The sequence below is a fragment of the Oncorhynchus clarkii genome, chromosome 2 (assembly GCF_045791955.1).
Source record: "Oncorhynchus clarkii lewisi isolate Uvic-CL-2024 chromosome 2, UVic_Ocla_1.0, whole genome shotgun sequence".
NCBI classification, from domain to species: Eukaryota; Metazoa; Chordata; class Actinopteri; order Salmoniformes; family Salmonidae; genus Oncorhynchus; species Oncorhynchus clarkii.
In genome coordinates, this window is record NC_092148.1 from 82406789 (window position 1) to 82660245 (window position 253457).

Here is a 253457-nt window from a genome sequence, read left to right on the forward strand (position 1 = left end):
CCAAATCCGGCTTTAAACTTCTTCACAACAGTATCTCGGACCTGCCTGGTGTGTTCCTTGTTCTTCATGATGCTCTCTGCGCTTTTAACGGACCTCTGAGACTATCACAGTGCAGGTGCATTTATACGGAGACTTGATTACACACAGGTGGATTGTATTTATCATCATTAGTCATTTAGGTCAACATTGGATCATTCAGAGATCCTCACTGAACTTCTGGAGAGAGTTTGCTGCACTGAAAGTAAAGGGGCTGAATAATTTTGCACGCCCAATTTTTACGTTTTTGATTTGTTAAAAAAGTTTGAAATATCCAATAAATGTCGTTCCACTTCATGATTGTGTCCCACTTGTTGTTGATTCTTCACAAAAAAATACAGTTTTATATCTTTATGTTTGAAGCCTGAAATGTGGCAAAAGGTCGCAAAGTTCAAAGGGGCCGAATACTATCGCAAGGCACTGTATGTGGACACCTGCTCGTCAAACATCTCTTTCCAAAATCATGGGCATTAATATGGTGTTGGTCCCCCTCTACTGCTATAATAAATAGATGTCTCTCTTCTGGGAAGGATTCCACTAGATGTTGGAACATTGCTGCAGGGACTTGCTTCCATTCAGCCATGAGCATTAGTGAGGTCGGACATTGATGTTGGGCGATTAGGCCTGGCTCGCAGACGGCGTTCCAATTCATCCCAAGGATGTTTGATGGGTTTGAGGTCAGGGCTCTGTGCAGGCCAGTCAAGTTCTTCCACACCAATCTCAACAAACCATTTCTGTATGGACCTCACTTTGTGCACGAGGGCATTGTCAAGCTGAAACAAAGGGCCTTCCCAAAACCGTTACCACACAAGTTGGAAGCACATAATCGTCTAGAATGTCATTGTATGCTGTAGCATTAAGATTTCTCTTCACTGGAACTAAGAAGACTAGCCCAAACCATGAAAAACAACCCCAGAACATTAGTCCTTTTCCACCAAACTTTACAGTTGTCACTATGCAATGGGGCTGGGAGCGTTCTCCTGGCATCCGCCAAACCCTGATATGTCCATCCCACTGCCAGTGGGTGAAGCATGATTCATCACTCCAGAGAACATGTTTCCACTGCTCCAGAGTCCATTGGCGGCAAGCTTTACAACACTCCAGCCGACGCTTGGCATTGTGATCTTAGGCTTGTGTGCGGCTCCTCGGCCATGGAACCCCATTTCATGAAGCTTCCGACGAACAGTTCTTACGCTGACGTTGCTTCCAGAAGCAGTTTGGAACTCGGTAGTGAGTGTTGCAACCAAGGACAGACGATTTATACGTGCTACAGCACTTGGCTGTCCTGTTCTGTGAGCTTGTGTGACCTACCACTTCGCGGCTGAGCCGTTGTTGCTCCTAGACATTTCCACTTCACAATAAAAGCACTTACAGTTGACCGGGTCAGCTCTAGCAGGGCAGAAATGTGATGAACTGACTTCTTGTAAAGGTGGCCTCCTATTCCGGTTCTATGATGAAAGTCACTGAACTCAAGTAAGGCCATTCAACTACCAATGTTTGTCTATGGTGTCATGACGTTGCCCTCTGAGTACAGCGAGCACCATCCCCCGCTCTCTGCTTCTACAACCAGACTGCTGTGGTCAGAGGTCGTAAATTCCTGAGAAGACCTCATGGACACACAGTTATAGAGTCGTTTTTCATGGAGACAAAGGAAATTCTTCCACCTCACAGAACTTGAGGTACAAACAAATTTCATGTTCCAGAGAAAGTGTAAAAGATCGGTGAAGAATCCAGCTACGAACTGGACTGTTTGGCACAACTTGGGAAGCTCAAAAGACGGTGTGGCCACATTACCATAACACTGTTTATATAATAGCCTCAGATATTAGGTTTACGTCTAATTGTTGAATGAGATAAATGAGTGAGTATGATACTGTTTGTATAATTGTGTAATATGATTGTGGACTGTTTAATGAAGAAAAATATCATTCCCTTTTGATTTTAATTAAATAAGAGGATCGCCCCTGAGCCCAGTTAGGGTCAGACATCCTGGGACAGCCCTTTTCTGCCATTCCGAATAAAACCCAACTTTGAGAAATTATCACCAGACCAAGCTTACCTCAATTACGAGATGGCTAAAGGTTGTAGAATCTTTTAACCATACCACGTGGTTAAACTCTTAAGACTATTGATACCGACAGAATAAGAACAAGTCTTTGATATTGCTTACTAGTCTGCAGCTAGGAATTCGGCATCATTGAACGCGAAGAACGACAACCGCCGAAACATCCATTCTATAATGAATGTCACTTTAAACTATCCCCTCTAACCAAGACAGAGAGTGAGAGGGAGAGAGATGGACAATTCTTCAAAAGAAAGACTTTTCACCAGCGATCAAGACGACACACTGAGCGTGAATATATATGTTGATTGCAATTGTTCCCGAATGAGTGAGTGTTCATGTGTAAAGGATTAGCATTTTAATTGTTATAATTAACTCTGTAGTGACTTCTTGGTAAACCCCCACTTCCCCTTTGTCTAACAAGCCGCCATGCCGGTTCAGCCCACTAGGGCACATTCTCCTATCATTTCATGTAACCATATTTACTGTTTGTTTATGCATTTCTGTGAATTACTTAGTAATAAATAAATGATTTAAGACAATTGATGTATGGATGACTCATAGTGAAGACTGGGTTTGTGCAGATAACCAACAATTTACAACATTTGGAATGAGACTAACGTGAGGTAAAGTAAATAAATCATTAATCAGAAGACTATTGAGCAGATATGAAAATATCTGAAAGGTTATATTGAGAAATTATAACTTTGTAATCTGAATACTTTCCTTGGTGCCCCGACTTCCTAGTTAATTACAGTTACATGATTATTCAGTTTAACCGAGTAACTAATTACAGAGAATCTTTGATAAAAACAAAGTATTCAGTTTAATGATAGTAAAGACACGACAATGGCGATTGTATGGCTGTGTGCTCAATTTTATACACCTGTCAGCAACAAATGTAGCTGAAATAGCCGAAGCCACTAATTTGAAGGAGTGTCCACATACACTATCTTCAAAAGTATCTTGAAGGTTGGAACAAATGTCTGGATACAACTGAACTGCATACAAAATGTTTTGTGAGGAGAAATTTTGGGAACGTATTAATCGTGGAGAGGGATGTCAGAGACTTGCTAACTCCAGGACAAGCAGTGGCCCGGCCCTACCCTTATATGGTGGCATTTCCACAACAGAAAAAGTGCCGTCTAAACATTCAGTAACTTTTAAATAAATACAGTTACGAGCTAAATGTGTATTATATTGTCAATTAACATTATGACAATATATTTGTCATGTCAAAATTAGGCCCATATTCTTTTTATGGATCTGAAAGGATTGGATGAATGAAAGCAACTTGGCAAAAGCTGCACTCAGCCTCTTTAAAAGCTAGGAGGTCCCATCACCATATTGCTTACATCTAGTCCGATCCATTTAGATCTGTGAACGCTAAAGGGCTAAGGCCTAGACAGGAAGAGAAAGCAAAGTGTTGGACACCTTCCAGCCCAGATAAGTTAAGGAAATTGTATGACTATTAGGACACAGCCTGTCTGAGATATTCAGTACAAAATGTGCATCACAACCATCTCTTAAACAGGCATACGGGCTATTGCTAAGCGTTCCATGCATACCCCCTTCACATTATAGATTCATATAAATATACTACAAAAATAAATACAGAAACAAATACAAATCATTTTGTAATAGGCAAAATAGTTGAGTACTGATATTTTCATATTAGGAAGTTTGCAAACTACAGATAGTCTATTCTACCAGTAGGAACATGAAACTGTTCGCCATTACGCGATTAAACAGTATTGTGAAATAGCCATTGAACAGATCATTACAAAAATCATCCCCATTATGCAAGGAAATGGGTCCATTTGGGCTGTAGCAACTCAAGGATGTATTCTGCTGATGGTTGGAGTTGCCACATAGAACCCACACTTGGCCCAGTCCACAAGAGATGGCAAACAAAACCATATTCATTCAGCTTGTTAAAAATAAATAATACAATCCCTAATCATTGTAATTTTTTCTTCCTTTCCCCACCATTTTGCCTTTTGAAAATCACAAACGAAGGAGTTGCTGAAAAGCTTAAATGTTCAATGACTCGTTTTGTCAGTGCAAACATTTGACCCAATATAGTAATAATATCCACAGTTTAACCATACATTTTTCCTTTTAATTTCTGCTGCAAAGTTGAATTGCCAGTAAGTAATAGAGACCCAACTAACTGCTAGTCCAATAAACCAGGGTGTACTGCCAATGCTAAAGTTCAGGCTTGACAACCTTCCTCCATATTCATATTACAGAAAGACTATACCCTCAAGACGAGGATGACGTCAATCTGCCCTTTCAACTGACAGAAATAGGAGAAATCTCCTTCCAACTTGGCTTAAAAAATATCACTACCAAAAGCCCTGGTAAGATTGCCTCGATCCTCCCGTTTCAGCAGCAGAGAGTGGAGTTGAGTTCCGTGACATAGCGCCCCCTATCTACAGAGGTCCTGCACTACAGGTTTACATTGGCGCTTTGGCTGGAGTTTCCTCCTCCTGCCAGGACAGCTCTGCTTTCTGTCTCGGTGGTTCCTGCTGTTGCTGCCTGATGACTGTCCTGTTCCTGTGCTTGGCTGTATGTTGGCATTGCTGTTCTGACAAGACATCAAACTCGCTCTGTCCACCTGTTGCCAGGAAAACATATAGGGTAAGATTAACTTTACTGTCCCATTTTTCCTTGGAACAACATTTAGTGTGACATCATAATTTGATGTGTGGTAATTTAACACTAAAACGTGTCTGTTATAGTCACCTACCTTGCTCTTGTTCGACTGGCTTACGCGGCTGCTGGAAGAGAAACTTGTATCCCTGTGATTGGTCAATCCAGCACTGGGTACAGATGAGCCTCGCCTACCCCGCGTCGAGGTCACCGGTTTACAGCAGACTCCGTCCGAATCCTGGAGGGATCATAGCAACCAATCGAGCGAGGGCAAAATATGATTTAACAACAGGCATCTCAATGTTTTAACGCATGAAAGGGTAGATTACCTAAGGGACCTTTCTTTTTATTAACCCCGTTTTCTCCCCAATTTCGTGGTATCCAATTGGTAGTTAAAGTCTTGCCGCGTACGGACTCGGGAGAGGCGAAGGTCGAGAGCCGTGCGTCCTCCGAAACACAACCCAACCAAGCCGCACTGCTTTTGACAATGCCCACTTAATCCGGGAGCCAGCCGCACCAATGTGTCAGAGGAAACACTGTGCACCTGGCGCCAGGAGTCGCTAGTGCGCGATGGGACAAGGACATCCCTGCCGACCAAACCCTCCCCTAACCCGGACGGGTCAACCGGACGCAGCCAGCTGCGACAGAGCCTGGACTCTAACCCAGAATCTCTAGTGGCACAGCCTTAGACCACTGTGCCACTCAGAAGGCCCCTAAGGGACCTTTCTGATAGATTACATATTTTAGAGCTTTAAATCACAGGTGCGAATGAAAGGCCAACACTTGGGCTGTAGTTATCAAGCGTCTCAGATCTACGCGCCAGAGTATCACTTGATACATACAGTGCATTCGTAAAGTATTCAGACCCCTAGACTTTTACCACATGTTGTTATGTTGCAGCCTTGTTCTAAAATGTATTACATTGTTTTTTAAATTTATGTAAATAAGATATTTCCATTTTTTTTAAATACATTTGCAACATTTCTAAAAACCTGTTTTCGCTTTGTCATTATTGTGTGTAGATTGATGAGGAAAATGTTTTATTTGATCAATTTTAGAATAAGGCAGTAACGTAACAAAATGTGGAAAAAGTCAAGGGGTCTGAATACTTTCTGAGGAGCAAAGTGTGTGGAGAAGAGCAAAGTGTGTGGAGAGAACTCTGTTTCACAGGGCACTCACAGCGTCACTGGAGCTAGCTGATGAAGAATGTGGCGAGGAGAATGATGAAGAGGGGGGAGGAGAGGAGGAGCTGGGGGACTCTGCCCCTTCCTCAGAGAGATTGTTGATGCATTCCTCCATCTCCTGAAGCTCCACCAGCAACGTGACATTACCTGTGACGTCAAGGGGGAATGGTAAAAAATGTGGGGTTCGACAATTTTATACTGTTTTGATATAGCGCTATAATTGGGCTCTAAAATGTCTCCTATCCTTACCTTTTAAGGTCAGGGAGTTCAGTGATAGGGCAGCCCACTTCATGGTGATCCAGTCTCTGTATTCAGCAACTTCCTGGGTCACCCGGATGATTCTGCCCAGTATACTGCAAGACACACAATCATTTATATTACTACAAGTTGGAACAGTGGACACAATATTTTTTTCCACTTAATATTGTTGAAAATATACAGTGCATTCGGGAAAGTATTCAGACCCTTCAACTTTTTCCACATTTTGTTACCTTACAGACTTATTCTAAAATGGATAAATCCCCCCCCCCCCCCCATCAATCTACACACAATATCAAAGCAAATCAGGTTTAGAATTTCTTTCGCAAATTTATTATAAATAAAATACTGAAATATGACATTCACCTAAGTTTTCAGTACTTTGTTGCAACACATTTGGCATGGATTACAACCTTGAGTATGATGTTACAAGCTTTGCACACCTGTATTTGGGTAGTTTCTCCCATTCTTCTCTGCAGATCCTCTGAAGCTCTGTCAGATTGGATGGGGAGCGTCGCTGCACAGCTATTTTCAGGTCTCTCCAGAGATGTTTGATCGGGTTCAAGTCAGGCCTCTGTCCTTGAGTGGCCCAGCCATTCAGAGACTTGTCCCGAAGCCATTCCCACGTTGTCTTGGCTGTGTGCTTAGGGCCATTGTCCTGTTGGAAGGTGAAACTTCCTTAATCTTTCCCTCGATCCTGACTAGTCTCCCAGTCTCTGCCGCTGAAAAACATCCCCACAGCATAATGCTGTCACCACCATGCTTCACTGTAGGGATGGTGCCAGGTTTCCTCCAGACATGACACTGGGCATTCAGGCCAAAGAGTTCAGTCTTGGTTTCGTCAGACCAGAGAATCTTGTTTCTCATGGTCTGAGAGTCTTTAGGTGCCTTTTACTGCAGGCTGTCATGTGCCTTTTACTGTGGAGGGGCTTCCGTCTGGCCACTCTACCATAAAGGCCTGATTGGTGGAGTGCTGCAGAGATGGTTGTCCCTCTGGAAGGTTCTCCCATCTCCACGGAGGAACTCTGGAGCTCTTTCAGAGTGACTATCGGGTTATTGGTCACCTCCAGCCAGCTCTAGGAAGAGTCTTGGTGGTTCCAAACTTTCTCCATTTAAGAATGATGGAGGCCACTGTGTTATTGGGGACCTTCAATGCTGCAGAAATGTTTTGGTACCCTTCCCTAGATCTCTGCCTCAACACAATCCTGTCTCGGAGCTCTATGGACAATTCCTTCGATGTCATGGCTTGATTTTTGCTCTGACATGCACTGTCAACTGTGGGACCTTATATAAACAGGTGTGTGCCTTTCCAAATCATGTCCAATCAATTGAATTTACCACAGGTGGACTCCAATCAAGTTGTAGAAACATCTCAAGGATGATCAATAGAAACAGGATGCACCTGAGCTCAATTTCGAGTCTCAGAGCAAAGGGTCTGAATACTTATGTAAATACGTTTTTGTTTATATATATATCACACACACATACACACGTGTAGATTGTTGAGGGGAAAACATTTTAAAAAATCAATTTTAGAATGAGGCGTAACAAAATGTGGAAAAAGTCAAGGTGTCTGAATACTTTCCCAAATGCACTGTATTGTTCAAAGTTCCATTCCTGGCAGTCAGCTCCAGCGAACCCATCACTCAGAATTATGTGACTGTAACCCTCCCCATGTGTCCCGGTCCTGCCCAATACCTCTCGCCGTGGTTGTTGAGGTGGTACTTAGCGATGGGCGACACAGCGTGGCTCAGCACCATGAAGGCATAGTCAAACACCTGCTTCACCTGCATGGCCCCGTATGAGCTACGGCCCACATCATTACCTGGACAACACAGGACAGACACCAAACTCTCAAGGTCAGGTACAAGCTTAGACTTGGCAGGTGCTTATTGCAGGAGTTCTCAAACGTCATCTCAATAAAACAACTGCATCTGATGTTTTATTTATGGCAGAAGTCAGAAGCACAAGCCACTACATTGAATTAATTTTATTAACCCCATTTTCTCCCCAATTTCATGGTATCTAATTGGTAGTTACAGTCTTGTCTCATCGCGTACCGACTAGGGAGAGTTGTAGGTCAGAGATGCATCATATAGGTAGCTAGCTACCATACTGTAACCAGCATATGCAGTAAGGAGTCTTAGACAAACTACAAAGGTGTGAACCCAGGCTCACCTGGCTGCAGTGGGTCTTCAATGTAGAGCAGGGAAGGTCTGTATCCATCCAGCATGCTCTTCTGGACCTCGTCTTTGGAGAGGTAGCAGCCCCCATCCTTGATCCGGATCCCCGTCTTCAGGTAGTTAAAATGGCGGCCGTACAGCTCAAAGAACTCTATGAGTAGGACACCAGTGTTGGCGTTGGGACTGCAGGCGTTCTCCCTGCTATGAAGCTGAAACGCACACACTCTATTGTCTATTACTTGCTTCCATCGTAAGAACACGTACTAGTAAGAACACTATGCTGCTGGTGACAAATACAATTTGCCCTCGGGGATCAATAAAGTTTATTCAATGGTACAAAATGTATATCTCTTCACTCTCAACGGTTGAGGAAAGGCCGGACAAATGCATCATATAATCATTTAATTAGAATACTAGATTGAGAGTATAATGACAATAATACAAGGATGACGGGCACCGACCCACCTGTAAGAAGCTGACAGCGACTAGGAAGAGGCAGTAGGAACTGATGCCTCCTGTAAACACTTCATTCATATCTCTTTGTAATAAGAACTGCTTCAGGACTAGCACCAGGTACGGAAGCACAGGATATTTCTGAGGAGAAACAGATGGAGAGAAAACTTTAGAGAACAGTAGTTCACACTATGAGGATTGTGCCTAAATTCAGATGACGCTCAATCATTAGAAAGAAGCACACACATACTACCAGATAAGCTAAATGCCTTCCATGCTAATTTCGAGGCATGTAACGCTGAACCATGCATGAGAGCAACACCTGTTCTGGACGACTTTCTGATCACGCTCTACGTAGGAGATGTAAGACCTTTAAAACAGGTTAATATTCACAGCCGCTGAGCCAGATGGATTACCAGGACGGACACATACTGACCAGCTGGTAAGTGTCTTCACTGACATGTTAATCCTCTCCCTGTGCCTGTCTGTAATACCTACATGTTTCAAGCAGACCGGCATAGTCCCTGTGCCCAAGAATGCCAAGCTAACCTGTTTAAATGACTAATCGGCACGTAACACTCACATCTGTAGCCATGAAATGCCTTGGAAGGCTGGTCATGGCTCACATCAACACCATCAGACACCCTGGACCCACTCCAATTCCCACCTGGACAAAACTAACATCTATGTGAAAATGCTGTTCATTGACTACAGCTCAACATTCAACACCATAGTGCCCTCCAAGGTCATCACTAAGCTAAGGACCCTGGGACTGAAAACCTCCCTCTGCAACTGGATCCTGGACTTCCTGACATGCCTCCCCCAGGTGGTGAGAGTAGGCAACAACACATCCGCCATGCTGACTCTCAACACCGGGGCCCCTCAAGGGTGCATGCAAAGTCCCCTTATGTACTCGCACGACTCCAACACCATCATTAATATTGCCAATGACACGACAGTAGTAGGACTGATCACCGACAACGATGAGACAGTCTTTAGGGAGGTGGTCAGAACCTGTCAACATCAGCAAGACAAAAGGAGCAGATCGTGGACTACAGGAAACGGAGGGCCGAGCACGCCCCCATTCACATTGACGGGGCTTTAGAGGAGCGGGTCGAGAGCTTCAAGTTCCTCGGTGTCTACATCACTAAGGATCTATCATGGTCCACACACACCAACACCAGTCCTGAACAGGGCACGACAATGCCTCATCCCCCTCAGGAGGCTGAAAAGATTTTTGCATGAGCCATCAGATCCTCAAAGGGTTCTACAGCTGCACCATTGATAGCATTGTGACTAGCTGCAATACCGCTTGGTATGGCAACTGCTTGGCATCCGACCGCAAGGTGTTACAGAGGGTAGTGCATACGGCCCAGGGTTTCCGTTAAGCGGCTTTTGTCCGATAAAACATTTAAAAGCTGAAGGATACAACTGGCACCGGCAAATTGGAAGAAGAAAAAGTGCTATTGCGAACTAATGCTTTTTAGCCTATTAATTGATGGAAATACATTTAACTGGTCATGCTTATTGGTCTACAGGTTAATTTGCATACTTTTGTAGAATTAAATTGGCGCAGATATACAGATAGAGAGCCTTTGAGTGGAGAATCTGTCAGACTGCGCATGAGCCACTGCAGCAACATCTTGTGGTGCTTTCAAGACAACTGGGAACTCAAAGAAATAGGAGGTCAAATAATGACGTCAGTGATATTCAGCTTGTAAAGTCGGAACTCTGGAAAGGGGACCGAGTTCCCGAGTTGGAATTCCGAGTTGGATGAACGACTGGAATTCAAATTTTCCCAGTAGGTCAAACCCTCCCCTAACCCAGACGAAGTTGGGCCAATTGTGTGCCGCCTCATGGGTCTCCCAGTCGCGGCCGGCCGACACAGCCCTGGAGCGAAATCCGGGTCTGTATTGATGCCTCTAGCACTGCAGCGCAGTGCCTTAGACCGCTGCGCCACTCGGGAGGCCCGTGCAGTGCCCTTTTGACAAACAGTATTTTCCCCCTAAGTGCATTATGGAATGAACATTCACATGTAGCCTACTGCCTTGTGCGCATTACTGTACTCATAAATGTGAAGAAACAAATGTTTATCAACATTTTAAGCTAAATGTTCTGACCTCTTGCATCACTCATTGCTTTTTAACAAAAACAAATTATGTAGCCATGGCCTACTGGTTGTATGAATTTAGGATCTATCGTCCCACAACTGTCTCAGAGTATGTTTGGAATAGGCTATTTCTTTCTTGACAAGCTGACCAATTGAATATGTAGCCTAAACTCTTCTACTATAGTAGATTTACATAGGCTAGCGATTTTGCTGTTCGTTACTCGTCTTGTTGGCTGAGGAAAAGTAAACGTGGACAGTTATTCTAACATGTTCAAAGAGCACATCAGAATTCGGTAAGAAGGACCGGACATCGTTGCATCCTCAACTTGCATGTTCTATTAATATGAATTACCATAATCTAAATGTGATTTCTGTCATCCTGAGCACCGTGGGTGGACGCTCTAATCAGGTTACCCACCTAATGCATATGGAGCCGGTAAATCTAAATTTTGTCTGTAAAATGTCCGGCACCACCTTTTTCTAACGGAAACCCTGGTACGGCCCAGTACGTCACTGTCAAGGACTCCAGCTACCAAAGTCATAGACTGTTCCTTTTCCTATCGCACGGCAAGCGGTAACGATGCACCAAATCAGGAACCAACAGGACCCTGAACAGATTCTACCCCCAAGCCAGAAGACTGCCAAATATATTGAAAAAATATATAAAATGCAACAAGTTCAAAAGATTTTACTGAGTTACAGTTCATATGAGGAAATCAGTCGATTGAAATAAATAAGGCCCTAATCTATGGATTTCACATGACTGGGAATACAGATATGCATCCGTTGGTCCCAGATACCTTTAAAAAAATTAATGGGCCCCCGGATCTCGTCAAGGTTTTTCTGTGCATTCAAATTGCCATCGACAAAATTAAATTGTGTTCGTGGACCGTATCTTATGCCTGCCCATACCATAACCTCACCATGTGACACTCACAACTTTGACATCAGCAAACCGCTCGCCCACACAACGCCATACACGTGGTCTGTGGTTGGGAGTACTTATTTTCCACCATAATTTGCAAATAAATTCATAAAAAATCCTACAATGTGATTTTCTGGATTTTATTTTCTCATTTTGCCTGTCATAGTTGAAGTGTACCTATGATGAAAAAAAATTACAGGCCTCTCATCTTTTTAAGTGGGAGAACTTGCACAATTGGTGGCTGACTAAATACTTTTTTTGCCCCACTGTGTGTGTGTGTGTGTGTGTGTGTGTATATATATACAGTGCCTTGCGAAAGTATTTGGCCCCCTTGAACTTTGCGACCTTTTGCCACATTTCAGGCTTCAAACATAAAGATATAAAACTGTATTTTTTTGTGAAGAATCAACAACAAGTGGGACACAATCATGAAATGGAACGACATTTATTGGATATTTCAAACTTTTTTAACAAATCAAAAACTGAAAAATTGGGCGTGCAAAATTATTCAGCCCCTTTACTTTCAGTGCAGCAAACTCTCTCCAGAAGTTCAGTGAGGATATCTGAATGATCCAATGTTGACCTAAATGACTAATGATGATAAATACAATCCACCTGTGTGTAATCAAGTCTCCGTATAAATGCACCTGCACTGTGATAGTCTCAGAGGTCCGTTAAAAGCGCAGAGAGCATCATGAAGAACAAGGAACACACCAGGCAGGTCCGAGATACTGTTGTGAAGAAGTTTAAAGCCGGATTTGGATACAAAAAGATTTCCCAAGCTTTAAACATCCCAAGGAGCACTGTGCAAGCGATAATATTGAAATGGAAGGAGTATCAGACCACTGCAAATCTACCAAGACCTGGCCGTCCCTCTAAACTTTCAGCTCATACAAGGAGAAGACTGATCAGAGATGCAGCCAAGAGGCCCATGATCACTCTGGATGAACTGCAGAGATCTACAGCTGAGGTGGGAGACTCTGTCCATAGGACAACAATCAGTCGTATATTGCACAAATCTGGCCTTTATGGAAGAGTGGCAAGAAGAAAGCCATTTCTTAAAGATATCCATAAAAAGTGTTGTTTAAAGTTTGCCACAAGTCACCTGGGAGACACACCAAACATGTGGAAGAAGGTGCTCTGGTCAGATGAAACCAAAATTAAACTTTTTGGCAACAATGCAATGGCGTAAAAGCAACACAGCTCATCACCTTGAACACACCATCCCCACTGTCAAACATGGTGGTGGCAGCATCATGGTTTGGGCCTGCTTTTCTTCAGCAGGGACAGGGAAGATGGTTAAAATTGATGGGAAGATGGATGGAGCCAAATACAGGACCATTCTGGAAGAAAACCTGATGGAGTCTGCAAAAGACCTGAGACTGGGACGGAGATTTGTCTTCCAACAAGACAATGATCCAAAACATAAAGCAAAATCTACAATGGAATGGTTCAAAAATAAACATATCCAGGTGTTAGAATGGGCAAGTCAAAGTCCAGACCTGAATCCAATCGAGAATCTGTGGAAAGAACTGAAAACTGCTGTTCACAAATGCTCTCCATCCAACCTCACTGAGCTCGAGCTGTTTTGCAAGGAGGAATGGGAAAAAATTTCAGTCTCTCGATGTGCAAAACTGATAGAGACATACCCCAAGCGACTTACAGCTGTAATCGCAGCAAAAGGTGGCGCTACAAAGTATTAACTTAAGGGGGCTGAATAATTTTGCACGCCCAATTTTTCAGTTTTTGATTTGTTAAAAAAGTTTGAAATATCCAATAAATGTCGTTCCACTTCATGATTGTGTCCCACTTGTTGTTGATTCTTCACAAAAAAATACAGTTTTATATCTTTATGTTTGAAGCCTGAAATGTGGCAAAAGGTCGCAAAGTTCAAGGGGGCCGAATACTTTCGCAAGGCACTGTATGAAAGAAGGTACTCTGGTCAGATGAGACTAAAATGTAGCTTCTTGGCCATCAAGGAAAACGCCTGGTCTGGCACAAACCCAACACACCTCTCATCAGCCCGAGAACACCAAGCATGGTAGTAGCGGCATCATGCAGTGGGGATGTTTTTCCATCAGCAGGGACTGGGAATCCGGTCAGGATTGAAGGAATGATGGATGGCGCTAAATACAGGGATATTCTTGAGGGAAACCTGTTTCAGTCTTCCAGAGATTTGAGACTGGGATGGAGGTTCACCTTCCAGCAGGACAATGACCCTAAGCATACTGCGAAAAACAACACTCTAGTGGTTTAAGGGGAAACACTAAATGTCTTGGAATTGCCTAGTCAAACCCCAGATCTCAATCCAATTGAGAATCTGTGGTATGACAAAGATTGCTGTACACCAGCGGAACCCATCCAACTTGAAGGAGCTGGAGCAGTTTTGCCTTGAAGAATGGGCAAAAATCCCAGTGGCTAGATGTGCCAAGCTTATAGAAACATACCCCAAGAGACTAATAGGCTGACCACACCGCTCACGTAGCATGCGCGAGCGTTGCAAAATAAATTTAGAAATCTATGTTAATCAATTGTTGCACCCACACTGCTCACGGGCGTCTGCGTTGCCAAGGGCTAAAATAGAACTCCTTTCTATGTATGACGCAGATGGCTCTGCAAGTCCTGCCTCTCCCATCTCCTCATTGGTTTATAGAAGCTGGTACCCACATGCCATCTCCTCATTGGTTATACCCACGTAGGTGATTGAAAGACGAACTGTGTTGCCGGTCACGGTAGTAATACTATGAAAGTTATATGCCAATCAGCATATAAGTTCAAAGAAGAAAACGCCTGGAAAGAGGAGAGATGACTAGAAACGATTCGGTTGACCGTTTTGTGTGGATTAATTGTCGGAGTAGAGGACCTTGTGCATTTCAGGTAAAATAACAACTCAATGTTTATATCCCAGGACAAATTAGCTAGCAACAGCAAGCTAGCTAAATAGGACAAATTAGCTAGCAAGTGCAAGCTAATTAGCTAAATTGCTATAAATGTTTAATGCTTTTCGACCTGTTCCCAAATTAATGTAATTGGTTCAGAGTTTGTTTTGATATTTTAACCTGCGTGTCGTGATCGCTTTTGGTGTAGGGGGACAATATAAATGTATGCACAATGGCGCACGCGCGCAGCCGGTTTGGGTTCTGTGTTACAGTTGTAATTGCTGCAAAAGGTGGCTCTACAAAGTATCGACTTTGGGGGGGTGAATAGTTATGCACGCTCAATTTGTTTTTTGTTGTTGTCTTATTTGTTTCACAATAAATAAATAAAAATTGCATCTTCAAAGTGGTAGGCATGTTGTGCAAATCAAATGATACAAACCCCCCAAAAATCAATTTTAATTCCAGGTTATAAGGCAACAAAATAGGAAAAATGCCAAGGGGGATGAATACTTTCACAAGCCACCGTATATAACCAAGTTATTATTATTATATGTGATTACTTTTCTATTATTTCTCAATTTTCTCTGCATTGTTGGGAAAGGCCAGTAAGTAAGTATTTCACTAATAGTCTAAACCTTTTCTTTACAAAGCATGTGACAAATAAATACATTTTGATTTGACACACACACACACACACACACAGGGAGCATTGTACCTTTTTATAATCTTTGATGAGGGCAGCAGCTTTGACAGCATTCTTCATGTTGAAACTGATGTCAACTTTGACCTCCGTGAGAGAGTCTGTCAGTTTGATGATTGGCACCTAAAGACCAGACAAGATCAGATTTGACTGGCATACAGACACCGATAATTCCCTGTCAAGAATTATGTTCACAACACACACTTAACAAGGCTTCCCTCCACAGACAGACACACACTACCCATTACCGTGGCCTTGTCCAGCACTTTGACAGAATTCTCCTCCACCACTTTGTGTTTCCTCAGCGCCTCTTCTAACCTCCACAGAGGGAGGGTGTCTCCTTCCCTGAACTTCACAAACACCACCAGGTCAATGTCACTGCAACATCAACACAAAGAATCACATTATATTCCTCCTTGGCGTAAGTTGGTGATAATAAAGGTTATGAATACTTTTTCAGTAAGGAAAGGACTTGAAATTCAACGACAGGTTACCTAGTGGGTAGATAGAGACCCGTGCTGAAACTTCCAAATACTTGAACCTGCAAAGCAAGTTCACACCATGAGTAATGAGATTGCATATAAAACTCCATGACAACAACGATAAGCTATAAAATTATCATATCAGTATGCATGCTAATAAGAATTACTGCACCATTTCAAATTCAATAAATAACTAGACAAGGAAGTCAATGGCTTTACATCTCCGACTACAGTGAAGGTGATTGACTTACGTCAGCAGTGGGCCAAAGGTCCTTAATGACCCTCTCTATCCTCTCCACCACCTCCCTCCTCATCTTCTCCTCCTCCGGCCGCGGAGACATGTAGGCATAGAAGTCCTGGATCTCCTCATGGAGCCTGCAGAGTAAGAGACACACAGCGTGGTTAGAATGTTGTGTTCTAGAACGCGTTTGAAATACTTCAATAGTAATGCAGTCAGGGGTTCCCTGGTAGATTTGACACTTGAAACATGGATTCATTAAATGTCTTTTTATCAAGTCTCGAGCTTATTGACAAACAAGTAGGCTAAATACCTATTACATTTCATATGTTCTGTTATAGCAAACTAATCACATAGCACTACAGTGCGTAGACCAGCAGTGGCCTTCAGTCTGCCAGTGTACAATGTAGCCTGTGATTACTGAGCAGGGAGTTACTATAAATACACTAGTGGGTAAGTATGACACTATACTAAAGAGCAGCAGTGTGTATTCCCAGGAGGACATGACATGTGCCAGCCCAGCCAGCTGCTTTTCAATACGGCATTCAGAGGGTAATAAAGTGCTTTAGAATAACCCTCAATTGCGCATGGGACAAGGCTATCTGCTGCATCACACCAGGCTTTAAATACAGTAGAGGAGGAGATACGGTTCAAATGAATGTTTCTGCATGTACAGGTCTCAGTCCAGTGGTGGGTTTAACTGAAAACTCATAGTATAGGCCCTCGGAAATTGTGATAGTTTTGGGTATAGGCCCCATTTCTGAAACTATATAGTATAGCAATGAAATATCTGTAATTTATGGAGCCCAAACTATTATAAAATCTTACATTGAAAATGTAGGAATACACGTCTTACACTGACTAACACAGGTACCATCATCTTCTCAGTATGTCAAGTAAGAAGGGGTGTGTTGACCAGATGAGGCATTGGAATGTATCAGAGCTGGTCTTGCCTTGTGTGGCGCCAGTTCAGATCTACCTGGTCAGGTTCTGAAGAAGAAAACTAATGAGAGGATAACACCGTGGAGCCCTACTCTTTCAACTCACATCAGTCCAAATGTGTCTATGCACTAGCCTTTTGATAAGACTGCTCATATTCTAACCAACTGCTGCTGAATAGAAATATGAAGTTCAGGGAAAGTCATCTTTTATCAATGATGAGCTAGAAAATACATTGCCTGGCTACCCACACTCTTTGCTCCAGCCAAACACTACGCCAAACCCACAGACTTTAGATTCTTCTCAAAAGACAGAGCAGTGGAAGAATTTAGTTTGCAGTCTTTACCTGGCCGGCTCCCCTCGGTTCACTGGGATTCTCTAACTCTGACCCTTTTACGGGGGCTAAGACACTGGCTTGCTAGTGCTCTCCCATGCCGTCCCTAGGAGAGGTGTAGAACATCTAGCCAGGCTTTTTTCGCTATACTCGACTTGAGTGGGTTGAGTCAATTACATTATCTTCCTGTCCAGACTTGGGTGAGGTTATATCCTGTATTCAGACCCCTTGACTTTTTCCATTGTTAGGTTACAGCCTTATTCTAAATTTGATTCAAATGCCCCCCCCCCCCCCCAATCTACACACAATAACCAATAATGACAAACCAAAAACTTTTGGGGTTTGTTGTCATTCTTTTTTTAAAATTAAAACTAGACATCTCACATTTACATAAGTATTCAGACCCTTTATCAGTAATTTGTTGAAGCACCTTTGGCAACAATTACAGCCTTGAGTCTTCTTGGGTATGATGCTACATGCTTGGCGCACCTGTATTTTGGGAGTTTCTCCCATCAAGGTCTGAGAGTCTTTAGATGCCTTTTGCCAAACTCCAAGTGGGCTGTCATGTGCCTTTTACAGAGGAGTGGCATCTGTCTGGCCACTACCATAAAGGTCTGATTGGGGGAGTGCTGCAGAGATGGTTGTCCTTCTGGAATGTTCTCCCATCTCCACAGAGGAACTCTAGCTATGTCAGAGTGACCATCAGGTTCTTGGTCACCTCCCTGACCAAGGCCCTTCTCCCCTGATTGCTCAGTTTGGCCAGTCTTTGATGGTTCCAAACTTCTTGCATTTCAGAATGATGGAGGCCACTGTGTTCTTGGAGATCTTCAATGCTGCATCATTGTTTTGGTGCCTTTCCCCAGATCTGTGCCTCGACACAATCCTGTCTTGGAGCTCTATGGACAATGCCTTCGACCTCATGACTTGTTTTTTTTTTCTCTGACATGCATGGTCAACTGTGGGACCTTATATAAACAGGTGTGTGCCTTTCCAAATCATGCCCAAGCAATTGAATTTACCACAGGTGGACTCCAAGTTGTAGAAAAATCGGGAAGGATGATCAATCAAAACAGGATGCACCTGAGCTCAATTTCGAGTCTCATAGAAAAGGGTCTTGTAATTTGCACACAAAAAAATCTAACAACCTGTTTTCACGTTGTCATCATGGTGTAGTGTGTAGATTGATGAGGATTTTTTTATTTAATACATTTTAGAATAAGGCTGTAACGTAACAAAAATGTGGGAAGAGTCAAGGGGTCTAAATACTTTCCAAAGGCACTTTATGCTGCAATAGCCTCTCTCTCTCAGGACCTGAGCACTAGGACCATGCCTAAGGACCACCTGGCTTTGCGACTCCTTGCTGTCCCAGTCCACATAGTCGTGCTGCTAATCCAGTTTCTGCCGTTCTGCCTGTGGCTATGGAACCCTGAATTGTTCACTGGACCTGCTTCCTTATCCCAGACCTGCTGTCTCGACCTCTGAATGCTCTGCTATGAAAAGCCAACTGACATTTACTCCTGAGGTGCTGACCTGTTGCACCCTCTATAACCACTTATTATTATTTGACCCTGCTGGTCATCTATGATGAACGATCCAGCCTTAATGGCCATTTACAATCTCCACCGGCACAGCCAGTAGAGGACTGGCCACCCCTCAGAGCCTGGTTCCTCTCTAGGTTTCTGCCTTTCTTGGGAGTTTTTCCTAGCCACTGTGCTAGTACATCTGCATTGCTTGCTCTTTGGGGTTTTGGGCTGGTATTCTGTACGAGCACGTTGTGACGTCTGCTGATGTACAAAGGGCTTCGTGAATAAATGTTATTGATTGACTGATTTAGTTTGAGCAGAGAGGAAGGGTCGTCACTAGTTACCACAGCCAAAAAGTAATACACCCTGCATATGTATACCATTTCTATTATTAAAATGTGATTTTAAACCTAGCCACAAGACTAACCTTAAATTAAGACCAAAAAGCACATTTGTGTTCACATACATTTTTACGATATAGCCACATTGGCTACAATGGTCTCATCTGATATTTCCTCCTCGGGACTGCCTTACATTTTTGAGGACATTTATTTTCATCGTTAGAGCGGCCACTGGGGTATCTGGTCAATATAATGGATAATCTGTGGTTTGAGAGGTCACTCAGGATAGGAAAAAAAGACAATGTAGGAAGGATCCTTCTGTATGAGAAATCATCTCATGTTGATCAATTTATCAGGTACAAATCATTGCCAACACACAGAAGTCCCTCCCTGTGCTCTGTAATAAATCGTCAGCCAGACAGTTCAAACATGACAAGTTAGAGCAGTTATGCTGCCCCGGGCATCCTTCCTTACCCCAAAATCCCTGCAGTGTAGTTTCTGGTTTTCCAAGGCGTGTCCGTGTAACCAACTCTACGGCATCCAGTTTCGTCCACCGTAGAGTTGCAGCTAATACTCAATAAACTGCGGTTAAAACCGAAAGTGCTCGCTCGGTTGTCTCTCCTCCGTCTGTTCCCAAATTCGTATTCTCTCTCTCTTCCTCTCCAGCTACCGAATGCAGTGCCACCCACAATCCCGGCACCACTACTGCCGTTCCCCGCAGGATGCTGGTTGATATTTTCCTCCAATAAATCGGATAGCTGTTCTATTTTATTATCGCCTTTCGGATTAATCGTCCCTTGCATTCTCGCCTCACTGTTGCTCGTGCCACCGTCGGGTACTCTGTCCTGAATCACGTTCCCCGTGACCCCGTTCACCGATACAGTTGTACCAGAACTAGTCTTGGTGGTGGGCGTGTTCGAGGTAGCAGAGCCGTGGTTCTTATGATTATTCAAACTCAAATTGCGCAGACCACAAGTCGTTATCCAAATCTTCAACCACGCGCTGCTGGGTTGGGAACCAGGAGAATATTGGATCCACGCACCCGTGCACGGCACGCACGCTAGGTTTGCGTGACTGGCACTGTCACGATAGAGGTAGCTACAACGAGCTGCTAACGAAAGAGGAGAATTCATTGATGCGGCTGGCTTCCGGTTTGGATGTGCGCTGTGTTAAGAAGCAGTGCGGCTTGGTTGGGTTGTGTATCGGAGGACGCATGACTTTCAACCTTCGTCTCTCCCGAGCCCGTACGGGAGTTAAAGCGACGAGACAAGATAGTAGCTACTAAAAACAATTGGATACCACGAAATTGGGGAGAAAAGGGGGTAAAATTCAAAAGAAAAAAAAGAAAGAGGAGAATTGACAAGTTATGCGTACAGTATATACAAATCCAATAATGTAGATGTAAACAACAGTGTGTATTAACACGACACCAAATTAAATTGTGGAAATACAGACGTGGAGTATTTCTTAAGAACAAAACGTGACAAACTAGTTTTCTCCAGACACTCCATCAATGGCGGAAATGACAGTATTGCTCAAAACAAATATGATGGATATACTGACAAGATGCATGTCTCTTCGCCCTAACAATGGGAGTAGATTTCCACAAAGAGGAACGGCGAGATGTCTAGCTCCCGCCTATTTGTAGGATTGTTGGATATGTCATTATTGTTGTCCTTTTTTTAAACGGCCTGTATTCAATGGAGACAGACGATATGCTACTAGCATCATGCCATGAATATCCATAGCCATCTCGAGACAACTCCGATAGTTTTTTACTCAAAGTTGCCGGGATGTCACGTGTCCTACCTATATCAGTCCACTAACAACTTTAAGCATTACGAAAGTAAATTCGATTAAATAATCCTCACGTAGCCAATAAGACATACATTTTTATTGACCAAATTCGAAACTCCCATTTATGCCCTCCATACAAAAAAATAATTGCGGATCAACGAAAAAAAACTACCTGCTTGAGGGTGGCAGACTTTCCGCCAAATTGGGCCATTCAACTTCAATTTAAGGGCTTTATTGGCATGGGCAACGTATGTTTACATTGCCAAAGCAAGTGAAATAGATGAACAAAAGTGAAATAAACAATTAAACATGTACAGTAAACATTCCACTTACAAAAGTTCCAAAATAAAGACATATAAATGTCATCCTTACAACAGTGTTGTAAGGATGTGCAAATAGTTAAAGTACGAAAGGGAAAATAAATAAACATAAATATAGGTTGTATTTACAATGGTGTTTGTTCTTCACTGGTTGCCCTTTGTGGCAACAGGTTAAAAGTCTTGCTGCTGTGATTGCAGACTGTGGTATTTCACTCAATAGATATGGGAGTTTATCAAAATTGTATTATTTTTCGATTTTTTTTTGTGGGTCTGTGTAATCTGAGGGAAATATGTGTCTCTAATATGGTCATACATTTGGCAGGAGGTTAGGAACTGCAGCACAGTTTCCACCTCATTTTGTGGGTAGTGTGCACATACCCTGTCTTCTCTTGAGAGCCAGGTCTCCTTTAGGTGGCCTTTCCTTTGTTATAGAGCCAAAAAGAATGGAGAAGTGGTTTATCCATACATCTCTGTTTTGGAAAGATAACTCTTTGTGTTGTTGTTTGTTTAGAGTTTTCCAATTTTCCCAGAAGTGCTTAGATTCTATGGATTCTTCAATTACGTTGAGCTGATTTCTGATGTGCTGCTCCTTCTTTTTCTGTGGTGTATTTCTGTATTGTTTTAGTGATTCACCATAGTGAAGGCATAGACTCAAATTTTCTGGGTCTCTATGTTTTTGATTGGATAGGTTTCTCAATTTCTTTCTTAGGTTTTTGCATTCTTCATCAAACCATTTGTCATTGTTGTTAACTTTCTTAGCTTGTCTGCTTGACATTTTTTCCTTTGATAGGGAAGTTGAGCAGTCAAATATACTGTTTAGGTTTTCTACTGCCATTTTGTCCAGGAAATTGTCTAGAATGGATTGAAATTGTTTTTGTCAAATAGTTTTTTGGTAGATTTCCATACTACTCTCCTTCCATCTATAGCATTTCTTAATATTATTCAGCTCCTTTGGCTTTGATTCCTCATTATTGAGCCATTTCGGGCTCCCGAGTGGCGTAGCGGTCTAAGACACTGCATCTCAGTGCTAGAGGCGTCATTACAGACGCCCTGGTTTGAATCCAGACTGTATCACAACCGGTCGTGATTGGGAGTCCCATTGAGCGTCGCATGTTGTCCGGGTTTGGCCGGTGAAGGCCATCATTGTAAATAAGAATTTGTTCTTAACTGACTTGCCTAGTTAAATAAAGGTTAATTTTTTTTTAAAGTTAAAAATAAATAAAATTGAGTGACACTGTTCAAGTAGAGTGTGATTTTGCTGTGATCTGATAGGGTTGTCAGTGGACTGACTGTGAACGCTCTAAAGAGACTCTGGGTTGAGGTCAGTGATAAAGTAGTCTACAGTACTACTGCCAAGAGATGAGCTATATGTGTACCATAGGAGTCCCCTCAAAGCCTACCATTGACCATGTACATACCCAGCGTCCGACAGAGCTGCAGGAGTTGTGACCCGTTTTTGTTGGTTATGTCTGTTGTGTCTTGATCCTGCTGGTCATCTATGAACATTTGAACATCTTGGCCATGTTCTGTTACTCCATTTACTCCATTTTGTTGATCCCTGCCTACAGACAGAAACTAAAACAAGAGGCTCCCACGCTGGACACGAGGTCTGTCCAACGCTGGTCCGACTAAGCTGACTCCACACTCCAAGACTGCTTCCATCACGTGGACTGGGAGATGTTTCGTATTGCGTCAGATAACAACATTGACGAATACGCTGATTCGGTGTGCGAGTTCATTAGAACGTGCGTTGAAGATGTCGTTCCCATAGCAACGATTAAAACATTCCCTAACCAGAAACCGTGGATTGATGGCAGCATTCGTGTGAAACTGAAAGCGCGAACCACTGCTTTTAGTCAGGGCAAGGTGTCTGGTAACATGACCGAATACAAACAGTGCAGCTATTCCCTCCGCAAGGCTATCAAACAAGCTAAGCACCAGTACAGAGACAAAGTAGAATCTCAATTCAACGGCTCAGACACAAGAGGCATGTGGCAGGGTCTACAGTCAATCACGGACTACAGGAAGAAATCCAGCCCAGTCACAGACCAGGATGTCTTGCTCCCAGGCAGACTAAATAACTTTTTTGCCCGCTTTGAGGACAATACAGTGCCACTGACACGACCTGCAACGAAAACATGCAGTCTCTCCTTCACTGCAGCCGAGGTGAGTAAGACATTTAAACGTGTTAACCCTCACAAGGCTGCAGGCCCAGACGGCATTCCCAGCCGCGCCCTCAGAGCATGCGCAGACCAGCTGGCCGGTGTGTTTACGGACATATTCAATCAATCCCTATACCAGTCTGCTGTTCCCACATGCTTCAAGAGGGCCACCATTGTTCCTGTTCCCAAGAAAGCTAAGGTAACTGAGCTAAACGACTACCGCCCCGTAGCACTCACATCCGTCATCATGAAGTGCTTTGAGAGACTAGTCAAGGACCATATCACCTCCACCCTACCTGACACCCTAGACCCACTCCAATTTGCTTACCGCCCAAATAGGTCCACAGACGATGCAATCTCAACCACACTGCACACTGCCCTAACCCATCTGGACAAGAGGAATACCTATGTGAGAATGCTGTTCATCGACTACAGCTCGGCATTCAACACCATAGTACCCTCCAAGCTCGTCATCAAGCTCGAGACCCTGGGTCTCGACCCCGCCCTGTGCAACTGGGTACTGGACTTCCTGACGGGCCGCCCCCAGGTGGTGAGGGTAGGCAACAACATCTCCTCCCCGCTGATCCTCAACACTGGGGCCCCACAAGGGTGCGTTCTGAGCCCTCTCCTGTACTCCCTGTTCACCCACGACTGCGTGGCCACGCACGCCTCCAACTCAATCATCAAGTTTGCGGACGACACAACAGTGGTAGGCTTGATTACCAACAACAACGAGACGGCCTACAGGGAGGAGGTGAGGGCCCTCGGAGTGTGGTGTCAGGAAAATAACCTCACACTCAACGTCAACAAAACTAAGGAGATGATTGTGGACTTCAGGAAACAGCAGAGGGAACACCCCCCTATCCTCATCGATGGAACAGTAGTGGAGAGGGTAGCAAGTTTTAAGTTCCTCGGCATACACATCACAGACAAACTGAATTGGTCCACTCACACAGACAGCATCGTGAAGAAGGCGCAGAAGCGCCTCTTCAACCTCAGGAGGCTGAAGAAATTCGGCTTGTCACCAAAAGCACTCACAAACTTCTACAGATGCACAATCGAGAGCATCCTGGCGGGCTGTATCACCGCCTGGTATGGCAACTGCACCGCCCTCAACCGTAAGGCTCTCCAGAGGGTAGTGAGGTCTGCACAACGCGTCACCGGGGGCAAACTACCTGCCCTCCAGGACACCTACACCACCCGATGTCACAGGAAGGCCATAAAGATCATCAAGGACATCAACCACCCGAGCCACTGCCTGTTCACCCCGCTATCATCCAGAAGGCGAGGTCAGTACAGGTGCATCAAAGCTGGGACCGAGAGACTGAAAAACAGCTTCTATCTCAAGGCCATCAGACTGTTAAACAGCCACCACTAACACTGAGTGGCTGCTGCCAACACACTGACACTGACTCAACTCCAGCCACTTTAATAATGGGAATTGATGGGAAATGATGTAAATATATCACTAGCTACTTTAAACAATGCTACCTTATATAATGTTACTTACCCTACATTATTCATCTCATATGCATACGTATATACTGTACTCTATATCATCGACTGTATCCTTATGTAATACATGTATCACTAGCCACTTTAAACTATGCCACTTTGTTTACATACTCATCTCATTTGTACATACTGTACTCGATACCATCTACTGTATCTTGCCTATGCTGCTCTGTACCATCACTCATTCATATATCCTTATGTACATATTCTTTATCCCCTTACACTGTGTACAAGACAGTAGTTTTGGAATTGTTAGTTAGATTACTTGTTATTACTGCATTGTCGGAACTAGAAGCACAAGCATTTCGCTACACTCGCATTAACATCTGCTAACCATGTGTATGTGACAAATAAAATTTGATTTGATTTGATTTGATTTGATTTATAATCTCCACCCGGCACAGCCAGAAGAGGACTGGCCACCCCTCATAGCCTGGTTCCTCTCTAGGTTTCTTCCTAGGTTTTGGTCTTTCTAGGGAGTTTTTCCTAGCCACCGTGCTTCTACACCTGCATTGCTTGCTGTTTGGGGTTTTAGGCTGGGTTTCTGTACAGCACTTTGAGATATCAGCTGAAGTAAGAAGGGCTTTATAAATACATTTGATTTGATGTTGTCGTAGTTGTGTCTAGGGGGGATTATGGAGGAGGGAATGTTGTCAACTCCAGATAGGTGTTAGTCCCCCTGTGTGCTGAAAGTGTCAGGTTCTTGTCCAGTTCTGGCATTTAGGTCGCCACAGACTAGTACATGTCCCTGGGCCTGGAAATTGTAGCATGGTGAAGCTGTCATCGTTAAAGTATGGGGATTCTATTGGGGGGATGTTGAGGTAATTTCCTTATTAATTTCTAGCCAGATGTAAAATGTTCCTGTTTTGACTAATTTAATAGAGTGGGTTAGGTCTGCTCTATACCAAATTAGAATACTCCCTGAGTCTCTTCCTTGTTTCACACCGAGTAGTTTGGTGGATGGGACTACCAGCTCTCTGTAACCTAGAGGGAAACCAGTGGGTCCGTCTCATTTATACCATTTTTCTTGTAGGATGACAGTCTGTTTTTCCAATTTCTTTGATGAAGTCTAGGTTTCTGCTCTTTAGGCCAAAGGCAGATGACCTCAGAACTTGTATATTTCAGGATGAGATAGTAAAAGCTTTGTGTTCCAAAGTGTCTAGTGTTGTTTTTGTGTGGTTTAGGCTCGGACCGTCACAGTAGGTATGAGCAGAGCATGTTGAGCATGATATACATATCTCTTAGGTCGCAGGATGGGGCTTGGGCGGGTGTAATAATGGGGGTTGAGCCTGTTGCTCTGGGCATATCTCCTACTGTCATGTTGAGGCCCTTGTCGCATGATGTTGGCAGAAGGGGCATAGGTCTAATATGGGGGGGCATAGTTCTAATATGGGGGGGCCTATATAGAGTGTGGCCAGGGTCTGCTTGAGGTGGTCTTAGCTGGTTGGGGTGTGGCTGGTGATGCTGTGGTCTGGGTGTAGGTCCTCTTGCCATGGGTTTTCTCAGTGCTCCTCCTTTTCTATGCTATATTTAAGCAATAAGGCACGAAGGGGTGTGGTATATGACCAATATACCACGGCTAAGAGCTGTTCTTAGTCACGACGCAACGCAGAGTGCCTGGTAACAGCCATTAGTTGTGGTATATTGGCCATACACCACAAACCCCGGAGGTGCCTTATTGCTATTATAAACTGCTCATCTACGTAATTAGAGCAGTGAAAATAAATGTTTTGTCATATTCGTGGTATACGGTGTGATATACAACGGCTGTCAGCCAATCAGCATTCAGGGCTCGAACCACCCAATTTATAATGGCAATTACACCATTTTATGTGCATGCTGCCACTTACTATGCGGGATGGAAACAGGATTCCCCCAAAAAACTGAACTACTAAAAAACAACCCCCAAAAAAATTATACAGTACCAGTCAAAACTTTGGACACACCCAATCATTCAAGGGCTTTTCATTATTTGTTTTACTATTTTCTACATTGTAGAATAATAGTGAAGACATCAACACTATGAAATAACACATATGGAATCATATAGTAACCAAAAAAAATTAAACAAATCAAAAAATGTTTCTTCAATGTAGCCACCCTTTGCCTTGATGACAGCTTTGCACATTTTTGGCATTCTCTCAACCAGCTTCACCTGGAATGCTTTTCCAACTATCTTGAAGGAGTTCCCACATATGCTGAGCACTTGTTGGCTACTTTTCCTTCACTCTGCGGTCAAACTCATCCCTAACCATCTCAATTGGGTAGAGGTCGGGTGATTGCGGAGACCAGGTCATCTGATGCAGCACTCCATCACTCTCCTTTTTGGTCAAATAGCACTTACACAACCTGGAGGTGTGTTTTGGGTCATTGTCCTGTTGAAAAAAAAATGATAGTCCCACTAAGCACAAACCAGGTGGGATGGCGTATCGCTGCAGAATGCTGTGGTAGTCATGCTGGTTAAGTGTGCCTTGAATTCTAAATGAATCCCTGACAGTGTCACCAGCAAAGCACCCATCACACCTCCTCCAGGCTTCACCTTGGGAACCACACATGCAGAGATCCCCCGTTCACTGATTCTGTGTCTCACAAAGACACAGCGGTTGGAGCCAAATCAGACGAAAGGATTGATTTCCACCTGTCTAATGTTCATTGCTCGTGTTTCTTGGTCCAAGCAAGTCTCTTCTGTGTCTATTACTTGAACTCTGTGAAGCATTTATTTGGGCTGAAATTTCTGAGGCTGGTAACTCTAGCGCTTGAAGGTTTTTGCGACTGAACTTGAAGAAACTTTCATTCTGGAGTCGCCTCTTCACTGTTGACGTTGAGATTGGTGTTTTGCAGGTACTATTTAATGAAGCTGCCAGTTAAGGACTTGTGAGGCGTCTGTTTCTCGAACTAGACACCCTCATTTGTTTTCTTTTTTTCTCACCTTTATTTAACCAGGTAAGCTAGTTGAGAACAAGTTCTCATTTACAACTGCAACCTGGCCAAGATAAAGCAAAGCAGTGCGACAGAAACAACAACACAGAGTTACACATGGAATAAACAAGCATACAGTCAATAACACATTAGAAAAAAAAGAAAGTCTATATACAGTGTGTGCAAATGGCATGAGGAGGTAAGGCAATAAATAGGCCATGGTAGCAGAGTAATTACAATTTAGCAGATTAATGTACTCGTCCTTTTGCTCAGTTGTGCACTGGGGCCTCCCACTCCTCTTTCTATTCTGGTTAGGGCCAGTTTGCGCTGGTCTCTTAAGGGAGTAGCACACAGCTTTGTACGAGATCTTCAGTTTCTTGGCAATTTCTTGTATGGAATAGCTTTCATTTCTCAGAACAAGAATAGACTGACGAGTTTCAGAAGAAAGTTATTTGTTTCTGGTCATTTTGAGCCTGTAATCGAACCCACAAATGCTGATGCTCCAGATACTCAACTAGTCTAAAGAAGGCCAGTTTTATTGCTTCTTTAATCAGCACAAAAGTTTTCAGCTGTGCTAACATAATTGCAAAAGGGTTTTCTAATGATCAATTTGCCTTTTAAAATGATAAACTTGGATTAGCTAACACAACGTGCCATTGGAACACAGGAGTGATGGTTGATGATAATGGGCCTATGTAGATATCCCATTAAAAATCAGCCGTTCCCAGCTACAATAGTCATTTACAACATTAACAATGTCTGCACTGTATTTCTGATCAATTTGATGTTATTTGAATGGACAAAAAATGTGCCCAAACCTTTGAACGGTAGTGTATATATATATATATATATATACATACAGTGCCTTGCGAAAGTATTCGGCCCCCTTGAACTTTGCGACCTTTTTCCACATTTCAGGTTTCAAACATAAAGATATAAAACTGTATTTTTTTGTGAAGAATCAACAACAAGTGGGACACAATCATGAAGTGGAACGACATTTATTGGATATTTCTAACTTTTTTAACAAATCAAAAACTGAAAAATTGGGCGTGCAAAATTATTCAGCCCCCTTAAGTTAATACTTTGTAGCGCCACTTTTTGCTGCGATTACAGCTGTAAGTCGCTTGGGGTATGTCTCTATCAGTTTTGCACATCGAGAGACTGACATTTTTTCCCATTCCTCCTTGCAAAACAGCTCGAGCTCAGTGAGGTTGGATGTAGAGCATTTGTGAACAGCAGTTTTCAGTTCTTTCCACAGATTCTCGATTGGATTCAGGTCTGGACTTTGACTTGGCCATTCTAACACCTGGATATGTTTATTTTTGAACCATTCCATTGTAGATTTTGCTTTATGTTTTGGATCATTGTCTTGTTGGAAGACAAATCTCCGTCCCAGTCTCAGGTCTTTTGCAGACTCCATCAGGTTTTCTTCCAGAATGGTCCTGTATTTGGCTCCATCCATCTTCCCATCAATTTTAACCATCTTCCCTGTCCCTGCTGAAGAAAAGCAGGCCCAAACCATGATGCTGCCACTACCATGTTTGACAGTGGGGATGGTGTGTTCAGCTGTGTTGCTTTTACGCCAAACATAACATTTTGCATTGTTGCCAAAAAGTTCAATTTTGGTTTCATCTGACCAGAGACTTAAAGCCTTAAGTCATTAAGCACCTTCTTCCACATGTTTGGTGTGTCTCCCAGGTGGCTTGTGGCAAACTTTAAACAACACTTTTTATGGATATCTTTAAGAAATGGCTTTCTTGCCACTCTTCCATAAAGGCCAGATTTGTGCAATATACGACTGATTGTTGTCCTATGGACAGAGTCTCCCACCTCAGCTGTAGATCTCTGCAGTTCATCCAGAGTGATCATGGGCCTCTTGGCTGCATCTCTGATCAGTCTTCTCCTTGTATGAGCTGAAAGTTTAGAGGGACGGCCAGGTCTTGGTAGATTTGCAGTGGTCTGATACTCCTTCCATTTCAATATTATCGCTTGCACAGTGCTCCTTGGGATGTTTAAAGCTTGGGAAATCTTTTTGTATCCAAATCCGGCTTTAAACTTCTTCACAACAGTATCTCGGACCTGCCTGGTGTGTTCCTTGTTCTTCATGATGCTCTCTGTGCTTTTAACGGACCTCTGAGACTATCACAGTGCAGGTGCATTTATACGGAGACTTGATTACACACAGGTGGATTGTATTTATCATCATTAGTCATTTAGGTCAACATTGGATCATTCAGAGATCCTCACTGAACTTCTGGAGAGAGTTTGCTGCACTGAAAGTAAAGGGGCTGAATAATTTTGCACGCCCAATTTTTCAGTTTTTGATTTGTTAAAAAAGTTTGAAATATCCAATAAATGTCGTTCCACTTCATGATTGTGTCCCACTTGTTGTTGATTCTTCACAAAAAAATACAGTTTTATATCTTTATGTTTGAAGCCTGAAATGTGGCAAAAGGTCGCAAAGTTCAAGGGGGCCGAATACTTTCGCAAGGCACTATATATATATATATATATGTATTTTTTGTTTTGTTTTAAATCAAACAGCTCAATACAAAAGATCTTGATATAGGCTCAAGGGGAACCTGGGAGTGTGGGTCTTCCGGCGTCATTACCCCTTGCAAGTCTTCTGTTGTAAAATCCTTGAGTCCCAAAAACTTTTCTGCTGCAGCCAAAATAATGTCTAGTTTCTTTGTCTTCTTTGAGACTTCTGCTGTACAGTTTATAACTGAGGCAATGAATGCAACAAATCCACCTTTTTAACACACAGGGTATCTTTTGTTTGGCAAGCAAACATTTACTACAGGCTGTGGTGTATCCACTACCATCTCTTCACTGGCATCTCTTGTATCCTCAATTATTTTGATTGCCTCCGCATAGGAGATTCAATTGACCGCTCTAACTTTTGCTACCTCAATATCCTTACCCCTTACAGGGCACTCCAGGAACTCAGGATCATGATCCCCACCACAATTGCAACACTGTCCTCCTTCTACACACCGTTCTTCAGTATACTCTGTTCGTCTGCACACACTTGAAACATGGCCAAATCCTTTATAATTCTTACACTGCAATGGTTTGGGGACGAAAGCTCTTACGTATCTTACATAACCAAACTTCACATGCGTAGGTAATTGCTCTTTATCAAAAAACAACAGAACTGACAGACTATCTTCTTTTTTTCCATTCACTCAGCAGGTCAGACGCCGGGCACCAACCCCACCCGGAATTCTCTTCAGGTATTCAACCTGAACATCCGTCGTCACCCCTGAGATGACTCCTTTGACGGGTGCTCTACTCCAAAGTTCAAAACACAAAACTTCTGTTGTCCGGATTCTTTTGAGGCCCACTGCAATCTTTCTCTGCTCGTCATAAATATAATTAATCAAAATAAGACCACTCCTGGTAACTCTGACAGACTACACTTTTTCAAGCGCATACTACATTTTCAACACCTCATAGAGGTTTCCTACATATGCATCCTTACTCAACAACCGCATCCCAACAAGAAGCGATTCATTATAATTTACACACGTATCCTCAATTCCAATTTTAGACAATTTCCTTTTTGTACCAGTTTTCGATATAACTGTTGTCCATTCAGAACATTTGTCTTCACCAAATGTACTCGACATGCTGTTTCATTCAAACTGATCAACCACCTCTGCCTTCTTCTGGATCCGAACCTTCCTCTTCTTCTCTGCTCAAACGCCACTCTTGGAGGTAGACTGATCAAAAAAAAATGTTTACGCATTTTAGCTAACCCTAACCCTTTAACTAACCTTAACCTAATTATCCTGTTCTCCTAAACCTGCTACGAAAAGTCAATTTTGACAAAAGCTGTATCCCGTCTAGACAACTCAGTAGATTTGAGGTAGGTGCGTTTCCAAAATGTACATTATAGTCATTTAGCAGACTTACAGTTGTGAGTGGATATACTTTTGTGCTTTTTCCCTGTACTGGTACCCCGTGGGACTCATACCCACAACCCTGGCGCTGCAAGAGCCATACTCTACCAACTGAGCTTTAACATCACTGAAGCTGCAGGAAAACAATACATCTGCTTAAAATATAAACAAAATAGACTTCAGTCAGTATTTTATCTATCTATTACATTTGATGTTATTGAATATTTCCACTACTATTTATTCATATCTGTTTTTGGCTGTGCCAATACAATTATTTAGGTGGTAAAATATAGTTTTTAAATCAGTAATAATAACCACTGAAATCCACATCCCTCAAGAGTGCTTTCTTCCACTGAAGTTAGTTACCCAGCCTTATAACCACAGCTCTACGATCAGATTACCTATCCCAAATCCTACCCTTTACCGTGAGGGAGTAACATGTAAAAATGATCGTAGAACAGTGTCTAGTGGTAACTTCCTCTCCAATCTGAGAGTTGCAGAGAGATGAATCTTCGATCGATTGGTCGAGTCTGAGTATTATACCACACGGCGTGGAAACGAGCTCGTGGAACATTTAGGATTCAAAGTCACAGCTTACTGAAAAACAAACCTTATTGCAGTCACTCAGAAGACGGACATATAGTTTAGTGTCAACAGTAACGTTACCAGAATCTCCAATTGAAATGGCGAATGACAACGCGAAACTCTCCAAAAACCTCTTGCGTATGAAGGTAAGAAATGCATGCTAACTACAATAGTTAGTTATCATACTAGCCGCTAGGAATGTTGCCCCTGCTAGTAGGCACGTTGCTAAACCTCAGAGACGGATAGAACTGTTGATGGATGGTAAAAGTGGCATCCAACTAAAACCGTATCCGATCTAGCTAGCTAGCCAAGTAACCTAGCTAACTTGGCTTGAGCAACCAGGCTAGCTTTGTTGGCTAACTTGCTTGGTTTGTCAGCTGGGACATCTTTGTCAACATACTTTTCGTAAATTAACTAGATTAATCTTGTTGTTTAGCTAGTTCAGACCTATGGCTATGGGTTCTCTCCAATAACGTTTCATTTGTAAGTGATTCATAAGACACCCTGTTGAATTTACTCAGGAATGTCTCAGCAACTCTGATGCAGTGTAGAAGGTCCTGCACATCTTGTACTGTACTTCTACAATTGCCATTCTGTCTACTAGTTCATGCAAAGAGGCCTGGATGCAGATACAAAGAAGCAACTGGAAGAAGAGGAGAGGAGGATCATCAGTGATGAGCATTGGTATCTGGACCTGCCAGAACTCAAAGCTAAAGAGTATGACCCCTTTCACTGTCCACCTGCGCATATTGGAGTAATTGCATAAGGATGTAGACTAGTTTGAGGACACAGAACTGCCATCCTTTTCTAATGTCCAGCAACATACCATCGGACATTAAAGATAATGACAGTCTTCTCTCTAGTGTCCTCGGCTCAAATGTTGGCATATTTTATATTGTTCTTCCTGTCTTTGGTTAGGAATTTCATCATAGAAGAAAGAAGTTTTGGGCCTTGTGAAGACCTGAAGTATGGACGAATGTCATTCAAGGGGTTCAATACAGAAGTAGAGGTACTTATTAATTTACAATCGCACCTTTTAAGGTTTATCAAAGTGAGATTGGATACATTTACATGTGATGTGACTGTTTCATTGGTGTAAATCTATTTTCTCCATCCAGAAACTAATGATCATCATGAATGCTCCAAATGAGGAAGAGTTGGAAGAGGAGGAAATTAGCAGAATGGAGACTGATATCACAGATGAAGACATGGCTAGAAGGTAGGAAACAACTCAAGATTTATTTTGATGTGATTTCAAACTGTTTTGTTACATCGCCGTCTGATTAACTTTTCTCTCTACCTTGTAGGTACGAGAGCTTAGTGGGAAGCATGAAGAAGAAGTTTGCTAAGAAGCGGGAGAGGTCTGCAATTGAGGATGTTAATCAAAACGCAACTGAGACACACAAAAAAATAGCTTTTTTGAAGCCTCAGGACTGAGGGCATGCCTTTTTATTTAAATGAAGTATGTCAGGACTGTACAATGTTTTTATGTGCAACAATTTTTATTTTATTTTTACTGCTGTGTTTTCATGATCCGTAGGTAACTTCCAAAGATGTTAGACATATATTTTAAAGTTGAATGGATGTTATATATCCTCTTTTTAAAAGTACATTTCTTCAAGATGCATTGAGGGTTATGAACACAGGAAATGAAGCCCACATCCTTGTACCATGGACCAGGGTATAGTTGAATTAAAACTGTTACCCAATGTGGTGGCTTGTCTTGTTTTGTGAGAAATTGACAAAAACATACTACATTCAAACAATAACAAGGGTTTTCAATAGCCTTGCTTATGAAGCTGCCAAAAAAGTACAAAGCCAACAGTCACATTTCTCTGCCAACCAAGCATGAGGGAAGATGGAGCGATACTAATCTATGGAAGCATTCCCGTAAACAACCTTGGGAAAGAATAGCCCGACATCACATATCAGTTCTCACATGTTATCAAGTCTTCGAACCCACTGAGGCTCCTGCCTGGAGCCCAGCTGGCAGACTGCTATTGAACTGAAACAGACTTGTAATAATCATGTCATAGAACTGTGTGGGGCAGAGGCGGTGGAGGCAGGGAATGAGCCAGGCAGACTGGCCAGGGGTGTAGACGGGTCTGGGAGCCACTGACATTAGGGCGTGGCACATGTCATCTAGCACGGGACGCAGGTCCTCTGAGGACATGACGGCCATCTTGGCAAAGCGTGCCTGGAGCGAGGAGATGTAGGCCTCGCCGTAGTCCTTCCGGACATCCTGGGATAGAGAGGTGAAGATCTCCTCTTGGTAACGGCTCCAGTCATCACTGCTACCGAAAATATCTGCGTTTTCAACCAAATGATAGACAAGTCTGTTTGTTGATTAAGTAAATCAAAAGGGGGAAAACAATTTATTGAAAGGTACAGTAGACTTAGCAATACACAAAGTAAACAGCACTAAAGGGTAAATTTCCTCAACTAAGAGTGCTGAAGAACGGTACTGAACTTCTTCGCTGTCTCAGGTCATAGCATTTTCATTTTGAACTCATAACTGAATAATCATTATTTATTATACATACTTGTCTTGAAGCCTGCAGGTTGAATTGTGGATACATTGACGCCCCATCTGGCCAACTCTAGTCTCATCACTCCAGAGAAGGTGTTCAGGGCTGCTTTGGATGCTCCATAGGCCACAAACCCAGGAACGGGCACATCACCTGCACAAACAGATTTTAGGTTTATCATCAGGAAAGGGATAGGATTAACCTTGAGCACAGAGTTGCAAGTCAAGCTGGCTACGGATAGAAGATTAGTTATGTTTACAGTTTCCTCACCTAATAAAGGCTGTCTGAGTAGTAGTGGGGGTTCTTGGCCAACTGTACTTGCTTTGAAGTTGCATTGGTGTCATAAGTGGGATAGTAGCCAGTATAACTTGCGAGTGACTGCTCAAGGTCAATCCTAACCCTTTTGTTTTGACAATAACCAGTCCAGATATGTTACCTGCCATACTGCAGACGTTGACTAGCCTGCCCCTGGAGTGTCGGAGCAGTGGAAGAAACACCTGAGAGACCTCTACTGCAGCAAGGAAGTTCACTGCCAAGCAGTTCCTGTATACTCTCACAGGAAGAATCTCTCCATCTGCCACATAGCCCAGGACTCCCGCATTATTCACAATCCCCCAAAGACCTGAGTCAAAGGGAGTGTGAACTTGAGACATTCCATGTCATGTGCATTATAGCATTATTTTGATCAGAAAAGGATCACTTCTTTGTCCTTATATGTTAAGTTTGGTGCCTTTTCCAATGACATCTATTGGTGCTTTTCCACTGAGACTTACCCCCAAACTAGTGCGTCACCGGTGTTTTATGTTAATGTAAGCTCTAATGTTATGGTGTTTCCATTAGGAGTCTGACACTAAAGACTTGTGGCGGGCAGATTAACAACCTCTGCATCATGCAAGACTTTCTTTGTGAGAAGGTGTTAAAGTTCAGTTAGCCATTGTTACGTACAGTCAGTGGCCTGTAGCCATGAAGGGATGCATCTGGTCAACAACAATATCCAGATACGCTGTGGCGTTCAAGCGTTGCTTAATTGGTATCAAGGGACCTAGCGTGTGCCAGGAAAACATTCCCTACACCACCGCCACCAGGTAGGATAGGGCAATGGAGTCTGCCATCAGAATGATGCAACAAGAACCAGGATTCATCATGACCAGGCAATGTTTTTCCACTCCTCAATTGCCCAGTGTTGGTGATCACGTGCCCACTATTGCTGCTGCTTCTTATTTTTAGCTGGGAGTGGAACCCAGTGTGGTTGTGCGTTACGAGTTGTGCGTTACGAGATGCTGTTCTGCACACCACTGTTGTACTGCACCGTTATTTGCCTGTTTGTGGCCCACGTATAAGCTTGCACAATTCTAGCCTTTCTCCTTTGACCTCTCATCAACTAGCTGTTTTTGCCCACAAGACTGCCACTGACTAGATATTTTTTGTATGTCGCACCATTCTCATTAAACCCTAGACACTCGTGCGTGAAAAGCCCAGGAGGCTTGCCGTTTGAGATTCTGGATCTGGCGTGCCTGGCACCGACGATCATACCACGCTCAAAGTCGCTTAGGTCACTCGTTTTGCCCATTGTAACGTTCAATTGAAGAGTAACTGAATGCTTCGATGCCTGTCTGCCTGCTTTATATAGCAAGCCATGGCCATTTGACTTACTGCCTGTAGGATCAAACCATTTTCGTGAACTGGGTGGTGTATCTAATAAACTGGCCACTGAGTGGGCATTGCCTCGGTTCCACGTCAGAGCCAGTTTGCCGGAGCCATGGCCCAGTGAGACAAGGGTGCTGGCACGCATCGATGGAAACAGAAAAGTCTGCCTTTTGGGTTCAACACTGGGGTAAATCCTTAGTGGAAATGCACCTTATGTGTCCTCAGTGCCTTATAGTTCTTGTAGTGAACAACACGTTACCTGCGTCCCCAACCTGAGTGCAAATGTAGTGGTGAGCCCGCTCTATCTGCGCAGCGTCTGTCACATCTAGCTGAAGGACTTGTAGCCCCTCAGACCCCAGTCTCTTCAGCTCCACTGCTCCTGGGCTGGTCTCATCCAGAACCCCAGCAAACACAGTCACTCCCAAGTCACTAATCCTTCTCGCTAGGGCATGACCAAAACCTGTATCACAACCTGTTCATGTTGAAGAGAAACAAATAAATGGGACACCAGAGCATACTGTTCCAATGTTCACTTGCACTTCATTCATGAGTACACAAAGTACTCAGCAGTATTGAAACCACATTCAATAACATTGTACAGAAGATTTAATTGGCCCCCATCATGACTATGTTATGAATAGACTAGTATCAGTCATGTTTGATTGACAATGGTTGGTATGATAGTGTCAGTGAATGGCACCCATATACCCACATCACCTACCTGTAATCAGCACAGCTCTTCCATGCATCGTCAGCATGTCCACTCGTCTGCCCAGAACCACATAGCACAACCAGAGGCTGCAGGTCAGAAAGAGCAGACTGCGGTAGCCTGGAAGGGCCAAAAAGCACAGAGGCCCCCCAAGAGCCAAAAGTGCAAAGGTCCAGTATTCCCTATCATGACTCCCTCTCGCCTTAGTTATAATTGCCCCAATGTATAGGGCTGTAACTATTGTATACAGAGAAGAGAAATACCAGAATTCAATGTCAACACTCTCCATTCTGTCCACTGGCAGGTTGGTCTTGCTCTTTCTTTCCTGATATCAGAGGTATCAATATCCTGTCCCCTTTGTTGGATATCCCCTTGGCTCTTTGACATGTGCATATCAAGTGTATCCTCAACTGAAAAATCCAAGCATTCTGTCTGTAACCTTTAAAGAAACATTAACCCCACCCCTCGGTCACTGCCAGCCGACACCGCCAATCAACAGTACTGTTACATTAGTACATGTGGAAACAGGCATGGCTCTGAATGAAACCTGTTCTAAACCAGACATCGGGGGTGTATTCATTAGTTTCTTATTGGACAAGTTTGGGTGAGCCCCTCCTCTTCTTGGCCCATTTGCTAGTTTGGTTTCTGGTGAATACATCCCAGATGTGTGATAACAGCAAAAGCCTACTGTCCTGTTCTTATCATAACATCAGCAGGTGTGTCTGTTCCAGTTCACTCACCACTGATAATGGAGTTATTTATACTCACCTGAGGGTCTATACAAAACTTATAATGGCTTGCTATTTTTTTCCCCAAAATGTATCTGACGGTGCTGTTACTATTGCTGGGTCGGGGCTACAATCTATTTCAAGTATAAAACATGTAATTGAAAAAACTACGCTCCCTAAATTCTCTCATAACATCTAGTCAAGACAAACTCATTAAACTTAAACATTTAAATAGCTACTGAAATAACATTTCATATGTAGTTGGTTTGCCATTAAATGAAGTAGGCCTTACTTTTAAACAGATCATTCTCATGTGTACGTAGCATATAAAACCTAATTTACTCAAAATTAACAAGACACAACCGTGTAGTGACAAATTACATTTATTTGGTAAGTCAGTGTTGACTAGGTAAGAGTGAGGGGGCCTTGTCACCTACAGTAATATCTGCACATTCTAATATTAAGCAAGAGTTTCCCCTCCTCCCAAAAGTGATTGATTCCATTATTAGGTGAGCTGTAATACACATTTAATTATATAGTTAAATCTTACAATTCACTTAAACACTCAAACAGACTGGTGATCACAATTGTAAAGTGCTCTTTTATGCGGGTCAAGGGGCTATAAGTTGGGGCCAGGACTACAATGTGGAATAGTTCAGGCAATAGTATGGTTCCAATAGGGATCAGCAAGGGGGTAAAGGTCAAAGGTCAGCCATGAAGAAGAGAAGGAATTAGGCTGAGTTCTTCTTGAGAAAGTTTATGAGCCCGTTGGTAGAGGAATCGTGAGTGTGGACCTCGGAACTGTCCCTCAGCTCCGGCTCAATGGCCTTGGCCAGCTGTTTGCCCAGCTCAACTCTGAGGGTAGGAAGGAGAATATTACAGATATACAATAAAATATAGGCAAACGTATAGATTTAGAATGAAATATATGCTTCTCGCTGACACCTACCCCCACTGGTCATAGCTGTTGATGTTCCAGATGACTCCTTGCACAAAGATCTTGTGCTCGTACATGGCTGGAAAACAGAAAAGAAAACTTAGTACCGGTAAATGTAAATAGAAAACGTAACGTAAATAAAAAAATAAAAAATACAAAACATACAAATACAACAAACATCACACCTTCCCAGAGCCACATACTTACATCCCCCATCTCCAGCGCCCGCATCACTCTCTGCCACATTGCCTCAAAACGGCCATTTTGTTTCTCTCCACACTTTCAACATTTATTTGATAAAGCATTTGACCTTTCCATTTTGCTAAAGACGGAGGACTGGTCGATTTCCTGTTGAGTATATATTTTTTTCAAGATGATTGACAAGAAAAATATTGTCCAACCCATCAGGTATCCCACTGCACCCTCACATGTCATATCTTGAAATATGCAGACAGATAGAATTTGTAGATAATTGGCCCTCTTTCTGGGACTCACCCACAAACAGGACCAAGCCTGGCATGCTGAGGAGTGACGGACTCCATCCTAGCTGGAAGGGTGCTCTCATCTTATCTACCAACATAGACAGGGCTCTAAGTCCTCTAGCTCCACAATGAAATAGGGTGCAAGCCAGGCAGCAGGCTGTTAGCCAGCCTGCCAGCTTAGTGGAGTCTGCCACAAGCACAGTCAGTGTAGTCAGCTCAGCTATCCCCATTGTGCCTAGGTTGGGCAAAACTAAACATGGCGGTGTTCGCCTTAGCAATCTCACTAGGATAAAGACCTCCTCCATTCCTGCCATTATTGAAAGAGATAGTGATACCTCACATCTCAAAATAGGGCTACTTAATGTTAGATCCCTTACTTCAAAGGCAGTTATAGTCAATGAGCTAATCACAATCTTGATGTGATTGGACTGACTGAAACATGGCTTAAGCCTGATGAATTTACTGTGTTAAATGAGGCCTCACCTCCTGGTTACACTAGCGACCATATTCCCCATGTATCCCGCAAAGGCAGAGGTGTTGCTAACATTTACAATAGCAAATTTACATTAACACACAAAAAAAAAAATACATTTGCACCTTTTGAGCTTCTAGTCATGAAATCTATGCAGCCTACTCAATCACTTTTTATAGCTACTGTTTACAGGCCTCCTGGGCCAAAAACAGCATTCCTCATCGAGTTCCCACAATTCCTATCGGACCTTGTAGTCATAGCAAATAATATTCTAATTTTTGGTGACTAATATTCAAATTGAAAAGTCCACAGACCCACTCTAAAAGGCTTTTGGAGCCATCATCGACTAAGTGGGTTTTGTCCAACATGTCTCTGGACCTACTCACTGTCACAGTCATACTCTGGACCTAGTTTTGTCCCATGGAATAAATGTTGTGGATCTTAATGTTTTTCCTCATAATCCTGGACTATCGGAACACCATTTTATTACGTTTGTAATTGCAACAAATAATCTGCTCAGACCCCAACCAAGGAGCATCAAAAGTCGTGCTATAATTTCACAGACAACACAAAGATTCCTTAATGCCCTTCCAGACTCCCTCTGCCTACCCAAGGACAAAAATCAGTTAACCACCTAACTGAGGAACTCAATTCAACCTTGCGCAATACCCTAGATGCAGTTGCACCCCTAAAAACTAAAAACATCTCTCATAAGAAACTAGCTCCCTGGTATACAGAAAATACCCGAGCTCTGAAGCAAGCTTCCAGAAAATTGGAACGGAAATGGCGCCAACCAAACTGGAAGTCTTCCGACTAGCTTGGAAAGATAGTACAGTGCAGTATCGAAGAGCCCTCACTGCTGCTCGATCATCCTATTTTTCCAACTTAATTGAGGAAAATAAGAACAATCCAAAATTTATTTTTGATACTGTCGCAAAGCTAACTAAAAAGCAGCATTCCCCAAGAGAGGATGACTTTCACTTTAGCAGTGATAAATTCATAAACTTCTGAGGAAAAGATCATGTTTATTAGAAAGCAAATTACGGACTCCTCTTTAAATCTGCGTATTCCTTCAAAGCCCAGTTGTCCTGAGTCTGCACAACTCTGCCAGGACCTAGGATCAAGAGAGACACTCAAGTGTTTGAGTACTATATCTCTTGACACAATGATGAAAATAATCATTGCCTCTAAACCGTCAAGCTGCATACTGGACCCTATTCCAACTAAACTACTGAAAGAGCTGCTTCCTGTGCTTGGCCCTCCGATGTTGAACATAATAAACGGCTCTCTATCCACCGGATGTGTACCAAACTCACTAAAAGTGGCAGTAATAAAGCCTCTCTTGAAAAAGCCAAACCTTGCCCCAGAAAATATAAAATAAATAATAAATAAATAAATAAAAAATAAATAAATAAAAAATAAAAAAAATAAAAAAATCGGCCTATATCAAATCTTCCATTCCTATCAATTTTTTTTGAAAAGGACTCACTGCCTTCCTCAAGACAAACAATGTATACGAAATGCTTCAGTCTGGTTTTAGACCCCATCATAGCACTGAGACTGCACTTGTGAAGGTGGTAAATTACCGTTTAATGGCAACAGACCGAGCCTCTGCATCTGTCCTCGTGCTCCTAGACCTTAGTGCTGCTTTTGATACCATCGATCACCACATTCTTTTGGAGAGATTGGAAACCCAAATTGGTCTACACAGACAAGGTCTGGCCTGGTTTAGATCTTATCTGTCGGAAAGATATCAGTTTGTCTCTGTGAATGGTTTGTCCTCTGACAAATCAACTGTACATTTTGGTGTTCCTCAAGGTTCCGTTTTAGGACCACTATTGTTTTCACTATATATATATATATATATATTTTACCTCTTGTGGATGTCATTCGAAAACATAATGTTAACTTTCACTGCTATGCGGATGACACACAGCTGTACATTTCAATGAAACATGGTGTTGCCCCAAAATTGCCCTCGCTAGAAGCCTGTATTTCAGACATAAGGAAGTGGATGGCTGCAAACTTTCTACTTTTAAACTCGGACAAAACAGAGATGCTTGTTCTAGGTCCCAAGAAACAAAAGAGATCTTCTGTTGAATCTGACAATTAATCTTAATGGTTGTACAGTCGTCGTTACTCTGGACCCTGATCTCTCTTTTGACGAACATATCAAGACTGTTTCAAGGACAGCTTTTTTCCATCTACGTAACATTGCAAAAATCAGAAACTTTCTGTCCAAAAATGAAGAAAAATTAATCCATGCTTTTATTACTTCTAGGTTAGACTACTGCAATGCTCTACTTTCCGGCTACCTGGATAAAGCACGAAATAAACTTCAGTTAGTGCTAAATACGGCTGCTAGAATCCTGACTAGAACCAAAAAATGTGATCATATTACCCCAGTGCTAGCCTCCCTACACTGGCTTCCTGTCAAGGCAAGGGCTGATTTCAAGGTTTGACTGCTAACCTACAAAGCATTACATGGGCTTGCTCGTACCTCTCTCTCGGATTTGGTCCTGCTGTACATGCCTACACGTACGCTACGGTCACAAGACGCAGGCCTCCTAATTGTCCCTAGAATTTCTAAGCAAACAGCTGGAGGCAGGGATTTCTCCTATAGAGCTCTATTTTTATGGAATGGTCTGCGTCTCCCACATGGGTAGGCAGACTCGGTCTCAACCTTTAAGTCTTTACTGAAGACTCATCTCTTCAGTGGGTCATATGATTGAGTGTAGTCTGGCCCAGGAGTGTGAAGGTGAACGGAAAGGCTCTGGAGCAACGAACCACCCTTGCCGTCTCTGCCTGGCCGGTTCCCCTCTTTCCACTGGGATTCTCTGCCTCTAACCCTATTACAGGGGCTGAGTCACTGGCTTACTGTGGCTCTTTCATGTAGTCCCTAGGAGGGGTGCGTCACTTGAGTGGGTTGAGTCACTGATGTGATCTTCCTGTCTGGGTTGGCGCCCCCCCTTGGGTTGTGCCGTGGCGGAGATCTTTGTGGGCTATACTCGGCCTCGTCTCAGGATGGTAAGTTGGTGGTTGAAGATATCCCTCTAGTGGTGTGGGGGCTGTGCTTTGGCAAAGTGGGTGGGGTTATACCCTTCCTGTTTGGCCCTCTCCGGGGGTATCATCGGATGGGGCCACAGTGTCTCCTGACCCCTCCTGTCTCAGCCTCCAGTATTTATGCTGCAGTAGTTTATGTGTCGGGGGGCTAGGGTCAGTCTGTTATATCTGGAGTACTTCTCCGGTCTTATTTGGTGTGAATTTAAGTATGCTCTCTCTAATTCTCTCTTTCTTTCTCTCTCTCCGAGGACCTGAGCCCTAGGACCATGCCTCATGACTACCTGGCATGATGACACCTTGCTGTCCCCAATCCACCTGGCTGTGCTGCTGCTCTAGTTTCAACTGTTCTGCCTACGGCTATGGAATCCTGACCTGTTCACCGGACGTGCTACCTGTCCCAGACTTGCTGTTTTCAACTCTCTAGAGACAGCAGGAGCGGTAGAGATACTCTGAATGATCTGCTATGAAAAGCCAACTGACATTTACTCCTGGAGGTGCTGACCTGTTGCACCCTCAACAACCACTGTGATTATTATTATTTGACCCTGCTGGTCATCTATGAACATTTGAACATCTTGGCCATGTTCTCCAAGATGTTCATATGTTCATAGATGACCAGCAGGGTGAAATAATAATAATCACATGTTCTGTTATAATCTCCACCCGGCATTTGATTTGATTTGATTTGATTTATAATCTCCACCCGGCACAGCCAGAAGAGGACTGGCCACCCCTCATAGCCTGGTTCCTCTCAAGGTTTCTTCCTAGGTTTTGGCCTTTCTAGGGAGTTTTTCCTAGCCACCGTGCTTCTACACCTGCATTGCTTGCGGTTTGGGGTTTTAGGCTGGGTTTCTGTACAGCACTTTGAGATATCAGCTGATGTTCGAAGGCCTATATAAATACATTTGATTTGATACTTCTGTATTACTTTCTAACTCCGCCCATAACTTTGACTTTATAGCATTCCCAAAAGGCATGGATTATTGAGTCATTGTTAGTTTTACACTTAAGACATGACTCTGCCGTTGTACTGTAGAATTTGTGAATTTTGTCTCTTGTATAATAAATTCTATACATTACTTTATACTGGACTAAGCGTACATTTTCGAACTGTAATTTCATTAGTTACAGTGCCTTCAGAAAGTATTCACATCCCTTCACTTTTTCCAAATGTAGTTGTGTTACAGCCTGAATTTTAAATGGAATAATTACATTGAGATGTTGTGTCACTGGTCTCTCTCTACACAATACCCCATAATGTCAACATGGAATTGTTTTAAGACATTTTTTTTTTTACAAATTAATAAAATATGAAAAGATTAAATGTCTTGAGTCAATAAGCATTCAACCCCTTTGTTATAGCAAGCCTAAATAAATTCAGGAGTAAAAATGTACATAAGTTGCATGTGCAATAATAGTGTAACATTATTTTTTTAATGACTATCTGTATGTGTGGGATACAGAGATGAGGTAATTGTAAGGTCCCTCAGTTGAGCAGTGAATTTCAAACACAGATTCAACCACAAAGACCAGGGAGGTTTTCCAATGCCTCTCAAAGGGCAAGTATCGGTAAATGGGTGTAAAAAAATACATTAAAAAAAAAAGCCGACATTGAATATCCCTTTGAGCATGGTAAAGTTATTAATTACACTTTGGATGGTGTATCAATACACCCAGTCACTACAAAAATACAGGTGTCCTTCCTAACTCAGTTGCCAGAGAGGAAGGAAACCGCTCAGGGATTTCACCATAATGCCAAATGGTCACTAAAACAGTTACATAGTTTAATGGTTGTGATAGAGAAAAACTGAGAAAGCATTAACAACATTGTAGTTACTCCACAATACTAACCTAAATGAGTGTGAGAGTGAAATACAAATATTCCAAAACATGCATCCTGTTTGGAATATGGCACAAAAGTAAAACTGCAAAAAATATGGCTAAGAAATTAACTTTATGTCCTGAATACATGCTTATGCGGGAGGTGTTTCTGTATATATTCATAAACTTATCCCAGTCATGCTTAGAGAAGATCTTGTGTCAAGTGTTACTGAAGTGTTGTGGTTGCAGGTTCACTTGGCACATCTAAAGACTTTTCTTTTGGGGTGTTGCTATAGGCCACCAAGTACTAACAGTCAGTATCTAACTAATATGTGTGAAATGCTTGATAGTGTATGTGATGTAAATAGAGAGGTCTACTTCCTTTGGAACCTGAATCTAGACTGGTTTTCATCAAGCTGTCCACTCAAGAGGAAGCTTCTTACTGTAACCAGTGCCTGTAATCTGGTTCAGGTTATTAATCAACCTACCAGGGTGTTTACAAACACTACGGGAACAAGCATCCACATGTATCAATCACATTTGTACTAATACTGTAGAACTTTGTTCTAAAGCTGTATCCGTACCCATTGGATGCAGTGATCACAATATAGTGGCTATATCCAGGAAAGTCAAAGTTCCAACAGCTGGGCCTAAAAGTGTAAGAGAGATCATACAAAATATTTTGCTGTGAATCTTATGTGGATGATGTTAAACATATTTGTTGGTCTGATGTGACTAATGAGGCGCATCCAGACGCTGCAATTTATGAACATTTCTTCTTCCAATTATTGATAAAGATGCACCTGTTAGAACTGTTAAGGCTCCATAGATAGATGAAGAATTTAAATAATGTATGGTTGAAAGAGATGGGGCAATAGGAGTGGCTATTAAGTCTGGTTGGCTTACTTACTGCAAATTGAGAAATTATGTGACTAAACTCAACAAAAAGAAGAAACTGTATTATGAACCCAAGATCAATGACAAAGAATGATGGAAAAAAACTTGAGCACTTTAAAGGAAATTATGGGCAGAAAGACAAATTCAACTCCATCTTTCATCGAATCAGATGGATTATTCATCACAAAACCATTTGATGTTGCCAATTACCTTAATGATTATTTAATTGGCAACGTGGGCAAACTTAGGCAGGAAATGCCAACAAATGAACAATGAGCAATTTTATTCATGCATAAAAAAATAAAGAACATTTTGTAAAGTTAGTGTGGGAGAGGTGGGAAAATTATCATTGATCAATAATGACAAACCTCTTGGCATTGACAAGTTAGTTGGAAAGCTACTGAGGATGGTAGCTGACTATAGCCACTCCTATCTGTCAAATTTTATTTCTGAGCCTAGAGGAAAAACTTTGTCCTCAGGCCTGGAGGGAAGCCAAAGTAATTCCGCTACCCAAGAGTGGTAAAGCGGCCTTTACTGGTTCTAACAGCAGACCTATAAGCTTGCGGTCAGCTCTTAGCAAACTGTTGGAAAAAAATTGTGTTTGACCAAATACAATGCTATTTCTCTGTAAAAAAATTGACAACAGACATTCAGCATGCTTATAAAGAAGGGGACTTAACATGCACTGCACTGACACAAATGACTGATGATTAGTTGAAATAAATTGATAATAAGATGATTGTGGGAGCTGTACTGTTAGATTTCAGTGCAGCCTTTGATATTATTGGCCATAACCTGTAGTTGAAAAAAATGTTGAGTTTTTCAACCTCAGCTCTGAATCCACGATATTGCAATCTAATAGAACTCAAAGGGTTTTCTTTAAATGGAAGCTTCTCTAAATGTCAAACATGTAAAGTGTGGTGTACCGCAGGGCAGCTCTCTAGGCCCTCTATTCTTTTCTATTTTTACCAAAGGTATTTAATAAAGACAGAAATACTCCTCAGTTTCATCAGCTGTCTGGGTGGCTGATCTCAGACGATCCCGCAGGAGAAGCCGCCGGATGTGGAGGTCCTGGGCTGGTGTGGTCTGCGGATATGAGGCCAGTTGGACGTACTGCCAAATTCTCTAAAACGACCTTGGAGGCATCTTATGGTAGAGAAATTGGTTTACATTCCTGCAGTCAGCATGTATATTGCTCGCTCCCTCAAAACCTGAGACATCTGTGGTATTGTGACAAAATTGCACATTTTAGTGTGGCCTTTTATTGTCCCCAAAACAAGGTGGGTCTGTGTCATGATCATGCTGTTTAATCAGCTTCTTGATATTTTACACCTGTCAGGTGGATGGATTATCTTGGCAAAAGAGAAATACTCACGAACAGGGATGTAAACAAATTAGTGGCCAAAATTTGTGAGAAATAAGCTTTTTGCGTATGTAACATTTCTGGGATCTTCTATTTCAGCTCATGAAATATGGGACCAACACTTTACGTGTTGCGTTTATATTTTTGTTCAGTGTATACAGTGCATTAGGAAAATATTCAGATCTCTTGACTTTTTCCACATTTTATTACATTCTAAAATGGATTCAATTCCCCCCCTAGTCAATCTACACACAATACCCCATAATGACAAAGCAGAAACAGGTTGCAAATGTATTAAATATCATAGTATGAATACATAATTATGATATAATTAAAATATAGAGCGTGTGAGCAAGTACCTTTTGAACTTTGAGGCGCTATGCCTTTTTCGGCCTTAATGTACCAACAGTCTGTGGATTATGTCAATGCACATACAATGGAGGAAGACTGCCAATTAAATACTGTGGTCAGTTTGTAATACCTTGTAAATGAAAGTATAGTTGCTGGGGGTCTACTTGGGGAGAGTGGGTCCACCGAGAGACTAAAGTGGGATGAGTAGAGGCCCCACACACAGAAGTGTCTGATGTCCTCCCAGTCAACCCGTCCCAATCGCATAAGCCCCTCTCCACTCTCACTAATAATCACCATTGAATCTTAACTATAAATGACAAACACGGAATAATAATGACTTGACATCCTCTCCTAATCTGTCCAGAACGGTTTATCATTTTATAGCAGGTTTGCAAGTCACCAAAATACATTGTAGTATAGTTAAATCCTTCCTTCTGTTTCACAAGCCAACATGTCTCCACCTCACCCTCCCAGTTCACTCCCATTTACCCCACCCAAGCTTGTTCCAACCTACCATCCAAGCCAATCACCACCTCCCATCCTTGCCTTCCCAAGCCAATCACCACCTCCCATCTTTGCCCTCCCTTATCCACCCAGGTAAAGTTTATCCCAACTTCCCATTGTTTCCCACCCATTCTTCTTCTCAGACACATTTACACCCATCAATATATCGACTTACTCATCCATTCACATGCAACACATACCCTATGCATTCACATACCCATTCTCTCCAGCCCTCCTACACATATTCACCCTCCTTCACACTCCCATTCACATGCAGACACATACACACCCCTTCACGCCCACTCTTTTGTATTGTCTTTTCAGTGTCCATGTAGCTCATTGGTATCAGCTATGTCTATTGTTACTTCCTAGAGAAGTAGTTGAGGAAAATAGAGTTTAGATTGTATTAGGGGGAGGGTGGCAGGTAGCCTAGTGGTCAGGGCATTGGGCCAGTAACCAAAAAAGGTTGGTAGATCGAATCCCTGAGCTGACAAGGTAAAAATCTGTCGTTCTACCCCTGAACAAGGCAGTTAACCCACTGTTCCTGGCCGTCATTGTAAATTAGAATTTGTTCTTAACTGACTTGCCTAGTTAAATAAAAAAAATATTGCCTCAAGTTACAATAAGCTGGTCTTGGGCATCGCTGCATGTAGACTAGTGTAGCCCAGCTTAGTTCTCTCAGGGTGTTGGGCTCTCTTTCAACTGGAATGGTTTCTTGCAGCCTATTTCGGGCTTCATCGGCACTTGTGAATTCCATCTTTTGTGTTCTTTTCTATACCCACAGCACTGCCGGGAAGCGGAGTTGAGACTCAATTCCCTTTTCCTCCACTGACTGTCTGATTGGAATGAATTGTTTTTTTTTTCTCAGCTTAGCAGACAGGTCCTGGACGAATCAAATGGACTGGGCCATTGAGTTTAATCTCCTTTCCCCTTGTACCTTCAGAATGTTGACTTTGGTCTGATGGTAATCCTCAAGCTGTGGAACTATGTGAGGTCATTTAGTGTTCTTCCGTTTCACGCCGAGCCGATGGAATCTTTCCAGATCCTTCTGTGATATATCCACGCCAAGCTCCTCTGATATCAGTTTTACCACATAGCTGGAAAAGTCTCCTTTTTCCTTATCTTCTGGTAAGGACAATATTATCATGTTGTTTCGTCTCATTCTGTTTTCTTGCTGTTCGCAAACTTGTTTCCGGAAGGCTAATTTTATTGTCTTGTTCATTCATGCGCACACCTTGTATGTCTACAACTATAGAATCTACTTTATTTTTTCCAGCTAATCTACTTTAACAACTGATTGTAACAGTTTGTTTGTTTTGGTGTGCATTGAGAGCATTTTAACAAATGTTTTCCTAGACAACCTTTAGCTGTTCATTACTCTCATTTGCATCTCCAAGTTGTTCCTTGTCTTTTCTTCTGAGGGAAGCTATGGCTTGTTTGGGTTGTGTTGCCTAGTCGCTTTACCAACTGATTGGTTCTCTGTTGTACATAACTGACCGCTCACTCTTCCCCCAGTTGCTTGGGGATATGTTGATCTATCGATTTTAAATAATTAATTTAAAAACTGTTGTCTGGCTTCTACATATAACCATAGTTTTGGTGGTACAAAATGGAGCTACTCACTCATGTGTCCTATCGGTACGCACATGTGCACCTCTTCCTTAACGATTCTATAAATCAATATTATAAAATACTAAGGTTTTATTCTGAGCAGGGATTGGCTGTTGACATGACAACAGCTACTACAGTACTTACCAACCAGTGCTCCCAGCATGAAGGGTGACAGCTTCTTGAAAACAATGGAGTTGCTGGGCTTATTCCCCTGGAAGACCTTTCATTGAGGGTAAAATACAGTGTTCAACAATAATTGACCAAACATGCTGTACATCAAAGCATAATCCAGAGACAACACTAACAATCAAATGGTGCATATATTTTCATCAATAGATTATAGACTGGCCCAGTGTCTGTCTGGTAAGTGTGGCAGTTACTGTGTCCCCTATTCCCTTTATAGTGCACTACTTTTGATAAGAGCCTCATGGCCCATAGGGCTCTGGTCAAAAGTAATGCAACTGTGTCTGATGAGTAAATCCACTCACTTTGTGTGGCAGCAGTTGCTCCAGCTCTGCTCCTCCCAGGCCAGTGGCCACCAGCTCTTTCCTGGCTTCGTCTGAAGTCTTCCCCTTCATCAGGGCCTCCGTCTGGGCCAGGAAGTTGGCCATCAGGATCTATGGAGATCCAGAGGTATAGTCAAAAACATACATATTAATGAACTGTTTTAAATCAAACTGTATGTACATTTGACATAATTCTGGGTTTGACTGAAAAATAATACTAGTCTGAAAAAATGAAATGAATTCAAGTCTGAATAAATTAAGTCAGAGTTGACAGTTTTGATGGTTGAACAATAGAATAGGTTATGTGGCAGAGTGAGGGTGTAAGCGTAGAGGATGTTGGATTAGCCATTAGGGTACTAATACATTTAGGGAGCCATGAGGGTGCACTACCTTGTGGTGGAGGCTGTCCCTGATGGGGTGCTGTGTCTGGGCAGGAATGAGAAAGTCAGCAGGAATCATACGTGTGCCTAGAAGGGTCAACACACAAATGGTTACATAGAGAGGTCACGTTTTATTTTAATCTCATTTCAGCAGTTATTAGGGAATGATATAATAGCAACTGGTTCATATACTGTAACAGTCTATATTATGAACAAGGGTCTGGAGGACAGGACAGGACAGGTGTGTGGCAGTTACCTTGGTGGATGAGCTGGTAGAAGGCATGCTGTCCGTTGGTTCCGGGTTCGCCCCAGACGATGGGTCCAGTGTGGTAGTTGACACGAGTTCCATCTTTAGTGATGTACTTCCCGTTGGACTCCATGTCGCCCTGTGGATGAAAGACAGTTAAAGTTGTTGGTTAGACTGAAATGTTTGCTTCATAAATAAAAAAGGTGAAACATTGAAAGGAAGCGGTGTAAGGTAATCTATGATTATGAATCCCTTCTTATATTCTAGTGCACCTGCAAGTCACCCTTAATAGAAAGTGTTTTCCTTCCCTTTGAAGATCTGACAGACTGGATAGGTGTAAGCAAAAGCTTCAGCAAGTTTTCACCATATTACTTACTATCACCTATCCAATTAAATTCAAATTGTCTACTCAACATGATCCTGTCCCTGGTTTCTCTTGTCTAGCCCAAACAGATGCCCCGTCCATACAGCCCTAGCATATGGCCATTCCTGGCTCCTGCCTGCTTGTATTACTCAGAACTGGGTTGAAATACGAAATCATTTCAAATCACTTCAGCTGCGGTTGTTCGGACTTGTCTGTTGAATGGAACCAATATAACATTTCCAAAGTGCAAACCCCACCCACCTGCTTCAACATGCTTGGCGTGCCAAATGCTCAAAGTATTTTTAAAGATTTCAAATAGTATTTGAACCCATGTACGGCCGCCTGCCTGACCTGCTGGAAGTATGCAGCGAAGCGGTGCATGTACTGGTCGTAGGGCAGCATGGCATGGGTCTCGGCCTGGAAGAAGTTGATGTACCAGACACCCAGCACGGCAAGCAGAACGGGGACGTTCTTCTCAATGGGGGTGCTGCGGAAATGGTTGTCCTGGGAAGGACAACCCATTCATTGTTAACAACATATTACCAATTCTAAATTTATTTAGTTTGGGATTATTTTCAATTGCCCCAGAGGGGATAAATAGTTGGGTTGAATTGACACTATGTGAGGGAGAAATGTGCATACCATCCAGTGAGCACCAGCCAGAAGCTGCTCAAAGTTCTCAAACCCTGCATGGTGACAAGAGGTAGAAAAAAGTGTTAGGATCAACTCTTAAACTCGAATTACTAGTAGTAGTTATGCTGCTTTCGATGAATTACATTTCAATTCACATACCAAAGCGCAAATCTGCAATATACACTACATCCATAGAGTTCTAATATTGACAAACAGACACACATACATACCTATGTGCAGTGCAATGGACAGCCCAATAGCCGACCACAAGGAGTAACGCCCTCCAACCCACTGAGAAAAAGCCAACATGACATCACAGTCACAAAATCAACCACTACAGAGCGGCAAGGTTCCTTTTTCTTACTCAAAACCTTGAAAAGTTATACAAAAACAGACAATGGCCTCGACAGTGTACTAGTCAAACTATACTGCAATTATACACAGAATCGATGCATCCTTTCTTTAAAAAGACCAATTCTTCAACATTGCTCATTTCCAACAGATGAGGTTAAAACCAGACCATGGGGGACAGAAGAACGCCGGATTGGCGCACATACAACAAATCTGTGGATATTCGTCATGATTGATGTATTGTAACAGGCCCACAATGTGGTTACTAAAATCCGATTTGAATATATTTGGCTATTTTTGCTACATAACATTGAGAAGTAGTCCCTTTTCAGATTAAGAAGTGACTGCTAAATGCTAACTCCGGTTCATATAAACTGGTAGCATAGAGAAATCGGTGGTGGTATGCAGTCAGTTTTAACTGTAATGCAGTTGATTGGTTTTTATACAAGCATTATACTCTGATTTTTACCTCAACATAGTGTGAAATACACATAAACAATACCCTAAATGTAGGCCAACTTTGCTGGAGAGCAATGAGGAATATTTTGGATCTTTCCCCCACTGCATCTTTCTACAATGTGTTTCAATGGCATTTCCATTGTTTTGATCGAGTTCAAATGACCTCTTTACCGCATGAGTCTATGGTTTAGAATGTAACGTGTCGATACCATATCCACAAATTCATACGCTTAACAGTTGCATTCCAAATTATTTTGAAATAAATACTACACCCAGAATGTGGTCAAAATATCTCCCAGCAGAAAAATAATGCAGAAATGGTTTTTATTCAAACCATGTCAATTGGCAAAATAAAGCCTTACTTTAGTTCAGATTCATTCAATTATTAAATAGGGGGTCAGCGGCTAACTCAGTGTGAATAGAAGTGTATACTTACATCCCAGAATTCAAACATGTTGTTTGTGTCAATACCAAACGCCTGCACTTTGGGCTGGAAGAGAAGGGAGACAGCAAAAAGAGTAACAGTCAAAGTTACTTGTGCAATATATCGGTCGGCAGGCAGGTAACAATGTAAGGCGGAAAGTGTCATTCAAAATGGCCACTTACTGCATTGGTGGACAGCGCCACAAAGTGCTTGGCAACAGTAGATTGCTGTGAAGAAGAACATAGAGTTAGTCGATCCAAATGTGATACGACACTCCAGCTGCGCTTTGGACTGTTCTAAACTGACCTGTGTGGCTAAAATTATGTATTGTCCGCAGAGAAACTATTAAAATCATTGGCTGAATTTAAGCTGAACTTATAACGGCATTGGTTACAGACAAAGGTGTCTTGTGATTGGCTGTCAGGAGTCTACTCACGTCATTGGCTGTCTGGAGGAACCAGTCCCTGGCAGACTCAGCGTTGGTGATGGTCTCCTGGGTGGTGAAGGTCTGAAAAAGGACAACAGTGTGACATGAGTCCCGGTGGAAGTAGTACACAGCGTGTGACACTGAAGGAGCATCATTATCCTGCCACCTTTTCCAGCTTCAAACCATAAATTATTATTCAAACATGAATCACACATTACCAGAACACAACAATGTACACACAGATTATTAACCCCCATAGCACTGAATGAGACATTGATTTATAGCATTGAATTATTTAAGCATCTAGAGCCCTATGGCTTTAGGATGTGTGTAACCATGGCAACAGGAGGTGGTGTGTGTGTGTGTGTTGAGTCAGTCTCACCTTGGAAGCGATGATGAAGAGGGTGGTTTCAGCGTTGAGCTGGGCCAGAGTCTTGGCCATGTGTGTACCGTCAATGTTGGACACGAACCACACGTTGGGGCCACCCTTAGAGTACGGCTTCAGGGCCTCAGTCACCATGAGAGGACCCTGAGAGGAGGATGCACAACATTACGGTGTTACCATTTCAACTTCCCTCTATTCTGTGTGCAATTAAAATGTAACTGCGTTTTCTGTATCCATTAGGACTTCAGAGCCTGTCAACATGAGAGCCCTTAGAGAGGATACACAATATTATGAGATATGACAGCATGACAAAATTATTTGAATCAAATCCCAGTAACTACAAGTACCAAGCCAACAGCTCAAGCATACTCTTTGTTCTGTTGCCTACTGTGCCACCTACAGCATACTGTAGCTTTGCATCAACACCCCGGCAGTGTATTCTCTGCTTATACCAGAGCTTAGCGGCACAGTAATAATTCCTTTATAGCTCACTACTCTAATACCAAAGCAGGGCAGAAAACAGCTGTATTTTGTAGTTTGAAAATAACAACTTTCCAAATACTCAAGGTAGTAGAATAAAGTTTAGAGTTTAAACTAAAAGTCAACTATTTTCTTTGATTTTCAAATAAGGGTCTCAGGAAACCCAATCATATTTCAAAGGATTTTGAATACCTCTCCGAAAACCAAATCATATTTTAAGGTATTTTAATATACGCAAGTTATTTGAAACCTAAAAAATATTTGATGGCATCTACATATTTGATGAAGTACCAAAAACTATGCGAGTTAGTTGAATCAGTCTAAATATATGATCATAAGCACATAGTTTGGAGGGCTCTTAGATGTTCATCTTTATAGAACCTATAATTAAATACATGAGGGACATGGAATCACCTCAACATTAGAGTAGACCACTTTTGCAGCTTCAAAATGACTAACACACATATTTTCATGAGTGAGACAAGGTAATACAGTAACACTTGACATCAAGTTCCTATACATGTGTAGTAACTCTTTACAATAGCAACACTGTTCTTACATAAGTCAAATAAGACAACTCTGCTAATTGCTGTGCAATTACCAAAGTATTATGCAACTACTAAATACAACAGCAGTTACCAGCAAAACATTTAATAAAATGCAAAAAATATATAAAAAGTGCTGAAGGGGGATAGAAGGAATGTTGCTCCAAAAGTAATTACAGTTTTATTATTACAGAGGCAGAAGAACAGTTTAATGTTAAGTGTTACTGAAAACACTAACAGTAGAAACATGGCTATGAAGTGTCAAAAGGAAACAAAATATCCCCAAACTGCCGTGTTGAATCAACTACAGCCAAGGTAGGTGGAAAAATCACACTAGTTTGTATTCGGAGTAAACTATCCCTTGAAATATGGTATAGTGTGTGTTCGAAACAAGAACACTTACCCTCAGATGGACAAAGAAGTTCAAAATTGTGGCTTTCAAACTTTTCAGTGGCATGTTGAATGTGCCATACAGTAGTTGAGCGTCAACGTATTTATACTTACAGTACCTATAGAAAGTTGACACCTCCATGGATTTCTTCACATTTTATTGTGTTACAAAGTGGGGTTAAAATTGATTTGTCATTTTGTCAATGATCCCCTCACTCATTTTGGAATAGTATACGAGATTGTGTGTGCTCTATTCATTCTATTTACAGTACATCTTCAACATGCAGTTCCAGATATAGCCCTGTCATAGTTGAAGGCAGCCAATCCAATATTTTCAGAAAAGTAGTAATTTCCTATGATCTGTACTCAAATATTTAGTAGTAGTTGCTTTCTCATATCTGTACTCAAATAGTAAAAAAAATAATCTTTTTTTTCTCAACTGTGTTATTGACTTGTTAATGGTTTACTCCATGTGTAACTTTGTGTTGTCTGTTCACACTGCTATGCTTTTTATCTTGGCCAGGTCGCAGTTGTAAATGAGAACTTGTTCTCAACTAGCTTACCTGGTTAAATAAAGGTGAAATAAAAAAATATATACAAAAATAAAAACAATTCTGTATTCAAATAGTTTTAAAAAGTAGTCACTTTCTGAGATTTTTGTTGGATATGTATTAAAATCGTAACTATTTGTTCCCACCCAAAAAATACTTACTTTCCACAAAGCTTAGTTAAAACTATAGTTACCCCAGGTCTGTACCAAAGCCATATACTGTATGGCTCTGTGAGTATTGAATAGCTCAGAGGATCTGACTCAAATAATGAACCATTACAGTTTATAACATTCAGCATGACTCAGTCAAGCATCCAATACAGCTCACACTACAATAGGACACGTCTACATCTTCATTTGAATTGTTTTAAATAAGTGGGAACAAGAGAAGAAGAAAATAAGAAAAGAGAAAAAAGAAAAGAAGCATTGTATGGACTTCCCGGTATTCTTGTCTCCGATTTGGTCCTGCCGCACATACCTAAACGTACGCTACGGTCACAAGACGCAGGCCTCCTTATTACTCAGGGAATTTCTAAGCAAACAGCTGTAGGCAGGGATTTTTCCTATAGAGCTGGTTTTTTTATTGAATGGTCTGCCGATCCATGTGAGAGACGAAAACACGGTCGCAGGTTCAAATCCCTGAGCCGACTAGATGAAAAAAATCTGCCGACGTGCCCTTAAGCAAAGACACTTAACCCTAATTGTGCTTCTAAGTCGCACTGTATAAGAGCATCTGCTAAACTTTTTTTAAGAGGGGTCCTATGAAAGTGATTGGCAAGAAACTGGAGTAACAAACCATCCTGCTGGTCATCTATGAACATTTGAACGTCTTGAAGAACAATCTGGTCTAAATGGCCACGTACTCTCATAATCTCCACCCAGCACAGACAGAAGAGGAATGGATACCCCTCTGAGCCTGGTTCCTCTAGGCTTTTTCCTAGGTTCCCGACTTTAGGGAGTTTTTCCCAGCCACTGTGCTTCTACATCTGCATTGCTTGCTCTTTGGGGTTTTAGGCTGAGTATCTGTATAAGCACGTTGTGACAACTACTGATGTAAAAAGGGCTTTAGAAAATACAATGGATTGGAAATAAGAAAATAGTTGTTTGACAAGTAAGTCACACACTCACCAGGTCAGACCCACCGATCCCAATGTTTACAACATCAGTGATGGCCTTTCCACTGAAGCCCTTCCACTCGCCACTACGCACTTTCTGCAACACACACACAAAAAAATAAGAGGCACATGTCAGATGTGTGCGTACATCTCAATTTAAAAACAATGAGAGATAATCTACCTCCTTTTCAAATATTCTTATTTCCAACGGCCATTAGCTGACACCGTCAACTACAATACAGTTAATTAACTATATGAATTAAATTTATTCACAAATCTTACATTTGTGTAGTGACTGTTGCATTTTAATCCATTCAGATTTAGTTTAAGACCACCCAATAAAAAAAATATGGCAACTTCCCAGACACTGTTGTCCAGGAAACTTCCCCATAGATGCATAGAGATGGAACAAATCAAACTTTATATGTTACATGCGCCGAATACAACAAGTGTAGACCTTACCGTGACATGCTTACTTACAAGCCCGTACCGAGTCAATGTGCGGGGGTACAGGTTAGTTGAGGTAATTTGTACATGTAGGTAGGGGTGAAGTGACTATGCATAGATAATAAACAGAGAGTAGCAGCAGTGTACAAAATAAATGGGGGGGTGAAGTGACTATGCATAGATAATAAACAGAGAGTAGCTGCAGTGTACAAAAGAAATGGGGGGGTGAAGTGACTATGCATAGATAATAAACAGAGTAGCTGCAGTGTACAAAATAAATGGGGGGGTGAAGTGACTATGCATAGATAATAAACAGAGAGTAGCAGCAGTGTACAAAATAAATGGGGGGGTGAAGTGACTATGCATAGATAATAAACAGAGAGTAGCTGCAGTGTACAAAAGAAATGGGGGGGGTGAAGTGACTATGCATAGATAATAAACAGAGTAGCTGCAGTGTACAAAATAAATGGGGGGGGTGAAGTGACTATGCATAGATAATAAACAGAGAGCAGCAGCAGTGTACAAAATAAATGGGGGGGTGAAGTGACTATGCATAGATAATAAACAGAGAGTAGCAGCAGTGTACAAAATAAATGGGGGGGGGGGGTGAAGTGACTATGCATAGATAATAAACAGAGAGTAGCAGCAGTGTACAAAAGAAATGGGGGGGTGAAGTGACTATGCATAGATAATAAACAGAGAGTAGCAGCAGTGTACAAAATAAATGGAGGGGGGGGATCAATGTAATAGTCCGGTGGCCATTTGATTAATTGTTCAGCAGTCTTATGGCTTGGGGGTAGAAGCTGTTATCTCTATGTAAAGATGCCCTTGCATAAATGCTGGGGTAACAGTTGAAACTGGACTCCACTCACATGACAGAAGGCCTTCATCTTGTCCAGGACCCTGTTGACCTCAGGCATGACATCCTGGCCATCTACGTTAATGGGAGTGTTGGAGCGGTTACGCAGGGCAATGTGGAGGACGGCACGTCCCTACACACGCGCAGACATGCAGAAACACACACAGTTAGGGGAGGGGGAAGAAACTTGAACATTATAACATCCTTATTAATCACGACTAAGATGTTTATTACTTAAAGGGATAGTGCAACATTTTTTTGCCCAAGCCTCTAATATAGAATATAATCATCTCAATACAATACAAATAGTGATATCAAAATCTGAATACCATTCTTCGCATGTGCAAACATATCGAATGTGTATATATACCTATATTTATATAACGTGCAATCACTTCCTCAATGAGACTGCACAATGTTGTCATTGCGTCATGAGTGGTGTTTGGAGAGTGGGTGGGAACCACGATTTCCCTGAATGACTTTGCAATAGTGACCACAAAGTGTGCAACAACTGCCCACTCTTTAGAAAATAGTTATTGTGAGTGTCCTACTTTGTCAAATTTCAGAGTAGCCTCCTCTCATCTCGTTGGTAGTATAGTGTTATTACAATACAATGATTATATTTGCAAGGTTACCGCAGTATAATCAGAACTTCTCAACTTTAATTTTCTATATCTGCCAGTGTTAAAAAAGTTAAAATGTTCAGGCAAAGTACCACAATAGAGAAAAGAACTCAGGTAGTCCTGGTACCTCAGTGAAGTTAATCTTCTCTCCAGAGAACATCTTGTCTCTGGCTTCCTCCACTCCCCTGGACTTGGCCTGCACAAGAAAGATTCAACTTAATGAGAGTTAATTGTTGCAATCATTGAATAGCAACATTGTTGCTACCATCTGCAATCACTCAATGCCCACAAACAGGTTATTACAACATGCGTAGCATTTGCGACAGCATATACCGGTAGGACTAGAAATGTCTTGATTTTAGCAATCCTTCTTCCTTAAACATAAGAAGGAAGTGTTGGTCTGAATTTAATGTCCGTTTCACCACATTCCCAGGGTCCTAGTCTAGCATGATACTCTGGATGAATGAATAGAAATGGGTGGGCTGGCCAAACTCCAATTATAACGACATTTTCCATCTCTATCAAATGTGTTTGTCAACGGTGTACTCTCAGGGGTTCTATTGTTGGGGAATGGACCAGAATTGCTGACGTGACTATAATATGAAGAGACAATTTTAAGTATTAAATGCTACTAGATGCATTATCAACATTTCTCACAGCCATCTGGTAGCTAGCACAACAATAATCAGTTGACATGCAGAGGTAGGACTATAAATAGACTTTCACTAAGAGCGAAGAGGCTTAAGGTTGATGAGGGTTGACAGCTGGAGCCATGCCAGCTGTGTGCATGTATGATACGTTCACATCAGTGATGTGCAGTCAGGGTGGGTAGTGCTTAACCTGTGATAATAGAATAAAAAAGCTGTTATGAAAAGTCAAATTATACAATTATATATAAAAAAATATATTTTGTGTTAAGGATTTTTTTTTTACGATTGTGGTGGTTTTTATGCTCAAAATATACATTTGCTAAAACCGCATTTTAAAAAAACAAGGCGCCAGGGAATTCCTTTCCAGCCATTCAAATCGTTCTCACGTCATCTGACCTCGGCCCAAATTCCTCACTCCTCCCAAACTCACGGCTGCCCTATCTTATCTGTTGACTCCTCTCCATAGGATACCTGAGATCAAGCCAGCAGCATACCACCCTGCATCCCACTGCTGGCTTGCTTCTGAAGCTAAGCAGGGTTGGTCCCTGGGTGGAGACCAGATGCTGCTAGAAGTGGTGTTGGAGGACCAGTAAGAGGCAAGTAAGTAAGTAAGTAAGTAAGACTCTCTGTGGTCACTAAAGATCCTATGGCACTTATTGTAAGAGTAGGGGTGTTAACCCCGGTGTCCTGGCTAAATTCCCAATCTGACCCTCATACCATCATGGTCACCTAATCATCCCCAGCTTACAATTGGCTTGTTCATCCCCTCTCCCCTGTAACCATTCCCCAGGTTGTTGCTGTAATGTGTTCTCAGTCAACTTACCTGGGTTAAATCAATAGCATGTCCTTTCTCACTTAGTAGATTTCCATGCCCTCATTTCTAATATGGTAACATGAATAATGATGTTTAGAAGTCAGTACCCAACACTAATCAGAAGAAATGAGTCTACCATGAAAGCAATTCAGTTTGTCCTTCTCTTGGGCTTTATTTGTGTCGAGGAAACAGCCTCTCTTAAAGGTCTGGATTAATAAGACCATTCCTGGCAAACAAGCAAACCAATAAAGTACCAAACACACTGTTTTGTAATGGTGTTAGGTTTTTAAAAAAAGGTACATTTTATTAAATCACACTACATATAGAGATGTTTTCTAATATTTTTTGTGAAAAACATACAATTATTTGGCAGTTGTATCATTATGAGGGTTGTCACAACATTTTAGCCACTAGCCCATTTCTCCAAATGTTCAGGCCTGTAGGATAAGTCTCAATATGAGAATTGCATATTTCAAGACTTGGCATAAGATACCTGAAGGGTTGGACGATAATTTTCTCGTCCATCAACTGGAAATCAACCCGTCCCTTGTCGCTAAGACAATGGAAAGGTCAAATGCTTTTTATCAAATTTTGTAAGTGCTTGGGCGACGGCGAGAAACCAACTTGTGCAGTTTGAAGCCATGTGGCGGATGAGTGATGATGGCACTGGAGATGGGGGCAGTCTGAACAGGTGCAATGTAGTTGAAATAGAGAATTGCACCATTACGATAGTCCTCTCAGAGAGCTGCCATTTGTTGGACTATTCAAGGAGAAGCATTAGGTTGTTAAGAGCAGGATAAACTGAATTACTTTTATGGTGGACTAACTTCACCACACAATTTATTTTCATAATTTTAAAAAGCTATTGCCTGATGACTCAAACTGAATTCTTCCGCTGCTCTATATTCGCTACATATTTCAGTCTGAGACCACCATCGTTGAAGTTATTTGCGGTGACATCAAAATGAAGAGTTTTGTACAAAATAAAGTAAAATCACCAATCAGAGTATCAAAGCCAATGACACATTTTCAAAATGGCGCATTACCCGTGTGTGTCGGTTTCTGGGACCAATCAGAACGGTTGGAAAGAGTTTGCGTTCTAGTTATCGCCAGGGAGGTACTCAGATCCAGACTCAATGCGGAGAAGAACCTAACATCTGTGGGCTTGGAGTAGCGTTTGACCGGCGCAAGGAGTTTGGTTAGCCAGGCAACAAAAGCTATTGGTTTTCTAACCAAAGTTGCAAAGAAAAATGGTGTGAAACATTTAATGAACACAAGCGACCAGCTAAATGGATAAAAGAGGGTGGTGGTAGTAGCAGGAACAGCAGCATCTAGTGGGCAAAACATTATACTTTTACACGAATTTAGGGTAAATAATGTAAGCGACTTCAATGGCTAATTTCTCTAAACACTGGTTGTTGGGGTGACGGGTCCGGGGTCCGCGGGTGGCTTTTGATCATTTTATTAGATTCCTCATGTCTTACTCAATGTTAGGAAGAATTATGGTCCAAATCCAATGTCAGGACTATATTTATCGAGGATTATATGAACCCTAAAAATGTAAAAAATGGCCCATTTAGCTTAATTTCTCAAAGATCAAATTATAATTTCAACAGAATAATGTTTCAGGAATGCTAATCTTATGTTAGACAGAAACGATTTCAGAACGATCTGAGATGGTGGGTGTCATGGCTTTCTGAATGAATGACCCATGCAGAATAAAATAATGGACATGGGACTCTGCTGTGACTTCTACAGCGCTGTCACAGAGGTTCACCAGACAAATGTACAAGTAAAGACAGGCCAAAATGCATTTTCCTTATCAAATTTGCAGGTTGGGCTAATATTGATTAATGAGAAAAGACATCACTGAATGCATTTGATTTATCAAGCTAGAATTTCACTTCGATGAGACACTAACGTTTTAACTTTTTCAGTAATTTCTATTGTTGATATGGAAATTGTGTAAAAATATTTCACATAATATTGTGTGATTACGCACGCAGTGCATTGGAAGAATTGTAAATCCATTGTGAAATGCTATGCAGTTTGCATTGCGAATTATCCAAAGGAAAGCTGTCTATATATTAGTTGTTGGATGGTGAACTTGGACTTAATCTTGGTTTTGAATATACTTAAGTATCAAAAGTAAATGTAATTGCTAAAATATACTTAAGTATCAAAAGTAGATGTAAAAGTATAAATCATTTCAGATTCCTTATAAAAAAGAAAAGTAGACAGCACCATTTTCTTGTTTTTAAAATGTACAGAAAGCCAGGGGCAAACTCCAACACTAAGACATTATTTACAAAAGCTGCATTTGAGTTTAGTGTGTCCGCCAGACCATAGGCAGTAGGGATGACCACATGTTCTCTTGATAAGTGCGTTAATTTCACAATTTCCCTGTCCTGCTAAGGGATCATTCAAAATATAGCGAGTAAGACAGTCGTGAAGAGGGCACGACAAAACCTATTCCCCCTCAGGAGACTGAAAAGATTTGTCATGGGTCCTCAGACCCTCAAAAGGTTCTACAGCTGCACCATCCTGACTGGTTGCATCACTGCCTGGAATTGGCAACGGCTCGCCCACCGACCGCAAGGCACTGCAGAGGGAAGCGCGAACGGCCCAGTGCATCACTGGGGCCAAGCTTCCTGACATCCAGGACCTCAATACCAAGCGGTGTCAGAGGAAGGCCCTAAAAATGGTCAAAGACTCCAGCAACCCTAGTCATAGACTGTTCTCTCTGCTACCGCACAGCAAGCCGGAGAGCCAAGTCTTGGTCCAGCTTCTAAACAGCTTCTACCCCCAAGCCATAAGACTCCTGAACATCTAATCAAATGGCTACCCAGACTATTTGCATTGCCCCCCCCCCCCCCCCCCCCTCTTACACAGCTGCTACTCTCTGTTGTTGTCATCTACGCATAGTCACTTTAATAACTCTGCCTACATGTACATATTACCTCTACTAACCAGTGCCCCCCGGACATCGACTCTGTATCAGTATCCCCCTGTATATACTCTCGCTATTGTTATTTTACTGCTGCTCTAATGACTTATTACTTTTATTCTTATCTATATTTTTTTAAACTGCATTGTTGGTTTAGGGGCTCGTAAGTAAGCATTTCACTGTAAGGTCTACAGCCGTTGTATTCGGCGCATGTGACTAATACAATTTGATTTGAGAACTTTGGCTTGTCAGGGAAAATGTATGGAGTAAAAAACACAACATTTTCTTTAGGAATGTAGTGAAGTAAAAGTGGTCAAAAATATAAATAGTAGAGTAAGGTACAGATACTCAAAAAGAACAACTTAAGTAGTACTTTAAAGTATTTTTATATCACTGTGTATAGGTCCATGACGTAGGTCGGTCATTCCCATTGAGTCAAAACTGAGAGCAAACATCTGTTAGATGTTTGCTATAGTTATGAGAAGACATAACATTGATATGTTTACCATGGCCAGCAGCATCCTCATGACTTCCTCATTGACAAGATTCTTGGAGTAATCAAGCAGGATGTCTCCATCGTCTGTCTCAAGGGTTGTGCTACCAAGGAAAGAGATAACAGAAAACAAATGTAATAATCTAGAATGATCAAGTAGGGTTTCTAACAAATTCCTTATCATTTCTATGTACAGTGATGTAATTGACACAGGAAGATGCATTTTATCATTTATTCTGAATTGTAACAAGATTACGTGTTACTGACTATGTGTTGCAGTGCTACAGTGTGGCTTGGATAGACAAGGTACACAATTGTATTAACAATTGTATTACCCCAAGCCACAAGACCACTGAACAATTAATCAAATGGACACTGGACTATTTACATTGACCCCACTCATTTGTTTTGTACGCTGCTACTCGCTGTTTATCTTCATCTATGCATAGTCACTTCACCCCTACCTACATGTGTACATTCCCTCAACTAACCTGTACCCCGCACACTGACTTGGTACCGGTACCCACTGTATATAGCCTCGTTATTGTTATGCAACTTTTTTTTAAATATAATAAAAACATTTTTCTTTTTACATTGGTTTATTTGATAAATATTTTCTTAACTCTTCTTGAACTGCACAGTTGGTTAAGGGCTTGCAAGTAAGCATTTCACGGTAAGGTCTACACTTGTGGTATTCGACGCATGTAACAAATAAAGTTGGATTTGATAACGGAAGATGGTGCAGGTTTTATTGTAGGGGCGTAGCTAGCTAGCCTTGTTGCTTAACGGCTGGCGTACGTGCGACTTCAGACCCCTCCGTTAGAACGTCGTGACAGCAATCTTGATGGTTACAGTAAATTTGTCAGTGGTACCTAAAAGATGTCTATACTGGGTTTAGGTCCCTCGTTAGCTAGACATAAAACGCCTACTGGTAGGCTATGTATGTGGAAAACTGCACGTAGATAGCCAACGCCAGCTGCTGAATGAAAGGAAGCGAGCATACAGCTTTAGCTAGTTAGGGCTAACATTACCTAGCAAGCTAACCCAGTTAAATGGGGCCCTACATAAAACGAATATAGTTGACAGCTCGATAACAATATAGCTAGTTATAATGTAACTGGGTGTAGTAGAGCGAAATGGAACATGAACAATTCACAAAGCAGATACTAAGCTGTTTTACGACTGGAAAAACAATCGATCAAACGATGACCTTGTACTGTGTACTCATACAAGTATGAAGCACTTGCTATTAGCAAGATAACTACATAGCTAAAAAGACAAATGACTATTCTTGATTCCCTGCTTATATTGTAAAGCTTAGTTATGGATTCACATTTGATTGGTACCAATGTGTACAAAAAAACGCATCCCATGCACTGGCTCTATTGATGTAGTTAGCTAGCTAACGTTAGCTCCGTATTCAATTGTTTGACCTATACCGTTACTGATGCAAGATACCGTGCCAAATGTCTGTATAGTATCGGCTATTGGTCATAATAACAATCGAAAGCTTACCTAAATTTGCTGAATCTATCCTTGTCAGCCTCAAACATGTCCCTCATGTTGAGGTTCCCAGCTTTGGATTTGTACCATTGTTCAAGTTTCTGGAAATGTGGATCACTTGAAAGTCCCATGTTGGCGGTTGAATTGATAATGATCGCGTTAAAACCCCACTTCCGTGCGTGTAGGATGAAAGGGCAATTCAGTGTGAGAGGCTAGGGAATAAGAACGGGCTATGCGGACACGCCTGCTGCCCAAATTGATGACGTAGGTCGCACAGCGATTGTCGTGTGGAGACGGACAAATTCAGTTAAATCAGTCGTCTTGATAGCAATGGCGTCTTTTTAGTAGTTGGACAAAGTCTATGGGGGAAATTGTGATTTTGTAAGGTTTTTATATAAACGCCTAAAATAGCGTCTGTGGTAAACACAGGCTTAGGAAATCTTATACCTTTTGTTATATGATCTCATCACCTCACATCCATTTTTGTGAATTTTGAAGAACGTATATTATAATAAAAAAAACAACACACATAAAGCCTTTATAATTCATTAAGGTCATGTTAACTGACAGCTATTATCTCATAGAACAAAACGCATTCGATCTCTTAAACCTGTGTTAACCTCATACCTTATTTTCGAACTTTATTTCAAACCCCTATTAATTCCACATAAACGTTTCCCATACAGATGGCAAACCAGAGGTGATTTATTTCCGGGTTTTAGGAATACAAACTGGCAAACTCTGCCGCGTTCAAGTGCTAGTCGGGACTAGGAAACTCGAAAATGTCAGATTTACTACTTTAATTTTTTATTTCAACAATAATAACAATATTACACATCAATACAGGGACATTTCTGTGAATACAATGAAAAATTAAACAGAACACCAGGCGAACCCCCTAATTCAGAACATCATTTGTATGTGACAAGGCGATGAGACATTCAGAGACATGGTTTCTAATATTTTTTCGACATTAAAAAAAATTGATTCTGAATCAGAGGAACAAAAAAAAAAAGGCATTTTGTAAAAATTGAATCTTTTGTGCAAGAAGTCATTAACAGGGTAGATGGAAGAAAATATTTTTTAATAAGTTTAACTAACTTTTAACTGGACAATTAACGTAAAATGAAGTCGCTTTTGACCATAGCATGGGTTGGTCACTTCCATAGCAATATTTTGAATTATAGTCACCAAAAATGACTTCTTTAACTGCCAATCGTATCCCCTTATTGTTGATTTTTTAATCCAAAATATTTAAGTCATTAATTTGTAAACTTGGAAAAGAGGGAACAACTGTATAATATAACAACATGTTCTTAATAAGTCCAAGTAAAGGAAGTGAAATTGATTTGAAAACCATGTATTCTCTGAGCAATATTGACCTGAAATTTACCAATGAACTCATCAAACGGCAAAACTCCCCTGTGCTTTCTAACAAATCACATACACAATTAATACCCTTGTCAAACCAAACGCCATTTAAAATGTATTCCCTCTATTCATTTAATAACTCTATTGTTCCAAATCAATGTTTTGTGGGGGGGAATCTTCAAAATCACATGCAGACCCTGGTTCGATTCCAGGCTGTATCACAACCGGCCGTGATTGGGAGTCCCATAGGCCCAGCATCATCCGGGTTATGGTTTGGCCGGGGTAGGCCGTCATTGTAAATAAGCATTTGTTCTTATCTGACTTGCCTAGTTAAATAAAGGTTAAATAAAAATAAAGATTTTAAATAAATACAACAAAATAGATCAGTTGGTGAGCACGTGCGAGGTACTGTTGAGCATAAATTGAAATCCTTTTCAAATAATTAACATTTTTATTTCACTGGACTGATGATACCTGCATCTGGTGCTTTCAAGACAACTGGAAACTCGGTGAAAAAAATTGGTCAAATCATGGCGTGAGTGATCTTCAGGTCGTAGCTCGAGAAAGATGCCTGAGTTTCCGACTTGGAATTCCGAGTTTGGATGACCATTCAAACTGTTTCTTTCCAATCAGAACACATTTTTTTCCTGAGTTCTCAGTTGTCCTGAACGCACTGAACTCGGATAATTCCCGAGTTGTTTTGAATAAGGCATAGTGCCGCGTTCAAAATAACTGGGAATTCTGAATAATACGAGGTCCAATCATGATGTCAATGATCTTCAGGTTGGAATGTCGGAGCTCTAGAAAGAGGCCAGAGTTGGAATTTCTAGTTGGATGACCGTTCAAATACATTTTTCACGTTTTTTTTTCTCCAGAGTTCCCAGTTGTTTCGAATGGGGAATTAGTCTCAGCGGAGGGAGGGAGAGCGCAGCAGAGGATCCGCCTCTCACGGTCCCGACTCTCTCCTTCCTTTCCTCTGGTGAGACTGACCAGAGAGAGCGGACACTGTATTCCACCTGATGACGAAACTCCATATTACAAGAGAAAGTTAAATATTCCTCAATATTAAACAGACATGAGGGGCTGCTAATAATAATAATAAAAAAAACAGGGCTATTGATAAATGTGGCTACTCATTCATTGCAGCAGGAGTGGAAGGCAGAGTCGGTCTTTTAAGACAAATTAAATGGTTCAAAATGGGAAAACTTTGCCAACCCAGTGCACCAACAGCGCAACACTAATAATGCAGGCAAACTTAAATCTGTTTTTACCTCATTTCTACCAGCAAGTCACATCTGCAACCAGAGGAAAAAATAAATAAACTCTAGACCACCTTTACTCCACACAGACACCTACAAAGCTCTCCCTCCCTCCATTTGGAAAATCTGACCATAATTATATCCTCCTGATTACTGCTTACAAGCCAAAACTAAAGCAGGAAGTACCAGTGACCTGCTCAATACTGAAGTGGTCAGATGACACGGAGGTGGTCGGATGACGCGGATGCTACGCTACAGGACTGTTTTGCTAACACAGACTGAAATATTTTCTGGGATTCATCCAATGGATTTGAGGAGTGTACCACCTCAGTCACCGGCTTCATCAATAAGTGCATCGATGACGTCGTCCCCACAGTGACTACATACATATCCCCACCAGAGGCCATTGATTACAGGGAACATCTGCACTGTGCTAAAGTGCTAAAGGCAAAGCGTCAATACTGGACTAAGAATGAATCCTACTACACCAGCTCTGACGTTCGTCGGATGTGGCAGGGCTTGCAAACTAGTTAGGACTACAAAAGGGAAACCCACCTGCGAGCTGCCCAGTGATGCGAGACTCCCAGACAGGCTAAATGCCTTTTATGCTTGCTTCGAGGCAAGCAACACTGAAGCATGCATGCAGAGCACCAGCTGTTCCAGACGACTGTGTGATCACGTTCTCCTTTGCCGATGTAAGCAAGACCTTTAAACAGGTCAACATTCACAAGGCCGCGGGGCCTAATGTTTCAAGCAGATCACCATAGTCCCTGTGCCCAAGAAAGTGAAGGTAACCTGCATAAATTATTACCACCCCGTAGCACTCACGTCGGTAGCCATGAAGTGCTTTGAAAGGCTAATATCAACACCATCATCCCGTAAACCCTAGACCCAGTCCAATTTGCATACCGCCCCAACAGATTCACAGATGTCGCAATCTTAATCACACTCCACACTGCCCTTTCCCACCTGGACTAAAGGAACACCTATGTGAGTATTCTCTTCATTGACTACAGCTCAGCATTCAACACCATAGTGCCCACAAAGCTCATCATTAAGCTAAGGACACTGTGACTAAACTTCCTGACTAAATTTCACTGGATCCTGGACTTCCTGACGGGCCGCACCCAAGTGGTAAGTGTAGGCAACAACACATCTGCTACGCTTATCCTCAACACGGGGTCCCCCTTCAGGGGTGCGTGCTTAGTCCCCTCCCGTACTCCCTGTTTACCCATGACTGCGTGGCCAAGCACAACTCCAACACCATGAGGCGGCACATTTGGCCTAGCGTCGTCCTGGTTAGAAGAGGGTTTGCCTGGCTGGGATTGCCTAATCCCATCACGCTCTAGCGACTCCTTGTGGCAGGCCAGACACCTGCGAGCTGACAATGGTCACCCGCTGGACTGTGTTTCCTTCAATACATTGGTGCGGCTGGCTTCTGAGTTAAGTCAGCAGTGTGTCAAGAAGCAGTGTGGCTTGGCAGGGTCGTGTTTCGGAGGATGCATGGCTCTCGACCTTCGCCTCTCGAGTCCGTAGGGGAGTTGGAGCGATGGGACAAGACTGTAACTACCAATTGGATATCACGAAATTGGGGAGGAAAAAGGGGTAAAAGTACAAACATTTAAATTTAATAAAAGCTTTCTGACGACACAACAGTGGTAGGCCTGATCACCGACAATTATGAGACAGCCTATAGGGAGGTCGTCAGAGAACTGGCAGTGTGGTGCCAGGACAACAACCTCTCCCTCAACGTTATTACTTATTAAATCTGTCATGGAAATAAATGCATTTCCTGTTACCAAGTCATTTACCTTTTCTATGCCTTTAGTTTTCCATGTGGACCACTTTATCAGTGGATTCTGAAAAGCTATCCAAGGATTGTTCCATAGGGCTGTGTTTTTAGGGAGTGATATTAGTTATTGTAGAATACTTTCATTTTCTTCCATGTTGTTATAGTGTTCTTAACTATGAAGTTGTTAATGTTCTTAGCTTTATCCTTTGAAGATAGACACATAAACAGATTCTGGGGATGAGCATCTTCAAGGTGTACCCATTGTTCCTCTTTAGTGCATTTAACTATACAGTATGTCGCAAGTAAAAGCCTTGGGTAGCAAGTTGATACAATTACATGTCTGGAAGGTTAAAACCACCCTCAGATTTAGGAAGATGTAAAACTTTACTTTTTATTCTATGAATTTTAATTGCCCATATAAAAAGTCTGTTATAACTGAGCATACTTCGCTGGGGTAAAAGGTATTCACTTTGGGAGCCATACTATTCTGAAGAGGTTTATTCCACCTGTAAGATTTATGAGAAGATTGTTCCATTTAATTAGACCTGCTTTCATATTGTTCAGAACTTGAATAAAATTATCTTTATATATTTGTTGTCACTTAAGAATCCTTCATATTTAATATATTTTGTGCCACTTAAAAAGAATAACTCACAATCTACAGCAATCCTTTTATGTTTCTTATTTCCATTATTTTTTCACATTCATTTTATATCCTGATATTTTAAAGTAGTCTGAAAATATTTTTAGCAAAGGAGGCATTTTAAAATTAGTCAGATATATCAAGAGATCATCTGCAAATAAGTTTAGTTTATATTCATATTTACTCATACCTCTTACATTTGGGTCTTGGAGATTCAATTGCCAGTGAAAACAGGAGTGGGGAGAGGGGACATCCCTGTCTTGTGCCCCTTTCAAAGCAATTTCCTCAGAAAATGTATTATTTGTGTAAATATTTGCTTTAGGACATTAATATAATATCTGTATTAAATGTATTATTTCAGCTGGAAAGTTGAAAGATTTGAAAAAAAGTTGAATACAATTCTATGGGAAAGCCATCCATTCCTGGTGCTTTTCTCTGTGCAAATATTTTTAACAGTGTGTAATATTTATTTTTGGGTGATCTCTGTTTTTAGTTATTATTTTTTGCTTCAGGGTTGTTGACTCTAAGAAGGCAATAGGATCCGTCCAACTGTTTAATTTTGATTTATATACATTTTTATAGAAGCTTTGATTATTTTTATTAAGCGCATTGTTTCTAATTTCCACATTTTTGTATCTTTATCGTTTAAAATTATAACTGGTATAATGTGTTTTCATTTTATGAGAGCTGCAAGATACAGCTGGAAGGATCTGTGGGCCATGGAAGCGAGACGGTTGAGCTTTTCCATCAGAGCAACATATGACGTCCTTCCAAATCCAGTTAATCTTCACCAATGGTATGGTGAAGATCCGGACTGTGCCCTCTGTGCCATGCCAGCCAACCTCAGGCACATTCTCACAGGGTGTAAAACAAGCCTCACCCAAGGACGCTACACTTGGTGTCACAACCAAGTCCTTAAAAACCTTGCGTCCGCCCTGGAGGACAAGTGAGCTGCCACCAACTCCCTACCACCCCCAGCAGCATCACACCCCTTACGGACAAACTTTGTCCGCGAAGGGGCTAAACCACCGAAGAGCGGCTCGACACCACTGGAGCGAGACCAGCTGCGCTTGGCCCGCGACTGGAAAATGCTAGCTGACATTGGCCGGCAACTTGTGTTTCCTCCGGAGATCGCAACCACCACCCTAAGACCTGACATGGTGCTCTGGTCCCGTTCGCTCAAGAAGGTCTTCATCATTGAGCTCACAGTACCCTGGGAGGACTCAGTAGATGAGGCTTATGAGCGAAAACATCTGCGCTATGCCGATCTAGCTGCCGAAGCACGGCATCATGGCTGGAACACAGAAGTCCGACCAGTGGAGGTGGGCTGCAGAGGTTTTGTTGCAACATCTACAACCAGACTGCTTAGAGACCTTGGAATTAAGGGCCAGAGCCAGCGTTCGGCAATCAAAGCTGTATCGGAGGCGGCAGAAGGCAGCATTCAGTGGCTCTGGATGAAGAGGAAAGACCCCAGCTGGGCCCCGAAGTGAGAGGGCCAGGAGGTATGCGGTCAACAATGCTTGACTCAGGGAGGAGGACGCCCCTGCCATGCATAGTCCCATGGGATGTTGGCTATCAACAACAGGGCAACTCTTATGACTAATTGGGAATGGGACGCAAGCGTAGAATTGATCACCCTGTCGCTGGCCGCCTTTGGGAAGGGTGTATAGTGTGAAAGGCCGAAACACCCTAGGAACCAAAAGGTACACTACTGACGATGCGCTCCCCAAATTTCACCAGGCTCACTGTTCATTAACTCTTGGAAGTGCTTGCACAAAGGATAGTAACATCTCATCCTGTGTTCTTGGAATCTGAATACATGACCAAAACCATGTGGACCCCTGCTCATCAAACATCTCATTCCAAAATCATGGTCATTAATATGAAGTTGGTCCCCCATTTGCTGCTACAGTATTTACCTGGTTTATTTGCCATTAAGTAGTATGCTTTGAGTTTAACATGGCTCTCTTCAAAAGTAAAATATTGTATTCCTGCTTAAGTTCAGAAACGTATTTATCTTTACCTTTAATGGGCTTTTTCTAAAACAGTGAATTATTTATTTCATTCTAATTTCCAAATCAGATTGAATTTTTGCCGAGTATGAGATTATCATTCCTCTATCACTCCACCTTAACAGTATCCCAAATTATATCAGGAGTCAGCTTTTCTCTGTCCTATGTCTCCATTCGTAATGGTAAAGGTTTACATTTTTTCATTTACATACACTTTTAATAAATTACATACTGTATTTCTTTAAATATAGCCTACACACAATAGGTTAACACACCAGTATTTGAGTAAATGTTTTTTTGTGTAAAAAAATACGTCAAATTATATTTAAAAAATGTTTTAATGTGGTTGCAACGCTGTGGAATACAGTTTTACTGCAATAGAGTGCAAAAATAAGTGCCATTCCCAAAGTTTAGCATGCCTTTCCAGGATGAGTCTTATTAAAAAAAAAATACAAAAAACTGTGATCATGCTGCAAGGAGAACGGTAATAAGAGTACGACAATATGAGTCATTATACCCATTAAACCTAGCGGTCAAACAAGGAAATTGTTCCAATTGTTTTTCCCACCATAACTAGGGGATTTTAGGAAGATTTAAAATAAGGGCTGTGTTTCGTGTAGACTTACCCTGGCGTGACATTTTGATAACCATGTAAATCTCTCTCAGACAAGGTGACTTTTATTCAAATTACAACCCTTATTTGAAGTGTTTCTAAAATTCACAATGGGAAAAATTAATGGTGGAAAAATAAGGAGCTATTTCCCTGTTTGACTGCTAGGTTTTATGGATATTATGGACAAAGCCACTGTGGGGATCTATAGCCAGCGATGTGATAGCCTACATCTCCAAGTATGGGTAGCTGCAGCCCAATATGGCGACCAGAATATGGGCGAGTGTGCGTATAGAAAGCAAATCAGCTAATCGGGCAGATTTGTTGCAACTATAAACCGTTTTGCATGGCTGGTTGGGCAGCACTTACAAGTCGATGGGCCCCCAGTGCTCTGGTGTTGTGCCTGCGGACTTGAAGTGCTTCCTACTGGGTAGCACGGTCATGTTGCCAGTGGTAGCTACGTGGTCATTTTTCCCCCTCTCACATTATTTTATTTTAAGTAGAATAGCAGGCTACACAATAAACAACTAATAACCATATGGATATCACCTTGATACATACAGTCTACTACTCAATGGTGAGGGCATGGACAGCAACGACAGTGCCTTTCGCTCCTGCTAGACAAGCACTACTATCCGTCAACGCGTGGGCAGTAGTTACCCAACCAATATCAGGGTGACCATCACAGTAAACAACGCATGAAGCAAAAAAAACATCCATCATCAATAATTTAAAATTAAAATCAATTAAAACAATCGTTTTAAGACTGAAAATGTACATTTTTTTGCGTAAAAGTAATAGTGAAATACGACTCATACATTATTTGGTGTAAAAATAGAAGTCCAAACTCTCGGGGTATGGTAGCTCAATGTATGGTAGTTGCACTTTAAGAAATGGACGATTGAGCAGTATTTTCCCCCCCAATCAAAACCCACTAATCCAAGATAGTGTACAGCCTGCCGTTTCCAATGAGAGCAAATTAATCAGTGGGCAGAACTAGCAAGGTGGGCAGAGCCAAGCACGAGCTAGCGAGATCCTGTTGGCGCGTTCTAACAGTATTTGCATATTTCCATTAGGGAACGCCTAGTCTAGGAAGCGCGTGTGCGCAATATCTTAATTCTTAATTGAACTCATTCTAAACGACAGTTTTTGGGAAACTATGTTAAAGATTGCAAAACTAAACAGAACTGTATTGAGATCAAATGTTTTGTCAATGAGAAAATGAGCCGAATGTCGGCCAAAATCCATTTCACCCCAATGCCGGCGACTGGGCTTCCTCATCACCATATTTGATAGTGAGTGGAAACGCCAACCGGATGCTTCACATTTATACATCTGGTAAAATCTGGCTAATTGTTCTGTTGTCTAACCAAAAGCAGAGCGCTATCGACACACCCACTTTCCTTTCGCCACCCACTTGCCCATACACAAGTCTCCATATCTGGATGCAACGGAGGGGAGAACGGCTCATAATGGCCGGAACGATTATGGAACGACATCAAACACCTAGAAACCATGTGTTTGAATGCAATTCCACTTCAGTTATTACCACATGCCGTTCTCCCCAATTAAGGTGCCACCAAGCACATGTGGATGCAGCTACCCGGTGTGAAGGAACTCATATCGGCAATCGCATTGAACAAGCTTGTCATGTTAGCTTATTGGCATGCCACGGTGACCAAGACTACATATTTCTCCCTTGCCCATCAAAATATTTTATTTTACAAGTTTTATCTAGCGCCATGTTGCGTTTGTTACAAGCTAGCAAACATAAGCTGGGAAGTGCTCATCAGGACAACTGACTGAACCGAATCCACGCTTGAGACTCTCAGGGGCGCGATAAACGTCATCAATTAGCCGCACTCCAATTGTGTGCAGTAGTAGGAAATCGTTAGATAACTCCAATGCACCAATGGCAGACCCATGCATTGTCACTCTACTATAAACACCCAACCAGTCCCCTCCTACCACCACCCTCTCCAATGAAAACCCCATGGGGTCGTATGGTTTACACTCACTATCTAATTTGGCTTAGCTAGACATATCAAACATTGTCGGTTACAGCAGAGGGAGGGAAATAAGAAAGGCACAGGTAACACATTGGTGGAATTGACCATTTCTATTTGAGGAAGCTGCAAAGGGGGAAAATGATTAAGACAAGCAATGGAATACTCAGCAGGTACTCACACTCAAACCATAAGGAGGAAAAATACAATGTAATGAACAACTTTTATTGTATGCTCTGAATAAAATAAAAAAAAACAGTCCACTGAGGCCCACAGGAGAGATCATCATGCTGGGTTTAGAGACAAAACACGTGGCTGTGACACCAGAGACTGTTAGGAAAAGTAACCCAAATAAACAATAACCTTTAAGTCTGTATATTAAAGATCTTGAAGTGCAAACAAACTACCCACAGCACAGACATTTCAGTAAGTTATTGTATCTTCGTTGCTTTGGGTCATGATTTTGCAGCTTCTGATGTGCAGGACCCTCATGCAGTGTTCTGTGCATTCGTTTTGTTACAACCCAACATGAAATGGAGACAAAGGACATTCCCCTGAACTAGGCACATGATCCTATAGGTGCATCTCAACTATTTCCTTGATTCCTTATGTCCTCCCCCTGTCTTCACAAAGCATATTGAAGCATAGGATCGTCTCCCAAAGTGTTTTGAGAAAGATGCAAGGAAAGAGAAATCAAGGCAATACAGTTGAGATTCATCCTATCCCACCAGCCATTCTACATTACCACCCTACGTCCTAGACAAGACGCCTCTAAGACACTTGTGAGAATTTGAGCATCCCCCATCCAATTTAACATGTTATTGACTTTTCTACATGCCTCGATAAGGTGCCAAATTAGTTTTTTGGACAGAGTATCTGAACAAATTACAACAGGTGACATGCATGAGTAACATTGCCAAAATAATAGGAAGAGAAAAGACCATTCTATGCTGGACTTAAAACACAACCTAACTAAATTAGACGAGGGTCATACGTAGATGTTTGGTACTTTTTAAATTACCTGAAGCCTTCAAAAGTTAAATGGGGACAGAAGCAAAAACACTTTCCACTACAGTGCCTCAATGCCAGGGAATAACTATCCTTCAATGGAAATTATCAAGACGTTCAAATTTTGCAATGTTGACATTTACATACTTCTGAATAAATCTAGTACATTTTCAAATGAAGGAGTGCCTAGTTCACCAAATAGCACTGTGCAGTTACCATGGTAACATTATTGTAAGTGTCCCCAATAGCACCCTATTCCCTATAAAGTGCACTACTTTTGATCAGAGCCAAGTAGTTCACTATATAGGGACTAGGGTGACACATACATATTGTCATCCAGTTAGCAGAACTGGAATACATCCTCAGTATACACAAATTAACAAAAAGACAACTGTTTATAAAATGACTTCAATAGTAAAAGTGCAACTGTGTGTACCTTTCTAATACTCAGTCAAAGTTCATTACTTCCCATTAACCAACCTTTACCCAATTTGTGCCCAATCATTCAAATCCTCCAAAAATAGCTTCAATGTTGCTATGTAACTAATGCCTATTTCGCTAAAACCAAATGGCTATGCACCTCGTTCTAATAGTCTACGTACTCAACTCAGTAATTCTTCTGCCCTTGTGTAGCTGCAGCAGGCTATCAACCACCATACAGTGCGATGACAGAGTTAGTGGCATCGAATCAAGAGCTTAGTCAGGACATGGTTTCTCTGTCAGACATCTCAAGTACTAAGCAATGTTGGTGGGTGAAATTATTTCTGGCATTCCTGTTTGAAAGAAATGGGGAATTCAGGATGAGGTTTTAACCAATTCAGAAGCAACTGCCTGGCAAAAAAAAAGAGTTAAAAGTGAATAACCAACATTTGGGAAGTTCCATAGAAAGGTTACAAACAAAAATGTAACCAATGATAAACTGGGCCATTTGTCAGGAAGAAGCATACTTAGATGGCCTGCTTTAGCTAGCTCTTGTAGATGACGCTAGAAAAAGAACTGTAGCAAGCAAACAGCAGCATTATACAACTCTAGTCACACAATACCAGGAGACCTTGAGTACAGGGCAATATACAGAACATTTTAAAATAAAGAAAATTAGTTCTGACTTATGCGCCATTACTGACCTATCCTTCCCTACTCCTAGTTACGCATCCAGAGATAAACTATATCACAAAACCAGAAGAATAAAGCTAAGTGTTAACATCTAGCACCATCTCTATCCTCCATACACTACAGTGTAGAATGAGAGTAACAGACAATACAGATGATTCCTTCTTGGTTTAAACCAGAATTAACAGAAGACTGATAAAGCCCTAATAAAAACATCTAAAGTAAGAGCTGGAAGTAAATGAAAAACAGAATATTGACAAAAAGTTGAGAATATTTAGCAAAAAACCACAAGCTCTGCCATTTAGAGAAGTGGGATAAATAGATGCCTAGTGTACTAGGTATGGTATGTGTAGTATACACGGAAGTAACTGACGGACCCCACTGACTATTTTTCCGCTGAAGTTATAACAGGATATATCCAAACAAATAAACCTCTGTCAGTGCTCCTCAGTTGAAAGGCTCATGTATACAGCCTTCTACACTTAACAGAATATGATCAAATACAAGTTTGAGACAAAAGGGAAAAAAATCTAATTGCAAAAAAAAAAAAAAAAAAAAAATACTGATATCCCTCTGAAATATGATACTTATACACAATTAAGCCACCTGGAAATAGTTTTGAAGAGATCATGACATTTGTGTTTGACATATTGCATCATTTCCATTGTTAAAAGATATGGAAAATAAGTTGCATTCAAGCAGTCTAACCCAGTGCTGGTGACAAATATACAGCTAGAACATCTTCATTCCTTTAGTCAAAAGTAGCAACCTAAACTATTTTAAACATGAGGTGTTGCAACTCTGTTGATCCGTCCTCCAGTTGTTTTACGCGGCCACCTTGTTATCCTTCTGGAAGGCAAAAAATGTGACCCTTCATTTTGATGACTTCACTATTGTTAAAGTTATGTACAAGTGCTTAAAGGTAGTGATGAGGGAAAAACAAATCAAATAGTTACATGTCACAATAGTATTTTTGGGCTAGTTGGCTGTACCTGCACCAAAACTCCAGTATTTTTCCTTCATAGCTTGTTCTCCATCTTTAAATAGGGAGCCAATTTGTTTTCAGCACTTTTATTTCCATGACTGATTAAAACTCATTCTCATGCGCTCTCTGCAGCAGACATATCGTGAGCAATATGTCTGAAACATCAAATCGCATTGAATTCACAGTATCAAATCGCAATACATATAAAATCTTGAGAATTGCGATACACATTGTATCGGCACCTAAGTATCATGACAATATCGTATCTTGAGATCCCTGGCAAATCCCAACCTTAATAGTTAACAAACATATACATTACCCTGTACTCAAAGTTCTCTGAGAACTCCCGTCCTCCCTGGCTTGTTCTGTTGTATCCTCCCCTGTAGCCGTGGCCTCCTTGGGGGGGGCCGAAGGACCCTCTGCTGGCCGAGCGTCCTCTGCCCCCGCGGAAGCCTATGCCGCCCCGCCCACGGTAGCCCCCACGGCCCCGACCCCCACGCAGAGGGATGCCGAACGTCTCCGAGTTCATCCGCCTCTCCTCGGCCCAGGTCTGCCTTCTCTCCCTGCCAATGAGAAAATGTTAGATGCTCAGCTGTGGTTGGACAAGGATGATGACAGTTCCTTGCTGAATCCACAATGGACTTGTATAGTACATGGAGTATGTGTATCAACAACACCACATTGTATAGTATCAAAACATTAGCATGGGATAGAATGGATCTGAGAGAAGAAGACGACAAACCGTGGGAAACCAGAGCCTCCTCCAGATCTTTCTGCAGCTTTCCTGGAAAACAGAATAGAAGATGGTTATCATCACATATTGGGCATGCCCAAGGGAAAAAAAATATTGTATTGTTCGTTCTTAATCAAGTACAAGATAAAGGGACAAAGAGGCAACTGCTATAAAAGCTTTGGGATGGATATGGGCAGCTGTAGCCTACCTGCTGTCATCACAGGAGATGTTGTCGAAGAAAGACTTTGACTTGTCATAGTATACGTTAGGTGTTAGGGCCTCTCCCCCTTCATCAGCGTTGCCCTCGCTGTTCAGGGTCTCCACCCCGGAATCGCCCTTATCCTCCCCGTTCACCGCTGCCTTCTCCGGCTTCTCATCTGTAGGATAACATTGAAGGTCAGACACTCATGAAAAATAAAGGAAGTTGCACACTATAATTTACTCTCAATAATATAAAGGGTAAATCACAAGTCAGACACCTTTCTTCAATATGGGCCATTACATTTTGGCAGGCGCACATCCACATAACTGGATACTATATTAAAATCAGTCTCTTTCACCAAGTGTTGGTGTTGAGTCACGTGACAGGGCCCCCCATTTTTTCAACTGTTCTCCGGTACCTTTCAGTTTGAGCTTGCTGTGGAACTCTCTGTCAATCTCCTCCTTGTTGAACTGGGCATTGGCACTCTCAAAGTCAAAGTCCTTCTCGAACTTCATTGGCCCGTCTCGGCGCACGTTGAAGTGGCCCCTGCCGCGGTGTCCGCCACCACGACCACGCCTCTGAGGTTGGGGGCAGCCAGCTGGGAAACAGAGACAGAAGATACAAAATTAGCATTTAAAACACGTAGCAATCATCAAACAGTACAATAATACCACAAAATGAGTAAATATTAATAATAAAAGTATGCAGACATTTCCACTGCATCCTAGGCTAGTTGATGAGAGCACAGGCAACTACCCCAGGTATAACTATATACACTCGAAAGAAAAGCACAAATGGCTCACCTTCCATCAGACTTCAAAATATTATAACCCTGACAGATGTGACAAATTCCAGCAGCACATAACCATAAAGCGTGAACAGCGTTACCCATCAAAACACACTACAAAAAAACACAACATTATCGCCAACAATTTGGAAAATAGAATTACTAGAACACAACTTTGACTAAACAGAGCAGCCATCTCATTACTTCTATTGACATGAAGAGCATGTCAATCTGTGCACAGCAATGCAGACAGTCGCAAGCAACGGACCATGTAATGTAACCAGCTATGTAACCTACTACAGCACACAGGATGTGTACATTAACATGGGCGCGACGGTTTGAGTAGAAGTAACTAGGGCATGCAGTCTGAATAGGCGTGGAGCTGAGCTCGGAGGACGGTTAGAGCAGAGGGGGTCAGTTAACCTGCTGGCCGTTGACTGGCATCCCTGCCTTCACCTGGCGCCTGCTGCTCAGACTCTGGTCTGGGTGCTTTCTGGCCCTCTGTGCCTGGAATGGTACGGTCCTTCAGTTTAGAGAGCTCGGATAAACTTTAATAAAGAGATTTAGCCCAACACTATAGACTCCTACCTTAGAAAAAAGGCACAATTGGTTCAAATGCAGAACCTCTGGAACAGAACTTTACAATCACGGGTCATTTTTGGTTTTTACAAATGCTAACTTAGGGGTTGCAGTCCCCAAAATATAAAACACACAGGTAAAGCGTCCGATAGGTCTCACCTGAGGCGCTAAAGATAGAGTGCATAAGCCCTGCAGTGGAAGCCCTATCTACAGCAGTGGTGTGGTGCTGATGAGAGATCGGTGCATTGCGGAGCGCAGGCCAGGCCTGGTTACTGCGGGCTCCACTGACAGTCTCACCGGTCCTCCTGGGTTCACCTCCGTCCTGGATATGGTGGTGGTGATGCTGGGCCTTCTGGTGGACGGGGCCGGCAGCTGCAGCCGAGGGGGCCGTGCGGCCGGGAGCGGGACTCCTGCGGCCCAAGCCAGGGGCTGGGGGGCCCGATGGGGTGGCCTGGACAACCTGCTCTAGGGTGGGGCTCTTCCTCAGAGGGTCCAGAGAGGGGCTAGTGCGGACTGGTAGAAAAGAGGCGTTGGGGTTACACTGGGATACTCAACACTGCTGAGACAACAATTACTCAGCACTGGCCCGTCAAGAGTCAGATTTACACTACCTTTCAAAAGTTAAGGGTCACTTAGAAATATACTGGTTTTTGAAGAGGCGACTCCAGGATGCTGGCCTTCTAGGAAGAGTTCCTCTGTCCAGTGTGTTCTTTTGCCCATCTTAATCTTTTATTTTTATTGGCCAGTCTAAGATGTTGCTTTTTCTTTTCAACTCTGCCTAGAAGGCCAGCATTCTGGAGTCGCCTCCTCACTGTTGACATTGAGACTGGTGTTTTGCAGGTACTATTTAATGAAGATGTCAGTTGAGGACTTGTGGGGCATCAGTTTCTCAAATTAGACACTAATGTACTTGTCCTCTTGCTCAGTTGTGCACCAGGGCCTCCCACTCTTTCTATTCTGGTTAGAGCCAGTTTGCACTGTTCTGTGAAGGGAGTAGTACACAGCATTGTACGAGATCTTCAGTTTCTCTGCAATTTCTCACATGGAATAGCCTTCATTTCTCAGAACAAGAATAGACTGACGAGTTTCAGAAGAAAGTTATACGTTTCTGGCCATTTTGAGCTTGTAATCGAACCCACAAATGCTGATGCTCCAGATACTCAACTAGTCTAAAGAAGGCCAGTTTTATTGCTTCTTTAAATCAGCACCTCAGTTTTCAGCTGTGCTAACATAATTGCAAAAGCATTTTCTAATGATCAATTTGCCTTTTAAAATGATAAACTTGGATTAGCTAACACATCGTGCCATTAGAACACAGGAGTGATCGTTGCTGATAACGGGCCTCTGTACATCTATGTAGATATTCCATTAAAAATCAGCCGTTTCCAAGTGCATTTATTTAAAAAACAAGGACATTTGTAAGTAACACCAAAATCTTGAATGGTAGTGTAGTTGACAACAAACTTACATAATACAGTGTGTTGAAGACATACAGGTTACGTGTTGTGAAAAGCAGGATATGTTATTTGAGAAGACATTCTCGTACTGATCCACATTCTAGTTTTCCAAAGCAGTATAGGCTGACCTCATTGTGCTCTTCACAAGACTATACACAGGCCTAACATACATAAGTGCCACAGTGGTTTCCTTCTTTTACCTTTAGATACAAGGGTAGTAGTGGTACCCAGAGAGCGTGAATCAGTGGGGAGAGCAGCGCCAATAGCACTGCTCTGAGACTGGGGTGCAGCTGAGCTTGTGTCACTCCCAAAGGAGGGGACTGATCTTCCTGTATGGAGAGGAACAGCAGGTGTAGAGTATTTAGGGCAACGGCACAAGGTGGAGAGTCCTCTCTGGATAGTATACGTTCCAAATGGCCTCATTTCATGATTTGGCGAGTTCCTGACCCGTGATCCTGATTGATTAGCATCAGTGTAATAGAGCAGACATGGTGAGTGGTACTGTCTAATTGAGAAACGACATAGTGAGAGTCTATTTAGTGTGAGAGTCTATAAAGTGTGTACTATGTCCCTTTTTGAATGTCTAATAAGTGTAGTGGAGACAAGGAAAGTGACTGACAATAGTGGAGCCTACAGTCCAACCTTCCTCTGCTCCTGTGGAATGCCCAACCTGATCCATGGACCACATGAAGACCCGCAACCCTTGGAAAGCATGCAGGACTATGTTCTTTCCTGACAGTTGGCTTAAAACGTAGACTAATATCTACCCGCATTTCACAGGTAGTTGACTCAATGCATAGCATTAGCACACATTTGCCAAATGTGACTGAAACACTTAGCAGGACTAATTTCAGCCTTAGAACACACTTGACAATAGTAAAGTACAACTGATGATAGACCTTGAACACATGTGACATTAACTTAGCTAGCGATCACTTCCTCACCATATCCAGGCCTCGTGCTGCTGTGGCTCTTACCGACACCAACGGCGCCAAACTGCGGGGACACCAAGGGGCTGGTGCTGAACTGGTTGTACGGGGGCACCGGGGCTCGGTTGAATAGGCCGTAGGAGCCCACCGACTGAAACGATGCTGATGCGGCAGCAGGAGCAGGCAGAGGGGCCGAGCCCATGGACGACTGGAGAGGAGAAAAAGGGTGATCAAGCCAAATATTAGTACACAGCGCAATGGAAAGACAACTATATTGCTTTTGTATAGTGGAATGGCAATGCAAATTGACTGATTCTTGACTTTTATTGAACGTGTCTGTGTTTCACATGGGTGTATTTAATTTCTTTGGGGTTGGGAGAAGCTGCCCCTACCTGGACGATGGCCGGGTCCTGAGGAAGAGAGCATGTTGGCTTGGGAGGCTCACATACAGTCAGGTCCTTAATGTCACTACCTCGAAAGATGATGTACTCAAAGATCTCATCTCGGGGCGGGATGGGCCTATCGGTGGGCCGATCCTCTGTGCCAAAAGAGCGAACTACGGAGGAAAGACAAAACATACAGTTAGCATAGGCAGTGACATCAAATGTAAGTTTATTGGTCATGTACACAGATTGCAGGTGAAGGGAAATGCGTGTTTCTAGCACCAACAGTGCAGTAATACAACACTACACACAAATCCTCAAAATAAAAAAATTTATTAAGAAAAATCCGAACAACCAATGTCAGAGTCCGAAATATATACACTGTGTACACAAGACCTTCATATTTTTGCTCTATCGACACACACACACACAGCAGCCAGAAAGTATTCAGACCCCTTGACATTTCCACAATTAGCTACGTTAAAGCCTTATTCTAAAATGTATTAGATTCAATTCACAAACACCACAGAGCCTACCAAAAACAGGTTTAGAAATTTTAGCAAATGTATATATAAAAAAATACAGTAACTGAAATATCACGTATTCAGACCAGTAATTTGTTGAAGCACCTTTGGCAGCGATTACAGCCTAGAGTCTTCTTGGGTATGACGCTACAAGCTGTTTCTCCCATTCTCCTCCACAGATCATCTCAAGCTTTGTCAGGTTGGATGGGGAGCGTCGCTGCACAGCCATTTCAGGTCTCTCCAGAGATATTCGATCGGGAACAAGTCCAGGCACATTCAAGGACATGTCCCGAAGCCACTCCTGCGTCGTCTTCGCTGTGTGCTTAGGGTCTTTGTCCTGTTGGAAGGTGAAACTTCAACCCAGTCTGAGGTGGTGAGCAGGTTTTCATCAAGGATCTCTGTACTTCACGCCACTCATCTTTCCCCTGATTTTGACCAGTCTCCCAGTCCCTGCCGCTGAAAAACATCCCCACAGCAAGATGCTGCCACCACGCTTCACTGTAGGGATAGCGCCAGGTTTCCTCCAGACGTGACGCTTGGCATTTTTAGGTGCCTTTTGGAAAACGCCAAGCGGGCTGTCATGAGTCTTCAACTGAAGAGTGGCTTTCGTCTGGCCACTCTACCATAAAGGCCTGATTGGTGGAGTGCTGCAGAGATGGTTGTTCTTCTGGAAGGTTCTGCCATCTCCACAGAGGAACTCTGGAGCTCTGTTAGTGACCATCGGGTCTTTAGTCACCTCCCTGACTGCTCAGTTTGGCCGGGCAACCAGCTCTAAGAAGAGTCTTAGTTTGGAACCACCATTACCATTTAAGAATGATGGAAGCTACGGTGTTCTTGAACCTTCAAGGATGCAGAATTTTTTTGGTACACTTCCCCAAATCTGTGCCTCGACACGATCCTGTCTCGGAGCCCCATGGACAATTCCTTCGACCTCATTGCTTGATTTTTGCTCTGATATGCACTGTCAACTTTGGGACCTTTACATAGATAGGTATGTACCTTTCCAAATCATGTCCAATCAATTGAATTTACCACAGGTGGACTCCAAGTAGAAATATCTCAAGGATGATCAATGGAAACAGAATACACCGGAGCTCAATTGAGTCTCATAGCAATAGGTGTCCTCCTTTGCGAGGCATTGGAAAACCTCCCTGGTCTTTGTGGTTGAATCTGTTTGAAATTCACTGCTCGACTGAGAGACCTTACAATTATTTGTATGTGTGGGGTACAGAGATGAGTTAGACACTCAAAAATCATGTTAAACACTATTATTGCACAGGAGTCCATGCAACTTGTGACTTGTTAAGAAAAGTTTTACTCCTGAACTTAAGGCTTGAATGCTTATTGACTCAAGACATGTCAGCATTACATTTTGTATTCATTTGTAAAAATGTCAACATAAAAATTATACTTTGACATTATGGGTTAGTGTGTAGGCCAGTAACAAAAACATTTAATCCATTTTAAATTCAGGCTTCAACACAACAAAGGCACTGTAAATAGGGCATCAGTCTAAGGTGCAGGGTAGAGTACAGGTTGGTGACAGTAACTAGTAACAGTGACTAAGGTTCATGGCAGGGTACTGGGCGGAGGCTGGTTAGTGGTGACTATTTAAGTTGATGCACCTGTACAGTCTCCACCTAGATGGTGGTGGGGTAAACAGGCCGTGGCTCGGGTGGCTGAGGTCCTTGATGATCTTCTTGGCCTTCCTGTGACACAGGGTGCTGTAGATGTCTTGGAGGGCAGGCAGTGTGCCCCCGTTGATGCGTTAGGCTGACCGCACCACCCTCTGGAGAGCCCGGCGATTGCAGATGGTGCAATTGATACAGCCCGACAGGATGCTCTCAATGGTGCATCTGTGAAAGGGAATGGGAGGGCTTCGGGCCAAGCCGAAGCCCTCCATTCCCTGTAGTCCAAGATAGGCTGCTTGCCTTGGTAACGTTGAGGGAGAGGTTGTTGTCCTGGCACCACACTGTCAGGTCTCTGACCTCCTCCCTATAGGCTGTCTCATCATCATCAGTGATCAGGTTGTGTCGTCTGCAAACTTAATCATTGTGTTGGAGTCGTGCACGGCCACTCACTCAAGCGTGAACAGGGAGTACAGGAAAAGACTGCGCATGCACTCCTGAGGGGCCCCAGTGTTGAGGGTCAGCATGGCGTATGTGTTGTTGCCTACCCTCAACATCCTGGGGCGGCCCTTGAGGAAGTCCAGGATCCAGTTGCAGAGGGAGGTGTTTAGTCCCAGGGTCCTTAGCTTAGTGATGAGCTTTGAGGGCACTATGGTGTTGAAGGCTGAGCTGTAGTCGATGAAAAGCATTCTTACTTTAGGTTTTCCTCTTGTTGAAGTGGGATAGGGCAGTGTGTAGTATGACGGAGATTGCATCGTGTGTGAAGTATAGTCAGAATAGTAATAGAAAACGTGTGTACGCCTTCACCACACTGTCTGTGTGAATGGAACATTGCAGGTGATGTGCACGCCGAGGAACTTGAAACTTTTCACCCTCTCCACTGCGGCCCCTTAGACGTGGATGAGTGTGCTCGCTCTGCCGTCGCCTGAAGTACACAATCAGCTTTTTCGTTTTGTTGACGTTGAGGGAGAGGCTATTTTCCTGGCACCACTCCACCAGGGCTCTCAGGAAGTCCAGGACCCCGTTGCAGAGGGAGGGTTCTCAGCTTAGTGATGAGCTTGGATGGCAGTATGGTGTTGAACACTGAGCTCTAGTCGATGAACAACATTCTTACATAGGTATTTCTCTTGTCCAGGTGGGATAGGGCAATGTGCAGTGGCGATTGTGCAGTCCGAACTGTTGGGGCGGTATGAGAATTGTAGTGGGTGTAGGTTAAGGTGGAGGTGATATGGCCCTTAACTAGCCTCTCGACTTCATGATGACGGAACTGAGGGCTATGGGGCGATAATCATTTAGTTCAGTTACCTTCAAAAGTGCTTTTTGAATGAATGCTTACGAACCTGCTGCTGCCTACCATCGCTGTCAGACTGCTCTATCAAATCAGACTTAATTATAACATAACAAACAGAAATACAAGTCTTAGGTCATTAATATGGTCGAATCCGGAAACGATCATTTTGAAAACAAAACGTTTATTATTTCAGTGAAATACGGAACAGTTCCGTATTTTATCTAACGGGTGGCATCCCTAAGTCTAAATATTGCAGTTACATTCATTGTACAACCTTCAATGTTATGTCATAATTACGTAAAACTCTGGCAAATCAGTTCGCAACGAGTCAGGCGGCCCAAACTGTTGCATATACCCTGACTCTGCGTGCAATGAACGCAAGAGAAGTTACACAATTTCACCTGGTTAATATTGCCTGCTAACCTGGATTTATTTTAGCTAAATATGCAGGTTTAAAAATATATACTTCTGTGTATTGATTTTAAGAAAGGCATTGATGTTTATGGTTCGGTACATTCGTGCAACGGTTGTGCTTTATTCGCAACTGCGCTTTTGTTAAATCATCCCCCATCATTGGCTGTCTTTGTTCGGAAGAAATAGTCTTCACACAGTTCACAACGAGCCAGGCGGCCCAAACTGCTGCATATACCCTGACTGTTGCAAGAGAAGTGACACAATTTACCTAGTTAAAAGAAATTCATGTTAGCAGGCAATATTAACTAAATATACAGGTTTAAAAATATATACATGTGTATTGATTTTAAGAAAGGCATTGATGTTTATGGTTAGGTACAGGTTGGAGCAACGACGGTCCTTTTTCGCGAATGCGCACCGCATCGATTACATGCAGATAAACTAGAAATATCAACCATGTGTAGTTAACTAGTGATTATGATTGATTGATTTTTATAAGATAAGTTTAATGCTAGCTAGCAACTTACCTTGGCTTCTTACTGCATTCGCGGTACAGGTAGGCTCCTCGTGGAGTGCAATGAGAGGCAGGTGGTTAGAGCGTTGGACTAGTTAACTAGTTGCAAGATTGAATCCCGGAGCTGACAAGGTAAAAAAAATCTGTTCTTCTGCCCCTGAACAAGGCAGTTAACCCACCGTTCCTAGGCCGTCATTGAAAATAAGAATGTGTTAACTGACTTGCCTAGTTAAATAAAAAGGTGTAAAAAAATATATATATAAATTGCTCAAAAAAATAAAGGGATCACTAAAATAACACATCCTAGATCTGAATGAATGAAATATTCTTATTAAATACTTTTTTCTTAACATAGTTGAATGTGCTGACAACAAAATCACACAAAAATGATCAATGGAATCAAATGTATCAACCCATGGAGGTCTGGATTTGGAGTCAAAATTAAAGTGGAAAACCACACTACAGGCTGATCCAACTTTGATGTAATGTCCTTAAAACAAGTCAAAATTAGGCTCAGTAGTGTGTGTGGCCTCTCTGTGCCTGTATGACCTCCCTACAATGCCTGGGCATGCTCCTGATGAGGTGGCGGATGGTCTCCTGAGGGATCTCCTCCCAGACCTGGACTAAAGCATGGAGCGAGACATGATGTCCCAGATGTGCTCAATCGGATTCAAGTCTGGGGAATGGGCGGGCCAGTCCATAGCATCAATGCCTTCCTCTTGCAGGAACTGCTGACACACTCCAGCCACATGAGGTCTAGTATTGTCTTGCATTAGGAGGAACCCAGCGGTCTTGCTGCTGGGTTGTTGCCCTCCTACGGCCTCCTCCACGTCTCCCAATATACTGGCCTGTCTCCTGATAGCGCCTCCATGCTCTGGACACTACGCTGACAGACACAGCAAACCTTCTTGCCACATCTCGCATTGATGTGCCATCCTGGATGAGCTGCACTACCTGAGCCACTTGTGTGGGTTGTACACTCAGTCTCATGCTACCACTAGAGTGAAAGCACCGCCAGCATTCAAAAGTGACCAAAACATCAGCCAGGAAGCATAGGAACTGAGAAGTGGTCCCCACCTGCAGAACCACTCCTTTATTGGGGGTGTCTTGCTAAATGCCTATAATTTCCACCTGTTGTCTATTCCATTTGCACAACAGCATGTGAAATTTATTGTCAATCAGTGTTGCTTCCTAAGTGGACAGTTTGATTTCACAGAAGTGTGATTGACTTGGAGTTAAACAACAATGTAAGTGTTCCCTTTACTTTTTTGAGCAGTATAATATATATATATATATATATATATATATATATAAACAAAATCTGCCAAATCGGTGTCCAAAAACACCAATTTCCGATTGTTATGAAAACTTGAAATCGGCTCTAATTAATAGGCCATTCCAATGAATCGGTCAACCTCTAGTTCACACCCTTTTAAGCATTAGCCCAACCCATTTCTTTAAGGGTTGATTCGAGTGTTCTGTCCTAACAGCAGCAGTCAAGCACCCAAGCTTACTGGCTAACGTTGGCTAGCTACTTCAAACACAAATGAGAGAAAAGCTCATGGACCATTTTACACCCTATTGAAATGGATACTTGCATAGTGGAGTCTTGTTAAAACATGTAGCTAGCTAGCTAAACAATGAACCATAATCCCAACTCATGACGTTACTACCCTGCATGAAACTGCAGGTAGCTAACCAATCAGGTTCAAATGTTAGCGAGCTAACATTAGGCTATAACTAGAAGGGCAAATGGCTCTGAGATACGAATAATATTACTACACAGATGATACACAAAGTTAGCTAGCGAGACAGCTAACTTTAGCTAACTAGCAGTACACTAACTAGCAATGAAAACGACTGTCAAAATGAGAAACGTGTAAAATCTGAAAATGTAGCTAGCTGGACTATCATGGATGGATGCTTCTCCCGGTCACGGATGCTATGGTTGCCCTTAGTTCGAAGATGTAATCCGGAGACAGGTGTTTTCTCCATCTCCTTAGCTATCATACTCAAATTCCACTCGAGTTCCACTTATTTCAAAAGTCGGTCCTCCAGAATGTGGAGAGCAACACTTCCTGTCAAACGTGGCTTTAGAACTAGATTACCTACACATACTGACCAGCTCAAACAGACAGAAGTCTGCTACATAGCAGACCAATCTGAACTCATCTCTCAGCATGTCCAGCCCCCTCATTATCTCAGCCAATCATGGCTAGCTGGAAAGTTGCTGTCTTTTTCTGTGGCTAAGCCAACTAGGCTAATAATTTAACAATTTTATTCATATTTACAGATGGCATACAAGTCTGTCATTAAGACACATGAAAGTTCATATTCCAGAAGACATTTCTGGCAAAACATAAAATAAAAAAAGTTTAAGTTCAAATGGCTCTCCTGTGAAGTGGTGACCTGTGACATATGCCTAGTTTCCTGAAACGAGTCACACTTGTCCGTAAACAAAGGTTGGACATCCTGTGTGTCACTTACATACAGTACACAGGTTTCTACTAGGATCAGGAAGATTGTTGAGTTACTTAAAACTAGTGGTGCAGTTTTAGTTTTTCAGCCAGGTGAATGTTCAATGACATCAATCACTTTAACCCACACAACCTGGAAAAACACGAACTGAAATACATAGCTAGTCTGATTTTGATCTCAGCTTAGCTACTAACTTGCTGGCACCAGTTTTCCCAGTCACATTACTCAGAACAGCGCCACAAATTAGAGGCTAGCAAATAGAGGCTGGCAAAAAATGATCATTCATGTCTATCTGCGGACTGCGGTTACTACATGCCGCGCACACTACATACCTCGCCTACTATTGCATTGAGGCAGCTAGCGCCGTCTCTGGCCCACACTCCAGCACAGCAGGTGGCGGTAATGCACCAATAATGTTGGATGCAAACCGGCAAAAAAAAAATACCAAAGAAGAAGTAGGCTGCTAGCTTGCTAGGGACACCAGTAGTGTCCATCGTCCCCATCTGCTGAGCACTGCTTTCAAATAAAATGTTATTTGTCACATGCTTCATAGACAACAGGTCTAACAGTGAAATGGTTACTTGCGGGGCCATTTCCAACAACGCAGTTAAATATAAGCTTTATTTCTATAAAAAAATATAAATAGTGGAAGGAATAAATACAGTAAATAACAAATAAAATTAGTAAAAATAGCATGGCTATATATAGGGAGTAAAAAATAACATGACTACATACAGAAAGTATCAGTACCAAGTCGATGTGCAGGGGTACGAGGTAATTGAGGAAGCCATAGGTAGGGTTAAAGTGACTAGACAACCGGATAGATAAGAAAGTAGCAGCAGCATATGTGCGAGTGTGAAAGTGTGTGTAAGGCGTCAGTATGCATGTTTGGGTGTGGGCGTATGTCGTGTGTGTTGGGGTGTCAATGCAAGTGTGTGGGTAGAGTCCAGTGTGTGCAGTTAGTGCAAAAAAGGGTCAATGCAAGGGGGGGGGAAGCTTTTTAGGGTCCTGTTAGTAAACAATGAGGTGTAATGGGTTTGTACTCAAATGTTACATAAAGCTTACATCGTTATTCAATGTTTGTTGGTTCCAGACTTGGTGAATTGGTACCTCTTGCTGTGCAATTCTATAAACATTACGGTGAAGGAAGTTGCTAGCTAGCTTAATGTTTGTGGTAATGCGTAGTGGGTGCGGTCCACAGATAGACCACTCCTAAATTATAGAAAAGCGCTGGAGCATCCTTTTAAGCATTTACAAATTCTTAACATTTTGTAATTCCAATTTTGTAAGAATTGGAATTAGTTTAACTACTATGAAATGATATTAGGGGCTCCCAGAGTGGCGCAGCGGTCTAGGCACTGCATTTCAGTGATAAAGGAGTCACTACAGACCCTGGTTCGATTCCAGGTTGTACCACAACAGGCCTTCATTGGGAGTCCCATAGGGTGCGCACAATTGGCCCAACCCGTCATTGTAAATACAATTTTGTTCACTGACTTGTTAAATAAAGATTCAATTTAAAAAAAAAAAAATTTTAATGGATGACGTGGTGCACACTTTTCGGGGACCGGTTTTGGCTCGTGAGCGCTACATTCAACGCTACTGCTGCCGGCAGAAATTATACAAATCCTTTAAAGCATCACTTTAGCTAGCTAACTAGCAGGATAGTCAATTAGCTAGCTAGCTTGTTAGCTAACTACACAACTTTTTCAGAACAGCAAGGAAACAATAACAATCCACAAGGTGTGAAGAAATTGCGTTTGTTTAGAGGCATCTCTGTATGTATTTAGTTGGTGCACAACAGTGCTGATACATTATTATTTGCACGAGTTATTTACCTTTTGCAAGTGCGACAGTCGAATTCTCAGTATCAATAGTGTAGAGGATCCCTTCGTAGCGAATTTCGGCCTTCGAGATTAGGCTGATTTTGCTCCCGATATAAGGGGTTCCTCCACTCATGGTGTCTTCCCGGTCTTAGATGGCTAAATTGCCAACGATCTCCCTCCCAACTGAACGTTTCTTTGAATAATTTAACTTTGGCTAGCTCTGTTTTGTGCTTCTCTGACTTGCTATATTTTTGGTCCTCCACTACAATATGGCTACCTCATTTTCCACCGTCTTTCTAAACACGGGGGCTAACGGGAAATCAAAATCTCGCGCTTTTTCACCAAAGTCTGGAACATGTCTGCTAAATATAAACAATAATTATAAAGCTTTGATTTGCAGATTAGTATGCCTATTTAATTCCTTCTATATCTATATGATACATGTTTGGAAGCACTACTGTACGGTGTCATGTTGAATGAAAAACGTTGAGGTGCAATATGCAGCTCAAATCTTCATAAACGTAGTATGGTGGTCCTTTCTTGAAATTCTATTTCTACATATGAAACCCACGCGCATGCGTACATTCTAAATTACGATTTGCACAACGGTCTATCATCAAAGATGGCGGGAGCCTCCGACCCACTGGAGGACATGCTCTTCAATGAGGTAGACGAAAAAGCTGTAAGCGACTTAGTGGGCTCTTTGGAATCGCAACTTGTCAGCCAAAAGACTTCGCCCGCCACATATTCTAATATCAAGCGAGAAGGATCTACGGGCGCTGTTAGCCAGTTCTCAGGGAAACTGCGTGATCAAGCGGGGTCTCTGGAGCCGCCACAACAAGGACACCCAAAAGCGGCGTTAAACGCGGAACCCATCGCGAATCAGGCGATGCCCAATAAGATTATCAGCGCTTCCACCTCTTCCATCACTACTGGGGGTGTTTTAAACGCTGGTACTAATCTACAAACATATGGAACCGCATCTCAAACCATTTCCACCGCACCACCAGGATCGGTAACTTTGCCTGCTCAGTCGACTAGCTTCAACAGAGGGACTATTTTGGGTCCTGCTGGCACATCAGCGGTGACTGTTCCCAATCCAAACATCACAACAACAACAACAACAACAACTATCAGGACTGCTTCACCTGGTTTACAGAGTTTTAACGGGAACACTGGAGCTCTGAAGTTGGTCAACTCGCCTGCAGCTTCCCAAGTCGGGTCAGGCAGCAGCACTGTTGTAAGTACTGTCAGTGCGGGCAATTCCAATATCATTGTGTCCATGGCTTCACAACCTCCTTCTCTGCCAAACTTTACTGGACCTCAACAGTCTGCAGTGGCTACTACTCCCACTATTGCATTGCAAAGACAGCCCAGCCCCATGGCCATTGCCTCACAGAATGGAGTAATAGACCCCAAGGTTTCTGCAGTGGTCACACAGGGTGCAGGTTCCCTAGGGGCCACCACCTCTCAGGTCATGAACCACAGCAACACTCTCATGCACACTAAAATGGTGGCACCCAACCAGCCAGTCTCTGCTGGCCAATCAATAATTCTCGGAGGGTCTCCCCCTCCTGTTGTTGTTAACTCACCAATAAGCCAGCCACAGAGTGTGGCGAGTCCCACTCTCACAGCTGGGGTGAAACCAACTGTTAATGGAGTTGGTCAGCCCACAGTGACCATCGTGAGGCCCCCCAGTGCTCCTGTGATGGCTACCCCCGTACAGCAGCAGAGACCTGGGCTGTTAGCAAGTACCACAAGGACTGCTGCACCACAGCTGGCCGTCAGACCACCACAAAAGACCACCATTCAGTTACCCCCTGGATTTACCATACCACCCGGTAAGGAACCCTACTGATGTTGTAGAACCTTTAGAAACTAGGATCTGACACCCTGGAATGTTTTGACCCATTAGTCATTCAATTAATCATATTCATATAGTCTGTAGCCTATAGCCTAGTGTGCTATTCACTTTTGCTTAGGCCAAAACCCCCGCAAAAGAGCAACAAAAAAGTAGACAATTTAAAATGTCATATTGAGAAAGATGTGACCTGACTGTGTTTCTCTCTCAGGTATGGTGCTGGTGCGTACGGACACGGGACAGCTAGTGATGGTGACTCAGCAGGTTCTAGCCCAGGCCCAGGCTAAGACCCAACAAGGCCAGGCTGCTGTCTCCAACATCTCCCCCCAGCCTGGAATCCCCACCGCTGGGGCCAACGTCAGAGTTAGCACTCCCAGCCAGGTACTGTATGGGGGAATCAGGCTAAAGTTGTCTGGAGCGGGCTGGAATGGATTATATCATATTAAACGTCTTTGTCTATCTGGTGTGTGTCTGCCATGTAGTGTCCACATCCACAATCCTCTTGATTGGACCAAGTACAGTCATGCTGTTTGTTTGTGGGTTTGGCATAAGATCGATGCTGCTCAGGTTAGGAATATTCTGGGAGATGATGTTGTACATGATTGTAGAAGAGCTTGTCATGAGACCATAGATTATTGTGCCTGTGGTTAGTAGTCGGGTCTTGGTGCAGCATCTGCTGCGGCTGTAGAGTCCCATTCGTGAGAGGCATTTAACTGCCCCCTGTCTCAACTGAAGGTCTACCCAGATGTTGTAGGGGTGTCCCACTGTTTCTTCCTCTTCACCCTATTCCCCTCTAGTGTTGCGCCAGTGTGATTTCACTTTTAGGAAGTCACAACAAGTTGACCATGTATCCCGGTACTAATCTGTAATGACTGTTTTTTTTCATCCAATGTCTCTCTGACCCCATTCTCCCCCTGTTCTCTGCAGGCCCCTGGTACGCCCCAGGCTGTCCGTCTGGCGTCCCCTTTCCAGGCAAGAATGGCCCAGTCCCCCTCTCCCTCTAGCCCTGCTATACAGGTGTGCACTTCATGTCTCCAATCAACGCCTTCTGTCAGAGAACACACACCTAATTATAGTAGCTACTAACTACATCCTCTTAGTAGATTGTTCATTTATTTGTTTGAAATATGTTTGACATTTTTCAGCCCTGTTTTTATTTGGTTGTTATTTTAGTTGTTTCATTTATGTCATGTTGTAATAGTGGTTGTTTAGTCTCTCAACTGAGCTGTGTTGTGTTAACAGTTGTGTTGTCTTAATAGTTGTGGTTTCCACTACTGTATAAAGTTGTAGTCATTTATGCCTGTTGTCATTCTCTCCAGAAGGCCATAACCGTGGCACCTGCGGGTGCGTCTGTGTCAGTGAAAATGACCACCCCTCAGAAGGCCCAGTCTGTGATCACAGGGGGCCAGGCCTTGGTCAAGCCTGGTGCTGTACGGCCCACTATCACCCTGAACACTGCAGCAGCCAGTGCCTCTGGAAGCCCTATTTCAACAGTCTCCCAGGTTTGTCAATTGTGTTACTTGTTTTTGTCAACAGGGGTACTTTGCTTCTGACACTTTGCAGGGTTTACCACCTTTTTTGTTTACTGTGAAGTGTGTTGTGATTTTAAATCCTCTTAAAAATAAAGTTTGATTTAATAAAATGTTATGTCACCACCACCTCTGGTATTATGAGAAGTACATTTGAATGGAAAGTAATCATACCAAATGACCCATTCTCCTCTCTTACAGGAAATGCAAGAGAATGTGAAGAAGTGCAAGAACTTCCTGTCCACCCTGATCAAACTGGCGTCCCACAACTCCCCCTCCCCTGACACATCTAAGAACGTCAAGACCCTGGTGCAGGATCTACTGGTGAGTCAAGACTCCTATAGAGGACAACTACAGTTGGAAATTCTAATGACTAGAATTCTAATGACCTAGTCCTTGTATCATTAACACATGCCTTATGAATGACTTATGAATGTTTATAAATGAAAGTTATTAGAAAGTGTTTTTGTGCTTTGTTTTGTAGTTCTATTGTCAGCAGAGTGAAAAGGTCCATGACATTTCATTATAAAATGATTTTTTAACTGTCCCCTGTCTTTGATTAGGATGCTAAAATCGAGCCTGAGGAATTCACCACGAGTCTGCAGGCTGAGCTGAAATCCTCTCCACAGCCGTACCTCATCCCCTTCCTCAAGGTTTGTTTGGTACCCTTAACCCTCAGCCCCCAGCATTCCTGCCCTTTTTTAGCTTATTGCTATGCAATTGAAATGCAATTACTAAAGTACTATGGAACAAGTTATTACAACAAGGTTACTACTGTAATTAGTGTTACTGCACAGGTATAAGAGAAACTTAATGTAAAGTGTTACACTAAATTTCATAGCAGACCTGTTGCATAATTATACAAAATATAGACAGTCAATTGTTGACGACATTATCCATGTAACCCGGATGTGTTTCCCTCTGTACAGAAAAGCCTCCCTGCCCTGCGGCTGTCCCTTCTCAACAACCAGCAGTCTCTTCTGGCCTCCACCTCCGCTTCTGCCCTGGCCGTCCCCTCCACCTCCACCATCAGGCCCCGGCTCCCCACCACCATCAGCCCCGCCACAGGCATCGTCAGGACACCTACCACTGCCCTGGTATGACTTAGACACTGGAGAGAAGCTCTGCAGTTTCTAATGGTTCTCTCTATGATGGGCCTAGTATAATTGATTTAAGGCCGTACTAGGTTATGTCTCTATAATAGGCATAGAAACACACACACACACACACACACACGTGAGGCCATTCTATGATGTATTTTATATTCATTGTGTTGTATTCTGTCTGTTATGTGCCACTTCGCTCAACTACTGTGAGTTCCATTTTCTGTCTTCATGTTCTTATAGCTCCTCTCTTCCCCTTCTCTCTTCCAGGGTGTGAGAAGACCAGGGGTCCAGGGGGTCCAGACCCGCATGCCCATGGTCATCACTCAGACTATACGACCGCAAGGTACTAGTACTGCATAGCACCCTCTCTCTTCCCTTATGCAGACATATCTTGTCCATACAAGCTCAATTTGACATCCCAGTGCTCTCCATTTATGTTTTTGTTAGTGGTGAATGGCAGGAGTTTTCCCCCAGTGGGCACTCGTTTTTCCCACATGATTCAACTTCTCAAGGCCTGCATAGTTACTAGGTGTCTCAGGTGTGATAGGGTTGGGCTCTAACAAAATGTACCAGCAGGGGATGCCCCAGGACCGGAGTTAACCCCTGGTTAAGAGCACTGCACAGAGGCCTATTTACTCAACATGCTATTGAACAGCTTGTAATGATATGTCTTGTTAATTTGTCAGGCGTAGTTACAAGAGGACCCTCTATTATCCCGGGCAGAAGTCCTGTGGGCATTGGTGCCCAGGCCTCTGCCAATCAGAAGAAGCTGAATGAGCCTGGAGGCGGGACGTTCAGGTACGTAATAGGGTGGCAGGTAGCCTAGCAATTAAGAGCCAGTAACTGTCGATGTGCCCTTGAGCAAGGCACTTAACCATATGTGCTCCTGTAACTTGTTCTGGATAGGAGTGTCTGCTAAATGACTAACATGTCAATGTAATATCCTGGTTGGCAGAGGAAAACTATAGGCTCACTGTGGGTATGTGACCCCATGTAAACCTATTCCAGGCTCTTGGCGTTGTTGGACTAACGATGTTTACACACACAGTTTTGAGTTATAGTTCAAATCAGAGTTCAAGTATTTGTTGCATTGTATTTTTTTTCATTTGGTCAGGTTGGTTTTACATCGCCAAATGTCAAAAAATAAACATCTATTTATGATTTTCATGAAGCATCACTTGTGTGTCCCAATGTTCATATTTCTTTCGCTTTGAACTTCCAACAACATGCGCGAGGAAACAGCGCAGTAGCTGCTCTAACTGCAACGGGAATAGACTATATTCAGTAGACTATGCCCGGTATAGACCCCGTCTCACCTAATCTGAATTGGATGCGATTATAAATGCGCTGCTACTCACAGAGTGTTTCAGAGACATCAAGTTATGATGCTGCTTGTATTTACCAAATGTTCTCAGTCAAACAACCAATAATAGTGCATGACTGGTTATTTTCCTGTGTTTGGCCCAGACTGTTCTCAACTGCAGCGTACCGCACCTCAGTATCAATTGAATCGGACTGAGACCATCCTTTTTTAGAGAACCACTGTGTGTTTTTGAATGCTCCCAACGAACCAAACTAAGAGGGTTAACACACCAGAGTTAGACAAAACCACTCCAAACTAATTTTGGGCGTGAAATCCCCCTAAGATACTTTAAAACTTTTCCATCATGATGCATGTAAACCGATCAACCACAGGATGGCAGTATTTCACAGATTTTGACCCAACGGGAGAGTAGAAACATACTAAAGCTAAATAAACTCCCGTCCCTGATCAGTGTAAATAACTTCATATCCTCTGAGAAATTGACTTGAAATCTACATGGTGTAATGAACCAAGATATTATCAACGTTATCTGGCCAATTCTATGATCTTCTAGGGCACACCCTGATCTGTGTGTACTGTATGTCTTTAGAGATGACGATGACATCAATGACGTGGCGTCCATGGCGGGGGTAAACCTGAACGAGGAAAACGCCCGCATCATGGCCACCAACTCTGAGCTGGTGGGCACCAAGATCCGCTCCTGTAAGGACGAGGCCTTCCTCCCCCCAGGCCTGCTGCACAGACGCATCATGGAGGCTGGTAGGTCATACCAGATGAGAGGCACTTGTTCACTTACCTTCATGGATTTGAAAGGAAATGACTGGTGTAAGACACAAGCTGCTGAAAGTAGTGGAGCTCGGCCCTGATGTCTCGATCATCAATAAATGACTGTCCACACCTTGCCATCCCACCCCAGATAATGGCACTGATTGGCTGTCCCAATAATAGTGTGCCTTTAACCCCAGCTGATGTCTTTTCTCTCAGCCAAGAGATTTGGGGTGACCGAGGTCCCAGCTGAGACAGTGAACTACATCTCCCATGCTACCCAGGCCAGGCTGAGATCCATGCTGGAGAAAGTGTCCACTATCGCCCAGCACCGCACCGACGGGGGCAAGGTAAGCGTAGGGAGAGTAGGGGTTGTCATGAACAGAAGTACATAAACCGTGAATATGAATAACACACACAACATATGAACAACAACATGAGCAGTACACAAACTACATAAACACCATCGTTCCTGTCCCTTCTGTCTTTCTCTCTCCTCTCTTTCACTCTCCCTCTCTCCTCTCTTTCACTCTCCCTCTCTCCTCTCTTTCACTCTCCCTCTCTCCTCTCTTTCACTCTCCCTCTCTCCTCTCTTTCACTCTCCCTCTCTCCTCTCTTTCACTCTCCCTCTCTCCTCTCTTTCACTCTCCCTCTCTCCCCTCTCTCACTCTTTCTCTCTCCCCTCTTTCTCTCTCCCCTCTCTTTCTCTCTCCCCTCTCTTTCACTCTCTCTCCCCTCTTTCACTCTCCCCTCTTTCTCTCTCCCCTCTTTCTCTCTCCCCTCTTTCTCTCTCCCCTCTTTCTCTCTCCCCTCTCTTTCTCTCTCCCCTCTCTTTCTCTCTCCCCTCTCTTTCACTCTCCCTCTCTCCCCTCTCTTTCTCTCTCCCCTCTCTTTCTCTCTCCCCTCTCTTTCTCTCTCCCCTCTCTTTCACTCTCCCTCTCTCCCCTCTTTCACTCTCCCCTTTCTTTCACTCTCCCTCTCTCCCCTCTTTCTCTCTCCCCTTTCTTTCACTCTCCCTCTCTCCCCTCTTTCTCTCTCCCTCTCTCCTCTCTTTCTCTCTCCCCTCTTTCTCTCTCCCCTCTTTCTCTCTCCCCTCTTTCTCTCTCCCCTCTTTCTCTCTTTCTCTCTCCCCTCTCTTTCATTCTCCCTCTCTCGCTTTCTCCCTCTCTCCCCTCTCTCTTTCTCTCCCTCTCTCCCCTCTCTTTCACTCTCCCCTCTATCCTGCCCCTTCCTTCTCTATGCAGGATGAGGAATGGTATGAGCCGTCGACAGACGTCAGGGCCCAGCTCCGCTTTTTTGAGCAGCTGGAAAGGATGGAGAAACAGAGGAAGGACGAACAGGAGAGAGAGGTCCTACTCAAGGCTGCCAAGGTACCTACAGAACAGAGTAGCGTTCAGTAGAGACAGACCACCACCTGACTACATGCTCACTGTCTCTAGGTCATTACCACTGCATTACCCCAAATCACAAGTTGAACTCGAAGTGCCCGTTAATAGCTGCACTATTTTCAGTTGAGCAACAAAATTGTGTGTGTGTGTACACTTGATCTTGGGAAGGATGTGACACCTGAAAACAGAGGTAATTAGTGGAGTTTGAACAGAGCCCACCTTCACTGGGGCGTACTCACACTCATATCTGAAGATTACCTGCACAGTATGTTTGTTAGCTAATTACTCTTAGGAAAAACATTGCTATCTAGAATCTTAAAGGCTGTCCCCATAGGATAACATTTTGAAGAACCCTTTTGGGTTCCAGGTAGAACCCTTTCTACATAGGATTCTACATGGAACACAAAAGGATACTGACTGGAACCACAAAGGATTCTGCTATGGGAACAGCCGAAGAACCCTTTTTTATAAGAGGGTAGCCAGCCAGTTTTAGTGGAATGATTCCAATCATTTTTCAATTTAACTGCCAATATGCCAATGTTCCATATAACAGACACAGCCATACACTGGCTGAAATCAGTTAATGATAGGACTTAGACAAGTTGTAAATGCAACAAGTACTGATAATTACACTTGCAGCTTCCCAAGAAAACAAAAAAATGTAGACATTGATGGACTGTTTGCATATATTTTAGAGGATATTTATATAGAACATTGGTATAAAACCTGCATGAACTGTATATTTTGACAATGTTTTATGTAGTAAATAATTATATTACACTTTCTGATATATCACATGCCTGACTTTTATTTTCCTCCATAAGTAAAAACAGGAAATGCATTATCTACGCCTCTGCTGCTGATCATTCCAATTAGGCTGGTTTGGATGTCTCCCTGACAAATGGTTGATATTATGATTCTGGAACTTTGAGGGTTTATGACATTTAGTAATTGAATAGGATCTCTATGGTTATATTATAGTTGAGTTGTTGTTGTTCATTCAGGCTGGATGTATCTTGTGGTTAAAGGGATAGTTCACCCAAATGACAATATTACATATTGGTTTCCTTACACTGTAATCAGTCTATGCACACAGTATGACAGCAATCAATGCTTTGGTTTAGTTTCCACAGGGAAACGTTATTTTCCCTGGAACTGTTTCCACATGATAACATTTTAGCATTTGTAGCACAAATCCCATTCAAGTCATGGGACCAATATTATGAGCAATTTTCAAGCATGTCCAAATCATCCCGAAGTATCTAAAATCAATTGTGAAGCTCAACAAAGTCACTTATATATGATTCTGGACATGATGTGCAAAAAATTATATTAGTCCCATGACTAGAATGGGATTTGTGACACATGCTAAAACGTTAGCATGTGGAAACGGTGCCCTGGAAACTAAACCAAAGCATGAATTTGTCTCATGCCTTATCCATAGACTGCTTACAGTGTAAGGAAACCAATTTGTCATTTTGTCATTTGGATGTACTATGCCTTTTAAACACATTATATTCGGAAAGTATTCAAACCTCTTCACTCTTCAAATTTTGTTATGTTACAGCCATATTCTAAAATGTATAAAAAATATATATATATATTTAATCCTCATGAATTTACACAAAACACCCCATAATGACAAAGCGAAAACAGGTTTTTAGACAGTTTTGCGAATGTAAATACCGGTATTTAAATACCTTATTTACATAAGTATACAGACCCTTTGCTATGAGATTTGAAATTGAGCTCCAGTGCATCCTGTTTCCATTGATCATCCTTAAGATGTTTCTACAACTTGATTGGAGTCCCCCTGTGGTAAATTCAATTGATTGGATATGATTTGGAAGAGAACACACCTGTCTATATACGGAAAAACCAAGCCACGAGGTAGAATGAATTGTCCGTAGTGCTCCGAGACAGGATTGTGTCAAGGCACAAAACATTTCTGCAGTATTGAAGGTCTCCAAGAACCGTGGCCTCCATCATTCTTAAATGGAAGAAGTTTGGAACCACCAAGACTCTTCCTAGAGCTGGCTGCCCGGCCAAACTGATCAATCGGAGAAGAAGGGATAGGATCAGGGAGGTGACCAAGAACCAGATGGTCACTCTGACAGAGCTCCAGAGTTCCTCTGGAGATAGGAGAACCTTTCAGAAGGACAACCATCTCTGCAGCACTCCACCAATCAGGCCTTTATGGTAGAGTGGCCAGACGGAAGCCCCTCCTCAGTAAAAGGCACATGACAGCCTGCAGTAAAAGGCACCTAAAGACTCTCAGACCATGAGAAACAAGATTCTCTAGTCTGACGAAACCAAGATTAAACTCTTTGGCCTGAATGCCAAGCGTCAGGTCTGGAGGAAACCTGGCACCATCCCTACGGCAAGCATGGTGGTGGCAGCATCATGTCGTGGGGATGTATTTCAGTGGCAGGGAATGGGAGACCAGTCAGGATCGAGGGAAAGATGAGCAGAGCAAAATACAGAGATCCTTGATGAAAACCTGCTCCAGAGCACTGAGGACTTCAGACTGAAACGAAGGTTTGCCTGCCAACAGGACAACAACCCTAAGCACACAGGCAAGGCAGGAGTGGCTTTGAGACATGTCTCTGAATGTCCTTGAGTGGCCAGGCCAGAGCCCGAACTTGAACCCAATCGAACTTCTCTGGAGAGACCTGAAAATAGCTGTGCAGCGACGCTCCCTATCCAACCTGACAGAGCTTGAGAGAATCTGCAGAGAAGAATGAGAGAAACTCCCCAAATACAGGTGTGCCAAGCTTGTGGCATCATACCCAAGAAGACTCAAGGCTGTAATCGCTGCTAAAGGTGCTTCAACAAAGTTCTGAGTAAAGGGTCTGAATACTTGTGTCAATTTCGATGTTTCATTTTTAATACATTTGCAATTTTAAAAATAAAACAGATTTTTGCTTTGTCATTATGGGGTTGTGTGTGTAGATTTTTTTTAGGGAAAAAATAATTGTATCAATTTTAGAAAAACATAACTGTAACATAACAAAATGTGGAAAAAGTAGAGGGCTATGAATACTTTCCGAAATGCACTGTAAATACTATAATAAGCACTGGTTTCAGACTATAGCATTGTCTTAAGCTATTGCCCCGATATCTCTCTCTCGTAACGGAGTATGTACCTTTTTTGTCTCTCTAACCGGTCTCTCTCTCTACTCTATAGAGTCGCGCCAGACAGGAGGACCCAGAACAAGCTCGGTTGAAGGCGAAAGCTAAGGAGGTAATTGCGTCAATTTTTAAAAAAAAGCTATTGACATGTTATTAATGTCCATGTACAATATAAAAAAACGATGCAGTCCATTATCTGCTACAGACTGGTATGCAAGAACTTCCCACCAAAAGACACACATTCTCCATATAGTCCATATAGTCCTGCTACCTTCCCAACCATGCCACTATTTGAAGCTAGCTCTCCCCGTATTATAGCTCTGCCTTGGGCAGACAGACAGTGCCTCGCCACTACCAGCCAGAGTGGGTACTGAGGTCAGAGAGCATTATCCATAAAGATCTGGACAGGGGAGCCCAGGTCAGGACATGTTCAATCATTCTGAACATTATAGTGCATTGTAAAAGTTGCCTAATCAATATTTTGTTTTGCTGAATCATTTGTGTTTGTGCTGGGCTGGAACAAAGATGTACAAGCCCAGTCGCTCCCCAGGAGGAGGGTTGGCTACCCCTGGTTTAACGCCTAGTGGGCCAAAAACCAAAACACCTCTGGTTTTTATTATCTCTTTCTAATTGGGGACTAATTCAGACCTTGGACATCAGGTGAATGGACTCCCTGTCCAATCAATCGTATTGACTGTATGCTTGTTTATTCTATGTGTAAACTCTGTGTTGTTGTTTCTGTCGCACTGCTTTGCTTTATCTTGGCCAGGTCGCAGTTGTAAATGAGAACTACCTGGTTAAATAAAGGTGAAGGAAAAAAATATAAAAAAATAATCTGTGACATTAATAAATCATTACTACTAACAGGTAGAAAGAACCATCAGTCCAGGCCTCTGGCCTGTGTGATAGACTAGTTTCAGAAAGTGTGATGAAGTGCCTTTACCACTTCATCAAGCAGGCAGACATGCAGGCAAGGACCTGACCTGAAGCAACCTTGGCTAGACCGACAGAGCCCCACTCTCTGCCTTGTGACCTCATAATGCCTGAAGATACAATGCTCCTTTCACACACACGCTAGCCTGCTTCAGGCTGTTGGCCTCTGCTTCATCTTGACGTCCAGGGTCAGGTCACAGGTCACGGTACTTCGTCACCAGGGTGTGTGTGTGCGTACCATGTGCAGCACCTCTTTCAATTAGCATTACAGTGTCTTAATGAGGACATCATCGTTGCCTTGAATTATGTCTCCTATTGGTTAGTCTCCTATTGGTTAGTCTCCTATTGGTTAGTCTCAATACTTCTTTCCCCCTCCTCTTCTCCCCCCCCAGTCTCCTCCTTTGGCGCGGGCTGCTGTTTTAGCCTAGCAGTTTGTAGGACTGCTTCAGAAGGATTTGTGTTCATAGCAGATAATAATAGTCTGATAAATGCAGCTCTATATGTAGGCCTATTAGATTGTTGAACTGTCGGTCTTTTCAGGGCTCATTATACGGCACCTTCTTGGCGCTGTAACTTTCTCCATTCCAGCTTTTATGCTGCCAATGATAGATCCTGTTTAGGGTGTAAATCAGCCAGGACAGTAAACATGTCTGTGGCTCTCTCTCCCTTTCCCCTTTCAGATGCAGCAGGCGGAGCAGGCCCAGATCCGGCAGCGTGAAGCCAACCTCACTGCCCTGGCTGCCATCGGGCCCCGTAAGAAACGCAAGATGGACTCGCCAGGGGGCTCCACATCGGGCACAGAGGTAAGGGTGCTAAAATGTGGCAGTAAGAATAGGAACACACAAGTAGGATATTCAAAGTTGACAGATGTCCTCATTCCCCAATGACTTTCACCACCTGACTCTCCATCACATTTTAGGAAAACATTTTTAAGTGGGGATAGCTTCGTTCACTCTACTCTGTCATCAATACACCCCCCCCCCCCCCCCCCCTCCCTTCTATCCAGCAGTGTGAATGTGACCAGAGTTGAGTGAAGGGGGTCAGCGTGGGCCTCTAGGCTTGTTGTGGGTGTCTGCACCGCTCTACCCCCTCCAAGCCCCCCCTCCTCTCACCCCCTCAGGGGAGCCATAGATTTCAGCTCTGCAGAAATAAGCCTGAGGGGGAACACAGCCTGGGGCGGCTGCAGTATGGGTGCCTCAGTCACGCCACCTTCCACCCCCACCCACATCCAGCCCAGAGGTATCCCCACAGCGATCCCAGACAAAGGGGGCTCTGTGCGGGGTGAGAGCCACGATTAGGAGAGGGAGGGAATGCAAGCGAGGGAACATTGTAGGGAAGGGGAGGGTGTAATCATGAACTTTGACACATGCCTCAGCGTGAAAAGAATGAGGAATTACTAAGCCAAATGAACGTCTAGCAAGCTAGTCAGTCAACCAGTTGATAGGTTAGCCAGTCGGTGAGCTAGTCAGGAAGTTGGCTAGTCTGTCAAATCAGTGAGCTGCTTTTGTTGCTAGCTAGTTTGTAATATGGGTATGTTGGACTACAGTCAGTCAGTCAGTTTGTTGATAGTTAGCAAGTCAACAAGGTAGTCCCTTATGGGCTGTTTATTTTTCTACTGTAGCTAATGAGTTAGAAATGCAGAAAGGTTGCCTGACTCCTTTATTAACCGTTCCTCATACATACCCAAACGGCCTGAAGGGCTCGTGCCAGGCTGATGTGTCTATATCTCAACCCTGATCACGCCTGCAGATGGGAGCTAAGGGGCCTGCTGGGGCTGCATGGGGCTCCAACCTCAGGGCAGAGTAGTTACAAAGAAGGCAGCTCAGTGACGAGAAGACAACAAGATGAACAATTATTTGTCATGTTTTTCAAAAACCCTGATGAAAGCGAAGAGCCAAACCGCATTGGTTTTATCAATAGTTTATCGACTTCCACTACCTTCCAAGACTTGCTGAATTTCCTATTCACTTCAATGTGCTCCAACTTCCCGTGTGAAAGGGAATCAGTCACAGTTATATCACGAGGATCTTTGACCGATTTTAGTCAGAAGAGCAGGGATCTCGTGCTATCCATCATGCTTGATTGGAGTGGGTGATTGTAGCGTCTCGTTGGAGACTCCACTGGGTGTGTAACGTTGGGGGCGTTCATTGTGCCAGTATGGAGTACACACCCTTGGGCATAGGGTGTGTGCGTGTTTTGTGTGCAGGAGGTAACCACGCCTGCAGGCTGTTAAGCTGTATAATGCTCTGATTGTGTTCCTGTATGGACCTGGAGCCTCATTCCTATCCTCTAGTGTCAGCTCTCCCCTCAGGCTCTCAGCACAGAGAAGTAGAATATACACTCAATTTATATAATAGGAACCACCATCGGCTCACAAAACAACCATTACATACGGTGCCTTCAGAAAGTATTCATAGCCCTTGACTTATTCCACAATTTGTTATGTTACAGCCTGAATTGTAAATGGATGAGAGAGATTTTACACACAATAAAAATGTTTTTAGACATTTTAGCAAATGCATTGAAAATGTAAAATGTAAAAATGTAATGTAATGTAAAATATCTGATTTACATGAGTATTCCCTGAGTCAATACTTTGTAGAAGCACCTTTGGCACCGATTACAGCTGAGTGTCTTTGGATAAGTCTCTAAGAGCTTTGCACACCTGGATTATACAGTATTTGCCCATTATTCTTTTATGAAAAAGGGTTGCAATTTCATTGAATTAGGGATAGTTTAACTAAAATATGCCACAAAACCTAGAATTGCCTTATGTGTATCCCACAAAAAAAGATTCACTGTTATAAGCTAACTTTTTTGATGAATTTAAGGAAAATTCACCAAATTTCCAGCCTTAACTTCCCATGTAAAATTTCCTGGGAAGTTTCCGACCCTTTGCAAACCTAATTCCAAATAGTCCTAACCCTTTATTTCAGCATACACCACCACAGGGTTATTGGGTTAGGCACTGAGTTCACTAAGACATGTACAATTTCATCACCCATTCAAACAAGCTTTAGGACATTTCAGGAGTATGCAAAACAATGCATCAATTCAAGCCACACTATTTGATACTGGCTGTTTCGAAGTGTTGTTTTTAGGTGGTGTAGAATCTTGAGAAAGCTTTTTCGGCGATTTGGAGCCGTAGGCTAAGGGTGTGACCGTTTCCCTCAGGCTGTGTCCACACCTTGTATGAAACTGTGGTGATGCATACACAAGCCTGGGCTGAATTTAAATTTCTCTAGTTAGTAAAACTGCATTGCTTGTTCCATGCCTGCATTACTATTGCTTGAGCCTACTTGTTTTGATACACATTGCCAACACAGATATTTTAAGTCAATTAAAACAACCCTAAATCACTTACTAGTAGATGTAACTTTTTTAATGTCGTCCCTTTGTCCTCAGGTTGCTTCGGGTTCAGGGGATGGCTCTTCCACAGCTGCCTCCTCCCGCCAACAGCTCCGTCAGCGGATCACGCGAGTCAACCTCAGGGACTTTATCTTCTGCCTGGAGCAGGAGAGGGCCACATCCAGGTCCTTATTGCTTTATAAAGCTCTCCTGAAGTAGTGAAGTCCCCCAGGGTTCAGTACTCAGTTAATTACACATTCTTACTGTTCTACACAGCTCTCCTGAAGTAGTGGGGGTACCACAAGGTTCAGTACTCAGCCCATTACAAATCCTTACGGTTCTTCACAGCTCTCCTGAAGTATGACGTCCTACAGGGTTTAGTACTTAGCTGGCCCGTTACAAATCCATAAGGGTTCTCTAGTCGACCCAATACAAATCTTTACTGTTCTACACAACTCTCCTGAAGTAGGGCGTCCACAATGGTTCTGTACTCGACCTGATGCAAATCCTTACTACTCGATAAGGCTCTCCTAACGTAGGGGTAACACAGGGCTTTGTACTATGCCCATAACACATTTGTGATAAGTAAAGTTTCCCCTTTGCCCCCATCTCTACATATGCCTTCATTCCCATTCTGCATTATCAAATAGCCCCCCCATCTCTACACACACCCTCATTCCCATACCACACTATCATATATCACCCCTTGCATCTGAAGCTAAGCAACCCCACACCACCCTAACGTTGCTCCCAGATCATACTGCCCCTTAGGACAGGTACACTGGCTACTCTTTCACTTGGACACATCCTTGTTTTTACATCACGTCTAGTCTCATTCACTAGCTGTGTGCTTTACAACGCTGAGAGCCTAGAAGCTGACAGGTGGGCACACAACAGCATTTTTTTTACCATGACTCCTATGTACCTCGAGATGCCTTGAGTCTCTGTCCCAATTTGTTGCGTCGTTCTCAAACAACCTACAGTAGTAATATTTATGTTGGGGTCCTTGCTATTTAAGCCTAATGATTTGCCACTAAGGATGTTACATCACATCATATTTAGACTAACCCTAACCCTTGGACCAACATGATTGTTTGGTCACCGTGGTCAGGATCTGTGCTCTCCAGGGGCCTTATTTATCAACTGTGCGTACATTTCTTACTAAATTCTGGCATACCTGGAGATTGTAGGATTTCTGGCATACTTGGAGATTGTAGGATTTCTGGCATACTTGGAGATTGATAAATCCTACAAACTGTCCCATGCAACACATACGCATGTTTTCAGTGATAAATCAGAACCAAATTACATTATATATTTTTAACAAAATGCCCTCATTAGCTGTATGATTTGCAAATGTTGGAACTGGGCCATGTCCTTTTCTAAAAGAAAGCTGAATAGCAAATTTGATTACATTTTTGTAGAGGTGTGGGCAGAATGTTTTAATCTTTTGCAGAGTTTTGAAAATAAAAATGCATTCTGCCTATTGCGAGTACCAAACACTGGTCGTGCATTCTGCAAGATTGATTGTCTATTGAACAATTTAAAAGTAAATGTTGCCTACAGCCCACATGAATTGTTGTTCAATATTTTGTTTATCAATACATTGTGTTTCTGAGATTAAATAGGCTATGACATCACACTCCTATCGCACAGCAATACTGTAGACTACCCATACTGTCATAGGTTACCAGCCTATTTGCTTTTGAGCATGGTTGGATATTGAATGAGCAATGAATAAATGGTAGCCATTATTATAATTCCTGTGCATCAAACACCTCAATTTCCCCCCAAATAACAATCTTTGCTTGCAATACAGTTGATCGACCATTAGAAGTTGTACCTACGCATGGTCTGAGATTTACGTGGAGATGCACTTCAAATTAAAAATGGATAAATACCAACCTTTGTGGGAAAACTGGCCCACACAAGGTTTAGTCATTTTTCTGTGCGCACACACCTTTGATAAATGAGGCCCCAGGTCAAAGCCTACAAACACTGATCTGTGTTATGTACGATTTCCCCAACATATTGAAGAGGAAGGAACCATTTCAAAATGAAAGATAATGTTTGCATTTTATGTTCTGGGCAAGTACTGAGTTTGGGGGGAAAAACAACTCATATTGTAACATGTTTTAAAGGTAGACTCAGCGATATGACATAGATGCAGAAAGTGAACCGCGGTGGGTCAATTTCCTCAACAACTAAGAGCGTTGACGCGTGAGGCTCAACTTCTCCACTGTTTTGGTCCCTTGGCTACCATGCTTTGAACAGCGTGAAGCGAACCCGTGCACATGCGCAGATACTGTATGACTGCATCTTGCTCATCTCAATAGCTGCTGCTCGTGGCAAGATCATTTCTCTGAGTCTACCTTTTAATGTACCAAACCATAAGATGAATGTTGAAGAGAATCCTATTGTTTTGATAGTGGTCAGATAAATGTACCAGGAAGTACTGTGATGCCTGCTATTAAAACACAACGTGTATACATACTAGTTCCAGACCTGGATCCAATACTTTCAAATATGAAATATGAGCTCGATTTAGATTGCCTGGTACAACAGAACCTATGGAATAGTCCCATTTTTAAATGCAAACGCCAAGCTAAATCAAGCCCACCTTAATTACTTGCAAGTATTTGACCCAGGTTTGGCTGGTATACATGGTACTTTAGGGTTCCTATTACTATTGGCAGAAGAGTGAAACATCTTAAGATTTTTTTTGTTTTGTTTTTTTGTGTGTTAAAAAAAAAATTGTGAGCCAATTCTAATATTCTATCCAATGGTTCATAACATAAACTAATCTCTCCTATTGTAGACGTGAATCTAGATGAATTACCAGGATCCATTTAAAGATATAAGTATCATTATTCAGATTCAACCTCATCACAGAACACAGGGAGCTGGCTCTCTTATACACTCACTCAGGCTAATCAACCATTTGAATGAAGATGACAATTAACAATGCGGTCATAATATTGAGCACCATTCCTATATAGTTTTCTCAAGACCTGAAATTCCATCCGGGACTTTTTAATCAACTGAAAAGTCCATCACTTGCAGAAGTTTCCGCACCGCTTAACTATCTATTGAGTGATTGACTTTTAATGCTGATGATCAACATCAAAATGTCAATCTGTCGCGGCGATCTGTCAAGTATTTTTTTATAATGCTAATGGGATACTACTGCTTCCTTATTTTTTGGGGGGGTCAAAAGCCCTTTTTCAGTTTGACTTTGAAATGACTGTCCATGAAAGGTTTTTAATGCTTTAAATGTATTTTTTACTGTAACATGCATTTGTTTATAGAGTGCATAGTTCTAATTGATAAATGAAATAAAGCTGTGGTGTATGTATATTCAAGTTTAGAGTCTGGGTCTTAAGAACCCAGCTACTGTATTATGTGTTGAAGGACACATTTTTGTGACTATTTATATTTCCTACTGTCTGTGCATTCAAACCTGACGCATTTCAGGTGATGCAATTTTAGTATTGTTTGTACCTTTGCAAAAAAAAACAATAATAAAGAAAGTGATTGAAAAGCACAAATATCCTAATTTCTTTGGTGTGTGCCAGGTTGAGTTTGGCTTATTGTGGTTTTATTGATCCCGGCAACACAGAACCAAAATGTCCCAGCTATTTGTCTGTCCACTAGAGATTACAGTCTTATACAAAACGAACAGCAGTCAGAGACCGTTATCTTTTTGTCAATACGACTTTACAACTGGAAAATGTTGACTTACCGTAAGCAAACACATCCTAAATATTAATTGAAATTGCAGTTATAAAAAAATCTTAATTATGTGCACTTCATCGCTATATTGTCACATACAAAATCTAAATGTTTCACTAATATATTTATCATGAAAGTTATATTTTAAAAAAGACCCCATATTGTCCATTTAACATTTAATTGTACAAATACCTACACATACAGTATATGACCTATTCAGATTGAACAGTGTAGGAAGTTGTCAAGAAATGCAGCAAACACACAGAGCCATGTTCTTCCTGTGGCAGAGCAGGACATGGCCATTTTTGGCTGTGTTTACACAGGCAGCTCAATTCTGATCTTTTGACATTTATTGGTCTTTTGACCAATCAGATCAAATCTTTTTCAATAATTGGGCAAATATCAGAATTGGGCTGCCAGTATAAACGCAGACAATGTCTCTGAACTGGAGGTCATCTGGCATACCAGTAGACCCATCCTTAGGCTTGAACAGGAATCCCCAGTGAAACCTAAGCTGGACCTGAGCACCATATTACTGGAGCTATTTCCTTGTTCCTGCTAGTTGTCAATAGTCCAGAGATGACTGACCGCAGCAGAAAGAGTTCCATAGACTATTTGAGTCTCAATAGAATCACAACCTTCTCACATCTCGCTTGCCCAATAAACATTGCCATTGGCACATGATATTCCCAAGCATAAAGAGTCCTCCTTCAGTGTTTTGTGTAGATAGGACCTGGAGATGAGCACCGGGGTTGTTGAACATCTTATCTCAAGGGCCCCTCTGTTCCTCCTGACCTAGTCCAGAGGCTCCTGTTTGATCCGGATAGTGGTGGTGGTGCCGATGGACTGACCCCTGTGGAGCTCGCGACACAAGACGTACTCGCTGAACTGGGAGGAGTCAACTCCACCACCACACGACGCCCTCATGCTGAAGCCCTTCTGGAACAACCTCTCCAGAACCTACAGGACAGACAGACAGACAGAGAGAGACAGACAGACAGGAGCTTTAGACATTTGACATTAGTTAATCCAAACTATTTGTATAGCACTTTCACTACAGGTATCAAGACCTGGTTCACTGCATAAAATAAAAGTACAAACCAAGAAACAAATACAGGAGGAAGGACAATTAAAATCATTGCAATCATACATTACAAGTATCTTTATAAAAGTGTGTCTTGAACAGGGATTTAAAAACAGGCACTGAATCTATAAGCCTGATCTCCCCTGGAAGACCATTCCAAAGTTCAGGGGCCCTAATTGCAAATGCCTGGTCTCCTTTCATTTTCAACCTAGACTTTGGAATGGTCAACAGTGCCCTGCCAGAGGATCTCAGGCTGCACAGTTATAGTGTGGAGTATGATATTGTTTGTTATATATACCCTCTTCCTTATACGTATGACGGATTTGACCTAGAACTACACAGCACCTGAACTTAGTTCAGCCGACAGCACTCAAAGAAAGATAAGCTTTGAGTTTAGAACTGGTTCTGCAAAGTGACTGGAGTGAGTCTATCTGCCATGTTACTGAGATTAATTTGAGTCTTCAGCATTACTGGATGACCTGATCTGCTCTGCAGTGTAAGATAACCGAGTTGACCTGGAAGGAACCACATAACAGAGTTGACCTGGAAGGAACCACATAACAGAGTTGACCTGGAAGGAACCACATCATAACAGAGTTGACCTGGAAGGAACCACATCATAACAGAGTTGACCTGGAAGGAACCACATCATAACCGAGTTGACCTGGAAGGAACCACATAACAGCGCTGACCTATGGAACTACATTACCGCCCATACCTGAACTGAGTTGAGCCTGCAGTAGCCGTTGAGTGGAAAACGGATAACATGTGTGGGGTCCTGGTTCCAGCCGGCGTTCACCGAGTTACACATGACGTCTCCGGTCTCGGGGAAGATCTCCTCAATGAGCACCTTCTCCCCGCTGAGGGCAATTCTCTCACCCAGGTCAGGGGTCACTCGGACCACCAGGCACTCGCAGGGCCGGCTCTTCTGGCCCTCCCGCTCTGTCAGCCAGCGCTCCAGCTCGCGGACCATGGGTGTCAGCTGGTAGTAGCGAGCCTCCTCGTATAGCTGGGGGAAGTCCTGCCATAGTAGAAACAAACACATACTGTTGAAGCAAGGATACATACTGTACACACAACACACACATGCACACATGCGCAAGAAAGCATAGACGCACCGACAAACACACACACTAATGTTCATAAACCAACTGGCATGGGTACAGCCTGGATGTCTGCTAGATGTGTTTTTTTGTCAGCCAACTGCTTTGTCATAGTCCGGATAGATAAACGTGTTTAACTTGATAACAACAAAGGACTTAACTAATAGACTGCCTGGAATCAAAGCTAATTTAACGATAATACACACACAGGGTTTGAATTTCAGGATACCCAGAGGTGTTGGGCACTATTGTAATATATAGTGCATTCAAAGTATTAAACATATCAGTAACACTTTACTTGAAGAGAACCTGAAGACGGCAAAACACAATTTCAACTCACACAGCCGCGTCCTCAGAGCATGCGCAGACCTGCTGGCTGGTGTGTTTACAGATATATTCAATCCATCCTTATCCCAGTCTGCTGTTCCCACATGCTTCATGATGGCCACCATTGTTCCTGTTCCCAAGAAAGCTAAGGTAACTGAGCTAAATGACTACCGCCCCGTAGCACTCACTTCCATCATCATGAAGTGCTTTGAGAGACTAGTCAAGGACCATATCACCTCCACCCTACCTGACACCCTAGACCCACTCCAATTTGCCCAATCGGTCCACAGACGACGCAATCGCAATCACACTGCACACTGCCCTAACCCATCTGGACAAGAGGAATATCTATGTAAGAATGCTGTTCATCGATTACAGCTCAGCATTTAACACCATAGTACCCTCCAAACTCGTCATTAAGCTCAAGACCCTGGGTCTCGACCCGCCCTGTGCAACTGGACCCTGGACTTCCTGACGGGCCGCCCCCAGGTGGTGAGGGTAGGTAACAACATCCCCAAACCACTGATCCTCAACACTGGGGCCCCACAAGGGTGCGTTCTCAGCCCTCTCCTGTACTCCCTGTTCACCCACGACTGCGTGGCCATGCACGCCTCCAACTCAATCATCAAGTTTGCAGACGACACTACAGTGGTAGGCTTGATTACCAACAACGACGAGACGGCCTACAGGGAGGAGGTGAGGGCCATCGGAGTGTGGTGTCAGGAAAATAACCTCACACTCAATGTCAACAAAACAAAGGAGATGATCGTGGACTTCAGGAAACAGCAGAGGGAGCAGCCCCCTATCCACATCAACGGGACAGTAGTGGAGCGGGTGGAAAGTTGTAAGTTCCTCGGCGTACACATCACGGACAAACTGAAATGGTCCAACCACACAGACAGCATGGTGAAGAAGGCGCAGCAACGCCTCTTCAACCTCAGGAGGCTTTAGAAATTCAGCTTGTCACCAAAAACACTCACAAACTCCGCCCACAACCGTAAGGCTCCCCAGAGGGTAGTGAGGTCTGCACAACGCATCACCGGGGCAAACTACCTGCTCTCCAGGACACCTACACCACCCGATGTCACAGGAAGGCCAAAAAGATCATCAAGGACAACAACAACCCGAGCCACTGCCTGTTCACCCCGCTATCATCCAGAAGGCGAGGTCAGTACAGGTGCATCAAAGCTGGGACCGAGAGACTGAAAAACAGCTTCTATCTCAAGGCCATCAGACTGTTAAACAGCCATCACTAACATTGAGTGGCTGCTGCCAACATACTGACTCAACTCCAGCCACTTTAATAATGGAAAAATGGATGTATTAAACGTTTCACTAGCCACTTTAAACAATGCCACTTTATATAATGTTTACATACCCTACATTACTCATCTCATATGTGTATACTGTACTCTATACCATCTACTGCATCTTGCCTATGCCGTTCGGCCATCACTCATTCATATATTTTTATGTACATATTCTTATACACACAAGTGTAAAGGGATGAATAAGGTAGTTTTTGTGAAATTGTTAGGTAAGATTACTTGTTAGGTATTACTGCATGGTCAGAACTAGAAGCACAAGCATTTCGCTACACTCACATTAACATCTGCTAACCATGTGTATGTGACAAATAAAATGTTATTTGATTTAAAGTACATACGTATTTCCTTCTGTTGAATGTATGTGATGGATTAATTTATACCAAATGTTTATCTCCACACAGAAAACATATCTGTACATCTCACCCCCCCTGTCTTTTCCCCTTGCATGCTCAATATTATGATACTATTGCAGCACACACGCACACACGCATGGCAAGCGGTACCGATGCACCAAGTCTGGAACCAACAGGACCCTGAACAGCTTCTACCCCCCCAGCCATAAGACTGCTAAATAGTTAGTTAAATTGTTAACCAATAGCTACCCGGACTATCTGCATTGACCCTTTTTGCACTAATCTCTTTTGACTCATCACATTTGATTTGACACACACACACACACACACACACACGACACTTCTGTTCATAACTACTGCGTGAGAGATAAAGAGAGAGCTGCTTATTTTTCCCTCTACATTTGCTCCAAACTGCTTCTGACATCAGCCATACACAGAGCTGCTACCCCCTCAGGCTCCTCTCTGTATCAAAGCCTGCCTCCTTAGCTCCCCTCCGTTCGTAGGCTTGAAGCGAGGGATAGATGTGTTTTATAAAAGAAGGCTCTATCTGCAGGGCACTTTAGTCATCCTGGGCAAAGCACAGAATAACACAGCTACACTAACTACAGAGAGAGAGAGAGAGATGAGTGAGATGCCAGATACACAACCACACACACATATGTAAGCACTCTTGCGCACGCGTACACACGCAAACACACACACACACACACACACACACACACACACACACACACACACACACACACACACACACACACACACACACACACATCAATTTAGCAAAATACACAGTGTCCCTGCTTCCAGCCATGCAGAATCGACCCCTGTAGGGGCCCAGGGCGAAATGGAGACCTGATTAAAGTGTCAGAAAGCTACAGAGTTTACACACACTGAGCGCTTATAGAGGTACACAGTGATAGAATGAAGATAAAGATGTGTTTCTGGGCACAGCAGGATAATTGTATGACTTTACAGTCATGTTTGCATTTGCCTAACCATCCTGAAATCTCTGTGAGAGATACTATGTTTGTAATTGTTTGTATGTGTGGAAATGAGGTGCCTCTGGTTCAGAGACTGTGTTAGCCCGCTGAACAACAGCCTAGTCATTAGCTCAAAGAAATAGCAAGTCTTCATGGCTATTGCAAGTTACCTTATTACGCGAGCATAGTTCAACCAAACCACCTTTGTTAGACATACAGTACATAATGTCATGTATTTTGTAACTCTTTGAGATGTGAGCTGGAAGAGAGCTGTCCTGTAGTGTGTACTGTACCTTGAAGTCCTCTGGGAGCAGTAGTTTGCAGGTCCTGAGGAAGCTGAGAATGTATCTGAATATGTCTCCATCCCTGTCGATGAAGTAGTGCTGCTTCAAACTGTCCAGTACAATGGGCTCTGTTCCATTAAACAGACAACTGATTCTGGAGAACAGAAAAAGTCAATGGTTGAGAGCTCTAAATTCATACTTTGAATCAAGTAGTACTTGAAGTATGTTTAGAGAACCGTAAAACGTGTTTCTAGTGTTTGATCATTACTTACATTGTTGCACGTTGTTTATTCTAGTATAGAAAATACTAAGGGTTTACTACAACTTCTGAATCACATACTCATAATGGGTTATTTACATTTGTCCTCTCTCTCTCCCTCTCCCACTCCAGAAATCGATGCCAACTGATTTCTATAAGCCCAGTTACTCATCTTTCTACTTCTCTCCTCTCTGCCTGAGGTGGTCCTCTACTCTTCCAGCAGGAGTGTCACCTCACAGCTCCAGGCTGCTCAGCCTTCTCTCTCTCTGCCTTCTCCACTCTTTCTTTGTCCTCCAAAAAGCAATTCAAATCTACCCTTTCTTTTCTCTCCAGCCTTTTCTCTCTCTTTTTTGCTAGATCTCTCAAAAATTATCATGGATACCAAAGTTATTGTTTCAACATGATGTTGTGTGGCTTTCTATAAGTATTCTAGTAATGTATCAGTCATAATGCAGTGTCAGTATGAAGCTGTCTATGAACTTGTATCGTTCAATAATATGTTATTTCTCATGAACAAATATGGTGCCATTTGCATCCCGTATTTGTATTTGTATTTATGGATCCCCATTAGCTGCCAAAGCAGCAGCTACTCTTCCTGGGGTCCAGCAAAATTAAGGCAGTTTAATTGCCTTACCTAGACTCTGGGTATTGAGTGAGAGCCTGGCGGTGCCAGATGCATCCTGTAATGGCCTTACCTAGACTCTGGGTATTTAGTGAGAGCCTGGCGGTGCCAGATGCATCCTGTAATGGCCTTACCTAGACTCTGGGTATTTAGTGAGAGCCTGGCGGTGCCAGATGCATCCTGTAATGGCCTTACCTAGACTCTGGGTATTTAGTGAGAGCCTGGCGGTGCCAGATGCATCCTGTAATGGCCTTACCTAGACTCTGGGTATTTAGTGAGAGTCCCCAGGCTGCTGGTGTACATGTGTCCTCCCACATCAATGTGGACCGGGGCATTGGCTTTAGTCAGCTGGGCAGGTGATGGGATGCCCTGGGCATTCATTGGAGAAACTGGAGAACGACTCATAGACATCCTGGACATACTCCTTCCCTCCTATAGCAACACATGGAAACAGATAGTCTTTGTATTAGAAGTGTGTACTGTATCTGCCCTGAGAGTAGTAAAGTGAAAAATAGTGAGATGTCTCATTTTCATTAAAGGCCCAGTGCAGTCAAAAACGTGATTTGACTGTGTTTTATATATATTTCCACCTGATGAGGTTGAAATAATACTGTTAAATTGTGTAAATTTTAGTGTAAGAGCTGCTTGAAAATACTGCTTAAAATTCCAGCCTGTTTTAGTGGGATGGAGTTTTGTCCTGGCTGGTGACAACACCATGCAGTAAATTAGTTAATAGACCAATAAGAAAGACCGTTCCAAACCTCTCTGCCAATAACAGCTAGTTTTCAGTTTCTCCCTCCCCACTCAGACCACTCCCAGACAGTCCTAGTAAAACTATTGCTTGAGAAATTGCTCTTTGCTAAGAAGCTATTTTTGTTTCTATCTTTACCATTTTAATTTAAAACAATCGCAGTAAGGTACCTCATCGTTACCTAGAAATGCTTTGATATTGAGATAAAAACGGCTGCATTGGACCTTTAAAGTTAGGCAACTGATGAAGTAATGACATGAAGTAGTAGCAAATGAGGTGCAAGACTGTACAGTAGTTTAGACTATAGTAGGGCTAGCAGCCAATCAAACTGTTTCAGAGATACAATAAGCATGAACGTTCCCCAATTAACATGAATACAATATTCATGGGCTGCAGACAGTAGTTGAAGTTTCCCACATTGAGGGAACAGAGGACATTCAAGACCCCAGGGCACTGGGCAAAGTGCAGCTTCTGGACAAATTGAAACAACCATCCCCCCACCAAGTCTCTCCATTGTACAGAGGTTCTTTGAACCATAAAGGTGAACAGGAGGTGGACTTCATTCAGTGTTTTGCCAGGGGCAAGATGCCTGGAGCTGCTGAGCAGAACATACTGAGTCCTCATTTCCAGGGTGTTATCTCCTCTGCTTAGCCAGAAACCAATATTATAAGAAATCGATTTAAAAAGAAAAACATTTCATGTTATAAAACCAAAAGGAAACTACATACATTTCACCCATATTTTCCCCATATTCTGAGATGTAATATTCCTTACTGTATCCATATTATTTCACACATGAATTCAATCAAGAACACATGTATTGAATAGAAAGAGAAACGAATAGCCTATAATAACGTTCTAAAAGCAAGTTTGGGCTTGATATACTCTAGCCTATTCCCCCAAACGCTCTCTCTTCTGACAGCACGGCAATAAACTGGGAATAACAATTTTAGGATGTAATTGGAGATTATATCAGTCACTGAAGTTTGCGTTCTCCTGCGTTTCGGTAAAATATAACAAATATGTCACAATCCACTGGTATCCAAATAGGGCTACCGCCGGTTCACTTTTCTTGGTGTGTGGAGTCCAAACGTTTGAAAACGTTGTGGTTTAATCACGGAAAATATTCACCAACGCAATGATTTTATAGAGTAGCTGTGTCTTTAAGATTCTACTGTAGTGTCAGACAGACTACATGTTCTCCACCAAATAAAACTACAAATGAAACATATTGCGTCCTTACCTGGGAGGACACGGATACAGAAGACATAGGAATCTCTTCTCCCTTCCGATTGTATCTCTGTTTATGTCAGTTGTGTCGTCGTTTGCTTTATATCCGTCTTTGTCCGAGCCTTGCTTTTTCTGATATGATGAATCCGTCGAGTTTTATGAGAAGAAAGCCAGTCCGTCTCTAAATAAAAGGAGGGCTAGTAGAATTCTTGCCCTGGGCTATTCAAACGCCCGAAGGGCAAGGATTAGTTTACAATAGAGCAGCTTTTTATCTATCGTCTCAACTCGTTTCAAGATGAAAATGAGATCCCCTGTTTCTTATTTCACATGTCTATTTGATTTTAAGATTTTACCAAATATATCGTGGTTTATTTCCAACGGAGAGCGGTCTGGTCTGCTGCACGGGTAACGGTGTTCGGTTCAATCTTGCTCCGTATCAGATTAGTGTCATAATTCACTCAACGGATTTACCAGTGTTAATAACTGGCAGTGTGTATTAAAAAAACATAAATGTAACTTGTTGATACAATGTCTACTAAAGGAGGCTACGGTCAATATCAATTAAACTATAAAATGATAGGTTCCGCTCAGATACGTCGCGCAGATCTTCTCTGTCCTGTAGTATTCTCTTCTCTGGCCCCAATCAGAGGTGTCATGCCCATAGGGGATAATGGGGCACGTGCCCCCTCAGATTTGTCCTGTTTAAAAAATAATAAAATAATAATTATATATATATATATATACACATACACATGTAACAGTATAAGTTTAAACCGCCCATACCCGGGCGCGAACCAGGGACCTTCTGCACACATCAACAACTGACACCCACAAAGCATCGTTACCCATCGCTCCACAAAAGCCGCGGCCCTTGCAGAGCAAGGGGAACAACTACTTCAAGGTCTCAGAGCAAGTGACGTCACTGATTGAAACGCTATTTAGCGCACACCGCTAACTAAGCTAGCCGTTTCACATCCGTTACACTCACCCCCCTTTTGACCTCCTCCTTTTCCGCAGCAACCAGTGATCCGGGTCAACAGCATCAATGTAACAGTATAATTTTAGACCGTCCCCTCGCCCATACCCGGGCGCGAACTAGGGACCTTCTGCACACATCAACAACTGACACCCACGAAGCATCGTTACCCATCGCTCCACAAAAGCCGCGGCCCTTGCAGAGCAAGGGGAACAACTACTTCAAGGTCTTAGAGCAAGTGACGTCACTGATTGAAACGCTATTTAGCGCACACCGCTAACTAAGCTAGCCGTTTCACATCCGTTACACACACACACACACACACATGAAAACACATATATACATATATACACATATAAATATATAAGATGTGTTTGTTTCTCTGTAATACTACTAGTCACCTATCAATTTTAGGAAGTTGGCTTTAGCCCACATAGGTTCCCAACTTAATTACTATTTACCAAGAAGCCATTTCAGGCTCTCAATCAAATTAGAGTAACTAGCTTGTCTAACTATCTTAGCTGGCATGCCTGCTCACATGGTAGACTTTAGAAAAGCAAGCAATAACTAAATGTACTGAATAAGACTAATTTCTTTCAATCCTTTAATCAGATTTGAGCAGAGAAGCATATTTATTTTCTTCTTAAAAATAACCACCAGTGAGGAGGATTCACAGTTCAATAGGTATGCTTAGATATGCAGATTTTTTAAATTTTTTTAAACTTAGAATTAACCACACTCATTACGGCTCTAGATTGCAGGAAAAGCTGTTTCAGGTGTTTGAAAAATGAACAATTGTCCAACTTCTGGACCGGACCACCACCCGGTTATTCTCACGTACTTTGTGCCCCATTCGATTTTCTGAGTGCATGACGCCCCTGTCCCCAATAGCTAATATTCTAACATCAAACATCCCCCTGGCATTGAAGCCAAATTACATCTATCGTCATGCATTATGCCATTGCAAAAGACCCCTTTCAGGTGCCTCCGGTCAAATGCACCATTTCAATTATTGTGCACTGTTAGATGGAGATGTTTGCCCCCAGCACTTGCAGGCAGATCCGTTTTACTCCTCAAACACAAGCTCAGTTTGGTACGCTATTGGTAACAAAATATAGGCCAATTTTAAATCTGTTGTAATCCATCAAAATTGGTCACAGCATGATCGATCCATATGGTCACCACTTTGTGTTCCATTGCACACAGCATTGCGCAGAGAAATTCCAAATGTTTGATTATTTGTGTACTTGTTTGACATTTCACTGCATTGCTATGAGCTAATAACATAAGCGTTTCGCTGCACCCACTATAACATCTGCTAAACTGTGTACACAACCAATATACTGATTTGATTTAGATTTGAACAGCTGTGATGTCCCTTTTTGCATGCTTAGAATATTAATACAATTGGGATAAAATATCTAAACGTATGGGAAATTGCTATACAGTATCAGTAACAAGTTTGGACACACCTACTCATTCCAGGTGTTTTCTACTATTTTCAACATTGTAGAATAATAGTGAAGACATCTGAACTATGAAATAACACATATGGAATCATGTAGTAACCAAAAAGGGTAGTCACCCTTTGCATTGATGACAGCTTTTCACACTCTTGGCAATTTCTCAACCAGCTTCATGAGGTAGTCACCTGGAATGCATTTCAATTAACGGGTGCCTTGCTAAAAGTTCATTTGTGTAATTTCTTTCTTTCTTAATGCGTTTGAGCCAATCAGTTCTGTTGTGACAATATAGGGGTGGTATACAGAAGATAGCCCTAAGTTCATATTATGACAAGAACAGCTCAAATAAGCAAAGAGAAACAACAGTCCATTACTTTAAGACATGAAGGTCCCTCAATCTGGAAAATTTCAAGAACTTTGAAAGTTTCTTCAAGTGCAGTCACAAAAACTATCAAGCACTATGAAGAAACTGGCTTTATGAGGACCTCCACAGGAAAGGATGACTCAGAGTTACCTCTGCTGCAGAGGATAAGATCATTAGAGTTACCAGCCTCAGAAATTGCAGCCCAAATAAATGCTTCACAGAGTTCAAGTAACAGACACATCTCAACATCAACTGTTCAGAGGAGACTGCGTGAATCAGGTCTTCATGGTCGAATTGCTGCAAAGAAACCACGACTAAAAGACACCAATAATTAGAAGAAGACTTGCTTGGGCCAAGAAACACAGAAACAGTCCAAATGTGAGATTTTTGGTTCCAACCGCCGTGTCTTTGTGAGACACAGCAAGTGAACAGAGGATCTCCGCATGTGTGGTTCCCACCGTGAAGCATGGATGAGGAGGTGTGATGGTGCTTTGCTGGTGACACTGTCAGTGATTTATTTAGAATTCAAGGCACACTTAACCGGCATGGCTACCACAGCATTCTGCAGCGATACGTCATCCCATCTGGTTTGCGCTTAGTGTGGCTATAATTTGTTTTTCAACAGGACAATAACCCAACACACTTTCAGGCTGTGTAAGGGGCTATTTGATCAAGAAGAAAAGTGATGGAGTGCTGCATCAGATGACCTGGTCTCCACAATCACCTGACCTCAACCCAGTTGAGATGGTTTGGGATGAGTTGAAACGCAGAGTGAAGGAAAAGCAGCCAACAATTGCTCAGCATATGTGTGAACTCCTTCAAGACTGTTTGAAAAGCATTCCTCATGAAGCTGGTTGAGAGAATGCCAAGAGTGTGCAAAGCTGTCACAATGGCAAAGGGTGGCTACTTTGAAGAATCTCAAATATAAAATATATTTTGATTTGTTTAACAAGTGTTTTAGTTACAACATGATTCCATATGTCTTATTTTATAGTGTTGATGTCTTCACTATTTTTCTACAATGTAGAAAATAGTAACAATAAAGAAAAACTCTTGAATGAGTGGATGTGTCCAAACTTTTGACTGGTACTGTATACAGCACAGATATACATTTCCCATATTTTTAGATTTATTGTCAACTAGTTTTTCTCAATTGTATTAATATTCTAAGGATGCATGACAAAACATTTTGAGAGCACACAACAAAACAATATCTGAAAAATAATCATAGGCTAGCCTAACTGAACCATTTCAAGCATTGCCCAATGCATTTCCTCTCTTATGAAGCTATGGGTGAGAAGGATGGAATGGACATAAAATACATTGCTTTATTAATTTCCAATGTATTTTTTACATGAAAGTCATGTGTTCTCTTCATCGGTTTAATCAAACTAGGAAATAGAGCAATCCATACACACAACGTCTGTTCGACACCAAGACTCCAGTGTTAAATCCTGTTATTCCATTTGTTTTTGCCCCAGGGTGATGCTGTGCATGTGTCTTACTCTGCATTAGTGCAAACCAACAGAAGGTCTTGATTCTGTCTCTGTTCCAAATGGCACCCTATTCTCTATATAATGTACTACTTCTGACCAGATCCCATAGGGCTTTGATCAAATGTAGTGCACTAGATAGGGAATAGGGTGTCATTTGGGACATACAATTCTCTTTTTACTACTTAAAAGAAACCCTGCAGTTAGTTCAATTAGATGACGTATGAGAAAGATGTTTTGAATTTACAGATTTAAATAGCTGGCAAAGTCACCCCAGGCACTGGCAGTTCATTTTCTTAATTTATGAATTTTATGCTGAATGTCTGATGTGAGGATGTGGAAAGAGAAGAAACAGATCAGTTGTCTTCATGTCCTAAGAGCTGATGGCTCAAATGAAATATATCTTCTCATTTCCTATGCGCCAATACAAGGCAGCAGAGTGCCCCCCTCCAGACACTGGGGGGAGGGGGCCTGCAGCCCCCCAGGGCTAGGGGAGTGAGACACGGCTCTATTGTACACGGAACATTTTGAAAGGAATTAAAACTGTCATATTTCTGTCACTTCCTTAAACCAGATGTGGAAAAACAACAAATAAATGTTTTGTTGAAGTGGCTTGTTAATCGAGGTAATGGTGCTTGAAAACCCAAACAAAAATATACATGTATATTGGCAGTGTTAAGGCTAGGGGATTTAAATAATTTGTCATACAACACTTCTGCACAGACATGTAGAACAATTGTACATTAACTCTTTACACTTAGTGTCATCATCTGTACTGTAACGAGGCCCATATAATTACCCAGATAACCTCAAACATATGTTTCAATGTACATTACCAACAGATTCAAATATCATGAACCGTCAGATACATCTAGAAGGCCATATGTGATGAACCGAGATGCCACTCAACTCTATATATTTTCCCTGTCCCTTATTTTCTGTGTTTCTGTATTTTAGAAATATATTGTAACAAGTCTATTGCATGCAAAATACAAAACAAGTAAAAAGAGATATCTTGTTGATTGTTGAGAGGATGTTGTATGTAGGCTGTATGCCAGTAAATAAAAGTGCATTTGACAAAGTTTGACAAAGTACATCAGTTTTAACACTATAAAAAGCGTCACGACTCGGGCCTCACGAGTGGCGCAGAGGTCTAAGGCACTGCATCGCAGTGCTTGAGGTGTTACTATAGAAACAGGTTCGATCCTAGGCTGTGTCACATTCGGCCGTGACATGAGGCGGGGCACAATTGGTCGCCAGCTTGACGGTGTTTCCTCTGACACATTGGTGCGGCTGGCTTCCGAGTTAAGCGAGCAGTGTGTCAAGAAGCAGTGCGGCTTGGCAGGGTCGTGTTTTGGAGGACACATGGCTCTCTACCTTCGCCTCTCCCGAGTCCGTAGGGAAGTTGCAGCGATGGGACAAGACTAGAGTTAGATATGATGAATTTGAGAAGAAAAACAATCTGTACAACCTATGCTCAAAGTAATCACATCAAATCATAATTGTAACCAGACATAAATAAGAAATACATCGGTGTCTGTAGTGCTTATTCAAGTCCCACAAGATTACAATCTCTTCCGTAGTGTTCATGTTAATATATCTCAAACGAATCATCTCAACCTGGCACTCCAGCCAGTCCCTCGGTACAGAAAGGGCTTGGGGTAGTTAAACATCAGATAATCCATGTAGTAAATGTCCCTGTCTGTCCATGCTGTTCAAAGTATATCTGAGCAATGGTGGAACAAGTCCTTTCTGCCTTGACGTTGGCAGGCACCCAATGCTCTGTAGCAGGAAGTTGGCCTCCTCCGTCATGTTCCCAAACTTCCCGATTAAGTCGTAGTGCAGCAGGCAGGGGCTGCAGAGCTGGCTGACCGGCGTCCAGTGGATGTCCATGCCCACGGGTTGCCTCACATCCAACAGGTACTGGACAAACTCCCTGAAGGTGACTCCATCGTCAGTCCTCAGGGCGGAGAGTGAGGCATTGGCCCGTTACCGGGAGATGATGGGCCGGCCGAACGCTGAGTGGTAGTACCAGTTGGCGCTCTCAAAATTATTGTGAATGGCCGAAACCAGCCCCTCTAAGGGCTCCCATACGAAGAGGACCTTGGTGTAGGAGCAGAGGCGCTCTGCCACGCCCGCATGGTCATAGGAGTCCAGTCGGCGGAGCTGGTTGGCAAAGTGGGCATCGTTGTGGGCGGTGCACCTCACAGTATTGCAGGCCTGACCTATTATTAATAAAAATATATATTAATAGTTATCTGGGGCTGTATGCATCTAGCACCTCAGAGTAGGAGTTCTGACTTCAGACGTGTTCTGCCTTTTAGATCACAATGAATCAAATTACATGGACGGGGGACCTCTAGATCAGCCCTGAACATGAATTGCAATGAAATACAATTATACGTGTAAATCACGTACTGTAGTGACATGTACTGTAAATTAAATTAACCACTGTAGTTACAATGCCTGTCCTCCACGAAGACACAGAACACCTGAAGGCAGGACACAGGGTGTTCTGTGACACCAGACTGGTATTTGGAGCACACTTCCCTCAGCAGGTGGCGGCCGGACACCTGGGTTTGGGCCATGCCCTGTAACCGATGGTACTCCTCACCAGTGGGGGCGCCACTAGGGGTTAGAGAACCGCTCTTTAGCAGCAGCTTCCTGTGGCGTTTGGTGACCAGTGACCTGGGACTCTCGGCTGGGTCTCCGGAGGTTGGAGTGACTGGGTGGGGCGGCCACTGTAATAATGGGGGCTGCCTGAGGCTAGGAATAAGGAAGCTGGGGTTAGAGGACATCTCTTCCCCTCGACATTTGATGAGGTATTCCTGATCGGGAGACTGAAAAAATGTGAGTTCCTTTACGTTACCACAATCACACCATGAGTAGTTAATCATGAGACATACCCCTCCACCTCTGTGTTTCCCAGAAAGTTCCTTCTTCCTGTCCGTGTAATGAATGAAGAACCATGCTAGCTGTATGGACAGGGACATTATATCCCTAGAAAGCCATGATTCCGTAAAAGAGAGTATGTTACATTCCCTTATGTCTCCCTGGAAGGAGATCCTCATCCTGAGCTTGTCTACTTTATTGTCCAGGGACTGAACGTTAGTGAGTAATATCCTCTGAAGACAAGAACCCTACTTCTCCTCCCTCTTCTCTGGCACCAATGTTTTGGTAGAGCACCCTGGATTAATGGGGTTTCCTCGGTAAGTTCAAACAAAAGATCCAAGTCAGGTGAGTGACCGCCAATCTAATTTCCCAAAGTTATTTGTCTGCAAGTAATAATGCTAGAATAAAAAAATAAAAACATGGATAGATGGCAGCATTCGAGCAAAACTGAAAGTGTGAACCACCACATTTAACCACGGCAAGGTGACTGGGAACATGGGTGTGTACACTGAGTGTACATAACATTAAGGACACCTTCCTAATATTGATTTGCAACCCCCCTTTTCTCCAACAGTCTTGAACGAGTTCCCACATATGCTGAGCACTTGTTGGATGCTTTTCCTTCACTCTGCAGTCCAACTCATCCCAAATCATCTCAATTAGGTCAGGTGATTGGAGAGGCAAGGCCATCTGATGCAACACTCCATTACTCTCCTTTTTGGTCAAACAGCCCTTTACACAGCCTGGAGGTGTGATGGGACATTGTCCTGTTGAAAACCAAATTATAGTCCCACTAAGCGCAAACCAATCAATCAAATTTATTTATAAAGCTCTTCTTACATCAGCTGATGTCACAAAGTGCTGTACAGAAACCTGGAGATGGAGATGGAAACCTGGAGCAAATGTCAGTTGGCTTTTCATAGCCAATCATTCAGAGTATCTCTACCGCTCCTGCTGTCTCTAGAGAGTTGAAAACAGCAGGTCTGGGACAGGAAGCACGTCCAGTGAACAGGTCAGGGTTCCATGGAGCAGCAGCACGGCCAGGTGGACTGGGGACAGCAAGAAGTCATCAGGCCAGGTAGTCCTGAGGCATGGTCCTTGGGCTCAGGTCCTCCGAGAGAGAGAGAGAGAGAGAGAGCGAGAGAGAGAGAAAGAAAGAGAGAAAAAGAGAAAGAGAGAGCATTCTTCAATTCACACAGGACGCCAGATAAGACAGGAGAAATACTCCAGATATAACAGACTGATGCACTATCGAGAGAATCCTGTTGGGCTGTATTTCCGCATGACAATTGCAGGGCTCTCCAGAGGGTAGTGGGGTCAACCCAAATGCATCATCAGGGGCACACTGCCTGTCCTCCAGGACATCTACAGCACCTGGTATCACAGGAAGGCCAAGAAGATAGTCAAGGACTTTAGCCACCCGAGCCACAGCCTGTTCATCCTGCTACCATCTAAAAAGTTCAGAACAGGTGCATCAAAGCTGGGACCGAGATACTGTAAACAGCTTCCATCTCCAGGCCATCAGACCGTTAAACACTCACCAATAGCAAGCCTCCGCCCAGTACTCTGACCTGAACTTTAGACACTGTCACTCTCTGACTATCACCTGGTACTCTACCCTGCACTTTTCTATGACTGTACATTGCATTTTAGTTACACTGCTTATACTCACCACATATTTATGGATATACTGGATTCTTCTGTCAGTCTAATATATCTACTGCTGTATATTCTTAGTATATTGTGTGTAAATACACAGATTGCATTTGGATTATACTGTTATAGTGCTATTTGGGGCGTTAGCTCATTTAATTTGTGCCGACATTTCTTAATTTCTTCTTGTTTTTTTCCATAACATTTTACTGCATTGTTAGGAGCTAGTAATAAGCATTTCACTGTAATCCACCAACAAACGTTGATTTGATCTTTACAGAGGATGGATATAGTGGTTATGCCTCAAGAAACCAATAGATGGAGTCATTACATTATTTTCAGTGAACTGTGCTATCAGCAGCTCAGTGAGCTGAATGTAACCAGGCATCAGATCTGATCCAGTAATCTTACCTTTTGAATTGGCCACCTTGTAGAAACCATGCACTTCGCACCTTGACAGAGAGAAAAAAAAGTTAGAGTTAGAGAGATTGATAGAATCCTACATGACGTATTACCAAAAGTCCTTTGCTGGTAATCTCTAGCCGAGCTGAAATAGTTACCAAGAGTAGTGTGAGAGTAACAGAAAGATGAAGTGAGGTTACTGTCAACCACAAAGCACAACACCGCACCTAAACAACACTTAAATTACCATCCACCTATCACGGTTCATCAACACTTTCACTTACTGTACTGTTCTACTGTTGAGTTACGGAGAACAAATTCTATTTTTTCCAATGCAGCCTTGCCAAGTGATATTCTTCCGACTGGGAAATGTGACAATGCATAATAGGAAAGAAATCATTACAGGAGTGGGGATGTTAAAAGTGCCTTTGTCATAACAAATCAGATTTATTTGAGCAGAACTGAAAATCAGCCTCAAACAAAGCAAGATTCATTACAGGGGAATACAAGAGTCACTACACAGTTGACAACAGTCATGGGATGCACAGAACAGTTTGAAATGTCTTTCACATTGTGATGATAAATCTGTCATAGAATAATTAATACATTCTTTGCGGAAGAGACAGCCAAGAGAGAGGAAAACATCATTAGTCAGCATAATAGATGTTCAAGACATTACATGGATATTAAAAATATTGCTTGTGAGAAACACACAGTGTACAAAACATTAAGGAGACCTTCCTAATATTGAGTCCCCTTTTTTTGCCCTCAGAACAGCTTCAATTAGTCGGGGCATGGTATTGAAAGCATTCCACATGGATGCTGGCTCATGTTGACTCCAAAGCTTCCCACAGTTGGGTCAAGTTGGCTAGATGTCCTTTGGGCAGTGGACCATTCTTGATACACATGGGAAACCGTGTTGCAGTTCTTGACACAAACCGGTGCACCTGGCACCTACTACCACACACCATTCAAAAGGCACTTACATTTTTGTCTTGGCCACTCACGCTATTAATGGCACACAAACAATCCATGTCTCAATTGTCTCAAAGCTTAAAAATCCTTATTTAACCTGTCTCTTCCCTTTCATCTACACTGATTGAACTGGATTTAGCAAGTGACATCAATAAGGGATCATAACTTTTAACTGGATTCACCTGGTCAGTCTGTCATGGAAAGAGCAGGTGTCCATAATGTTTAAACTAAGGGGTCTAGCCCAAACCATTATTCCTCCTCCACCAAAGTTTTACACTTGGCACTATGCACTGGGGCAGGTAGCGTTCTCCTGGCATCCGCCAAACCATGATTTGTCGATCGGACTGACAGATGGTGAAGCATGATTCATCACTCCAGAGAATGCGTTTCCATTGCTCCAGAGTCCAATGGCGTCAAGCTTTACACCACTCCATCCGACGCTTGGCATTGCACATGGTGATCTTAGGCTTGTTTGCAGATGCTAGGCCATAGAAACTCATTTAAAGAAGCTCCCGACAAATAGTTATTGTGCTGACGCTGCTTCCAGAAGCAGTTTCAAACTCGGTAGTGAGTGTTGCAACCAAGAACAGATGATTCTTACGCTCTACATGCTTCAGCAATCGAGGCTTCCGTTCTGTGAGCTTGTGTGGCCTACCACTTTGCGGCTGAGCCGTTGTTGCTCCTAGATCTTTCCACTTTACAATAACAGCACTTACAGTTGACCGGGGCAGATCTAGGAGACAAACTGACTTGTTGGAAAGGTGGCATCCTATGTCGGTGACACGTTGAAAGTCAACGTGCTCTTCCGTAAGTGTTAGGTGTGTATAAGGGAGGCGAAGTCCGGTGCAGGAGATCAGAGTGAAATAAGTAGGCGCACTTTAATTCCGTTCCACAAATGACATAATGAAAAATCAAAGTGCCAAAATAACACGGAAACAATAATAAAGTATAGCGCCAGACAAAACACCATCAAACAATAAACAATTGCACACAAAGACAAGTAGGGGAACAGAAAACTAAATACATTCAGTATGATTAGGGAATGAAAACCAGGTGTGTATGGAACAAGACAAAACAAATGGAAAGATGAAAAATGGAACGGCGGTGGCTAGAAAGCCGGTGACGTCGATCGCCGAACGCCTCCCGAAAAAGGAGAGGAGTCGACTCCGGCGGAAGTTGTGACAGTAAGGCCATTCTATTGACAATGTTTGTCTGTGGAGATTGCATCGCTGTGTGCTGCATTTTATACACCTGTCAGCAACGGGTGTGGCTGAAATAGCCAAATCCACTAATTTGAAGGGTTGTCCACATACTTTTGTATATATAGTGCATTTTTCAGTCATAGTTATACAATATTCTATGGGTTATCGCTCGATTGCACTACAGACAGATACAAGAAAACACATCTAAATAAATGCAGGGCTGTTCCATTGCTCCACATAACAATGCCAGCCTTGCCTACTCTTTTATAGAGCACACCCAGCTAGCACAAAATGTTCTAAGATGTTTCTTAGAGTTTGGAGAGAACGTGGTTGTCCTATGGTTATTTTGCATACAACCTTCCCACAACTTTCTGGGAATGGTGCAGGTTGCTTGGTTTTGGAACATTCTCAGCACATATGAAACTTACACTGAATGTACAAAGCATGCTAAATTTGTTTAAAATTGCCAATTTGGGGAGGTCAGTGCTGGAGACAAGATGGCAGCCAAAGTTTCAAAGGGTCGGGCAAAAATGTATCTGACAAGATTAAGGATAAATTACCTGCTGTGGCAGGTGTGGTGAAGGCAGAGGTTGAGCCTTATCCCAATGATAATAATGTTTATTCTGTCTCAGTTGATGTGAGATTTTGCAGAGAACAGATCCTTGGCTTTTGGTGGATCCATATGTGGTGTCAGGTTGGGTGGAGAAGAGGTTGGGGACTGTTGAAATGTTGAAAGTAACTCGAAGTGGACTCTTCCGTCCAGAGGGAACAGGCACTCCGAACCACACGCCTAGGGACAAGAACTGTGTCTTGCTTTGCTCTTTGGAGCAGGTCACCATTGAAAGGAATGATAACTCGGGTGGTATTAAGTAGGGATGCACGATATAAATCAATGAAGATATCAGAATCGGACGATATTAGCTAAAAATGCCACCATCGACATTGGCCTGATGTCTAGATAAACGCTGATGTGCAAAACCGATGTCAAAGCTGACATGCATACCTATATAACGAAGGTAGGTGACATAATGACGCCATGTAAAATGTTGCGCTACACGTGCAACACAGCATTCCTAACCTAGCCCACAATATCTGCTGTGTGGATCGAGCAGTCAACAAGTCGAGCAGTCAATTGAAAGAGTAAGAACATTTCAGCGAGAAAACTCAAAGGTGAAAACCATTAACGCCAAGATAAAGGAATTCATTGCCCTTGACAATCAACCATTCTCTGTCATGGGTGATGTTGGCTTTTGCCGACTGGTCCAGCACCAGTACACACTACCAAGTGCACTATTTTTCAGAGGTTGCCCTACCAGAGTTACACAGTACTAGCGTCACTGCTATTAGATTCACGACTGACATTTGGACCAGCGATATCAGCTCCATGTACATGCTGCGTCTGACAGCACAGTGGGTCGTTGAGGATTTCGTAATGAAGAAAGTTGTATTTCATGCTCATGAATGTGCTGGTTGTCATACTGCTGCTGACATTTCAACATGTTTGAAACTTGGAAACATGAACACACTAGCTAGCTCCATTCGAACAACTGACTGGAGAAATAAGCTCATCAACTGCGCCTGCAGCAGATATGATACCCTCTGTCATGGCATTGAAACACCTGCTCAGCAAAATTACCGACACAGGCTGTGAATAAGCGATTCAGTGGCATTCTCTCTTTACTGTGTCGCCACCAAGACCGCTACTTTGATGCAGACAAGAAACAGGGTTTACATGAAATGTTACATACACAGCTGGACAAGATGGAAACGGACACAGTGACAGTGCACACCAAGGAAGGCCACGGACAGACGGAGCTGAAACTTCACTGCTTGACATGTATGATGAAATCCTGGTTGAGAATGAAACGACTGAACAAATGAACAACGAAACAGCACAGCAGGTAAGTCGCCGAAATTGGTTTTGATTATGTTTTACTGGTAATGGGGACATACGTAAATGCCAACAATATAACTTTTTGGTCAGTGTGGTGCGTGTGTGTGTATAACCTTTATTTAACTAGACAAGTCAGTTAAGAATAAATGATTATTTACAAGGACAACCTACCCAAGCCAAACCCAGACGACGCTGGGCCAATTGTGCTCCGCCCTATGGGACTCCCAACCACGGCCGGATGTGATGCAGCCAGGATTCGAACCAAGGACTGTAGTGACGCCTCTTGCACTGAGATGCAGTGCCTTAGACCGCTGCATCCATGTGTGTGTGTGTAAACTATTTAACTGTACTAGAATGCTTAAAAGGCCACTAAAAAGTTAAATGTCAGTATCGTTTTTTGGGGGGGGGCATGGAAAATATCAGATATCGGCCAAAAATGTCATATCGGTGCATCACTAGTATTAAGTGTTGAGGAGGAGCAACTGAAATTGAAGATTCCCGGTGTATGTGATGCCCACCGTTTGGTTCAACGCAGACCCGATGGAGAGCGTGATGAAACAGAGAAGACACTGTCTGTCTTGCTGAGTTTTGATGCAGAGTCTTTACCCAACAAAGTTGGAGTTGTACAGAAGGTGTCCTATGCTGAGGCAGAATCTTCCATTTCAGTTGCTCCTCCTCAACTACTAATGCCACCCAAGTTATTTTTGAGAGGTTTCAGAGATGGACTGACATCCTCTCGAGTCAAGTGTCCTAACTTTATTGCGTGAAGACACCTTTTAATAGTCCTATCTGCTATGGTGGGTTTTAAATGATTGGTAGACACACGTTTGTCCTTGAGGTAGAACCTTCTCTATTCCAGAAACAATGGGGATAGGGTTAGGTTAAATGATTAGGGTAAAGGTTACCTAATGTGCTAAGTACTTGCAAAGTAGCAGTACATTCACTGCAAACAAGGGCTTAATAAACACTGTTAAAAGACCCACACGAGATAAATCATATACAATAGAACCCAGCCCAATTTAAACTACAGTCTGTAATCACCATTCTGCCTGCCCCTCATAACCCACGTTGAAACTTTGATTTGTATCTTCAAATACAACAGACAAAATGTCACACAGACATAACACTGAACATTTAAAAACACAAGCTGCAAACCAACAATGGATACATACCCACGGTGTACTGAATTAGCTGTATATAATGGACTAAACAACTATAGGCTACACTCAGACTCATGTTAATTACTGTGAATGCAGAAAACCACGATAGGGTAGGCAACTGCCACACCCCATGATGGGGTTTAGCCTTATTTATTATGTCATATAGAAGAGCGCCTTTACAACTCGTTGCGGCTCTATTAACCAAAAACACATGGGAGAGTGCACGCACTCCTATCCTTTTCATATGCAGACCAAAATCCCGCTGATCATTTTCTTCTTTGGTATATTGCATTTGCACAATTTAGTGTGCATGCCGCCACCTACTGGATTCCAAAAAAGGTATCTGAACTTTACTATTTATATTTTTTAAATTTTTTACCTTTACTTCACTACATTCCGAAATAAATTATGTGCTTTTTACTCCATACATTTTCCCTGAAAGCCTAAATTCACTCTCAATTTCAGAGGCAGTCGGGAGGACCAGGGATGTTCTCTTGATAATTGTGTGAATGGCGAACTCACTAAACATATGCTTCGTTTGTAAATATTGTCTGAGTGTTGGAGCTTGCCCCTGGTTATCCTTAGATAAAAAAAATAAAAAAATGGTACTGTATGTGTAACAGTATAGCTTCCGTCCCTCTCCTCGCCCCAACCTGGGCTCGAACCAGGGACCATCTGGACACATCAACAACTGACACCCTCGAAGCATCGTTATCTATCGCTCCACAAAAGCCACAACCCTTGCAGAGCAAGAAAAACAAGTACTTCAAGGTCTCAGAGCTAGTGACGTCACCGATTGATACGCTACTAGCGTGCACCCCACTAACTAGCTAGCCATTTCACACAGGTTACACTCACTGCCCCTATTTGACCCACTTTTCCACAGCAACTGGTAATCCAGGTCACAGCACCAATGTAACAGTATTGCTTACGTCCCAATCTCTCCTCGTCCCAACCTGGGTTTGAACCAGGGACCCTCTGCACACACATCAACAACTGACACCCTCGAAGCATCGTTATCCATCGCTCCACAAAAGCCATGGTCCTTGCCGAGCAAGTGAAACAAATCAAATCAAATCAAATGTATTTATATAGCCCTTCCTACATGAGCTGATATCTCAAAGTGCTGTACAGAAATCCAGCCTAAAACCCCAAACAGCAAGCAATGCAGGTGTAGAAGCACAGTGGCTAGGAAAAACTCCCTAGAAAGGCCAAAACCCAGGAAGAAACCTACAGAGGAACCAGGCTATGTGGGGTGGCCAGTCCTCTTCTGGCTGTGCCGGGTGGAGATTATAACAGAACATGGCCAAGATGTTCAAATGTTCATAAATGACCAGCATGGTCCAATAATAATAAGGCAGAACAGTTGAAACTGGAGCAGCAGCACGGCCAGGTGGACTGGGGACAACAAGGAGTCATCATGTCAGGTAGTCCTGACAACAACTACTTCAAGGTCTCAGAGCGAGTGATGTCACCAATTGATACGCTAGCTAGCGCACACCCTGCTAACTAGCTAGCCATTTCACACCGGTTACACTGGATACATATGGTTTGCTTAAGATAAGGAATTTGAAATGATTTATACTTTTACTTTTGATACTTAAGTATATTTGAGTAATTACAGTACATTTTGATACTAAGTATATGTAAAACCAAATACTTTAAAACTTTTACTCAAGTAGGATTGTACTGGGTGAATTTCACTTTTACTTTACATTTTCTGATAAGGTGTCTTTACTTTTACTCAAGTTTGACAATTGGGTACTTTTTCCACCACTGCAAATTACCTAAATAAATAAACTAAACCAAACTACTTTTCTGTTAAAAAAAAAGATCTGATCCCGACACAGCCTCAAGAGGAGCCTGGGAAGGTGGGCCATCTCCCGGCGCCAGTACCCTTTGCAAGTCTTCCGATGTAAACTCCTGATGTCCCAAACCCTTTTCTGCCGCAGCCACAATAATGTCCAATTTCTTTGACTTCTTTGGCACTTCAGCCATACAGTTTATAACTGTGGCAATGAATACCCACAAAATCAACTTTGTTAACACAAAGGGTGTCTTTTGACTAGCAGCAAACATTTACTATAGGCTGTGGAGCATCGACTACCATATGTTCACTCACTGGCGTTACTTGTTTTCTCAACAATTTAAATCGCTTCCGCATAGGAGATTCGATCAACCGCTCTAACTTTTGCCACCTCAATCTCCTTCTCCCTTACAGGGAACTCTAAGACCTCATGATCCCCACCACAATTGTAAGTCATCCTTCTTCACACCGTTCTTCAGTATACTCCATCCGTCTGCACACACTTGAAACATGGCCAAATACTTTACAATTTTTACACGGCAATGGTTTGGGAACTAAAGCTCTTGCAGTGAATCTTACATAACCAAGTTTCACATGCGTAGGTAGATCTTTATAAAAAAAAACAGAACCAACAGACTCTGCTCCTTGAAGAGCCTGCTTCACCACCTTCAACACCTCAAATGCGTCTCCCAGATATGCATCCTTAATCAACAAACAAATTCCAAGAAGTTCCAAATTCATCCACACCAATTTGAGATCGTTTCCTTTCTGTTCCATTCTCTGACACTACTGTTGTCCATTCATCTTCACCAACTTTGCTCAACGCACTGCTCGATTCAACCCCCGGCAATCCACTTCCACCATCTTAAATCCCACTCATTTACCATGCCTGCATTTTTATACCAGCTTTTTCATATATCTGAAAGTGGTAGGGGGTAAAAAAAAACATGGAAAAATAAAAGACACCTAAAGACCTAGTCATGATTCCTGGATTTTCACAAACCCTGAAACCAAATTACAGGTATCCGGTTTGTGTGAATGGTTCTCTGCTTTTTTGCCAACCTGATCTCAGAGCATTTTGTATTATTCCGTATGTAAATCCTGGACACTCCATTTAGTATGATATGTTACAAATTACAATTTGTATTATATGTAACAAATTTCCAAACGTACAATATGTTACGAATTTTCAAAATGTATGATATGTTATGATATGTTAGCTAGCTGGCTAACGTTAGCTAGGCTAGGGGTTAGGGTAAAGGTTAAGGTTATGTTTAGGAGTTAGGTTAAAGGGTTTTAAGGTTGGGGGAAGGGTAATCTAAAAGGGTTAAGGTTATGGTTAGGGGAAGGGTTAAGGTGAGGGCTAGGGGAAGAATTAGCTAACATGCTAATTAGTTGCAAAATAGCTAAGAAAGTAGTAAGTAGTTGCAAAGTTGCTTAGTTAATTAGCTAAAATGCAAAAATTGTCAGTGATGAGATTTGAACTCTCAACGTTTGCTTTGCTAGACGTTACCCATCCACCCTGAGCAACCACACTACTTTTGATTTTGCCTGTTAATCTGTCTTATGTAACCATACCAAATATAACATATCGTACTAATTTGTTTCCCGGATTTACGTTTACTGTATTACGTCTAGTCTATGAGACCAGGCTGTTTTTGCAGGTCAATTTAAGTTGTGGCAAAAACAACCCGTTTTGATGTTTTCATCTGATTGTCAAACAATCACTTCAAAGGGCTCCTTTTTTATTAGCGCACAGTCATCCCCCCAAAAAGGCATGGGCGTGGATCAGAAAACCAGTCAGCAGTGGTGTAAAGTACTTCAGTAAAAATACTTTAAAGTACTGCTTAAATAATTTTTTGGGGTATCTATACATATCTGGTGAGTATGCAGGCCATGGAAGAACTGGGACATTTTCAGCTTCCAGGAATTGTGAACAGAGCCTTGTGACATGGGGCCGTGCATTATCATGCTAAAACATGAAGCGATGGTGACAGATGAATGGCACCATAATGGGCCTCAGGATCTCGTCACGGTATCTCTGTGCATTCAAATTGCCATCAATAAAATACATTTATGTTCGTTGTCTGTAGCTTATGCCTGCCCATGCCATAACCCCACCTCCACCATGGGGCACTCTATTCACAACGTTGACATCAGCAAACCGCTCGCCCAAGCAACGCCATACACGTGGTCTGTGGTTGTGAGGCCGGTTGGATGTACTGCCAAATTCTCTAAAACGACATTGGAGGTGGCTTATGGTAGAGAAATTAACATTAAATTATCTGGCAACAGCTCTGGTGGACATTTCTTCAGTCAGCATGCCAATTGCACTCTCCTTCAAAACTTCTGTGCTGTGTGTAATTATCTGTGTATTGATCATGCTGTTTAATCAGCTTCTTGATATGTCACACCTGTCAGGTGGATGGATTATCTTTGTAAAGGAGAAACTAACAGGGATTGTGCACAAATTTGTAGAGAAATAAACTATTTGTGGGTGTGGAACATTTCTGGGGTCTTTTATTTCAGCTCATGAAACATGGGACCAACACTTTACATGTTGTGTTTCTATTTTTGTTCTCTATATAACATTTACAATTCAAAGCTAAGGCATTGAAAGGCAAAGGTGAAAGGTTTCACAATAAACTGAAAGAGCACCCATGTCTTTTGTTTGATCTTATCTTTAATTAAAATTAGTGTCCCAATTAGTTTAATGTTGATGCATACATTGTAACATTTGACTAAATACTGCCTCTATGTAGCTGTTGTAAGATGAAACATAGCCTACAGTGATAGGTGTCAAAAGGCCTGCTTACATTTCTCCAACCCCAACACTCAGCTGTTTGCCAAAACACTGGCGGGCTGACCGCTTTGTTGTTGTTTTAACGGCGGGTTGCCCCTTAAGCAAGAAAAGCTATTACGTTATCTGTTCAAGATGTACATGTTGCATTACGTTATCTGGCAAGTTATTAAATGAACTGGTTTTATTACATTAAATATATAAAGTTATTACATTTACAAAAGTTATTAGATTAACCGGTGTTATTACACTAACTGCTGTTACAGGCCTCTTGGTTGAACTTCGGTTAACTTGGTAGCTTGTTGGAGTGCATATTCACACACTCATTTGTTTGGACTTATCCTTCTTAACACTCAGGTTTGAGTGTCTCTTTCAGCCCCACCATTTCTTCCCCAGAACTGTTTACTGTACAATAGAAACAAGACATGATGCGGTTAAACAACCTATATTATCCCTATGGGAAATTAGGTTAGTAAGCAAGAGTAACATCACCATTACAGTGAAAAACAGTCAAATACACTCCATTTACAAATAAGTGTCAGTATTTACAGCCATGACAAGAGGTTTGCATTGCCACTCCACAAGTCAAGTCAAATGGTGTTTTGAAAGTCATGATCACCAGATCCCTTCATTAATATATCAACCTGGACCTTTCTCATGGCTACCCATGTATTTCCATGGAAATATAACGTTTAATTCGAAAGTAATAAATATATAGATATTTTTAAATGTAATATACTAACTATTACTCTTGTTAAAAATATGAAAAGTACTACATTTGGTGAAGAGCACGTTATGACTTGTTTAGGACTCGAAACTCAAAGTTTAGGACTTGAGACTTGACTTGATACTTGTCGGTCTTGACTTGAGACTTGACTCGGACTTGCCTGTCTTGACATGGGACTTGACTTGGGACTTGAGACTTACTTGTAACTTGTAAAACAATGTCTTGGTCCCACCTCTGGTATGTATTAATTTGTGGATATCCATCTTTCATTTTGTATAACGTTACGAATTACAATTCGTATGATATGTTATGAATTCCATTTCGTATCAGTGGAAGGGGAGGACCAACCCCCCCCCCCCCCCCCCCCTCCCCAGTGAATTTAGATAAAACTATACTAGATATATTCACGTCACCAAATAATTGATCAAAACCAGTGAAGGCTCCTGAGGAGAGGACGGGTCATAATAATGTCTGGAACGAAGCGAATGGAATGGCATTAAACCATGAGTTTAATGTATTTGATACCATTCCATAAATTCTGTCCAGCCATTACCACGGGCCCTGTCCTCCCAAATTAAGGTGTCACCAACCTCCTGTGATTAAAACACACTGTTTTAAGGTCTATGGTAGCCTCAACAGCACTCTCTGGGGTAGCACCATGATGTAACTGGATGACAGCTTGTTTCCGTCCTGCTCTGGGTACATTGACTTCAATACAAAACCTAAGAGGCTCATGGTTCTCACCCCTTTCCATAGATTTATACAGAAATTATGACAACTTCTGGACATCCTCCAACCCAACAGAGCTCTTGCAGTATGAACTGACATGTTTTTGATCCATCAAAGGATCAGATAATGAACCTAGTGCTGAAAGCATAAGCTACAGCTAGCTAGTGCACATTTGATTTGCCACTTGTGCATCAATTGTGGTGAGTAGATGACTCAAAGAGAGAGAAAGACAATAGTTGAACAGTTTTGTACAAATTCATTTCTTCAAAAAAGAATGAGAAACAAGAGAGAGAGAGAGAGAGAGAGAGAGAGAGAGAGCTAGCTATATATGTTGTATTTGTTCCACCACTTTCACATTCACTTAACTAGCTAGCAAATGCAGCTTGCTAGTTTAGCCTACTCAAACACCCGGCTTAAACGGAGAGGGATGCTATGTTAGCTAGCTGGCTATGGCTATCCAACACTGGAACTCTTCTAAGTGAAGGTAGCTTTTGGATTTATAAATGTACTGCCACCAGGGTGCGCCGGTGTAACTGCTTAACCTCTTGCTGTACACTGTACTGCATGGCTGTAGCGAGTTTATTAACGCATTAGTTCTAGTAGCTAGCTATGTTGACTATAACGTTAGGTGACAACGATGTAGGCTGTGTGTAGCAGATCGCAGTTATGTTATGAAGGTTTGGATTGGAAAGTTGTTTTTGCAAGGTCAAAGACAGCTGTTGTATTGTGCACTGAAATCCTCATGTGAAGCGAAAAGATGAGAGTAGGAGAGCACGTAGATGCGAGAAGGAATTATACGAAGATCAAATGATCATGCTGTTTATATGTGGCTGCTATGAAAGTGAATTGTGTTTGTGGTGATTAGGGCTGTGTTCATTCCACCGATTCTGTTGGAAAACGTTTCTTAAACGGAAGCAAACAGAATGAAACGGGGATGAACATACCTGAATTTGTTCAATAGAAACTCTAATTTGCAACTTTAGTAGCAAGTAGCTAAAAAGTAGTAAGTAGTTACAATGTAGCTAATTAGCTAAAATGCTAAAGTTGCCTGTGATGAGATTTGAAACACACAACCTTTGGGTTGCCAGACATTGGTATTATACGCCCACCCGACCAACCACCCTCCTTTAGTTTTTGCCTTAAGTAACCTTTTGTCTTATGTAACCATACTAAACGTAACATATCTTACTAATTTGAACGTCCCGGATTTCCATTTACTGTGTTACGTTTCGTCTATGAGACCAGGCTGAATAGATAGATTTTATTTACACAAATACATGTGCCACAATGGAGCACATTGGCAATTAAAGAAAACTCAATTGCAGTGCAGCTTACATAACATAAAGAGAGACCTAGTAATACAACATTTCAATTTGAACAACTACCCTATCTAGTGTCAGTTAAAAAACCTAACTAATGATGGGATTGGGATTTTTTATTTTTGCCTTATTACTTTACACTGTAGTCTGTTATATAACTCCATTATACTGGCTCTGTATTAAATGAATGTGTAACTCTTAAGTGCAGACATTTTCTTCTTTACAGGTATGACAGCAAAAGTAAGATGTAAGTTTAATGTAAAGTTAAAATAAAGTAATAACAAGCACATCTTATTTTTTTATTCGTCTTTTATTAAGTCAGGGTAACTTGGTCATCATGGCTACGTGTAACAGCAGTGAGATCCCCTCTGGGACCAGAACTGACTTCAGTATTACTCAACCAATATTCCCCCAATTATACAGAGACATAGCAATACTATTATGACAACAGTATTGGAACAATATGAAAGTGTATCGTGGAACTATTATTTTCAATGTTCAAATCCAGCAATAAAAAAGGGCTTCAGTCAAAATGAAAATATGATGCAGAAGAATACAGAGAAATCCTTCAATGTAAACACCTCTCCCACTCAATGATGAGCTCTGTACATCATCAGTCATGCATTCACAACAAAAATGTTGATGAAATGAAATACAATAAATAATCATAAATACTGTAAGTAACACTGCCTGTAATGAAGGGGTAGCTCTAGTGGGGCCTGGGACAAGTGGGAAACCTGGTGCAGCTATGGTCAGTCAATACTCAGGGAATTTAAAAGCAAAGTAAAGCGAGCAATCATACACATAAAATACATATATTAAGACTTACACATTGAATAAAACACATGCAATTACACACATGCGAGACAAGAAAACGACGTAACGTAATTGTTCAAAGCGCTTCAACACCACTCCATCATAATGAGTCACTTCAAAAAACAACTTCAAAAAGTGCAGGATGGCAAAGAAAGAAATAGTGTTTTAGTCTACAGGAATCTGTGTATGATCACAGGGAAAGAATATGCATGAAGTTAAAATGCTCCATCATTCTTGCCAATGCAGTTTAGCCAAGCAAGTCCAAGTTTCTAGTGTGGTAGTACTGTAGCTTCTGTAGCCACTACTGTATTTGACAGGAGGATGTACGAATGGGGCTTGAGAGGAGGAGAGACAGGGTAAGGAGAAGTGAACTCCCCGGGTGACCAGGACGTTTCAGCCCTCCTGTCCAAAGTCCTCTGTGAACTTCCTGATCTTGAACAAGTCCTCAGTGTTGACTGTGGGCCGTGTGGGGGATAGTGAGTGCAGCATGTCAGACTGGAGAGCAGAGGGACACAGAGAAAACCAACAAAAGCATTAGCATGGTTCAGCATTTACACAAATGTGAGAGTCAGTGTGCAATGCCAGGATGTGTATGTTGAAACAACATGTTCCAGCATGTTTGTGAGCTGTGAATGTCAATGTCAATGAACACAGTGTGTCTGTGCTGTGAATGTCAAATCAAATCAAATGTTATTTGTCACATGCACCAAATACAACAGTGAAATGCTTCCTTATAAGCCCTTAACCAACAATGTTTTAAGAAGTTAAGAAAAAAATACAAATAAGTGTTAAGTAAAAAATATATAAGTAAATATATAAGTAAAAAATAGAAAATAAAAAGTTAAAAATAATTCAAAAGCATCAGTAAAATAACAATAGCAAGGCTATTTATAGGGGGTACCGGTACAGAGTTAATGTGCGGGGGCACAGGTTAGTCTAGGTAATTGAGGTAATATGTCCATGTAGGTAGAGTTAAAGTGACTATACATAGATAACAAACAGAGAATAGTAGCAGCGTAAAAGGGGGGGCAATGCAAATAGCCATTTGATTAGCTTTTCAAGAGTCTTATGGCTTGGGGGTAGAAGCTGTTGAGAAGCCTTTTGGATCTAGACTTCGCGTTCCCTTTACCACTTGCCGTGCGGTAGCAGAGGGAACAGTCTAAGACTAGGGTGGCTGGAGTCTTTGACAATGTGTGTTTCTTACCATGCAGATGATGGGCTCCGGAATTTTGACGCTAGGCCCATCCATCCAGGTCAATTCTATGGCTCCCAGGTCCCCAGGCGAGCACGGGGTCAGAAGGTCATCTACCATCAATTGACTGTTGGCACTGGATGGACCTTGCACCTATAGTACCATTACAACAACACACTATCTTAAATATCCTTAAAGGTTGAGAAAGAGATGCACCTTTAGTGTTGTATGCAAGAGTCGACTGCAATAGAGTTACTATTGTGTGTATAAATGACCTTTTTGAAGTGTGTGGCTGACTGCAGTTTCCTGACAGGCTGCATGAGGGCATCTCATACGATGACGCTGACATCGCCCCGGGAGTAGCTTTCTGTCTTTTTGGCGAGCTTACACAGGTCTGCGTCACTGATGCTGTGACGCGTGTTGCCCAGGTGCAGCCGGAACATCTGGGACATAGCTGGCTGTTCTAGGACAGGGATGTAGATATGCTTCTCAAACGTGATGGTGACATGATGCACTGATGAGAATGCTTGATAATTACTTTATTGTGTATGTTAGGAAATGACTTTTTTAGCTTGAACAACGTAAAACCTTTCTCATTTAATAGCTATTGTTCTACACTCTTAGAAAAAAGGGTTCCAAAAGGGTTCCAAAAGGGTTCCAAAAGGGTTCTTTGTAACACATTTTTGTCACTTTTCCAAAAACCAGATGTAGAAAAACAACAGAGAAATGTTTTTGTTTAATTAGTAAAGGCTTGATAAAACATGTATTAAATGGTAATGGTGCTTTAAAACCCAAACAAATTAAAACCCAAACAAAATTAGCAAAATTGGCAGTGTTAAGGCTAGGGGATTGAAATCGTGTTTGTAGATAGAACACTTCTGCACATACATGTAAAACAATGCATTTACTCTTTACAGTGTGATCATTAGTATTGTAACATGAGGCCTATACAATGACCCAGAAACCCTATTGTACATTACAGAATCAAAGATCATGAACCCACAGTTGTATCTGAAAGGCAATATTTTACATTTTAGTAATTTAGCAGACACTCTTATCCAGAGTGACTTATATTAGTGAGTGCATACATTTTGATACTTTTTTCGTACTGGTCCTCTGTGGGAATCGAACCCACAACCCTGGCAGCACCATGCTCTACCAACTGAGCTACCAACTGACATTGATATATTTTTCCTGTCCCTTATTTCATGTGTTTCCTGTCCCTTAGTTTGTTTTCATTTAGCAGGTGCTCTTATCCAGAGTGACTTACAGGAGCGATTAGTGTTACATGTCCTGCTCAAGGGAACATCGGCAGATTTTTCACCTAATTGGCTCGGGATTTGCACCAGCGACCTTTCAGTTACTGGCCCAACGCTCTTAACCGCTAAGCTACCTTCGGCCTTGAGGTACGTACTGTAACAAGTTTATTGTATGTAAAATAGAAAACAAATACCTCAAGAGCAAATGTGGTTTTGAAATCAAATTGAATGATATTAAAATGGTCTAAGACACATGGTACTTCTCATCAGTAGGCAATGTAGGATTTCAGTAACTGTGAAATCTGCTGCAGTATCTGCAAACACAAGTCTTTGCTTTGGGAGAGTATAGCTAGTCTCTCTTTTCCTTCTCTTTATAAAGGTCTGCAGAATAACAAGACACCTTTTCCATTTTAAAAAGTCACATGATTGACGATGACCCAAAATGACAAGTATACCTTCATATAACAAGGCTGAAAATGAAGAGATGATAATAAAGTCTTCACTCAGAGTATAGGTCACTTCATAGAAGTCATTATGCTGTTGATTGAGAGCAATATCTCGTTGATTGTTGAGAGGATGTTGTATGTAGGCTATGTCTGCCAATCAATAAAAGTGCATTTGACAAAGAAAGCACATCAGTTCGCACACAATTCAAAGTGTTATGACCAAAATCTGTACAACCTATGCTCAAAGTAATCACATCAAATCATAATTGTAACCAGATGTAAATAAGACACGTAGAATACTTTACATCAATGTGTCTGTAGTGCTTATTCAAGTCCCACAGGATAATAATCTCTTCTGTAGTGTTCATATTTATAATCTTAAATTAATTATCTAAACATGTCAATCCAGCCACTACTTCAGTACAGGTCTTTATAGGGTTTGGGGTATTTAAACATCAGATAATCCATGTAATAAAAGTCATAGGCCCTCTGTCTCTCCGTGGTATTCAACTGTTCAAAATATCTCTGGGTAATGGTGTAAGAAGTCCTTTCTGCTTTGGGGTTCCTGTCTTTAAAGTCAGGGAAAGTGAGGTTGCTAGGTGCCCCGATACTCTGTAGCAGGAAGTTGGCCTCCTCCTTCAGGCTCTCGAATTTCCCGATGAAGTCGTAGTGCAGCAGGCAGGGGCTGCAGAGCTGGCTGACCGGCGTCCAGTGGATGTCCATGCCCACAGGTCGCCTCACATCCAACAGGTACTGGACAAACTCCCTGAAGGTGACGCCGGCGCCGGTCCTCAGGGCGGAGAGAGAGGCGTTGGCCCGGTACCGGGAGATGATGGGCCGGCCAAACACCGGGTGGTAGTACGAGTTGGGGCTCTCGAACTTGTCGCGGAAGGCCGACACCAGCCTCTCGAAGGGCTCCCGTACGAAGAGGACCTTGGTGTAGGAGCGGAGGCGCTCTGCCACGCCCGCCTGGCTGTAGGTGTCCAGTCGGCGGAGCTGGTTGGCATAGTGGGCGTCGTCGTGGGCGATGCCGTGCGTGGAGGTGGCACTGCCTCCCAGGACCATCAGCACCCGCTTCCAGTTGGAGCAGCCAGCTTTGGGCACCTCACAGTACAGCAGCCCTGACCTATTATTAATTAACCAATACAGCAGAAATATATGAATAGTTATCTGGGGCTGTATACATCTAACATCTCAGAGTGGGAGTCCTGATTTAAGATCAGTTAGGCCTTTTAGATCACAATGAATAAAATTACATGGACGGGGGACCTCTAGATCAGCCCTGAACATGAATTGCAATGAAATACAATTATACATGTAAATCATGTAATGTATTTACATGTACTGTAAATAATATCTGAAGATAATGCTCAATGAAATTAACCACTAAAGTTACAACACCTATCCTCCACGTAGACCCGGGACACCTGCCGGCTGGAGATGGGGTGCTCGGTGACGCCCGGCTGGTATTTGGTGCAGACCTCCCTCAGCAGGTGGTGGCGGGACACTTGGGTATGAGCCATGCCTTGTAACTTACGGTCCTCCTCACCAGGGGGGGCACCACTAGGAATTACAGAACCGCTCTTTAACAGCAGCTTCCTGTGGCGTTTAGTGACCGGTGGCCTGGGGCTTTTGGCCTGTTGGTCTCCGGAGGTTGGGGTGGATGGGTGGGGCAGCCACTGTAAGGAAGGGGGCTGCCTGGGGCTAGGACTAGGGAGGCTGGGGTTAGAGGATATCTCTTCCCCTGGAGCTCCATGGAAACCTCCACCTAGGTTGATGCCTTCAAAGACTGCACTGTCTGAGGGCTGATCCTGTGTCACATAGAACAATTGTTAACAGAAGCTCAACTTTACACAAGATGGAGATAGTGCTTGTTCCGCAATAATCCACAAGATGGCGTCATTACATTATTTTGAGGGAGCTCAGCAGCTCAGTGAACTGATCTGATCAAGTAATCTTACCTTTTGAATTGGCCACCTTGGAGCAACCATGAACTTCGCACCTAGAGGGAGAGGGAGAGGGAGAGGGAGAGGGAGAGAGAGAGAGAGAGAGAGAGAGAGAGAGAGAGAGAGAGAGAGAGAGAGAGAGAGCAAGAGAGAGAGAATCCTACATTACGTATTACAAAAAGTATTTTGCTTGTAACAAGTTGCTCCAGCCGAGCTGAAATAGGTATCAAGAAAGAGCCTAGAGGAGAGATGGTGTCTATTACAGATGGGGCAATAGGACAAGACTCCATTTTATCACAAGATTAGGTTTTTGATAGAGAGGCCAGGTGTGTGTGTGTGTGTGTGTGTGTGTGTGTGTGTGTGTGTGTGTGTGTGTGTGTGTGTGTGTGTGTGTGTGTGTGTGTGTGTGAGATAGAAAGAGAGAAATAAAGAGTGATGCTCATGTTACCTTGGCGATGCTTAGATTACCGGCCACCTATCACGTTTTATCAACACTTTCACCTATTGTATTATTGTTGAGTTACTGAGAACAAATTCTCTCTTCCCAGTGCAGCCTTGCCAAGTGATATTTTTCCGACTGAGAAACGTGACCATGTATAAAGGGACAGAAATCGTTACAGGACAGGGGAATGGGGATGTCAAAAACGGCTTTGTCATCACAAAATCAGCCTCAAATCAGCCTCAAACAAAACAGTCAAGGGATGCACAGAACAATTATGTCTGTTAGATTGTGATTATAAATCAGTCATAGAATAATACATATTTTTGGGGGAGGGAAGTAGACACCCAAGAGATGTAGGAAAACATCAGAAAACATAATTAGTCACCATAGCAGATGTTCAAGACATCACATGGTCATTAGAGATGTTGCTAGTGGGAGCTACAGTAACTATAGTGCTATTTTTTTTACATACATTCATGTAATGTTGCATCTAGAATTTACAGTATAATGACACAGTGCCAGTTCTCAATATCTTATGTGTTATCGCTCGATAGACGTCTACAAGAAAACAAAACTGAATACATGCAGGGCTGTTGGGCCGCTCCATGGGGGGTGACTGATCCTCTACATAACAATGACAACCTTGCTTACTCCTTACTAGAACACACACACACACACACACACACATAGGAGGCTTGCTAATGTGAATGTGCCAGGGGTAATGGGGGATCCAGATGGCTTCACAGCGGCAGCCCTGGGATCATCTTGACACTGAAGGTTACTGCTTTCCGACTGCTGCCGTGTCAAAAGAGCCATCAAGAATCTCTCACCGCTCTCAAGAGGTCACCCACTTTTTGCACACTTGCAAGGAACAATATATCTGGGTGAACTTGGCCCAATAAAGGCAAATCACAAAGACGATCCATTGTATGAGGGGATATAATGAAGCATTATAAAAGAGAATGAAGAATGTCTACAAAGGCATGCATTAACAGTAAGTAATGCTTATGTCAATGGCCCCTGTGTTGGCTGTCTAAGTAATAGAATGTGTTAAGTTGTCAATGGCCCCTGTGTTTGCTGTCTAAGTAATAGAATGTGTTAAGTTGTCAATGGCCCCTGTGTTGGCTGTCTAAGGAATAGAATGTGTTAAGTTGTCAATGGCCCCTGTGTTGGCTGTCTAAGGAATAGAATGTGATAAGTTGTCAATGCCCCCTGTGTTGGCTGTCTAAGGAATAGAATGTGATAAGTTGTCAATGGCCCCTGTGTTGGCTGTCTAAGGAATAGAATGTGATAAGTTGTCAATGGCCCCTGTGTTGGCTGTCTAAGTTATAGAATGTGTTAAGTTTGTCCTGTCCACATACAGTAGCTTCAGTACCTACTTGCAGTTAAAGTTATTACTGTAGTGTTTACATATCTATTTAGGGGCGATTGCAAAGCTTGCACCTGCTGTACCCCCTGCTGTACCCCCTGTCTCACACACACACACACACACACACACACACACACACACACACACACACACACACACACACACACACACACACACACACACACACACACACACACACACACACACACACACACACACACACACACCACCAGCCCCCTTCCTCAATGTCAGTGTTGACTCAGGACTTCCACCACTTCTACACCTGTCATTTAGCTTACCCTCTCTGGCAATCACTAACTAAGCTCAAATCTGGGGCTTAAACTTTACTCTCTGCTCTGAGCAACTTAACGACACGCACAGACAGGCAGACAGACAGACAGGTAGGCAGGCAGACAGGTGAGGAGACACTGCTGCTGTCAACCCTGTAATGACCCTGGCCTGCCTGTGACGGAGATGACAAGAGGGGGGCGACCTGACTGACGGCACGTGTCAGCGGGGAGGACAAGAGAGTTGTGTCAAGGCCGTCACACTGATCGTCACAGGATCGATTACATGCCAGAGCTGTGCAGGCTTACTGCTGGTGACGGACTGAGAGAGAGAGGTGTGTGTGTTTGTACTGTGTGTGATGTGAGTGACTGTGTTTGTGCGCGTGTGTGTGTGTGACAATTACTTACTTCCCAGCCAAGCACCAGATTTAGGCCCCCTGTCAAAGGTCTCTCCACTGTCAGTCTACAGCTCAGGAGGACTGTGTTTAAGCATTTAATTCCTGATGCTGTCAGAGCCACATGCTTTGTATTTTCTTCAATCGTGTAATTTGGTAGTCAATTGGGTTCTTGTTGTTTTTAAATGTGTGTTCTAGGGAGCTGAATTTTTCTTGAATATTTTGGGGGTTTAAAGTAAGGTCTTCTGATGCTATTATTCCATCAAGACTTTCAAAAGGATATTTTACAATGCTGCCATTTTGAACGACAATATCATTCCTCTGTTGTCCATTTAGACCATTTCATTTCTCCCACAACTGGTTTCCATCAATGGAGTCTTCAATCTCTTTCAGAGTGGTGTCCTAATGCTTCTGTTTGTATTCTTTCAATGTGACACAATATTCTTACCGAACGTCTCTAACCTGTAGTTAGTGATGTTTTCTATTTGATGAAGATCTCAATTTGTTCCTTATGAGATTACATTCAGCATCAAACCATTTCTCTTTTTGAGGTTTCCAATTAGAACTGTTTTTTATTTTGCATAAATTTTCTTTTGTGGCTGCTTTATGATAGATCTCATTTAATTTATTCACAGCCAAATTTATGTCAGGGAGGTTTGGGCTGAATGCACTTGAAAGGAAATCATTTATACAGGCTGTGATTTCTGGGCAGTGCAATGTTGTGTTGAAGTGTGTTGCGCTGTCAGCAGCCCATCTGTATGTTTCATTTAGATGAAGCAGTGTACAGGGCTCTGTTTGTTTGGTCTTTGGGTGGCGAAGTCTTTTCAAAAAGACAATCTGGCAGTGGTCAGACAATGGTGTCTGTGGTCTGACAGTGAATGCACTAATAGAGGAGGGATCCAAGTCTGAGATTGCATAGTCAACAACACTCGTCCCAAGAGTTGAGCAGTAAGTTAGAATCCCATCTAATCATACCATTAAAAAAACACAGGCCTAAGGCTCAACAGAGATGCACTAACCCCTTTACATTTTTGTTCGCTACCTGGTCAGAGCTATTTCTATTACTAGTGATGGGACTCGGGTATATGTCAAATATATGTCTATTACCCTCAGGGTCTACTACACAGTCAGTTTCAGAACCTGTTCTACCATTAAAATCCCCCAAATTACTTTTTTGGGGCTTGCCTGTTTTGCTTGTTATTTTGGCATTAATACGTGTCACTTATCAGTTCGCAAAAAAAGTCATTGTGATAATAAGGCCGCATACAAACACGGTCTCTTTTTTGCTTTCTTGAGTAAGGCAGCTACAAAATGCAGATGTTTCAGCCTAGCTCAGTGCTTTCTGTGGTGGTGGGGCAAGCCAGCAGAAAATACAGAGCATTGTGCCTGATTGGCTCAGTTTTCTGTCATGATTGGCTCAGTTTTCTGTCATTCTTGGGACAGTACGTCATCCCCAAATCTAAGTTTACAGCTCGAAAATTTTAACCCCTTGGGTTCTGCCATAGAGTTATATTAGAAGTGCCCATCCGATAAGGCTCAAGGTCATTGGCCACAGATAGAATGACATCAAATCAAGTTATAGCTACAGTAGCTTTAATTGGACTGTCACATCTTACTTTCAAAGTCTTAGCTAGCAGTCATAATCAGTTGTCATCAAGTCAACATTCTACTGGCAAATCCTATTTAATCCTTGTCATATGAAGAGAAATTATAGATAAAATGTATTGGTGCTCATCGGCTATTGTATACAAAGATTACACAACAAGTTGGAAATCGCAAATTCAACAATGAGTCGTTTGGAAGGACTGCAAGAAACCACTATTCAGTGGAGTGGCTGTGTTTTGTCACCCGAGTTACCACCATAAATCTAGAGAATGCCAGACTTTGATGACAAAGTTTGATGACAACATTTGCCCACAAAGGGCCGCTGTGCCACCTTCACAAGGTGAGTCCAAAAATGTCTTGTATGCTGCTGCATAAATGATGTAATATGCAAGGGAGAAATGTATACTGTAGCTAAGAAAGTAATATTAAGTGTATGTTGTGTAGTAAGCTGTTAGTAGCCCATTTAGTCTATTTTCACCAACGCGGTATTGTAAACACATAACATTAGTAGTTGTGGTGCTTGGCTTGCACGTGTAAATTCAACACACACAACATTCTATAATAGAATTGTGTTATTTGACGTGTCAAGTGAAAAGCTTATTTAACTGGTCAAATAGTGTTACATGACGTGCATCTTTTTCGACACTCAACGACCCAAACGGCATTCAATGTGCCTCACCCTAATAATTTGGTACATTTTTACCACTTCATTTCGCCTACTGTTCTAGCTTGGTGGTTCACAAATAGCCTAGAACCTGTTTTTAATCATTGAATATTGTAAGAGCTCTCATTGTCTGTTTGTATGCCCCAAGTCTGCCATATAAGCTATGCTTTTTTTAAAGGCAGTAAATGAGGCTGAATGAACTGTTTCGCTGCCAGACAAGGCTCTGCTGAAAGCCAGGTGTAGCAGTGGTAAGATATTGGGACTGCTGTTTGGACAGCTTTATGTAGGCCCTAACAGTTTGTAGGCACCGTTTGTTGCCGTTATAGTGCAATTAATATATTGTTTAGTGCTGTGGCTTTGCTGACATGCATCCCACGTTCTTTTTGTTTGCCCCACCAAGATTTACATGCTAAAATCACCACTACATATGATCGTTCCTCCCGAGTCCCTGCCGTGATTTACATTTTAATGATGGGAGTAGAATGTCCCTATAGCCTGAAGGACATTGAGGATCTATGTTACCACGACACCATGTTTCTAGAAGTATTATTATGTCTTGACTTTTGGTGTTTTTAAGAAAATCTGGGTTTTGGTCTTAAGACGGAAGGTAGAGGAGTACAAGCCCTGGATATACCAAGAACTGAATGTTAATGATCTCATTTCACAAACTCAGCAAAAAAAGAAACGTTCTCTCACTGTCAACTGTGTTGATTTTCAGCAAACTTAACATGTGTAAATATTTGTATGACCGTGATGGCCCCTCCACCTCCAAATCGTTCCTGCTCCAGAGTACAGGCCTCGGTGTCACGTTCATTCCTTTGACGAAAAAAGCGAATCCGACCATCACCCCTGGTGAGACAAAACCGCGACTCGTCAGTGAAGTCCTTTCTGGTCCAGCGACGGTGGGTTTGTGCCCATAGGCGACGTAGTTGCCAGTGATGTCTGGTGAAGACTTGCCTTACAACAGGCCTACAAGCCCTCAGTCCAGCCTCTCTCAGCCTATTGCGGACAGTCTCAGCACTGATGGAGGGATTGTGCGTTCCTGGTGTAACTCGAGCAGTTGTTGTTGCCATCCTGTACCTGTCCCGCAGATGTGATGTTCAGATGTACCGATCCTGTGCAGGTGTTGTCTGTGAGAGAGCCATCCGTGTCACAAAGTCTCCTGCTCAGTGCAGAGGTAGAGTCAAGGCACTGAGTTGGAATGGAGAATCTGATGAGAATCTGATGAGTTTCCATAGAAGTAGGTCTGCCACTGCGAGGATGATCAGCTGTCCGTCCTGTCTCCCTGTAAGCGCTGTTTTAGGCATCTCACAGTATGGACATTGTTTTTCTGTTTTTCTGAGTCAGTAGAAAGGCCTCTTTAGTGTCCTAAGTTGTCATAACTGTGACCTTAACTGCCTACCGTCTGTAAGCTGTTAGTATCTTAACAACCGTTCCACAGGTGCATGTTCATTAATTGTTTATGGTTCATGGAACAAGCATGGGAAACTGTGTTTATCCCTTTACAATGAAGATCTGTGAAGTTATTTATATTTTTACAAATTATCTTTGAAAGACAGGGTCCTGAAAAAGGGGCGTTTCTTTTTTTTCTGAGTTTATAAATATATACAGTATATCTATATACTGTATCATTAGGTTATAGTGAAGTACATAGGAAATTAATACACAAACAAATATAGAACAGGAACATCCAAACGTGTGTTTTTTCCAGCAGTTGATGTGACTGAGCAAATAGAGTATGGTATGTGTGTTGTATTATGTGTGAAGTTGATACACCCGCACAATATTTAGACTAAGCGCACCAACCACGCCCAACAGCGCACCAACCAAGCACAAAAGCGCACCAACCACGCCCAACAGTCCACCAACCACGCTCAACTGTCCACCAACCACGCCCAACAGCGCACCAACCACGCCCAACAGTCCACCAACCACGCCCAACAGCGCACCAACCACGCCCAACAGCGCACCAACCACGCCCAACAGTCCACCAACCACGCCCAATAGTCCACCAACCACGCCCAACAGTCCACCAACCACGCCCAACAGTTCACCAACCACGCCCAACAGTCCACCAACCACGCCCAACAGTCCACCAACCACGCCCAACAGTGCACCAACCACGCCCAACAGTGCACCAACCACGCCCAACAGTGCACCAACCACGCCCAACAGTGCACCAACCACGCCCAACAGTGCACCAATCACGCCCAACAGTCCACCAACCACGCCCAACAGTCCACCAACCATGCCCAACAGTCCACCAACCACGCCCAACAGTCCACCAACCACGCCCAACAGGACACCAACCATGCCCAACACAAGAGTGAATCTTGTGCTGTATGTTTCAACTAAGAGCATTCTTCAGTAGCAGGAAATACATTTTTTTTATAAATAGACAACAAGAAAATTATAACATATATGACTATATCTTGTGTTGACTATATCTTCATATGACTTCAGAATGTGAAACTAATTTGTCCTTTATCTTATACACTGAGCATACCAAACATTAGGAACACACTTTTGCCCTCAGAACAGCCTCAATTCATTGGGACATAGACTCTACAAGGTGTCAAAAGCATTCCACAGGGATGCTGGCCCATGTTGACTCCAATGCTTCCCACAGTTGTCTGGATGTCAAGTTGTCTGGATGTCCTTTGGGTGGTGGACCATTCTTGATACACAGGAAACGGTTGAGCATTAAAAACCCATCAGTGTAGCAGTTCTTGACACAAACCGGTGTGCCTGCCACCTACTACCATACCCGTTCAAAGACGCTTAAATGTTTTGTCTTTCCCATTTACCCTCTGAATGGCACAGACACAATCCACGTCTCAATTGTCTCAAGGCTTAAACATCCTTCTTTAACCTGTCTCCTCCCCTTCATCTATTGATTGAAGTGGATTTAGCAAGTGACATCAATAAGGGATCATAGCTTTCACCTGGATTCACCTGGTCAGTCTATGTCATGGAAAGAGCAGGTGTTCTTAATGTTTCGGTTGAATGTTTTCTGATAAGGTCCAATACATTGGTTTATACCTATTCTAGGACTTTGCACATCAGCTTTAGCAGTTGACACCTCTCCGATGACTGAAGGGTCTATATGACTCTTACCGGAGGGTGCCTCTGCATATGTGGGCTGGCAGTGAGGCTGAGCTATGGTCTGGTCTGGGTTACCCTCCTGTTGGCCACTATTTGTCCTACCCCTAGAGTACAGTCCAGTGCTTGGCTAAATGCTATCTCTCTCTCTCTCTCTCTCACATGCTCCCCATTCCTGCTTTTCTTCCCTCTTACCTCACCGAAGGGGTATCTTTTATTGACGGAAAGGTTATAAATATTGGAGGGTGTTTCAGCGTGACTTGAAAGGCTTCCACAGTGCTCTGCGCTGTGTGGTGAGAGAGCCATCCGTGTCACAAAGTCTCCTGCTCAGTGCAGAGGTAATGAGTCAAGGCACTGAGTTGGAATGGACAATCTGATGAGTTTCCATAGAAGTAGGATTACTAGAACAGAGATTCCCATTCAATTATATGTAAATGGAAACTTTGGTGTCGACAGACAAAGAATAGTGGGTTCTGACTAGTCATATGGGCATGTGCACTGATAGGGTCAGAAACCAACTCTACACATAGCGCAGGTGCTCTCATGCATAGAAAATCTCACATACATTAGTTGATGGGGTATACAAAATTACTCTGTCAGAAGATAGTGTAATGCAAGCTGTGATGTGTCCGAATCTGAATAAAACTCAAACTCATCCCCTTAGGATGGTTCTTTCTTATCACAATATTGCAGTACTGTTTGTTGTCAACATTTCAGGGTATAAAGTGAAACGTTTCTCTACAGTGCAATTTCACTTAGGTCCCCCTTATTTGTTGTTCCTGATGCAAAGGCATTTGAGCGATAAGGCCTGCTTCAGCAGAATTGCAGCCAATTTTGTGGTGTAGATTTCAGTCTCAATGTCACGTCCTGACCTTAGTTCCTTTTTTATGTCTCTATTTTGGTTTGGTCAGGGCGTGAGTTGGGGTGGGCATTTTATGTTTTACACTCTATGTTTTGTTCTGTGTGTTGTATTTCTATGTGTTTGGCCTGGTATGGTTCCCAATCAGAGGCAGCTGTCAATCGTTGTCTCTGATTGAGGACCATACTTAGGTAGCCTGTTCCCACCTGTGTTTGTGGGTAGTTGTTTCCTGTTTTTTTCTCCTTACAGGACTGTTTCGTGTTGTTCACGCTCGTTATCGTCGTTGTTTTGTCATTCAGTGTTCAGTTTATTTAATCAAATTTACTGGTTCAGTCTCCTTTTCAACAGACACTAGGAGAAAAATTCCCCTTTCAGCAGGACAATAATCAAACACAAATATACACTGGAGTTGCTTACCAAGATGACAGGGAATGTTCCTGTGTGGCCTAGTTACAGTTTTGACTTAATTCGGCTTGAAAATCGATGGCCAGACTTGAAAATGGCTGTCTAGTAATGATCAACAACCAACTTGACAGAGCTTGAAGAATTTTTAAAAGAATAATGTACAAATATGTATTGTACAATCCAGGTGTGCAATGCTCTTAGAGACTTACCCAGAAAGACTCACAGATGCAATCAATCAGGGGGTTGAACACTTATGTTATCAAGATATATTAATGTTTTATTTTCATAAATTCTAACCTTTGTAAAAAATGTTTCTTGACATTACAGAGTATTTTGTGTAGATCAATGACAAACAACAATTACATCCGTTTGAATCCCAGTTTGTAACACAACAAAATGTGGAAACAGTCCAGGGGTGTGAATACTTCCTGAAGATCAGAATATCTTTCTGATTTGGTGTGACTGGCTGGGAACAATGCCCAAACCAAATGGAAAAGGTTTCATTGCGTAAGTGCACTTAAAGCAGGAATCCTTAATTGAAACAATAACAAATCGTTCGCCCCACCCCTGTTTTGCTAAAACGCTAAGGGATGGGTCTGGAGAAATGTAACCACTCTTAAATTAATAGACAGGGCTATGGATGCAAGGACTGGCCATCCATGATATCAAATGTATAGTTTTGAGGCTATACAGTGTTCTTCAATCTTCATGGATTTCAACTGATTTTTTTCATGGAACAGAGGCTTCTATTTGCAGTTTTATAGCTCCTCTCATGCTATTCTTCATATCAGGCTCAATACAGAAATTGTCCAATGAAGCAGATGCAAATCTACAGGACTGTTTCGCTAGCACAGACCGGAATATGTTTCCCAGGGCTCATCCAATGGTATTGAGGAGTTTATCACATCAGTCACCGGCTTCATAAATAAGTGCACCGACGACGTCGTCCCCACAGTGACCGTACATACATATCCCAACCAGAAGCCATGGATTACAGGCTGCGATGAACTAAAGGCTAGAGCTGCCGCTTTCAAGGAGCGGGACAGTAACCCAGACAGTAACCCAGACAGCCGCTATGCCCTCCAACAACCATCAAACAGGCAAAACGTCAATGCAGGACTAAGATCGAATCCTACTACACTGGCTCTGGAGCTCGTTGGATGTGGCAGGACTTGCAAAGTATCACAGATTACAAAGGGAATCCCAGCTATGAACATCCAGTGATGCGAGCTTCCCAGATGAGCAAAATTCTATGTTCTATCATCCCAGACACCCTGGACCCACTCCAATTCCCATGCCGCCCCAAAAGATCCACAGATGACACAATCTCTATTGCACTCCACACTGCCCTTTCCCACTTGGACAAAAGGAACACCTACTTGAGGATGCTGTTTATTGACTACAGCTCAGAGTTCAACACCATAGTGCCCTCCAAGCTCACCACTAAGCTAAGGACCCTGGGACTTAACACCTCACTCTGAAACTGGATCCTGGACTTCCTGATGCCCCCAGTTCGCGAGGGTAGCCAACAACAGATCTGCCATTCTGACCCTCAACACAGCAGCCTCTCAGGGGTGCATGCTTAGTCCCCACCTGTACTCCCTGTTCACCCACAACTGTGTGGACCGGCACAACTCCAAAACCATCATTAAGTTTACTGATGACAAGACTGTGGTAGGCCTGATCAACAACGACGATGAGAGTGTGGTGCCAGGACAACAACCTCTCCCTCAAAGGAGCTGATCGTGGACTACAGGAAACGGAGGACCGAGAGCACCCCCATTCACATCGACGGGACTGTAGATGAGCGGGTCGAGAGCTTTCAGTTCCTCTGTGTCCAGATCACTTAGGATCTATTGTGGCCCAAACACACCAACACAGTCATTGAAGAGGGAACGACAATGCCTCTTTACCCTCAGGAGGCTGAAAAGATTTGGAATGGACAAGTAAAAAACAAGCTGCAGCATTGAGAGCATCTTGACTGGTTGCATCACTCCTTGGTATGGCAACTGCTCGGCATCTGACTGCAAGGCAGTACAGAGGGTAGTGTGTACGGCCCAGTACATCAGGCGATGTCAGAGGAAGGCCCTAAAAATTGTCAAAGACTCCAGCCACCCAAGTCATAGACTGTTCTCTCTGCTACCGCACAGCAGGTGGTACCGATGCACCAAGTCTGGAACCAAAAGGAACCTGAACATCGTCTACCCCCAAGCCATAAAACTGCTAAATAGTTAGTCCTGCTAGCTATTTGGTTATTATTTAACTATCTGCATTGACCTTTTTGCAATAACTTCACTCATCACATTCGTTGCTGTTACTGTTTACTATCTGTCACTTTATTCCTAGTTATATGTACATATCTACCTCAATGACCTCATACCCCTGCACATGGACTATATACAAGGGGTACCCAAGTTATCATTACTCATTGTGTATCTATTATTACTTTTATTATTACGTTTAAAAAAAACGTATTTTCTATTATTTCTCTATTTTCTTTCTCTCAATTTTTTGTACTGGCCAGTTCGTACGCATTTTACTGTTAGTCCACACCTGTTGTTTACGAAGCACTAATAACATTTGATTTGATTTTGACATGACAGAGAAAATTGTACAGTTTTGACATGGTGTGCTTATGGTGTGTTCATATGCTATCTGGGGACCCCCAACCTTAATTTATATGTACACTACATCACCAAGAATATGCGGAAACCTGCTCATCGAACATCTCATTCCAAAACATGGGCATTAATATGGAGTTAGTCCCCCATTTGCTGCAATAATAGCCTCCACTCTTCTGGGAAGGCTTACCACTAGATGTTGGAACATTGCTGCTATAACAGCCTCTACTCTTCTGGGAAGGCTTACCACTAGATGTTGGAACATTGCTGCTATAACAGCCTCTACTCTTCTGGGAAGGCTTACCACTAGATGTTGGAACATTGCTGCTATAACAGCCTCTACTCTTCTGGGAAGGCTTACCACTAGATGTTGGAACACTGCTGCAGGGACTTGCTTCCATTCAGCCACAAGAGCATTAGTAAGGTCGGGCACTGATGTTGGTCGATTAGGCTTGGTTCACATTCAGCGTTCCAATTCATCTTTTATTTTTAACCTTTTTTTAACTAGGCAAGTCAGTTAAGAACAAATTATTATTTTCAATGACAGCCTAGGAACAGTGGGTTAACAGCCTAGTTAAGGGGCAGAACAACAGATTTTTACCTTGTCAGCTCGGGGATTTGATCTTGCAACCTTTCGGTTACTAGTCTAACCACTAGGCTACCTGCTGCCCCAACCCCATCTCAAAGATGTTCGATGGGTTTGAGGTCAGGGATCTGTGCAGGCGAGACAAGTTCTTCCACACCGATCTCAACAAACCATTTCTGTATGGACCTCGCTTTGTGAGCGCGGGCATTGTCATGCTGAAACAGGAAAGGCCCAAACTGTTACCACAAACTTGGAAGCACAGCATCGTCTAAAATCTAATTGTCTGCTGTAGCGTTAAGATTTCCCTTCACTGAAAGTAAGGGGCCTTGCCCGAACAATGAAAAACAGCCTCCTGCACCAAACTTTACAGTTGGCACTATGCATTGGTGAAGCGGGATTCATCACTCCAGCATTTTCACTGCTCCAGAGTCCAGCCGATGCTTGGCATTGCACATGGGGATCTTAGGCTTGTGTACGGCTGCCTTGGAAACCCATTTCATGAAGCTCCAGACGAACAGTTATTGTGCTGATGTTGCTTCCAGAGGCAGTTTGGAACTTGGTAGTGAGTGCTGCAACCGAAGACAGACAATGTTTAAGCAATACGCACTTAAGCACTCGGCGGTCCCGTTCTGTGAGCTTGTGTGGCCTACCACTTCGCGGCTGAGTCATTGTTGCTCCTAGACGTTTCCACTTCCCAATAACAGCACTTACAGTTGACCAGGGCAGCTCTAGCAGGGCAGTAATATGGCAAACTGACTTATTGGAAAGGTGTCATCCTATGACGGTGCCACGTTGAGTCACTGAGCTCTTCTGTAAGCCCATTCTACTGCCAGTGTTTGCCTATGGAGATTGATTGGCTGTGTGCTCAATTGTATACACCTGTCAGCAACGGGTACGGCTGAAATAGCCCAATCCTCTCATTTGAAGGCATGTCCAAATACTTTTGTATATACAGTGGGGCAAAAAAGTATTTAGTCAGCCACCAATTGTGCAAGTTCTCCCACTTAAAAAGATGAGAGAGGCCTGTAATTTTCATCATAGGTACACTTCAACTATGACAGACAAAATGAGAAAAGAAATCCAGAAAATCACATTGTAGGATTTTTAATGAATTTATTTGCAAATTATGGTGGAAAATAAGTATTTGGTCAATAACAAAAGGACATTTTAATAAGCAACTGGTATCCCTCTAGAATATTACATCCATGATTGCAATGTAAGAGTGGACAGGACTGTGTAATGATAGGATTTACGGATCAGTTTACAGTATGTGTTTATTCTATACAAGTCTGTATTTTTGATCGTGTCTGTGTACATGTGCCTTTATACACAATGGTGAGCATGTGTTGTTTATACAAATCAAATTGTATTAGTCACATGCGCTGAATACAACAGGTGAAGACCATACAGTGAAATGCTTATTTACGAGCCCCTAACCAACAAGGCAGTTTTAAAAAAATAAGGAAAATAATAAGAAATAAAAGTAACAAGTAAAAATAAATAAAAATAACAATAGCGAGACTATATACAGGGGGGTACAGGTACTGACTGAGTCAATGTGCGTGGGCATCGGTTAGTTGAGGTAATATGTACATGTAGGTAGAGTTAAAGTGACTATGCATAGATGATAACAACAGAGAGTAGCAGCGGTGTAAAAGAGAGGGGCCAATGCAAATAGTCTGGGTAGACATTTGATTAGATGTTCAGGAGTCTTATGGCTTAGGGGTAAAAGCTGTTAAGAAGCCTCTTGGACCTAGACTTGGCGCTCCGGTACCGTTTGCCGTGCGGTAGCAGCGAGAACAGTCTATGACTAGGGTGGCTGGAGTCTTTGGCAATTTTTAAGCTCAGTGGGGATGTTGCCTGTAATCCATGGCTTCTGGTTGGGGTATGTACAGTTGAAGTCGGACATACAGTACACTTAGGTTGGAGTCAATAACTCATTTTTTTTCAACCACTCCACAAATTTCTTGTTAACAAATTATAGTTTTGGCAAGTTGGTTAGGACATCTACTTTGTGCATGACAAGTTATTTTTCCAAAAATGTATTAGACAGATTATTTCACTTATAATTCATTGTATCACAATTCCAGTGGGTCAGAAGTTTACATACACTAAGTTGACTGTGCCTTTAAACAGCTTAGAAAATTCCATAAAATGATGTCATGGCTTTAGAAGCTTCTGATAGGCTAATTGACATAATTTCAGTCAATTGGAGGTGTACCTGTGGATGTATTTCAAGGCCTACCTTCAAACTCAGTGCCTCTTTGCTTGACATCATTGGAAAATCAAAAGAAATCAGCCAAGACCTCAGGAAAAAAATTTGGAGAGCTCCACAAGTCTGGTTCATCCTTGGGAGCAATTTCCAAATGGCTGAAGGTACCACGTTCATCTGTACAAACAATAGTACGCAAGTATAAACACCATGGGACCACGCAGCCGTCAAATCGCTCAGGAAGGAGACGCGTTCTGTCTCCTAGAGATTAACGTACTTTGGTGCGAAAAGTGCAAATCAATCCCAGAACAACAGCAAAGGACCTTGTGAAGATGCCGGAGGAAACGGTACAAAAGTATTTTTATCCACTGTAAAACGAGTTCTATATCAACATAACCTGAAAGGCAACTCAGCAAGGAAGAAGCCACTGTTCCAAAATCGCCATAAAAAAGCCAGACTATGGTTTGCAACTGCACATGGGGACAAAGATCGTACTTTTTGGAGAAATGTCTTCTGGTCTGAAGAAACACAAATAGAACTGTTTGGCCATCGATTTGTTTGAAGGAAAAAGGGGGAGGCTTGCAAGCAGAAGAACACCATCCCAACCGTGATGCACGGGGGTGGCAGCATCATGTTGTGGGGGTGCTTTGCTGCAGGAGGGACTGGTGCACTTCACAAAATAAATGGCATCATGAGGCTGGGAAATGATGTGGAAATATTGAAGCAACATCTTAAGACATCAGTCAGGAAGTCAAAGCTTGGTTGCAAATGGGTCTTCCAAATGGTCAATGACCCCAAGCATACTTCCAAAGTTGTGGCAAAATGGCTTAAGGACCACAAAGTCAAGGTATTGGAGTGGCCATCACAAAGCCCTGACCTCAATCCCATAGAATATTTGTGGGCAGGACTGAAAAAGTGTGTGCGAGCAAGGAGGCCTACAAACCTGACTCCGTTACAACAGCTCTGTCAGGAGAAAAGGGTCAAAATTCACCCAACGTATTGTGGGAAGCTTGTGGAAGGCTACCTGAAATGTTTGACCCAAATTAAACAATTTAAAGGCAATGCTACCAAATACTAATTGAGTGTATATAAACTTCTGACCCACTGGGACTGTGATGAAAGAAATAAAAGCTGAAATAAATAATTCTCTCTACTATTATTCTGACATTTCACATTCTTAAAATAAATTGGTGATCCTAACTGACCCGAGACAGGGAATTTTTACCGGGATTAAATGTCAGGAATGATGAAAAACTGAGTTTAAATGTATTTGGCTAAGGTGTAAGTAAACTTCCGACTTCAACTGTGCATACGGTCACTGTGGGGACCGTGTGGGGACCGTGGTGTACTCCTCAATGCCATTGGAGTAATACCGGAACATATTCCAGTCTGTGCTAGCAAAACAGTCCTGTAGCGTGGCTTCTTCTGAATACTACTTTTTTTTATTGATCTAGTCACTGTTGCTTCCTGCTCTAATTTTTTTTTGTAAGCAGGAATCAAGAGGATAGAATTATGGTCAGATTTGCCAATTGGAGGGCAAGGGAGAGCTTTGTTTGCATCTCTGTGTGTGGAGTAAATGGGGTCCAGAGTTTTTTTCCCCTCTGGTTGCACATTTAACACGTTGATAGAAATTTGGTAAAATAGATTTAAGTTTCCCTGCATTAAAGTCCCCGGCTACTAGGAGAAATACCTCTGGGTGAGCGTTTTCTTGTTTGCTTATGGCGGAATACAGGTGGTATGTGAACAGCTTTGAAAAATACAGATGAAAACTCTCTAGGTGGATAGTGTGGTCTACAGCTTATCATGAGATACTCTACCTCGGCGAGCAATAGCTTGAGACTTCCTTAGATATAGTGCACCCGCTGTTATTTACAAAAATACATAGTCCGCCGTCCCTTGTCTTACCAGACTCTGCTGTTCCGTCCTGCCGATACAGCATATAAACAGCTGTATGTTGATAGTGTCGTAGTTCAGTCAAGACTCCGTGAAGCATAAGATGTTACCGTTTTGAATGTCCAGTTGGTAGTTTAATCTTTTGCGTAGGTCATCGATTTTATTCTCCAAAAATTGCACATTTGCTAGCGGAATGGAATGAAGTTGGGGTTTATTTGATCACCTGCGAATTCTCAGAAGGCAGCCCGCCCTCTGGCCCCTTTTTCTCCGACCTCTTCACAGAAATCACAGGGATCTGGGCCTGTTCCCAAGAAAGCAGTATATTATTTGTGTCGGGCTCGTTAGACACGTTAAAGGGAAAAAAGGATTCTGCCAGTCCGTGGTGATTAATCGCAGTCCTGATGTCTAGAAGTTATGTTCAGTCATAAGAAACGGTAGCGGCAACATTATGTCCAAAATAAGTAAATAAGTTTCAAAAAAAGCAAATAAACAAACAAAAAAACACAATTGGTTGGGGACACGTAAAACGTCAGCCTTCTTCTCCGGCGTCATTGTTACGTATACGTGTGTGAACATGTGTTTGTATACAGTATGTGTGTGTATCAGCAAGAGTGTCTTTGTGCGTCTGTACAAGTGTCTCTGTGTGTGTCTGTACAAGTGTTTACTCTGTGTATGTGCATGTGTCAGGGACAGTGAGACCCCCCCCCACCCCACTATCATTAGCACCACTGCATTCCCAGGTCACTGGCCAAAGCCTCAGCTGTAGAACACCACACAGGCTCCACTGGGATTGGCTGGGCCGAAGCAGGTGCTGAGCTGAGCAGAAACATGACAGAGTGTAATTAATTAGGCTCCCACGGGAATGAAGGAACACCATCAGCCCAGGTCACGCACCTGTGCTATGATGATGATCAGGAGGAGTTTGAGTTGGCTTTGTTGCTTTGTTTCGCTACATTAATGTTTAGCTACATTTGCACTTCTTTGAGTTAAGAGGGAAAAGTTTTAGTCTCTATGGAGTTGTGGTGTCCATTTATGTTCAGTGGTGAGAGAGAAAATAAAGACAGAATACGATTAGTCAACTCAACTTGATCTAATGAGATTATACAAAGCTAACATATGGAATTGTTTTAAGATCGTCTTACCAAGGATTTTTAGTACCCCTTTAGGTATCAAAGAAAATAGAAAAAAATATATTTGATTATTTGATTAATATTTGATTATTATATTTGATTAAACATTGAATTTGCCTTACTGCGATTAGCCCATAATAACACATTGAATAACAGATCTGGAAAAACAGACAGTCAAAAAAAATCTACAGGAAGTTTGTTTTGAAGTGTCTGTCCTATATCTGAGGGATTATAAGAAAGATTAGGAAATCATTTTTTATAAAGATTTCACCCATTTAAAAAAATGTTTTAGGGCACTAAACTACTTCCATATACAGTATACTTCAATTCATGTTTTAAACTGGTAGTGGGCAAGTCTTGTGAGGCATGTGGACATCCTAGAGTAAAACAACTGACATGTATGTGTTCGTGAGAGTCATATTAGTGTGTAGCCCATACTGTTTGGATGCCACAGACAGAAGTTGGCAGATCGGCGGTACCGACTTCATACGAATGCAGAAGGTCGTAATCGGTGGATGGGGTGGACAGACACACAGCCCACGCAAAAAAACTGATATTTCTGGGTTAAACAGACAGTATTTTATGTGGATTCTTTTATTGTGCTAATTAGATTTCAGCGGGGGCCTGGACATCGACTCTTGAGGGGTAACTTGTCTTTTTCAAGTTGACACAACTAGAGTATTTTACAGTAGATTTTGATACAGAGAGTAGTAGATGATGAGGACTAGAAAGAGCCCAGTGCAGAGTTATGGATGTTACTAATGCAGTCATAGCCATGGGGAAGATGTTTTGAGTAGAGGGTGCTGAGTACGGGGTTTGAAGAAAATAGCCTTTATAAAAAGTGCTTACAGGCTACCAATAAAATACAGTTACTAATGTGATGAGTAGTCTAAGCATAGGATAAGATTCACTCTTCAAAATATATGGTACCCCTTACGGTTCTATCAGATCCCCTTTGTTGGGTTTGTTTTGTTCCTACTGGACATAGAACCTTTTAGGAGTGCCATATTAAGCAAGCAAAATAACCCTTTCTGGTTCTATCCAGAACCTTATAATACTTCACCAGAGAGCATGACTTAGCCGAGAATCATTAGCTTATTTTAACGCTGTGGATTGTTTCAAATCACATGTGTGTAGGCCTATATGCCTAGTTTGGAAGCCCACAATTTGAGCAGTGGCAATAGGTCCACCTGATTATTGAGAAGCCCACAATTTGAGCAGTGGCAATAGGCCCACCTGATTATTGAGATACGGTTGTCAGTGAAAAGCAATGCATCTAAAATATGCGTGAAGATACTGTGTCGTGAGTATAATTTAAAATGTTAAGAAAAGAAGAGGAAGGGTGTGTTGCGAAGATGTTGGCCTACAGTCATTTACCGTTCTCATTCTCAGAGTGGAAACGTTGTTTGCAGAGATCACAACCTGTTACACTTCTGAAAAAATACTTTGGTTTTATTTCGTACCGTAATTTACGATTTTTGTCAATTATTTTTCATTGTATTTTGTTTGGAGCTCTCCATGTGAGCAATGAGCATATGTCTGGTTTCACTGTCCTTTTAATGTTGACAGAGCACACATATAAACTTGGGGCGGCAGGAAGCCTAGTGGTTAGTGTTGTGCCTGTAACTGAAATATTGCAAGATCAAATCCCTTAGCTGACAAGGTAAAAATCTGTTGTTCTGCCCCTGAACAAGGCAATTAACTCCCTGTTCCTTGGCCATCATTGTAAATAAGAATTTGTTCTTAACTGACTTGCCTCGTTAAATAAAGTAAGTAGGCTAACTAGCCTGCTGTGTGCAAATGTAGGATAATACCCATTTGGTGATGTCTGATTTCTGACTGTCTTAACTCATCACCACTAATAAGCTTAGCATCTCAGTAATTTTCCTTCAACTTACACAGTATGTCAACAAAGTCAGTAAAATATATACAGTTGAAGTCGGAAGTTTACATACACTTAGGTTGGAGTCATTAAAACTCGTTTTTTTTCAACCTTTCCACAAATTTCTTGTTAACAAACTATAGTTTTTGCAAGTCGGTTAGGACATCTACTTTGTGCATGACACAAGTCATTTTTCCAACAATTGTTTACAGACATATTATTTAGTTTATAATTCACAGTAACACAATTCCAGTTGGTCAGAAGTTTACAAACAATAAGTTGACTGTGCCTTTAAACAGCTTGGAAAATTCCAGAAAATGATGTCATGGCTTTAGAAGCTTCTGATAAATGATGTCAATTGGAGATGTACCTGTGGATGTATTTCAAGGCCTACCTTCAAACTCTGTGCCTCTCTGCTTGACATCATGGGAAAATCAAAATAAATCAGCCAAGACTTCTGCAAAAAAATTGTAGACCTCCACAAGTCTGGTTCATCCTTGGGAGCAATTTCCAAATACCTGAAGGTACCACGTTCATCTGTACAAACAATAGTACCCAAGTTTAAACACCATGGAACCACACTGCCGTCATACCGCTCAGGAAGGAGACGCGCTCTGTCTCCTAGAGATGAACGTACTGTGGTGTAAAAAGTGCAAATCAATCCCAGAACAACAGCAAAGGACCTTGTGAAGATGCTGGAGGAAAGAGGTACAAAAGTATCTATATCCACAGTAAAACGAGTCCTATATCGACATAACCTGAAAGGCCACTAGGCAAGGAAGAAGCCACTGCTACAAAACCGCCATAAATAAATGCCAGACTACGGTTTGCAACTGCACATGGGGACAAAGATCGTACTTTTTGGAGAAATGTCTTCTGGTCTGATAAAACAAAAATAGAACTGTTTGGCCATAATGACCATCGTTATGTTTGGAGGAAAAAAACGAAGAACACCATCCCAACCGTGAAGCACGGGGGTGGCAGCATCATGTTGTGGGGGTGCTTTGCTGCAGGAGGGACTGGTGTACTTCACAAAATAGATGGCATCATGAGGCTGGGAAATGATGTGGATATATTGAAGCAACATCTCAAGACATCAGTCAGGAAGTTAAAGCTTGGTCTCAAATGGGTCTTCCAAATGGACAATGACCCCAAGCATACTTCCAAAGTTGTGGCAAAATGGCTTAAGGACCACAAAGTCAAGGTATTAGAGTGGCCATCACAAAGCCCTGACCTAAATCCTATAGAACATTTGTTGGCAGAACTGAAAAAGCTTGTGCGAGCAAGGAGGCCTTACAAACCTGACTCCGTTACACCAGCTCTGTCAGGAGAAAAGGGTCAAAATTCACCCAACTTATTATGGGAAGCTTGTGGAAGGCTACCTGAAACGTTTGACCCAAGTTAAACAATTTAAAGGCAATGCTACCAAATACTAATTGAGTGTATGTAAACTTCTGACCCACTGGGACTGTGATGTAAGAAAGAAAAGCTGAAATAAATCATTCTGTCTACTATTATTCTGACATTTCACATTCTTAAAATAGAGTGGTGATCCTAACTGACCCGAGACAGGGAATTGTTACTAGGATTAAATGTCAGGAATTGTGAAAAACTGAGTTTAAATGTATTTGGCTAAGGTGTATGTAAACTTCCGACTTGTGAATGATAATAGTACCTTACAAACCATGTTTCCATACACAGTTTTTATGCGTGAAAAATCATACCGTATAAAATTATACCTTTTTTTTGCCTGCGCTACAGACGGTTATATCAGTCCACTAATACAGGACTAGTAATAATAATAATAATCCAACCTCCAATGTTATATTTTGTAATATTTGATTTTTATTCTGCTTTTTCAAGGGGTGCTATAGCACTCTCAGCACCCCTTCGTCCCGCGGCTATGGCTACAGATGAAATAACTTCACAGGGTGGTGAAAGTGCATCTTAATGCTCCCTTACAATAAATATCAAGGCTCTGATTCTGGTGACATGATGAACGATGATTGACTGCCATTTGACAAATACAAATATTATTTGCATTATTCTTATTCATAATAATCTTATCCATAATAATATCCATAATAACAATAATTATCCATAATAATCTCATTATGTAGACAAGCCTACCTGCACTGTATCTGTGAGCTGTTGGCTAGAGTACACGTGCCAAGACCACAGTAGGCACAGTTTTTGTGAAAAAAACTATTTGTAGAATTGAAAATGCGATTGTAACACATTGAAGTACTTTTTGTGTATGCTACGCCTGTCACCTATTGGATGGAACCCTAGCTACAGTATTTGAAAAATCTTTCCAATGATATTCACCGGGCCTCAGTGTGAAAGTGCAAAATGTCATGCTCTGAGGATCCCATATACAGTGTCCAGTGGAAACATCCTATAATACCTGAACACTTTGCGCAAAAACAGCTGTGTCTGTCCCGAGCTCACTGATGTGGGAAACTCTGAGGCCCCAGAATAGGCTAGTTTATATACAATGTTGCAAGTTCGCTAGCGACAGCTTTCGGACAGACGTTCATATATACAGTCATTGGGTCGGACCCAGTTGATTGATTTGATTGGCTACAATGTTGCACTTCACTCGACGCCTGAGAATAGACCATTGTGAACAGAGCACACATTTCTTTGAACTGCAGACAGTGTATTCAGAAAATATTCAGACTCCTTAACTTTTTCCACATTATGTTACAGCCTTATTTTAAAATGTATTGAATGTTTTTTTTTCCACCTCATCAATCTACACACAATACCCCATAATGACAAAACAAAAACAGGTTTCGAGAAATGTTTGTAAATGTATCAACAACAAAAGAATCTGAAATATCACATTTACACAAGTATTCAGACTCTTTACTCAGTACTTTGTTGAAGCACCTTTGGCAGCAATTACAGACTCGAGTCTTCTTGGGTATGACACTATAAGCTCGGCATACCTGTTTTTGGGGAGTTTCTCCCATTCTTCTCTGCAGATCCTCTGAAGCTCTGTCAGGTTGGATGGGGAGTGTCACTGCAGAGCTATTTTCAGGTCTCTCCAGAGAGAGGTTCAAGTCTGGGCTCTGGCTGGGCCACTCAAGGACATTCAGAGACTTCTCCCAAAGCCACTCCCGCGTTGTTTTGGCTGTGTGCTTAGGGTCATTGGCATGTTAGAAGGGGAACCTTCGCCCCAGTCTGAGGTTCTGGCCAGTCTGGAGCAGGTTTTCATCAATGATCTCTCTGTACTTTGCTCTGTTAATCTTTCCCTCGGTCCTGACTAGTCTCCCAGTCCCTGCCGCTGAAAAACATCCCCCCCACTACCACGATTCACTGTAGAGATGGTGCCAGGTTTCCTCCAGATGTGACACTTGGCATTCAGGCCAAAGAGTTCAATCTTGGTTTCATCAGACCAGAGAATCTTGTTTCTCATGGTCTGAGAGTCTTCCAGGTGCCTTTTGGCAAACTCCAAGCGGGTTGTCATGTGCCTTTTACTGAGTAGTGGCTTCCGTCTGGCCACTCTACCATCAAGGCCTGATTTATGGAGTGCTGCAGAGATGCTTGTTCTTCTCCCATCTCTACAGGGGAACTCTGTAGAGAGTTCCCCTGTAGTCACTCCGATAGTCACTCTGTCAGAGTGATTATCGGGTTCTTGATCACCTCCCTGACCAAGGCCCTTTTCTCCCGATTTGCTCAGAACAGCTCTAGGAAGAGTCTTGGTGGTTCCAATCAAGTTGTAGAAACATCTCAAGGATGATCAATGGAAACAGGATGCACCTGAGCTCAATTTCGAGTCTCATAGCACAGGGTCTGAATATTTATGTAAATAAGGAATTTCTGTTTTTCTTTGTCATTGTGGGGTATTGTGTGTATATTGATGAGACCATTTTTTTATTTAATCCATTTTGGAATAAGGCTGTAAAGTAACAAAATGTGGAAACAGTGAAGGGGCCTGAATACTTTCCGAAAGCAATGTAAATACAACACGTGTGTATGTGAGAGAGAGAGATAACAAGAGGGGTGTTGTGATTAAGATTGTGCCTATTATAAATTAACATAAATGTACAGCTAAAGCACTAACCTCGATCCAGCACCAGTGGGTGGAAAGCACCACCATGGGCCATGCCCAGCACTGTGTTGCTTTCTAGGCTAGTGGGCTAGTACACCTACATGTTTGACATGAGCAAGAGCAGGCCTGCAAGCCGAGGGCGAGAGAATGCCATGTTCCTTATTTTATATTATTCCCATTCCCTTTTCGTCAAGTTTAGAATTGTAAACTAATAGAAAATAGAAGTGGGAATCTATTGCAAGGACTGCTCCAGATCACTTGATATCCACCACAAGGTGGAGAGAAGAGAAGAGGGAGAGAGTGAGTGAGAAGAGAGGGACAGAGACTGAGAGAGAAAGAGACCCGACTTAACTCAAACTAAACTGTCTATCTTATAACAGAGCCTGTCCGACTCCAAACCCCTACAGCTGCATAGATAAGAGCATACCATGAGCGCAACGCTTAAAAAACAGAGTAGAGAGCACTCCATGCAGAATGGGGTCCATATATACTAAACAAAAATATAAACAAAACAGGTTTCATGAGCTGAAAAAAAATATCCCAGAAATGTTCCATATGAACAAAGCTTTTTTCTATCAAATGTTGTGCACAAATTTGTTTACATCCATGTTAATGAGCAATTCTCGTTTGCCAAGATAATCCATCCGGCTGACAGGTGTGGCATATCAAGAAGCTTATTAAACAACATGATCATTACACAGGTACACCTTGTACTGGGGACAATAAAAGCCCACTCTAAAATGTGCACAACCCAATGCCACAGATTTATCAAGTTTTGAGGGAGCGAGCAATTGGCGTGCCTGACTGCAGGCATGTCCACCAGTTGTTGCTAGAGAATTGTATGTTAATTTTTCTGCCATAACCCGCCTCCAACGTCATTTTAGAGAATTTGTTAGTACGTTCAACCAGCCTCACAACCACAGGCCACGTGTAACTGACCCTGCCCAGGACCTTCACATCCGGCTTCTTCACCTGCGTGATTGTATGACACAAGACACTCGGATAGCTGATGAAACGTAAGAGTATTTCTGTCTGTAATAAAGCCCTTTTGTGGGGAACTCATTCTGATTGGCTGGACTGACCCCCCAGTCATGTGTAAGGGCTATTTGACCAAGAATGATAGTGATGGAGTGCCGCATCAGATGACCTGGCCTCCACAATCACCCAACCTCAACCCAATTGAGATGGTTTGGGATGAGTTGGACCGCAGAGGAAAGGAAAAGGAGCCAACATGTGCTAAGCATATGTGGTAACTCCTTCAAAACTGTTGGAAAAGCATTCCAGGTGAAGCTGGTTGAGAGAATGCCAAGAGTGTGCATTCATTTAACACTTTTTTGGTTACTACATGATTCCATATGTGTTATTTCATAGTTTTGATGTCTTCACTATTATTATATAATGTAGAAAATAGTAAAAATAAAGAGAAACCCTTGAATGAGAAGGTATGTTCAAACCTTTGACTGGTACTGTGTATAAAAAGGTGACAAATTAGACCCTAATAACTTTATGGGAATATGTGTAACGGTTCTCTTGTTGTGAAGTAGAGGCGGACCAAAACGCAGCGTGGTGGTTGTTCATTGTATTTTAATGAAGACACTATACATGAACAAACTAACGAAAACAAGAAACGTGAGAACTCAAAACAGCCCTATCTGGTGCAAACACAAAGACAGGAACAATCACCCACAAACAAACAGTGAAACCCAGGCTACCTAAGTATGATTCTCAATCAGAGACAACTAATGACACCTGCCTCTGATTGAGAACCATACTAGGCCGAAAACATAGAACTGCCCCAAAACATAGAAAAACAAACATAGACTGCCCACCCAACTCACGCCCTGACCATACTAAATAAATGCAAAACAAAGGAAATAGAGGTCAGAACGTGACAGTACCCCCCCCCAAAGGTGCGGACTCCGGCCGCAAAACCTTGACCTATAGGGGAGGGTCTGGGTGGGCGTCTGTCCGCGGTGGCGGCTCTGGCGCGGGACGCGGACCCCACTTCGCCATTGTCTTAGTCCGCCTTATTGTCCGCCTCCGTGGCTTACTCACCATGCCCACCCCTCTCAATGACCCCACTGGACAGAGGGGCTGCTTGGGACAGAGGGGCAGCTCGGGACAGAGGTGAAGCAGCTGCTCGGGACAGAGGGGCGGCAGCTGCTCGGGACAGAGGGGCGGCAGCAGCTCGGGACAGAGGGGCGGCAGCAGCTCGGGACCGAGGGGCGGCAGCAGCTCGGGACAGAGGGGCGGCAGCAGCTCGGGACAGAGGGGCGGCAGCAGCTCGGGACAGAGGGGCAGCTGCTCGGGACAGAGGGGCAGCTGCTCCGGGCGGAGGGGCTCTAGCGGCCCCTGGCTGACTGGCGGCACTGGCGGCCCCTGGCTGACTGGCGGCCCCTGGCTGACTGGCGGCCCCTGGCTGACTGGCGGCACTGGCGGCCCCTGGTTGACTGGCGGCACTGGCGGCCCCTGGCTGACGGGCGGCACTGGCGGCCCCTGGTTGACTGGCGGCACTGGCGGCCCCTGGTTGACTGGCGGCACTGGCGGCCCCTGGCTGACTGGCGGCACCTGGCTGACGGGCGGCACTGGCGGCCCCTGGCTGACGGGCGGCACTGGCGGCTCCTGGCTGACGGGCGGCATTGGCGGCTCCTGGCAGACGGGCGGCACTGGCGGCGCTGGGCAGACGGGCGGCACTGGCGGCGCTGGGCAGACGGGCGGCACTGGCGGCGCTGGGCAGACGGGCGGCACTGGCGGCGCTGGGCAGACGGGCGGCGCTGGCGGCGTTGGGCAGACGGGCGGCACTGGCGGCGCTGGGCAGACGGGCGGCGCTGGCGGCGTTGGGCAGACGGGCGGCGCTGGCCCTGGGCAGACGGGAAGCTCAGATGGCGCTGGGCAGACGGGAAGCTCCGATGGCGCTGGGCAGACGGGAAGCTCCGGCAGAGGCGCCGGACAGGCGGGAGGCTCCGGCAGATGCGCCGGACAGGCGGGAGGCTCCGGCAGCGGCGCCGGACAGGCGGGAGGCTCCGGCAGCGGCGCCGGACAGGCGGGAGGCTCCGGCAGCGGCGCCGGACAGACGGGAGACTCCGGCAGCGCTGGAGAGGAAGGCTCTGGTAGCGCTGGAGAGGCGGGAGACTCCGGCAGCGCTGGAGAGGAGGAAGGCTCTGGACGGATGGGCCGGAGAGACAGCCTGGTACGGGGAGCTGCCACCGGAGGGCTGGGGTGTGGAGGTGGTGACGGATAGACCGGGCCGTGCAGGCGCACTGGAGCTCTTGAGCACCGAGCCTGCCCAACCTTACCCGGTTGAATGGTCCCGGTCGCCCTGCCAGTGCGGCGAGGTGGAATAGCCCGCACTGGGCTATGCAGGCGAACCGGGGACACCGTGCGCAAGGCTGGTGCCATGTAAGCCGGCCCAAGGAGACGCACTGGAGACCAGATGCGTAGAGCCGGCTTCATGGCACTTGGCTCGATGCCCACTCTAGCCCGGCCGATACGCGGAGCTGGAATGTACCGCACCGGGCTGTGCACCCGCACTGGGGACACCGTGCGCTCCACAGCATAACACGGTGCCTGCCCGGTCTCTCTAGCCCCCCGGTAACCACAGGAAGTTGGCTCAGGTCTCCTACCTGGCGTAGCCATACTCCCTGTTAGCCCCCCCCCAAGAAATTTTTGGGGCTGACTCCCGGGCTTCCATCCACGACGCCGCGCTGCCTCCTCATACCAGCGCCTCTCCGCTTTCGCCGCCTCCAGTTCTTCTTTGGGACGGCGATATTCTCCTGGTTGAGCCCAGGGTCCTCTTCCGTCTAATTCGTCCTCCCATGTCCATACCTCCTCGCGCTGCTCCTGCTGCTGCTTTTTCCGTTGCCCATTACCACACCGCTTGGTCCTGTTGTGGTGGGTGATTCTGTAACGGTTCTCTTGTTGTGAAGTAGAGGCGGACCAAAACGCAGCGTGGTGGTTGTTCATTGTATTTTAATGAAGACACTATACATGAACAAACTAACGAAAACAAGAAACGTGAGAACTCAAAACAGCCCTATCTGGTGCAAACACAAAGACAGGAACAATCACCCACAAACAAACAGTGAAACCCAGGCTACCTAAGTATGATTCTCAATCAGAGACAACTAATGACACCTGCCTCTGATTGAGAACCATACTAAGCCGAAAACATAGAACTGCCCCAAAACATAGAAAAACAAACATAGACTGCCCACCCAACTCACGCCCTGACCATACTAAATAAATGCAAAACAAAGGAAATAGAGGTCAGAACGTGACAATATGTGTCACCAGTAACATGAGGAAACTTTTCTGCTCTATTCGCAATGACCGAATACAAACATTCCTCACACAACGCTTTCTGCAAAAAACGAATTTGTCTTTCTACCCAAACACAGAACAACAGACCACATACACACATTACACACACAAATGAGCCAGCATGTTCATCACAACAGCAGAGGAAAAGCATTTGCATGTTTTGTTGATTTTAAGAATGCTTTTGATTCCATATGGATGGTTTATATTACAAAACCCTATGCATCAAACAAGTTTGTACATTCACAAGCTTGATGTAACCATTGCGTGCTAGGAATATGGGACCAAATTCTAAACTACTTTAATACACATATAAGTGAATTTGTCCCAATACCTTTGGGACTTTGAACAAAAAGTGCTGTAATTTCTGAACGGTTCTCCCGATATGGATGAAAATACCCTCAAATTAAAGCTGACAGTCTTTAACCTCATAGTGACTGTATAGTGACTGTATCATTTCAAATGCAAAGTGCTGGAGTACAGAGCCAAAACATCATTGCTTTGCACAAAAAGGGCTTCACAGGCAAGGATATAGCTGCCAGTAAGATTGCACCTAAATCAACCATTTATCGGATAATCGAGAACTTCAAGGAGAGCGGAAGGCTTGTTGTGATGAAGGCTTCAGGGCACCCAACAAAGTCCAGCAAGCGCCAGGACCGTCTCCTAAAGTTGATTCAGCTGCGGGATCGGGGTACCACCAGTACAGAGCTTGCTGAGGAATCGCAGCAGGCAGGTGTGAGTGCATCTCCACGCACAGTGAGGCGAAGACTTTTGGAGGATGGCCTGGTGTCAAGAAGGGCAGCAAAGAATCCACTTCTCTCCAGGAAAAACATAAGGGACAGACTGATATTCTGCAAAGGGTACAGGGATTGGACTGCTGAGGACTGGGGTAAAGTCATTTTCTCTAATTCCCCTTTTCGATTGTTTGGGGCATCCAGGAAAAAGCTTGTCCGGAGAAGACAAGGTGAACGCTACCATCAGTCCTGTGTCATGCCAACAGTAAAGCATCCCGAGACCATTCATGTGTGGGGTTGCTTCTCAGCCAAGGGAGTGGGCTCACTCACAATTTTGCCTAAGAACACAGCCATGAATAAAGAATGGTACCAACACATCCTCCGAGAGCAACTACTCCCAACCATCCAGGAACAGTTTGGTGATGAACAACGCCTTTTCCAGCATGATGGGGCACCTTGCCATAAGGAAAAAGTGATAACTATGTGGCTCGGGGAACAAAAAATCTATATTTTGGGTCCATGGCCAGGAAACTCCCCAGACCTTAATCCCATTGAGAATTTGTGGTCAATCCTCAAGAGGCAGGTGGACAAACAAAACCCCACAAATTCTGACATTGACAGCATGCCAGGGCGGATTGCAGAGGTCTTGAAAAAGAAGGGTCAACACTGCAAAGATTGACTCTTTGCATCAACTTCATGTCAATAAAAGCCTTTGACACTTATGAAATGCTTGTAATTATACTTCAGTATTCCATAGTAACATCTGACAAAAATATCTAAAGACACTGAAGCAGCAAACTTTGTGGAAATGAACATTTGTCATTTTCAAAACTTTTGGCCTTTTGGCTGTACACACAATACTCCATAATGACAAAGTGAACATGTGTTTTTAGAAATTGTAGCAAATTTATTGAAAATTAAATACATACATGTCAAATTTACATAAATATTCACATCCCTGAGTCAATACATGTTATAATCAACTTTGTCAGTGATTACAGCTGGGAGTGTTTCTTAGTAAGTCTCTAAGAGCTTTGCATACCTGGATTGTACAATATTTGCACATTATTATTTAAAAAATTATTCAAGCTCTGTCAAATTGGTTGTTGATCATTGCTAGACAACCATTTTCAAGTCTGGCCATAGATTTTCAAGCAGATTTAAGTCAAAGCTGTAAATAGGCCACTTATGAACATGCAATATTGTCTTGGTAAGCAACTCCAGTGTATATTTGACCTTGTGTTTTAGGTTATTGTTCTGCTGAAAGGTGAATTTGTCTCCCAGTGTCTGTTGGAAAGCAGACTGAACCAGGTTTTCCTCTAGGATTTTGCCTGTGATTAGCTATATTACAATTATTTTGAACCCCCAAAATTCTCCCTAGTCTTTGCCGATGACAAGAATAACCATAACATGATGCAGCCACCACCATACTTGAAAATATGAAGAGTGGTACTCAGTGATATGTTGTGTTGGATTTGCCCCAAACACAACGTTTTGTATTCAGGACATAAAGTTCCATTCTTTGCCACATTTTTTTCAGTTTTACTTTAGTGCCTTATGTTATTCTGTACAGGCCTCCTTCTTTTCACTCTGTCATTTAAGTTAGTATTGTGGAGTAACTACAATGTTGTTGATCAATCCTCAGGAGAAAACTATCACAGCCAGTATCCTCTGTAACTGTTTTAAAGTCACCATTGGCCTCATGGTGAAATCCCTGAGCGGTTTCCTTCCACTCTGGCAACTGAGTTAGAAAGGAAGCCTGTATCTTTGTAGTGACTGGGTTTATTGATACACCATCCAAAGTGTAATGAATATCTTCACCATGCTCAAATGAATATTCACTGTCTGCTTTTTTAAAACATTTTTACCCATCTACCAATAGGTGCCCTTCTTTGCAAGGCATTGGGAAAACTCCCTGGTCTTTGTGGATTAATCTGTGTTTGAAATTCACTGCTCGGCTTACAGACAACTGTAACTGTATGTGTGGGGTACAGAGAGGTAGCCATTCAAAAATCATGTTATTATGGTATATGTTTTTTTAAACATCAAATCCATACCAAAGCATCCAGGGTTGTATAGAGTCTAGACTGTCTTTGTAGTCCTGTTGGGGTTATGTGGTGTCTAGACTGTCTTTGTAGTCCTGTTGGGGTTATGTGGTGTCTAGACTGTATTTGGAGTCCTGTTGGGGTTATATAGTTTCTAGACCAAGGATGGGCAACTTGGATGGGGGTGGAGGCCACAAAAAAAAAACAGAACTCATCATAAGGGGTCATAGAGGCTCGTGGGTCTGCGTACCCACATCCATACGAACCCCACCTTGCGAGCAAAACATTTTAGCGTCTCCCTCGTGACAGTGAAGAGAAATGTTTTTAGTTGTAATTTTTTTTAATTGGTTTGCGGGTCTACTAAAAGGGGGGCCAGTTGCCCACCCCTGATCTAGACTGTCTTTGCAGTGCAGCCGTCTGTTCAGACAGTGTCTGTGTCGTGACACAGTGTGGACGCTCTACATTCCATGACTCTGACCAGCCGACAGGTCACAGTGTCTTCGCTGCCGGATGGTGTCTCGTCTATTGTGTCTCTGCCAGTTCTTTTTAGAATTAATCAACACTTTGGACACTATCCCTCGTCTTCGCCCACATTACAACTCCCTGCCAATACCGTGCCTTACTCAAGCTCCTTCACCTCTTCCCCTTCCTTCCTTCCCTTTCTCTCTTTCTCTCCCTACCTTCCCACATGAAAAAATAGTACAGTATATTTAAGCAATAAGGCACGAGGGGGTGTGGTATATGGCCAATATACCACGGCTAAGGGCTGTTCTTAGCACGACACAACGCCTGGATACAGCCATTAGCCGAGGTATATTGGCCATATACCACAAACCCTGAGGTGCCTTATTGCTATTATAAACTGGTTACCAATGTAATTAGAGCAGTAAAAATAAATGTTTTGTCATACTCATGGTATACGGTCTGATATAACACGGCTGGCTGTAAGTCAATCCGCATTCAGGGCTTGAACCACCCCGTTTATAATGTCTGATATGCCATGGCTGTCAGCCAATCAGCATTCAGGGCTCGAACCACCCAGTTTATGATATGGAATAAATTAACAGTTAACTATAGTATAAATACTGTAGTAAAATAAAACTGTAGTATATACTATAGTAATTAAAGGAGTGGTTTTGACGATTGTAGTATACTGTAGAATTTACTCTAGTGTTTTAATAAAATATATAATTTTTTAATTTCACCTTTTATCTAAGCAGGTAAGCTATTTGAGAACAAGTTCTCATTTGCAACTGCGACCTGGCCAAGAGAGCATAGCAGTTCGACACATACAACAACACAGAGTTACACATGGAATGAACAAAACATACAGTCAATAATACAGTAGAAAAAAAAGTCTATATACAATGAGTGCAAATAAGGTCAAATAAGGGAGTTAAGGCAATAAATAGGCCATGGTGGTGAAGTAATTACAATATGGCAGTTAAACACTGGAATGGTAGATGTGCAAAATATGGATGTGCAAGTAGAGATACTGTGGTGCAAAAGGAGCAAAATATATGAATACAGTATGGGAATGAGGTAGATTGATGGGCTGCATTCAGATGGGCTATGAACAGGTGCAGTGATCTGTGAGCTGCTCTGACAGCTGGTGATTAAAGCTAGTGAGGGAGATGGGAATCTCCAGCTTCAGTGATTTTTGCAGTTCGTTCCAGTCAGTGGAAGCAAAGAACTGGAAGGAAAGGCGACCAAAGAAGGAATTGGCTTTGGGGGTGACCAGTGAGATATACCTGCTGGAGCGTGTGCTACGAGTGGGTGCTGCTATGGTGACCAGAAAGCTGAGATAGGGCAGGGCTTTACCTAGCAGAGACTTGTAGATAACCTGTAGCCAGTGGGTTTGGCGACGTATGAAGCGAGGGCCAGCCAACGAGAGCGTACAGGTCGCAGTGGTGGGTAGTATATGGGGCTTTGGTGACAAAACGGATGGCACTGTGATAGACTACATCCAATTTGTTGAGTAGAGTGTTGGAGGCTATTTTATAGATGATATCGCCGAAGTCAAGGATCGGTAGGATAGCCAGTTTTATGAGGGTATGTTTGGCAACATGAGCGAAGGATGCTTTGTTGCGAAATAGGAAGCCGATTCTAGATGTAATTTTTGATTGGAGATGCTTAATATGAGTCTGGAAGGAGAGTTTACAGTCTAGCCAGACACCTAGGTATTTGTAGTTATCCACGTATTCTAAGTCAGAGCCGTCCAGAGTAGTGATACTGGATGGTGCGTGCAGGTGAGGGCAATGATCGGTTGAGTAGCATCCATTTAGTTTTATTTGCGTTTAAGAGCAGTTGGAGGCCACGGAAGGAGAGTTGTATGGCATTGAAGCTCGTCTGGAGGTTAGTTAACACAGTGTCCAAAGAAGGGCCAGAAGTATACAGAATGGTGTTTGTCTGCGTAGAGGTGGATTAGGGAATCACCAGCATTAAGAGCAACATCATTGATGTATACAGAGAAGAGAGTCGGCCCGAGAATTGAACCCTGTGGCACCCCCATAGAAACTGCCAGAGGTCCGGACAACAGGCCCTCCGATTTGACACACTGAGCTCTATCAGAGAAGTAGTTGGTGAACCAGGCGAGGCAATCATTTGAGAAACCAAGGCTGTTGAGTCTGCCAATAAGAATGTGGTGATTGACAAAGTCGAAAGCCTTGGCCAGGTCGATGAATACAGCTGCACAGTAATGTCTCTTATCGATGGCAGTTATGATATTGTTAAGGACCTTGAGCGTGGCTGAGGTGCACCCATGACCAGCTCTGAAACCAGATTGCATAACGGAGAAGGTACGATGTGATTCAAAATGGTCAGTAATCTGTTTTGTTAACTTGGCTTTCGAAGACCTTAGAGATGCAGGGTAGGATAGGTATGTAGCAGTTTGGGTCTAGAGTGTCACCCCCTTTGAAGAGGGGGATGACCGCAGCAGCTTTCCAATCTTTGGGAATCTCAGATGATATGAAAGAGGTTGAACAGGCTAGTAATAGGGGTTGCAACAATTTCGGCAGATAATTTAAGAGAGGGTCCAGATTGTCTACCCTGGCTGATTTGTAGGGGTCCAGATTTTGCATCTCTTTCAGAACATCAGCTATCTGGATATGGGTGAAGGAGAAATAGTGGGGGCTTGGGCGGGTTTCTGTGGAGGGTGCCGGGCAGTTGACCGGGGTAGGGGTAGCCAGGTGGAAAGCATGGCCAGCCGTAGAGAAATGCTTATTGAAATTCTCAATTATAGTGGATTTGTCGGTTGTAACAGTGTTTCCTAGCCTCAGAGCAGCGGGTAGCTGGCATGAGGTGCTCTTATTCTACATGGACTTTACAGTGTCCCAGAACTTTTTTGAGTTTGTACTGCAGGATGCAAATTTCTGTTTAAAAAAAGCTTGCCTTAGCTTTCCTAACTGCCTGTGTATATCGGTTCCTAACTTCCCTGAAAAGTTGCATATCAAGGGGGCTATTTGATGCTAATGTAGGATGTTTTTGTGCTGGTCAAGGGCAGACAGATCTGGAGTGAACCAAGGGCTATATCTGTTCCTGGTTCTACATTTTTTGAATGGGGCATGCCTATTTAAGATGGTGAGAGGCACTTTTAAAGAATAACCAGGCATCCTCTACTGTCGGGATGAGGTCATTGTCATTCCAGGATACCCACTGGCCAGGTCGATTAGAAAGGCCTGCTCGCAGAAGTGTTTTAGGGAGCGTTTGACAGTGATGAGGGGTGGTTGTTTGCTCCCAGACCCATTACGGATGCAGGCAGTGATCGCTGAGATCTTGGTTGAAAACAGCAGAGGTGTATTTGGAGTTAGTTAGAATGATATCTATGAGGGTGCCCGTGTTTACGGATTTGGGGTTGTATCTGGTAGGTTCATTGATAAATTGTGTGAGATTGAGGGCATGAAGCTTAGATTGTAGGATGGCCGGGGTGTTCAGCATGTCCCTGTTTAGGTCACCTAGCAGCGCGAGCTCAGAAGATAGATGGGGGGGCAATCAAATCACATATGGTGTCGAGGGCACAGCTGGGGGCAGAGGGTGGTCTATAGCCAGCGGCAACAGTGAGAGACTTGTTTCTGGAAAGGTACATTTTTAGAAGTAGAAGCTTAAATTGTTTGGGTACAGACCTGGATAGTAAGACAGAACTCTGCAGGTTATCTTTGCAGTAAATTGCAACACCGCCCCCTTTGGCAGTTCTATCTTGTCGGAAATGTTATAGTTAGGAATGGAAATTTCAAGGTTTTTGGTGATCTTCCTAAGCCAGGATTCAGACACGGCTAGGACATCCGGATTGGTGGAGTGTGCTAGGGCAGTGAATAAAACAAACTTAGGGAGGAGGCTTCTAATGTTAACATGCATGAAACCAATGCTTTTACGGTTGCAGAAGTCAACAAATGAGAGAGCCTGGGGGATGGGAGTGGAGGTAGGGCCTGGATTAACCTCTACATCACCAGAGAAGGAGTAGGATAAGGGTACGGCTAAAGGCTTACAGAACTGGACGCCTAGTACGTTCAGAACAGAGTAAAAGGAGCAGATTTCTTGGCACGGTAGAATATATTCAAGGCATAATGTACAGACAAATAATAGTAGGATGTGAATACAGTGGGGGTAGACCTGTGCATATAGTGATAATGAAAGAGATATTGCCTCTAGAAATAGCATTTAAACCAGGTGATGTCACTGCGTGTGTGGGGGGTGAAACTAAATTGTTAGCTGAGGCGTGTTGAGCAGTGCTAGAGGCTCTACAGTGAAATAAAACAATAGTTACAAACCAATCGACACGGCAAGGTGACGTTAGGGAAAGGCATGCGTAGCCGGGTGATCATACACGTCCAGTGCGTGGCTTCAGGCAGCTAGCGGCACGGGGCTAGCAGGCTAACAGAAAGGCCTTAGAGGGATGACGCGACGGAGGGAAGTCTGTTATGGCCTCCTCATGCAGTTACATCAGCGGACGGATCAGCAGGGCTCCGTGTGGTAAACCAGGCCAATTGGCAAAATATGTATACTGGCCGAAGAAATATGTCCCGAAGGTCCTCTTAAAAGCCAGCAGTCCAATGTGCTTTAGATAGCTAGCAGGCCACAGATTAGTGGCTGTGCGTTCAGGGGTCGTTAGCTGCTATAATTCCAGGTGGAAAAAAACCACACAAAATAATATCATTGTAAAAATGTTTAAAAAAATAAATAAAAATAGGTTCGGAGCTTGCGGTAGGAATCCGGAGATATTGAGAAGAATAAGTCCGACTAGCTCTGGTTTGAGTTACGCTGTACAGACTGGCGAGAGTTGTCCGGGATAAAGGTAGCTGATGACCGCTAGCAAAGGATAGCTGACTGCTAGCTAGTGGCTTCGGAATGTATTCGATGGGCCTCGTAAGCCAACAGTCCGTTGTGCTCTAGACAGCTAGCATTCAGGGGACGTTAGGTCCGGTATGCTCTGGTTGAATTGCGTTGTACAAACTGGCGAGTGCTTTCCGAGCTGGAGGTTAGCTGATGACCGTTAGCTGATGACCGTTAGCTGGCTAGTTAGCTGGCTAGTTTATGTTGGAGAGATTCCAGTAAGAGGCAAAGAAAAATACATTAGAGAAAAAGCAGGTTCACACCACATTGGGTGAGGCGGGTTGCAGGAGAGTATTTTGAAGTAAGGGTTTAGAAAAATATAAAAGTATATGCGAAGAAAAATATATACAAATATTTTTTACATGGGACACGACAAGACGAAGGACAAATACGTCTAACTGCTATGCCATCTTGGATGATAGTTTTTGCGGACTGTAGTATACTCTAGTATTTACTGTTGTGTTTATGCAGGCATTACTGTAGCATTTACTATAGTGTTTTTGTTATATTACATTTGACATAGAAGCAGAGGCTTTCTCCTTGAGGAAACCTACTGGAGAAATACTAAAAGAGCACATTTTTCATAACCTGTCGATAGGTAGGATTGGGGTCTAAACAGATAGTTCAGCACTTCTACTATTTTTTTATAACCTGTAGGGAACCCAATGTATGGTCTACACTGAGTATACAAAATATTAAATACACCTGCTCTTTTCATGACATACTGTAGACTGACCAACTGAATTCAGGTGAAAGCTATGATCCCTTATTATGTTACTTGTTAAATCCAGTTCAATCAGTGTAGATGAAGGGGAAGAGACAGGTTAAAGAAGGATTTTTAAGCCTTGAGACATGGATTGTGTATTTGTATCATTCAGATGGTGAATGGGGAGAGTCTTTGAATGTAAAAGCCTTTGAATGGGGTATGATAGTAGGTGCCAGGCGAACCGGTTTGTGTCAATAACTGCAATGAGGCAGGGTTTTTCACGCTCAACATTTTCCTGTGTGTATTAAGAATAATACACCATTCAAAGGACATACAGCCAACTTGACATAATTGTGGGAAGCATTGGAGTCAACATGGGCCAGGATCAGTGCATACTTGTATATTTCTTACTTATGGGTGGCACAATGTAGGATATGTGGGAGGAGAATGAGAAGGGTATGTGCAAATTAAATACTGTAGTATTTACTATAGTTTAAAAAGTATAGTGTTTTTAAGGACAATATTGTAGTATTTACTGCACATTTTTGCACAAGTTTTCATCCAGAGCGACTTAAAGGAGCAATTAGTGCTAAGTGCCTTGCTCAAGGGCACATATACAGATTTTTCTGTTGGCTAGGGTATTCGAACCAACGAGAATTCAGTGACTGTCCCAACACTCTAACAGCTAGGCTACCTGGTGCCCTAAAGTATTCTACAGCATACTACAACATTCTATAGTAAGTACTACACATGATCGAGATATACTAGAGTGTATAGTTTTCTACAGTATACTACAGTTTACAACATAATTCTATAGTAATTACTGTAGTATTCTATAGAAAACTGTAGTATTATGGGTGGGTTACCCCTTCCATCTCTACTCTTCCCTTCCTCCCTCTCGCCCACATTGAAACACCCTGCCAACACGTTACCTTACTGTGTCCCATTCATCTCTCCTTCCTTCAACACCTTGCCTATGCCCTCCATATATCCATTCTTCCTGCCTTTTTTGTTTGACTGTACAGAGCTGTTGGTGTGTTTAAGACTCAGAGGATATCAAATATTTGTGTTTTAAGTTCACTGTGTCTATTTTGGACATAGACATTTAAAATATTTTGTGTTTTAAGTGTTTTGGGCCCGGCTCCATGAGGGGGCCAAAGGGGGCTTATCCTCCACAGTTGGAAATTGTGCCCCTTCCATTTTATGTCCTTATATAAAAATACCCCAAAAGTTAAATGATCGAGTGGCAGGTTAGTGTAAAATCTCAGCTGTCAGCACAATGGTCAGAGCACACAGCAGTGTGCATAGGAGGGCTATGGAAAGGCCCTGGGGCGGTTAGGTACGACTCCTTTGGGTTTCCATAAAAAGTGGGAAAAAACGTGAATAACGTGATACGCCTCCGCCTGTAATATTTGATTTTGATTTGTAAGAGCAGGTTCAAGTTTACCCTTGAAGCTGCTTCACTCAATTTGCCTCACACCCCACACTACAGAGATAAGTTAGCTTCTTTGCTAGCTGTAAAAAGCATTGGTGTTATTAGCCTTAGCCTATTTAGCTAGCTCGAACCAGCTAATCTGCCACTGCCACGATGGATATCAAAAATTGGCTTCGACAAATTTCCCAAACAAAGCCAAAGGAGAAGGGGACCCCTGGCTACTGTGTCAGTGGTTGTTAAAAGAAGTGAGAGCATTGTGAAGTTGCTCTGACATAGAATACACACATTTGTACAACCCAGAAGTAAGACTGGAGGCTACAGGGCTGATGAAGGTGGTGACTGACCCCGGCCTTCAGTTTATAGCCACTATGGTGCAAGTCAATCTTCCAAACAAATGACTCCAGGCGTACGCAAACAGATTTTTACACTGCGGTCAAAGTGGTCCGCGGTGTGTTGGAGTGCGTTGTGAAGCTGAGGTGCACTGATGCCCCAACAACTCCAAGCAAACAACAATGTTACAGTTGAAGTCGGAAGTTAACATACACTTAGGTTGGAGTCATTAAAACTCGTTTTTCAACCACTCCACAAATTTCTTGTTAACAAACTATAGTTTGGCAAGTCGGTTAGGACATCTGCTTTGTGAATGACAAAAGTCATTTTTCCAACAATTGTTTACAGACTATATTATTACTAGATTATTTCACTTATAATTCACTGTACCACAATTCCAGTTGGTCAGAAGTTTACATACACTATGTTGGCTGTGCCTTTAATTAATAAACAGCTTGGTAAATTCCAGAAAATTATGTCATGGCTTTAGAAGCTTCTGATAAATTATGTGAATTGGAGGTGTACCTATGGATGTATTTCAAGGCCTAGCTTCAAACTCAGTGCCTCTCTGTTTGACATCATGGGAAAATCAGAAGAAATCAGCCAAGACCCCAGAAAAAAATTTGGAGAGCTCCAAAAGTCCGGTTCATCCTTGGGAGCAATTTCCAAACGCATGAAGGTACTACATTCATCTGTACAAACAATAGTACGCAAGTATAAACACCATGGGACCACGCAGCCGTCATACCGCTCAGGAAGGAGATGCGTTCTGTCTCCGAGAGATGAACGTACTTTGGAAAAGTGCAAATCAACAGGAAAGGACCTTGTGAAGATGCTGGAGGAAACAGGTACAAAAGTATCTATATCCACAGTAAAACGAGTCCTATATTGACATAACCTGAAAGGCCGCTCGGCAAGGAAGAAACCACTGCTCCAAAACAGCCATAAAAAAGCCAGACTACGGTTTGCAACTGCACATGAGGACAAAGATCAAACTTTTTGGAGAATTGTCTTCTGGTCTGATGAAACAAAAATATAACTGTTTGGCCATAATGACCATCGTTATGTTTGGAGGAAAAGGGGGAGGCTTGCAAGCCGAAGAACACCATCCCAACCGTGAAGCACAGGGGTGGCAGCATCATGTTGTGGGGGTGCTTTGCTGCAGGAGGGACTGGTGCATTTCACAAAATAGATGGCATCATGAGGCTGGAAAATGATGTGGATATATTGAAGCAACATCTCAAGACATCAGTCAGGAAGTTAAAGCTTGGTCTCAAATGGGTCTTCCAAATGGACAATGACCCCAAGCATACTTCCAAAGTTGTGGCAAAATGGCTTAAGGACCACAAAGTCAAGATATTGGAGTGGCCATCACAAAGCCCTGACCTAAATCCTATAGAACATTTGTTGGCAGAACTGAAAAAGCTTGTGCGAGCAAGGAGGCCTACAAACCTGACTCCGTTGCACCAGCTCTGTCAGGAGAAACGGGTCAAAATTCACCCAACTTATTATGGGAAGCTTGTGGAAGGCTACTTGAAACGTTTGACCCAAGTTAAACAATTTAAAGGCAATGCTACCAAATACTAATTGAGTGTATGTAAACTTCTGACATAATCGGAGTGCGACGAAAGAAATAAAAGCTGAAATAAATAATTCTCTATTATTCTGACATTTCACATTCTTAAAATAAAGTGGTGATCCTAACTGACCTAAAAAAATGAATTTTTACTTGGATTAAATGTCAGGAATTGTGAAAAACTGAGTTTAAATGTATTTGGCTGAGGTGTATGTAAACTTCCGACCAACTGTAAGTACAAGTTTCCAGCAGTACGCGGTGGACAGTATAATAGGACAGAGGAGAAGAGACTGAGTGTAAAAGACAATTCTTTAGCATGTTGGATGCTGTCATTGATGAAATGTCAGAATGATTCAGCGAGCGCAACAGCCAACTGGTGGAGGCCCTCTGTGCCCTTTACCCAGAGAGCCATGACTTTCTAGATGTGAAAAGGTGAAACCACTGCTGGATCTAAGCAAAGCAAAATTATTCAGCCCCCTTAAGTTAATACTTTGTAGCGCCACCTTTTGCTGAGATTACAGCTGTAAGTCGCTTGGGGTATGTCTCTATCAGTTTTGCACATCGAGAGACTGAAATTTTTTCCCATTCCTCCTTGCAAAACAGCTTGAGCTCAGTGAGGTTGGATGGAGAGCATTTGTGAACAGCAGTTTTCAGTTCTTTCCACAGATTCTCGATTGGATTCAGGTCTGGACTTTGACTTGGCAATTCTAACACCTGGATATGTTTATTTTTGAACCATTCCATTGTTGATTTTGCTTTATGTTTTGGATCATTGTCTTGTTGGAAGACAAATCTCCGTCCCAGTCTCAGGTCTTTTGCAGACTCCATCAGGTTTTCTTCCAGAATGGTCCTGTATTTGGCTCCATCCATCTTCCCATCAATTTTAACCATCTTCCCTGTCCCTGCTGAAGAAAAGCAGGCCCAAACCATGATGCTGCCACCACCATGTTTGACAGTGAGGATGGTGTGTTCAGGGTGATGAGCTGTGTTGCTTTTACGCCAAACATAACGTTTTGCATTGTTGCCAAAAAGTTCAATTTTGGTTTCATCTGACCTGAGCACCTTCTGCCACATGTTTGTGTCTCCCAGGTGGCTTGTGGCAAACTTTAAACGACACTTTTTATGGATATCTTTAAGAAATGGCTTTCTTCTTGCCACTCTTCCATAAAGGCCAGATTTGTGCAATATACGACTGATTGTTGTCCTATGGACAGAGTCTCCCACCTCAGCTGTAGATCTCTGCAGTTCATCCAGAGTGATCATGGGCCTCTTGGCTGCATATCTGATCAGTCTTCTCCTTGTAGGAGCTGAAAGTTTAGAGGGACGGCCGGGTCTTGGTAGATTTGCAGTGTTCTGATACTCCTTCCATTTCAATATTATCGCTTGCACAGTGCTCCTTGGGATGTTTAAAGCTTGGGAAATCTTGTTGTATCCAAATCCGGCTTTAAACTTCTTCACAACAGTATCTCGGACCTGCCTGGTGTGTTCCTTGTTCTTCATGATGCTCTCTGCGCTTTTGACGGACCTCTGAGACTATCACAGTGCAGGTGCATTCATACGGAGACTTGATTACACACAGGTGGATTGTATTTATCATCATTAGTCATTTAGGTCAACATTGGATCATTCAGAGATCCTCACTGAACTTCTGGAGAGAGTTTGCTGCACTGAAAGTAAAGGGGCTGAATAATTTTGCACGCCCAATTTTTCAGTTTTTGATTTGTTAAAAAAGTTTGAAATATCCAATAAATGTCGTTCCACTTCATGATTGTGTCCCACTTGTTGTTGATTCTTCACAAAAAAATACAGTTTATGTTTGAAGCCTGAAATGTGGCAAAAGGTCGCAAAGTTCAAGGGGGCCGAATACTTTCGCAAGGCACTGTAGACCCAGAGTTACCTCTGCTGCTGAGGATAAATTAACTTGAGTTACCAGCCTCAGAAATTGTAGCCCAAATAAATGCTTTACATTGTTCAAGTAACAGACACATCTCAACATCAACTGTTCAGAGGAGACTGCGTGAATCAGGCCTTCGTAGTCAAATTGCTGCAAAGAAACTAATACTAAAGAACACCAATAAGAAGAAGACAATTGCTTGGGCCAAACACGCGCAATGGACATTAGACCGGTGGAAATCTGTCCTGTGGTCTGAAGAGTACAAATGTGAGATTTTTGGTTCCAACCACAGTGTTTTTGTGAGATGCAGAGTAGGTGTACGGATGATCTCCGCATGTGTAGTTCCCACCGTGAAGCATGGAGGAGTAGGAGTTGTGATGGTGTGGGGGTGCTTTGCTGGTGACACTGTCAGTGACCTATTTAGAATTCAAGGCACACTTAACCAGCATGGCTGCCACAGCATTCTGCAACGATGCGCCATCCCATCTGGTTTGCACTTAATGGGACTATCATTTGTTTTTCATTATGACCATGACCCAACACACCTCCAGGCTGTGTCAGGGCTATTTGAAGAAGGAGAGTGATGGAATGCTGCATCAGATGACCTGGCCTCCACAATCACCCGATCTCAACCCAATTGAGATGGTTTGGGATGAGCTGGACCGCAGAGTGAAGGAAAAGCAGCCAACAAGTACTCAGCATATGTGTGAACTCCTTCAAGACTGTTGGAAAAGCATTCCTGGTGAGCTAGTTGACAGAATACCAAGAGTGTTCAAAGCTGTCATCAAGGTGGCTACTTTGAAGAATTTGAAGAATCTGGGGCGTTAGGTAGCCTAGTGGTTAGAGCGTTGGACTAGTAACCGAAAGGTTGCAAGATAGAATCCCCGAGCTGACAAAGGGGAAAATCTGTTGTTCTGCCCCTGAACAAGGCAGTTAACCCACTGTTCCTAGGCCGTCATTGAAAATAAGAATTTGTTGTTAACTGACTTGCCTAGTTAAATAAAGGAAAACTAAAAAAATATTTTAAAACTTTTTGGGTTATTACTGTCACACCCTGATCTGTTTCACCTGTCTTTGTGATTGTCTCCACCCCCTCCAGGTGTCGCTTATTTCCCTGGTGTATTTATCCCTGTGTTTCCTGTCTCTCTGTGCCAGTTTGTCTTGTATGCTCAAATCAACCAGTTTTTTTTCCCCGTGCTCCTGCTTTTCTATTCTATTTTACTAGTCCTCCCGGTTTTGACCTTTGCCTGTTTTTCTGGACTCCATTCCCGCCTGCCTGACCTCGAGCCTGCCTGCCATTCTGTACCTCTGGAACTCTGAACTGGTTTTGACCTTCTGCCTGTCCACGACCATTCTCTTGCCTATCCCTTTTGGATTGTTAATAAACATCTTGGATTCTAACCATCTGCCTCCTGTGTCTGCATCTGGTTCTTGCCTTGTGCCCTTAGAAATTACATGATTCCATGTGTGTTTTTTCCATAGGTTTGATGTCTTCACTGTTATTCTACAATGTAGAAAATAGTAAAAATAAAGAAAAACCTTTGAATGAGAAGGTGTGTTCAAACTTTTGACTGGTACTGTATATAAGAGAGGGGGGCAGTGTTTAAACCTTTAAAGTGAGCTCATGGTTTGTTTGGCCCCATTCCACTCAACCCCACTCTCACCCACACACACACAGTCCTCTGTAATGTATTATTCATTGGGCTTTGTGTTATTCATATGACAGTGGTTGAGCTCATGTCTATTCAAGGCAACGGCAAGCGATATGATATGAAGCAAGGCCTCTGAGAAAATCTTTTGAATAAAACATCAGGAGGAACTAATCTGTTTACCTAAACGACCAGATGATTACTGTGAGAAATGTACAACTAAATGTTAAAACACTGGAAGCTTTACAGTCTGAATACACAGGCTACAGGCTGCAGACACAGAGAGCAGACCACTAATAAAGTGTTGAAGGAGTGCACTCCAAAATCCATCTGCAATAAATATAAATTCCTGAACCTTCCTTTATGATAACAGTAACGTGACAAGGTATTTATACTGAACAAAAATATGTTTACATCCCTGTTAGTGAGTATTTCTCCTTTGCCAAGATAATCCATCCACCTGATGAGTGTGGCATGTCAAGAAGCTGATTAAACAGCATGATCATTACACAGGTTTACCTTGTTCTGTGGACAATAAAAAGGCCACTCTAAAATATGCAGTTTTGTCTCACAATACAATGCCACAGTTTTGATGGAGCGTGCAGTTGGCATGCTGACTGCAGGAATGTCCACCAGAGCTGTTGACAGAGAATGTAATGTTCATTTCTCCACCATAAGCCGCCTCCAACCATACCCAAGGAAGTTTTTTTACATGTGCTGCATTTTTGTTCGCTGACTTGGGGGGTGAGAGAACAGCAAAAACAAACAACGTCCCCTGGAAATTATCACTGCAATCTGTGGAATGGCGTGTACAATGGCGTGTACAACCTCATCATACTTGTGGAACAATGCACACAATGCAACATGAAGTAGATGCATAATACACGCTATCAAGGCTGACTTCAAATACCGACATCAATGTGAAAGTAACCAGAGCGTAAAACAGCTAAATGCAAAAGCAAACTATGCTAGATAAATCCTACACATGCATTGAAATAAAAGTTATGCATCAAAGGAATGACTTAGACCTACAATCGACAGGGACACAGAGACAAACAAACTCAACCAAGGAATGAAGAAACATCTACACACTAAGAGCCTCGGTACAGGTAGGCATAGTGGAGCTCCATGGGGTGTGGCTGAATGTACAGCGTCTCTGTCTAGTAGCCAGCTAGAATTAGGCTATTCAGTTTGTGGGCACAGTTGAGTAGCCTACAATGCTTAAATTAAAATGATAACTGGCACGCAGATCTTTAGAAATTGTAGGATCAATTGTAAATTGTCACTCATATGAAAAAGGTTGTGTAACGGCGCATACAGTGTACATTGTGATTGTCTCGAGCGCTCCACACAAATTGTTGCTCTGCATTCAGAGATGTTCCTTATAATGTGTACGCTCAGCTCATTTTTTGTATTTGCCTGTCTGCATTATTCGCAATGGAATAAGACTGCTCTGAGAATATTAATATTGCAACATAGTAGCCAACACAAACATTTTTCCCCAGACCAGCTAGTCTCTGTCTGATATTATTGTGTTGCCTACGCAGCATCTGGGAGCTCATTATGTACAAAAACAGCCCTACATCCACACTATAGCTAAATAACTTGGCCATATTGAATGACGTTTTGCCAGCAAGATTGATCTGCTAGAATATCACATTTGAATTGAGGAAGATGGACAAGTAAGACTGATAGAGTGAGAGGTGGAAATGCATTATACCAGAGTCAGGTAGGCTATAGGTAGGGGTGCAGGCAGAGGATGATGATGATGTAGGCCTACAGCAAGAAGTTAAAGTTAACCTAGTTGGGATATCATTAAATATTTGCATTATCTCAATTATCATTCTGTCACTGCATGACAACACACTTTTGTTATAGCCTACAATTGTTATTGTCTTTGAAGCCAAAAATAAGACATGTATTTTGGGGAAATACTCTAAATAGCTAATTGTTCAGTTGTTTATTTTCATATCAATAGGCCTACATTAAATTAAAATTGCACTAGCCTACTGGGCAAAGAAATGAAAATAACAATTAGGCTTACAGCTATCACAACCTATATTTTAATAACAATGAAACAGTTTTTGGTTTCGAATGGTCAATTCCAAATTAAATTAACCCCTGGATATCAGATTACAACAAGGCTTACAAGGCCAATTTCAAATACCAACATCAAATTCAAAGCAATCGGCGCACTGCCTAAACAGCTGACCGACAAAGCAAATAGCACTGTGTCTGCCCTCTGCTTTCTAAAAGTGACAGAAAATGAGCACAGGCTGGCAGCTGCTCTCCAAGGAATGCTCTCCATGGTCCTAAAGTCTGCCATTACAGTAAACAGTCATTGCATTTTAATCGTGTTTTTATTTTTTATTAATATTTTTTACTCCCTTATTTTCGAGGGGTGCTCCAGCACCCTCAGCACCCCTCATTCCCATGGCTATGCCTCCAATGTCAAGTTTGAAAATTTGGCAGTATGTCCAACTGGCCTCACAGGTTTCTCGAAAGAATTCCCCTGTATTTAGCGCCATCCATCATTCCTTCAATTCTGACTAGTTTCCCATTTTTTAATAATGGATTTAATGGTGCTTTGTGGGATGTTCAAAGTTTCAGATATTTTTTTATAACCCAACCAAGGCGCAGCGTGCGTAGAGTTCCACATGTTTAATAAATGAAACTAACCAAAACAATACAGAACAAACTAAACGTGAAGTCAATGCAGTGCTCCCAGGCACTACACAAAAACAAGATCCCACAACAAATAGGCGGGAAAAAGCTGCCTAAATATGATCAGAGACAATGATAGACAGCTGCCTCTGATTGGGAACCATACCAAGCCAACCTAGAAATAAAGAAACTAGAATGCCCACCCTAGTCACACCCCGACCTAACCAAAATAGAGAATAAAGGATCTCTAAGGTCAGGGCGTGACAGTACCCCCCCCCCCCCCCCTGACTCTATAGGGGAGGGTCCGGGTGGGCATCTAGCCTCGGTGGCGGCTCCTGTGCGGGACGTCGACCCCGCTCAGCTCGCGGATCCGCCCCCTTCGGTGGCGACTCTGGTGCGTGGATCGTCGCCGGAAGCTCCGGCCCATGAATCGTCGCCAGAAGCTCCAGCCCGTAATCGGCGCTGGAGGAACCGGACCATGGATCGTCGCCGGAGGAATCGGACCGTGGATCGTCGCCGGAGGAACCGGACCGTGGATCGTTGCCGGAGGAACCGGGACCGTGGATCGTCGCCTGAGGAACCGGACCGTGGATCGCCACCGGAAGCTCTGGACCGGGAACCTTCGCAGGAGGCTCTGGACCGGGAACCCTCGCGGGAGGCTCTGGACCGGGAACCCTCGCGGGAGGCTCTGGACCGGGAACCCTCGCGGGAGGCTCTGGACCGGGAACCCTCGCGGGAGGCTCTGGACCGGGAACCCTCACGGGAGGCTCTGGACCGGGAACCCTCACGGGAGGCTCTGGACCGGAAACCCTCGCGGGAGGCTCTGGACCGGGAACCCTCGCGGGAGGCTCTGGACCGGGAACCCTCGCGGGAGGCTCTGGACCGGGAACCCTCGCGGGAGGCTCTGGACCGGGAATCCTCGCGGGAGGCTCTGGACCGGGAACCGTCGCTGGAGGCTCTGGACCGGGAACCGTCGCTGGATGCTCTGGACCGTGAACTGTCGCACTGGAGGTCTGGAGCGTAGAGCTGCCACAACATGTCCTGGACAGATGACAACCTTCGCACGGCAAGTGCGGGGAGCTGGCACAGGACGCACTGGGCTGTGGAGGCACACTGGAGACACGGTGCATGAAATGTGAGGTCAACGCAGTGCTCACCCCGACCTAACCAAAATAGAAAATAAAGGATTTCTAAGGTCAGGGCATGACACTGGGGCCTTTCAGAACAGGTGTGTGTATATATACTGAGATCGTGTGACAGATCATGTGACGCTTAGATTGTACACGTGTACTTTATTTAACTAATTATGTGACTTCTGAAGGTAATTGGTTGCACCAGATCTTATTTAGGGGCTTCACACACACCACTTTTCTATTTTATTTTATTTTAGAATTTTTTTAAACAAGTTACTGAAATCTGTTTTACCTCATTTCTACCAGCATGTGCAACCAGAGGAAAAAAACTGTAGACCACCTTTATCCACACACAGAGATGCATACAAAGCTCTCCCTCGCCCTCTATTTGGCAAATCTGACCATAACTCTATCCTCCTGATTCCTGCTTACAAGCAAAAACTAAAGCAGGAAGTACCAGTGACTCAATCAATACGGAAGTGGTCAGATGATGAAAATGCTAAGCTACAGAACTGTTTTGCTAGCACAGACTTGAATAGGTTCCTACATTCTTCCGATGGCATTGAGGAGTAGACCACATCAGTCACTGGCTTCATCAATAAATGCTTGATGATGTCGTCCCCACAGTGACCGTACTTTCATACCCCAACCAGAAGCCATGGATTACAGGCAACATCCGCACTGAGATAAAGGGTAGAGCTGCCTCTTTAAAGGAGCGGGACTCTAACCCGGACGCTAATAAGAAATCCTGCTATCCCCTCTGACGAAGCATAAAACAGGCAAAGCGTCAATACAGGACTAAGATTGAATCCTACTACACCGACTTCGATGCTCGTTGGATGTGGCAGGTCTTGCTCACTATTACAGACTACAAAGATCATCTGATGCAGCACTCCATCACTCTCCTCCTTGGTAAAATAGCCCTTACACAGCCTGGAGGTGTTTGGTCATTGTCCTGTTGAAAATCAAATTATAGTCCCACTAAGCCCAAAACAGATGGGATGGCATATCGCTGCAGAAAGCTGTGGCAGCCATGCTGGTTAAGAATGTGATTTATTTTGAATTCTAGGCAGACAGTGTCACCTGCAAAGCACCCCACACCATAACACCGGTCTAATGTCCATTGTTCGTGTTTCTTGGCCCAAGCATGTCTCTTCTTCTTATTGGTGTCCTTTAGTAGTGGTTTCCTTGCAGCAATTCAACCATGAAGGCCTGATTCACATAGTCTCATCTGAACAGTTAATGTTGATGTGCATGTTACTTGAAGTCTGTAAAGCATTTATTTGGGCTGCAATTTCTGAGGCTGGTAACTCCAATGAACGTATCATCTGCAACAGAGGTAACTCTGGGTCTTCCATTCCTGTGGCGGTCTTGAAGAAACTTTCAACGTTTTTGAAATGTCCTTATTGACTGACCTTCATGTCTTGAAGTAATGATGGACTGTCATTTCTATGCTTGTTTGAGCTGTTCTTGCCATAATATGGACTTTTACCAAATAAGGCTATCTTCTGTATACCCCCTTACCTTGTCACAACACAACTGATTGGCTCAAACGCATTAAGAAGGAAAGAAATTCCACAAATGAACTTAAGGAGGCACACCTGTTAATTGAAATGCATTCCAGGTGACTACCTCATGAAGCTGGTTGAGAGAATGTCAAGAGTGTGCAAAGCTGTCATCAAGGCAAAATGTGGCTATTTGAAGAATGTCAAATATAAAACATATTTAGATTTCTTTAACACTTTTTTTGGTTACTAAATGATTCCATATGTGTTATTTCATAGTTTTGATGTCTTCACTATTATTCTACTATGTAGAACAACACATCTGCCACGCTGATCCTCAACACTGATCCTCAACACCCTCAGGGGTGCGTACTCAGTCCCCTCCTCTACTCCCTGTTCACCCATGACTGCATGGCCAAGCACGACTCCAACACCATCATTAAGTTTGCTGAAGACACAACAGTGGTAGGCCTGATCACCGACAACAATGAGACAGCCTACAGGGAGGAGGTCAGAGACTTGGTGTGGTGCCAAGATAACAACCTCTCCTTCAACGTGATCAAGACAAAGCAGCTGATTGTGGACTACCTGAAAAGGAGGGCCGAGCACACCCTTATTCTCCTCAATGTGGCTGTAGTGGAGCAGGTTGAGAACTTCAAGTTCCATGGTGTCCACATCACCAACGAACTATCATGGTCCAAACACACCAAGACAGTTGTGAAGAGGACACGACAACGCCTATTCCCCCTCTGGAGTCTGTAAAGATTTAGCATGGGTCCTCAGATCCTCAAGAAATTATACAGCTGCACCATCGAGAGCATCCTGACTGGTTGCATCACTGCCTGGTATGGCAACTGCTCGGCCTCCTACTGCAAGGCACTACAGAGGGCAATGCGTATGGCCCATTACATCACTGGAGCCAAGCTTCCTGCCATCCAGGACTACTATACCAGGTGGTATCAGAGGAAGGCCCTAAAAATTGCCAAAGACTCCAGCCACCCTAGTCATAGACTGTTCTCTCTGATACAGCATGGCAAGTGGTACCAGAGCTCCAAGACAAGCCATAAGATTCCCGGACAGCTAAACAAATGGCTAACCGGACCATTTTTACGCTGCTGCTACTCTCTGTTTATTAGCTATGCATAGTCACTTTACCTCTGCCTACCATACATGTACATATTACCTCAATTACCTCGACTAACCTGTGCCCCCGCACGTTGACTCTGTACTGGTAGCCCCTGTATATAGCCTTGTTACTGATATTCTATCGCTGCTCTTTAATTATTTATTTATTGTTATATTTTTTTTTACTTCAGTTTATTTTAGTAAATACTTTCTTAACACTTATTTTTCTTAAAACTGCATTGTTGGTCAAGGGCTTGTAAGTAAGCATTTCACTGTAAGGTCTACACCTGTTTTATTTGGCACATGTGAAAAATAAAATTTGATTTGATGATTTGATTTGAAATGCTCACCTTCGATGGCCTTCGATGGCACGCTGGAGAAGTGTGCTCTTCACAGATTAATCCCAATTTCAACTGTACCGGGCAGGTGGCAAACAGTGTGTATGGCAACGTGTTGGTGAGCAGTTTGCTGATGTCAACGTTGTGAACAGGTGGTGGTGGGGTTATGGTATGGGCAGGGATAAGCTACAGACAACAAACACAATTGCATTTTATCAATGGCAATTTGAATGCACTAAGACCCCGTGATGACATCCTGAGGCCCATTGTGGTGCCATTCATCAGCCGCCATCACCTCATGTTTCAACATGATTATGCATGGCCTATTATCGCAAGGACCTGTACACAATTCCTGGAAGCTGAAAATTACCCATTTCTTCCATAGATTACAGCCTAATGAATTTATTTAAATTGACTGATTTCCCTATATGAAGTGTAATTCAGTAAAATCTTTGACATTTTTGCATGTGGCGTTTTATATTATTGATCAGTGGAGTTAGTTAGTTCCTGAGATCTACACCAGTAAGACTTTGATCATGAACCACAATGTGAGGAAGAGAGTCAATATTTCTGTACAGGCAGACGAGCGGCTTACTTGTTGACAATGCAGTGTGGGTGACTTTCGGGAGGATTCTCTATGGACTATTTGAGAACAAAGGTACTATTTATGGCAGAGGAACGAAACAGGCACTCTCTGTGTACAGTATCAATCCACACGCCTGCATAGTGTAGCACACTGTAGCACTTCTCTTCTGTATATCAATCCAATAGCCTGCTGCATAGATACCAATTTACATTAACCCTGTTATAAGTAGCGTAATGGTTAGACACATCTTCTCTAGTCATCCTGGCCTCACAACACAAGCGACTCTTTTTATTCATAAAAGTACAGACTGCAATCTGATTGAGATGTGCAACATGTACTCATTAATGACTAAATCGAATGGTATCCCACTACTAGTCTATCAAAACACAGACCTTTTATGTACCCCTTGACATCTTCGATCATAAGGAAATGGCCATAAATTGAATTGGAGCCCAGTGTCAGAAAGGTGAAAAAGACAATTAAGACAGCATGGCAGGAAGTCGTTTTATTGAGATCCGCTAACAACATGAGATAATGTGTTGTGGTCCAGACTCCAGCTAAAAGCCAGACTAATGCATTTCACCCAATCAATCACTGTGTAACTGTGTGATGTTATGAAGACTTCAGACTGCGTCAATTTGATTACTAGTGATGCATCCCAAATAAGGCCTTATTCCCTATTTAGTGCACTACTTTTGACAAGGGTCTATAAGGGTGAAGCCCATGAAACTGGAGTGTCTAGACCAGGGGTCTCCAACCTTTTCTAGCACAAGCTACTTTTAAATTATGTCTTGAGCTACTAATTTTTCCTAGCTTTCAAATACACTCTCTTTGTATTTTCACAAATTATGTTTTCTCTCATTTATTCTTAACTCTCCAAATTACCATTACCATTTATAGAGAAACAATGAAATGTGATGTTCTGAGTCAATGTCAATGCTTAAATTCCATCTGAAGACCATTTTTGAGGGCTGGAAAAAACGGACACATTTTGATTTGAGTGTAATGCCCTTTAAATTGTGCATTTTGTTTTGCACGAGAGGAATGTGCTGGTCTAGCGATGTTTTTACTGCTGCATATGTCATGACAGAGATTGCAATACAAAGCCCATCCGATTGATACAATTAATCACTATATAATTCTGCCAGGTAAGCTAACTTTGCAGTTAACAGTTATTTGAGAAGGTTTTGGGGAACGTCTTTCTATCTACCCAGAAGACAGCTATTATGGCTAACTGGCTACATGAAATAAATTATAGAAAAACATACGCAATACATAAGACATAAGGAGGCAATATTGCTGGAAATTATTTGGCAGATATTGTTTTACATTTGGCTTTTTAAGCCAATTGTGGCTAACTAGGGGTGGGATAATGTCAATGTGGAAAGGATTGGATAGTAGCCTGGAGCTTGAGGTGTCTGATACTTGAGAGATGATGATAGGTAATATTCCATGACAGATAATATTCATGTTAATTTGTATTTTGAGGAAACTAAGGAAACCCACTGATGACATTAGTGATGAGCCTGATGACTGACCCAAATCCTTCAGAGCCCTATCCCATCTAACAATTCTAGGGAGAGAGAGAGAGTTTTTGTAATATTACCCACAATGTTCCCCTAATGTTGGAGTGTTCAGTTTTCCATTAGTTAGGAGAACATTTTATCTACAGTATGTTAGCAAAACATTCTGATAATCTTTTTACCATGTTTTGGTGTTCAAGTTCAGAGAACAATCCCTTAATGTCAAGCAGAACTTATCTAGAACATTGTTATAATGTTCTCAAAATATACAACATTAATGTTCTCTGCATGTTTTATGGGATGTTGCAAGAACATTCATGTGTGCAGTTTTCTGAGGGTTTGGAGAATATTCCATTAATGTCTCACCAAACATACACAGGCCATGCCATGTTCTCAGAATGTAAAATACTAATGTTTGAGACACATTTCATTGAAACGTTGCAATTGTAGCCGATGTGAAATGGCTAGCTAGTTAGCGGTGGTGCGCGCTAGTGGCATTTCAATCGGTGACGCCACTTGCTCTGAGATCTTTTTTGTTGAGCGATGGGTAACAACGCTTCGAGGGTGACTGTTGACGTGTGCAGAGCATCCCTGGTTCGCGCCCAGGGGACGGACGTAAAGTCTATACTGTTACACAATGACATTTCCCAAAGAAATGTTCTCCCTCCCCCAAAAAGTTCTTACACATCACGTACCTTTGCCAAAGCCATCTAAACCCTGATTGGTGAACCACTCACAGCTCTTTCTGTCTTTTGGCAGGATTACTCACACACAGTATTTTTAACCTACAGTGTTTTCCACTTTTCAACATATTTAACACACAAATACATTGTGCATATTCATTTATACAGTAATTACTATTCAGCATGTATTTAGCTAAGATTTCAACTCACAACTTCTTGGTTCGAGGCATTTAGATGTTCCTGCTATACCACCATGTCTGTGTCAGTTATCAGTTACTTTGTTTATTCTCTCACCAGTGATTTGATTGACTTATTTCAACAATTGAAGGGCTTTATGTATAGTTGTCTAATGTTGGTGGGTAATGATACTCCTGAATCACAATGATCAATACAAGTTTTTATTGAGTATACTTTTGACAGAGCCTGAGACTTACTTCAAAGTGCATTTACCCTGTTGCTTACACCTATCAAGTTATTTTAGATTTACAGTGCCTAGGGAGGAGGGGCTAGGGTCTTTTCTGGACAGGGCCAAACTATACTTTCTGAATAAGCATATGCCATGGAGATATAATTTATTGGGACAGTGGTTAGGATGGTTGTTACTGGTGCTGGTGGCCTGGGTTTGAGATCTGCTATGGGAGTCAACCTATTCTCATATTCATAGTAATATACAGCACCAGTCAAACGTTTGGACGCACCTACTCATTATTTTACTATTTTCTACATTGTAAAATAATAATGAAGACACCAAAACTATGAAATACACATATAGAATCATGTACTGTAGTAACCAAAAAAGTGTTAAACAAATATAACATATGTTATATTTTAGATTCTTCAAAGTAGCCACCCTTTTCCTTCATGACAGCTTTGCACACTCTTGGAATTCTCTCAACCAGCTTCACCTGGAATGCTTTTCCAACCATCTTGAAGGAGTTCCCACATATACTTGTTGGCTGCTTGTCGTTCACTCTGCAGTCCAACTCATTCCAAACCATCTCAATTGGGTTGAGGTCTGGTGATTGTGGAGGCCAGGTCATCTGATGCAGCACTTGTCCCTTACACATCCTACAGGTGTGTTTGGTCATTGTCCTGTTGAAAAACAAATGATAGTCCCACTAAGCACATACCAGATGGGATGGTGTATCGCTGCAGAATGCTGTGGAAGCCATGCTGGTTAAAGTATGCCTTGAATTCTAAATAAATCCCAGACAATGTCACCAGCAAAGCACCCCCACAACATCACACCTCCTCCTCCATGATTCACAGTGGGAACCACACATGCAGAGATCATCCGTTCACCTACTCTACGTCTCACAAAGACACGGCGGTTGGAACCAAAAATCTCCGATTTGGACTCATCAGACCAAAGGACAGATTTCCACGGGTTTAATGTCCATTGCTCGTGATTCTTGGCCAAAGCAAGTCTCTTTTTATTATTGGTGTCCTTTTAGTAGGGGTTTCTTTGCAGCAATTCGACCATGAAGGCCTTATTGACACAGTTTCCTCTGTACAGTTGATGTCTAGATGTGTCTGTTACTTGATCTCTGTGAAGCATCTCTGTGAAGCAATTTCTGAGTCTGTTAACTATAATGAACTTATCCTTTGCAGCAGAGGTAACTCTGTTTCATCATAGCGCTTGATGCTTTTTGCAACTGATCTTGAAGAAACGTTCAAAGTTCTTGAAACTTTCCGTATTGATTGACCTTCATGTCTTGAAGTAATGATGGACTGTCATTTTTCTTTGCTTATGTGAGCTGTTCTTGCCATAATATGGACTTGGCATTTTACCAAATAGGGCTATATTATTTATACCACCATTACCTTGTCACAACACAACTGATTGGCTCAAACATATTAAGAAGGAAAGGAATTCCACAAATTAACTTTTAACAAGGCACACCAGTTAATTGAAATACATTTCAGGTGATGAACTCATGAAGCTGATTGAGAGAATGCCAAGAGTGTGCAAAGATGTCTTCAAGGCAAAAGGTGGCTACTTTGAAGAAACTCAAATATAAAATATATTTATATTTCTTTAACACTTTTTTGGTTACTACACAATTCCATATGTGTTATTTTATAGTTTTGATGTCTTCACTATTATTCTACAATGTAGAAAATAGTACAAATAAAGAAAAACCCTTGAATGAGTAGGTGCGTCCAAACTTTTGACTGGTAGTGTAATTTTAAGTTAAACAAAACTAATTGAATTTTAAAAAGCCTAAATGTTACATTTATAGGCATTTTTTTGAAGTGATTTTCTTGGTCGGTTGTTGAAATGCTGAACACTCCTATCAGCCCGTAGCGTGTCACAAATGCTTCACAATTTATTTAAAAAATATGCCTAGTTTCCTGAATCGAGACACAAATGGCAGGCTATAGCCTTCATAATAATATAGCCCAAATAATAAATTTTTGTTCCTTCTGAGGTTACCTGGCTTGCTCCTGACTGATTTTGAGTTAGTATTTTGTTTAATACGTTGTTGAAATGTTGAACGTCAATTGATAGTGACAGAATCACAAAATACTTCCCAAGCAAAGTCCATTGTTTTGTCTCCTCGGCTGTAGAAGGTTGTAGCGCAGCCTCAGAAAAACCAAAGGTATTCTATATGCATCGGAGTCATGTCTTTACCCTGTATTTTACAGCTTGTTTCTAGCATAAAGGGTTGTGCACTAAAGCGTCGTTATATCAGGTCCATACATGTAAAAAACCTTAAACTAACAAGGGGTAGTCCTATGCTTTTAGCCATTTTCTTTAACAAAAGCCACAATAACTCATATTCCCTCACATACCCCCACAATTCGAGCCCTGGTTTTAATTTAACAAGCCGTCCCTTCACTGATGCTGAGATTTTTAAGGACTGCATGGTGTCTGAAGGAATTTACTGACAAAATCTATAGATAGTAGACTAATGAATTTGGCCTTCTCTAATTAGCCTACTTTCAGCACACATGCGCTGTCCATCTTGGTGGCTACCGCTTCATATTAATGTAAGTTATGTAAATTACTCGAACATGGCTTATTGTGAGGTCAATAACTCTGATAAATACTGTAGCTTAATTATGGGCAGGGAAACATATTGTTTTTATTAAAATCTATTATAGCGGTAACAAAATTACCTCTGGTCCTCTTTCCCATTTTCGTGCTCTCAAGCTCGTGCGCATAGATATTGCAGTGTCTCTGTATCAGCCTGAGAGAGAAACGGCCGCACCTTGGCAATGTTCCTCAGGTGGTAAAATGCTATTTTGGTCACATTCTCAATGTGTGATTCAACATTTAGTTCAGAGTCTAAAATAACACCTTGGTTTTTTTGGTTTTTTTGGTTTTTTTAACACCTGGTGTTTTATGTTAATTTCTGGTGAATTAAAATGTGCATCTAGATTCTCTCTCTGTGCTTTGGCACCAACAATAAGTACCTCGGTTCTGCCTTGATTTAGCTGGAGGAAGTTGTGAGCCATCAAAGTATTTAAATCACTAATGCAGTCTAATAATTTTTCCGTGGAGCTAAAATCCTCTGGTAACACAGAAATGTCAAGTTGTGTATCGTCTCCGTAGCAGTGAAAATCAATGCAGTGCTCTGTGATAACATTGCAAACGGGTAAAATATATTTAAATTGTAGTGGAGCGGGTCGAGAGTTTCAAGTTCCTTGGTATCCACATCACCAACAAACTATCATGGTCCAAACCCACCAAGACAGTCGAGAAGAGGACACAACAAAACCTTTTCCCCTCAGGAGACTGAAAAGATTTGGCATGGGTCCCCAGATCCTCAAAAAGTTCTACAGCTGCACCATCGAGAGCATCCTGACCGGTTGCATCACCGCCTGGTATGGCAACAGCTAAGGCATCTGACCATAAGGAGCTACAGATTGAAATGCGTATGGCCCAGTACATCACTGGGGCCAAGCTTCCTGCAATCCAGAACCTATGTAATAGGCGGTGTCAAAGGAAAGCCCATAAAATTGTCAGAGACTCCAGTCACCCAAGTCATAGACTGTTTTCTCCCCTACAACACGGCAAGCGGTACCGCAACGCCAAGTCTAGGACCAAAAGTCTCCTTAACAGCTTCTACCCCCAAGCCATAGGACTGCTGAACAATTAATTAAATGGCCACCAGACTATTACATACCCTGGCCAATAGCCCTGCAACCCCCACAGCAACACCCAAAGCTGATGTTCTGAGAGAGCTGCAAAATCTGGACCACTACAAATTAGCTGGGCTAGACAATCGGGACCCTCTCATTCTAAAATTATCCGCCGTAGTTGTTACAACCCCTATTACTAGCCTGTTCAACCTCTCTTTCATATCTTCTGGGATCCCTAAAGATTGGAAATCTGCCGCGGTCATCCCCCTCTTCAAAGGGGGAGACACTCTAGACCCAAACTGTTATAGACCTATATCCATCCTGCCCTGCCTTTCTAAAGTCTTCGAAAGCCAAGTTAACAAAAAAATCCCAGACCATTTTAAATCCCACCGTACCTTCTCCACTATGCAATCTGGTTTCCGAGCTGGTCATGGGTGCACCTCAGTCACGTTCAAGGTCCTAAATAATATCATAACCGCCATCGATAAAAGACAGTACTGTGCAGCCGTCTTCATCGACCTGGCCAAGGCTTTCGACTCTGTCAAGCACAACATTCTTATCGGTAGACTAAATAGCCTTGGTTTCTCAAATGACTGCCTTGCTTGGTTCACCAACTACTTCTCAAATAGAGTTCAGTGTATCAAATCGGAGGGCCTGTTGCCCGGACCTCTGACAGTCTCTATGGGGGTGCCATAGTGTTCAATTCTCGGGCCGACTCTTTTCTCTGTATATATCAATGATGTCGCTCTTGCTGCTGGTGATTCTCTGATCCACCTCTACGCAGACAACACCATTCTGTATACTTCTGGCCCTTCTTTGGACACTGTGTTAACGAACCTCCAGACGAGCTTCAATGCCATACAACACACCTTCCGTAGCCTCCAACTGCTCTTACATGTTAGTAAAACTAAATGCATGCTTTTCACCCGATCGCTGCCTGCACCCGCCCGCCTGACTAGCATCACTACTCTGGACGGTTCTGACTTAGAACATGTGAACAACTACAAATATCTAGGTGTCTGGTTAGACTGTAAACCCTCATTCCAGACTCACATTAAACATCTCCAATCCAAAATCTAGAATCGGCTTTCTATTTCGCAACAAAGCCTCCTTCACTCATGCTGCTAAACATACCCTCGTAAAACTGACTATCCTACCGATCCTTGACTTCGACGATGTCATTTACAAAATAGCCTCCAACACTCTACTCAACAAATTGGATGTAGTCTATCACAGTGCCATCCGTTTTGTCACCAAAGCCCCATATACTACCCACCACTGCGACCTATATGCTCTCGTTGGCTGGCCCTCACTTCATTCGTCGCCAAACCCACTGGCTCCAGGACATCTATAAGTCTTTGCTAGGTTAAGCCCTGCCTTATCTCAGCTCACTGGTCACCATAGCAACACCCACTCATCTATTTTACAATAGTTATATTTTGTTTGGTTTTAGTCCTGGCCTTTCTCTATTTCTGATGTCCATCCAGTTTGATTTCTATTTGTAACTGTGATATTTCACAAAAGTAACAAACCTATATACATTCCACAGACTCTATATGTTTTACATTTGTTATCTTGTTGTTATTAGTCCCACCCTTCAGCTCCATTGAACCCCTCCCATCTATCTCCTGACACCATCCATTCTGGATTTCTATTTGCCATATATTCTTCAACTGTGCTGTGATGCTTCACAAAAGTACTGAACCTTTCTATTATCATAGTGTCTACAGATTTTTGCTAAAATAATTCTTATATTATTGATCGACTGACTACGACTTTTCAAATCACCCAGTATTGCTATCTGCAGCGATGGTTCTAGGTGAATGTTGCAATTCTTCCTGGACCTGCGACCAAAAACGAGATACATATGGACAGTACCAAAATAAATGATCTAATGACTCTGCCTCCTCACGGCAAAATCTACAGAGCTGGGAAGACTGTATCCCCCTTATATATAACATTCTATTGGTTTCAAGAATTTTGAATAATAACTTAAATTGAAAATGTTTAAGTTTTGAATTCGGTGTTGTTTTGCGTATCAGTTCATAAACCATGTGCCATGGAATGGGTACATCGAAAATCTCTTCCCAACTATTTTGCAATTTATATGGCACAGCTGTCAGTTTGTTGGTCCATAAATGAAACTGGTATATATTTTTACTTATCACAATTTTCTTTATCCATTGTTGGTCTTTAATACATGGCCGACAGACAAGTTCCTTACTTTTTTCATCTTCCACGTGCCTCTTCCATTTTTGTGGTAATGCTGCAATTAGTTGGTTGTAATTTTGGGTAGAGCAGACATTTCCATATGTCTGTGTTAGCTGCATGTGTGACATAACTCCACCAGTCCTATTTATGATGTCATTTACAAAGATTATACTTTTTATAAATGTATTGAAAAATAAGTTTTTTTTAATCAATTAGTATATTTGAGTTTAACCACAATTTGTTGTATTATTTGTTCTGTCTTTTCAGGTGGATTAAACTGAAATTGCAAGCAACTTTCTAAGGCTTGTTTAAAAAATAACAACATTTTGGAGATGATTTCATTTTCAAATAACCGAAAGTGAGCAGTTGTAATCTGAAAAAGGCCATTCTTGAACATGGGCTGAGACATTCTTACTAATTTACTAGAGAACTAGTATAAGTCTCCCCTTTTTTCCTCCAAAGATAACGATGGTCATTATAGCCAAACAGTTCTATTTTTGTTTCATCAGACCAGAGGACATTTCTCCAAAAGGTACGATCTTTGTCCCCATGTGCAGTTGCAAACCGTAGTCTGGTTTTTATATGGCGGTTTTGGAGCAGTGGCTTCTTCCTTGCTGAGCGGCCTTTCAGGTTATGTCGACATAGGACTCATTTTATTGTGGATATTGATACTTTCGTACCTGTTTACTACAGCATCTTCACAAGGTCATTTGCTGTTGTTCTGGGATTCATTTGCACTTTTTGCAACAAACTACATTAATCTCTAGGAGACCGAACGCATCTCCTTCCTGAGCGGTATGACAGCTGTGTGGTCCCATGGTGTTGCATACTATTGTTTCTACAGATGAACGTGGTACTTTCAGGCGTTTGGAAATTGCTCCCAAGGATGAACCAGACTTGTGGAGGTCTACAATTGCTTTTCTGAGGTCTTGGCTGATTTCTTTTGATTTTCTTTTGATTTTCAAATGATGTCAATTAGCCTATCAGAAGCTTCTAAAGCCATGACAGCTGTTTAAAGGCACAGTCAACTTAGTGTATGTAAACTTCTGACCAACTGGAATTGTGATACAGTGAATTATAAGTGAAATCATCTGTAAACAATTGTTGGAAAAAATTACTTGTGTCATGCACAAAGTAGATGTCCTAACCAACTTGTCAAAATTATAGTTTTTCAACAAGACATTTGTGGAGCGGTTGAAAAATGAGTTTTAATGACTCCAACCTGAGTGTATGTAAACTTCTGACTTCAACTGTAAACTGTGATATGACTAAAGAGTTAATCAGGGTGATTTTTTCACATAGACAGGTATTTTCCTTTCCATGGTAACATTTCATTGGTATCATTGCTAACTTTCTATAAAAATGTATTGGAGTGAGAATTTCTTTATTTTGGGATATGCATACTGAGTATGTCCACATCCCCCTCAGACCATTTTATTGGTAAACTACACGGTAATGTAAAAGTTCCATTTATTTTGTGATCCAATACGTAATATAGTAAGTACACTTATCATAATTTGGTTTTAATACAGAGAGGTTAGAAAAAGTATCTAGATCCTCTATGAGGCTGACGAGGGATTCTAATTGTGGTTTTGAAAGAAAACATGAATCATCAGCATACAATGATATCTTTGTTTTTAAGCCATGGATTTATAATCCCTTAATATTATTGTTGGATCTAATTTTAACAGCTAACATTTCACTGGTAATAATACATATATATGCCAATAGTGGACAGCCTTGTTTTACTCTTCTTGACAGTTTAAAACTTTCTGAGACAGCCATTATTTACTATTTTACACCTAGGGTTGCTATACATAACTTTAACCCATTTTAAAAGAGATTTTCCAAAATTGAAATATTCCAGGCATTTATATATAAACTCCAGCCATAATTTCTAAAAAGCCTTTTCAAAGTCAGCTATGATGGGAGAACCTATCAGAAGGACAAAAGTCTCTACAGCACTTCACCAATCTGGGCTTTATGGGAGAGTGGCCAGACAGAAGCCACATGTAAGAAAAAGGCACATAACAGCACGCCTGGAGTTTGCAAAAGGGCACGTGACAGCACGCCTGGAGTTTGCAAAAGGGCACGTGACAGCACGCCTGGAGTTTGCAAAAAGGCACATAACAGCACGCCTGGAGTTTGCAAAAGGGCATGTGACAGCACGCCTGGAGTTTGCAAAAGGGAACGTGACAGCACGCCTGGAGTTTGCAAAAGAGCACGTGAAAGACTGAAAATCTGTGGAAAGATTTTAATATTGCTGATAACCACTACTCCCTATCTCTAGAAGTGCAAAGCTGATACAAACATACCCAATACTACTGAAAGCTGTAATAGCCGCCAAAGGTGCTTCTACAAAGTATTGAATCAGGGGTGTGAATGCTTATGTAAATTAGGTATTTCTGTATTTCATTTGAAATATATTTGCAAAAATGTCTAAACATGTTTTGCCTTTGTCATTATGGGGTATTATGTGTACATGGGTGAGAAAGAAAATCAATTTAGTCCATTTTGAATTCAGAATATACCACAAAAAATTGGAATAAGTCAAGGGGTATGAATACTTTATATGGTATTGTCAAATATATTGAGATAGGTCTGCTGATTTAATGAAAGTGTTGACAATGGAATAGTCAACTGCTGCTTCCTGTGTAGCAAAGCCCAACACCTGCTTCATTCTTCCATCCTACCTGTATTGCAGATAGTTGAGAAAATGCCTCTTAAAGGGAAGCTTGAAGCCTGTGGAAGTCTGCAGATTCTTACAAGATTCTTTCACAAGAAATCTGTGGGTCAGTTGTTAAAAAAATATTGTTTAGGATAAATTACACTGTAATTCCACAAAGAGAGTTGCAAACACTTGTAGAAATTCTAATTTAACTGATGTTGTTCTCGCTCTTCTCTTAACAGGTATGGACACAGAAATTAATTGAGCATCTCTTCTGTTTATTTTAGACCCATTTTTCCATTGAAAAAGTGCCCATCACACAATTTGTTTGATTTTAAATGTAACCTTTAATTATTTGTTTCAAGATACTTTGGGCTATTTACTTCATTTCTCTGTTTGAATAAAATACATAATTTGAAGAACAAACATAATTGTGGCAATTCATATCTTTCAGTAAAAGACAAAGTTTTTTGTTCTCTTACTTATAAAATAGTCCTGATCATATGGGCTCCTGAGTGGCACAGCAGTCTAAGGCACTGCATCTCAGTGCTAGAGGTGTCACTACAGACACCCTCGTTTGAATCCAGGCTGTATCACAACCGGCTGTGATTGGGAGTCCCATAGGGTGGCCTGCAATTGGCCCAGCTTTGGCCGTCATCTCCCTCAAACAAGTGCGCACACACACACCAGACACATTTCCCGTACAACCCAAGATTCTTATGACACTCCTGAGAGGAATCCGGTATGTGTCTTTTAGAGAATCCAGTGCTAATGAGCCATTGCTGTCTGACTGTACGATGACTGCACGATTACTGTACGATGACTGCAGTTTCTCTCTCCATATGGTGCAGTGTCTCATCTTTTTCAGAAGTACACAAAAAAAATGAAGCAGTGAAAAGTTCAGCAGAAATGGCACCTTACTGTTGTTGCATGCCATATGTATAGTAGGCTGGCTGTAATTAACAGTCCTGCACAGTACACCATGATACTGTATCTGTAAGATAGTGTAGGTAGTCTGCCAAATCTAGATGATTGTTATCAGAGGCGTCATGCCCAAAGTGTGCACAGGTGCCCCTTCAGATTTGTCCTGTTCTAATTTTGTTTCATAGGTTCCTAATCTCTCAACCTCCTAATTAGCTAGCTTGTCTAACTATCTCAGATGGCATGCCTGCAGGCAAGGTTTGGTAGACTTTAGAAAAGCAAGCAGTAACTAAATGTACTGTCTGAATAAGACTCACATTCCTTTGAATATTTTACCCCGATTTTAGCAGAGACGCAGAGAAGTATATTTCATTTCTTAAAAAAAAAAAAAGTAGCACCAGTCAGGAGGATACCGACAGCTCAAGAGGATATTCTTACATATGCAGAAAAATATACATATTATTTTTTTACATAGATGCACATTTTGTTTTACTGTACTGTGCAGCGCACCACATTAAACAAATTATTACTATGACAATTTGGCAGAGAAATCGTTGCTTTAGTTGATGCAAATAGTTTCCTCTCTGTAGTGTGGAGTGAAGAATGGCCTGCCTGACGGTAAAGAGGAAGAGATTCCTTGGATAGCACCTCTGCTGTGGCCCAGTCTTGTCATGTATTTCTAACTCAGCAGTCAGACTATGAGGATGGAACTTTTTGTGTGCATCCCAAATGGCACCCTATTATCTATCTATCTATCTATCTATCTATCTATCTATCTATCTATCGTGGACTACTTTTGACCAGAGCTCTATGGGCCCTGATCAAAAGAAGTGCACTACATAGGGAATAGGTTATCATTTAGGACGCAGAATTTATTTGAAGTTCAGTAGCGGGGCATGCTTCAGCGGGATGAGCGCCCTGACCATTACCTCCTGAACTGTGATTTGGAGCTGAGGACGACTGGCTTTCCTCCATGACCCTGAACCAATCTGAGCCAATCCTCCCCTGTTGACATGGTCCTTTTACACTCTATCCATTCAGCTTGGCTAAGGCTGTCTTCAAGATGATCTATAATGTATTAACTTCCACTTAAGTTGGATTTATGATATAGTCCTCTGGAAAATAACCATTCTCAGTCCTCTTTAAAGTGAACTCTGTGGTAAAAAAAAAAAGAAGAGCAAAAGAACTCGGCTTTGAACGAGGACTCAACCTTTTGCCAGTTCACTTATTCTGTGGACCAAGTCCTCTTTGCATTCACATTGCTATGTTAAGAAAGGAACGAAGGTATTTTTCTAACATGCGCTCTGGGTTTTTACAAAGCGCAAGACAAGACAGCTAGATATACCTACTTACATTTTGGAAGCTAATAGATTGTGTTTAGTTAAACTATGAGAAATAGTAATTGTAGTCAGAAGATACTATTAACATGTACATTTGGTAACAGAATAAATAGCAATAGAATAACTGCAGAATATATGATGCTGTAATTTAAAATTGTACACCCAAGAAAGGCTACTGCCCCTTTGAGAGGGTACAAAATTGATTCTATGTTGTGATTCTCACCAAATACAGTGCCTTCGGAAAGTATTCAGACCTCTTGATTTTGTTAGGTTACAGCATTATTCTAAAATTGATTACATTTTTATTTTTTCTCATCTATCTACATACATTACCCGATAATGACAAAGCAAGAACAGGTCTTCAGAAATGTTTGCTAATTTACATAAGTATTCAGACCCTTTACTCAGTACTTTGTTGAAGCACCTTTGGCAGTGATTACAGCCTCTGGTCTTCTTGGGTATGATGCTACAAGCTTGGCACACCTGTGTTTTGGGAGTTTCTCCCATTCTTCTCTGCAGATCCTTTCAAGCTCTGTCAGGTTGGATGCACAGATATTTTCAGGTCTCTCCAGAGATGTTGGATTGGGTTCAAGTCCTGGCTCTAGCTGGGCCACTCAAGGATATTCAGAGACTTGTCCTGAAACCACTCCTGCGTTGTCTTGGCTGTGTGCTTAGGGTCATTGTCCTGTTGGAAGGTGAACCTTCGCCCCAGTCTGAGGTCCTGAGTGCTCTGGAGCAGGTTTTCATCAAGGATCTCTCTGTACTTCGCTCCGTTCCACTTTGCCTTGATCCTGACTAGTCTCCCAGCCCGGGCCACTGAAAAACATCCGCACAGTGAGATTTTGCCACCACCATAGGGATGGTGCCATGTTTCCTCTAGAAGTGACACTTGGCATTCAGGCCAAAGAGTTCCATCTTGGTTTCATCAGACCAGAGAATCTTGTTTCTCATAGTCTGAGAGACTTTATGTGCCTTTTGGCAAACTTCAAGCTGGCTGTCATGTGCCTTTAACTGAGTAGTGACTTCAGTCTGACCACTCTACCATAAATGCCTGATTGGTGGAGTGCTGCAGAGATGGTTGTCCTTCTGTAAGGTTCTCCCATCTCCACAGAGGAACTCTAGAGCTCTGTCAGAGTGACCATCGGTTCTTGGGCCTTGGTCTGGGAGGTGACCTTCTCCCCAGATTGCCCAAGTTTGGCCAGGCGGCCAGCTCTAGGAAAAGTCTTGGTGGTTCCAAACTTCTTCCATTTAAGAATGATGTAGGCCACTGTTCTTGGGGACCTTCAATGCTACAGAAATGTTTTGGTACCCTTTCCCAGATCTGTGCCTCGACACAATCCTGTCTCGCTTCTCTACGGACAACTCATGGCTTGGTTTTTCCTCTGACATGCACTGTCAACAGTGGGATCTTATTTGAACAGGTGTGTGCCTTTCCAAATCATGTCCAATCAATTGGATTTACCACAGATGGACTCCAATGAAGTTGTAGAAACAGCTCAAAGACAATGTCGGGGTAGCCCAGTGGTTAGAGAGTTGGGCCAGTAATCAAAAGATTGCTAGATCAAATCCCTGAGCTGACAATGTAAAAATCTGCCATTCTGCCCCGGAACAAAGCAGTTAACCCACTGTTCCTAGGCTGTCATTGAATATAAGGAATTATTCTTAACTGACTTGCCTAGTTAAATAAATGTTAAAAATTAAAAAAAATAAATAAATAAAGATCAATGGAAACAGGATTCACATGAGCTCAATTTTGAGTCTCATAAAAAAGGTTCTGAATACTTACGTAAATAAGGAATTTGTTTTTTTATTTTCCATACATTTGTCCGCTTTGTCATTACGGGCTATTGTGTGTAGATTGCTGACGATTACAAAAAAAAAGTAATCCATTTTAGAATAAGGCTGTCTCATAACAAAATGTGGAAAAAGTCAAGGGGTCTGAACACTTTCTGAAGGCACTGTATATTGTCTTCTCACACTTTTCGAACCCCACAATCAATAAACCGCTTATGACTCTCTCTTAGCATATAGGTCACTTATTGCAAACAAATGGTGTCTCCCGACCCCTCCTGTCTCTGCCTCCAGTATTTATGCTGCAGTAGTTTGTGTCGGGGGGCTAGGGTCAGTTTGTTATATCTGGAGTGTTTCTCCTGTCTTATCCAGTGTCCTGTGTGAATTTAAGTATGCTCTCTCTAAATATTTTTCTTTTTTTCTTTCTCTGAGGACCTGAGCCCTTGGACCATGCCTCAGGACTATCTGGCCTGATGACTCCTTGCTGTCCCCAGTCCCCCTGGCCGTGCTGCTGCTCCAGTTTCAACTGTTCTGCCTGAGTCTATGGAACCCTGACCTGTTCACTGGACGTGCTACCTTGTCCCAGACTTGCTGTTTTCAACTCTCTAGAGACAGCAGGAGCGGTAGAGATACTCTGAATGATTGGCTATGAAAAGCCAACTGACATTTACTCCTGAGGTGCTGACCTGTTGCACCTTCGACAACCACTGTGATTATTATTATTTGACCCTGCTGGTCATCTTCTGGTCAACATTTGAACATCTTGGCCATGTTCTGTTATAATCTCCACCCGGCCCAGCCAGAAGAGGACTGGCCACTCCTCATAGCCTGGTTCCTCTCTAGGTTTCTTCCTAGGTTCTGGCCTTTCTAGGGAGTTTTTCCTAGCCACCGTGCTTCTACACCTGCATTGCTTGCTGTTTGGGGTTTTAGGCTGGGTTTCTGTACAGCACTTTGTGACATCAGCTGAAGTAAGAAGGGCTTTATAAATACATTTGATTGAAAAATTGATTGAAATAATCTGAACTAAAAACCACACATTATGGAATTTCTGTGCGTCCTTGAAAATCACCAATCAATATCCAAAAACAGCACACATTTTTTTCCACGAACGTGCACATCATCGTCTCTCTTTTGTGGCACCAATATGAGGGTTTATGGCAGGGGAAACAGTGTTGCAGTAGTCTAGTGTGAGGGTTTATGGCAGGGGAAACAGTGTTGCAGTAGTCTAGTGTGAGGGTTTATGGCAGGGGAAACAGTGTTGCAGTAGTCTAGTGTGAGGGTTTATGGCAGGGGAAACAGTGTTGCAGTAGTCTAGTGTGAGGGTTTATGGCAGGGGAAACAGTGTTGCAGTAGTCTAGTGTGAGGGTTTATGGCAGGGGAAACAGTGTTGCAGTAGTCTAGTGTGAGGGGTTATGGCAGGGGAAACAGTGTTGCAGTAGTCTAGTGTGAGGGGTTATGGCAGGGGAAACAGTGTTACAGTAGTCTAGTGTGAGGGTTTATGGCAGGGGAAACAGTGTTGCAGTAGTCTAGTGTGGGGTTATGGAAGAGAAACAGTGTTACAGTAGTCTAGTGTGAGGGTTTATGGCAGGGGAAACAGTGTTGCAGTAGTCTAGTGTGAGGGTTTATGTCAGGGGAAACAGTGTTACAGTAGTCTAGTGTGAGGGTTTATGGCAGGGGAAACAGTGTTGCAGTAGTCTAATGTGAGGGTTTATGGCAGAGAAACAGTGTTACAGTAGTCTAGTGTGAGGGGGTATGGCAGAGAAACAGTGTTACAGTAGTCTAGTGTGAGGGTTTATGGCAGGGGAAACAGTGTTGCAGAAGTCTAGTGAGGGGTTATGGCAGGGGAAACAGTAGTCTAGTGTGAGGGTTTATGGCAGGGGAAACAGTGTTGCAGTAGTCTAGTGTGAGGGGTTATGGCAGGGGAAACAGTGTTACAGTAGTCTAGTGTGAGGGTTTATGGCAGGGGAAACAATGTTACAGTAGTCTAGTGTGAGGGTTTATGGCAGAGAAACAGCGTTACAGTAGTCTAGTGTGAGGGGTTATGGCAGAGAAACAGTGTTACAGTAGTCTAGTGTGAGGGTTTATGGCAGGGGAAACAGTGTTGCAGAAGTCTAGTGAGGGGTTATGGCAGGGGAAACAGTAGTCTAGTGTGAGGGTTTATGGCAGGGGAAACAGTGTTGCAGTAGTCTAGTGTGAGGGGTTATGGCAGGGGAAACAGTGTTACAGTAGTCTAGTGTGAGGGTTTATGGCAGGGGAAACAGTGTTACAGTAGTCTAGTGTGAGGGTTTATGGCAGAGAAACAGCGTTACAGTAGTCTAGTGTGAGGGGTTATGGCAGAGAAACAGTGTTACAGTAGTCTAGTGTGAGGGTTTATGGCAGGGGAAACAGTGCTGCAGTAGTCTAGTGTGAGGGGTTATGGCAGGGGAAACAGTGTTGCAGTAGTCTAGTGTGAGGGTTTATGGCAGGGGAAACAGTGTTGCAGTAGTCTAGTGTGAGGGGTTATGGCAGGGGAAACAGTGTTGCAGTAGTCTAGTGTGAGGGTTTATGGCAGGGGAAACAGTGTTGCAGTAGTCTAGTGTGAGGGTTTATGGCAGGGGAAACAGTGTTGCAGTAGTCTAGTGTGAGGGGTTATGTCAGGGGAAACAGTAGTCTAGTGTGAGGGGTTATGTCAGGGGAAACAGTAGTCTAGTGTGAGGGGTTAAGGCAGGGGAAACAGTGTTGCAGGAGTCTAGTGTGAGGGGTTATGGCAGGGGAAACAGTGTTGCAGTAGTCTAGTGTGAGGGTTTATGGCAGGGGAAACAGTGTTGCAGTAGTCTAGTGTGAGGGTTTATGGCAGGGGAAACAGTAAAACAGTAGTCTAGTGTGAGGGTTTATGGCAGGGGAAACAGTATTGCAGTAGTCTAGTGTGAGGGTTTATGGCAGGGGAAACAGTGTTGCAGTAGTCTAGTGTGAGGGTTTATGGCAGGGGAAACAGTGTTGCAGTAGTCTAGTGTGAGGGTTTATGGCAGGGGAAACAGTGTTGCAGTAGTCTAGTGTGAGGGGTTATGGCAGGGGAAACAGTGTTACAGTAGTCTAGTGTGAGGGTTTATGGCAGGGGAAACAGTGTTGCAGTAGTCTAGTGTGAGGGTTTATGGCAGGGGAAACAGTGTTGCAGTAGTCTAGTGTGAGGGTTTATGGCAGGGGAAACAGTGTTGCAGTAGTCTAGTGTGAGGGTTTATGGCAGGGGAAACAGTGTTGCAGTAGTCTAGTGTGAGGGGTTATGGCAGGGGAAACAGTGTTGCAGTAGTCTAGTGTGAGGGTTTATGGCAGAGGAAACAGTGTTGCAGTAGTCTAGTGTGAGGGGTTATGGCAGGGGAAACAGTGTTGCAGTAGTCTAGTGTGAGGGGTTATGTCAGGGGAAACAGTGTTGCAGTAGTCTAGTGTGAGGGGTTATGGCAGGGGAAACAGTGTTGCAGTAGTCTAGTGTGAGGGGTTATGGCAGGGGAAACAGTGTTACAGTAGTCTAGTGTGAGGGGTTATGGCAGGGGAAACAGTGTTGCAGTAGTCTAGTGTGAGGGGTTATGGCAGGGGAAACAGTGTTACAGTAGTCTAGTGTGAGGGGTTTTGGCAGGGGAAACAGTGTTACAGTAGTCTAGTGTGAGGGTTTATGGCAGGGGAAACAGTGTTACAGTAGTCTAGTGTGAGGGTTTATGGCAGGGGAAACAGTGTTGCAGTAGTCTAGTGTGAGGGGTTATTGCAGGGGAAACGGTGTTACAGTAGTCTAGTGTGAGGGTTTATGGCAGGGGAAACAGTGTTGCAGTAGTCTAGTGTGAGGGGTTATGTCAGGGGAAACAGTAGTCTAGTGTGAGGGGTTATGGCAGGGGAAACAGTGTTGCAGTAGTCTAGTGTGAGGGGTTTTGGCAGGGGAAACAGTGTTGCAGTAGTCTAGTGTGAGGGGTTATGGCAGGGGAAACAGTGTTGCAGTAGTCTAGTGTGAGGGGTTATGTCAGGGGAAACAGTAGTCTAGTGTGAGGGGTTATGGCAGGGGAAACAGTGTTGCAGTAGTCTAGTGTGAGGGGTTATGGCAGGGGAAACAGTAGTCCAGTGTGAGGGGTTATGTCAGGGGAAACAGTAGTCTAGTGTGAGGGGTTATGTCAGGGGAAACAGTAGTCCAGTGTGAGGGGTTATGTCAGGGGAAACAGTAGTCTAGTGTGAGGGGTTATGTCAGGGGAAACAGTAGTCCAGTGTGAGGGGTTATGTCAGGGGAAACAGTAGTCTAGTGTGAGGGGTTATGTCAGGGGAAACAGTAGTCTAGTGTGAGGGGTTATGTCAGGGGAAACAGTAGTCCAGTGTGAGGGGTTATGTCAGGGGAAACAGTAGTCTAGTGTGAGGGGTTATGTCAGGGGAAACAGTAGTCCAGTGTGAGGGGTTATGTCAGGGGAAACAGTAGTCTAGTGTGAGGGGTTATGTCAGGGGAAACAGTAGTCTAGTGTGAGGGGTTTTGGCAGGGGAAACAGTGTTACAGTAGTCTAGTGTGAGGGTTTATGGCAGGGGAAACAGTGTTGCAGTAGTCTAGTGTGAGGGTTTATGGCAGGGGAAACAGTGTTGCAGTAGTCTAGTGTGAGGGGTTATTGTAGGGGAAACGGTGTTACAGTAGTCTAGTGTGAGGGTTTATGGCAGGGGAAACAGTGTTGCAGTAGTCTAGTGTGAGGGGTTATGGCAGGGGAAACAGTGTTGCAGTAGTCTAGTGTGAGGGGTTATGGCAGGGGAAACAGTGTTGCAGTAGTCTAGTGTGAGGGGTTATGGCAGGGGAGACAGTGTTGCAGTAGTCTAGTGTGAGGGGTTATGTCAGGGGAAACAGTAGTCTAGTGTGAGGGGTTATGGCAGGGGAAACAGTGTTGCAGTAGTCTAGTGTGAGGGGTTTTGGCAGGGGAAACAGTGTTGCAGTAGTCTAGTGTGAGGGGTTATGGCAGGGGAAACAGTGTTGCAGTAGTCTAGTGTGAGGGGTTATGTCAGGGGAAACAGTAGTCTAGTGTGAGGGGTTATGGCAGGGGAAACAGTAGTCCAGTTTGAGGGGTTATGGCAGGGGAAACAGTGTTGCAGTAGTCTAGTGTGGTGTTGCAGTAGTGGTGTTGCAGGGAGTGTATGGAATGGTGTTGCAGTAGTCTAGTGTGTGGTGCGGGAATTATGTCAGGGGAAACAGTAGTCCAGTGTGAGGGTTTATGGCAGGGGAAACAGTGTTGCAGTAGTCTAGTGTGAGGGGTTATGTCAGGGGAAACAATAGTCTAGTGTGAGGGGTTATGTCAGGGGAAACAGTGGTCTAGTGTGAGGGGTTATGGCAGGGGAAACAGTGTTGTAGTAGTCTAGTGTGAGGGGTTATGGCAGGGGAAACAGTGTTGCAGTAGTCTAGTGTGAGGGTTTATGGCAGGGGAAACAGTGTTGCAGTAGTCTAGTGTGAGGGTTTATGGCAGGGGAAACAGTGTTGCAGTAGTCTAGTGTGAGGGGTTATGGCAGGGGAAACAGTGTTGCAGTAGTCTAGTGTGAGGGGTTATGTCAGAGGAAACAGTGTTGCCGTAGTCTAGTGTGAGGGTTTATGGCAGAGGAAACAGTGTTGCAGTAGTCTAGTGTGAGGGGTTATGTCAGGGGAAACAGTGTTGCAGTAGTCTAGTGTGAGGGGTTATGGCAGGGGAAACAGTGTTGCAGTAGTCTAGTGTGAGGGGTTATGGCAGGGGAAACAGTGTTGCAGTAGTCTAGTGTGAGGGGTTATGGCAGGGGAAACAGTGTTCCAGTAGTCTAGTGTGAGGGGTTATGGCAGGGGAAACAGTGTTGCAGTAGTCTAGTGTGAGGGGTTTTGGCAGGGGAAACAGTGTTACAGTAGTCTAGTGTGAGGGTTTATGGCAGGGGAAACAGTGTTACAGTAGTCTAGTGTGAGGGTTTATGGCAGGGGAAACAGTGTTGCAGTAGTCTAGTGTGAGGGGTTATTGCAGGGGAAACGGTGTTACAGTAGTCTAGTGTGAGGGTTTATGGCAGGGGAAACAGTGTTGCAGTAGTCTAGTGTGAGGGGTTATGTCAGGGGAAACAGTAGTCTAGTGTGAGGGGTTATGGCAGGGGAAACAGTGTTGCAGTAGTCTAGTGTGAGGGGTTTTGGCAGGGGAAACAGTGTTGCAGTAGTCTAGTGTGAGGGGTTATGGCAGGGGAAACAGTGTTGCAGTAGTCTAGTGTGAGGGGTTATGTCAGGGGAAACAGTAGTCTAGTGTGAGGGGTTATGGCAGGGGAAACAGTGTTGCAGTAGTCTAGTGTGAGGGGTTATGGCAGGGGAAACAGTAGTCCAGTGTGAGGGGTTATGTCAGGGGAAACAGTAGTCTAGTGTGAGGGGTTATGTCAGGGGAAACAGTAGTCCAGTGTGAGGGGTTATGTCAGGGGAAACAGTAGTCTAGTGTGAGGGGTTATGTCAGGGGAAACAGTAGTCCAGTGTGAGGGGTTATGTCAGGGGAAACAGTAGTCTAGTGTGAGGGGTTATGTCAGGGGAAACAGTAGTCTAGTGTGAGGGGTTATGTCAGGGGAAACAGTAGTCCAGTGTGAGGGATTATGGCAGGGGAAACAGTGTTGCAGTAGTCTAGTGTGAGGGGTTATGGCAGGGGAAACAGTGTTGCAGTAGTCTAGTGTGAGGGTTTATGGCAGGGGAAACAGTGTTACAGTAGTCTAGTGTGAGGGTTTATGGCAGGGGAAACAGTGTTGCAGTAGTCTAGTGTGAGGGGTTATGGCAGGGGAAACAGTGTTGCAGTAGTCTAGTGTGAGGGTTTATGGCAGGGGAAACAGTGTTGCAGTAGTCTAGTGTGAGGGTTTATGGCAGGGGAAACAGTGTTGCAGTAGTCTAGTGTGAGGGGTTATGGCAGGGGAAACAGTGTTGCAGTAGTCTAGTGTGAGGGGTTATGTCAGAGGAAACAGTGTTGCAGTAGTCTAGTGTGAGGGTTTATGGCAGAGGAAACAGTGTTGCAGTAGTCTAGTGTGAGGGGTTATGGCAGGGGAAACAGTGTTGCAGTAGTCTAGTGTGAGGGGTTATGTCAGGGGAAACAGTGTTGCAGTAGTCTAGTGTGAGGGGTTATGGCAGGGGAAACAGTGTTGCAGTAGTCTAGTGTGAGGGGTTATGGCAGGGGAAACAGTGTTACAGTAGTCTAGTGTGAGGGGTTATGGCAGGGGAAACAGTGTTGCAGTAGTCTAGTGTGAGGGGTTATGGCAGGGGAAACAGTGTTACAGTAGTCTAGTGTGAGGGGTTTTGGCAGGGGAAACAGTGTTACAGTAGTCTAGTGTGAGGGTTTATGGCAGGGGAAACAGTGTTGCAGTAGTCTAGTGTGAGGGTTTATGGCAGGGGAAACAGTGTTGCAGTAGTCTAGTGTGAGGGGTTATTGTAGGGGAAACGGTGTTACAGTAGTCTAGTGTGAGGGTTTATGGCAGGGGAAACAGTGTTGCAGTAGTCTAGTGTGAGGGGTTATGGCAGGGGAAACAGTGTTGCAGTAGTCTAGTGTGAGGGGTTATGGCAGGGGAGACAGTGTTGCAGTAGTCTAGTGTGAGGGGTTATGTCAGGGGAAACAGTAGTCTAGTGTGAGGGGTTATGGCAGGGGAAACAGTGTTGCAGTAGTCTAGTGTGAGGGGTTTTGGCAGGGGAAACAGTGTTGCAGTAGTCTAGTGTGAGGGGTTATGGCAGGGGAAACAGTGTTGCAGTAGTCTAGTGTGAGGGGTTATGTCAGGGGAAACAGTAGTCTAGTGTGAGGGGTTATGGCAGGGGAAACAGTAGTCCAGTGTGAGGGGTTATGGCAGGGGAAACAGTGTTGCAGTAGTCTAGTGTGGTGTTGCAGTAGTGGTGTTGCAGGGAGTGTATGGAATGGTGTTGCAGTAGTCTAGTGTGTGGTGCGGGAATTATGTCAGGGGAAACAGTAGTCTAGTGTGAGGGGTTATGGCAGGGGAAACAGTGTTGCAGTAGTCTAGTGTGAGGGGTTATGTCAGGGGAAACAGTAGTCTAGTGTGAGGGGTTATGTCAGGGGAAACAGTAGTCCAGTGTGAGGGGTTATGGCAGGGGAAACAGTGCTGCAGTAGTCTAGTGTGGTGTTGCAGTAGTGGTGTTGCAGGGAGTGGATGGAATGGTGTTGCAGTAGTCTAGTGTGTGGTGCGGGAATAATGACAAGCGAACCTGGGGAGCTTTGCGTTCACATTGCCTTAAAGGGAACCGGACCGCGGAATTCAAGCAAACCGAACTTAGACCACCTCAAGATGGTCTCAGTTCGGGTCGCTTTGGGGGCTCTTTTGAGGGTCTGAGTTATTTTGGAGTGTTCACACTGCACAAAAAATTAAGCGAACCTGAGTTCTAAGGTCACAAAAATTGTCTGAAAGGGAACAAGTGTGAAAACACCATTAGTTTATCATTGATGTCAATGGATGACTAAGTAAAAATGTGATTGAAGTAGAAGTTAGGTGTTGCACCTATGTGAGCTGGGAATAGGATTTAGTTATGTGATCTGTGTCTCTTCTGCAAAACGGATAGGGAGTGTTAATAAAAACATCACTTTCTCTGTCATTGCTGTTCAGTGTAACTATGTTTGGGACATTTTATTGTCACCTCTCCTTTCTCTTTGTGCAACTGCCACTCTCCCTTGTATTTCATGTAGTTAAAAAGGGGAAGGGGAGCGGTGGAGACTATTTGCCTACTGGCATCCTGATGTTCTATTCTCTCTCTGTGGGTGGCTTGTCCCAGACATTGCTGCTAACGCTGTGTCGCTAATAAGTAGTCTGGATCAGATGTCATGATCAAACTTGTCTGGAATAAAAGCAGCATAAGGGAAGTAGCATGTATATGCATCTTTCCCTAGACTAGAGCAGCATGTCAACAGAGACATCAAACTGACATTATGACAAGGATAGTGGTGTTACCAGAGGATTCAGGAAGGTCTGTGATGAAGTCAACGGCTATGTGGGACCAGGGTCTGTGAGGGTTTGGCAAAGGCTGAAGCTTCCCGAAGGGAGATGGCAAGGGCTTTTGGTTTGGGCGCAGACTGGACAGGAGAGTATGTAATCCCTTACGTCAGATGCCAGTGAGGACCACCAGAAGTTTGGTGGTTCGTGTAATGCCCAGATGTCCTGACCCCAAGTACGTGTGAGACCATTGCATCAGTTGGGGTCTAACAGCTGCTGGTAAGTAACTCTTCCCAGGTGGTGTCTCAGAAGGAGCCGGGTCTGAGGTTTGGGCTTCTTGTATGGCAGAGTGAACCTCCCACTGTACTGGTCCCATAATGCAAGAGGAAGGATGGGTGTAGGGTCTGAGTTACTGGTCGGAAGGTCAAACTGGCGGGAGAGAGCATCAGCTTTTACAATTCTTTCCAGGGATGTAAGTAACATGAAAATGGAAGCATGTGAAGGTGTCAGGTTCCTGGGTGGCAGAGTTCTTCAGCGGTCAGCGATGAGGTGAGGGAATCGCCGACCGCTGAAGAACTCTGCCACCCAGGTCAATGGAGATGGACATAAGAATGTATTGATTTAAATCCTGAAGGTCACCTCTACAGGCCAGCTCCGCCTGAAGTTCCCTGTTGACCCCTCTTCAGTAGACGGTAAGTAAAGCAGCCTCACGCCATCCACTCCCTGCAGCCATGGTGCGGAACGCTAGGGCATAGTCGGCAGCCTCATTCCATCCACTCCTTGCAGCCATGGTGCGGAACGCTAGGGCATAGTCGGCAGCCTCATTCCATCCACTCCCTGCAGCCATGGTGCGGAACGCGTGGGCATAGTCGGCAGCCTCATTCCATCCACTCCCTGCAGCCATGGTGCGGAACGCTAGGGCATAGTCGGCAGCCTCATTCCATCCACTCCCTGCAGCCATGGTGCGGAACGCGAGGGCATAGTCGGCAGCCTCATTCCATCCACTCCCTGCAGCCATGGTGCGGAACGCGAGGGCATAGTCGGCAGCCTCATTGCATCCACTCCCTGCAGCCATGGTGCGGAACTCATGGGCATAGTCGGCAGCTGAATTGCGTCCTTGTTGAAGTTCTATGAGGAGGTCTCCTCTAGGACTACTGGAAGGAGAGTGATCAAATACCACTTTGAAGAGGGTGTGGAAATGGGTCTCGGATCTGAGTTCTGTGCTGCTGGCAGTCCATATGGCGGTGGCCCAATCCAGGGTTTTGTCTGTGAGTAGAGACAACAAAATCCACCCTGTTCTTGTCAGTGGCAAAGTTCGTGGGGTTGTGCTCACTGTATTTTTATTTCTCAGTTATTTTACCAGGTAAGTTGACTGAGAACACGTTCTCATTTACAGCAACAACCTGGGGAATAGTTACAGGGGAGAGGAGGGGGATGAATGAGCCAATTGTAAACTGGGGATTATTAGGTGACCATGATGGTTTGAGGGCCAGATTGGGAATTTAGTCAGGACACCGGGGTTAACACCCCTACTCTTACGATAAGTGCCATGGGATCTTTAATGACCTCAGAGAGTCAGGACATCCGTTTAACGTCCCATGCGAAAGACGGCACCCTACACAGGGCAGTGTCCCCAATCACTGGGGCATTGGGATAATTTTTAGACCAGAGGAAAGAGTGCCTCCCACTGGCCCTCCAACACCACTTCCAGCAGCATATTTGCTGCATTGTATCAGAAATCCCTGACATTTCCCAGGCGAAACGTCATATTTTCCAGGCATGGGTATGAACGAAGGAGGGCTATGGGTTATGATTCCTGGCATCGGAGGAGTAGGGATAGGCTGGCGGAGAAGATGGCAAATTTCCTCCATATGCTCCTCTTGCTGGGTTAGGCACCGCTGTAGCTCCGCTGAATCCATTCTGTTTTTAGGTGAGGTATTCTGTAATGAATATTCAGGGATAAAAGTTGTAGGTCCATGCGCAGAGCGCGCAGATGTCTATTAAGCCTTCGCAGAAGGCAGGAATCGTGGTCACAGGCAATGGACAAACACAGGTAGGTAGTCAAAAACAAACAATAGCTTACAACCATACAAACAGAAAGAACTGAACTAAATAGGGAGCTGATGAGACCAGGTGAGAAACGAACACAGGTGAAATCAATGAACAAAAATGAAAGACAGGGCTACGTTCCAGAACACAAAGAAACAGGGCTACGGTCAAGAATACAAAGAGACAGGGCTACGTTCCAGAATACAAAGAGACAGGGCTACGTTCCAGAACACAAAGAGACAGGGCTACGTTCAAGAATACAAAGAGACAGGGCTACGTTCCAGAACACAAAGAGACAGGGCTACGTTCCAGAACACAAAGAAACAGGGCTACGGTCAAGAATACAAAGAGACAGGGCTACGTTCCAGAATACAAAGAGACAGGGCTACGTTCCAGAACACAAAGAAACAGGGCTACGGTCAAGAATACAAAGAGACAGGGCTACGTTCCAGAATACAAAGAGACAGGGCTACGTTCCAGAATACAAAGAGACAGGGCTACGTTCCAGAACACAAAGAAACAGGGCTACGGTCAAGAATACAAAGAAAAATAACACAAGGTTGACTAAGAAAAGAAAAGCAGAACCTTACAGTATGGGGTGCATTTTCCTGACATGGTTTAGGTCCACTTAGAATCTATATCAAGGAAGCTGTTCTGGCAGCTCGTGGTGGCAGAGCACTCTTTTAAGACACTTTATGTTGGTGTTTCCTTCATTTTGGCAGATACAGTACTTGTATGTGCTTGTGATAAAACTTACTCCAGTTATCTTTTATAATCTATTGATCCTCTGTGGCTTAATTATGCTCTCTGGTGTATTTTGAACATTGAGAGCGGGCTCCCGTGGTTGGATAAAAATTATAATAATACAAAAATTACATTATTTCTCATTTAATTTGTTTTGCACCTTGGGCCCCCTACGGGCTTGGGCCCAGCCCCCGACTCACACAATTGACCAGTCACATTTATTTAGTATGCAGTTTATTTAAAAAAAAAAAGTTGTTAATCAGTTACCCAAACAAGGAAGGGCCCCCCAGTTCAGGTGAGCAGACGCCTTGGCGGTTGATTTGTGAGTTGCCCGTCTTGCCTGCTCCCATACCTTATAATTCTTTGTGACTAATTTCTATACAGGTAGACCAGAAAAGCAACATCCCTGATTGGCAGATGAGTGGCAACCCTGATTAGAAACACCTGCTGCTCATCGGTTGAACAATTGTTTACATACAGATTATTTCACTTATAATTCACTGTATCACAATTCCAGTGGGTCAGAAGTTTACATACACTAAGTTGACTGTGCCTTTAAACAGCTTGGAAAATTCCAGAAAATTATGTCATGGCTTTAGAAGCTTCTGACAGGCAAATTGACATCATTTGCGTAAATTGGAGGTCTACCTGTGAATGTATTTCAAGGCTTACCTTCAAACTCAGTGCATCTTTGCTTGACATTATTTTAAGAATGTGAAATGTCAGAATAATAGAAGGGAGAATGATTTGTTTCAGCTTTTATTTCTTTCATCACATTCCCAGTGGGTCAGAAGTTTTACAAAAACAGTTCTAATTGGAACCAAAGGGTTCTTCAAAGGGTTTTCCTATGGGGACAGCCAAAGAACCCTTTTAGGTTCTAGATAGCACCTTTTATGCTAAGAGTGTACAGCCACTAGTCACAGTAGCCAGGCAGGCAGTAAGTCACTGCTGTCTGTGTTCCCCAGGGCTGTTGAGTGTCCTCCCTACGGTGCCTCCAGAAAGGCAGCACACCGAGTCATGACCTTGCTAACCTGGTGCAACAGGCCCATTCCATACAACGCTCCCTCACTGTCTGTTTGTCCATTTCTTTTAATGAGATCTCCTTGCAAAGACAGGTCATGACACAGTATCGAAAAAACAAAGTGTCCTACTATACACACTTTGTTTTGGCATAACCTCATGAGGCAAGTGAACCACAATCTTAATATTATCAGTTGCTCTCAGCCAATCATCAGTCATTTGTGTAAGTGCCGGACATGATGAATGCCCTTCCCTATATGCGTACTGAATATCTGTTCATTTGTTTACTGTGAAATAGCATTGTACTTTTCCAAAAGTTTAATAAGGGTTGGTGACAGGCCAGCTGTTTGAGCCTGTAAAGGGTCCTTTGCTTTTCTTGGGTAGCGGAATGGTCATCTGAGGGAGGTGGCCAAGCAGGGAGATAAAGTCTGTAGGCAGTCGAAGAACCCTTTTGAATCCCTGTGTGGAATGGTTACTGCCAAGCAACCATTAGCCTCAATCTTGAACTGTGTGGATTGAAAAGACTACCTCCATTGTGTGGGCTCACAAATCCCTGGATCGAGGTGGGTTTAGTTCTAAACAAAACTGAGTTTATTCTCAACGTATTGTTACAGCCACATTTTCTAACAGGCGGACAGGCATAGAAATGCTCACATGTCTTGTCAATGTGAGAGAGTTTGCATTTGCTCAAGACACAGCAGCAGAATTGACAATTGATACCCTGGATGTAAACCCACGGCTTATCCCGAGAACGGCATAACAATGGCAAAATAAAATAATGGGAATGTCACTAAAGATATTCAAACAGACTAGAATAAATATGCATTTCAATGTTCTTATCTTGAAGAGCAGGGTGGCTGCCAATAAAAATGTATTGGGTAGGCTGCTGTTGGACCACCCCCGATGAACATTAATTAAATCGTGCCTTTCAAATTAGGGTTTAGCTTGCTGTGACATGTTTTTTGTTTAGACTCAAATAGGACACACATCACACGTCTCACACACCCATAGTTAAACTTTCAAATTGCATTAGGTCACTTCAGGGAGAGAATTCAATTTGTTGCACAGGGAGAATAGAGGGAGGGAGAGAGAGAAATGGACAGAGCGATGTGCAGGGAGAGAGTGAGATGGGGAGGGAGAGAGTGAGATGGGGAGGGAAAGAGTGAGATGGGGAGGGAAAGAGTGAGATGGAGAGGGAAAGAGTGAGATGGGGAGGGAGAGAGTGAGATGGGGAGGGAGATGTGGAGGGAGAGAGTGAGAAGGGGAGGGAGATGTGGAGGGAGAGAGTGAGATGGGGAGGGAGATGTGGAGGGAGAAAGTGAGATGGGGAGGGAGAGAGAGATGGGGAGGGAGAGAGTGAGATGGGGAGGGAGAGAGTGAGATGGGGAGGGAGATGTGGAGGGAGAGAGTGAGATGTGGAGGGAGATGTGGAGGGAGAGAGTGAGATTTGGAAGGAGATTTGGAGGGAGATGTGGAGGGAGATTTGGAGGGAGATGTGGAGGGAGATTTGGAGGGAGATGTGGAGGGAGATGTGGAGGGAGAGAGTGAGATTTGGAGGAAGAGAGTGAGATGTGGAAGGAGATGTGGAGGGAGATTTGGAGGGAGATGTGGAGGGAGATTTGGAGGGAGATGTGGAGGGAGAGAGTGAGATGTGGAGGGAGATGTGGAGAGAGAGAGTGAGATTTGGAGGGAGATGTGGAGGGAGATGTGGAGGGAGAGAGTGATATGTGGAGGGAGATGTGGAGGGAGAGGGAGAAAGAGAAGGAAAAAAAGAAGCCAGGAAAGCTTTGATGTGATTTAATAACGAGCTTTACTGTCTCGGGCTCACCTCAGCTGAATGCAGCCATACCCACTGTTCACACCTTCTGTTTGAAAAGCCCCAATTTCTGAACAAGAGCCTGTCACAACTTTTTCAGGGCCATTGATAAACTACCAGTTAGCTACCTGAGGTAGTCTCTCATTAGACAGCAAAAAAATATATAAAGCCTGGCAATGTGTTTCAGAGATGTATAGCAAAATAAATTAATAGCATATGCTCTGGATGAGGGCTATTGAATAAAAAGCTATCAGTGTAAAATGAAGAGATCATTTGGTAGAGATGCACTTCAGTAGCTTAGTAGATTCATTTGAATTAGCAGCAGAATTTGTGTGCTGTGAGTTGCAGTTATTTTTTTAAATACTATACTGAATAGGCCTCCTTTGGAGAAAATAGAGGGGAAAGAAAGAGTGAAAGTGAGAAAAGAAAATAGTGGTACTTCAAAATGCCAGTTGGATTATAAATACTGCACAGTGCTGTTTTTACAAGCATCTCTGAAATTGAGATGTGCATTGATTCAATTAAAGAGGAACAATCATCCGAAACGGCATGTGAGTTATTATCACTCTCTGTAGTCTCATTGTGCACTTTCTTCCCTTCCTGAGAGCAGTGCAATCAATGATGTGCTAATCAATTAGAGTTTGGGGCTAGAGGATATCCAAGCTTGTCCTATAACCTATTCAAGTAGCCTAAGCCTAAATATCAGATAAATTCATGTGTAATACCAGAGTAACACTGTAACAATCATTGAGAGGAGACAACTATACTTTTAGCTCCCAACCTTGAAGTCAATATAGATTAATAAAGGATAGTGGTAGATAGACAATGAACTGAATTATTGTTGGTTTGAGTATGCATTAATAGGGTGGAGTTGCTCTCATACCTGTGTAGAACCACTAGCTGTGGTATTTCAAGAGGGCCAATGTCTGATGAAGGCTGAGGGAGTGGCAGGCTCAGGTTTGAGTTAACCTGCTGAATATTGTATTGATCCCTCTCTAGACTGTCTCATCACTGTCATCTCACCTCACCTCTCCTCAAACCCCACTCCTCTTCCTCTTCCTCACCTCCCCTTAGCCCCCCTCCTCTTCCTCCCCTCATCTCTCCTCAGCCCCCACTCCTCTTCCTCCCCTCACCTCTCCTTAGCCCAGACTCCTCTTCCTCGCCATACCTCTCCTCAGCCCCCACTCATCTTCCTCCCCTCACCTCTCCTTAGCCCAGACTCCTCTTCCTCCCCATACCTCTCCTCAGCCCCCACTCCTCTGCCTCCCCTTACCTCCCCTCAACCCTCACCATATGGGCACAGGAGCCAAACAGATGTTTTGGGGATGATATTTTGGGCAGCCCACATTGACAGTTGACTCAGCTGTGAGAGAGAGTGAGGCCGTACTGTACTGCCATTGGACTGGTTACAGTATGTATTTAATGAGTAGGACACTTCCTGGCCCCTTTCCTTACTGCACAGGAGTCAGACAGCAGAAGACTGTAAAGGTGAAGGTCTGCCAAGATCATTGAGAAGTGTTCTAAGTTACACTAGAGATGTGGTGATCTGTTAAACTTGACTATGCAACTATGTGTGCTAGAAAGATGCTGAATTTACTCACTGGATTTACAGACTGAGGGGTACAGGTGGTAATTATTTAACGTTAGGTATAAATCAGCTTGTGGCATGCTAATCATTTATTTGCAAACGAGCACATTTAGTCTTCAAGTTTGTTTACGTCTGGGTAATTTGATTTGTTTCTTTAGTATTTCATGAGGCAACAACAGAAGCATAACAACAACGGTACTCCGACAGTGGAACCGCACTGCGCTCTAACTTTGACAATTACATACATTTCCTTACATGGGGTTATATAATTATTGAACATCTACATTTGTTTAATGTATTTTGTCTGTGAAGGATTTCAAAAGCAATTTCCAATAAAGGCATTACAAACCAATTTCAGGGTACTGTGCGTTTCTCACTGATGATTCTCAAACAGAGGCAATTTAAACATGGCCTCTGATGTGTTGCTTATTCTATGCCGCTATATTGATCTGTGAAATGTAATTTACTAACTCGGCCATTTCCAAAACATGTTCTCTCCACTGAACTGCTTTTCAGCCTTTTCTGCCCAGCTTTTTTCTTCTTTCTATTCCACAAACGAGGTGTGTCATTTCAACAACCTCGATAATAAAAATGCTGAGTGTTCAATACAAACGTCTAGAACGGGTTTAGCCTAATTGAAAAGAGAACGTATTTTGAAACATATTCTCTTCATTACTCCACATAAATCCCAACAATGAGAGGATAAATGCAAAGTCACAAAGCACAACACTGAGCCAAATTCAATACCAGAGAGTTACAGTATATCCACTCTGTGTCTGTGTTTTATGTCACACGTTTGTATCAGACCATAAGTAGAATATAACAGCTCTGGAAATCTCTGCTCTCTCCCAGTTCATAGCTGTTATCAGTAGAGACATTGTTGCCACAGAGATCATAGCATCCACTCACACCAGGTTATAGACACAGTACAGCACAGCAGTATAGTACAGCACAGTACAGCTCTAGACAAATACAAAGATCTCCTCACAGATAGGCTTACTGAAGATGACAGTTTTACTGGGTGTCTCAAGGGTTCTCATGACATTTTAAATGGCTTTTCAATCATGATTACTACTACTGTATTCTTATTGGCCAGAAGCGTTCATTTATTGGACATTCACAACAACAAAGAACACAAAACAACCCACATTATCTGACATCAGTAAAACTACAATTACCACACCAACACAAAAAGTAGATAGGTAGATACCAGTATACTGTTGAATGTTCCTGCAGTGTTGTTGTGCAACGCTTCAACTCAAAGGTCTTCATCATGCAAGTTACTGGATGTGCGTACACCTCTTTGAAAAGCGCTGTAGACTAGTACACTGACCTGGGGTCTGTTGCTGGAGCATGTCTGAGAGGCCCTGGAGGTGGACTAGGAGGAGTAAGGACGCGGCCCCCAGGAGCAGGAGGAACCAGAGGGAACAGTAGAAGGAGCAGGGCAGCTTCATGGCCGACACAACCACCCTTCTCTTGCCACACAGAGCCTCCAGCAACCTACTGGTACTACTGCACTCCCCCAAGAGCATCCCTCCTCAGCCCTGCCACGGGAACCTGCTGTAGGGGGGAGTTAGAGTTAATTTACTTGCGGCATACTGTTTTTAAAAAGAAATTACAACAAGAAAACAGCAGAAAAACAAATAGACTAGTCACAATAAATACGTAATAGGCAACAAATGAATAACACCATGTATACAGATTACAAAAAGAGTGTAGTGAATTACACCAGAGATGACCAGAGGCAAAAGACTGTACAAAATGTTTAAAATAAATGGTTTATAACAGTAGAGAGCCTTTAAAAGCAGAGTGTACCGTAAGGTAGTGGTGAAATATGCTAATAAACCAGAGATCCAATTTAAACACAACCTAGATGGTAAAAAAATATTTATTTGCGACAAACAGAGTGGCAGTGTGAATACTGTGAGTATTTTCACGGATTGGTGTCGGAAGCAGTGAGGATGGAGTCGGCAGAGAGAAGAGGTGGTTAGAGGAGCTGTTGCGTGAATGTTGTCATTACTGGCACGTGTGTGTGTGTGTTTACTCTCCAGGAGTCCTGAAGAGGAGCGTCCTGCTGACTGCAGGCTTCCTGTTCCCAAGAGGCCATGTAGAGTACATCTGTCTCTCTGGAGCATGCTCAAAGAATAGCACTCAGCAGGTGTGGCAAGCTTCACAAATCAGGTGTCCACACACACACAAATACACAGACATACCTATGGAAGCAAGCATGCACTCACACAAACAAACGTTCAGCTATGGGTGATTTGGATATCTCCTAAAACAAGACAACACTGGGTAAGAAATACACCCACTACACCAACCGCCATGCTTCATCATTTCTTGTTGTTGTATTGGGTGTTGATTGCTTTTCCCTGAAATCCAACTACCCTCTTTCTCTTGTGGTGATTGCTTTTCCCTCTGGTCTGGCCCAAAGATTAAAATAGATAAAATAGGCATTCTGATTCATATCAATGTTCCTTTCATGGTGGAGGTACCTGCAGCCATTTGGTGTAAAAACTAACGGACAACTAGGAAAAGCTCAAACCAAGTTTTTTCACCCAATGGGTCAGACAGCTGAACAGACAAAGACATGTTCCCACCAGCACAAGTATTTATACCCCACTTTAGGCAGTCTCCTCATTTTCTCTAAACATTACATCTTTGTTGCTAGGCAGGAAGTTAAGTGATGTGTCACAAAAAAAAATGTTTCCTTCTCCCTTCATGTGACCTGAACTGACCTCGGCCCCCATTCCTCACTAATCCACAGCAATCCACCATTGTCAGTGAACGCAACCACGTGATTGCCTTTTCCTTCACTTAGTAACTCTCCAAGCCCATGGCTCATATCCACCCTTAATTGACCCCACCATATATATTCCTCCTATATATAAACATTCACTTCTGGTGTAGCAAGTATTTCAAATTACAACCCAATACAACCCTATTTGAATAGTAATTCCATACTGTTTAACATCACATAAACTTTGAAATTACTTAGAAATTAATAAAAAATAAAACATGATTGACATTCACAGTTGATTTGTCAATTTACACCTCCAAGACTTATGGCCTCTGATCTATAAATCACACTGTGCACACTCTTATTTCCATCTCTCGTCGGACAACTGATAATGACATTTCAGATGGAGCTTTTGACTTTCTTCATTTCCTCCTTCTGGTTCCTAAGAGAGTGACAGCACAAGACTTGAAAAGCAAAAAGAAACACAAAACATAACAAGTATTAATAATGTGTTAAGCTATGCATAATTATGTATACAACGAAAAACCAAAGTTAACACTGCCCAGGACACATACTTTTAAATCCCCTTATTGAAGCTACAGTCCAGCTGTTACTATAGCATCCTTCAAGCGTTGTATCTTCTTTGACAAACCCCTCCCTGAAAGTTGACAATAGTGTCTGAAATGACAACACTATTACTACTACTCCCACCATGATCTGGGTATCTGTGACGTTCAATTTAACTTCATAGTAGTCTCTATATTGTGCAGTTAGCTGTCCTTCCTCTCCTACGAGCTGTCCCCTGATATCACTATACACAGAGGAGTGGTACTCTATAAACAGAGACTCTAATACCCCCTTCCTTCATTTATGAGCCACACAGATCTCGCTCCAGTCACATTCCATTCCGCTTTCCCAATTCTGTCTCAAACACAGGGCCCCGTATGTACCTTGTCTCCGGCCTCAAATACATTTGCACATAAATCATTCCATCTAACCCATAACACATTAGTCACTACTGATAATCCACTTATATAGTTATAAACATACTAAAACATTATATCATTTCAAGCGCTATGGTTCAAGCCACTAAGAACATATGTTGTATGCCTAGAAAATGTATATTCTTAATTAGAATTAGAATTAGACTATTTGTTCACCAGGTTATGGTGTGGCACACAAATGTTATAAATCCATTTCATCATTTCCTCACAATACATTCAAGCTATTTTTCAATTATTTTGTTCATTCAAATGAAATTTGCATGGTGCACTTACCCCTCACAGCCTTGTCGTCGAGAGGAAGGCTTTGACGAGGAAAATACACGTACTATCTCCTCCTGCTAATTAAGTAGCACCTGTGAACCGACTCATATTCTTCCCAGCAGTAGGTTGTGTAGTTCATTTTCAATAATCAGACAGCAACCTGACCTCATAATATATCAATATAAAGAGGGTCTAATAAAATAATATAAATGGAAATGATATTGAAACGTGACTGAGTTGAACTCTGGTGTTATTTTGACTGCATTGTTTAATAATTATGATGATGTAAAAAGAATGATGCATGATAATGAACTGTGATTAGAAACATTTGAGCTCAGATGAGGGGGGGGGGGGGGGGTGATGAATGGCTAACAGTCTAACAAAGTTAGAATAAGAAGGTTCTGACAGACAGAGAAACACAATCCAGCCTGCAGCTCCACACCCACACTCAAATTAAATCAAATTGGAATCGTCACATACACTGTATAAAGCCGGTGTAAATTGTGCAGTGAAATATTTATGTGTTATCTCCCAGAACAATGCAGTACATTAATCAATAATAACAATAAGAGTCTAAACTATCAACTATTTTAAGTAATAAGAGATGTGGTGTCACGCTTACTCCTGCTCCCTCCCTCGAAGTCACCAGTCTACTAACCACTGGTCCTGGCAACCCACATTGCGCACACCTGCTCATCATTTTCTCCTTGATTTCTCAGCCTTTATTTAGCCCTTTATTTAACCCCTGTTTATTATCTATGCATAGTCACTTTAACTCTAACTACATGTACATATTACCTCAATTACCTCAACTTTTTAAATTTTTTTGTATTTTATTTCACCTTTATTTAACCAGGTAGGCTAGTTGAGAACAAGTTCTCATTTACAGCTGCGACCTGGTCAAGATAAAGCATAGCAGTGTGAACAGACAGCAACACAGAGTTACACATGGAGTAAACAATAAACAAGTCAATAACACAGTAGAAAGAAATACTAACTTGTGCCCCCGCACATTGACTCTGTACCGGTATCCCCTGTATATAGCCTCACTACTGATATTTTACTGCTGCTCTTTAATTATTTACTTTTATTTTTTACTTATCTGTTTTTTACTTAACGCTTATTTTTCTTAAAACTTAATTGTTGTTTAAGGGCTTGTAAGTAAGCATTTCACTGTTGTATTCGGCGCATGTGACAAATAAAATGTGATTTGATTTAAGTTGTCATCAGTCATTAGGTGGTATTGTTCTCTATCACGTTCAGTACGCTGCTTATGTTTGTTCTTGTTTATCTTGTTTATCCTTTCATTATTAAACTGACCTTCTGCACCTGCTTCCTGACTCCTGACGTATAAGTTACAGGTGATGTGCATAGTAATAATAGACTGTATTTACAATGTATTTACAAATATACTATAAAGTGGGAAGGGACTTCGTCACGCAGTAGAATAAATATACTGAGCAAAAATATAAAGGCAATATGCAACAATTTCAGTTCATTTAAGGAAATCAGTCAATTGAAATAAATTCATTAGGTCCATTAGGCCTGGGAGGGCATAGGTCCACCCACTTGGGAGCAAGGCTCACCCAGCCATTCAGAATTTGTTTTTCACCACAAAAGGGCTTTATTACAGACAGAAACACTCCTCGGTTTCATCAGCTGTTCGGGTGGCTGGTCTCAGAAGATCCTGCATAAGAAGAAGCCAGATGTGATGGTCCTGGGCTGGTGTGGTTACACGTGGTCCGCGATTGTGAGGCCTGTTGGACGCACTGCCAAATTCTCAAAAATGACATTGGAGGCGGCTTATGGTAGAAAAATTAACATTCAATTATCTGGCAACAACTCTGGTGGACATTCCTGCAGTCAGTATGCTAATTGCAAGTTCCCTCAAAACTTGAGACATCTGTGGCATTGTGTTGTGTGACAAAACTGGACATTTTAAAGTGGCCTATTATTGTACCCATCACAAGGTGCACCTGTGTAATGATCGTGCTGTTTAATCAGCTTCTTGATATGCCACACCTGTCAAGTGGATGGATTATCTTGGCAAAATAGATATGCTCACAAATTTGTGGCCAAAATTGGAGAGAAATAATTTATTTGTGTGTATGGAACATTTATGGGAGAGTTCTGCGTGTGTGTGCTTGTGTGTTTACAGTATGTGTAAGTTTGTGTGTAAGGGTTGGATATTTGGGTAGTCAGTGCAAATCATCTCTAAAGTTCAGATAGTCTCTAAGGTGCAGGTCTGTGCAGGGAGACAGCTAGGGTTAACACACACACTCAAAACATACACAAACTTACACAGGTAATGCTGCTGTTCTATTCGTCAAATCAGATCATGACTATGTGCTCCTGCTCCCTGTTTACAAGCAGAATCTCAAACAGGAAGTACCCGTGACTCACTCCATTGAGAAATGGTCACCAGAATCAGAGATTGTGCTACAGGACTGCTTTGCTAGAGCTGATTGGAATATGTTTTGATTGGAATATGCCAAAAACATCGACGAGCTACCCACCTCCGTCACTGGCTTCATTAGGAAATTAATTTGCGACATTATCCCAACAGTGAAGGCTCGCTGCTTCCCCAATCAAAAGCCCTGGATTAACACTGAGGATGGAGCTAAACTAAAGGACAGGGCTACCGCACACAGAGCTATCACAGACAACCCTGAGGCTACGGCTGAGGACAGGAACAAGTACAGAGTCGTCAAACGAGGAAAAGAACAATATAGGAATAAAGTGGAATAATATTACATAGGCTCTGATGCCCGCAGCATGTGGCAGAGGCTACAGTCAATTACGGACTACAAATGAAGACCCAGCCGTGATCTGCCCAACGATGCCTCTACCAGACAATCTGGACCCTCTCTTTCTAAAACTATCCGCCGCCATTGTTGCAACCCCTATTACCAGCCTGTTCAACCTCTCTTTCGTATCGTCCGAGATTCCTAAAGATTGGAAAGCTGCCGCGGTCATCCCCCTCTTCAAAGGGGTGACACCCTAGACCCAAACTGTTACAGACCTATATCCATCCTGCCCTGCCTATCTAAAGTCTTCGAAAGCCAAGTTAATAAACAGATCACTGACCATTTCGAATCCCATCGTACCTTCTCCGCTGTGCAATCCGGCTTCCGAGCCGGTCACGGGTGCACCTCAGTCACGCTCAAGGTACTAAACGATATCATAACCGCCATCGATAAAAGACAGCTTCAATGCCATACAACACTCCTTCCGTGGCCTCCAACTGCTCTTAAACGCTAGTAAAACCAAATGCATGCTATTCAACCGTTCGCTGCCCGCACCCATCCGCCCGACTAGCATCACCACCCTGGACGGTTCCGACCTAGAATATGTGGACAACTATAAATACCCAGGTGTCTGGCTAGACTGTAAACTCTTCTTCCAGACTCATATTAAACATCTCCAATCAAAAATCAAATCTAGAATTGGCTTTCTATTTCGCAACAAAGGCTCCTTCACTCACGTCGCCAAACTTACCCTAGTAAAACTGACTATCCTACCGATCCTTGACTTCGGCGATGTCATCTACAAAATAGCTTCCAACACTCTACTCAGCAAATTGGATGCAGTCTATCACACTGCAATCCGTTTTGTTACCAAATAACCTTATACCACCCACCACTGCGACCTGTATGCTCTAGTCGGCTGGCCCTCGCTACATATTCATCGCCAGACCCACTGGCTCCAGGTCATCTATAAGTCTATGCTAGGTAAAGCTCCACCTTATCTCAGTTCACTGGTCACGATAACAACACCCACCCATAGCACACGTTCCAGCAGGTATATCTCACTGATCATCCCCAAAGCCAACACCTCATTTGGCCGCCTTTCCTTCCAGTTCTCTGCTGCAAGTGACTGGAACGAATTGCAAAAATCGCTGAAGTTGGAGACCTTTATTTCCCTCACCAACTTTAAACATCAACTATCTGAGCAGCTAACCGATCGCTGCAGCTGTACATAGGCCATCTGTAAATAGCCCACCCAATCTATCTACCTCATCCCCATACTGTTTTTATTTAATTTACTTTTCTGCTCTTTTGCACACCAGTATCTCTACTTACACATCATCATCTGCTCATTTATCACTCCAGTATTAATCTGCTAAATTGTAACTATTCGCTCCTATGGCCTATTTATTGCCTACCTCCTCATGCATTTTGCACACACTGTATATAGACTTTATTTTTACTACTGTGTCATTGTCTTGTTTATTGTGTTATTGGCTTGTTTATTGTTTACTCCATGTGTAACTCTGTGTTGTTGTCTGTGTCACACTGCTTTGCTTTATTTTGGCCAGGTCGCAGTTGCAAATGAGAACTTGTTCTCAACTAGCTTACCTGGTTAAATAAAGGTGAAATTTTAAAAAAATGTAAAAGACGAACTCAATGCATTTCATGCACTGAGACAATAACAACATAGTGCTGGGTGTGAGGGCCGTCACTGACCCAGAGGACTGGGTGATCTCGCTCTTTGAGGTCGACGTGAGAAAGGTCTTTAGACCGTTCAATACCCGGAAGGCCCGACGGTATTCCAGGGTGCATTCTCAGAGCATGCACAGAACAGCTGGCAGGCATGTTCACAGTCATTTTCAACTTCTCCTTGTTCCAGTCTGTAATCCACACATTTTAAGATGACCACCAGCATTCCTGTTGCCAATAACTCTAAGACTCTAATTTAACTAGGCAAGTCAGTTAAGAACAAATTTTTATTTTCAATGACGGCCTAGGAACAGTGGGTTAAACTGCCTTGTTCAGGGGCAGAATGACAGATTTTTTACCTTGTCAGCTCGGGGATTCGATCTTGCAACCTTCCAGTTACAGTACTAGTCTAACGCTCTACCTGTCGCCCCACAATGACCCCACACACACACACACACACACACACACACACACACACACACACACACACACACACACACACACACACACACACACACACACACACACACACACACACACACACACACACACACACACACACACACACACACACACACACACACAGCTGTACCATTGATAGCTGTACCATTGATAGCATCTTGACTGGCTGCATCACTGCTTGGTATGGGTATGGCAATAGCACCACCCTCGATCGCATGGCGCTATAGAGGGTGGTGCGGACAGTCCGGTGCATCACTGGGGCCGAGCTCCCAGCCATCCAGGAACTTTATACCAGATGGTGTAAAAGGAAGGCCCTGGAAATTGTTAAAGACTTCAGCCACCCAAGCCATAGGCTCTGCAAGCGGCACAGGTGCATCAAATCTGACACCAACAGGTTCCTGAACAGCTTCCATCCTCAAGCCATAAGACTGCTAAATAGCTAACTAAATAGCTAACAAAATGGCTACCAGGACTATCTAAGTTGACCCTTTCACTTTAATTATTTATGTTTTTATTCTCTGTGCACACTCACAGGGCCATACACACTCACGCACACTGACACTCCAACACACACACACACAAACACTTACTTCATCATTTGCTCATGCACGTAATACACATACATTTATACTGACTCTACACACATGCACACCCACTCACATACAATCATCATATACGCTGCTGCTACTCTGTTTATCATATACAGTGCCTTCAGAAAGTATTCACACAACTTGACTTTTTCCAAAAAATTTTGTGTTACAGCCTGAATTTAAAATGTATGAAATTGAGATTGTGTCACTGGCCTACACACAATACCCCATAATGTCAAAGTGGAATTAGGTTTCTAGACATTTTTGCAAATTAATAAAAAATTAAAAGCTGAAATGTCTTGAGCCAATAAGTATACAACCCCTAAATAAATTCAGGAGTAAAAATATGCTTAACAAGTTATTAGTTGCATGGACTTTGTGTGCAATGGTGTTTAACATGATTTTTGAACGACTTCCTCATCTCTGTACCCCACACATATCTGTAAGGTCAGTCGAGCAGTGAATTTCAAACATAGATTTACCACAAAGACCAGGGAGGTTTTCCAATGCCTCGCAAAGGGCACCTATTGGTAGAAGGGGAAACAAAAACAAAAAAGCAGACATTGAATATCCTTTTGAGCTGCTGATGTTATTAATTACAGTTTGGATGGTGTATAAATACACCCAGTCACTACAAAGATACAGGCGTCCTTCCTAACTCAGTTGCCGTAGAGGAAGGAAACTGCTTAGGTATTTCACCATGAGGCCAATGGTGACTTTAAAACAGTTACAGAGGTTACTGGCTGTGATAGGAGAAAACTGAGGATTGATCAACAACATTGTAGTTACTCTACAATACTAACCTAATTGACAGAGTGAAAAGAAGGAAGCCTGCACAGAATATGCATCCTGTTTGCAACAAAGTACTAAAGTAATATTGCAAAAATTGTCCTGAAAACAAAGTGTTATGTTTGGGGAAAATCCAATACAACGCATTACTGAGTACCACTCTCCATATTTTCAAGCATAGTGGTGTCTGCATCATGTTATGGGTATGCTTGTAATCGTTAAGGACTGGGGAGTTTTTTCAGGATAAAAAAAGAAATAGAATGGAGCTAAGCACAAGCAAAATCTTAAGAGGAAAACCTGGTTCAGTCTGCTTTCCAACAGACACTGGGAGATGAATTCACCTTTCAGCAGGACAATAACCAAAAACACATGGCCAAATCTACAATGGAGCAGCTTACCAAGAAGGCAGTGAATGTTCCTGAGTGGCCGAGTTACAGTTTTAACTTAAATCTACTTGAAAATCTATGGCAACACTTGAAAATGGTTGTCTAGCCATGTTCAACAACCAATTAGACAACTCTTTAAGATTTTTGAAAAGAATAATGGGCAAATGCTGCACAATCCAGGTGTGCAAAGCTCATAGAGACTTACCCAGAAAGACTCACAGCTGTAATCGCTGCCAAAGATGCTTCTACAAAGTATTGACTCAGGGGTGTGAATACTTATGTAAATAAAATATATCTGTATTTAAGGTTCATACATTTGCATAAGTTACTAAAAACATGTTTTCACTTTGTCATTATTGAGTATTGTGTGTAGATGGGTGAGAAAAAATTATTATAATATCCATTTGGAATTCAGGCTGTAACACAACAAAATGTGGAATAAGTCAAGGGGTATGAATACCTTCTGAAGGCACCGTATGTCATTGTCTGGGACAATGTCATGTTCCACCATGCAGAGGTGGTTCAGGCATGGTTCGGGCCCATCCCCGATTTGTGACCCTATACCTGCTCCCATACTCTCCTTTCCTCAAACCTATTAAGGATTTCTTTCAGCATGGAGGTGGAAGGTGTACGATCGCCATCCCCATGAGTGTGCCACTCTCCTTCTGGCCATAGATGAGGCATGCGACCACGTCAATTCAGACCAATGTCAAGCTTGGATTCGATGTAAATGACGGTCTAACATAGGATACAGTCCAAATAGCAACAGCCTTCAATTCTTACTTTCCTGATTCTGTCAAGTTACTGACACAGAACCCCTCCACTGGCGTCTTGGGCTCAGCACTAGTGAATGACACTCAACCTGTCTTCATCATAAGGGAGGTTTCTCAGTCAGAGGTGAACAAGGTGATTAGCTCACTAAAGAACACTAAAGCCAAAGATGTGCTTGGGCTGGACTTTCTTAAAAACTACAGAGTCACTCATTGACCCCCTTAACTAAGGTCACCAACACATCTATTGGTCAGGGAGTGTTTCCAAGGGTATGGAAGTCGGCCATAATAACAGCCATCTTTAAATCAGGTGACCCTGCTGACGTGAGTAACTACTGGCCCATTAGTATATTACCTGTGGTGTTGAAGGTTACTGAAAAGTCTGTAGCAGAGCAACTGATTGCCAGCCTCAACAACAGCCCCTTCACATTACACTCCATGCAGTTTGGCTTCAGAGCTAAACACTCCACAGAAATGGCCAACTGCTTTCTTCTGCAAAATGTGAATTCCAAGATGGACAAAGGGGGCGTTGTTGGGGGTGTATTTCTAGACCTAAGGAAAGCTTTTGATACTGTTATGAGGATATCATCACAAAACTGTCAGAGTTCAACTTTTGCCCCGATGTCTTGAGATGGATGAAATCATACCTTGAAGGCAGAACCCAGTGTGTCAGGGTGAGCGATGAGCTATGATGTGGGCGTTCCCCAAGGGACAATACTGGGGCCCCTCCTGTTCAGACTGTATATTAATGGTCTGCCTTCTGTCTGTACTGGGTTGGAAGTTCAAATGCATGGAGATGATACAGTGATATACAATACTACTCAAACGTTTGGACACACCTACTCAGTCAAGGGTTTCTCTTAATTTGACTATTTTATACATTGTAAAATAACAGTGAAGACATACAAACTATGAGATATGGAATCATGTAGTCACCAAAACAGTGTTAAACAATTAAATCTTCAAAGTAGCCAACCTTTGACTTGATTACAGCTTTGCACACTCTTGGCAATCTCTCAACCAGCTTCAACTGGAATTTATTTTTTCCTTTATTTAACTAGGCAAGTCAGTTAAGAACAAATTCTTATTTTCAATGACAGCCTGGGAACAGTGGGTTAACTGCCTGTGTTGGGGGAGAACAACAGATTTGTACCTTGTCAGCTCAGGGGTTTGAACTTGCAACCTTCCAGTTACTAGTCCAACACTCTAACCACTAGGCTACCCTGCCGACCAGAATCATTTTCCAACAGTCTTGAAGTAGTTCCCAGCCCTTGTTGGCTGCTTTCCATTCACTCTACAGTCTAACTCATCCCAAACCATCTCAATTGGGTTGAGGTCGGGTGATTGTGGAGGCCAAGTCATCTGATGCAACACTCCATCACTCTCCTTCTTGGTCAAATAGGCCTTTCGCAGCCTGGAGGTATGTTTTGGGTCATTGTCCTGTTGAAAAAAAAAGATTGTCCCATTAAGCGCAAACCAGATGGGATGGTGTATTGCTGCAGAACGCAGTGGTAGTCATGCTTGTTAAGTCTGCATTGAATTCAAAATAAATCACTGACAGTGTCACCAGCAAAGCACCCCCCACACCATCACACCTCCTCCTCCATGCTTCATGGTGGGAACCACACATGCTGAGATCATCCGTTCACTCACACCGCATCTCATAAAGAGAGGAACCAAAAACCTCAAATTTGGACTCATCAGACCAGATTTCCACCGATCTAATGTCCATTGCTCGTGTTTCTTGGCCCAAGCAAGTCTCTTCTTGTTATTGGTGTCCTTTAGTAGTCGTTTCTTTGTAGCAATTCGACCATGGCCTGATTCACAGTCTTCTCTGAACAGTTGACTTTGAGATGTGTCTGTTACTTAAACTCCATGAAGCATTTATTTGGTCTGCAATCTGAGGTGCAGTTAACTCTAATGAACTTATCCTCTGCAGCAGAGGTAACTCCTTGTGAGCCAGTTTCATCATAGCACTTTCAAACTTTTCCGCATTGACTGACCTTCATGTCTTGAAGTAATGATGGTCTGTCGTTTCTATTTGCTTATTTGAGCTGTTCTTGCCATAATATGGACTTGGTCTTTTACCAAATAGGGCTATCTTCTGTATACCACCCCTACCTTGTCACAACACAACTGATTGGCTCAAACACATTAACAAGGAAAGAAATTCCACAAATGTACTTTTAACAAGCCACACCTGTTAATTGAAATGCATTCCAGGTGACCTCATGAAGCTGGTTGAGAGAATGCCAAGAGTGTGCAAAGCTGTTTAACAATTTTTTGGTTACTACATTATTCCGTTTGTGTTATTTCATAGTTTTGATGTCTTCACTATTATTCTACAATGTAGAAAATAGTAAAAATAAAGAAAAACCCTTGAATGAGTAGATGTGTCCAAACTTTTGACTGGTACTGTATGTGCATGCAAAGAGCAAACAAACAAGCTGCACAAGAACTCACTACGGTAATCGTCCAAGTTACAAAGTGGCTCAGTGACCCATGTCTGCATCACGATGTGAAAAAAACTGTCTGCATGTTCTTCACAAAGAGGGCAACTGATGCTACTGAGCCAGATGTCTATGTATCAGGGGAGAAGCTCCAGGGTGGTATCCAATTTTAAGTACCTTGGCATCATACTTGATTCCAACCTCTCTTTTAAAAAGCAGGTGAAAAGGTAACTCAAATAACCAAATTCAACCTAGATCATTTCCAATTCATACTAAATTGTTTGACTGGAGAGGTAGCAAACCTGTACTTCAAATCTAACATACTGCTTGACTAGTTGGGCCCAAGCTTGCTGTACAACACTAAAAACCCATTCAGTCTGTCTACAAAAAGGCTCTCAAAGTGCTTGATAGGAAGCCCAACAGCCATCATCACTGTTACATCCTCAGAGAGCATGAGTTTCACAGACGCATGTCTTGTATTCAAGATCCTAAATGGCCTGGCTCCCCCTCCACTCAGTATTTTTGTTAAACAGAAAACCCAAACATATGGCAGCAGATCCACAAGGTCTGCCATGAGAGGTGACTGTATAGTTCCCTTAAGGAAAAGCATCTTTAGTCAATCTGCTTTCTCTGTGAGAGTTTCCCATGTCTGGAACACACCGCCATCAGACGCACACAACTGCACCACCGACAGTATCACACCTTCACAAAAACATGAAAACATGGCTAAAGGCCAATCAGTTTTGTGAACATAATCCCTAGCTATGTATTGCAGCTTTCCATGTTGTCTGTACCTTGTGAGGTTTGGAAACACTTTATTGCTTTTATGTATTTTGTTTTGTTGCTTGTTCTGTGTTTCTCTGTCTGCATTCTATGTGTTGCTTGTCCTATGTTTTTCTGTCTGTATGCTATGTGTTGCTTGTTCTATGTTTCTCTGTCTGCATGCTACTTGTTGCTTGTTCTATGTTTTTCTGTCTGCATGCTATGTGTTGCTTGTTCTATGTTTCTCTGTATGCATGCTACTTGTTGCTTGTTCTGTGTTTCTCTGTCTGCATGCTACATGTTGCTTGTTCTATGTTTCTCTGTCTGCATGCTACATGTTGCTTGTTCTATGTTTCTCTGTCTGCATGCTACGTGTTGCTTGTCCTATGTTTTTCTGTCTGCATGCTATGTGTTGCTTGTTCTATGTTTCTCTGTCTGCATGCTATGTGTTGCTTGTTCTATGTTTCTCTGTCTGCATGCTACTTGTTGCTTGTTCTATGTTTCTCTGTCTGCATGCTATGTGTTGCTTGTTCTATGTTTCTCTGTCTGCATGCTACTTGTTGCTTGTTCTATGTTTCTCTGTCTGCATGCTACATGTTGCTTGTTCTATGTTTCTCTGTCTGCATGCTACTTGTTGCTTGTTCTATGTTTCTCTGTCTGCATGCTACATGTTGCTTGTTCTATGTTTCTCTGTCTGCATGCTACATGTTGCTTGTTCTATGTTTCTCTGTCTGCATGCTATGTGTTGCTTGTCCTATGTTTCTCTGTCTGCGTGCTACTTGTTGCTTGTCCTATGTTGTTCTGTCTGCATGCTACTTGTTGCTTGTTCTATGTTTCTCTGTCTGCATGCTACATGTTGCTTGTTCTATGTTTCTCTGTCTGCATGCTACTTGTTGCTTGTTCTGTGTTTCTCTGTCTACATGCTATGTGTTGCTTGTCCTATGTTTCTCTGTCTGCATGCTACTTGTTGCTTGTTCTATGTTTCTCTGTCTGCATGCTACATGTTGCTTGTTCTATGTTTCTCTGTCTGCATGCTACTTGTTGCTTGTTCTATGTTTCTCTGTCTGCATGCTACATGTTGCTTGTTCTATGTTTCTCTGTCTGCATGCTACATGTTGCTTGTTCTATGTTTCTCTGTCTGCATGCTATGTGTTGCTTGTCCTATGTTTCTCTGTCTGCGTGCTACTTGTTGCTTGTCCTATGTTGTTCTGTCTGCATGCTACTTGTTGCTTGTTCTATGTTTCTCTGTCTGCATGCTACATGTTGCTTGTTCTATGTTTCTCTGTCTGCATGCTACTTGTTGCTTGTTCTGTGTTTCTCTGTCTACATGCTATGTGTTGCTTGTCCTATGTTTCTCTGTCTGCGTGCTACTTGTTGCTTGTCCTATGTTGTTCTGTCTGCATGCTATGTGTTGCTTGTTCTATGTTTCTCTGTCTGAATGCTACTTGTTGCTTGTTCTATGTTTCTCTGTCTGCATGCTACTTGTTGCTTGTTCTATGTTTCTCTGTCTGAATGCTACTTGTTGCTTGTTCTATGTTTCTCTGTCTGCATGCTACTTGTTGCTTGTTCTGTGTTTCTCTGTCTGCATGCTATGTGTTGCTTGTTCTATGTTTCTCTGTCTGCATGCTACTTGTTGCTTGTTCTATGTTTCTCTGTCTGCATGCTACTTGTTGCTTGTTCTATGTTTCTCTGTCTGCATGCTACATGTTGCTTGTTCTATGTTTCTCTGTCTGCATGCTACTTGTTGCTTGTTCTGTGTTTCTCTGTCTACATGCTATGTGTTGCTTGTCCTATGTTTCTCTGTCTGCATGCTACATGTTGCTTGTTCTATGTTTCTCTGTCTGCATGCTACTTGTTGCTTGTTCTGTGTTTCTCTGTCTACATGCTATGTGTTGCTTGTTCTATGTTTCTCTGTCTGCATGCTACTTGTTGCTTGTCCTATGTTGTTCTGTCTGCATGCTACATGTTGCTTGTTCTATGTTTCTCTGTCTGCATGCTACTTGTTGCTTGTTCTGTGTTTCTCTGTCTGCATGCTACATGTTGCTTGTTCTATGTTTCTCTGTCTGCATGCTACATGTTGCTTGTTCTATGTTTCTCTGTCTGCGTGCTACTTGTTGCTTGTTCTATGTTGTTCTGTCTGCATGCTATGTGTTGCTTCTATGTTTCTCTGTATTTTTTAAATGTATTTTTATTTCACCTTTATCACCTTTATACCTTTATATTTACAACTGCGACCTGGCCAAGATAAAGCATAGCAGTGTGAACAGACAACAACACAGAGTTACACATGGAGTAAACAATAAACAAGTCAATAACACAGTATAATTTTTTTTTAAAGAGTATATATACATTGTGTGCAAAAGGCATGAGGAGGTAGGCGAATAATTACAATTTTGCAGATTAACACTGGAGTGATAAATTATCAGATGGTCATGTGCAGGTAGAGATACTGGTGTGCAAAAGATCAGAAAAGTAAATCAATAAAAACAGTATGGGGATGAGGTAGGTAAATTGGGTGGGCTATTTACCGATGGTCTGCATGCTACGTGTTGCTTGTTATATGTTTTCACTGTCTGCATGCTACGTGTTGCTTCCTATATGTTTCTCTGTCCGCATGCTATGTGTTGCTTGTCCTATGCTGCGCTGCGTGTGCTCACTGCTCATTGATTGTCTGTATTATTATTGTAATAGTTTTTAATAACCTGCCTAGGGACTGCGGTTGAAAATGTGCCGGCTGGCTAAAACCAGCACTTTTATTGAAATGTTGACTCCCTGTAAAAATACAAAATTAAACTCAAACTCAAACTTGTGAAAATAGTACCAAAGCGATATAAGAAAACTGTCAATTTACAAAAAAATGTAAAAACATGTTTTCACTTTGTCCTTATTGTGTGTACATGGTTGAGAAAAACATTTAATTTAATACATTTTGAATTCAGGCTGTAATACAACAATGTGGAATAAGTCAACCACTTTCACGCCAGTATCACTGCACATTGTAAATATGGTCTGGAACTGACTGACCCTGTATAGTTTGCTTACTTACTTTCTTGTGTTCTTATTTCTCCTGTGGTTTTGTTCTACCGTATGTTATTTTTGTTGTATTACGTTGTTATTAATTACTGCATTGTTGGGTAGAGCTCGCAAGAAAGGCATTTCTTGTGCACGTGACATTAAAACTTGAAACACAAAAACAAATGCTTGGAGGAGGAGAGAGACTTAACTACAGTAAATTCCCTGCTGACCTATGACCTCTTTGAGTCATAACTCTCAGGCGGAACGGAAGCTACTTTTATCAGATCTGGAGCTGAGAAGACTGTATCCTATAGAGGTCTATAGATCTACCACGGTGCACAGATTAACGTGACAGATGGAGAACTCTCACTCAGATCAATAACTGTCGACAGTACATGGTGATCTCAATCCCACTGTATGAGCAATCCAGACCCTGGTTCAAATACTATTCTAAATCTTTCAAATACTTATAAAGTATGCTTTAGCCTGACTGGAGTGCCAGATGGGTGGGGTTTGCACATTGTTATATTGGACTGTTATATTGGTTCCAGTGCACCAGGCAAGCTTAATCAAGCCCAGATAAAGTATTTTAAATGACTTTCCAATAGTATTTGAACCCAGGTCTGGAGCTGTCTGATGATAACCTACAGACAATAGCTCTATCCGCAGAATGGACAGAGAGACAAAGATTGCAACCATCCATCCATCACACAGCTGATCACCACACAATTTATCCCCGAGGTGGATCATCAGCACTCTGAAATTGGAAACGATTGGTAAAATTGAACCGTTCTGAACGTGTTTGCTGTATCAATATTGTCACTCTCGCTGTTATGATTTGAAGAATGGATGAAGTGGGTCCTTTGAGAGCAGCCGGTGCTGTCTGCTGCTGCAATACTACCAGTGACTTATTGGTTTAGATCCTGGTACAAAGCTCTACTGGAAAGACAACACGAGGAATAAAAAAAGACAAACCTGTGTGATTCACCATTGACAATTCAGACAAACTGCTCGAAAGTAGTGATTTGAAGTCTGCTTTTCGGCAAGAACAACCCATCAAACTCAACTCCAGACCTCAAAGCCAGTTCCACTGCTTTTTTTCATTGCTCCCCTCTAATCAGGGACTGAATTAGACCTGGCGGGTGTAATGAATTATCAGGTAGAACAGAAAAGCAGCAAGCTCTGGACCTCGTAGGGTAAGAGTTGAATAGCCCTGGCCCAGACCATATCTCCCAGTCCAGTTTGTGGTTGTTGTTGTCCTTTGAGAGTTAACCGGTCATAAAGGACAAAAAGAAACGTAATACAATTGCAGTTTAGATGCTTATCCACAGTTCTGTGTTCTGCTGATCTTGGCCATAATGTAACCTTTACCTTACCTCAGTTCAGTTAGTGGTCCAAACAAACATATTGTTGGATAAACATACACATAGATGCTACAGATTTACTGTACTGTACTGTCGTTTGTAGCTGGCTCCACATCATTAAGTATAAGATGATATGTTTAATCAGAGTATGAAGAGGGATTAATAATCTCCTAAAATGACATGGAAGGCATTTTTATACTGCGGAGGAGGAGGAGGAGGTCTTCACCCATAACATTAGCAGATTATACTGCTGATATCATGATCTACATTTCCTAGTATCTGTGAATTGATCTTTCTATCTGCACTGACTCCGATATTTAAGCAAACCTATTGTTTTTGATGGAATTCTTCTTTCTTATTATTATTCTTTCACACATTGCATTATCTCAATGCCCAATTGCAATTTTGCCAATATCGAAGTACACTGAGTGTACAAAACATTAGGAACATCATCCTAATATTGAGTTGCATCCCCTTTTGCCCTCACAACAGCCTCAATTCGTCTGGGTGTAACAGTAAATCAAATCAAATCAAATCAAATCAAATTGTATTTGTCACATACACATGGTTAGCAGATGTTAATGCGAGTGTAGCGAAATGCTTGTGCTTCTAGTTCCGACAATGCAGTAATAACCAACAAGTAATCTAGCTAACAATTCCAAAACTACTACCTTATAGACACAAGTGTAAGGGGATAAAGAATATGTACATAAAGATATATGAATGAGTGATGGTACAGAGCGGCATAGGCAAGATACAGTAGATGGTATTGAGTGCACTATATACATATGACCTGGGCGCAAACCAGGGACGGCTCTGCACACGTCAACAGTCACCCTCGAAGCATCGTTACCCATCGCTCCACAAAAGCCGCGGCCCTTGCAGGGCAAGGGGACCCCCTACTTCAAGGTCTCAGAGCGAGTGACATCACCGATTGAAACGCTACCAGCGTGCACCACCGCTAACTAGCTAGCCATTTCGCGTCGGCTACATGGGCATGGACTCTACAAGGTGTCGAAAGAGTTCCACAGGGATGCTGGCCCATGATGACTCCAATGCTTCCCACAGTTGTGTCAAGCTGGCTGGATGTCCTTTGGGTGGTGGACCATTCTTGATACACACAGGAAACTGTTGAGCATGAAAAACCTTGCAGCATGGCAGTTCTTGACACACTCAAACTGGTGACTCAAACCGGTGCGCCCAATCCATGTCTCAATTGTCTCAAGGCTTAAAAATCATTCTTTAGCCTGTATCTTCCCCTTCAACTACACCGATTGAAGTGGATTTAACAGGTGACATCAATAAGGGATCACAGCTTTCGCCTGGATTCACCTGGTCGGTCTATGTCATGGAAAGAGCAGGTGTTCATAATGTTCTGTACACTCAGTGTATATCACTTAGACAGGATAATGAAAGTTGTTAGCTCTGCCCTATGGTTTGACGTTAGCATGAGTGTAACACAAAACTTGAAAAGCTGTTGTAAAGGTTGTTGTAGTGTTTTGGGGTCAATTTAAGGGCCAGGTAATACCAGAACGTACACCAGAGTAACGAGGTCTGCCTAGGCAGATTAGCAGATTGTCAGTTTTGCTCATCATAAGGAACACATTTGCATGGCATCTTTGTAAAAAATATATATATTTTGCGTCCTCAATTAAACCCTAATAACTCCACTGTTCTTCGCTCTATCAACTTGAAACGTGCACCTAAAGTGTTTTCAATTGTTACATGTACATGAGGGAGGATGTATAATGCAACTGTCTCTTCAGCCCACTCTGAAGCCAGCACCACGTTTTACTGCTGCTTGCAGCTCTATTGGTATTCTTTCTGTGAGCTCTCATATTATTTCAGTCATTACATGTGATTTTGGAAAACCTTTACCCATGCTAAAAAGGGGTTGGAGTATGAGCAAGGGAATAAATTGGTGTGAATTAACGAAATGTCATGCTCCCAAGGGAGCGCGGAAATTGAAAGCCGCGCAGTTATCAAACTGCTTTGGGAAACCCTGTTTCAACATCACCTTCTCTTGCACTCAAGTTCCATATTCTAGTATAGAGTCCTGATCTGAACGAAACTGTATTTGCCCCTTTCATTAACACTGAAGAATGAATCATTTCATCCAAGCTTTTCCTTTGTAAGTTATATAGTGTATTCCAGCACGAGTACATATGACACATTTTTCCTTTATTGCTTTGTTGCCACCATATGAACGCCCTTTATGGAGGAGAGGAGGAGAGAAAGACTGGATGCACTTTCTTCTATCACAAAACACCACAGCTCTTCCTGATCATGAGGATGTTGCTGTAAACCTTTCACGGATATTGCAGTTCACGTTTCAGGGATATTTCTGTAAACGTTTCAGGGATATTGTTGTAAACGTTTCAGGGATATTGCTGTAAACGTGTCAGGGATATTGCTGTAAACGTGTCAGGGATTTTGCTGTAAACGTTTCAGGGATATTTCTGTAAATGTTTCAGGGATATTGCTGTAAAAGTGTCCGGGATATTGTTGTAAACGTGTCAGGGATATTGTTGTAAACGTGTCAGGGATATTGCTGTAAACGTTTCAGGGATATTGTTGTAAATGTTTCAGGGATATTGTTGTAAACGTGTCAGGGATATTGCTGTAAACGTTTCAGGAATATTGTTGTAAATGTTTCAGGGATATTGTTGTAAACGTTTCAGGGATATTGTTGTAAACGTGTCAGGGATATTGTTGTAAACGTGTCAGGGATATTGTTGTAAACGTTTCAGGGATATTGTTGTAAATGTTTCAGGAATTTGCTGTAAACGTGTCAGGGATATTGCTGTAAAAGTGTCAGGGATATTGCTGTAAACGTGTCAGGGATATTGCTGTAAACGTGTCAGGGATATTGCTGTAAATGTGTCAGGGATATTGCTGTAAACGTGTCAGGGATATTGCTGTAAATGTTTCAGGGATATTGTTGTAAACGTGTCAGGGATATTGTTGTAAACGTGTCAGGGATATTGTTGTAAACGTGTCAGGGATATTGTTGTAAATGTTTCAGGGATATTGTTGTAAACGTGTCAGGGATATTGTTGTAAACGTGTCAGGGATATTGTTGTAAACGTTTCAGGGATATTGTTGTAAATGTTTCAGGAATTTGCTGTAAACGTGTCAGGGATATTGCTGTAAAAGTGTCAGGGATATTGCTGTAAACGTGTCAGGGATATTGCTGTAAACGTGTCAGGGATATTGCTGTAAATGTGTCAGGGATATTGCTGTAAACGTGTCATGGATATTGCTGTAAATGTTTCAGGGATATTGTTGTAAACGTGTCAGGGATATTGTTGTAAACGTGTCAGGGATATTGTTGTAAACGTGTCAGGGATATTGTTGTAAATGTTTCAGGGATATTGTTGTAAACGTGTCAGGGATATTGTTGTAAACGTGTCAGGGATATTGTTGTAAACGTGTCAGGGATATTGTTGTAAATGTTTCAGGGATATTGCTGTAAACGTGTCAGGGATATTGCTGTAAACGTGTCAGGATCAGACAAAGATCCATGATTAGAAAACTTCAAAAGTAATTTCACAGATTCATCCTTACATCAAACTATAAGCTACTGAATATAGTCACATTATTCTAGCAATAAGGCAATCTTTCCAATAACAATAGTTTTTTTTTAAGTGTCATTTAGCAGACACTCTTATCCAGAGCAATTTACAAGCGCATTTGCTCAAAGGCACATCGACAGATTTTTCACCTAGTCGGCTCGGTGAAACATTTTGGTTACTGACCCAACGCTCTTAACCGCTAGGCTACCTGCTAATGGTCTCAACAGAATAAGGTCACCTCACACTCAGTGGCCCTCATCAGATGGATTATCAGATGAAAAGCAATTGATGCTTTCAACCAAAAAATATTTCCATGACTGAAATGGAACTCAAGTGATTACACAACAATCCAGCCTATGCACATTTACTCTCAGTCACTCATATACTGGTCTAACTGAAATTACACAAAGCATAGAACTACACACACATCAGCTTCCTCCTTCCCCTGAAATATAATTCATTTGGGTTTCCAGAGAGTTCTATTGGAACCCTTCAAAGGAACTCATGGGCACATAGTCAACCAAAAAAACAGACAACTTGAGAGGAGGAGAGTTAAAGTAACTTCACTCCACATAAAAGCACTGACTTGGTGTAAAACATCACAGCTCTGTGAAGATGCTTAGCAGCCATTAGCATAGATACATCAGGGATCCCTGGGGAGTCTTGTTTCCTTTAAATGGAAGGCAGCCATCGAAACCCTCCCATACCTAACCACCATGGTGCGTCCCAAATGGCATCCTATTCCCTATTTAGTGTATCACTTTTGACTAGGGTCCAATGCACAACTTTTGACGAGATGCCCTATGGGCCCTGGTCAAAATTTGTGCACAATGTAGGGAGCATTTGGGACGCACCCTATGAATCCATCCGGATCACCTCTGTCCTGTCCCAAGGGACCAAACAACCACAACCTAGCAGTGGCAGCAAAGGTCATTGTGGGATGACGCTGCTGCTGCTACTCTCTGGGGGATATGTTGACCTGGAGAGGGAACAAAACAAGCAGAGATCTGTCCCCTTTCTATCTGAGACCGAAATAAGGGGATCCTTCAAAAAGTATTATTAATGGCTCTCACCCTTTATATAAATAGTTATTTGGGGGGGAGGGTATTTGACATCCGGATGAATAATCAAGGCGTGTAGCTTTCCTCATTAGAAGAAGGTGGAAGGATACTATTTTCTCTGTGAGAGGGGATGTAATATGCCAGCCTTTTAAATGTCTTTATGGGAACTGAATCCTAATACAGAAGGTGGGTCTGAAATGAGGCTTGATATTTCCAGCTCATGCTTTGGAGCTTAAGTGAATTTAATGCCATTTAGAAAGCTCTATGCTATCAGTAATCTCTAAGATACTTTCCAGTAGATTTGATTAGGTTATTAAGGAACCATAACGTATATCAGTTCATGACAAACTGTCATGACATATGACATACTTTTTTGATGTTATTTTAAAGAATGGTCATCTCTATACTAGCCGACACAGTTGACTGCTCCTACAGCAAACTGTACTGCAGTGTGTGTGTGTGTGTGTGTGTGTGTGTGTGTGTGTGTGTGTGTGTGTGTGTGTGTGTGTGTGTGTGTGTGTGTGTGTGTGTGTGTGTGTGTCTATACAGATTCCTAGCCCTGCCTGTAGTGCACAGATTCCCCGGCCAGGGGCTGTGAGGTGCTCAGAGCACAGACAGGATGAGACTATTTATAGCCAGGAGAAGAGAAATAATTCAGTGTGATCAGAGTGCAGGTCATTCAAGTCTTCTTTTCACAGAGGAGACAGAGAGAAGTGAAAAGACGAACATCCCCTCTCCTCTCGTTCCCCTCTCTACCTCTACTCCCCATTAATGAAAGGGGTGATATCTGTTTGAATCCCCTCTGTCTCCTCTATCTACTCTCCATTCAGGTCAAATCTTCTTTTCACAGAGGAGACAGGCAAAAGACGAACATC

General features: G+C 42.7%; 8 protein-coding genes, 1 non-coding gene and 2 pseudogenes across 20 annotated transcripts; 2 read left to right on the forward strand and 9 right to left on the reverse strand.

Annotated features, from left to right (window-relative positions):
- Positions 1-2900: 2900 nt before the first annotated feature.
- On the reverse strand, positions 2901-20412 carry LOC139374954 (terminal nucleotidyltransferase 4B-like). The gene is made up of 12 exons (XM_071116232.1): positions 19777-20412; positions 16179-16302; positions 15940-15986; positions 15694-15823; positions 15461-15568; positions 8844-8972; positions 8374-8587; positions 7894-8020; positions 6187-6290; positions 5933-6084; positions 4851-4991; positions 2901-4718 (listed from the first exon to the last, which is right to left on the reverse strand). Exons 1-12 carry the CDS (start codon positions 20103-20105, stop codon positions 4530-4532), a joined length of 1794 nt encoding a protein of 597 aa, XP_070972333.1. The 5' UTR covers positions 20106-20412; the 3' UTR covers positions 2901-4529.
- A 12025-nt stretch (positions 20413-32437) lies between these two features.
- LOC139382806 (M-phase phosphoprotein 6) lies at positions 32438-34217 on the forward strand. The gene is made up of 5 exons (XM_071127026.1): positions 32438-32654; positions 33113-33225; positions 33427-33517; positions 33627-33727; positions 33816-34217. The coding sequence occupies exons 1-5, from the start codon at positions 32607-32609 to the stop codon at positions 33943-33945; spliced, it is 483 nt and encodes a 160-aa protein (XP_070983127.1). The 5' UTR covers positions 32438-32606; the 3' UTR covers positions 33946-34217.
- A 138-nt stretch (positions 34218-34355) lies between these two features.
- On the reverse strand, positions 34356-37776 carry LOC139382796 (hydroxysteroid (17-beta) dehydrogenase 2). Of its 3 annotated transcripts, none has more exons than XM_071127006.1 (5): positions 37405-37776; positions 36943-37155; positions 35473-35610; positions 35052-35189; positions 34356-34815 (listed from the first exon to the last, which is right to left on the reverse strand). In XM_071127006.1, the coding sequence occupies exons 1-5, from the start codon at positions 37679-37681 to the stop codon at positions 34454-34456; spliced, it is 1128 nt and encodes a 375-aa protein (XP_070983107.1). In that variant the 5' UTR covers positions 37682-37776; the 3' UTR covers positions 34356-34453. The 3 variants fall into 3 exon arrangements, with proteins under 3 accessions (XP_070983107.1, XP_070983096.1, XP_070983116.1); XM_071126995.1 differs by having other exon boundaries at positions 35473-35658; XM_071127015.1 differs by lacking the exon at positions 35473-35610.
- A 711-nt stretch (positions 37777-38487) lies between these two features.
- On the reverse strand, positions 38488-65915 carry LOC139374960 (glucose-6-phosphate isomerase a). Its single transcript, XM_071116246.1, has 18 exons — positions 65226-65915; positions 63724-63814; positions 58934-59002; positions 58197-58316; positions 56891-56974; positions 53795-53941; positions 53422-53493; positions 53168-53212; positions 52998-53051; positions 51982-52042; positions 51761-51804; positions 51470-51622; positions 50764-50893; positions 50518-50594; positions 50110-50238; positions 49766-49841; positions 39070-39136; positions 38488-38975 (listed from the first exon to the last, which is right to left on the reverse strand). Exons 1-18 carry the CDS (start codon positions 65342-65344, stop codon positions 38852-38854), a joined length of 1662 nt encoding a protein of 553 aa, XP_070972347.1. The 5' UTR covers positions 65345-65915; the 3' UTR covers positions 38488-38851.
- A 9200-nt stretch (positions 65916-75115) lies between these two features.
- On the reverse strand, positions 75116-92058 carry LOC139374968 (LSM14A mRNA processing body assembly factor a). 8 transcript variants are annotated; one of them, XM_071116294.1, is made up of 11 exons: positions 91767-92055; positions 83089-83252; positions 82712-82904; positions 81968-82096; positions 80608-80823; positions 80155-80238; positions 79363-79542; positions 78951-79119; positions 78752-78793; positions 78329-78572; positions 75116-77873 (listed from the first exon to the last, which is right to left on the reverse strand). In XM_071116294.1, exons 1-11 carry the CDS (start codon positions 91885-91887, stop codon positions 77850-77852), a joined length of 1566 nt encoding a protein of 521 aa, XP_070972395.1. In that variant the 5' UTR covers positions 91888-92055; the 3' UTR covers positions 75116-77849. The 8 variants fall into 8 exon arrangements, with proteins under 8 accessions (XP_070972395.1, XP_070972368.1, XP_070972359.1 ...); XM_071116267.1 differs by having other exon boundaries at positions 75116-77870; positions 80470-80823; XM_071116258.1 differs by having other exon boundaries at positions 80470-80823.
- Positions 92059-92348: 290 nt separating this feature from the next.
- Positions 92349-110688, forward strand: LOC139375001 (transcription initiation factor TFIID subunit 4-like). 2 transcript variants are annotated; one of them, XM_071116345.1, is made up of 15 exons: positions 92349-93595; positions 93827-93996; positions 94543-94632; positions 94938-95117; positions 95346-95468; positions 95708-95797; positions 96074-96241; positions 96518-96593; positions 96937-97048; positions 98164-98333; positions 98559-98689; positions 99584-99709; positions 102915-102971; positions 104473-104595; positions 107198-110688. In XM_071116345.1, the coding sequence occupies exons 1-15, from the start codon at positions 92377-92379 to the stop codon at positions 107357-107359; spliced, it is 2997 nt and encodes a 998-aa protein (XP_070972446.1). In that variant the 5' UTR covers positions 92349-92376; the 3' UTR covers positions 107360-110688. The 2 variants fall into 2 exon arrangements, with proteins under 2 accessions (XP_070972446.1, XP_070972436.1); XM_071116335.1 differs by having other exon boundaries at positions 92354-93595; positions 94935-95117.
- A 345-nt stretch (positions 110689-111033) lies between these two features.
- On the reverse strand, positions 111034-119828 carry LOC139382816 (BTB/POZ domain-containing protein kctd15-like). 2 transcript variants are annotated; one of them, XM_071127039.1, is made up of 5 exons: positions 119207-119828; positions 117469-117644; positions 116341-116485; positions 112675-112977; positions 111034-111832 (listed from the first exon to the last, which is right to left on the reverse strand). In XM_071127039.1, exons 1-5 carry the CDS (start codon positions 119231-119233, stop codon positions 111668-111670), a joined length of 816 nt encoding a protein of 271 aa, XP_070983140.1. In that variant the 5' UTR covers positions 119234-119828; the 3' UTR covers positions 111034-111667. The 2 variants fall into 2 exon arrangements, with proteins under 2 accessions (XP_070983140.1, XP_070983150.1); XM_071127049.1 differs by having other exon boundaries at positions 111042-111832; positions 119547-119793.
- Positions 119829-125099: 5271 nt separating this feature from the next.
- Positions 125100-134691, reverse strand: LOC139378357 (carbohydrate sulfotransferase 8-like; annotated as a pseudogene).
- A 7435-nt stretch (positions 134692-142126) lies between these two features.
- Positions 142127-143509, reverse strand: LOC139378373 (vacuolar protein sorting-associated protein 4A-like; annotated as a pseudogene).
- Positions 143510-145179: 1670 nt separating this feature from the next.
- LOC139382827 (carbohydrate sulfotransferase 8-like) lies at positions 145180-230446 on the reverse strand. The gene is made up of 4 exons (XM_071127060.1): positions 230248-230446; positions 146724-146764; positions 146164-146573; positions 145180-145888 (listed from the first exon to the last, which is right to left on the reverse strand). The coding sequence occupies exons 1-4, from the start codon at positions 230444-230446 to the stop codon at positions 145180-145182; spliced, it is 1359 nt and encodes a 452-aa protein (XP_070983161.1).
- Positions 183172-183224, reverse strand: LOC139383577 (U7 small nuclear RNA). The gene has a single exon (XR_011628750.1). It is a non-coding gene; the product is annotated as a U7 small nuclear RNA (small nuclear RNA).
- Positions 230447-253457: the final 23011 nt, after the last annotated feature.

Bases quoted from the DNA above. Each gene is read 5' to 3' on its own strand.
- LOC139382816 (XM_071127039.1), bottom strand. From the start codon at position 119,233: ATGTCTTCTGTATCCGTGTCCTCCCAG. The intron at 117,645-119,206 runs GTAAGGACGCAA...GTGTTGCTATAG, and splicing joins CTGTATCCGTGTCCTCCCAG to GAGGGAAGGAGTATGTCCAG. The intron at 111,833-112,674 runs GTATGGGCGGTA...TCTGTCCTGTAG, and splicing joins GCAGGCTCAACTCAGTTCAG to GTTCTGGAGAGGTTGTTCCA.
- LOC139375001 (XM_071116335.1), top strand. From the start codon at position 92,377: ATGGCGGGAGCCTCCGACCCACTGGAGGACATGCTCTTCAATGAGGTA. The intron at 93,997-94,542 runs GTACTGTATGGG...TGTTCTCTGCAG, and splicing joins GAGTTAGCACTCCCAGCCAG to GCCCCTGGTACGCCCCAGGC. The intron at 95,118-95,345 runs GTTTGTCAATTG...CCTCTCTTACAG, and splicing joins CTATTTCAACAGTCTCCCAG to GAAATGCAAGAGAATGTGAA.
- LOC139382806 (XM_071127026.1), top strand. From the start codon at position 32,607: ATGGCGAATGACAACGCGAAACTCTCCAAAAACCTCTTGCGTATGAAG. The intron at 33,226-33,426 runs GTATGACCCCTT...GTCTTTGGTTAG, and splicing joins CCAGAACTCAAAGCTAAAGA to GAATTTCATCATAGAAGAAA. The intron at 33,518-33,626 runs GTACTTATTAAT...TTCTCCATCCAG, and splicing joins GGTTCAATACAGAAGTAGAG to AAACTAATGATCATCATGAA.
- LOC139374968 (XM_071116258.1), bottom strand. From the start codon at position 91,887: ATGAGTGGAGGAACCCCTTATATCGGGAGCAAAATCAGCCTAATCTCG. The intron at 78,573-78,751 runs GTTTGTCGTCTT...TCTCATTGGCAG, and splicing joins GGAGGCTCTGGTTTCCCACG to GGAGAGAAGGCAGACCTGGG. The intron at 77,874-78,328 runs GTAATGTATATG...TTTGCCTTCCAG, and splicing joins CAGAGAACTTTGAGTACAGG to AAGGATAACAAGGTGGCCGC.
- LOC139382796 (XM_071126995.1), bottom strand. From the start codon at position 37,681: ATGGAGAGTGTTGACATTGAATTCTGGTATTTCTCTTCTCTGTATACA. The intron at 37,156-37,404 runs GTAGGTGATGTG...CAACATGAACAG, and splicing joins AAGAGCTGTGCTGATTACAG to GTTGTGATACAGGTTTTGGT. The intron at 34,816-35,051 runs GTATGTATAATA...TTGAAAACGCAG, and splicing joins ACCTGCAGGCTTCAAGACAA to ATATTTTCGGTAGCAGTGAT.
- LOC139382827 (XM_071127060.1), bottom strand. From the start codon at position 230,446: ATGCTCTTGGGGGAGTGCAGTAGTACCAGTAGGTTGCTGGAGGCTCTG. The intron at 146,574-146,723 runs GTAAGATTACTT...TATGTGACACAG, and splicing joins CAAGGTGGCCAATTCAAAAG to GATCAGCCCTCAGACAGTGC. The intron at 145,889-146,163 runs GTGTTGTAACTT...AATTAATAATAG, and splicing joins CGGGTCTACGTGGAGGATAG to GTCAGGGCTGCTGTACTGTG.
- LOC139374954 (XM_071116232.1), bottom strand. From the start codon at position 20,105: ATGCAAGGGACGATTAATCCGAAAGGCGATAATAAAATAGAACAGCTA. The intron at 8,973-15,460 runs GTACAATGCTCC...GTTTCTCCTCAG, and splicing joins TCATCAAAGATTATAAAAAG to AAATATCCTGTGCTTCCGTA. The intron at 4,992-5,932 runs GTGAGTGCCCTG...TGATCCCTCCAG, and splicing joins CAGCTAGCTCCAGTGACGCT to GATTCGGACGGAGTCTGCTG.
- LOC139374960 (XM_071116246.1), bottom strand. From the start codon at position 65,344: ATGGGACTTTCAAGTGATCCACATTTCCAGAAACTTGAACAATGGTAC. The intron at 56,975-58,196 runs GTGAGTGGAGTC...TGTGTGTTGCAG, and splicing joins AGATGAAGGCCTTCTGTCAT to AAAGTGCGTAGTGGCGAGTG. The intron at 51,623-51,760 runs GTATGCACATTT...TGTCCTTCCCAG, and splicing joins TGGCTGGTGCTCACTGGATG to GACAACCATTTCCGCAGCAC.